The sequence below is a fragment of the Bombyx mori genome, chromosome 23 (assembly GCF_030269925.1).
Source record: "Bombyx mori chromosome 23, ASM3026992v2".
NCBI classification, from domain to species: Eukaryota; Metazoa; Arthropoda; class Insecta; order Lepidoptera; family Bombycidae; genus Bombyx; species Bombyx mori.
In genome coordinates, this window is record NC_085129.1 from 19,215,600 (window position 1) to 19,426,332 (window position 210,733).

The following is a 210,733-nucleotide window of genomic DNA, read 5'->3' on the forward strand; positions in this document are numbered from 1 at the left end:
TTTTCTTCAAATCCCGCAGACATGTAAAATTTAGTCATAAAAACTATAAACCGATTTACACTATGAAGGAAAGCGTAGAGTAAAGCAATGAAATCCACAAAATTGTACAGCTACTTGTAAGAGTATGGGTAATTACCACCATCCTATCCATTAGTCTGAAATATTCATGTGGTCTAGCTTAAACGGTAGAACAGTCGTTATACAATAGCAAGTTGCGACCTGGGTGGCTATATTTGCGTTAGAATGTTTACTCCTGTTACGATTTAACGCCACGCCGTGATCCTTTTGAAAACTAAGATTTACATTTTTCAATTATTTCAAAATAGAAGGACTAGTAATTTTTATTTGTGTGTTCATTATCGTATCATATATCATGTGATATCGCGATCGCGAAAATATCGAGATATTATCCAACGGCGCTTTGATAATCAATCTCTAAATCTGTTCGAATACAAATTTTCCAACAAAACGTTTTTTTATATACAGACTAAAAACTAGCATTTTACTAAAAATAATTATCAACAACAAACATATCACCTTAAAATATTCTAGAATATGAATTGTTTGAAATTCTTGAGCTTGTTTGTTTGTCGTTAACCAACAAATAAGTCCATCAAGAATACATTTGGTTACTATACTTTAGAACACATTTGACGTCTAGAAAAATCGCTGAGTTGAATTTTCTCGATAGTTTAAAGAAGACAAAGTGAAATTATACATAGGTACTCAATTTTAAAGCTAAAGTCGATCTTAGCTGTAAGAAAAGCCATAAATAATGTCTGAAGAACAGAAGAATTCCTGTGTTTCTGAAGTGAGTTCTACATAATGCCATATTTCTTAAACTAATTTTTTTCTTACCTGCAATAAATAATGTATGTACTGACCAAAAAAAACTCATTACAAAAGAAATCAGTGATAGTGGACTTCAGTTTTTTTTCAAAAAATATTTATTGATGTTAATACATTTAAATATTATAATGAACTTAAGATTCACGTTGAAGATAAATTTTCAAACAGATTTACGAACTTTTTTCTTTAGTGTACATTGAACATATTTTTGTATGTTCTTGTCCAAACATTTACACATTTAGTTGTTATAAAGACATTAATTAAAGCTGAGTGTTAGAACGATTTTAGTATTACAAATTTTTTATAGATTAATATGTCCCTATCACCATTATACTATATAAATCTTGTTCTCATCAAATCGGCATATTTTTAACCTTATTATGGGGATAGATATAGACTATAGAGAGAGCAGAGATATTGTATTATAATTATCATATAAATATCTATTTATATCTTCAATAAACGTGTTCGGTTTGTGGTTTAGTCCTACAAATTTGTGTATAGTCACCATTTTAAACACCATTCAATAAAACATAAATATATCCTCATGAGACAAGTTTCTGACCTCATAATGCGTAAAATATAGAAATAGTTATATAAAAAGAAAGGCATTATGTTATTGTATTCAATAACACAGTAATTTTTTTTATTAATAATTAGAGAGAGAGAGAGATAAAGCATTCTTTATTGTACACAAAAAAAAGTAATACATTAAATACAAAAAAAGTACAATCGCTAAGAGTGATCTCTTCCAGACAACCATCAGGTGGACAAGAATCATTTGGAAATGAATTACATGCATTACATTACAAATAAAATTAAAGTTTTGATTAAAAATAAAAAATAAATTTGAATTAAAATAATTGCTTTTTAAAGTAATTAAGTTTCTCAAAAAATCAACTCCTGTCTATAAAAATATGTTCATTATAATATAAACATCTCAACAGGAAATTAAGCCGAAGATCAAACATGATTGGTACCAGACGGAGTCACAAGTGGTTGTCACTATATTAATCAAGAATGCCCTAAGCGACCAAGTCAAAGTCCAGTACAGTGAACGAAGTGTAAGTATTTCTAGTATCAATGCTAGAAGCTTCTGAAAGTTGATTCTTGTACCTGCCAGAAAGGAGAAATTCAACATTATGGAGCATTATAATAATTGGGAACAGATCACACGGTTATTTGTTCATCACACAAATGTTTGCCCAATTTTGGAATAGAACCCTTGCGCGTGATCCTTGGCGTGATAAAGAAACTTCTCCATTCAACATTATTTACAGAAAAAAAACCAAACAATTATTCAACAAAACGTAGTGACAACTCTTAGCAATGATAAATATAAATATTTGTTGAAGTTTTACTTGTCATCTTGTGAGCTTGTGCACTGATACCCTATCACTTGTCATACACATTTTTATTTCTGTGGGTTTCATTTTTATGGAAATAACCCAAGTCCTTCATCATGGAAGTCGCTCTTGCTAAGAATTCTTGTGACGTACATAGTTCTTTAGTGCACTTGTTAAGTATCTGTGAAATTGAAACACTGAGTTGCTTAACATAATTAATGAATATATATACTGAATATATTATCTGTTAGGTTGTCAACAGAACTGAGAATCTCCAATGCTATTTCTACTTTTCAGCTATCCTTTTCTTGTCCGTTACCTAACTCAGACTCCGAGTACAGTTTGGAACTTGAATTAGCACATGAAATAATACCAACAATGTGCAGTTACGTAGTGAGCCCGTCGAAGATAGAGATCAAGCTACGTAAGAAGGAAGGTCTAAGATGGAACCAGCTGGAAGGGGAAGGGACTGAGAAAAAAGTTAAGGCCATTCCTCAGGGTAAATTTAACAAAATATTACTCAACTGTTTATATGTTAAACATAGTTATATATACCAAATATGTTACCAAAATTAATCAAAGAGAATCAGCTAGTATTCTAATATTCAATAATGTCCAGTTAATAACGAGCCCACATTGTGAGTGGTTAACATCGCTCATGGATATCAGCAATGCTAAGGGAAAGGCTAAGTAGCTGCATACCCCTGAGTACTCTCCTTAAACTTTGTATGAAGCAGGACATGTACTACTACTCGGGAAACACTGTGAGCTCATCCCAGATCCAGATGGTACGCGACAGAAAAATTTCTTGACACACACTGTGGATGAATACAGTGGTTCTAGACAGAGTGGTTGATAGTGGTGGTGCTATGGTAAAATCTAGATGATGGGATCATCTCAACAATTCTTCAGAGTACCTAAAGGCATCTTTTTTGTATAAGTAACAATAATTTTCGATATTTAAAAGGAATCCAAGACAAAGCCCTGTAATTACACATCAAAAATATACTTTACTAGCTGTACCCGGTCACTTTGTTGGGCATTTAAAATTAACGTTATTATTTCTCACCCCCACAAAGATTCTCATCATTAACGCCCTCGCAACTGGTGTAGGGAGTCCAACACTCATATAAATATTAGCCTATCCATTAAGTACATGTATTCTCTACGAGGATACCAAGTTTCAAGTCAATCGGATGCAGTTCAGTAGTTATAACGGAACATCCGTAAAAAGCCCTGTAAATTTATATATTAGTATCGATTACAAAATTTACTTAATAAATTCCCAAAACTGCAACCAACAATATATATGTTATGCGTTTTATTATAGCTGTAATCGACGCTTCCGGACCGCAGCAACCGCCTCAACTATTCAGAAAAGACTGGAACAAGATCGAGAAGGATATTAAAAAAATGGTATACATTTTTTTTATGCCCTTGTAGGCAGACGAGCATACGGCCCACCCGATGGTGAGTGGTTACCTTCGCCCATGGACTTCAGCAATGCCAGAGGCAGAGCCAAGCTGCTGCCTACAAAATCTCTAATCATAATCAAAATCTTATTTCAAAATCATAATTTATTTAGTGGTGTTTGATGTCTTTATCTATTGATTACCAAATTTAAAAAACTAGTGGTCCACCAGTAGTCCAAATTCGACTGTAATTAATTGAAATTTAATTTTGAAAATTATTGGTTCTAATGTCAAAAAGTATTAAACTTCTATAACAGATTTCGCCAAGATTACATTATAGACAAAGGAAAATCAGAGTTTATGTGTGTGTGTCAAATACATGCTAGTGTTTGTAATGTTTTTTTTATTAATACAATTTTCTTTGGCATACTTTAAAAAAAATACAAACATTCTGCACTCCTTCTCTATATTCTCTACAAGTGTGAGATGTTTCCCGTTTTAGTGTATATAGATGTATATATTTGAACCATTCTCTTTAAGTTGGTGTGGTCACATTGTGATGTAGAACTCTTAAATAACCACTTAACACTATATAGGCTGTGGTTTCGTCTCCTCATTTAATGTAAATAAAACAAATAAATGACAAGTGAACTCTCTAGTGGAGCCAGTGTTTATCAATGTAGTAGACAGCTAACAAACTAATATCCACTTCAAAATTCTTCTACGAGATCATTGAATTTCTCTTGTTCACCAAAAAGTTCTGAAATGCTCGACGCATACATTATTTCCAAGCATATCTCCTTACCCATTATCTGATGACAAATATTATTTTTGCAATGTTCATACTCATCCAACAACCACATCCCCTATAAAGTATGCCATGCATCATCTAAAGAAATGCCTAAGCGAGTGTGTGTGGAATAAAATGTCGTACGCTTTCATCATACTCTTTTATCCAATAACAACAATTTCTGTTGAAAAAAAAAAGTTGTAACCTTCACACATTATTTAAAAATGCTCATCTGCAATTTGGCCACGCCTCAGTCTTGTGATGTGTTTTGATCTTCAAATGTACATTCCAGGAAGAAGAAGAGAAACCAGAAGGAGATGCTGCACTTAATGCTCTCTTTAGAAAAATATACGGTGAAGGATCTGATGAAGTCCGACGTGCCATGAACAAGAGTTTTGTAAGTTTAATTTTTATTTCATTAATTTTTCTAGTATACTGCGTACAGCTTATATTTTCTTTTACTAGTAGTAGGACCTCTTGTGAGTCCGCGCGGATAGGTACCACCGCCCTGCTTATTTCTGCCGTGAAGCAGTAATGCGTTTCGGTTTGAAGGGTGGGGTAGCCGTTGTAACTATACTGAGACTTTAGAACTTGTATCTCAAGGTGGGTGGCGCGTCTACGTTGTAGATATATATGGGCTCCAGTAACCATTTAACACCAGGTGGGCTGTGAGCTCGTCCACCCATCTAAGCAATAAAAAAAAAAAAAAAACTAACTATGTGATTTTCTCCCAGGTCGAGTCCGGAGGCACTGTGCTCAGCACCAATTGGACCCAAGTGGCTCAAGACAAGGTCGAAGTGAAGCCACCAGACGGACTGGAGTTCAGGAAGTGGGACTCGTAAACTGCTCAAAAGATATCGGCTAACCATAGACTATTATTACTATCCTATGTTCTCGTTATCTTAGTATTTACAAGTAACCCCTGTATTTTGGGCTTGGGGAAAAGTGTGCTGCAAGAATAATAGAAGGAAGGATCAACCAATTTACAATTGAGATTTTAACGAGTGATTTATGTAATTAGAGTTTCGTCTGTGTCTACATACACATTTACATTTTCGAGTTATCTCGAAAATGAGTTTATAGAGTGGGTAGGATTCAGTTGATCGCTATTGGAGCTGTTAAATCTGATAAATTTATGACTTTGTAGGAGTTTCAAAGCATGAAGCGTCTGTGAACTCGGGGCCACTTATTATCGTGCTGGCCGTGAGACTTGCTACCAATGAGTTAACCAACCTACCAAATTGAGACCAATGTTGTTATAAGGAATTTTGAGAAAAACATTGGTACAATAACACAAAAAAATTGAGTTCACAAAATTTAATGTCATTAATAGACGGCCAGCGTGACTGCTGATGTCCATGGACCACTTATACCAGCATCTTGCTTCCTCATATATACGCACAAAATGTATTTTTGTTTTGACGACAGAAGAAGGGCCACTTCTAGTCTCACTTGTTGTTAAGTTGTTACCGGTGTAGCTTACACAGTCACCGTGCTGGTGGAACGCCCCGGAAAGAAGCGATAGAATCGACTTACTATCAAGTGGACTCTTATGCTTTTATCCATCATTAAAAAATATATATTCGTTGATTCAGAAAACAATCAGTTACAATGTTTCTCTTATCGTGTATCACGTTCAACTTAGTTTCTATGTATTCGATTAGATAATATTTAATTAGATTTGATTTTATTTGTAAATGCATTATATAACTTAGCAGTGTATTGGAGCTGTCGTCTAAACCATGGCCGGTTTTAAAGTGGGTTTTCAATGTCACATTAGTTTCAATGCGATTTAAAATCAGCTGACATTGGATAGATATTATATTTTTTTGCCACGCACCATCCGGCTTTGGAATGAGCTCCCCTCCACGGTGTTTCTCGAGCGCTACGACATGTCCTTCTTCAAACGAGGCTTGCGGAGAGTACTTAATGGTAGGCAACGGTTTGGCTCTGCCCCTGGCATTGTTGACTTCCATGAGCGACGGTGACCACTTACCATCAGGTGGGCCATATGCTCGTCTGCCTACAAAGGCAAAAAAATAATATATGTTTTGGCTTTTGTTGAAGCCTCTAGGAAGTCATGTCGCTCGGGAAACATCGTTGGAGCTCATCCCAGAGCCGCCGGTGGGTAGGCAGCAAAGTGGATCTCTGGAAACGCAGTGAACGCAGCGTCTCCAAGTAATATGGATGAGCTCTGCTCCGATAGTGGTGGGGTGATACTAATAAAGAGATTCCAAAGAGTCTTGGGAACGGGATCATTGATAATGCAAACGGTCCTCTTCTGTATTGAGTCAAATGGAAGAAGGTGGGAACAGCTCTCTAAGCGAGACCGGAGTCTTTGTCCAGTTCTTGAAGCACCGCTTTGCTCTATCGAGGGCTCTCAACTGACTCCAATACTGAACATCGGCCGTACATCAACTTTAAGAATAAACGCGCAAGGTCGCAGGGATAATCCTTGGGAAAACGCCGCTAGGACCAAATGGTTCTTAGCAGTGGACACATAAACCTGCGTCCTCACAATTGAACCAAATTCAATCGGCCCTAAAGAGTTCTCTACTTCAAACAAAAGTTTTGATCATCTTTCCTGTATTACGCTCCAAAAGAAACTCCAATAGTGGCTATATCTATATATGAATCCATTTCGTTAACTGATAACATCTCGTTGATATTCAGAACGAGAACACTGAGCCTTGTATGGCGTCATGATGCGCCATGTGTCCAAAAAGCTAGCAAACCATTTTCAGATCACCTCCGGAATCCGATTATAGAATCCTATCTACAGAAGGGGTCAGAAACTGGGTCTGGAACCCTCATCATCTTGGAAAGAAAGGAAGTTATGTTAGAGGTTAAGAAGTCATGTTATTAAAATTACCCTTTGCCAAACTTCTTAAAGCCCGTAAACGTAGCATTATAAAAATTATAATTAGAAAATTGTATAACCAGTTAGAGTGTAAGTTTTTTTAAATAAAATAAAGCGTTTTATGTATAAGTTGCTTTTTTAATTAATTACGCTAAGTTCTCCCATTTTACGAGTCGTTACACTAAAATTCTACCCTCATACCAACATAATAATATTTTAGACTCAAAAACAATGAAAAAAAAAAACACGCTTCTGTAGGTAGCAAAAAGTGAAAAATGCATTTTTATATACCGTAGGATATAACATTAGATTATATTAGGATATAGAATATTTCAAAAGCATTATGATTGATAAAGGAATTACCTAATAATTTTGAAATAATAAATCAAGAAAATTTCATTGTAATTAATTAGGGAGCTAAACTTTAATACGAATTATGACGACGATGATAATTGTTTCTTGATTGGCATCGTTAATGAAATTTACATAATAAAACAATTTATATAATGTACTAATCATATATTTTACGAGTATTTAAACGACTAGAATAATATCACACCTAAAATAGCAAATTGACTATTAAATCGCTATCAATTACATTTACAGAACTTATTTTTATACTGTAAATATTAATGCTAAGTGCAGGGAAACCCTTTCAAAAAACACAGGTGAACTGCACTCGGATTGATGTAATTTGAGCACGCAATGTACTACAAAGTCAATGGTGCGCGGGGTCGACGGCCTCACGGGCCTTTGCTATACATTGCGGTTTTACAAACATTTGCGCTCACGTAAAGCATCATTGAGTTGGGTTACACTGTACAACTTATCGATTAAATCTAACCATTACACACGAATATCATAAGTAGTTTTAGGAATTTTGAAGTTATTTAAAAAGAACCGATATAATATTCAAAGATTTTCAGATTTGACGATTGCATTCAAACCTCCCAGGAGAATTATCGGTTGCTTCATGTCTTCAAAACTACATATCAGAGCATTCACACAAACATTTTAAAATATATCTAAATGCACACTCAATCCTTATTACTATTAGCATTAAAGAGATCCATGGTAGCTTTACTGACAATGTTTTGGTAGCTTTGCACGTGACCCTCGTGTATGGTAGAAATTTCGCCCGAACTCGGCAATCCATTCCGCACTGTTGGTACTTTCTTACCGTTCGTTACGCCGTTGAGTTCTATTGAATCTGAAAATTTTAGAGATCAATGTACATAAATTGGAACGTTTTATATAAATATTATTTACTTTTACATATTCCCTTTTGGATTCCCTGTATGAAATCGTAGTGAAGAAATGGGTTGAATCCTTTTCAGAATCGTTGTTGAAGAAGTAAATGACAAAAATTTTTGATGCGATTAAACTTTTTTGTTGATGAATTGTCCAGTCGGTATATAAGATGTTCGCAAGACAATGGAAAAATAGCCTTGCTATTAATAATTATACTAATTGACGTAGAGTGACATATATTAGATATCATATAATAATATATAAATATATAATAAATGGATGAGCATGAGGCTTCTTTATCCCATTGAGTTTCTCGCCGGGTCTTTTCAGTGGGTCGCGATTCCGATCCGGTGCTAGATTCTGCGAAGCACTGCTCTTGCTAGGTCTAGTGTTAGCAAACTCAGGATAAACCCGTGAGCTCACCTATCTGCCCACTCGTAAATAAAATAGACCCTTAGGCTACCAGCGAATAAGTAGGGAAAAAAGGCTTATTTAATGACAAATAAATATACCACCACCATAAAATATTTGTACTTAAATGAAGTGGATGGAGGCGATATTTACAAACGTCAAAACTGTTTCTATTCAAAAGAGGTTTGTTTTGGTACTCTGCGGTAGGTAGGGGATTGGCTGTGCCCCTGACTGCTGACGTCCATGAGCTGCAGTAACCATTCCATAAGATGCCCCGTATGCTCGCCTGGCTACAAAATTAACAAAAATAGGGGAGCGTAACGGTAAATTCTCATTAATAATGCCCATTATTTGCTAGCTATAACTTACCATCTCTTTCAATACTTTTTTTCTTCTGCATTGCAACAACACAAGGTCCCTTAGCCAACGACCAAGACGGTACTGATGGATCTTCTCTTTTGATGGGCTCTAAAATATTCCTCCTAGACCTCGTGATGCTTGGCAAATCATTCCTGGACCGATCACTATTCGAATCTATTGAAACGTTTTCTATTGATTGAGTCGAATTAAGAACAGCCGTCGTTCCAACTTTATTTTCATCGTCATGGATTAAACCGTCCGTTTTAGTACTTTGCAATTTTTGTAACGAAACAGTAGAATTGTTTTCGATTGGCAACACAGCTGGTTCCATTCTCGAAATTTGACTTTCAACAGTGAATATTCCTTTGGAGACAAAAGGTCGTATGTCATCTGAAGAATTGGTCTCTGTGCTCTCTTGGGGTAGCAATGTTTTCGCTTCGACGGTTTTGGAAAAACCGTTAATCTTCGGAGGGTCGTGTTCGAGAGACAACGGCGGCGCTGATGCCACGTACTGACTGTACATACTTCCTATTAGTTCTTCAGTTCTTCTGGAAATGTTTAGAGTGAATATAATTTGCCTTATCAGGAAACACCAGATGTTTTTAAGACCAAACATAAGCAGAATTTATCGGCCTACTTTTTGTATTATGAAGTCGTTACTGAAATCAATGCTAGAGAAGAATAATATTCTCGTCTTGATATAGGAGATGGAAGGTTCTATGCTATTGTCTATAATCAAAGACGTGATCTAAAGGATAAGACACCCGTTGTACTAGTCTGTGTGACTATGCCAGTGCCCAATTCCCGCAGGCTGACTTTTAAAATCATAAATGTAACTAAACAGATGTTGAAATGACTGGTCGGAACCCTGTCGGTTTTGTTCCGCGTAGTGATAGCTGTTACGGTTTGATAGATGAGACGGTTGCGATTTAATTAAGGCTTAGACCTCTTGTCTCAAGGTGTGTGGCGACATTCATGTTGTGTATGGACAACAAACACTTAACACCAGACGAGAGATTGTTCACCAGTGATGCTGATTTTTTTTATAACTGTTTTCCCAGCCCTGTTTGCCACATATATGAATATATTGATTATACAATAATATCGAATATACAATATTCGATTGGTATAGTATGAATAATTTAGTATTTTGTGAAATAGTTACTAGTGGTAGGGCGACTTGTGAGTCCACACGAATAGGTACCACCACTTTGCCTATTTCTGCCGTGAAGCAGTAATGCGTGTCGCTTTGAAGGGCGGAGCAGCCGTTGTAACTATACTGAGATCTTAGAACTCATATCTTAAGGTGGATGGCGACATTTACGTCGTAGATGTCTATAGGCTCCGGTAACCACTTAACACCAGGTGGGCCGTGAGCTCGTCCACCCACCTAAACAATTAAAAAAAAAAGATTAAATTTTTGGTAACACTGAAAAGTACACATCATGGTAGTTATTAGCAACACCAAAGAAAATGGTAAATTGGTATGACCTGGTCAGCGGAATGATCACAGTCTGCGGCGCTCCGTTCGGCTCGTAAGGATTCCTCCCGAAGCTGTCTAAAATTGAGCTTCTAGTTACCTGTTCAAAATAGCGCTTCTTAAAATTTCGAGTAGTATATTCTTCATTGCACATGGCAACACTATAGATATTGAGATTAATGCCGTACTAGCTGCGTGATAACGTAATACGTCCAAATTTATAGATTCTTCTTCTTAGTCGCATACTTCATTGCTGAAGGTCGTGTTCATGAAAGTCTTCGTGGATCATTGTACCATCAGCTTCCATTTCGTTCGGTTTTCGGCTTCTCTCAGGGCGGTCTAACAGAGAGTCCGTTGAGCGCAGTTATCTGATCTGATCAACGGTTTGGCGGCCGGCGGGTCTTTTCTCTTCTACCTTGCCCACCACAGTAAATTTTTCAAGGTTGTCATTGTGGCCACTGAGCAATATGACCAAAGTAACCAAGAACCTTTTGGTAGAAAATCGTAGACAGTCTCGTTTCTACGCGAAGTTGCTCGAGGACAGATTGGTTTGGTCTCTTGGCGATCCAATTTATAGATAACGCAAATTGAATTTCAATTACACGTTACGTTATTCCTTCAACGCTGAGGTAGGTTGCGAGTGCGTGTGTGTTAGGTACGTATATTTTATTATATTTAAAAAAAAAAGTACGATATTTCAACACTGCTTAATTGTTTTTTTTGTGATCGAAGTATGTGATTAGAAGTAGGTGAGACCTGGTGGTACCCTGAGACCTTTCCAATTTCACCAGAACAGGCGTGACTTGCATCGTCTTAACCACAAGGCTTTAAACACACACCCACAACAATACAGACATAAAACTTACCTCCATAACTCCGATTTGCGTCGTTCGAACGTGATATGGAAAGTTTTTGTTGGCGAATACCGGTAATGTGAGTAACTGGAATGGCCAAACTAATTAATTGACAAGTTGTTCCCCTGGTTAGGTTTAATCAAGTTATTACATTTCCTTCTTCAAACGAGGCTTATGGTGAGAATTAAACGGTAGGCAGCGGCTTGGGTCTTCCCCTATTCCCTATTCCCTCATTGGTGACGTCCATGAGCGATAGTGAAGACTTACCGTCATGTGGGCTGTATGCTCGTCTACTTGGAAGGGGAATAATAGTTGCTTTAAAAGGAATTCGTCTTCTTGCTTTCAACTTCAGAAGAGCAACAAGCCCCCCCCCCCCCCAACGATCGCAATTACCATTATAGACTAAATCAGTGATGGGCCACAATCATACTGAGGATTCAAAACTCATTTTGTGTTATGTATGTCATTATACTCAGGAAAGTCTTCAAAGGGAGTTAATACCAGAGCTGGAGGGCATGTAGCAAAATTGATCTCTGAAAACGCGCCATAAATAAACGGAAACACTCTAAGTAGTACGTGTACGGTTTGTCCACACAACCCTCTGTTGTGATAATGATAACAACTCCAATATTGATTAACTGTTTATTGATATGCTTACACTAAACTGGTGGCTGTTTCAATGATAAAAATGACATTATGCGAGTACACGACGCCTTGGTGATGGCGGTACATGAACTGACTCGAAAATGAATGATTTTGATGTAAAATGCATCGGTATGCAATATGATGTGCGCGTTGGCCTGTACAGTACGGTTGAACTCGGATCGGGTAGCGGATAGTACAATAGTAATATTTAAGCGTCATTTGAAGACAACATTAATGCCTAATTTAGTTTTATTTGTTCGTTCCCTATGTATTGTTGAGCCTCCCTTACTGAGTGGATTTTAAATAAGTAGTGAAATATTCCTTACCAAAAACATGATGTGTCCACTGAAGGTTATGAAGAGCAGTACGGCGATCACTACACTCTCGCGCACCCATTTGTCTGGGGATGTTCGGAAATGAATTTTAAATTGAAACTTTTATTACATCGTCTCAAACTTTTTCGTCTGTATGTTGCATGTCGCGTGACGGTCGGCCGCGGAATAAGGATAAAGTTAAAGGCGCTCATCAGAGCAGCCAAGGCCAATATGGCGGCTCCACTATTACTCATTTGCCAGACTATTACTCATTTGTGCCAGTGCTCAACGTTATCTTGTTTTTGTTTTTGTCAGTGCTTAATGTAAGTGTTGTTTGTCAGAGTTAAATGTCTATAATGTCCAAAAAAGTTTTACTTTTACCGTGGTTTCATAAAGCCACACAATCCTTTTTTAATCGTAGGATTCTAATTTATTAAATTTACTGTCACACAATCAAAATTATTTACGTCTTTTATTATAAAGCGGTCGTTCTAATCTAAAACTGAACCGCATTAATTCTTCTTGGCCGAATTCGGCACGATAGTGGCAGCTCATTTTTCAGTTAAATTCCGACTCTCCATCGAAAGAGATCCAATGGAATTTGTTAGATACACTTTATTTATTAGTAACATTTGTTTTTTTTTTTTTATTGCTTAGTTTGATGGACGAGCTCACAGCCCACCTGGTGTTAAGTGGTTACTGGAGCCCATAGACATCTATAGCATAGATACCGCTACCCACCTTGAGATATAAGCTCTAAGGTATCAAGTATAATTACAACGGCTGCCCCACCCTTCAAACCGAAAAGAAATTATTGCTTCCCGGCAGAAATAGGCGGAATGGTGGTACCTACACTGCAGACTCACAAGAGGTCCTACCACCAGTAGCATAGCATGAGCATGAGCGTTAAAGTTTCTCAATTTTAATGAAATATTTTCAACGTCTTTAACTTTAATATTTACCAATATAAGAATTCGCTGTGAGAATAAACAAGGGGCCAGCGTAAAACCAGAGTGTCCCGCATATGAAGAACGGACAGTAGAACATGTTCTGTAAAAAACAAACAAAAAAATACAGAATAGCATGAGCCCTCAAATTTCTATCAATTTAGTAGAATTTTTATTACGTCGCAACACAAATAACTTTACTAGCATTCTGATTTATATTTCGCAGAATTTCATCACTAATTTTACATTCAAAGTAAAAAAATATGTCAATATTGAAATATTTTAAAATCAAAGGTGATGTGGCGACTAAAAAAGCCCCTATCACATCTTTCGATCTATTTGGAGGAAGTCGAAAAGAAAAGGAAGATTAGCAGAAAACAGAGAAGAACAAAATAAATGTATAAGGCTTTTATAAAAATATATTTACTATTTTAAGTAGGTAAATACTAATAGATAAGCGTGTTTCATTGGAGAGAGCTTACATGATAAATCTTTCATACTGTGGTCCCTGTGTATAAGATATCAAATAAACAAAACATCGTTGGAATTCAAGTTACCGCTTTATAAGTTGTTTTTTTTATTGCTTAGATGGGTGGACGAGCTCACAGCCCACCTGGTGATAAGTGGTTACCGGATCCCATAGACATTTACGACGTAAATGTCGCCATCTAACTTGAGACGCGAGTTCTAAGGTCTTAATTTTACCATCCAATGTCTGCCCCATCCTTCAAAGCAAAACGCAGTACTGCTTCACGGCAGAAATACGCAGGGTGGTGGTACCTACCCACGCGGACTCACAAGACGTCCTACCACCATTAAAACCAGTTACTTGTATTTAAATTGTTATTATTATAAAATTTGTATATTACCTTTTCTGGATATTTCTTAACTGTGAAGAATGTGGAATAAGCGAAAACGCACCATCCAATTACACGCAAAACGATAACGCCATAGCCAGCCGGACTCTCGTATAAGTACAGGACTTGGCCAGGATCGAATGCCTGCGTAATAAAGTTGAATAAGTTTAGTCTGATGAGGGATAGTGTCCACTCAATTCCACTGCTAAGTCACGTTGGAATAGCCTTAATAATTATAGTTCATACAGTTGAGATTCCAAGCGCATGGGTCGAACTAGCTACCTACATTCAGGTCCTGTTGTTTATATACTTAGTCTGGCCATAAATACTGTTACAAAGAAAAAAACAAAAATTCTATGGCAAATAACATTTATTACTTTTACAGTGTGTTAGTTTAATAAATGAATACAAAACAATTTAAGGTATAAAAAGCTTATTCGAAGTGGTCTCCATTGGCTGCAATACAGTCCTTTAAACGTTGAGGCCAGTTATCAATAAAAGCACGTATTCTTTCCATGGGAAAAATTTTCACTGCCAATTGTACGGATTGTTTTAGGGACTCCAAATTATCATGGCGTTTAGAGCAAGCCGTACTCTCTAAAACTGACCATAAATCATAATCCAGCCGATTAAGATCGGGACTAGACGACGGCCAGTCTTCAGCTCTGATGAAGTCCGAAACGTTCGTTTCCAACCAAGACTATGTAGACCGGGCTTTATGACCTGGCGCCAAGTCTCGCTGGAAGGACCATTCTTGATTATTGAACACGGTGTTGTTAAGGGGCTTCACTACCTTCTCAAGAATGGTATCTTGATACACTTGTGCCGATGTTTTGATACCTTTTTCACAAAAGTATGGCCCAGTCACTCCTTCATAGCTAATACCCCACCATACCATCACTGAAGTCGGATAGTGCCCACATTGCACTCTGTCGACTAATTGGGAAGCTTCCTTAGAGCTTTGAGCATAAATACGGTCATTTTTTTTGTTAAAATGTTGTTCAATTGTAAAAAAATTCTCATCCGTAAACAAAAATTTTCTATGACCTCCCTTTGCGTACCGCTTCAGTAGTTGTTTCGATTTTACCACCCTGTTCTCATTTAAATTATCAGTTAAGAAATGACCAGTACGTCTCTTATAGGCTGCAAGTCCTAAGTCATTTTTTAAAATACGCGACATGGTTCTAGGTGCTATCTTCATCTCCCGAGATAAAATCTTTTGCTTTCAGACAGGAATTCATCGAATTCTTTCCCTTACTGCTTTGACCACCTTTTTCGTACGAACACTACGTGGACGGCCAGATCTTTTTCTGTCACAAACAGAGGAGGTCTCATTGCTCCTATTAATAGCCCGGTACACAAACATTTTACTAACACCAAGCGTATGGAGAGTTTTAAATATTGCATTTGGCTCCATACCTACTTTGTGTAATGCAATCACAGCGATTCGGTTCTCTTTATCACTCCACTCCATTTTAATATCGCAAAATATTGTACAATGTATCGGTGCCAAAATGAGAAAACTCAATGAGCAATCATATAAAAATGACAGATTCCAAATTCAAATGTAATATTTTGTTTATTTTTAATTATAACAGTATTTATGGCCAGACTAAGTATATATAAATTTCGTACCAATTTTAGTAGTCTCGAGGGAGCTCACGGCCCACCTGATGTTAAGTGGCTACCGGAACTTATAGACATCTACAACGTAAATACCACTGCCTATCTTCATATATGGATTCTTAGGTCTCAGTGCTTACGGTACAACGGCTGCCCCACCCTTCAAACCGAAACACATTACTGCTTCACGGTAGAAATAGGCGGGGTGATGGTACCTTCCCGTGTAGACTTACAAGAGGTCCTACCACCAGTAAATGTATCTGCTTGTTGACTGTTTTCTAATTATAATTGTATTTTGGTGTGCAATAAAGTATCTTCTTTCTCTCTCGCTCTCTCAACTCACCTTGGCTTGATAAACGAACAGAACGACGTATGTGACCAGATAGCAACACATAAAGACGGTCAGTTTAACGGTGAAGCCGACTTTGAGTCGCCCCCTCGTTATCGTGTAGCCCTTGGCCAACAACACGAGCAGCAATAAAAAGGACATCTCCGCTAGGCCGCAGAGGAATTGCCCTGAAATACGAAATGGCTAGATGAGCTCGATATCAACTTAACTTAACACTTATCAATGTTCACCGCGGTAAACCCCCTACTCTAATCGCGTTCTGACCCCGGGCGGAGATCGGACCTTAGGAGCGAGAGTGCTAAGTAGTCTCTTGGTGCGGTAGGGCCCTAAAAAATTTTTTTTTTTTCGGGTAGGTGCCGAACCTCCTACGAGGTCCCGGCGCAAAAGGGGCACGCGGGGTATGTGAGACTCAACGATATGCATGGTGTTGTGAGCAGACCGCGGGCTTAAGGATTTTAGGGCCCACCTACTAAACGACTCCCCTGCATTCTAAAAAAAAAAAAATATTCCCAACATCTGCAGACCTTCAAGTCCTACACACACCACGTCCCCGCTAGGTGCAAATACCCAGTAGGAAGTTCATCCTACTGCCCGAACAAAAAAGCCCCTATCAATACTAAAGTGGGTCCTGTCTCCTCACGAAGGCAATAAAAAAATTCACTACATAAAGTTTAACTCACACCAAAATTCATGATTGCTTCAAGTTTGTAAAGTATTCTTGGTTTAACGAAAGAGGGTAGTTATTAAATTCAAAAATAAGGCAACACTAAATAATTATTACTGCGACACATTCCTAAATTTACTTTCATTATGACAATGATTGTCAAATCATTACAAAAGAAATGCCGCCACCGGTTCAAATGACATGAATTCTTCTACAGTCTCAGTTTCAGTTCGACTGCCTTACCCTTCAAACTGAAATAGGCAGGGCGGTGGTACCTACCCGTGCGGACTCACAAGAGGTCCTACCCCCAGTAAGACAGGTTCCGAAGATACTGAATAGCTAAACTAATTCTTTGTCCGAGATAGCTCCCAGCTCTTCGGTCTTCTGTGACGTTGACTAACCTCTTTGATATTTCCTTAAAAAGCCTCAATTTTGTATATCGAAGTACTCACCGATGGTCACAGTGGAGGGACTGCCCACGCCGTTCCCAGCGTACCGTATATAAGCTAAGCACTGCATCATTATGCCGCAGTGCTGAACCACGATCGAAAACAAGAATAGCTTGTACGTTGAGTGCAGAAGATGTCGGGTTTTAAGTTCCACGCTACACATAACCGCTGCTATCACGACCAGGGCGTAGGAAATCGCGTACGCTAACAGTACCGGTAAGACATCTGTAAGTTTGTAAACGTTTTTTTTTCATTGCTAGATGTGTGGACGAGCTCACAGCCCACCTGGTGTTAAGTGGTTACTGGAACCCATAAACATCTAAAACGTAAATGCGCCACACACCTTGAGATATAAGTTCTAAGGTCTCAGTATCATTATAACGTCTGCCCCACCCTTCAAGCCGAAACGCATTACTGCTTCACCGCAGAAATAGACGGGGCGGTGGTACCTACCCGTGCGGACTCACAAGAGGTCCTACCACCAGTAATTACGCAAATTATAATTTTGCGGGTTTGATTTTATTACACGATGTTTTTCCGTCACCTTGGGAGTCAATCGTGAACAATTGATAAATTCGTATTTCATTAGAAAAATTGGTACCCGCCTGCGGGATTCGAACACCGTTGCATTGCATCGCATATATACGAATGCACTGGACGTCTTATCCTTTAGGCCACGACGGCTTCATATTAATCATATTACGTTTGAAACTAGAGAAACGCAATTAAAGCTCATCAGTGTTGCGCTAAAGGTCGTCATTTCGATTGCCACATCGAGCAAACATCATCTGTGTGTTTAGTGCGAGTTTTTTAACGTTCTCGATAGCGTAAAAGTTAAACAAATTTTGTATGGAGTTGGAACAGCGCCCCTAGCGGCAAACGTAGGTAAACGATCCCATTCACGCCATAGATTTATCTATTCCGTGATCCCACTCCATATAAATATGAGCTAACTTTTACGCTATCGAGAACGTTAAAAAACTCGCACTAAACACACTGGTTTGTGTACTCTTTGTATATATGTACCTATATATTTAAACGTATCTAAGTATATAAGACTCACATGAGTCTCTGGTGCCCATAACACAGGGAATCCTAAATTAGGGGCGGACGACTATGCATGATTTGTTCCCAGTTATTATTTGCTCATTACTATTAGTTATTACTCATTATTCACTTACAAAATTCATCGGCAGAGAAATGTTCGTGCCAAAAATCACCGGACGCTCCGTTCGTCATCAGAAACTTGTAACTCACGTCCAAGCCCTGCAATTGAAGTAACAATTAACTGACTGCCCCTTTTTTTTTCTACATAAGCTGGTAGCCTAGAGGCTATCCCAGCGTAACCGTAACTAGTAGGTGAGCTCACGGGGCTCAAACATGACGACGATGCTAACACGAACCCTAGCAAGAGTCGTGCTTCGCAGAATCTACCACCGGATCGGAAACGCGACCCACTGAGAAGATCCGGCGAGAAACTCAGTGGGCTGTGTCCGAGGGTTAGTTTACTCATCGAGCCCTTTGACGCAAGCGACGGGTTCGACGAGAACGGTGACCGGTGCTTGAAGTACCTAGAAGCACCGTTAGTGGATCGGGAGGATCCGAGATAACGTGTTTTGGTCGACGTCGACTGCTTTCCATTCTTTCCGCAGGATCGGGAATGTAGTTACCGGCGGCTACGATGAGAGGGTTCTCGTGTCGTGCCGCTTCATCGAAGTGGAGACTGCCCCAATCGTGCGTGCGGCATACAATAGCTAAATGTAAAGCCCCACGCGAGCTTCGAACTAAATCGATGCGATACGACGCTATAAATATCCTCGCGTCGTTTCCTCACTGCTGAGGGTCGTGACCATCATATTTCGACAGGATTTTACTTCTTGTAATGTCCCTCCAGCGCCTCCGATCATTGGCCCCATGAAGGGCTTCGTGGAATGGGATCTCTAAGGTGTTGCGGATTTGACCAAACGCCCTTGTCGGACTGAGCCCGCGCGGTCTCTTTCCCTTGATCTTCCCCGTCACGAATAGTCTCTCTAAGCTATCTCTCAAACTCTAAGACCGTAGTACTCGAGTACGCGGCGAAGGCAGAGTGTAGACAGTCTTGTCTTGATCTGCAGTTGTTCTAAGAAATACACATTGGTTCTCTTAGCTGTCCAAGGCATCCGGAGCATCCACGCATTTGCGATCAGCCGCTTTAAGGGTCCAGATCTCCGTTCCGTATAGAAAAATGGAAAAGACCAGACCAGACTAGACCAGAGATCAGCGATAAATATAGTAAATAACATAAAGTAGTAGCATATGTAACATATTATATTTTATCGATACAGGAAATTAGTGGATTTTTACTTCCACGGTCGATAAATTACTGTCAAGTTTCGTGGGGAATTTAAACAGAAATAAAAAACCGCAAGATCCTAAGGCATATTTGCTTCTTCGTTTCGGTAACCATAGAGAGCAGACAAAAGCAGTAGTAAAATATACAAATTGGCGGGTAGTAGTACTACCTATTTTTGATACAGAGCAATCTTGCGTTTCGGTTCGAAGGGCGGGAAGGTCATCATGCAATTAAGGCTGCGATCTTTTGTCTCAAATGTGCGGCGGCATTAAGATGTTCATGGGTGTCAGTGACCAGTACATACCATGTGGTCAAGAACCACAGCCCGTCGCTCCATCTACATAAATATCAATTTCTTTTGAGCTATTTGATATCCATATGATAACTATAAAGCCATAATTCGAATTTTCATTCGTCTTAAATTAAATTGTATTTATTCGCAATTTATAGCTTCTTATCGCTTCAGGTAGGACCACACGATCTGTAAATATCTATAAGCATAAATTAAAATCAGTCGGACCTTTGAAGAATCACAATTACTGATCGCTATGAACCACCATCTCTCTCTGGCGGATCGGAACCTTCGAGAATTGTGGCAGGACACGATCAGCTTCTCCGTTCTGTCACCGTTGCTGGCAAGGCTGCCGCCGGCCTCGGAGTGCAAGCGCCTACGGCGGTAGCGTTCGTAAATTCCGATAGTTGATCTTTTGATTTTGCGCTGAAATGTTTTGGAATGACGACAATATGGCTTTTTTTTTGTTTTCCTACCTAAGCTGATTACGACGTCCACCCACCTTGAGATATAAGGTTCTAAGGTCTCGGTATAGTTACAACGGCTGCCCCACCCTACAAACCGAAACGCATTACTGCTTCACGGCAGAAATAAGCAGGGTAGTGGGTACCTACCCGTGCGGACTCACAAGGGGCTCTACCACCAGTAACTATGCAAATTATAATTTTGCGGGTTTGATTTTTTTACACGATGTGAACATTTGCTAAGTACGTATTTCATTAAAAAAATTGGTACCCGCTTGCGGGATTCGAGCACCATTGCATCACTAGATACGAATGCACCGAACGTCTTATCCTTTAGGCCACGACGACTTCATTAGCGTGAAAAAGAAAAAGTATGACTTACTGTGCTTTTATATCGGTCGTCAAACAGTATTTCGACATCTTGAAGATTCCCTAAAGTACTTTCGTTCGCGTGTGGTCCGATGCTCTCCCACAGATCGTCTTCAGGGAACGCCGTGGTAAAATTTAAATTGTCCGCTGGCAACAATTCGTACCAAGTAGTAGAATTCGCATGAGAAACGGTAGATTGTTGGTTCAGAGGTGTGGTGGCTGGGGCCGTAGTCGTTTTTAAAAACTGATCGTAATATGAGGGATCTTTTGGTTCGCTGTTTGTTGTGTTTTTTTGTTTGTAAAATGGATTCACCGTTATCGATGTAGGTTTTATGGAGCTGCGGACAGAGTGAATATTGTTTTTTATATCGAGCCAGTGGTCTTCTGTTTATTCCACAACGCAATCACAAGTAGGTATGTCGTATAATCGATTTCAATAATCGATTCCTAAATTTTAATAAATCGATTAAGTTACTTAATCTTCTTTTTTTAAGTAGAAAATATAAGATATTCGTTGTTTGATTCAACCAATGTAACCAAACTACTAAAAAAAAGTTGGTTTGTTTTATAGTTTTAAAACCAACTTATTGTTTTTTTAGTTATTGTAGACTTAGTAATTGTATGTACATAATATAACAAATATGTAAAGAAAATGGAAATTTTCGAAGAGTTACAAAAAAAAATTGATTATATTTATAGTTAATGGATTTTATACAAATCGATTTGTTAACAGAGATAAATCGATAGATTACTCAGTAATCATTTTTCCCTGCCCATCACAAGTTCTGAGTTAGAGGGCGGCATAATCGTTATCAATATACCTGAGACTTAGACAGACATCGGAGCTTTCATCTGCCGTTGAGAATTCACTTAACAATATAAAGCAGTAAAAAAAACTACCATAAATATTATTTGTGTACCTTTTGGACGCTGGCAACTCTTTATTGGCTTTAGTGACGATACACCCAGAGTATTCCGTATCCGGGTACCAATGGGACAATCTTATTATTTGATTCTGTCCGGCCTTGTTTAAAATCGCCTCTCGGTCTTTGCAGGTCTGTAATTTTAACATAATTCGTCTTCTCGCATTAAAACTGTATTATCTCAAAACTTACTAATTTTACAGGAGAGTGTTTTAAATGTTTAACTATGTTTAAGGTACTATGACCGACCTTGGTGCTGTGGTAAACGGAAGGCCATTGGTTCTGGTCATCGTAGTAAAGCAGCAGATTGGGTATACCCATGTCCTTGTTGTATTCGATCAGATATTCGAACTGCCCGTCCAGTGATAGGAAGCAGAAACGCGAAAGGAACGCCCAGTTCTGGAACAGAAGAAAAAACATTTGGGACGTAGGTCGTTGCGTGCGGGATTTTAGTGTACCAAGCTTTTAACACCAGAAACGCTGCGAGGTCTATTCATTTAATTTATTTAATTTATTTTAGTTACTTAATTATTATTATTTTATTTAAGGTTTTTTTATTGCTCTGATGGGTGGTTAAATGGTTACTGGAGCTCATAGACATCTACAACGTAAATGCGCCACCCACCTTGAGATATGTTCTAAGATCTTAGTATAGTTACAACGGCTGCCCCACCCTTCAAACCGAAACGCATTACTGCTTCACGGCAGAAATAGGCAGGGTGGTGGTACCTACCCGCGTGGACTTACAAGAGGTCCTACCACCAGTAATTACGCAAATTATAATTTTGCGTTTTTGATTTTTATTATACGATGTTATTAATTAATCATGGAAGTCAATCGTGAATTAGTTTTAGATTCATTGTTAGAGTTGATTGTCTCTTAAATAGTTATTATATTATACTATAAAAAAAATGTTACTTATTCTTTATATGTCCATGTAAATATCTAAATTATTTAATTATGTCTAACCATAATGTCCAATATTAATTTAATAGTTAACCCTTTAACTGACATGTAGGTCACCAGTGTCCTACGCGGCGCACTGAAATAATTATGTCGATTTCTGTTACTAAGGCGCCAGGATTGCCTAACTTTGTCTTATTTTGTATATTAATGTGTGTTTTAGTGTTTTAGGTCTCTTAGAAATACGATTCATTCTCAGTATCGTTCGGATTCATCTTTCCCAGAGTCTACTAGACATTCCGGCGCCTTAGTAAGAAAATTGAAAAGAGAAATCGACACAATTATTTCAGTGCGCCACGCAGAGCACCAGTGACCTATTAAATCAGATTATTTATAAACATGCTTGATATAAAATAACGCTTTACCAAAACTTGAGTCCTTGCACAAAAGGTATGCCAGATATTATCCTTACCTCTTTCGTATCGATCCTTCCTTCCACCCACTTCGTGAGAGCGCCCGGCAACCTCACCAGCACGCATACAACTAAACAGGAACTCAACAACGACCTCATAATAACGATGTTGTACACATTTGAATACGGTTTATCTAGAAAACGAAAACTGTATGACTTTTTTAATTGCACATGGCCAAGCGATCTTTGTCATAACGCCGTTAATCATCTGAAGTCAAAATTTCAATATATCCATTTTGAAATTTAAAAGATTCTGTTATTTTTATAATTTTTCATTGTATTATTATTATTTATACCTATGTAATAGTAATAATAAACACACATAGATGCAGATACTCACACATAGACAATACAACATGCATGCGCGCACACGCCCACATATACACACACTCACACACACATCCAAATACACACACATTCACACACGCACACACACGTAAAATGACCTTCTTAAAATATAACACCTAATGATCTCTCAACACTAGTCCGCAGCATCTGTTCACGACTTAACCTAACCTAATCTATCTTAAGAAGGAGGGAGCCTGGAGATCAGTAATACAGGTCTTTGAACCTAGTACAGACTTCAGCTCTTTCAAAGGCTTACAAAATAAATTATAAGGTTAATTTATTTCCATTTGAATTTGTATGTACCTTGTACCTTTAAGAGAGAAATAAATAAATTATTATTATTATTATTATTATTTATTTATATTTATTTAAAATCTTATTAATTACATAATATTTTTTAAAAAATATATTAAAAATACAATTTTTAAAAAACACTATATAAAAATAGATTGCCGCTGATGGCGGTGTCTACGACACAAGCCACCAGTGGTTAGGACTCCAGAGTGAGAAACCTCCTCACAATGCGTGCAGTATCGAGGATAACTGCTTTCTGTATTAGGCCCTTAACCCAGCTGGATAACGAAAGTTTCTTAAGATGTTGATCGAAACTTTTCGCCATCAAGCCGTGTACCGATACAACTATTGGAACAATGATGGTTGAATCAACATGCCACATGGCGGTAGTCTCGTGGGCCAGGTCTAAATATTTTATTAATTTGTCCTTTTCTGTCTTCACGAGGTTCTCGTCATGAGGAATGGTGACATCAACCAACACTGCTCGACGCGCAGATCGATCTATTATCACAATATCAGGTTTATTGGCAACAATATACCTATCCGTGATAATAGATCGGTCCCAGTAGAGCGTAACATGACCATTATCAAGAACTGGTTGAGGTTGGTATTGGTAATAAGGTACAGCAGAATCAAGAAAACCATATTTCAGAGCAAGTTGTTGATGGATAATCCTAGCCACTTGGTTATGTCTATGCAAGTACTCGCCGTTAGCAAACCGAGAACAACCAGAAACAATATGTCTAATAGACTCTCCCGGACGGTGGCATGCCCGACAAATGTCGACCGTCCCATCCTTTAGTATATATTTCCGGTAGTTGTTCGTCATGATAACTTCGTCCATAATTGCAAAGATAAAACCTTCAGTTTCCCCAAAGAGGTTACTGAATCGTAACCAGGCCACGGAAGCTAATTGGTCTACATCAGGCCCTGTGAGAGCCCGGTAGAACCTACCGTGTAACTCCTTGCTCCTCCATACGGTTATGCGATCTGAAATACCCTCTACCTTCAGCCTCTTCCAATTCCCGTTAGCTAAGGATAGCGGAGTTAGCCCCTTATCGACTGCAACGACATCCCGATACATATTCACGTTCATCTTAAGGAAATATTCCCTAAGGTTGTATATCTCTCGGTTATGTAGATCCTTGGCATTCAAAATACCACGACCACCACATTTCCGAGGAATATACAACCTCATTACAGACGAACGTGGATGATGCATTCTGTATGCCGTTAACAATCGCCTGACTTTTCTGTCCAGTACGTCCAGCTCTGATTGCGTCCACCTTAGTATGCCAAAGGAATATGTTAACATAGGCATGACCCAACCATTAAACGCTCGGATTTTGTTTCCGCCTGATAAATGGCTTTTTAAGACCTTTATAAGACGACCAAAAAACCGATCTCTAAACGATTGTTTCATATCTGCGTCAACAATATTCAGCACTTCAAACATACCAAGGTACTTGTAAGTTTCCGATTCACAAAGAGACTTGAGGACCACACTATGGTTAAGTAGTAAGCAATCTGAGCTTACAACTTTACCTCTCTGTACATCTATGAACGCACATTTATCAACACCAAATTCCATCCCAATGGCTTTACTAAAACTGTCGGTTATTTTTAGTAAACTCATTAAGTCTGGTTTTTTGGAAGCAAATAATTTGAGATCATCCATGAACAAGAGATGTGATATAGCCTCAGCTCCTCTGCGAAGTCGGTAGCCTAGCGTTGAATCTTTAAGTAATGTACTTAAAGGATTAAGCGCCAAACAAAACCACAAAGGACTCAGACTGTTGCCCTGAAAGATACCCCGCTTAATCCTTATTAAATTCGGGGCAGCAGAAGAAGTCATCTGACCTTATTATTATTATTATTATTATTCACGTTTTTGTAATATTTTTTATTTTACTTTTATTTTGTGACATTTACCACATACCTTCTTGTCAATTCGTCGATTCTTCAATTTTAACTAGGTCTCTTTTTATGGCTGGGATAAATGGACGAGCTCACGGTTCACCTAATGTTAAGTGGTTACCGGAGCCCATAAATAACTACAACGTTAATGCCGCCACCCACATTCAGACTGAATTCTAAATCTCAATTTTTACAGTACAACGGCTGGCCTTCGAACCGAAACGCATTACTGTTTCACGGCAGAAATAGGCAAGATAGATGGTGGTACTTACCCGTGCGGACTCATAAGACACCTCACTAGTAAGAGGTCTTTAGTTCAATGTCCCACTTTACACAGTACAATTTTGTAGATTCAATTATCTTCATACGTCTTTCCCAAACATTACTAAATCGGTCACGATTTCTTATTAAATAACTAAGGACTTATGGTAATTGGTGTTTTGAGTAACATTAATTAGTCGTGTTAATGCTACTATTGCTGTTACGTCTCCCTATGAATATAAGCAGTAATTAATGGAATAATTTATCGTATTTTTAGAACTCGCTAATATTATTATTTATTTTAGAATTGTCTATAAAATCGACGAACCGAAACTCTTAGTCATTTGTTTTTTTTTAGCACTGAACTCTTAAATACACTATTCATATTTCGTTACTTCAAGGACCCCGATTGTTATTTTAGTCACTGAAAAACTTACCAAACCGCGGGTACTCCTTCTAATTTTATTTGCGGCCGTATATTGTCCACGTCTACGATTGTTTTGATAATTTAGGGTCGCCAGTCGTCATGACAACCGAGCTGATACCACGCGGTGCGCGTTCAAAAATCACTTTACACAAGACCAAAGTTCTGGTCAATTCATCGAAGTCGTCGTGGCCTAAAGGATAAGACGTCCGGTGCATTCGTATCGAGCGATGCAACGGTGTTCGAATCCCGCAGGCGGGTACAAATTTTTCTAATCTTCACTTTGGGGAGGCTGAACGACTTAGGGAAGATCTTCCACCGAGCGGATGATATTGCTCGGTAGACTGACGGTCCGAATGTTGTTGTTCGGAACTTGTATATATGCGCTTTATCTTGAAAATGTCGTAAGCGAGATTCAGGCATCTGTCAACCATCTTGCGTTGTATGATGGCTACCCGCCACATCACTCCCCTCCGAGACTGGAGGTCGTGTCATTTTTTAGTTAGCGTTGTCCGTGCTGAGATTAGCTTGCAAGGGCCAGTGCTGCTCGAAGCCTGCGGTGAGTCGAGGCTGAGCTTGAATGCTGCGTGCGTGTCGCCAGTGCTGCTCGAAGTTTGCAGTGAGTCGAAACTGAGCTGAATGCTGCGTGCGTGTCGCCAGTGCTGCTCGAAGTTTGCAGTGAGTCGAAACTGAGCTGAATGCTGCGTGCGTGTCGCCAGTGCTGCTCGAAGTTTGCAGTGAGTCGAAACTGAGCTGAATGCTGCGTGCGTGTCGCCAGTGCTGCTCGAAGATTGCAGTGAGTCGAAACTGAGCTGAATGCTGCGTGATTGTCGCCAGTGCTGCTCGAAGTCTGCGGTGAGTCGAGACTGAGCTTGAATGTTGCGTGCGTATCGTGCGTAGTCCATGTGATGCAGAGCTGCCACGCCGGAGATATGTGACCCCAAGCGTTGATGATCCGGTCGTGGGCTGCGATGAACTGTAGCGGCGTGATGAGGCAGTGAAGTTGCGTGCCGTAGGACCAGGAAGCGCGGTGAGTCGGCTGCGATGGTCCTGTTGAGGCTGCGATGCTGAAGGTTGCGTGTTCACATCACGTCGGAGGTCATCAGTTTGTGGAATATATACGACAAAGGGAAGATCTTCTACCGAGCGGGTGATATTGCTCGGTAGACCGACGGTCCGGGTGTTGTTGTTCGGAACTTGTATATATGCGCTTTATCTTGAAAATGTCGTAAGCGAGATTCAGGCATCTGTCAACCATCTTGCGTTGTATGATGGCTACCCGCCACACACGATTGACTTCCACGCTCAAGGAATAATATACCATACAACAAAAATGAAACACGTAAAATTATAATTTGCGTAATTACTGATGGTAGAACGTTTTGTGAGTCCGCACGGGTAGGTACCACCACCCTGCCTATTTCTGCTGTGAAGCAGTAATGCGTTTCGGTTTGAGGGGCGGGGCAACCGTTGTAACTATACTGAGACCTTAGAACTTATGTCTCAAGGTGGGTGGCGCATTTACGCTGTAGATGTCTATGGGCTCCAGTATCCACTTAAACACCAGGTGGGCTGTGAGCTCGTCCACCCAAATAAGCAATAAAAAAAGTACCACACCCTGCCTATTTCTACCGTGAAGCAGTAATGCGTTTCGCTTTGAAGGTTGGGGTATTAGGGGCGGAGAAGCGCGTCGCCCTCGTCGCGGTCATAGAAGAGGACCTGTAGCTGTCAACCGTCATGGTTACGATGTTCGGCAATAACGCGTCCTGAAAGGCGATGCTCGACTTCTGCGAGTTGACAATCTCACGGAACGAGAGGGCTTTTCCCTCCTCGCACCGATCCGATGCTCTCCCACCAGAATCCATTGGAGACAGTGCACAGAACACCTGTGGAGGTCAAGGCCGCGCGGTGTGCTACCAGCAATCCAGTGGTTACTGGAGCCCATAGACATCTACAACGTAAATGCGCCACCCACCTTGAGATAGGTATAAGTTATAAGTTCTCAGTATGGCTACAACGGCTGCCCCGCCCTCCAAACCGAAACGCATTACTGCTTCACGGCAGAAATAGGCGGGGCGGTGGTACGTACCCGTGCGGACTCACAAGAGGTCCTACCACCAGTCAATTCTTGGGGAGTGGCAGTAACACCTTTGCCCTATCTTGGTTCTGACCTCGAGCAGATCAGACGCTTGGGCGACTGTGCAAGGGAGTCGTTTAGTTGGTAGAGCTTCAAATACCATTCTTGGGCCCGCGGTCTGGTCCCAAAAGCTGCAGACCGTCCAGTACCAAATAACCAACGCACGCCCAAGACGCTGGGACTTCTTAAGAGGTTCGGCCCTCGAACAATATCAAAAAAGGTAAAACTGTAAGCCCCACAGAGGTGGACATAAAACAAACAAATTATATTTGATCATATATTTATATATAACACTTAGATCTTACTTACATTTTAAATGCATAGCCAAAACGAGTGATAACCAAACTATCTTAAACAAAAGCACGATTATACAAATCTAAAACATTACATCCAGAAATGTAATTTAAACAAAAAAAAGGAATCTGGCAACACTTCCATTATAAAAAGTATTGCCAACTTTAAAACCCAGTCCTTTCTTACTAAGTTTAACTAGGAATAGATTTGCTTCTAAGTATGTAGAAGGTAATTTGAGGCACTAAAAATTATTTAATGCAGAGAATTGAACTATCCCCTTTTGACATAAGACATAATATTTTTGCATGTAGGTTTTTTTGTTGTTGTTTGATAAACACTAATGGAATCTCGACTTATAGACTATAATTTTTAATCCATTATTTAATGAAAGGTGAAATTGTTTTTACTGATAACCAATTTTACTTTTTTTTATGAAATTTAAAAATTAAAAAAAAATATTGCTCAATATTAAAATTTTAACCAAAGTTGTATCCTACATTATTTTTTTCGTATATATTATTATACATATTTCGTTAATAAGAATCTTTATCATCGAAGTTACCAACATCATGGCCTTTCTGATGACTAAAGTTACAATTATACAGGGTGATCCTATATAACTATATACAATAAATGGTGATAATTATACTAAACAAGAGGAATTTATAACAATATTATTATAATAATGAGCCTGAACATATCTTATCAACTTAAGAACTGAACCCGCAATGAATGACATCCAAAACGGAATGACCTACGTATTTTGACTTCATTACTGTGTGCGTAGTACGAGTTTTTTTAACGTTCTCGATAACGTAAAAGTTAACTCAAATTTGTATGGAGTTGCAACGTTTGCCTACGTTTGCCGCTAGGGGCGCTGATCCAACTGCATACAAATTTGCGTTAACTTTTACGTTATCGAGAACGTTAAAAACACTGATCACACAGAATCCATTAACGCTTCATAAAATAAAATTACCTTATCACATCCGAGACATACGATTTGAAACATAAACTTTACAGGCAAAGAGATAAGGGTTATTATTGCCTGCTTCGAATTGGAATTTCCGATATTGTCGTTCCAAGCCGCATTCAGTTCACTGACACTCCCTAAGCACTTGAAGTGATTTCCTAAACAACTCCTGCTGTGACCTCGCGTGCTTTATCTCCAATTCCGCTAGTTCTATAAGGCTGAAACAATTAAAGTAAACATGAAAAAAATAAAAAATTTAATGCCCTTGTAGGCAGACGAGCATACGGCCCACCTGATGGTGAGTAGTAACCGTCGCCCATGGACTTCAGCAATGCCAGAGGCAGAGCCGAGCCGCTGCCTACCGTTAAGCAATCTCCACAAGCCTCGTTTGAAGAAGGACATGTCGTAACACTCGGGAAAACCGTGAAGCTCATTTCAATTCCGGATCCGAAATTCAAGCCTACAAATCGCGGGAGATTTTTAAAATTTAATTCAATAAACACATAATCTCACTGCCCATCTATCTGACGTGAAGTGGCAGAGGCAGTAGACCTCCGTACATAACCCAATCACCACCTTGATATATGAGGTAAATTGTTTAATACGACCCCCCTCCCAACCCCCCTTTGAAACCGGAACGCAAGTTTCTCAGCAGTAATAGACTGAATAGAATTACCTGTGCGGGCTCACAAGTGAAGCGAGCGAGAAAGAGAGATATAAAGAGAGGGACCTATACATTATTGTACACCAAAACATAACTAACATCTAGAATCCGTCAACAGGTAGGTCCAATTCGTGCAACTGGAAATCTCTTCCGAACTAACTATACTGAGACCTTATAACTTATATCTCAAGGTGGGTGGCGCATTTACGTTGTAGATGTCCATGGGCTCCAGTAACCGCTTAACACACCTGGGCTGTGAGCTCGTCCACACATGTAAGCAATAAAAAAATGAACAAGAAGAGGCCACTACCACAAGCAGCTCCGAATGTTATAAACAAACCTTTTCCTGAAGGCGGCCACCCGTCTGGTCCTGAAGTCGATGAGCTCCTCCCTGGCCCTCGCGGACAGCTGCTCGAATTTAGCGCACGCCTCCGCCTGACCTTGTTCGGCCTGGAAGCAGATAATACGACAGGTGCATTAAGCATTTTCGGGTAAGTCTACCCTCCTCTTGAGACTTTTTTTATTATTATTATTTCTTAGATGGTTGGACGAGCTCACAGCCCACCCAGTGTTAAGTGATTACTGGAGCCCATAGACATCCAAATGTTTACGATTGACTTCCACGGTGAAGGAATAACATCGTGTAATAAAAATCAAACCCGCAAAATTATAATTTGCGTAATTACTGGTGGTAGGACCTCTTGTGAGTCCGCACGGGTAAGTACCACCGCCCCGCTTATTTCTGCCGTGAAGCACTAACGCGTTTCGGTTTGAAGGGTGGGGCAGCCGTTGTGACTATACTGAGACCTTAGAACTTATATCTCAAGGTATGTGGCGCATTTACGTAGTAGATGTCTATGGGCTCCAGTAACCACTTAACACCAGGTGGGCTGTGAGCTCGTCCACGCATCTAAGCAATAAAAAAAAAAACATCTACGACGTAAATGTGTCACCCACCTTGAGATATAAGTTCTAAGGTCTCAAGTATAGTTACAACGGCTGCCCCACCCTTCAAACCGAAACGCATTACTGCCTCTTGTAGGACCTCTTGTGAGTCCGCGCGGGTAGGTACCACCACTCTGCCTATTTCTGCCGTGAAGCAGAATACTGTTACAATTAAAAATAAACAAAATATTACATTTGAATTTGGAATCTGTAATTTTTATATGATTGCTCATTGAGTTTTCTCATTTTGGCACTAATACATTGTACAATATTTTGCGATATAAAAATGGAGTGGGGTGATAAAGAGAACCGAATCACTGTGATTGCATTACACAAAGTAGATATGGAGCCAAATGCAATTTTTAAAACTCTCCATACGCTTCGTATTAGTAAAATGTTTGTGTACCGGGCTATTAATAGGTGCAATGAGACCTCCTCTGTTTGTGACAGAAAAAGATCTGGCCGTCCACGTAGTGTTCATATGAAAAAGGTGGTCAAAGCAGTTAGGGAAAGAATTCGAAGAAATCCTGTCCAAAAGCAAAAGATTTTATCTCGGGAGATGAAGATAGCACCTAGAACCATGTCGCGTATTTTAAAAGATGACTTAGGTCTTGCAGCCTATAAGTACTGGTCATTTCTTAACTGTTAATTTAAAAGAGAATAGGGTGGTAAAATCGAAACAACTACTGAAGCGGTACGCAAAGGGAGGTCATAGAAAATTTTTGTTTACGGATGAGAAAATTTTTACAATTGAGCAACATTTTAACAAACAAAATGACCGTATTTATGCTCAAAGCTCTTAGGAAGCTTCTCAATTAGTCGACAGAGTGCAACGTGGGCACTTTCCGACTTCAGTGATGGTTTGGAGGGGTATTAGCTATGAAGGAGTGACTGAGCTATACTTTTGTGAAAAAGGTATCAAAACATCGGCACAAGTGTATCAAGATACCATTCTTGAGAAGGTAGTGAAGCCCCTTAACAACACCATGCTCAATAATCAAGAATGGTCCTTCCAGCAAGGCTCGGCGCCAGGTCATAAAGCTCAGTCTACGCAGTCTTTGTTGGAAACGAACGTTTCGGACTTCATCGGAGCTGAAGACTGGCCGTCGTCTAGTCCCGATCTTAATCCGCTGGATTATGATTTATGGTCAGTTTTAGAGAGTACGGCTTGCTCTAAACGCCATGATAATTTGGAGTCCCTAAAACAATCCGTACGATTGGCAGTGAAAAATTTTCCGATGGAAAGAGTGCGTGCTTCTATTGATAACTGGCCTCAACGTTTAAAGGACTGTATTGCAACCAATGGAGACCACTTCGAATAAGCTTTTTATACTTTAAATTGTTTTATATTTATGTATTAAACTAATACACTGTAAAAGCAATAAATGTTATTTGCAATAGAATTTTTTTTTCCCTTTGTCTCAGTATTTATGGCAAGACTAGGTACTGTTAGTTGTTTATTCCTTTAGCTTCCTTTAGTTAGTCTGACAAACGTAAAAATGGTTTTTTTTAATAAAAAATTACGGTAGTTCGAACAATATTCAAACGTCCACGTATAACGCCTACGTAAGTACTCGATACGTCAGAAATACGCGAGATTAAGGAACATAACAAAATACTAGTGATATTAATTAATTTAAAAATAAAAAAAGATGAAATATAAAAGACGTCACATGAATTTGCTGTAGTGGGGTGCCAGTGAATTTGGTGGAAATTCGATAGAGAAACGAACACTAGAGATATAGATATATAACTGCTGGACGGTTAATCATGTTGAGTTTACGCGAGCAACGTGCGTTCGTCTCGGTGTTGTTGCCTCGACTGGCGACCGGTTTAGGTCACCGCAGCATTCACTGTACATTCGTTTGAATGGCCTGTCTCATCAAGTGTCAAGTGAAGTAGTCTCAATTCATATTATTCACATAGTAAACAAATAGAACATATTTACCTCTTGCACCTCCAGCGGCTGTGTCGCATGAACAAAATAGCGGTGTGTTAAATATATATTATGTATATATATTAAAAAAATTATTGGTGCGCGTGCACCTCGTGAAAGAAGTGAAACTTCTTTGGCGATGTGCAGTGTTATGGTTTTTTGAATTTTTCATCCTTAAATCAAATTTCTCTTGTAATAAGGAACGCTGTGTATGAGAGAATCGACCTAGCTCACTTTGTCCTTTCCCTCTCTCCACGGTCGAGTGGTTCGCGAGACGCTCTGTCTATTTTCTCACTCTCGCTCTTCCTAAATCGTATCTTTTCTCTCTAGCCGTAACGAATCTGTCGCGAGTCAAATTTTACTCTCAACGCGCCTAAAGAAGTTTCACTTCAAAAAGTGCTTATGTTAATGTTCTTGAAATTAAAACTAAAGATCGTGCGCGGTGTAGGAAGCTTGAAAGGTGGGTGTCCAGAAGAAAAATAAGTTGTGATAATTGCAATCCTTACACAGAATGTAATGACCGTTTCAAATTCAAACAAAATTAAATTTATTTTTTAATTAAATACTTTTTAGGGTTTTTTCTTTGACGGTTTCCTTTTGTAGGAAAATAATTACATATATTATGTGACTGTGACAGCTGTCAAAAAACGATGGAGGGTAGAAGTAATGAACATAATCTCAGTTTTTTTTTTTATTTATTGCTTAGATGGGTGGACGAGCTCACAGCCCACCTGGTGTTAAGTGGTTACTGGAGCCCATAGACATCCACAACGTAAATGCGCCACCCACCTTGAGATATAAGTTCTAAGGTCTCAAATAAGTTACAGTCAGTGTATAAGGGAGTCAATTACGGTGGCGCCACAGTAGCAAGTCGACGGATTTTAAAAACATAGCCATAAACTATAACACTAGAATAATAAATTAAGTTTGGAAAGAAACACTTCCTACCTAAACAATAATAAAATAAATAGTTGAAATTTCAAATGCTGCATAATTTTTAACTATGCAAATAATGAAAAAATAATAAATTTTTCAATCCGGCACACTTCACTTTGTTCAAAACTGCTGTATTCCTATCATTACCACTTCCTACAGAACCGCTATTTAGTTTAACTAAAAAAGTGATCATCAATACAGAATATTGACAAATTGACAATAAGTACCTGACCGATGTCACCTCAATTATATACTAGTTATTATTGTCAGCTTAATTAGCAGCAGCTCTTTCGACAACTTGCTGTTTACAAGTGAACAGTATTTTATTGTCCTCCATATTATTGTCCCCCCTTCTTAATACGGTACTCCTTACTTCTACCCTCCATAGACAGAAATAAAATCATGAGACCATATTGTGAACTGCTTAATGAAATTTACAAGATAAGTTTGCATACAAGAGTCCCGAGCAACATTTCGACAGTTGACACTGATATTGACACCATCCCTCCCTCCCTCCCCTCCCGTCCCCTTATCGTACATCAATATTACACTTACAGCGTGAACATCTTTATTCTTCGCTCTCGCCTTCTCCAAGTTCCTGTTGGCTGCTTCGTAGGCAGCTAGACACCTGAACGAGGTAATATTCGGCATTACGTCATCGTTCAGTTTTATGCTGACGTCACAACTTTGTGACCCACCTTGAGACATGAGGTCGACATCTCAGTTGTATCGAATAACGATCCATTCGAAGACGACAAATGAAGTCGTTGTGGCCTAAAGGATAAGACGTCCGATGCGTTCGTATGTAGCGATGCACCGGTGTTCGAATCCCGCTGGCGAGTACCTATTTTTCTAATGAAATACGTACTTGACAAATGCTCACGATTGACTTCCACGGTGAAGGAATAACATCGTGTAATAAAAATCAAACCCGCAAAATTATAATTTGCGTAATTACTGGCGGCAGGACCTCCTGTGAGTCCGCGCGTGTAGGTACCACCACCCTGCCTATTTCTGCCGTGAAGTTGTAGTGCCTTTTGAAGGGTGGGGCGGCCGTTGTACTGTTCAAGACCTCAAAACTTATATCTCAAGGTAGGTGGCGCCATTTACGTTGTAGATGTCTATGGACTCTACATAAGCAGCAAAACAAACTACGAAGAACATCTTTAAATCGCGCGACTGCTTCGCCGCAGAAGCAGGCAGTACGGTGATACCCACCCGGGCGTGCTTCCAACACCCCCAGTATCCACATCCAACTCCTGCGCGCAAACGGAGGTCCGGCTCCAACGACCTCTTCACCGGAAGCACGAGAACATTCTCCCACACAATCAAGGAAAGAACAGCCGTCTACCTGAGTCTCCTCACGAGCACCGCTTTCGCTGCGTGAGCGTCTCTCATGTAGTACCGGAGAGTGTCCGCCAGCTTCAGGTCCTGGTCGGACGCCATGCGACCCTCGATTTTCTGATAACACAAATGGTTCATCAACATACGTGCACTAGATGGAAGAAGGAGTGGCTTACGTAATCACTCCGAGTGACAGGCAGTGGTTTGTGGACATCAATGACAAATACAGTTCAACCTTGTTTGAATAAAAACATGATAATGCAGTGGAAAATTCCCTTCAGGACCATATTTTATTGCTCAGGTGGACGTGGAGCTCACAGCCCACCTAATGTTAAATGGTTACTGGAGCCCACAGACATCTACAACATAAATATAGTTACAACTTAAGTATAGTTACAACGGCTGCCCCACCCTTCAAACCGAAACGCATTACTTATGGTGCAGGGAATCAACTTATGATTGAGTACAATCAAATCGTCCTTGGTATTTTGGTCAATGGATATCAGAAGGGACGCGTGTAGTTTCAACATACACTTCTATTCAACTAAGTCGTAAGGGTGATAAAATATTACTTTAAGAGATTTGGTCCGGGACGAGCTAATAAAAATGTGTTAAAAGAAAATCTTACCCGGCACTTGTCAAATGTCTCGGAGGCCTTCGTGAGGAACCTCTCCATGGGAGGCTGCTCTCTGGTCGCGAGCTGAGTTATGCAAGACGACAGCTTGATGTGAGCGTCCGCCACTTCTGCGTAGCGGAACAGAGACGAGTGGAGTGGAATGTTTAATAAATATTTAAATTTTGTTACTTTAAATATTGATTGTTTTAATTTATGCGGTCCTTGTAATAATATTGGGTAAAGCTTACTGTCTTGCGATCTAAATATTAAAGTTTACATTGAATTTGGGCCCAGACAAGGATATTTAAAAAAAATTATTAGTCACAATAGCTCCATATGTAGTTTAACTTCTTTATAGCCTGTGTGTCCAGTACAATTAAACCTTCGAGGACTTTTTGGCGGGAACACGAGGAGTGAAGTTGTGTGATTTGTTTTATTTTGTCTATTTAGTGTTTCTTCAGGTTTAAATGCGTAATAATGGTGGTTTATTAACTGTTTAATATCTGTGAAAGTGTACAAATGTGGGGAAAATGAAACAAAGCCACTGGACGTAACTTCTCGTGATCCTACAAAAAGTCCACTGAAAAAGTCTCAGTAAATGACCACCATTTTATACTGATGATGTCATCCCATATCATCTTTTTTTTTTATTGCCCTTGTAGGCAGACGAGCATACGGCCCACCTGATGGTGAGTGGTTACCGTCGCCCATGGACTTCAGCAATGCCAGGGGCAGAGCCAAGCCGCTGCCTACCGCTTGATCATCTTATCTAAATTCATTTAATTTCATCCCAGTTGATTATTGTCTCAAATTAACCATCTTCATTTCATTTCATTTCACTTCATATTAGCATTTTTCGTAAAAGTAAGAATATAAATTAAAATTAGACATGAGTTAAAGGTCTTAGTTACCAGGTCATAAAATCCCTTAAAAAAAACACCTTCGATGGTGCGGATGTGACGTCAGGCTTTCATCATGAACGTATTTAATATCAACAGTAGATAACAGTATATTTTTATTATAAGTAATGATTGTTGTGCACGCAATTATCACCTTTGTGCTTCGACGTCATACGGTCGACTTTAGCGACTGCCTCCTTGAGGTGCGAGTAGTATTCTTGCAGAAACGACGTCTCCTGCTCGAAGAAGTCGTTCACGTCTCGCACGGTCGCCCCGAGGTATATCTCATCAGTGGTTGTTGTCATTGACCGAACCTAAAAAATTTGAAACAAATAAGTCCTGTCATTTATATATAAGGTTAAACATTGTATATATCAAAAGTGACTTTGACGAGCTTTTTTGACAGATAAGCCTACAACCCAGGATGGTAGGTAACCCTCACTCCCTGTATAGAGCAGCATAGCATCTAGCTCTAACCTTATTTGAAGAAGGACATGTCATTCCAACATCCTTATTCCTACATAGAACTAGCGTCCTCGAAAATTTTGTCTTCCCAGTAGTAGGATGAGATGTGAGCCTACATGAGTTGGTAGCAGTCTCTTATTGTGAACCAATCATGAATTTCAGTTTAACATTATCGATTATTCCAATGCAATTGTGTTTTAGATATAATATTTCAAGATATTTCATACTTCAGATAACGTAATATAGTCTTCTCGCATTAAAACTGTATAATCTCAAAACTTACTAATTTTACAGGAGAGTATTTAAAGGTTTAACATGTGATATTTATTTTTTTTTTACCAGTTACATTATCTGTCTTTTAAAGTAAGATAAAATTATGTATTAATTTTTTTAATAGTAGTCAAAATATAGGTAAGCTAAGAAAAAAAAAAAGACTAAAACTAAACTACGCTCTTTTGACAGTATTTATGAGAAAAATACTGGTGATACCAAATTATTCCGTATATTAATTAACTCAATTTTGAATATTTTTGGAAATTGTACACTTTCAATGCGAAAAGACGATATTTCTTTACTCACCAGTCCACCAATGAGGTCCATCTTGCCTCTTGGCTTGGCACAGAGATCCTGTTCGTACTCCAGGAATACCCTGAGATGAGAATCCCTGCGGAAGACAGGATGAGCAGCCAGGCGCTGGAGGAATACTTCGTGCATCGCCACCGTCTTCTTAAAGGTCGCCAGGTACTCGCTGGTAGAAGCAAGAATAGTGCACTGTTAATATTTTGAAGTCATTATAGAATTCTGGCACCATTGTCCTCAATAAATATGTCATTGAAATGTTTATTCATAAGCCTCAGCATAATGATACGAAATGAAATGTGTCCCCGTCGGACGGATTCCTTTTGTTTGTTTTAAGTTAATTTTATACAAAAGTATAGGTCTTTTATTTCACGATTGAGGCACTACGAAGTCTGCCGGGTCAACTAGTAAGAAATAAAACCGACCCTCCAAAAAGTCTTATAAATTATTTGTGGTACAAAATCGCACATTTTTAGGTTCAAATTCTTCACTTACTCTTCCAACTCCTCCTTCATCTTGAGGAACTCTTCTCTAGTGAGGGCTCCTTCCCCCTCGCCCAGTCGCTGTAGCTTCTCGCGGGAGGCATCGAAATCAGGACGAGGAGGTGCTGGAGGGATCTGTATAAAAAATATTTGCATCACAATATACTCCTTTACTGAGACTATTTGATAAACCAGTACCAATACATATAACAAACAAGTAGTGCCCAGTGTCTGTACATTGAAGAAAAGTAATAAAAGTAGATATCGGTACTCCCCTAAAGAAGTAGTAGAATATAAACCAGTTTTATTTGTTTGTTTGTTGGTACACACCTTCACAACTACAGAACACATTTACATTTACTATGATGATAGAATTATCAAATAAAGTTTACTATAGATATGTTATAAGACAAGTTTAATGTCAAACAAAATTTTTAAAAATGAAAAATTTCTTGTAGACTATGAATAGAAATATATTTTTGCCTAACAGAAATGTATTGTACTAGCGACCCGCCCTCGCTTCGCTTCGGAAACATTAAAACACACATGAAACCAAAAAAAAAAAAAACTTAAAAAAAAGTAGCCTATGTTCATCAGGGACAATGTCGGCTTTTAATGGAAAAAGAATTTTTCAAATCGGTCCAGTCGGAACCTATTCGAAACAAACAAACAAACAAATCTATCCTCTTTATAATATTATTATATTATATAAGTATAGAAAAATAAATATGGTAAGTTATGTTAAAAAAATTTGATAACAAAATAATTGAGAGTTTTGCAAAACATTTTGTTGGCAAAAATAGCTTAAGGTGGGCACATAGGTATAGGCTTTGCAATTAATAAATTTTAAACAGAAATATTACTATAATTTGCATTCCAAAGAGTGTTATTTAATAACAAAAATATCTTACTATATAACCAGCATATTCTTCATTCTCTTCATAACGGTCATGTAGCCAGACAAACTCTTCATGCTGACGTACTACTATGAACTCTGATTTTTGGAACTCCGGTAAAGTTGTTTTGGTGTGAACAGTGAACTTGACTTTTTCTTTTTCGCTTAGAGCATCTGATATGTCTACCTATTAGAAAGATTAATTTACTTATTTTTTTTTTGTTACTATTTAAAGACTGACACCTCAGAACTTAAGCGTGTAAGGCCCGAATTAACAAAATTCAGACATTCAAGACAATAAGTCTCTATTGTACTGCCCATTCCAACTGCAACTTGTTATTAATTCATAGTCGAAACAAGCAAAAGCATAATACTTTTACATGATAACAAACCACGGTAACACCATTTTATCACCAATTGTGGATCATAAAGCTTGACCTTAGAGATATAGTGTCTGTGCATGTCAGCAATACCAAGATGCTTCATTGAGACCTCAATAATAGAAGCAATAAATAAATGATTACTACTAATCTATAGTGAAGCATGAAGTGAAGAGAACTTATGAGGACCCTGTGTACTAATGAGGTACTCTAGGAACATAGTGAAAGCCACCAAGTCCTTTTTTTATTGTCCTTGTAGGCTGAGGAGCTTACAGCCCACCTGATGGTAAGTGGTTACTGTCACCCATGGACTTCAGCAATGCCAGGTGCAGAACCAAGCCGCCGTCTACCATTAAACCATTTTGTATTTTTAGCCTTCAATTTCGAACTGATTATTGTATTACAGAAACAATCAAGATATGAGTCACTTACCAGAAGACTATTATCAGCTAGAGAGACATTCTCATTTGGCTTCTTTTTCTCGACTTTTGTGTCCATGGTAGCTGGGGCTGGATCAGCCACTGGAACAGTTGACAAAGGGTCCTGCGATGAATCTTCCACACAGTCCTGCTGGAAAAAAAAAGTTGTTTTTATGAAAAATAATTTTTAAATCATAAGTTTATTAACGTTTGTTGCCATGTCATGTACACTTGTCTTTAAAACAATTTATATTACCGGCTCCATATCACTAAGGATGAATAGATCTGCTGTGTAAATTATTATCTGATATTTCCGTTTTATGTGGGTGTACCTATTAAAGTTGTTTTATTGACCTTGTAGGCAGACGAGCACGGCCCACCTGATTGTGAGTGGTTATCGTCACCCATGGACGTCAGCATCCGATCTGCCTACCGTTAACTAGACAAGCCTCGTTTGAATTACATATCATAAAATTCATGTACTTAATAGAGGTACAGGATTGACGGTAAGATATATTACAAGCTCTCAAAGGTACATAAAATCATCTATCCTATTTCCTAATATCTAATATATATTTATATGAGGAAAAAAACAAAATTATTCTCCCGTATTGAATATTGATTAAAACATCATTTATATTCTATTCCAGGAGTATTCTCAGTACATTAATAATGGTTTTTTTTTTTTTTTAATGGGAATCTGCCTATACTTTCAGCAATTTCTGCCAGTGTCGTGTTATGGCTACACATGGAATATTGTCGAGCTATTTAAACACACTTTATATTATGAAAAGTATCCAATTTTGGCAATAATAATGGTGCCTGGGACTACTCGTTATTTGACGTTATTACGAAACCTGTTTGTTATTTAAAATTAAACTTCGACCAAAGAAAACAAAGAATCAATTTGTAATATAATTACAATCCACGTCACATCTAAATTACCGTTTAAAATACACCTTAATGGCGGAGAAAACTAAGTGTTTTAGATAATTGAACACTTTAACAGCATAAAAATTGGATATGATTAATAATAACCGAGATATGCACGGATTTTTATTATCTTTTTACTATTATCAACGGCAACGCCCCCTGTGCGAATATATTTTTTAGAATACATCGTTTAAAATCTCCTTTACCAATAATACAGATGAAACTCACCATCATATTGTAAAAGAAAGGGATTGTACGGTTTAAAATTAGAATATTGAAGGAATTTTCGTAATTTAAGCACAAAACAAGGAAAAGCGAGTCTACCGAACGAAACAAATTGTTGGTTTTAATTTAATCATTTAGTGATTGTCAAAAGTCGATTTCAAAACATAGACCTATATAGTAGGGACACGACATATTGTTCTATACGTACAATTGCTTATATAAATAGCACCCATTTTGAAAGCACATACATAAACATATATCTATCTCGTTCTTGCTCAGCACTTTAACTCGCAGGAAAACAATATAACAGTATTTCAGTGCGTACATAAAATGAAACATGAATATACGTAAATATCTCCGTCTCCGTCTAATGAGGCCGAAAATCCGCCATGTTTAGCGCGCCAAATGTCATTGTCACGTCAGTTCGGCCGTCTGTTTTGGGTTGTACATTATTTATTGACTTTGATGTCGATTTAATATGATTGATTATATAAAATTTCATAATTTATCATGCTTAAAACATACAAAAATAATAATTAAAACGTATTTTATAGGATCTCAAGAAAGTCGATGCCCGCCATGTTTTGTGGCCAGATGACGTCACAGTGGCACGAAATTTTGGCTGACGTTTCATTTCCATAGGTTTCCTACTTCATTGTTTCAAAACACCTCAGTGACAGTAGGTAATTTATTTTTTTAGTGCTATCTACGGCCATGGTTGTTTATTTTTTTAGGCTCTCCTGATTTTTTTTTGTTTTCAAGGAAATCGGCTGCGAATAATATCTGCGAATGCGAATAATGTCTACGAACTCTCCGATATACTATACTAATACAATATTAAACAAAACAATATTAAAAGTTAAAGGACGAAATTGTTGATGATATTGCTGACAATCATAGCGGAGAGAGTTTTTAATCAATGCTGCATTTGAAAAGGACAGCTGAACACACAGTTTTTTGTTTTATCACTCTCGCCTTAGAAACTTCGCATAAAAATAAGCCACGAACCAGTTAACGAATGATGTCACTAGCAACTTCATACTATACTGAATACCTTAGAGCTCATATCTCAAGGTGAGTGGCAGCGTTTACCTTGTACATGTCTACAGGCTCCCGTAACCACTTAGCATCAGGTGGGCCGTGACCTCGTTCACCCATCAAATGCAATTAAATAAACAATAGTCTTGTTTAATTGAGTTTCCTCAATTATTTAGAAAACCTCTATCAATATGTAGTGCTTGGAATACTTTGGACTAGGTTGAATTAATTTATTGATTGGAGATTAAAAGCATGCGTGCAAAAATGGAACAGAGCTTATAATAAACTACTAAAAAAGTAGAATGTCTAAGAATTTCACCCCGAACCGTTAAGCATTTATGTTAAGCATTTTACCATTAAGCAACTGTTATTTGTAGGCGGCTTGGCTCTGCCTCTGGTATTACTGATGTCCATGAGCGACGGTAATCACTCACCGTCAGGTGGGCCGTATGATCGTCTGCCTACAAGGACAATAAAAAATCTAGATCATGTAAAACTCAGGGAATCTTTCGCTTCGTGAAGCGAAATCAATAACGCAAAATTTACAAAGTAGAGTTTAATAAATGAGATTTTTTTCCTAAATTTGGTTTTACCGTATTATTATTTTACAAATATTTACTACTGGTAAAGAAGTTGACGGAAGAGTCCATTTCAATCCTGTTGGGCGTTTCGATAGTACACTTTATGGGTTCATAGAATATCTGACGATCAACACTGATGTATTTCGGCAATACTTGAATTATATAAAAAGTCTATTCCCGCCACCTACTATATTATCGAAAATAAAAGTTTTGAAGTAATTATCAAATATTTCTAAGTAACATATGAAATCAAAACCATAACAATAACGATGAAGTCAAAAGATTTGAAGTGAATGGCGCTACCAAGTTAAACAGTACTTCATAAGTTAAAATTATCACTTCCACGGCGTGTAGGTACACGTGTTTTCATTTGGCCTGAGCTTAAATCTCCGTTTCATTACCTGTTCTTATTTTTTACTGTTCGCTCCTACAGAAGATCATAACTATTTGTGATTTTCCTTCATGGTGTTCAGTCATGGGTTATATTGTTCTTGTGGTATAGACTACTACTAGCCGCTTTCTCTACCTATTTGATCTGAACATCTCGGTGACTGGTGTTCTGCCTATAGCACGAATGCCTTCAAAATTATGAGCTTTCCTAATACGCTATGTTATTGATTTATTACTCAGTTTTATTACGCAGTTTTGTGGCTGCAGAAGCTAAACGCACGAAGCAGGGGTTACATCTCGCGTTCAATTTCTAACGCTTAGCTCTCGGGTCGCGGGTTTGAATCCTGCCAAGGGAAGATATTTGTATGATAAATATAAATGTCTTTTCCAGGGTTATGGATGTATATTAAATATATGTGTATAATAAAAATCTTACATTTATTTCCGATATCTGGTACCTGTAACACAAGTTCTTTATGAACTTATCACGGGACCAGCTAACGTGGCGTGATTGTTAGTAAAATATTATATTAAAAAAATATTTATTTGATCGATGAAGTGACCTCAACAGAAGCCAAAAACAGTAAGGGCAGTGGTAGTTATGAGTAAATTGATAGTCGCCCCATGGGGCATAAGACAATTTGTCAAACGATCGACACCGATAGACATCCAAAATTTGCCTAAACCTGCCATTAACATGTATGACTCCTTACATATTACATCTTGAAATGCTCGCTGGAAATGTCAAGGTAATGTTTTATAAACTAAACATTAAGGGATGTGAGTTCTTCAGCTAGCTTTATGTTTGGTAGGAAATAGTTACAGTTATGGCAGCACTGTATTAATAAAAGCAAAGGAGGACTTTTTGGCGGGATCGCAAGGAGTGAAGTTGTGTGATTTGTTTTATTTTGTCTATTTAGTGTTTCTTCAGGTTTAAATGTGTAATAACGGTGGTTTATTAACTGTTTAATATCTGTGAAAGTGCACAAATGTGGGAAAATGAAACAAAGCCGCTGGACGTAACGGCTCGGGATCCTCCAAAAAGTCCACTAAAAAAATTTCAGTAAATAACCATCATTTTACTGAGATTATATTTCATCCCATATCATCTCGTTTCATTTAATTTCATCCCAGTTGATTAATGTCTCAAATTAATCATCTTCATTTCATTTCATTTATCTCCATATTATCATTTTTCATAAAAATAAGAATATAAGTTAAAATAAGACATGATTTAAAGGTCTTAGTTACCAGGTCATAAAATCCCTTAAAAAAAAGCAAAGGAACCGAACGGATGAATGAAAGGAAGTTTAGTAATAAATACTATCTAAAATGTACTAAATTATTTTTCAAATTTTTATGAGAAAAACATTGTTATTTATGAAAAATGGGAACGCAGAAACCTGGAGAATGGGCTAATTCGTTGATAGCGCGTTTCGAAGAACAGGTATTGTACGAACTAACAATAAAAAAAAATTACAAAAGGGTGGGTCCTTTTGGTGTATTTACAAGATATTTAAATTTTGGCTTCTAGAGTACAATATTTTTAGCACAACTTCTTGATTTAAGAAAAATTGCATCTCAGTCACATCTAATACTAGGTTTTCCGTAAAATAGTAATTCGGAACGCCCACACACTGCGCACCTAGTCAAATAAAATCAATATAAATCTTTGTTTATATATGTATTTCGAGCCGAAATCGCGGTTTACATTCTATTACATTATTGATTTTAAATTTAATCGTTTGAAAAAAACCTTGTTTGAATAAGACAAAAATTTAATTCACTATTTAGATCAGCACTGATAATAGTCAAGCTTACAGCCCACATTGTAGTTAGTGTTGAGAATGTATAAAGATACCTTAATGTATTAAAGAGCTGGTTAGTGGTACATTTACAGTCTCTCTGAAGAGTCATGCAGTCAGAATTGCATGGTGCAGATATAGGCAGGACTCTGTCACCAAATTGTTTATACTCACGACATATTCGACCAGAAGTATTTAAAATTTTTTTAGTTGATGTAAATCCAAATAGATGACCAACTAGAGTATCGTTGTGGTGAATGGGGAAGCTGCTGTAGCTGGAAGGGGAAGCTCATGAATACTTACCTGCTGTTAGCATTATGTTCCTCTGACTCCAAATAGACGGTGTCCCAAAGGGAAACCCTTTGAAGCACTTATTCCAAATGTTGTAATCACAGAATGGAACGGACAGCCGAAATATGTTCTTTTAGCACCAATTCTAAACTGCCTTTCATAGACATAACCAACTAATTTCTCGCCAGATCTTCTCAGTCGGTCACAATTCTGATCTAGTGGTACATTCTGCAAGCACTGCTCTTCCTAGGACCAGTGTTAGCAGACTCTCTCAACTTGAGCATATGAGCCTACAGGTCCGCGTACAGTATAGTTATAACTATACAACTTATAGCTTCCCCTCCTTTCAAACCGAAACACATTACTGCTCCACAGCAGAAATAGGTGAAGTGGTGATACTGACCCATGCGGACTCACAAGACGTCCTACATCAAAGTGTTCAAAGTTGGTAGCAACAAATGCTTTTCTATTACTCATGGCTATTACGAATCATTGAAAAATTAAGCAGTAAAATGTTTTTAATGTATATGTTTCTCCTCACAACAGCTCCCTTATAGGACGGGAGCACAGAACCTGCACTCAAGGATTAATGAGGAACAATGTAAAGCATGCCTCGTCCAGATAAGCAGATACCGGTTCTCATTAGTCATTTCAGGGCTGACGAAAATACTGCAGAGAGTAAATGAACTGGTTAGTTCTGATTGGTTTTTCTAAATGACAGTAAACTCTTAGTGTTTACTATTGCATAAGTTCAGTCATTGCGCTAATAATGATTCACATCTGTTTTGCATTTCATTGTATTTCTATTCTGGAATTATATGTATTAATAACTATTTATGTGTTTTAATCTCCTAGTATCAGCCAACATTCACAAGCAGCATCAATAGACCTCAAACAGAGCTGGAGAAGGGCTACCACGATAGTCTTGTGATAGTCCTGGACACACTTGAGATATGCCTCAGCTCACAGCCCAAGGATACTGCCAAATATGATGAAGCAATGAATGTAAAAATTCTGCTTCGGGAAGTCTGTCAGTTTATGGGTGAGTGAATGATATTTTAATTATGACTTGTAAGATAATCTTTTTTTTGTAGCTATTTACTAAGATTTTTATTAACCGTCCGATGTTTAATATTCTGATGGGATTTTAATTTTTGGAGTACTATTACTTCACTGATATTTTAGCATCTATCCTGGAAATATACATCTTAAAAAAAAAAAGATTAATAAATTCTTATTCAGATTAGATGCACAATAATGTTTGTGTAATATATCAGAAACACAATAATGATTGTTTTATATATTAGAAACACAATAATGATTTTGTAATTTTAGATTCACGTAATGAGAATGTGGTGAACAACAATTTATTGAGGCAATTGGCTAGTAAGGTTCTGTTTGCGCTCAGCCTAAACTTCTTCAATGCAGTGTTCAACCGGATCAGTGCTAGACTACAGGTATGATTGTTAAAAGTCATAAGCACTAGCCTGCTTTATTTTTCTGTAAAGCGAAAGTTCGGATCTGCAAACCAGAGTATGAAATAAAGTAACTAAACTGCTTAGTAATTTGTTATACAGGAAAGAACGTCATTAAGCTTCTCATTGTTTAAATTGAAGCCGTCAGCATAAAAGTGACCTAAGCTTACTATAGTAAGTATGGAGATAATGAGGTATGAATTAACTTTTACATGGCTTCGTACCCAAAAACAATTTGTGCAATAATAATGTTTACAAAGCCATCTGTTATCTTTGTGTGTAACTAGGGATAAACCGTTTTTGCATCAAAATTTATTATGTTTTAAATAAATTGCAATATATAAGCACGAATATGAACAATTGTGAGTTAGACCACCTTTAAGCTGACATCCTCAAATAATGTTGACCGAAATTGCTGCTACCAATATACTGTATATTTTTTTTGTAAATATAATCTATATACGTAAATACTCAAAGTGATTACATTTAAGTACCATTTTATTTTAAACAAATCGATGTAATCTGTTTTATTTTCTACAAAACTTCAATGATGGACTTTTTGGCGGGAACGCGAGGAGTGAAGTTGTGTGATTTCTTTTATTTTGCCTATTTAGTGCTTCTTCAGGTTTAAATGTGTAGTAACGGTGGTTTATTAACTGTTTAATATCTGTGAAAGTGCACAAATGTGGGAAAATGAAACAAAGCCGCTGGACGTAACTTCTCGGGATCCTCCAAAAAGTCCACTGAAAAAATCTTAGTAAATGACCACCATTTTACTGAGATTATATTTCATCCCATATCATCTCATTTCATATCATTTAATGTCATCCCAGTTGATTAATGTCTCAAATTAATCATCTTCATTTCATTTCACTCCATAATATCATTTTTCATAAAAATATGAATATAAATTAAAATAAGACATGACTTAAAGGTCTCAGTTACCAGGTCATAAAATCCCATAAAAAAAAACTTCAATGATGTAACAAATGAAAAATTTCGAAATATAAAATGAATTTAAACCTTGCGATGCCTGTAATTACGGTAGAATTTACGCTGAATCGTAGGCCGTAGAGAGTTCACTTTGTACCGACTGCATCTGTATCTATGTACATTATCTGACGTATATACTGCTACTGCGTCAGGGCTATGACCACGATGTGGGTCTTGACCTTCGATAATAAACGCTGCTATTCTTCCCGGGCTGCGCAACATCTTGCTAGTCTGGGACTTGGAGTGTAGATCCCCTTTCACAGCGTCAGACCAGCGGTACTTAGGTGTCTCTACTGGACGCCGTTCCTCCCGCTCACCGGATCCTGGTCCATCCGGAATACAAGCCCGAACCACTTGAGAGCCTCCTATGTTCGCGCGAAGAACCTTAGACCCCAATAAATAATTTTATATTTTTTACCTATGAGTAACGTCATGGAGTCACTGTCTTAAAAACTTTTTATGAAAAACGCAAGCGCATTTTAATTTACTCGACTCATTCAAGAAAATCAATAAGGAAATGAAGCCCATTTGCCGAAACGCTTTCATCTCCCCCAACTACCGTCATCCCTTTGAACTGGCCCTAGCATCTCTCCCAGTATCTTTTGCTCAGCTATGATGAATTTTGCCTCTTCTTTCGCATGCATACAAAAGGATCAGTCTGACCATGGTCTTGATGTTTCTGCCCTAGAAGTTTCTCTATCTCTCTCTAACACGAGAAATAGAGCCAGGTCAAGTTATTATTCATCCTCCAGCCTTCGTAAATTGACAGACGTAACCGGATAACGTGCGGTCAGGTTACTATAAAACTTTATTTAAATTTACCCGCAGGAGCTGTCTTCAAGCTCAGAAGAAAATCCTGATTATACAGACCTAGAATTAATTCAACATATTAACGTCGATATATTAAGATTGATACGATTGTTGCAAGGTATGTAAATATTGCATAAAACATACACGGTTTTCTTTAAGGGCTCATACGTGTGAAGAGTTTTCGGGTACACCTGATATTAAGTGGTTACCGGTGCTTCGTACACATCAATAACTTAAATGCCTTGAGATATAGTTCTAAGTCTCGATTTCTAGTACAGCGCCTGCTTAGTGAGTTTACTGCTCCAATTTTCAAATCAGAGCAGTAGACTCACTAAAAAAATAGGTAGGGCGGTGATACCTACTCGTGCGAGATACCTACCAGTAAATTTACCAATACAATTTTTGTGTGTTTGGTTTTTATTACCCGGTGCTATTCCTTGACATGGTAGTCATCGTGAGCACGTGTTAAATATGTATTTCATTAGACAAAATTGGTAGCTGCCTGTGGGATTCGAACACCGACACAGTTGCATCACTCGATACGATTTTTTACTGGTGGTAGGATCTCGTGTGAGTCCGCGCGGGTTGATACCACCGCCCTGCCTATTTCTGCCATGAAGCAGTAATGCGTTTGAAGGGTGGCAGCCTTTGTAACTATACTGAGACCTTAGAACTTATATCTCAAGGTGGGTGGCGACATTTACGTTGTAGATGTCTATGGTCTCCGGTAACCACTTAACACCAGGTGGGCCGTGAGTCCATCCACCCACCGAAGCAATAAAAAAAAACTTATCCTGTATGCCGCGAAGACTTGTTGGCAGTGGCTTGGACCTGCCCCTGGCATTGCTGACGTCCATGGGCGACGGTAACCGCTCATCAACAGGTGAGCCGTATGCTCGTCTGCCTATAAGGGCAGTAAAAAGAACGGGCTGACGGCGTACGAGGTGTTAATTGGTCTCCAGAAGCCATAGAAGGCCTAAATCAATCCTGAAAATTATAATATTATAATTATATACATTACAGAGTCGATACAAAAATTTAGATTATTAAGAAAATCCGCGCACATAGTACTGGTCGTGTCTCTGGAGAAAGCTATATGGAACTGGATGGACACTTATCCGCAGGTGTGTATCGTACTACTGTCGGATTAGCGACCCATCTTCTTTTATATTAAAAAAAGAAAGAAGAAGCAAGGAGCATCCTCTTGTTTAGGGGACAAGTTGAAAAAGTAATCGCCTGTAAACAGCGAGTTATTGTTGAAAGACTCACCGACATAGCGCTAATGTAGGAAGTGGAATTTATATGAATATAGCAGTTTTGAACAGAATCAAGTGTGCTGGGTTGATAAATTTAATATTTATCATTTCTAGTGTAGTTATAAAATAGACTGTTTTTAAATCTGAAGTATTTATTTTTACTACAGTAACACGTGTTTCTTTTTCTTCTTAACGATTCTTTTTTCGATTCTTTTTCTTCTAAACTTCGAGTATCGTACTCGAATAGTTTATGGCGCTGTTTTTAAAATCCTTCCACTTGCTACTGTGGCGCCATCTTAATCGGCTCTCTTTCAGCAGATACTTTTTAATACACTGAGATTGTGCTCCTTACTTCTATCTTCCACCGTTTGTATGTAATAAAGGCTGTAAGAAAAACTATTCTTTATAATTCAACATTTGAATTTAGTGACAACTACCCTGTTTTTTTATAAAAAAAATATTTATTGACATTAACGTTTGTTGGCAAAGAGAACGAGCTTTTTTTCCCTACCAATGCTGATAGCCTTGAGAGGCTATTTCAGCTTCTTGACGTGTAGGTGAGCTCACGGGGCCCAAACCAGAGTGTTGCTAACACTGGCCTCAGCAAGAGCAGTCCTTCACAAAATATACCACCGGATCGGAAACGCGACCCACCGAGAAAATTCGGCGAGAAACTTAATGGGCTAAGAACGAGCTAATAGCATCATCATGACTTATCGAAGAACCAGTGTGACAAGAATATTACCCAGTTTTTAATTGGGAGACACGATGCGACTTTTGAGTCCATCTCTGCTAATAAGGGTCTAGGAAAAGGAATTACAATTCCGAGAGTAACTCTCGACACCAATACTGTGTTTTTTTTTCCCTACCTAAGCTGGTAGCCTAGAGAGGCTATTCCAGCGTAACCGTAACTAGTAGGTGAGCTCACGGGGCTCAAACCTGACGACGATTCTAACACGAACCCTAGCAAGAGTCGTGCTTCGCAGAATCTACCACCGGATCGGAATCGCGACCCACTGAGAAGATCCGGCGAGAAACTCAGTGGGTTGTGTCTGAGAGTTAATTTACTCGTCGAGCCCTTCGTCGCAAGCGACGGGTTCGACGAGAACGGTGACCGGTCCTGGCTATATCAGCGTCGCCTTAACTAGTAGTTGAGCTCATGGGGCTCAAACCTGATGACGTAAATCCCGTGTCGTTCGCTCCAGGAGTTCTCCGACGTGCAGTGCACGCCCAACGACGAGCTCGGCAAGTGCTGCGACACCCTGTTCGACATGCTGCAGGACAGTTTCGCCGAGAACAAGAAGTCCAGGGCGGCGATGTGGCCCCTACAGATCATGCTCCTAGTCCTGAATCCGGTGAGTGCTCGCCAACCCTAACGGCTCGAACTGTAATGCGGCCTCGAGATACTTTATGTCAGAACACTAAGGTATGTTTTTGTTTGTTGTCAGTCATTGACAAACTTGTGAAAAAATGTGACGCGTCACTGATTAGCGTTAATGATTGTGCGTTTTTGGAGATCTTTTCTGCCGTCTACCCCCCGGCTCTGGGTTAAGCTCCTTGGAGTTTGTCGAGGCTCACCACCTTTTTTTTATTGCTTAGATAGGTGGACGAGCTCACAGCCCAGCTGTTGTTAAGTGGTTACTGGAGCCCATAGACATTTATAACGTAAATGCGCCACCCACTTTGAGATATAAGCTGTAAGGTCTCAATATAGTTACAACGGCTGCCACACCCTTCAAACCGAAACGCATTACTGCTTCACGGCAGAAATAGGCGGGGTGGTGGTACCTACCCGCGCGGACTCACAAGAGGTCCTACCACCAGTAAACATGAAACTGTCTTTCTGTAAACTCGAAAAGTGTCTCCAGTAACCTTCAGCTTGGTCGTGCTGACATTGCTAACGTCCATGAGCGATAATGGCCACGTACCAACCGCTGGGTTTGATAGCGTGTGGTCTCATAAATACCGGTTTATCGCGTGTGCTAATCGAAGTAGAGGGGCGCGCAAGTGGCTTCAGGATATGTGGTATTTCGGTGTGCTCAGAGTCGGTCTCGGTGCAACTGGACCTGGACGCGTCAGTAACGTACGCTTCTTCATCAGAAAGTCCTGGAGGAGATCGTGAACGCCGACAGCGGAGCGCCGTGCAGCCCCCGACATACGAAGAAGAAGCACTTCATCGATTCAGTCAAGAGAGGACTCCGTAAGTTTTTTGGCTTCTGGCTTCGAGACGTGCAATTAATTTGACGATTCACACACGTGTCCAAGAACCGATGACAATAAAATAACGTACAATAACATCTGAAGCATCACAATAACATCTAAAGTGCTTAGCCTTAATAGACACTAAATAAGGTCGGTGGACCTTATTCTTAGAGACATTAGATAAAATAATGGTTTACGTTAAATTAAAATTACTTATTAGCCTTATTGATGTGGAATTAGCTCAAAGTAAATAACAGTTTTTTGGAAAAGTAACAACATTTAATATAGCACTCGTCGTAAAATGTTCACATTTCTAATGCCCGATCGCCATCTTAACCATCTCCTTTCCGTCCCTTTCTTCCCCATACATTCATCCCTTTCACTGTAAACGCTCCGTTTCCCACATTGATATAGATTGTAATCTTACTATTGTGTCGGACTTAAGTTTTGGTAATGTTACGCGGTGGGTCTCGGGATAAATAAAACTTTCACCAAAGTACAAATTAAAACTCTATTTAACATTTAGAACGCTTAAGGACCACTTCACAATTAGTAATTCACTTCTTCCGCTTCGCTTCAAGTGATCCATTCGCTATTTCGCTTCAAGTAGAACCGATTACTAGCTACCTTCGTACCATATCTGCAACGCTTTTATACTTGACACGATAAGTCTACAATTATCGAGAACATTTCCGGTAGTACTAGTCGTTTCGATATGTGTTTCCGCTATATGATAATAGATGGCGTTATCCTTCTCGAGAGTTCTCGATATTACTAGTTCTTTTGATATTCGTTTCTGCTATTTGATGACAGATGGCGTTACTCTTACTGGCGTAACAGTACATAAAAGAATAAAAATAATGCTTTGGCCCAATACTCTGAGGGGGTTCATAAAGCTTTAACCATATTAGGGGATCAAGTAAAAACGGTCCCCCCACCGTTCAGACCCGCAGAATAACTCGAAGCAGCTGATAGAGGCGGCCGTGGTGACCAGCGTGAAGCTCTGCAAGGCCTCGACGTACCTGAAGACGGCGGACTCTGGGAACGTTACCTTCGTACTCGTCAAGTCTGTCATCAATGACCTCAAGGTGAGTGGGGGGCGGAGGGAGGAGATTTAATGTATAATGCTATAGTTACGTCCATATTTTTTTTATTCCTTAGATGGGTGGACGAGCTTCCAGCCCACATGGTGTTAAGTGATTACTGGAGCCCATAGACATCTACAACGTAAATACGCCACCCACCTTGAGATATAAGTTCTAAGGTCTCATATAGTTACAACGGCTGCCCCACCCATGAAACCGAAACGCATTACTGCTTCACGGCAGAAATAGGCAGGATGGTGGTACCTACCCGTGCAGACTCACAAGAGGTCCTACCACCAGTAAAAGTCTGTCCCCAATTTTCTTCCGGAACAACCCTGGGAACCTTCTCCCCTACCATACGTGCATGCCGCCCCCAACTCCCCTGTCGTCACCCCTAACGCCCCATCGTTCCAGTCGCTGCTGTTCAACCCCTCGAAGTCGTACATACGCGGCAGCGTGCTGTCCGGCTACTCGGACCTGGACCTCATGACCGACTGCTTCGTGTCCCTGTTCCGCATCATGCCCCACAACAACGACGCCCTGAAGGTCTGCCTGAACCTCAACGCTCACATCTCCTACCACTACGTCATTGTGAACGCCTTGAACAGGTAAGATAACCTTTCAATTTGTTCTTCTCAATCGCGTTACTCTTGACAAAGTGGTCGTGATCGTCATGTCGTCTTTTCGCATTAAAAGTGTAAAATTTCCAAAAATATTCGAAATTGAGTTAATATGCGTTAACATGATGTCATTTGGTATCACCAGTATTGTTCTCAAAAATACTGTCAAAAGAGCGTAGTATAGTTTTATTTTAATTTAGTTTACCTATATTTTGAATACTATTAACAAAATTAATACATAATTTTATCTTACTTTAAAAGACAGATAGTTAATGTAACTGGTTTAAAAATTAAAAATAAATGTTGCAAAGATGATTAATATTAAAAATATCACATGTTAAACTTAAAAAACTCTCCTGTAAAATTAGTAAGTTTTGACATTATACATTTTTAATGCGAGAAGACGATGTAGTGTTGGAAGGGGCAGACTTGATGCGTCTCACGGTGTCCCGCCATCTCTCCCTGCTCGAGGCAAGTCTACTGCACTCATTTAGGGGACCTCCCACTGCAGTTTTAATCAAATCAAATCACTCAGCGGGCATCTCCTTTTTTTCTTAAATCTATATATATAAAAATGAATTGCTGTTCGTTAGTCTCGCTCACGGCTAAAACTCGAGACCGGCTGGACCGATTTGGCTAATTTTGGTCTTGAATGATTTGTGGAAGCCTAGAGAAGGTTTAAAGCCTTCGTCAAACAGAACGCGTAATTAGCGCGCGTCAGAGCGCTAAACTGACGCCGCGCTTTGACGCCGAGATGTGTTGTACTACTATGGTAACATACCGTCAAACAGAGCCCCAGCGCTATAAGTACGCAGCGCTCTGGCGCGGTGTTAGGAAGCTTTGACGTCAGGCGTTGTCATTTTTTACAAATTTTATTTTAGCGTCGGAGTGAATGTGTATTAAAATACTAGATAATTCCCGAAAAAATGATATAAATAGTTAGAAAATATCCATGCTTATACAATGCCACATATGAATCACTCGATTTCTTAATACTTTTAAATTTCCACACTGCTATCGAAGGCACTATGATTTGGCGAATGCGTTGCGTCAAGGAGCGTTAGACTCGTCTAGTCAATTTGAAGAGCGCAACGTTAAGTACGCGGCGCTAAGTACGCGTTCTGTTTGACGAAGGCTTAAAAGGTAGATAAATATGAAAATGCTCGGAATTAAATAAAAATAACAATTTTGTTTTCCCTTTCATGTGGCCCCCATGGAACGGATTCCTTATATTTGTTTTATTTTATACAAAAGTTTAGGTCTTTTATTTGTCGATTGAGGCACTAAAAAGTCCGCCGGGTCAGCCAGTATTAGATTTTTTTTTTATTACCTTTGTAGGCAGACGAGCGTACGGCCCACCTGATGGTAAGTGGTTACCGTCGCCCATGGACTTCAGCAATGCCAGGAGCAGAGCCAAGCCGCTGCCTACTGCATAATACTCTCCACAAGCCTCGTTTGAAGAAGGACATGTCATAGCGCTCGGGAAACACACAATATTTGTTTTTACAATGAGTATTATAACGTAACAATTATTGCAATATTGAATTGCCCGGAGCGAGCAACTCATCTTAATTTGGTCGGTCCACCGCATTGGTTTTATTTCCAACCTTTCAATAGGAATGTTTTATTTTAAGCTAGTAGTTATATGCGTGCCAAGATGACTTATGATAGGTCTGGATGGAGAAAGAGGCATCGCAGTACCGACTCCACGCTGTGAGTGAAGGGCAAGAAGATGAAGAAGGAGTGCTCTGGAAATTTACCTTGAAGCATGAGATTGAAGAACCAGAACCCACAACTGCTTAGCGGAATAAACAGGCAGAATTTTTGTACCTACCCGCGCAGGCATCGAATATACAACACTACCTCTGATAGTTTTTTTGCTAAACATTTTTTTTATTACCCTTATAGGCAAACGAGCACACGGCCCACCTGATGGTGAGTGGTTACCATCGCCCATGGACTTCAGCAATGCCAGGGACAGAGCCGAGCCGCAGCCTACCGTAAAATTTATTTATTTATTTCCAGGATAATAAAACAACCCCGACTGCCTTGGTGGCCGCAGATCGACCTCCTGTACCCGAGGGCCGCCGAACTCCGGGCAATGTTCACGGATACGTCGAACAAAGCTACACAGGTATACAGCTCTGTCTGATGATAAACGACTCCTCGCGTCGACCGTCCTTGACCTTGAAGGGTCATTTAATCAAAGTCATTTAAAAATGTACATTTTGTATGCATCGAAGATAACGTAGTTGCTCTACCAATTCCAAATGAGACTCCGCGCTTATGTAGTTCTAGGAAGTGACATTGACAGTTGACATGTCTATGGCTACCGGTAACCACTTAGCAGCACCTGTATAAGCAATGTACTATATATGTGGTGGGCGAGTAGTCTTTACAATTTTTTTTTTGACATTGGCAGACGCCCTCACGTCCCGTCTGATGGTAAGCAGTTGCCGTCGCCCATGGATATCAGTAATGCCAAACCGCCACCTACTACTGTATTTCTAACACAAGCACTTTTGACACGCTATGTCAAAGACTCAATAGTAAATCACGATTAATTGGTTAATAATATTTTTGTCTCGCTCTCGCCAATGAAGAGGATAATGGATGTGAAGGAGACGAAAGAGGTACGCAAGAGTGTTAACAAAATTCAGTTATTTTAATAGTATAGCTTTTTAGAACAAACCTAACCTATGTAGACCTCGTAATGTCTAGAAGTGAAAAAAAATCATGCTAGTACAGAGTTTCTATGCCATAGTACAACCAACGGGCTAGAGGTGGCGTTAGTTGTAACAGCAACTTTACATTTATTCATGGCCAAATATATATTATATTGTTCTTCGGTTTTCGTAAGGCGTCTTTTTTTTTATTGCTCAGATGACTGGACGTGCTCACAGCCCATCTGGTGTTAAGTGGTTACTGGAGCCTATGGACATCTACAATGTAAATGCGCCACCTAGCTTGAGATATCAGTTCTAAGGTTTCAGTATAGTTAAATCGCTGTCCCACCCTTTAAACCGAAACACATTACTGCTTCACGGCAGAAATAGGCAAGGCGGTGGTACCTACCCGTGCGAACCCACAAGAGGTCCTACCACCAGTAATTACGCAAATTATAATTTTTCGGGTTTGATTTTTATTACACGATGTTATTCCTTCACCGTGGAAGTCAATCGTGAACATTTGTTGAGTACGTATTTCATTAGAAAAATTGGTACCCGCCTGCGGGATTCGAACACCGTTGCATCGCTCAACACGAACGCACCGGACGTCTTATCCTTTAGGCCACTTTAGATATTATTGCACCCATATTATTTCCGGAGCTTCGAATAGTTGGCAGTGGTTTTAATGACGGATGCTACTCATCAACTCCCAGGGTTACGTGGCGCACACGCCGCTCCGGATGATCTCCCTGTCGCTCAAGTCGAAGGAGGTCCAGTCCAAGTTCAACCGGGCCGAGGAGATGCCCGCCTACAGACACCTGCTGCTGTGCATGGTCAAGTTGATTCATGCCGACCCCATGCTGATGCTGAGCGTGAGTCTGTCTGAACCTTCAGTAATAACTGTATTTTTTTTCTACCTAAGCTAATGGCACTAGAGGCCCCATTTCAGCGTAACCCTAACAAGTATGTGAGCTCACGGTGCTTAAACCTGACGACGTTGCTAACAGTAATGCTAGCAAGGGAAGTGCTTCGCAGAATCTACCACCGGATCGGAAACGCGACCCACTGAGAAGACCCGGCGAGAAACTTGGTGCACTGTGTAATTAATGTTTTTTTTTCCTACCTATGCTGATAGCCTTGAGAGACTATGTCAGCGTAATCTTAACGAGTATGTTAGTACACTGGGCTCAAACCTGATGACGTTGCTAACACGAACCCTAGCAAGAGCCGTGCTTCGCAGAATCTACCAGCGGATCGGAAACGCGACTCACTGAGAAGATCCGGCGAGAAACTCAGTGGGCTGTGTAATTACTATGGTTTTTCTTGTGTGCGTATATACTCTGTGGCAGCGACTGACAGCGCCATCTAGTCACCATATTACTTAAACTATATTGAGGAGTGAAAGGCTAATTGGTTTAAGCGATTTTTTTACAACATTACAGGAGAGCCATTCAAAGTTTAAAATTTGGTAACTTCTTCAGCTATTCGAATGGAGTAAACTCAATTGAAACTCAATTCGAACTGTGATGCTGATATCAAATAAAACGCACCTTTAATTACAAAGATAAATGTCACGTGCTAAGCGAAATGCTGCTTGTACCAAATAGCGTCAGGAAGGTTTGTAGTGAGAGGGCGTTCGTGTCGCAGAACCCTGGCCGCTCCAACCTAGAGATGCAGTCGTCGACGACGGAGCTGATGAACGGGCTGGTGTCGCTGGTGCACCAGGGTGGGCTGGGCGAGGTGTCCGGCGCCGCCATGGACGCGCTGCTGGCGCTGCACCGCCCCGACCGCGTCCTCAACTGGAACCCGGACGCGCCGCTGCTTACCTTCTGGGACCACAGGTTCGCATGACAACTTTTTTTTTTAATGCTTGTGTCACTGGTGGTAAGACCTCTTGTGAGTCCGCACGGGTAGGTACCACCACCCTGCCTATTTCTGCCTTGAAGCAGCAATGCGTTTCGGTTTGAGGGGCGGCGCAGCCGTTGTAACTATACTGAGACCTTAGAACTTATGTCTCAAGGTGGGTAGCGCATTTACGTTGTACATGTCTATGGGCTCCGGTAACGACTTAACACCAGGTGGGCTGTGAGCTTGTCCACCCATCTGAGCTCTATAAAAACGGATCCTTTGCCGTAAACGACCGTGACGTCGGCAGCTCCCAGGTGCTGTACAACATTAGCCAGAAGCTGGTCCAGCGTCAGATCGGCAACTACCGCGAGGTGCTGCGCTGGCTGCGCGACATACTGACCTACCGCAACGAGTTCCTGTCCGCGCACAAGGAGTACGCCAACGTCGGCTCGCACATACCGATATGCAAGCAGGCGCACATCAAACTCGAGGTCAGTACGTGTGGCGCCATCTATCCGCCGCGTTCGTAAACTGTTTTTTATTTTCGAATTTTACGACCCGGTAACCGGACCTTTAAGCCAAGTCTTGTTCACTTATGTATCTGGTATAGTATGTAAAAATGATAGAAACGAGATGAAGTTGATTAATTTGACATCTTAATCGATTGGATTAGAAATGAGATTAAATGAAAATTGACTTAATTTATTATTTATGTTGGTAGCAATGTTGTAAACATTGGTTAAGTTAAGGAAGAAAGCTTTTCGTCTCGATCAAGTTTGTTTGAAAACGTAATGTAATGTAATGTAATTTATATTGAATTACTAAGATCGATGAACGACCTTACAACCCATCGGTCTTTAAGTTTATCGGAGCTCTCAGACACAACTACGTGAATGTCCCTAAAATCTTTAAGAGATGAGGTGAAAGTTTCAGCTATAATGCTGTTCTGCTTTACTGCTTCGGGGCCGTGATGCCCAGGGACAGCTGTAACCGCTTTGTTACGAACAGACCGTGGATTAGTCTGCCAAGAGACGGAACAAAAATAATTAACACAACATATGTACCATAACGGGTTAAATGACCCATTTTGAACTTTTACATTGAAAATGCACGTATCGTCTTATTGCTTTTGCACATTTCACTTCATGACTTTTTCTTGTCAATTAATCTTTTTTTTTTATTGCTTAGATGGGTGGACGAGCTCACAGCCCACCTGGTCTTAAGTGGTTACTGCAGCCCATATACATCTACAACGTAAATGCGCCACTCACCTTGAGATAAGTTCTAAGGTCTCAGTATAATTCAACGGCTGCCCCGCCCTTCAAACCGAAACGCATTACTGCTTCACGGCAGAAATAGGTAGGGCGGTGGTACCTACCCGTGCGGTACTAACTTATGAGCTCGTCCACCCATCTATGCAATAAAAAAAATATATATATATACCCAAGAGAGCGATATCCAGGTGGTGTTCTTCATGTGCCTGTGGTCGATCGACACGGACGTGGTGCTGGTGGCCATGTCGTGCTTCGCGCTGCTGTGCCAGGAGGCGGACATCCGCTGCGGGGCCGACGAGCTGACGGCGCACTCGCTGCTGCCCAACTACTCCGTGTTCCAGGAGATAGCGCACACCTCCTCCGTCCTCACCACCGGTACGGAGAACCTTGAGAGTTACCACAAACAGCCCATTTTCCACTTCATCGTTCCATCACTACTGAAGATCGCGACCACATGTGACTTTCCTCCATAGTGTTCGGTCATGGATGGCACGGATTACATGCCACCAACCGCTCCCTTGACCAGATCTGACCATCCGGCTGGTGTTCTGCCCACGGCGCGCTTGCCTTCTATGCGACCCGAAATTATGAGCTTCCCTAATTCATGTCTGGGAGAGCGCGTTATCTGTCCGAAGAAGCTCATAACACGTTCTTGGCAGATGGCAAATAACCTTTTTTCGGATGTTTAGAGAGAGAGAGAGAGAGAGAGTATTCTTTATTGTACACCAAAAATCAAATAAACAGTGCGATACATTAAAAACAAAAAAGTACAATTGGCGGTCTTATCGCTAGGAGCGATCTCTTCCAGACAACCATCAGGTGGACAAGAATCATTTGGAAACGAACTACGCGCGGTGTACCATTCCAGTGAAATACATATATGTACACATACACATACATATACATATACACATACATATCTCCGTAAATATACATACAATTAATACAAAGTATTATAATATAATAATAATTATTAATTTAGCTCTATTAAAATGGACTCGTTAGTTCTCATGGCAGTCCAGAGTATTGAGAACGTCCTCCGCCACATCCATATTTTAAACTCATCCATCTTTTTGCCATTGCGTCTTTTCTGGCACTGTCTCTGATCCGTAGAGGAATCTGAATAATAACAGACCATTTCAATCTGCCTAACAAGACAGCTGTCGTTATTGTTGTGGCTACACCGAGAATGAGGTCTCTGAACACTTGAGGTTATGCTCGCGCGGAGCAGCTCGCGCTGCTGTCCGCGGACTCTAGCGCGCCTGTTTAGTGATGCTCTGACGTGAGGTCAAGAACGACTCCCATGGTAAAGGTATACCGTCGTGTAATGAAAAGCAAATCGACAGAAAAGAACCCGCCGGCAATCAACAGAAAAACAGTCACCCAAAACGTTCACTCATTGACCTCAAACTAATATAATCCTTGAAAATTAAACAAACAATATTTTTTTATTTAATTTCGATGTTATGAACACACGCAGCCAATCAGGATATAGGAAAAGGATGCTACTATAAAAACATACACAGTAAGTATTATTCGATATCTTGTTCAGCTATTACAATAATGCACCGACCACACCCAGGCTCCGGTCCCCGGGGACCGAAGTCTCTAGCTGAGGAGGGCGGACTGTGCAGTCTCTATAACGAACTCTATGTGATAGACAACTGTATAGGACACGACATAGAGTCCTCCCCCCTCCGCCGGGTCGGTGTCATCACTCGTTCGACGGACTGTACTAACGTTGTCCAGAGTCCTTCCCCCTTTCACCGTGCTGGTGTCATCACTCATCGGACGGACTGTACTAACGTTGTAGATTGTTGCAAACAGGGCTTGAATGTAACAAGCTTTTAATTCCTGGAACGCCGTGAGGTCTTTTCATTTAATTAGTTTAATATTGTTACGCCGGTAAGAGTAGCGCCATCTATCGCCGAATATCTGAAACGCTCATATCAAAGGATCTAGTAACATCTAGAACGTTCGAGAAGTACAACGCCATCTATTGTCAGATAGCGGAAACACACATCGAAAATACTCGACTTGTGAGAAATGTTCTCGATAATTCTAGGGATGTCGTTTGAAAACGTTTCAGAGATAGCACGCGGTCAGTCAGTAATCGGAACTACTCGAAGCGAAACAGCGAACGGATCGCCTGAAGCGAAGCGGAAGAAGTGAATTAAGAATTTTAAAGTGTTCTAAGTGCTAATACAGTTTTAATTGGCATTCGGTAGAATTTTTATTTATCCCGAACCACAGCGCGTAATAATAGTTAACACGTTGACTCCCTTGTAGGTCACCGGTGCCCTACACGGCGAACTGAAGTAATTATGTCGATTTCTGTTACTAAAACGCCTGGATTGCCTAACTTTGTCTTTTTTTGTTTGTTAATGTACGTTTTAGTCTTTTAGAAATAGATTCGTTTCCAATATCTTCGGATTCGTCTTTCGCGGAGCCTTTTAGATATTTGACTTAGTAAGATGATCGAAGAGAGAAATCGACACAATTACTTCTTCAGTGAGCCGTGTAGGGCACCGATGATCTACATGCCAGTTAAAATCTACATTACGTAAAATCTATATGTGGTTGCAAGCCTGAGGGGAATCTTATTGCGTGTGCTGTCGGTCTATATCTTGTATATGTACGCGACAGGTTCGGCGGCTCTGCAGAAGCGCATAATGGCATTGCTGAGGAAAATCGAGCACTGCGTCAACGGGGTCCAGCCGGTCTGGGAGGAGACCTTCAGATGTTGGTACGTAGAATGACTCAGTGACGTGTGGAACGCAATAATTCACTTTTCACACCACCTGAGCTGAAAGCGACAGAGCTCTAAATCTCAGCCTTATGTTTTTAAAATTCGATTAAATTCTATACCGTTAAAGATGCTTCGCATTTCGGTCTTTTCTTTGTCGGTCTGATTTTTGGCATAACATGGACAATTCTAGTATAGTATATATTTCTTCTTCTCAGTCGTACACTCCTGGCGGAGTAGTCGTGGTTCCTCCTCCTCCGTGCGTCGTATTCCTCAGTTCTGAGGGTCGTGACCTTTACTGAGCACTTTTGTCAGGACTATGTTCTTCCATTCACTTCTGTCCTCGGCGCAGTGGATAGCGACATTGATAGTCGTGGTTACGTATGTCTTAATGCTTGGTTGCGGCTTTTGAGAGACTTCTCCATCTCTCTATTTGTGGCGTTCCGTGCATATTCAGTAAGGGAACACTTCGTAGATGACTTAATCAAGTCTGTCCACCTTGTGGATGATCGGCCGGGAGAGCGTTGACCGTCTACTCTTCCTTATAGTATATATAATGCCTTTCAAATAAGAATGTGCGTGGACCTGCGCCATATTGTGACGTCATAGCTGTCAAATCGAAAAATATAGGTAAAGTCAGTAAAAAAAAGTAGTCCAATCCAAATCTAAAAAATAATCCAAATCTTGGAGTTTACCGATTCCACTCATCCCACTGCTTAAGTAATCATCATGATCGTCGCCAATCCATAAATTGTGAGCCCGACACTGTTGCAGCCTTGATATTATTATTTTTTATATAATCTAAATTCATGTTTAGTTGACCCCGACCAGTATTCATCATATCAAGAAAATTATATAGGTGTATGGTTCATTAAAACAAACATATTAATAGTCTTCATAATTAGGCAAAAATACATTAAACAGTAAATGTTTTTTTTTTTTGCTGTCCATACTTTTTTATGGAACTTTGACAGATCAAAGTCATCGACGTGCACATTCTTATTTGAAAAGCACACATACCTCGTCTATCAGACACACGTGTAAACTCTTCCGCCCAATAATTTTCAATCCTAATTATCCTGTCGCAGGGACTCCCTCTGTAAGCTCTTGCAGAAGTTCCCCAAAGGTCAAGGCGAGAAGCTGGACGACTGTCAGATGGAGGCCCTCCACAGGACGGCCGTGAAGCGAAGGGTCTCCAATCACAGCAGCAGCGAACATGACTTCGAGGTAATTTGTTTAAGGCTTCAAATATATTAATCAGATCTCGACCCTAGCTTGAGATATAAGTTGAATGTCGGCCCCACCCTTCAAACTGGATCGTGTGACTTCGCGGCAGAAGCCCCAGCCAGTGAACATTCGAAGAGGCTACTGCTGAAATTAGTATAACAGAACAGGTCTTACGAATGTTGCTCACCCGGTTACGCTGATATAACCCTCTAAGGTTAGGTAGAGTAAAACAAAGAAGAAAAAAAAAGGTATCGTTATGACCTGTCCTTCTTCAAAGGAGGCTTGCGGAGGGTACTTAACGGTAAGCAGGGGCTAGGCTTTTTTATTTTTTATTGCTTAGATGGGTGGACGAGCTCACAGTCCACCTGGTGTTAAGTGGTAACTGGAGCCCATAGACATCCACAGCGTAAATGCGCCACCCACCCTGAGATACTAAGTACCCTGAGTTCTAAGGTCTCAAGTAAAGTTTCAACGGCTGCCCCATCCTTCAAACCGAAACGCATTACTGCTTCACGGCAGAAATAGGCAGGGCGGTGGTACCCATCCGCGCGGACTCACAAAAGGTCCTACCACCAGTAAAGCTCCATAGAGATTAGTTTGATCTCGACCCTACCTTGAGACATAAGTTGAACACCGGTCCCACCCTTCAAACTGAATCGCGTGATTTCCCAGCAGAAGTGGCCAGCCAATGAATAGTTGAAGAGATTAATGATGAAATTAGTATAAAAGAACAGGTCTTATGAATGGTACTCGCCCAGTTACGCTGACATAACCCTCTAAGGTTACCCGGATTAGTTAGGGCTTTTCAAACGAGGCTTGTGGGGAGTATTCGACGGCAGACAGCGGCTTGGCTCTGCCCCTGTCATTGCTGACGTCCATGGGCGACGGTAACCACTTACCATCAGGTGCGCCGTATGCTCGTGTGCCTGTAAAGGCAATAAAAAATCTCGCAATCTATAAAAACATTTTTTTTCATAACCTTTTTTCTGAATTTTCGGATACGTTATTTATGTAAACTGTTAATTAATTCTCTGACTCACAATGGGTTCTGGTAACCAATTAACACCAAGGTGAGCTGTGAGATCGTCTACCCATCTATGCAATGAAAATAAAATAAAAAGAATGACTCCGAAAATAGATCAATGGTAATGTGACGCGCTGGTGTTTCGGGATAAATAAATATTCTACCGACGTACAAAAAAAAAATTTATTAACACTTAGGACACCCACAGTACACTTTAAAATTCTTAATTCACTTCTCCCGCTTCGCTTTAGGTGATCCGATCGCTGTTTCGATCCGAATAAAACCAACTATTAACTAACTGCGTGCCATCCCTGCAACGCTTTTACAGTCGATACGACATCCCTAGAATTATCGAGAACGTTCCTCACTAGTCGAGTATTTTCGATGTGTGTATCCGCTATCTGACAATAGATGGCGTTGTACTTCTCGAGCGTTCTAGATGTCACTAGATCCTTCGATATTCGTTTCGGCTATTCGGCGATAGATGGCGTTACTCTTACCGGCGGCGTAACAGTAATATTGAACTTCCATACGATACGTTGTTGTTTGCTCGTCCCAGATGCAGATACAGGAGTGGGCGAACATAACGTCGTTCCTGTGCGCGCTGGGCGGAGTCTGTCTGCAGAAGAGGCCGGCGCCCCCCACCTGGTCCATCGTGCACGGCCACGGTGAGGTCCAGGGACCATTCCACTCCAACGTGGACTCGCTTGTAGACTTTGTTTTTTATGAATGTGCAGAACACTACCTTCAATCCCTAATACCTTTCAGATTCAAGAAAATACACAGTGCTCGCCAACAGCTCACAGGAAGTCCAGTACTGTCCCGTGACACAGTAAGTGTTCATACAGCTTCCAGTCTACTCTAAGTATCTATATATCTGTATATATAAAAATGAATTGCTGTTCGTTAGGCTCGCTAAAACTCAAGAACGGCTGGACCGATTTGGCTAATTTTGGTCTTGAATTATTTGTTCAAGTCCAGAGAAGGTTTAAAAGGTAGATAAATATGAAAATGCTCGGAATAATTTTTTTTTAATTTTTTTTTTATTGCCCTTGTAGGCAGACGAGCATACGGCCCACCTGATGGTGAGTGGTTACCGTTGCCCATGGACTTCAGCAATGCCAGGGGCAGAGCCAAACCGCTGCCTACCGCTTAATACTCTCCACGAGCCTTGTTTGAAGAAGGACATGTCATAGCGCTCGGGAAACACCGTGGAGGGGAGCTCATTCCATAGCCGGATGGTACGTGGCGAAAAAGATCTCTGGAAACGCACTGTGGATGACCGCAGTGGCTCCAGGTAGTACGGATGAACTCTACTCCGATGGCGCGCGGTGCGATGGTAAAAACGAGATGCCGGTATCATCTCGAACAATTCCTCAGAGCACTCCCCATGGAACATACGGTATAAAATACAGAGAGAACCGAAGTCCCTTCGCAGACCCAGAGGTTCCAAACGATCCGTGAGACCGGGATTATCGACAATCCGAACGGCCCTCCTCTGTATGGAGTCAAATGGAAGAAGCTGGTATTTGGGAGCCCCGGCCCAGAGATGGGAGCAGTACTCCACGCGAGGCCGGACTTGTGCTTTATAAAGCAGAAGCCTTTGTCCAGGCGTGAAGTACCGCTTCGCTCTGTTGAGGACTCCCAGCATTTAAAGCAAATAAAAGCAGCAAATAAAAATAACAATTTTGTTTTTCCTTCGGACGGATTCCTTTTGTTTGTTTTAAGTTTATTTTATACAAATAGGTCTTTTATTTATCGATTGAGGCACTGCGAAGTCTGCCGGGTCAACTAGTTATATAATATAAGTAAAATATTATTAATACATGATAGTAAACCGCAACGTATGTACCTGCTATATTTTTGTCAAACGGTTGTCTGGAGGAGATCGCTTTTAGCGATAAAACCGCCTATTCTACAATTATACAGCATGTTGAATGTTTTTGAATATGAGTTGAGTTTTGATGAGCAATAATGTATATTCTGTCTCTTTCTCTCTCTGCCTAAATATGTATATATTTTTTTTTATTGCTTAGGTGGGTGGACGAGCTCACAGTCCATCTAGTGTTAAGTGGTTACTGGAGCACATAAACATCTACGACGTAAATGCCGCCACTCACTACTGCTTCACGGCAGAAATAGACAGGGTGGTGGTACTTACCCGTGCGGACTCACAATACGTCTTACCACCATTAAAAAAGTTATCTTCGCCGTTTTCCCCAAAATTTCTTTTGCATAACACAACTTATAATTATGGACGCATTAAGTCCTCTCGCCTTTACAATGTCTTTTTTTCTTACCTATGCTGATGGTCTTGAGAGACCATTTCAGCGTAGCCTTAACTAGTAACTGAACTCATGGGGCTCAAACCTGACGTCATTGCTAACACTGGCTCTAGCAAGAGCCGTGCTTCGCAGAATCTACCACCGGATCGGAAACGCGACCCACTGAGAGGATCCGGCGAGAAACTCAGTGGGCTGTGTCTATGGGTTAATCCGCTCCTCGAGCCCTTCGTCGCAAGCGACGGGTTCGACGAGGACGGTGACCGGTGCTTATGGTACCTAAAAGCACTGTTAATGGATCGGGAGGATCCGTAATGACGTGTTTAGGGCGACGTCGACTGTTTACCGTTCGGTCTACAGCATCGGGTATGTAGTTTCCAGCGGCCACGACAAGAGGGTTCTCATGTCGTGCCGCCTTCTCAAAGCGGCGCAATGATGCCGACTGTAGATAATTACTGACAGAGTCGAGCTTCAGGTCATCGTGGAGATCCGCCTTCCTCTGGAACCATGGTGCTCCGACGGCTATCCTGTAGAATCGGGATTGAATAACCTGAAGGGGCTTCAGGTTGGTGCGGGCCGCGTGAGCGAACACTACGCTTGCACACGTCATGACGGGGCGTAGCCAAGCACCGTTCAACTTACCATGCATTCCACACATCCCAGGTTTATAGGGCAGCTTCTGCGCTTGCTACTCTGCGGTAACGATCGCTTCGGGCAGCAGATCCAGAACCACGTGAAGGAGGTGGTCGGCAGGGAGATGTCGCCGCAGCTCTACCCCATACTCTTCGATCAGATCAAGGCCATCATCGACAAGTTCTTCGATCAGTACCAACAGGTCGGTCTATATTATAAACTTCTAAACGTACTTATCGTTATCCATACTAATATTATAAAGAGGAAAGATTTATTTGTTTGTTTGTATTGAATAGGCTCCGAAACTACTGAATCGATTTGAAAAATTCTTTCACTGTTTGGAATCTGGTTTACTGGTGGTAGGACCTCTTGGGAGTTCGCACGGGTAGGTACCACTACCCCGCCTATTTCCGCCGTGAAGCAGTAATGCGTTTCGGTTCGAAGGGTGGGGTAGCCGTTGTAACTATACTGAGATCTTAGAACTTATATCTCGAGGTGGGTGGCGCATTTACGTTGTAGATGTCTATGTGCTCCAGTAACCACTTAACACCAGGTGGGCTGTGAGCTCGTCCATCCATCTAAGCAATAAAAAAAAAAACTATTCCCAAGTGACATAGGCCATAATCTTTTTTTGAAAAAATTAGGAATCCTCAATAAATTCCAATAATGTAACCCTAGGTGTAAAAAAAATTACCTAAAATATTGTTTACGTCGCGTGCCCTGCGAAGACTATTGATGGTAGAATAAAATAATGTACTACGACTTTATAGAACAGATTATTATTTACAAAAAGTGTCGAGACAGCATATGTCTCACTATTATAGTGATGCCGCAATAAGTGTTCTTTTCTTTAAAAAAATAAAACAACGTGAAATACTTGAAAAAATAATTTGAAAAATACAAAATTCAAAATCATTTATTTCAACTTAGATGTCAGTGTAACACACTTGTTGAATGTCAAAATATAAATAACAATGATAACTCTACCACCGGTTCCAAAAAAAAAACCACAGTCCTGAGAAGAACCGGCGAAACAAACTCAGCGGGCTTTTTGTTTTGTTTTTTCTCAAACATTTTCTTTTTTTTTTTAAAGTAACAATATTTACAATAAACGAAAAAAACAAGTCAAAAAATACAATTAAAAAAAAATTAATAATGAAAAGGCCAGGAGCGAACGCTTCATTCCCACGTAGTGCCATCTAGTAAATAATCCTTAACTTTATAATATGCCTTGTTGCACAAACGTTCCTTGACAGTTTTCTTAAATCTATGAACAGGTAGTAATTGAACGTTTTGTGGGATCTTGTTGAAAAGTTGTACACCCAGGCCCCTAAAAGAGTTGCTTATTTTCTTAATTCGAGCCGCCGGCAACGCAAGCCTATGTTTGTTCCTAGTGTTCACATTATGCAAATCGCAGACTCTGGGGAATTCTTCCATGTTTTTACGCACGTGCAATAAATTTTCAAAAATGTATTGGGACCCTAAAGTTAAGAATTTTGATTTCCTTAAACTTGTCCCTCAAGGATTCCCTCGGGTGCATATTATAAATAGCACGAATAGCCCTCTTCTGCAGGATAAAAATCGTTTCGACATCGGCAGTATTGCCCCATAGCAAAATGCCATAGGACATAACACTATGAAAATAACTAAAATAAACCAGGCGTGCCGTATCTTCATTAGTATACGTTCGTATTTTTTTTACCGCAAACGCTGCAGAACTAAGTCTACTCGCTAACTTGCATATGTGAGGACCCCACTGCAGCTTGGAATCAACTGTTATACCAAGAAAAACTGTCGAATCAACAAGCTCCAGTGACTCTCCACTTACAGTAATATAAGTGTCTACTTGTCTAACATTAGGTGTGGTAAATTTTATACATTTTGTTTTTTTGTTATTTAATAACAGATTATTAACACTAAACCAATGTACCACGCGCGAGATAGCATCATTCACATCGTCATAATCTTCCAAATGTCGTTTAATTTTAAACAATAATGATGTATCATCAGCGAATAATACGACCTCGTGACGGGTTTCAATAAACTTAGGTAAATCATTGATATATACAAGAAATAGGAAGGCACCCAATATGGAACCCTGAGGAACACCCATATTAAGTAAGTCACCGGAAGATCTCGTTCCTTTAACGGAGTTTAACGTCTACCTTTTGGATTCTTCCGGATAAATAAGATTTAATAAGTTCTAATGAAACGCCCCTAGTACCATAATGGTGTAATTTCCTCAACAATGTATTATGCTCAACACAATCAAAAGCTTTAGATAAGTCGCAGAAAACCCCAAGGGCATTATGCGACTCTTCCCAAGCCTGAAAAATATTTTTAATGAGATCTACACCTGGAGTGAAATGAAATGAAATGAAATGAAGATGATTAATTTGAGACATTAATTAACTGGGATGAAACTAAAGGAAAATAGATGATATTGGATGAAAAATAATATCAGTAAAATGGTGGTCATTTAGTAAATGCGTAAGTATGTATACCACAGTATATATACCAAAATATTTTTAATTTTGTATGTCTGTGGGCTGTCTGTTTGTTTGTTTCGGCTAATCTCTGGAACGACTGGACCGATTTTGATGAGGCTTTCACTGATGGGTAGCTGATGATATAAGGAGTAACTTTGGCTTGGCACTTTTATTAGACTAGCCTTGTTCCGCGGCGTCACCCGCGGTACGTCAATAACCGCGGGTAACATCGCGGGACTCATTTATCAATAATAAAATTTAATGTGTCCAAAGCGAAGCGAGGGTGGGTCGCTAGTTTTAAATAAGACTTTTAATATTGGTAAAACTTTCACCGAAGTACAAATTATAACTCTATTAAACATTTTCTCAAGGTACACTTCACAATTCGCTTCTTCAGTTTCGCTTCGAGTAGAATCGATTACTGCCTGCTTTCATGTCGTCTCTGCAACGCATTTACAGTCGACACAATTATCGAGAACGTTCCCGATAGTACTAGTTGTTTCGATAAACGTTTTAGCTCTTCGATGACAGATGGCGTTACTCGTACCGGCATATATTTGGCTATACACTATAAATTCATGGCGTTTCACTTTTCTCTTTGTATCTTATTGTTTGTTTAATTCGGAACGAATCCAGACAAGCTCGTTACACCATAGATAACCACATTTTTTTATTAATTGGACGAGTGCACGAGCTATCAGCCCACCTGATCTCAACTGGTTATCAGTCCCCATAGACATAACGCACGGTCCACCTTGAGACGTGAGGTCTGAATTTTGATTGCATAACTAATTGTCCCACCCTTCGAATTGGAACGCGGAGCTAATTCGCGCCAGAAATAAGCTTATGAGGCCTATTCATGCTTAGTGCATACTAACAACTGATATATGAATTAGATTTACTACAAGTTAAAGAGTTGCCTTTTAAGTATATATCTTAGTATTTTGATATATTTTGTAGGCAGCGGCTTGCCTCTGCCTCGGCATTGCTGAAGCCCATGGGCGACGATAAACACTCACCATCAGGTGGGCCGTACGCTCGTCTGCCTATTAGGGCAATAAAAAGAAAGTTCTGTCCTCTGCAGCCAATTTCGATTGACCGGCATCATTCGTTTCACGCAGGTCATGCTCACGGATATCAACACGCAATTCGTGGAGCACACTATATTCATAATGAAAAGTATATTGGACAACAAGAGGAGCGGTCAGCCAACGGAGCACCTCAGCACTACGTCCATCGAAGGCCTGATGCTGGCCATCGTTCGGTGAGAGCTCAGGACGCGTCGTCACAATTTTACACAACAGCCTCCAAACCCAAATCCCTGTTCACCTGTCTATAGAATAAAAAATAAAATTAACATTGCTTGTTTCTTACAATTTTTTTATGGCTTAGATGAGTGATCTCACGGCCTGCCTGGTGTTAAGTCGTTACTGGAGCCCATAGACATCTACAACGTAAATGCCGCCACCCACATGAGTTCGAAAGTCTCACTTTAACAGTACAACGGCTGCCCCAACATTCAAACCGAAACCCCTTTGCTGCTTCACGACAGAAATAGGCAAGGTTGTGGTGGTACCTACCCGTGCGGACTCACAAGACGCCTTACCACCAGATTAGATGTTTAATAATAGTTTCCTAATTTGGTCTATATATTCTAAAAAGAAATGTTGCACGTGTAATTTGGTGCACGTGAAAGAAGTGAAACTTCTTTTGCGGCGTGTAGTATTGTGATTTACTTAATTTTTCATCCTTGAATCTAAATTCTCTTTTATTAGGGAATGCTGTGTATAAGAGAAACTACCTAGCTCGCTTTGCCCTTTCCTTTTTCCTCTCTATTTTCTCATTTTTGCTCTTCCTAAATTGTATCTTCTCTCTCTCTCTAGCCGTATCGAATCTGTCGCGAGTTAAAGCTTACTCTCGACCCGCCTAAAGAAGTTTCACTTTGAAATAATATTTATATCCAAAACTTATTCCAATCAATGCATATAATCAGTGCGCTCATCGTGGAACTAATACATCTCTGTTCTTACGTCTGGTTACTCGTACAGGTACGTTCGTCACTTGGACATGACGGTGTTGTCTGTTCACATCAAGACGAAGCTGTGTCAAGTTGTCGAGGCCATGATGAGGAGACGAGACGACCTCGCCTTCAGACAGGTACGGTGCTCTTAATGCCATTGTTCATAGAAAATAGACGGTAGTTTGTTACAGTATTCAAACGTATAACATTCGTCCCTAACCACGAGAACTGTAAGCATTCGAAACTATGGAAATGTCAGTAACAGAAATACATTGATAATATATTGTTGCGCGCTGGGGTTCGGGATAAGTAAAAATTCTACCGAATCACAAGTTAACACTGTATTAGCACTTAGAACACTTAAAACACTTCACAAACGTTCGCTGTTTCGCTTCGAGTAGTTCCGATTATTGACTGACCGCGTGCCATCTCTGCAACGCTTTTATACTCGATACGGCATCCCTAGAATCGTCGAGAATATTCCACAAAAGTCTATTATTGTGTGTTTCCGCTATCTGACAATAGATGGCGTTGTACTTCTCGAGCTTTCTAGATACTACTAGATCCTTCGATATTTGTTCGACTATTCGGCGATAGATGGCGTTACTCTTACCGGCGTAACAATATAATGTCAATAATGTAGTGTCAATAATATAGTGACGATAATTTAGTGAAAGTAATATAGTGACAACAATAAAATGATAACAATGTAGGGATAATAATATAATGGCAGTAATATAATGAAAATATATAATCACATTGCAAGCACAAAAATGCTAGATTAAATCATAAAATTAATTTTTATTGTTTGCGGCTTCCAAAAACCGAAGAATAATACTATTTAATTGCTTCTTGCGGCAATAGGGATTTCCATTCCTTATGTCGTTATAGATAGACAAACATTCGGTCCGTGTGATGGTAAGAAATCAGCGTTGATGGTGAGCATCGGTAATGCCAAAGGCAAACTCAAGTAGCTGTATACTATATACTAGAGATTTGTATACACGGTGTTGTAAATAAAACTACACTTAAGGTTTTTTTTTCAAAATTTGTCTGTTGTCGAACGCTGGAGTGTAGCCCTTTAAATTACATTACATTGCGGGGTAACATAAAATTAATAGAAAAAATAAATAATAGTTTAAAAAACAAAAAAACACGCTTTATATAAAATTCAACTAAAAAAGAGAAAATAAATTTAAAAAAATTTAAATTGAAAAATTAGTGTTAAAAATATATTTTATTGTAAAAAAAGCGTGGGGTGCATGGTGTTATTAGTTATAAATATTTTTCTGACAGATATGAGTAGATGAATGATTATTATTTCAATAATATCTTAAAAAGCACCCCACGCGTTTTTGAAATAAAATATATATTTTTTACACTATTTTCAATGTATTAAAATTTATTTTCTATTTTTTAGTTGAATTTTATATAAAGCGTGTTTTTTTGTTTTTTAAACTATTGTTTATTTTTAATTTTTTAGATAAATTTTCTATAAAAGCGTATTTTTAAAACTATTAAGTACTTTAACATCAATTCCTGCCTTATCGACTATAGATAAAAATTATATAAATTGGCAAAAATCTTATTTTGTAATTTGAATAATGGAATAATATTATCAAATTAGTGTATTGTCATCGGTCCTCGATAAATCTACAAAGTTTCAGAACATCTGGCCGTTTAAAGTGGGTCAAAATCGCGTCTAAAGAAGTCAGTTATAAACATACAAACATACATACAAGTGAAGCTAATATAAAGCGTGTAAAAATAGAAAATAAATTTTAATAAATTTGAATTAAAAATAGTGTAAGAAAAAATGATTTAATTGTAAAAAAACCGTGGGGTGCTTTCCAGGATATTATCAAAATATCCCTTCAACCCATATCTGTTCATAAAATATTTATAACTACTGATACCATATTGAATTGTCATCGGTCCTTAATAAGTATACCAAATTTCGAGTTAATCCGACGTTTTGAAGGGGGTCAAAATCATGTTCAAAGATTCTGCCACATACTATCTACAAACGTCTGAAGCTAATAAAAGCGTATTAAAAAATCGCACATTTTCTGTGACTTATGAAGTTTTGATTCTATGTTTGTTTGTCATCGGGTTTCTAGTATATTCCTAACGTTTTCGTTTCAAAGGAAATGAAGTTCCGTAACAAGATGGTGGAGTACGTCACCGACTGGGTGCTGGGCACCAGTCACCAGATCGCTCCGCCGCTGCGAGCCGACGCGTCCTCAATCACCAGGTAACGCGACAGGTTGTCATGGGACTCGCATTAATACTGAAACGGTGAGACGTCATCTCAGCACCGGTGTGCTTAGTGCGAGTTTCACGTTCTCGATAGCGTAAAAGTTAACTAAATTTTTTATGAAGTTGGAACGTTTGCCTACGTTTGCCGCTAGGGGCGCTGTTCCAATTGCATCAAATTCACAAACAAATCAAGACAGAAGTTCTAAGGTCTCCGTTTTTACAGTACAATGTAACAGCTGTGGCGTATCTTATCTTTGAAATTCTTTGTTCGATAGGTGGACAAACGTGAGCGTGAAGCCCACCTGGTGTTAAGTGGTTACTGGAGCCCATAGACATCTACAACGTAAATGCGCTTTAAACTAGAAATAAGCAAGGTGGTGGTGCCTACCCGTGCGGATTCACAAGAGGTCCTACCACCAATAATTACGCAAACTATAATATTGCGGGTTTGATTTTTATTACACGATGTTATTCCTTCACCGTGGAAGCCAATCGTGAACAATTGTTGAGTACGTATTTCATTAGAAAAATTGGTACCCGCACGAGATTCGAACACCGGTGCATCGCTACATACGAATGCACCGAACGTCTTTATCCTTTAGGCCACGACGACTTCAAAGGTCCTACTACCAGAAAGATAAAATATGAGTTGGTTAGCCTCAAAGGTTGCTTTAATGTGGTTGTTAGAGAGCTGGACCAAGCGTGCATGGAGGCGGTGGCGGCGCTGCTGCACTCGCTCCCGCTTCAGCCTGAGGAGTCTGACCGCGGCGACCTCATGGAAGCCAAGAGCCAGCTCTTCCTCAAGTACGTAGCTAACGTTTACTGTCCCTGGAGGCTGCTTACTTTGGTCTGATGGTGTTAGTGCCTACCATTAGAAATTAATAGGTTTGGTTGCTAATTTAAACTATAGGTCTAATACTTCAAGGATGGTTGACATCAGGCCAACCCAATAAAGCTATATGGATGCAAGAAGTGGTAGTCGAAGTATAGATAAGAAATTATTTTTTCCAAAAAAATCGAATTATATTGTTTGCCGATTAGAGCTATCTATGGATTTGGTACTCTTATGAGAATGTATTGTTTTGAATTAAACAAATTTATATATATAAAGATTGAGTCACACGCTTCAAACACGGCGAAAAAAACTTGTTCGCGGGGATCGAAGCCTTGATCATCAGACCAGCAATAAAGAGCGCTTTCTACTGCGCCGCCGAGACACATAAATTGTCGGTTACCATGCCGTCTTGGAAAATTGCACGTATCATATTTGAATAATACAAATTTTAAAAAATCTCTATATGTGAATTTAACCCTTAGTGGATTTCTCGAGATCTTCTCAGAGGGTCGCGAATCAGATCCGGTGGTAGATTCCAGTTCGGTGAAGCATGATAGCCTTAAATAATCATAGCCCCATGAAGCTACCGGTGATATTATAGGAAAGAAAAAGAAAAAATCTAATTGTGGTAAATTTGGTCGTGACTTTTGTTTTTGCTTCACAGATATTTCACTCTATTCATGAATCTACTCAACGATTGTCACGAAGGCGAAATGGAAACATTGAGGAATGCAACGATACAGGCCATGTCCAACCTCCTGTCTGCCAATATCGACTCCGGCCTGATGCACAGTATTGGTAAGAATGTTTCCTATTTAAATCGCCAAAAATATTCTTGTTGCATAATATAAGTAGGCTCGAAGGAACATTCCTTGTGAATTTGAAGTTAAACGGTCCAGCCTCCACAGTATACTGTTCCTGCGTCATCTTTATCCATCTTTACTGGCAACACTTTTACTTTATATTCCGGCTCAATGTGTAGTAAAGTTCACCTTGTATTGCTTCCGATAACGACTAAAAGGATCCAATGCTCGACTTTCCCTTGCACTACTAACCGCTCAATGGAGTCCTCATTACAAGTGATGTGCCCGAAGAACTTGAGGATTCGTATTTGGACTGTTGACGATAGTCTCTCCTTTATGTTGAGCTCTTTCAGGATCGAAACGTTGGTACGGTGCGCGGTCCACGGAATTCTGAGGAGACATCTCCAGTCTTGATTACCACAGCAAAAGGAATTTCAGGGAAAAAATATAAACATTTGGATCTGATTTTATACTTCTGGGATATATTTATTATAAATGTAGATTTGTTCATGTTCAAAATATGTGATACAAAATTACAGTAATCCCTTGTCGATAGTTTTATTGAACATTCTGGCAAAACTAACCGTCTTCACTTGGCCCCGGACAGACTTAGGCTATCACAGAGACCTGCAGACCAGAGCGGCATTCATGGAGGTCCTGACTAAGATCCTGCAGCAGGGCACCGAGTTCGACACCCTGGCCGAGACCGTGCTGGCCGATCGATTCGAACAGTTGGTTCAACTAGTCACCATGATCTCGGATAAGGTATATATATATATGTTTAATCTCAACTAGGAATCTTATTTTCTAGGAGACGTTGCGTATTTTAAGCAATCTTATACCAAGCTTAGATGTATTACTGGTGGTAGGACCTCTTGTGAGTCCGCACGGGTAGGTACCACCGCCCTGCCTATGTCTGCCGTGAAGCAGTAATGCGTTTAGGTTTGAAGCGTGGGGCAGCCATTGTAATTATACTTGAGACATTAGAACTTATATCTCAAGATGGGTGGCACATTTACGTTGTAGATGTCTATGGGCTCCAGTAACCACTTAACACCAGGTGGGCTGTGAGCTCGTCCACCCATCTAAGCAATAAAAAATAAAGTGTCTGAATAAGCTCACTTGTATTCTTAAGTCAATCGCGGAGCCTATGGAAATCACTATGTGCATGCGTTGAGGCACTCGATTCTATATTATAATGGCTGTCGCATCCTTCCAACCGAAATGAATTAGTGCTTTGCGGCAGAAACAGACTGGGTCGTGGTAGTTCCTCCTCCTCATTACTTAGGGACGTGACTCTCCCGCTGCATCAATCTTTCATGTACTATTATTCTCCATCTGCTGCGATCCTCGTGGAGCGTGGTGGTGGATACTAGTAAATCTAAAAGCATTAATTCCACGTGCAGGGCGAGCTGCCGATAGCGATGGCGCTCGCCAACGTGGTGAGTACCTCGCAAATGGACGAGCTGGCGAGGGTCTTCGTGACGCTGTTCGACGCCAAACATCTGCTAGCTCCTCTGCTGTGGAACATCTTCTATAGAGAAGTCGAGGTGAGTTCTGCGGGGAGTCGTGTGGTGACTGCGGCTCACACTCTGAAACCATTCGACTTATTGTCTTGTCTAAATTATGAATACAGACTCTATATCAATACATATAAATAAAATTGGAGTGTCTGTTTGTAATATTGAAATAACCGTTTTTTACTACATACATATGAATATATATACGGCACATACACCAAAATAACATTTTTTACAATTTTTGTCTGTCTGTTTGTTCCGGCTAATCTCTGGAACGGCTGGACCGATTTTGACGAGACTTTCACTGATCGGTAGCCGATGATATAAAGAGTAACTTAGGCTACTTTTTTTAGACTAGCTTCGCCGCGCGGCGTCACTCGCGGCATGACAATAACTGCGGGTAGTATCGCGGGGCTCGGCTATCATCAATATTTAATGTTTCAGACGCGAAGCGAGGGCGGGTCACTAGTACACAAATAAAAGTTATATGTTATTATGCGTAAACTAAAAAATAATAGTAATTATAATACCTCATATATTTATATTTTGTTCTATGGAGAGATTTATATACACGACAACAACGTGATGTTTTTTTTATATGAGACCTGAAGCACTTTTCTCTCCGTTTATAGTTTGTTTAGTAACCATTTTGATGTTTTAAAACTTTCAATGTTACTCAATGTTAAGTGTTTGACTTAAAAGAAAACTTTCGTGCTTATCGGTCAATAGCAACTTCGTACCTAATCTATACTTCTATACTAATATATAAATCTACGGTGATTTTTACGGATGTTCCGTTATAACTACTGAACCATGCATCCGATTGACTTGAAACTTGGTATCCATGTAGAAAATACACGTACTTAATGGATAGGATAATATTTACATTAGACTCCCTACACCAGTTGCGGGGGCGTTAATGTTGAGAATCTTTGTGGGGGTGATAAATAATAGTTTTAATTTTAAATGCGCAGAAAAAGCGGGCAGGTACAGCTAGTATTTTATAAATCAGAGTTGTTTGAAACTTAATTTAGTTTATGCATTTTAATAAATACTTGTGATATAAGTTGGGATTAAAATCACCTACACACTAATCAACAGAACGTTTTATTTCGACCGAATGTCATAAATATCCCAAATGTAATGACAAAATTACACGCAGTTGATAAAAACTCAAATTAAATTATTATAACATTAGGACCGTGGCGCATAAAACAAAACTATCCCGCTGCTGCGCTTTTCTTGTTCTCTTCCAAAATCTTCTCTGTTATTATAATTAAAAATTAACTGACACCTTTTTTATGTCTTGCTCATTCAATCGATTTCGCCGTCTTGCTATTCCCTGTTATTCTCTTTTCCCTTTCTTATCGTTCTCTCTCACTCATACCTCAACGTTCCGTTTCACACTCTATTCATAGTTTTCGTCCTTACCAATTCTACATTAATTAATTTTCATTTAAATAAAACATACTTGTTTCAATGGCAACTCTTGCGAGATCCCGCTACACAAACTTAGCGGTCCTTTGTTAAGCTTCTAACGAAAAACAATATTTTCAGGTTTCCGATTGTATGCAGACTTTATTCCGTGGCAACTCATTGGGCAGTAAGATCATGGCGTATTGCTTTAAGATATACGGTCACGGATACCTTCAAGCCCTGTTAGAGCCTCTCATAACATCGCTACTGGATAAGGCGGCCACGAAACCTGAACTCAGCTTCGAAGTGGATCCGGCCAGGTGAAGAATCTTCTTGTAACCTCCCAAATACCACAATTTTTCATAGTTGACCAGAACTAAACGTTTCAAGAAGTATTAGAGCAAGCATATAGAAATAACATCTGTATGTTTTAAAGTTGACATTTTCCTTTATAGAGCGAAACGACTGGCCGATTTTGATGAAGGTTCCAGGATATCTTCAGATTGCCCTAGCTGGTGATCCTTTACAGTTTACTAGTCAAAGGATCAAAGCCAAATCCAAATTCGGTCAACAAAGTGGTCCGCTTTAACTAGTAACATATTAAAAAGTGAACAAAACTTGCATATCATTTTTCTCATCTCTCTATTTGTCTAGTTACTCATAGAAATGATTGTAAACATAATGTCTTACATTAGAATTAACTAAAGATTTAAATTAACTTGTATGTAAGTACTTTAATAAAACAGGTAGCAAAGATTGAAATATTTTTTTATTGCTTAGGTGGGTGGACGAGCTCACAGCCCACCTGGTGTTAAGTGGTTACTGGAGCCCATAGACATCTACAACATAAATGCGCCACCCACCTTGAGATATCAGTTCTAAGGTCTCAAGTATAGTTACAACGGCTGCCCCATCCTTCAAACCGAAACGCATTACTGCTTCACGGCAGAAATAGGCAGGGCGGTGGTACCTACCCGCGCGGACTCACAAGAGGTCCTACCACCAGTAAACCTATATTTAAAAGATTCTAATTTTTAACTGTTAATTTATGAATTGCAATTTGTACAGATTAGAACCGAACCAAGACATAGAAGCGAATCGAGCGAATTTAATCGAACTAACCAAAGAAGTATTCGATAGGATCGTGAATTCGGCTGACAAGTTCCCGCCCCAGCTGAGGAGCATGTGCCACTGTTTGTATCAGGTATAATAACGGCCGTATGGTGTCGTGGTAAGTGACATGGTCACTACACAAGGGGGTCGCGGGTTCGAATCCCGCCAAGGGAAGATATTTGTATGATAAATATAAATGTCTTTTCCAGGGTTATGGATGTATATTAAAATATATGTATGTGTATAATAAAAATCTTACATTTATTTCCGTTATCTGGTACCTGTAACACAAGTTCTTTACGAACTTATCACGGGACCAGTTAACGTGGCGTGATTGTTAGTAAATATTTATTTACTATATATATATATATATATCTTAACCACTACTCGTGGTCAGTACAACAGAAACCACTAATGTTATAAAAAGGGCGAATTTTTAAAGCGAAATATGAAAACGTGTTTTATTTTGTATAGCTTAAATGGGTGGACGAGCTCACGGCCTACCTGGTGTTAAGTAGTCACCAGAGCTCATAGACATCAATAAATTAAATGCCCTTACTCACATTAAGACGTGATTTTTATAAGTCTCTTAGTATATATATATGTCTCTGTACTTTTGTACAACAGCTGCTCCACCCATCAAACTGGAATGCTAGACTGTTTTGAGGCAGCAATAGGCAGGGTAGTGGCACCTACCCGTGCGGGCTTACAATGTTCCTTACCTAGAACTCTTCTGTGATCTTTTTTATTTATTTTTATTGCTTAGATGGGTGGACGAGCTCACAGCCAACCTGTTGTTACGTCGTTACTGGATCCCATAGACATCTTCAACGTAAATGCGCCACCCACCTTGAGATATAAGTTCTAAGATCTCAGTATAGTTACAACGGCTGCCCCACCCTTCAAACCGAAACGCATTACTGCTTCACGGCAGAATTGAGCAGGGTGTTAGTACCTACCCGTGCGGACTCACAAGAGGTCCTACCACCAGTAAATCTTATCTTAAATAATCTTAAATAAATGAATAAAATCGCCAAGTACATTGAGCATAGTCCGTGTATTAACAAAGCAATGCAGCTCGTAACAACAAAGTGTCGTTTGTAAGTCTCACAGTGTCAATAACACTGACAATAATGTATAAATTTCAGGTGTTGAGTAAAAGGTTCGCCCAGTTCCCGCAGACCAGCGTTGGCGCCGTCGGAACCGTACTGTTCTTGAGGTTCATCAATCCCGCTATAGGTAAGGGCACGCTCATACTCTACTTCAAATGTGAAGGTCACAGCCGAGCCGTCTCCGAGAGAGAGAGAGAGAGAGAAGGCGAGAGAGAGAGAGAGAGAGAGAATAAGAAAGAAAGAGAGAGAGGCTACATTATTACACACCAAAACTTCATTAATATGAAAAACCGACCAACAGGCAGATATAACTCATAAACAAGCGGCCTTGTCGCTAAAAAATATCTCTTCCAGGGCTCGGCGAGTAAATTAACCCACAGACACAGTCCACTGAGTTTCCCGTCGGATTTTCTCAGTGAGTAGCGTTTCCGATCCGGTGGTAGATTCTGCGAAGCACGGCTCTTGCTAGGGCCAGTGTTAGCCACAACGTCAGGTTTGAGCCCCGTGAGCTCATCTACTCGCCCGGTGACGCTGATATGGTCTCTCAAGTCCATCAGCTTAGGTAGGAAAAGAAAATATTGGCCTCTCCAATCGATCTCCAGTGCGGCCGGTCTGTTGCCACCTGCTTACAACGTGACACCATTTTGACCAGGTCGTCCGTCCATTTGGTAGGTGGCCATGCCATACTGCGTTTGGGACAACCTTGGCCCTAGACAATAGAAGTGTCAATCACTTATAGGCTTTGTAGGGTGCGGTGTGAGTTTGTTATTTAAAGATTATGTTGCTTAAAAATGTTTATTGTTAAAATATAAAGTAAATCAATTAAATGTTAATGTTACGAATGCACCCGGGTGACGCGGTTGTTGATCGTGCACTAACGATTTGTGGAAATAAAGTTAACGCGTCACGCGAAATATGCTGACAAAGGTGTTCGGTAATATATCACCGAACAGCCTTAACATTCCACACGTGTGTGCCCTCCGCGGCTACCTGACCAGTACCGCACGACTGTTCGCAGTGTCGCCACAAGAGATGGGCATCGTCTGCCGTCCCGTTCCCTCCGCGTTCAAACGGGGCCTCATGCTGATGTCGAAGATCCTGCAGAACATCGCGAACCACGTCGAGTTCTCTAAGGAGCAGCACATGCTGCCCTTCAACCACTTCCTGAGGGCCCACTTCGAGCCGGGCAGGAAGTAAGGATGCCCTTCTGATGGATAGGCATGGGGGCATTGGTACTTGGTGTTCGGAGTCAGGTCGTCGTCTTTGAAGCCATCTCGTATTGGCATCTCGGCCGTGAAACGGAAACGTCAGTCGAAAATGGACATTAAAAAGAGACAGCTATATAAGTCTATTGGATTTAGTTAGCGAAAGAGTTTTGAGTTTTTTTTTTATTGCCTATTGTTGGCAGACGAACATACGGCCCACCTGATGGTGAGCGTTTACCGTCGCCCATGGACTTCAGCAATGCCAGGTTCAGAGCCAAGCTGCCTACCGTTAAGTACTTTCCACAAGCCTCGTTTGAAGAAGGAATGAGAAAATCTGATTTCATTTCTGGCTGTTGCTACAGCAGACGCGCTCACTATTGGGCATTCGGTGGTGGTGCCCATAGGCATCACAACGTGAGTGTTGTGAGCCACCCTGAAGATTCAATGGATGGGGTCATGTGACTCAAACTCACGGTGACTGGTCGACTGTTACAGTACTCCAAGAACACAATCCCATAGCATCCCTAGTCATTTTGTAAAGAATGTATGGGAAAAAATGAGTGATATTGTAGATCATTACTCGGTTAAGACATGTACAAAATTAAACTAAAATTGTATTGTAATAAAAGCGTGGGGTGCTTGGTATCAGTAGTTATAAATATTTTATGCACAGATATGAGTAGAAGGGTTATTTTGATAATATCCTGAAAAGCACCCCACGCTTTTTTACAATAAAATCATTTTTTCTTACATTATTTTTAATTGAAATTTATTAACATTTATTTTTTAGTTGAATTTAAATTTTTTCGTTATTTTTTTTTTAATATTGTATTGTCATCGCTCCTTAATAAGTATACCGAATTTTGAGTTAATCTGACGTTTTGAAGGGGGTCAAAATCATGTTCAAAGATTTCGTTATATACTAACATACATACGTCTGAAGCGAATAAACTTGTATTACTTACTACTGGTGGTAGGACCTTTTGTGAGTCTGCGCGGGTAGGTACCGCCGCCCTGCCTATTTCTGCCGTGAAGCAGTAATACGTTTCGGTTTGAAGGGCGAGGCAGCCGTTGTAACTATACTTGAGAACTTATATCTCAAGGTGGGTGGCGCATTTACGTTGTAGATGTCTATGAGCTCCAGTAACCACTTAGCACCAGGTGGGCTGTGAGCTCGTTAATTTTTTTATTTTTTATTGCTCTTGTAGACTGACGAGCATACAGCCCACCTAATGGTGAGTGGTTACCGTCGCCCATGGACTTCAGCAATGCCAGGGGCAGAGCCAAGCCGCTGCCTGTTCACCCATTTAAGCAATAGATTAATTATACACTAGGCGAACGAACTTACCATAACGTTGACCTGAATACTCGCGTGACGCAGGTTCTTCATCCAGATAGCGTCGGACTGCGAGAGCGTGGACCAGAGCTCGCACAGCCTGTCCTTTATCAGCGACGCCAACGTGCTGGCGCTGCACCGCCTGCTGTGGAACCACCAGGAGCGCATCGGGGACTATCTGTCCTGCAGCCGCGACCACAAGGCCGTGGGGAGGCGACCCTTCGACAAGGTCACCTAAAGAAACTGAGGGTTTTTGATTATGACTGTAGTTAAGCCAATGATCTGATGGTCTACATCTATAGATGTGCAATAGGTACTGGAATCCATAGACAATATTGTAACGCACTGGGGTTCGGAATAAATAAAATAATAAATTACAACTTAAAACTGTATTTATCACTTAGAACACTCACAGAATACTTTAAAATTCTCAATTCGCTTGTTCCGCTTCGCTTCAGTCGATCCGTTTGCTGTTCGCTTCGAGTGGTTCCGATTACTAACTGACTGCGTGCCATCTCTGCTATGCTTTTATAGCCGATACGAAATCCCTAGAATCGTCGAGAATGTTCCACACAAGTCGAGTATTGTGTATCTGACAATAGATGGCGTTATACTTCTCGAGCGTTCTAGGTGCTACTAGATCCTTCGATATTCGTTCGGCTATTCGGCGATAGATGGCGTTACTCTTACCGGCGCAACAATATCTTAGTTACACAATCAATAATTGAGTCTATACCGAGACTGGTTCGCGCCAGAACTGAACAAGAAACTAATGTCCCATTCTTAGAGGTCATTTTACCCCCCACTGTTGATTTTTGAAATGGTGGTAATTTAGCAGAATGGGCTACCACAGAGACTTACTAGACGGGTTCTCGCATCGATTGGCAGACAGACCGATATAAGCTAAGGATCCTCTGACTGGACTCTGACGGACTGAGAATTTCATCCTTAAGTCAGTCAATATACAGCTTAGTTTACATTTTAAGAGTATCAATTCTAGTATACCACTTTGTCCTGCCAATTCGTTGATCTTCTTAATAAATAGTTGCCTGGAAGAGATTGCTTTAAGCGATAAGACCGCTTGAGCCGCATTTTTCGTCTCATTATAATATTTCCTGCTATGTGCCTAGTCGGATAAATAAATAAATACTAACACGCCATCGCTAAAACTCGTCTACGTCTGTTCCAGATGGCGACACTGTTGGCTTACTTGGGCCCGCCTGAGCATAAGCCAGTCGAATCGTATGTATGAATAAATCTTTATTCCATAAGATCTTGAAAAAAAATCCAGATTAACTTCAGATATGAGCTCGATTGTAGGCTGCGAATGACAGCTTGAAGTCACTATACGCCATAATATACGCCTTGATGATAATTGACCTCCACCGGGAGTTTTTGGCGGGAACGTGAGGAGTGAAGTTGTGTCATTTGTTTTATTTTGTCTATTTAGTGTTTTTTCAGATTTAAATATGTAATAACGGTGGTTTATTAACTGTTTAGTGTAACTGTGAAAGTGCACAAATATGGGAAAATGAAACAAAGCCGCTGGACGTAACTTCCCGGGATCCTTCAAAAAGTCCACTGAAAAAATCTCAGTAAATGACCACCATTTCATTGATTGATTATATTTCATCCCATCATATCATTTCATCTCATTTAATTTAATTTTATCCCAGTTGATTAATATCTCAAATTAATCATTTTCATTTCATTTCATTTCACTCCATATTATCATTTTTCATAAAAATAAGAATATGAATTAAAATAAGACATGACCTAAAGGTCTTAGTTACCAGACCATCAAGTCCCTTAGAGAGTAGTGAGCTCCACCGGTTTCTATGTTAAAGAACTTTGAATGAAAGGATGAGTATTCTGAAGGTCACCCCCCCCCCCCCCTTTGAATTTCCAGTTCATCCGGCCTCCTGTTCTCGTCCTACGCGCGCTGGTCGTCGATCGACATTTCGTCGACCAACTTCGAGGAGTTCATAGTGAAGCACAACATGCACAAGAAGGAAGAGTTCAAGAGCATAAAGAGCATGAACATCTTCTACCAGGCCGGCACCAGCAGGCAGGGCAACCCCGTCTTCTACTTCATATCCAGGCGCTACAAGTAAGCACCGACGAACTATCATAGTATCATCATTTATTGAAATATGAAAATTAGAGAGAGAGGGAGAAAGAGAGAGACCGAGCGAGAAAGAGAGAGAGAAAGAGAGAGAATACACTTTATTGCACACCAAAACACAATTTACATTCAAAAAACAGTCAAAAACCAGATACATTTGTACAATAGGCGGTCTTATCCCTAAAAGCGATCTCTTCCGGACAACCGTTTAATTATTCGAGGAATTATTTGAGATGATACTATCATCTAGATTTTACTATCGCACCGCCCGCCATTGGAGTAGAGTTCATCCATACTACCTGGAGTCACTGCGGTCATCCACAGTACGCTTCCAGAGGTCTTTTTTGCCACGTACCATCCGGCTATGGAATGAGCTCCCCTCCACGGTGTTCCCCGAGCGCTATGACATGTACTTCTTCAAACGAGGCTTGTGGACAGTATTAAGCGGTAGGCGGCGGCTTGGCTCTGCCCCTGGTATTGCTGAAGTCCATGGGCGACGGTAACCACTCACCATCAGGTGGGCCGTATGCTCGTCAACCTACAAGGGTAATAAAAAAAAGCCATAAAATAAAAAGAAACTGCTACCAATAAAACTCGGATCTACAAAGAATCCAATCTAACACTAACGTAGTCAATTGTCGGGCAGCTGCTCCCGGATTGGCGACATGAACGCGGACCTGCTCATCTACCACGTGATCCTGACCCTCAAGTCCTTCTGCCAGCAGCCGTTCGAGGTGGTCGTCGACCTCACGCACACCAACTCGGAAAATAGGTTTAGGTAACATTTAGTATGAATGGCGTGCACATTATGGTTTGCGGGCTTGTTTGCGGCGAGAAGTGCGGGCGCGACTTCTTTTTTTTGTTTTTTTGTTTTTTTTAAATTGCCCTTTGAAATTTAATACATAAAATAGAAGTTTTTAGATATTTGGATTAAAAGAATAAGTTTAAAACAAAGTCAAACACGTTTAATTTTTAAGAGCGAAAATAGTTTTGGCTTAAACAGCACAACATTATTAGCAATAATAGCTTTGAGCAAGTTTTCGTTTTTTTTTGCCAGCTTTTGACATAGGGCTGACTCAAAACTTTATTTTTAATGAAACACATTCAATATAGACATTTCGTATACTCAATTAAATTAGAGTAGATTTAAAATTATTTTAGACGCAGTCAACTTTTTATTAACATTTTCAAGGACCTCATTGTTCCCAAGTGTATTTTTTTATTATTAAAATAAAATTGAGTTTGTGTTCCTAGTTTTTGAATTGTAAAAACATTGTTTATGTTGTATTATATTTGTACATAACGCGTTGTATGGGGTCCTACAACGAGGTTTCTATAACGCGGAATCTACCTACCGTGCTATAAGGGTATTCCTGTATATCGGTTCGCGGCTACCATACGGGTAATTCTGATTGCGAACCAATGTGCTCAGTGCGAGAATTTGTATGGAGTTGGAACGTTTGCCTACATTTGCCGCTAGGGGCGCTGTTCCAACTCCATACAAATTTGGGTTAACTTTTACGCTATCGAGAACGTTAACAAACTCGCACTAAGCACACAGACGAGTTTATATATGCGATTTATGTAAATTAATTTAACCATCTAAATATAGAAATTTCTAGACTGTTTTTTTTGTTTTCGTGTGTTGCAGAACCGATTTCTTGCAGAAGTGGTTCACTGTTCTCCCGGAAGTAGCGTATACGAATGTCCACGCCGTCTACATATACAACTGCAACAACTGGGTCAGGGAGTACACGAAGTTCCACGAGACGATCTTGGTTCCGCTGAGGGTGAGCACCCATGAGTTTCGTACTGTTATGACACCCTCTGGTTCCTAACTTTGCTTCCATCATCACTTTTCCTGATCACTTTTCCATCAGCACTCATGATTCTTTATTAGAGACAAAATTAAATCTCCTCCTATCCAGCTAGTCCTATTTCTAATTCCAAACATTTATAACTTCTATTTTTATTATCAAAATATTTTTTTAAAAGATCCCATCTCAACGTTTCAGTGGGTAATTTGAAATCAAAGGACAGGTGTGCGCACGGAATTTTTGGGCGGGAACGCGAGGAGTGAAGTTGTGTGATTTGTTTTATTTTGTCTATTTAGTGTTTCTTCAGGTTTAAATGTGCAATAACGGTGGTTTATTAACCATTTAGTATAACTGTGAAAGTGCACAAATGTGGGAAAATGAAACAAAGCCGCTGGACATAACTTCTCGGGATCCTCCAAAAAGTCGACTGAAAAATCTCAGTAAATGACCACCATTTTACTGAGATTATATTTCATCCCATATCATCTCATTTCATTTTGGTTCCATTTCATTTTATTTCGTTTTTATTTCATGCCATGTGTCATATTAATCAACTTCTTTTCAGTTCATAATATTATTTTCCATATAAAAAAGTTTTCATTAAAATTAAAATAAGACTTGACCTGGTAGCTAAGACCTTTTAGCTACCAGGTCATAAAATCCCTTAAAAAAAGGTGTGCGCACTCGTGAGCATACAGCAATAGGTGCAGATGATTTTAGAAAAAAATACATGAACTGACCGAATAAACACCTACCGTCCTGTATTAATTGGCAGTGATTGTCAATAAAGAATTCTAATTTTCAGATAATTTTTAGACTCACTTTTATGATTTGTCAAACAAGAGCATAAAGAGTAGTCGAAATAAAAATTTCACCTACCCTCATTTTCAGAATCACCGCAAACTAGTGTTTATCGATAATTTAGCGAAGCTCTGCGATTATATCGATATGGAGCAGCAGAGGCTACCGGGCGCGACGCTAGCGCTCGAGGAAGACCTGAAGGTGTTCAACAACGCTCTCAAACTCTCCCACAAAGACACCAGAGTGGCCATCAAGGTTAGTGGCTTAACATTAAAAAAAAAACTTTGTTATCAAAATATTTTGACACGCTCAAGATTTTAGTTAATCAAAGCGCTTTATATGCCTTTTCGCAAATAAATACGTGAAAAGCTAACAGGAGAATAAAAAATTAAAATGCTTAGTTTAATAAATAAAAAATCTACAACGCTTTTCTACACAATTGTACATGGTATATAGTTTTATATAGCTATATTGTTATCGTCAATATTTATCGCTGCGTTCAAGCTGTGTTGCCCATGGGCTCTTGTAGCCGCTTAATATCAGTTGGATCCGGCTGAACTGTCTGCCCAACGCAGCAGTAATAGTATTCATTCTCCTGCCCTTCTCCCAGTCACCTGGGGTCGGCGCAACATGTTTTCTCCTTCCATACTCCTCTATCATATACCATTTCTTCGCTCACTCCCCTCTTACACATATCGTCTTTCACGCAATCCAATAATTTCTGCTTAGTTCTACCTCTTCCTCTAAAGCCTTCCACTTAGATAAAACTCTCTTAATAACCTAATTTTCATTTTGTCTCATCACATGTCCATATCATCCCAAACGCGCACTCCTCAACTTCTCTGTCTCAGGTGCCACTTTCAGACTTCCTCTAACATATAGCAATACTAATGATACTAATACTAATGATATATTTGCTCTCGATCAGGTCGGTCCCACAGCTCTGCAAATATGCGCCATAGAGAAGACCAAAGTGTTGGGACATCCGGCAATACTGAACGACGTTTATTACGCGTCCGAAATCGACGAGGTAATGATACTCCCTCTCAAACGTTTCAGTGATGAGAGTCTTGTCGGTATGTCAACCGCTCGTCCGTATATCGACCTATCTATCGGCACTATGTTGATCGCTTGTCAATATGCCGACTGCTCGTCGACATATCGACCTATTATCACTATGTCGACCTATTGTTGCTATGTCGACCTATCGTCGCTAAGTCGACCCATCGTCATTATGTCGACCTATTATTGCTATGTCGAACTACCGTCGTTATGTCGACCTATCGTTGTTATGTCGACCTATCGTTGTTATGTCGACCTATTATCTCTATGTCGACCTACCGTCGTTATGTCGACCTAACGTCGCAATATCGACCTATTGTCGCTAAGTTAACCGATCGTCGATATTTCGACTGTTCGTCACAATATCGACCTATCATCGCTATGTCAACCGCTCATCGCAAAATCGACCTGTTTTGTTGACCAGACGGTTCATTTGAGAAATCTCGCGATGAGCATGAGTTGCAATTGGGTTTTACATACCCGAATTACAGAAAGTAAACAATGTACAATACAGACGACTAAAGCATCTTTTTATTCTGGGAAAATCGGGTTTCGTGATTTAATACTCGAACTTAAGACGACGTTGGTCTGACGTCACCGATGACGTCACGCCGTCTGACGTCGGTCTCGGCCGCGCAGGTGTGCCTCGTGGACGACAACCAGTTCTCGCTGTCGATCATCAACGAGCCGGCGCCGCTCAGCTTCATCCACAACGACTGCGACAACATCGTCCAGTCGATAATACACATCAGGAACCGGTGGGAGCTGAGCCAGCCGGTACGTATCCACTGTCCTTATGGTGTTTTTTTTATTGCTTAGGTGGCTGGACGAGCTCACAGCCCACCTGGTGTTAAGTGGTTACTGGAGCCCATAGACATCTACGACGTAAATGCGCCACCCACCTTGAGATATAAGTTCTAAGGTCTCAGTATAGTTACAACGGCTGCCCCGCCCTTCAAACCGAAACGCATTATTGCTTCACGACAGAAATAGGCAGGGTACCTACACGTGGGGACTCATAAGAAGTCCTACCACCATTGCTGCCAAGTTCTCGACGGTATTAGCTGTCCTTATGGTGTGGATATGGTCCAAGCTGGTGGTTGCGTGTGGGTGGCAATTGCTGTCAGTGCTGCCAAATTCTGGATAGTACCGTTCTCGAACTAGGCTGAAGGTAGTATACTGCCAATCCACCTCGAGATACGAGATATGATATGATCGAAATCTTAATTGTATTAGATAACGGTTCTTCTAATCTTGCACGGCTCCTTCGCGGCAAAAATATTAAATTTTATATCTGCCAAAAAATAATCACGCGTTCCCTTTTTGAAGGACGCGCCATTGCACTGTTTATAATAATAATAATAATATGATAACTAGGAATAAATCACGCAGCCATTCGGCCTGGACACAGAATTGCCTATGTTATGTGTATCAGTGACTAACATACATATTTATATGCGCTTAAATGTATACATATATAGATAATAAACACCCAGACAAAGAGCAAACAAACCTGCTCATCACACAATATTTGTCCCATCTGGTAATCGAACCCACGACCCTTGGCGCAAAAGTCAGGACCGCTAAATACTGCACCACCAAATTAGTCGTTTATCTAGCGTATTGAAAAAAAAACTGCAATGTAATACACGCTTTCATGTCGGGTCATTGACCCCGCCAATTTTGCATTACGTTGCTCGTTCGCGTAACAATTAACTAAAACGATAAATATTGTATTCTTGAAACAATAGTTAATCGATATTGCTTGTTACCGTTTTGGCAATATGGTATGTTGAATGAACGAACTCCCCTCCACGGTGTTTCCCGAGCGCTATGGCATGTCCTTCTTCAAACTAGGCTTGCGGAAATCACTTAACGGTAGGCAGCGGCTTGGCTCTGCGCCTGGCATTGCTGAAGTCCGTGGGCGACGGTAACCACTCACCTTCAGGTAGGTCGTATGCTCGTCTGCCTACAAAGGCAATAAAAATAAATAAATAAAGAAGTTGCGTATACATTTAGACAGCAGTTTAGATTAGACGTAACTTCAATAAAAGCTTTTTTTAAATTATTACAACCAGTGTGCTTAGTGCGAGTTTTTTAACGTTCTCTATAGCGTAAAAGTTAGTTCATATTTGTATGGAATGGGATCATTTGCGTACGTTTGCCGCTAGAGGCGCTGTTCCAATTGGCACATTCAAAGGTTTCTTAATTTTTACGCTAGTGAGAACGTTAAGAAACTCTCAATAAGCACACTGAGCTGTCGAAATTCGAGTCAGATAACATAAATGTATCGTTACAATATTTACCGACAAAACTAGATAAGATTTTGGGCGACATCAATTATTTTTTTCCGCATAGGACACGGTGACGGTACATCAGAAGATCCGTCCCAAAGACGTCCCGGGAACCCTGCTCAACATGGCCCTGCTGAACCTGGGCTCGTCTGACCCGAACCTGAGGACGGCGGCTTACAATCAGCTGTGCGCTCTCACGGCGACCTTCCACTTGAAGATCGAAGGGCAGCTATTGGAAACTTCGGGTATTTATCTCACTAATCCTATAGCAATATTTATTACTAAATGTATGAAAGGCGCCATGTTGGTTTTAAAAACATATTTTTTTAATTTTTTTATTTATACTTATTGTACACAAAAAAGATAATACAATAAAAACAGAATTAAAAGAATGTCTAAATACTATGTAAAAAGGCGAGCTTAACTCATTCATGAGTTTTCTTCCAGCAAACCATTAGCAGAGAGAAAAATACGATGTATAAGAGGGGAAAACTGTACAATATAAAAGGCATTACAGCATAACTGTTAAACTAAGGTTTAAAAAAAAATACACAACCATTATGACACAAATAAATGCGTAATATATCTAATATAAAATGAAAAATACATATAAATAAACATACATAAAACAATAACTTAAATACAATTAAAGTAACAGGAAATGTTTCTTCATTTGACTCTTAAAAACTTCTAGAGAGGAACTAGCACGAATAGGTTGAGGGAGAGAATTCCATAATCGCACTGCTTGTATTGTGAAAGAGCCACTATAGCGACTAGAGCTGTGTATGGGAGTTTTTAAAAGAAGAGAAGTGGCTTGTCGACTAACTTTGCCGTCAGGAATCAGATATTCAAAGCATCAGCAATGTTGCCTTCTTTTAATGTCTTTATATTATTTCTGGCATTACAAATATTATACAGTTGTAATCGCAAAGCAATGACGTGTTATCCGTCGATATTTGAATATGGTGACAAGTACCGTCATTTTTCTTTAAAAAAACAAAAACTTATAGATTTTTACTTTTAGTTTCATGAGAAATTGCATGAGTCTGGGACAAACTCAAAATTCAATTGTAAACTTATTACGGTTAAAATCATGTGAACGATTTTTAATTGTTTGCCAATAGGGTTGTGCATTCCGTCGAATAATACAATATTTATAAAGTCGGTGAGCGAGAAGCTGGCCCACAACGAGCCACACTTGACCCTGGAGTTCCTCGAGGAGTGCATACAGGTACGTTCGAAGTTGGGGCCAAGGGTCCGAGGGGTATTTTTTTAAGACTTCTGTGTAGACAAGCATACGGCCGCCTACGCGATACTGAATTATCAGCGAAGTCAGGAGCACCAGCCAATTGCTACTTATTGAGGATTCTCCTAACAACCCAGAATATGTTGTGGAGGGATTTGATTCTAAGGTCTGAGTCTCTAGAAACCGTTAAGCATCTGCGCACGAGTGAGAGAAAATGAAACGAAAGTCGACGCGGACGTGGCTTCACTGATTCTTCCAAAAAGTTCACAGATGTCTCAGTTGATAACCACGATTTTACTGAAACTCCATTCCATCCTATCTCATCTAGTTTCATTTAATTTCATCTCGATTGATTAAAATCTCAAACAAACCAACTTCCTATCATTTATTAAGTATGTATTTAATGATTGAAGATTTTTATAAACTCGATACTGGCAACAATGGCTGCATCCATATTTTTTAAGTCACAGTTTGACAATGTGCCACATCTAGTAATGTGTATACTCTGTGCGGCGCCTTCGCAGGGCTTCAGGGGCTCCACGATAGAACTGAAGCATTTGTGCCTCGAGTATATGACGCCATGGCTGGCTAATTTAGTCAGGTACGTCATAACTTAGCAAATTGTCACGCAAATGTGCGCCTTAAGTGTATAGTCGTAAGGGTGTCTATAGCATAAAGTTTACGAGCTTTGGATCCACTTGGTGTTACCAGAGCCTGTAGATATCAATAATTATGAGTGTATTATGAGTGAACAAAGATAATTGAACCTAAGGTATTAGGTATAAGGTATTTAATAAAATACAAACATACAAATAAATTACAAATCAGACCTAAATCATCCTAAGAGTGAAATTCTAAAATTGCATTTAATTATTTTGCGATTGATAAATAAGATAATTTCAAGATAAGGTAGAGGGGGAAGAGGTCGACCGAAGAAGACATGGATGGAGTGTGTGAATGACGATATGAGAGAGAGAGGAGTGTGGGTTGAGATGACGGCTAATAGAGGAGAATTGAATAAAACAATTTGCTGTACCGACCCCATCTAGTGGGTTAAGATGGAGAAAAAGAAGAGGAAGAAATAAGATATTTCAATATTGAAGTTTGAACTCGCGCGCCTTAGATTTGTGAAGCCGACAGAAGATTCGCGCCGTCAGAAACAGGTCGCCCAAATCCTGGAGAAGCTGATCACCTTGACCATCGAGGAGACCGAGATGTACCCGTCCGTCCAGGCCAAGATATGGGGCTCCATAGGCCAGGTGCCGGAGCTCATAGACATGGTGCTGGACAGCTTTATGCAGAGGAGCGTCAACTCCGGTGAGCTTGTGTATTCATGTATGATGTGACGGAATCTTTGAACGACTTGAAAGTTCAAGAGGACACAAAAAAAAATTCTATTTGATTTTTTATTCAAACAGCTTACATTCGTTTGCCGCTAGGGGCGCTGTTCTAAGTCCATACAAATTTGAGTTAACTTTTACGCGATCGAGAACGTTAAAAAACTCGCACTAAGCCCTGCACTAAGCACTGATCGTTATCAAAAGGATAGAAAAAAGGAAAGATAAACTTAATTTTCAGTTCGGTTATTCTATTTAAACGGTTTGTTTTTGTTGTTGTATTCAAACAAAACATGATTTATTCTAATTTGTTTACATTTAAAAATATGAAATCATAGGCTTGGATTCCACTTGAGGGTATTTGGACATTTTGCAAACGCATCAAGGGCCTATGACGATACAATAATTTTATAACCACGCTTTAATATTTTGACCGGTGTCGTTATGATAAAAATGAAATTAATTATTAATTCTATTCACTATTTTAGGGTTTTGTTGTTGTTGTTGCTGTCGTAAAATATCTACGATAATGATTAGTGCTGCCATCTAGTATGAATGTATGTGAAACTTTAATATAAAACGCTCTTTTGTTCTGTCTTACTGGTGGTAGGACGTTTTGTGAGTCCGCGCGGGTAGGTACCACCGCTCTGCCTATTTCTGCCGTGAAGCAGTAATGCTTTTCGGTTTGAAGGGCGGGGCAGCCGTTGTAACTATACGGAGACTTTAGAACTCATATCTCAAGATGGGTGGCGGCATTTACGTCGTAGATGTCTATGAGCTCCGGTAACCACTTAACACCGGGTGCAATAAAAATAATAATAATATTGAACGCGTTTTACTAATAGTTGTTAAATCACGTAATAAGGTATGATTGTAGGTTTGGGTTCTCCTATGATCGAGATAATGGCGGACACCGCTGTGGCGCTGGCGTCGGCCAACGTTCAACTTGTATCGAAAAAAGTCATCGGTAGAATGTGCCGCGTAAGTAATCCTCGGAGTCGACTCGACTCAACCTCACTCGAGATTCCTCAAGATTATAATAATAATTGGGAACAAATCACACACGGTCAACCGACCTCAAATTAGCATTACCTGTGTGTTAAGGCTACAAGAGACTGACAAACATGCGTTTAAATATATATATATACATATTATATAAATAATATATACCCACAAAAAACTAGAGTCAAAAATAGCGGCGATAATCTCTATCCTACAACTCGAACTCGCTTTTTTTTAATTTTAATTTTTATTTGCCACATTTTTTTTCTGTATTTTTGTTTTTCTCCATCCTATCGCAGGCCCTTACCAAACTGCCAAATAACGTTCTGGGTCCGGTGACACCGGCTACCGTGAGTTCTTAGTTTATTTTTATTTGTTTATGTTAATTTTATTTTTATCAAAATCTTCATTTTTTTTTTTTATTGCCCTATAAGCAGACGAGCATAAGACCCACCTGATGGTGAGTGGTTACCGTCGCCCATGGACTTCAGCAATGCCAGGGGCAGAGTCAACTCGCTGCCTACCGTTTAATACTTTACCTTATCCCACTAGGTGGGGTCGGCACAGCGTATTTTTCTCTTCCATCCTTTATCAGCCGTCATCTCAACACTCACCCCTCTCCTCATATCGTCATTCACACACTCCATCCATGTCTTCTCCGGGCGACCTCTTCCTCCTCTACCTTGCACTAAGATTTCCATACATCAAAATATAATGTATTTTTTATAAGGTAGGCAACAAATTCAATAGTAAGAATTAATAAATATCCCACAAAAAAGTATACTGTTGGTCATCGTTAAAGAAAAAAGAATTCAACGTTTTGGAGGGTATATTAACATAATCTAGTTCTTCATAACTCGCTTGACGCAGTGTCCATAGTTTAGGGCAGGATATCAGAAAACTGAAACTTCCAATAACTTAGTCTGAATGAGTTTACCATAAATTCTGATTACACATTCAATACGTCATTCGCGGTTATCTCTTAATTATATTTTTGGTCACTGAATTTTTTTTTTGTTATTTTCATAATTATTATTCCTTTTTTTGTGTACATTAGTAGATGTTTTATATATGTCTATGGGCTCCGATAACCACTTAACACGTAAATGCAATAAAAAATAAAACAATACCTGAGTGAAGGCGGTCGCGCGGTAATGCCCGCAGACTAGTCTCAACGGCGACCACTGTAGAACCACCAGTTAACCCGAACGTCTATTTCAGGTGGTCGACAAAACCTGCCACTCCCCAACCGCGATGCTCGAGCAACACATGATGTGGGATGACATCGCCATATTGGCTAGATACCTGGTGATTATTACGTGTAGTTTCATAGTTCACAGCCCTGTTTATATCAAAAGAGGATTCACGGTAAGGAATGCTTGATAGCTCGTTTGATATGGGACGTGGACAACATTGTGGAAGGAAGCGGACTCCAGAATTGGACTTAGCGGAGAATAATGGTATCTAATGGCAGACTGAACGCATGGTTCACTTCTGTATCGTTCCGTCACTGCTGGTCGCGACCACATGTGACGTTCTGATTTCGATATGGTAGTAGAATCAGCAAAGCACTGCTCTTGGTAAGGTTGGTGTTAGCGATTCTCTCAGGTTGAGCCCCTGAGATCACCTACCGGTCTGTGCGAAGTTAGAATAGCCCTTTCAGCTACCGACGATTAGGTAGAGAAAAATAAGTAATCTGCCATCAAAACCGATTTGTCGTACTGCTTCACTCTTGTTGAATGTCATTATCATTGTGATTACAAGACATCTAAACTAGTGCTTAATTGCATTGTCAGTTTGTTCTTTGATAAATATTGTAAAATCGATATGGAAAAGTTAAATGTAAATTAATTAAAAACATGTTAAATTATTGAGGTTATACAATTGGCCGAGCATACTCAACGAACTTAAACGTATATTTAAAAAAAAAAAGAGAGGGCAATAGCTAGATCATATAGAGCTGACATAAGGATATTTCGTTACGTGACGATTTCCATCAGTCCACTACCGCGAGCCCTAATAAGAAACATCGTTACGAAAAGAAATCATCATCGCTTCATCATGTATTTGTTGACGGCATCCATATATCAAAACAACCAGAACCGCCACTTGTGTGCTTAGTGCGAGTTTTTTAACGTTCTCGATATCGTAAAAGTTAACTCCAATATGTATGGAGTTGAAACAGCGCCCCTAGCGGCAAACGTAGGCAAACCTTTCAGCTCCATACAAATATGAGTTAACTTTTACGCTATCGAGAACGTTAAAGAACTCGCACTAAGCACACTTGTCAAAGTTTTTGAATACGACACCCTTACTTTCTACGTCACCGCGTGTCCTGTCTTCCAGCTGATGTTATCGTTCAACAACTGTCTGGACGTGGCCCGCCACCTACCCTACCTGTTCCACACGGTCACGTTCCTCGTGTGCTCAGGGACCGTCTCGATGAGGGCCTCAACCCACGGCCTGGTCATCAACATCATCCATTCACTGTGCACTTGCACAACGCCCAGCTTCAGCGGTGAGGGTTTCAATGTCATTAGTATGGACTTATTAAGGTCAGAATCTCATATCGTCGATGAAGTGCCAATAACTCCTAACTGATGTTTTTATTGCATTGATGGGTGGACGAGCTCACAGACCACCTGATGTTAAGTGGTTATTGGAACCCATAGACATAAATGCCGTCACCCACCTTGAGATATGAGTTCTAAGGTCTCAGTACAGTTACAACGGCTGTCCCGCCCTTCAAACCGAAACGCATTACTGCTTCACAGCAGAAATAGGCAGGGCGGTGGCACCTACCCGTGCGGACTCACAAGAGGTCCTACCACCAGAAAAGAGTCCTGTCCAGTCTTGACACATACCTCCCATATAGTCTAACCGATGTTCACAAACGATAACGCTAACCTTAATTCCCATGTACAGAGGAGACGCAGCGCGTATTGAAGCGTTCCCTCGACGAGTTCGCGCTGCCGCTGTTCTATCAGATGTTCGGAATATCGAAAGTGAAGTCGGCCGCCGTCACGGCGTTCAGGAGCCCGTATTACAGACACACCCACGATTGGTGAGTTTTAGTTTTATTTTTCTAAATGGAAAGGCAAAGGTATCACACCATACAGCTTAATCTTTTATATATTTTTTTTTTATGAAATATCATATTATGAAATGAAATGAAGCTGATTAATTTAATATGAAAAATGGCATGGCATGAAATGAATCGAAATGAGATGAGATGATATGATATGGGATATTTTTATGAAAAATGATAATATGGAGTGAAATGAAATGAAGAATTTGAGACATTAATCAACTGGGATGAAATTAAATGAAAAGAGATGAGATGATATGAGATAAAATATAATCTCAGTAAACTGGTGGTTATTTAAGGAGACATTTTCAGTGGACTGTTTGAAGGATCCCGAGAAGTTACGTCCAGCGGCTTTGTTTTATTTTCCTACATTTGTGCAGCCCACTGAGTTTCTCGCCGGATCTTCTCAGTGGGTCGCGTTTCCGATCCGGTGGTAGATTCTGCGAAGCACGGCTCTTGCTAGGGTTCGTGTTAGCAACGTCGTCAGGTTTGATCCCCGTGAGTTCACCACTAGTTAAGGTTACGCTGAAATAGCCTCTCAAGGCTATCAGCTTAGGTAGGTGTTCGATCCGAACCCAGCACCCTCGTGGCAGTCAAGGGCTCCGGAAACCAGCACGAGGTGCCCGTCGAACATGTACCGCGATTCACGTATCACTTTGGGAGAAGGGCTTAGGGCAAGAATGAATAAGGACTAGTGATAATGCAAACCGTAGCGTAAACCGTCACACTTGAGGGTATCTTCCCGTTCCAGAAGCAAGCCAAAGTGTCAGATGTCAAGTCGCGAAGGCACCGTCAATCGCGACCCGTGTTGCCGTGGTAAAAACTCAAATACCCACAGATTGGTTTCGAACAGTAGGGATAAAAAAAAAAGAGTCCTGTTGGATGTGTGGTCGGTGCAGGTACTCGGAGCCGACGTACGTGGGTTGCGAGTGGGGCGGGCTGACGGACCGCGAGCGGCTGCCGCTGCAGTCGCTGGAGACCATCGCCGACGCGCTGCTGGAGATCATGGAGGCCTGCATGCGGGACATCCCCGACTGCGACTGGCTTCACACCTGGTAACCTTGAAGATGCATGTAACTTCTATTTGATTCATGACATAAATCTTAAAAGAGGTTATAATAAGTTATAGAGGTGACATAAATGGTATTTTGAATATTGAGACATTTTGAATACTGGTTTTTTACTGGTGGTAGGATTTCTTATGAGTCCGCACGGGTAGGTACCACCACCCCGCATATTTTTGCCGTGAAGCAGTAATGCATTTCGGTTTGAAGGGCGGGGCAGTTGTTGTAACTATACTTGAGACCTTAGAACTTATATCTCAAGGTGGGTGGCGCATTTACGTCGTAGATTTCTATGAGCTCCAGTAACCACTTAACATCAGGTGGGCTGTGAGCTCGTCCATCCATCAAAGCAATAACATAAAATATATATATAACTAGTCAGGTCATAAATTCTGTCACATGTTTAATGTAAAATAATTGAAACAAGTTTTTTCATTATGTAACCATTCATATACCAAAATGAACTTAACAAAACATAGATTCTTATGACACTAAAGTTTATTCAAAATGACCTCCGTGATTTTGAATACAGGCCTTCAATCTGCGCGGCCAGTCGTCTATCGCAGCACGAACGAGGTCCATGTCAATATCGGAGGCTGCCTTAATCAAGGATGTCTTGAGTGACTCCAAATTGGGATGAGGCTTTGAGCACGCCTTTTCCTCCAAGTGTTGCTATATCTTGTAATCTAACGGATTCAAATCTGGACTGGAGGAGGGCCAGTCTTCGTGCCGGATGAAGTCGATTTCACGCGCCGCCAGCCAGTCTTGTGTGCTCTTCGCTCTATGAGCTGGCGCCGAATCTTGTTGGAATACCCAGTGCCTGTTATTGAACATGGTATGAGAAACAGGTTCCACAAGGTTCGTCAGGACTGTATTTTGATACACAACTGCATTCGTTTTTACACCTTTCTCACAAAAATGTACCTCTGTTAAGCCCCAATAAGAAACTCCCAACCACATCATGAGCGAGGATGGAAAATGACCTCGTTGGACACGCGGAATACGGTTGCTCGCTTCTTCACTACTGTGTGCGTACACCTTATCATTTTGTTTGTTGTAGTTCTCTTCTACGGTAAAAATTTTTTCATCCGTAAAAAGAATTTCCCGATAATTTTTTTCCGCGTACCGCTTCAACAAAGCGCGGCATCTCTTCAGTCTCAGGTCCATTAGACGAGCATTCAAACGATTTCCTGTTTTTCTTCGATATGCCCGAAGCCCTAAGTCTTCATTTAACACCCTCTTCACCGTGGTTCTGCTTAACCCCATCTGAAGGGCCAACAGTTTCTGCTTACGTTTGGGATTTCTTTGAATTCGCGCCTTCACAGCTTTTATCACTGCTGGAGTCCTAACAGACCGAGGGCGACCACTTCTTGACCTGTCATCTACACTAGAGTCTTCATTGTATCGTTTGATGGTACGATAAACGAATCTTTTGGTTATATTCAAATTTTTCAGTATGTTAAAAATTTGAATTGGCGCGTAACCGCAACGATGCAACGCAATAACTGCAACACGGTCTTCTTTAAGCGTCCACTCCATATTTAAAAATGAGTAAAATTCTAAAAGTATACATTTTTATTTTCATGAACAATTCGAAATTCGAATTCAATAAACTTTTTTGTGGCCAGCATTCTAAAAGAAAAGTTTTTACTGTGTGACAATACTTATGACCTGACTAGGTATATAAGAAACATAAGAGTTCCAGTTCGCTTTTTAGATTTATGTCATAAATCATATAGGTAGACAGCGGCTTTACTCTGCCCCTGGCATTGCTGAAGTCCATGGGCGACGGTAACCACTCACCATCAGGTGGGCCATCATGAACGGGTTATGAAAGTAAAAAAAAACGCTAACGCGTTGATTGGCACGTAGGTCACCGGTGCCCTACGCGGCGCACTATAGTAGATAATTATGTCCATTTTTGGTACTACTTTGAAAACCATGACATGTTTGGAAGTACCGATAAAGACGTGCCTGTTTTCTTCTGGAAAATTCTTTGATGTCTCTCCTGATAACAGGACGAGTCTGGCGAAGAGTTTCGCATTCTGCTTCAATCCCGCTCTCCAGCCGCGGGCGCTGATAGTCTTCGGTTGCATTAGTAAGTAGGACCAGCTATAATTGGACGATTATAATTTGCGTAATTACTGGTGGTAGGACCTCTTGTGAGTCCGCACAGTAGGTACCACCACCCCGCCTATTTCTGCCGTGAAGCAGTAATGCATTTCGGTTCGAAGGGTGGGGCAGCTGTTATACTGTAAGAACTGACATTTTTAAACTTATGTCTCAAGGTGGGTTGCAACTTTTACGTGACCACTTAACGTCAGATGGGTCGTGAGATTGTCCACCCATCTAAGCAATAAAATATAAATGTATACCACGTATTTTATCTCAAGGTAAGACGGTAACGGACGACGAGATGAAGCAGCTGCTAAGGATATTGGTGAAGGCGCTGGAGTCGTTCAACGACCTCGCCCTGCTGGAAGCCATCATCATGTGCCTCACCAGGCTCCAGCCTCTGCTGCACCCTGTGAGTACACCGATTGGAGACCATCGAACGTCTCTAGCTGCTGCTGGAATCTTCAATTTCCATCTCCTTCCCTTATCCTTTCGATTCCAAGCTTACCAACATTATGGCGTAAGTCGTCGTGGCCTGAAGGATAAGACGTCCGGTGCATTCGTGTTGAGCGATGCAACAGTGTTCGAATCCCGCAGGCGGGTAACAATTTTTCTAATGAAATACGTACTTAAAAGATGTTCGCGATTGACTTCCACGGTGAAGGAATAACATCGTGTAATAAAAATCAAACCCGCAAAATTATAATTTGCGTAATCACTGGTGGTAGGACCTCTTGTTGTGAGTCCGCACGGGTAGGTACCACCAAAAATGGTAAAATATTGTCACAATTATTGTTATATTGTCACTATGAGGACTGTGGACTAAAATGGTCATAGTCTCTAATTGCCACTGAAAAACAGATATTCCGGTATTCATATTAACCGTAATGCCTCGCGCGCCTTTTTCAAGGCGTAGTCTCCCGGCAAAGAATTGGAAGGAGAGAAGGACCTCAGTCTTCCTCTTCTCCCTCTTCTTCTCTGGAGTCGCTAGAGTCCGACATAGACCGGTCTGTTACCCCCCTCGATCAGGTATCCGTATAAACTTCACCTTAAGTTATTAGCTGCTGAAAGAGCATTGAATTGGAGAAGATGTTATCTCTGGATGAGCCACGGCTTAGTTATGACAATAACCACGCATCATAAAGTGGACCATGTGCTCGTCTGCTGCAGTGGCTATGAGCAAAACTCCTAATGCCCTGCTGTTTCCAGGAGTCGTTAATCCACAAGGCGCTGTTCTGGGTGTCCCTGTCGGTGCTACAGCTGGACGACCCCACCCTGTACGCGGCCGGCCTGGCACTCATGGAGCAGAACCTGCACACCTTGGACTCTCAAGGGCATTTCGAGGAGAAGGTGAGGTGGATTGGTCAAAATTCGGTTATACCGATCAGTGAACGTGTAGGGTCTCTGAGTAAGCTTGTACTGGTTGCTTATAGGACTATTAAGGCATTTATGATTGGAAGATGGGGCAGTCAGTATCCCATAGCTACAAAGAGGAAAATATGTTTGTTTTTTATGATCGAAGGATTACTGATGGCGCAGAGGCCTTTCCAGTTTCATCAGGACAGGTGGGCGAGCAAAGGCTCAGCCAGGAGGGGGGGATTTGCTAACAGCTGCCAGAGCGCCTCCGAAGGAGACCTATGCTTAAAGATGTATGTCCTCATATTTAAGCAATAGGAAATAGAAGGTTATACTGGTCCCAGTGTTGACCTTGACCGTGATGATCGCCTTACTACACCCGGCCTCTAATGTCGGGGGGTCGGATGCTTGTGAGAGTGCACAGTAGTGAGAAGGACCCTGGATATCATCTTTCTATCCGTGGTCCCCTTTCAATATTAGCGGACAGTCCGGTCCCCCACACACCGCGCCCCTTAGGTACGGGGACCTTATTAACCTTGGTTGAAGCACCGCTCCTAATTAAAAGTTCAAAATTCAAATTCAAAATCATTTATTTCAGCTTAGATGTCAGTATAACACACTTGTTGAATGTCAAAATATAAATAACAATGTTAACTCTACCACCGGTTCGAAAAAAAGCCACAGTCCTGAGAAGAACCGGCGAAACAAACTCGGCGGCCTTTTTTTGTTTTTTCTCAAATATTTTCTTTTTTTTTTTAAATAAGTAACAATATTTGCAATAAACGAAAAAACAAGTAAAAAAATACAATTACAAAATAATAATAATAATGAAAAATGAAAAGGCCAGGAGCGAACACCTCATTCCCATGTATTGCCATCTAGTAGATAATCCTTAACTTTATAATATGCTTTAGAAAAGTCCCATGCTTCCAGGAATCGCGTTTTCGTTAATCGGTGATACATTGAATAATAATTGTACTGTTACGCCGGTAAGAGTAACGCCATCTATCGCCGAACAGCTGAAACGAATATCAAAGGGTCTAGTAACATCTAAAACGCTCGAGAAGTACAGCGCCATCTATTGTCAGATAGCGGAAACACACTTCGAAAGTACTCGACTTGTGAGGAATGTTCTCGATAATTCTAGGGATGTTGTCTTGACTATAAAAGCGTTGCACAGACGTCACGTGGCTAGTCAGTAATCGGAACGAAGCGAAGCGGAAGAAGTGAATTAAGAAGTGTTTTAAGCGTTCTAAGTGTTAATTTGTACTTCGGTATAATTTTTTTGTTTATCCCGAACCCCAGAGCGTAACAGCGTAACAGTACTACAGTAGTTGAGGGATCGGCACATAATTGAGGCATAAACTTATAGATATTTCTATTATTCCCAGACCCTGGAGCAGGTGATGATGGAGACGCGCGAGCCTCTGGAGTGGCACTTCAAGCAGATGGACCACGCTGTGGGACTGAGGTTGGGCTCTGTGCTTACATTGTACTAGCTGTACCCGTCCGCTTCGCTGGGCATTTAAAATTAACATTATTATCTCTCACCCCCGCAAAGGCTCTCATCATTAACGCCCCCGTAACTGGTGTAGGGAGTCCAACACTCATATAAATATTAGCCTATCCATTAAGTACATGTATTTTCTTAATGGATACCAAGTTTCAAGTCAATCGGATGCATAGTTCAGTAGTTATAACGGAACATCCGTAAAAACCACTGTAGATTTATATATTAGTATAGATGAGGGGTGTTGATTTGTGCGACATATAGTCTAGTCAACAAGTTCAAAAACGTGTTAAATAGACATAAAGCTCCTAAAAATATGTACGATAGCTCATTGGATGCGGAATGATGTCTACAAAAATGTTTTTTAAGGGCTTGTTAGCACATAAAAAATTGCGATTGTTATAAACAAAATAAGATTTAAAAAAAAAGGAATTTGGTTTTTCCTTAATTATTTCTAAAATAATGATATTTAAGGAATTTTGAAAAAAGATCCTGAAAGAGGAGGAAATTTCCAATAAAAAAATCTAAACTCCCGGAATTCTATCTCTATTATTTATAAAAAAAAATGAACGCTGAAAATAGCGCTCCGCGAGGTCGTTACGGCATAGGCGCGCCGTCTAAAAAGCCGGTATATCACCTAAAATATTTTTTTTATAGTATTAAATAACAATTTAAAAATTTGAATAAATTGTGGTGTAATCTAAACACTTGAACGAAAAAAACCTCGGTGAAAAAAAAATTTTATATCGATTTTTCAAAAATTTACACCATTGTTAATTAACTAACTTTTTTCCAATCTCTGTTTTTATAAATTACGGTATAAAAGTTACAATAATTCATCTATAAATTTTTTCCCTTCGTGGAGCTCTTATCATTTAAGTACTTAATAAAGTTAAGCAAAAAAAATTTTTTAATCTTTATTATTTTGATAATTATAATTTTTTTTAATTAACAAAAAATTAAATTTCTAAAAAATGTTATGAAAAATAGTTTTTTTTCGTAATATCTTAATATTGCTGTTTTTGCATCTACCATAGGTATTAATTAACATTTAAAAAAAAAATTTACGCTGTTTGTTAAGAAATTGTTTATAAATAAATAGACTATTTTGGGATTTAAAAAAAAAAAATTACCGTCTTATTGTATAGGTGAAATAAAGATTTAAAAAAAAAAAAAATTCTTAAATAAATGTTTTAATTGTTTAAAATCGTTTTTTTTCATATTTCAATTGTTTAAATAATTAGTTAAGAAATTATTTTTTTCTTAAAAATCATCATTGACTCTTTTCAGCGGATTAACAAAGAAATACATTTTTTTATAAATAATTTCATTGTTTATTAACTTAACAATTTGTTATAAAAAATTAATATTAATCGTTATATTTTTTTTCGAAAACTACAAAAAATTACAAAAACAACCATACATAACAAAATATAGAAAAAATTTTTTTGTATTTTTTACACATTTTTAGATATTAAATGATAATGAAATTACAGCCGTTACATAATTTGTCAAGTTATAAATTGTTATAACTTTTAAACTATAAGAGATACGGTAAAGGACACTCAGGTCATTTTTATAAAGGATTTATTTATCTTTAAAATAAATTCAAAATCGATCCTGTGACTATTGTTTATCAGTTGTTATAAGCATTTGATAAATAAATGAAAACTGATCGATAGCAGAATGTAAATGAGGTAAGTATAAATTAAAACTAGTATATTATTTAAACAAAATTATATATTTCTATGATTTATACGTAATTAGAAAGATATTTTATCATAGAACAAAAAAGTTTTTGGGTCCGTAGCTGTATCTATATTATTCAACAAATTATAAGCTATGAAATTTCAAAAAATATCAAAAAAATCTTAAATTTTTATAAACAAATGCTTATAACTGATAAACAATAGTTACAGGATCGATTTTGAATTTATTTTAAAGATAAATAAATCCTTTATAAAAATGACCTGAGTGTCCTTTACCGTATCTCTTATAGTTTAAAAGTTATAACAATTTATAACTTGACAAATTATGTAACGGCTGTAATTTCATTATCATTTAATATCTAAAAATGTGTAAAAAATACAAAAAAATTTTTTCTATATTTTGTTATGTATGGTTGTTTTTGTAATTTTTTGTAGTTTTCGAAAAAAAATATAACGATTAATATTAATTTTTTATAACAAATTGTTAAGTTAATAAACAATGAAATTATTTATAAAAAAATGTATTTCTTTGTTAATCCGCTGAAAAGAGTCAATGATGATTTTTAAGAAAAAAATAATTTCTTAACTAATTATTTAAACAATTGAAATATGAAAAAAAACGATTTTAAACAATTAAAACATTTATTTAAGAATTTTTTTTTTTTTTAAATCTTTATTTCACCTATACAATAAGACGGTAATTTTTTTTTTTTTTTAAATCCCAAAATAGTCTATTTATTTATAAACAATTTCTTAACAAACAGCGTAAATTTTTTTTTTAAATGTTAATTAATACCTATGGTAGATGCAAAAACAGCAATATTAAGATATTACGAAAAAAAACTATTTTTCATAACATTTTTTAGAAATTTAATTTTTTGTTAATTAAAAAAAATTATAATTATCAAAATAATAAAGATTAAAAAAATTTTTTTGCTTAACTTTATTAAGTACTTGGGTCATACACAAAAAGGGTAAAAAAAGTGTTATAGTAATGTATGATCTAAAAGAGCAAATTGGCGAATATTTGAAAGTATTTAAATCGTAAAGGTACTATATTACTACTCATTTTAATCGTATCTTGTAAAATATTACATTTAATAAATTCATTTTGATGGCGTTAAACATCAAAAAATCTCTTCCTGTGGACTGTTACAAGACGAAGGTATAATGTTTGAGCCATGTTTAAAAACAGTTAAAGTACCCTATGTATTAAAATTATTTACTTGTAACACAAACAATATAATAAAGATGATAATATTGAGAATAAAAAAAATATATCGTTACTATCTGTATGCAATAAATCCAATAAACTTATGGTTACATGAAATGGAGTCTTTTCTGTGGACGCGATAAAACGACATCAAATTTTAATTTAGTCGACCGCATTAAGTTTATGTTTTTAACTGTTGGCATCACTAAGTAGTGGCCATTCCGGCGTTTGATATTTTGTTGTTTCGATTCCAGTGCGAGTGAAAATATATTTTTTATTCCAAAACACACATAAACGTAAAAGATCAAGTGTTCTTTCCTGTTCCAATTATAGACATGTAAATATTATCTATAAAAATGTATATTTATTGTTTTTATATGAGCATTTAGTACAAGTAAATGAAAAGCATGTTGCTTGATTTCTAACTTCAAAGTTAATTTCTTTACGCAAGAGTTTTTATAATACATCGTTTCTGTGGACATCTTTCCTGTGGTCCCGATGTCCACCGAAAAGACTATGTCCACAGAAAATGTGTAAGAAACATACCTTAGTAGGTCTAAGTAGAGAAAGTAGTTAGTAGAAAAATAGTTGAACCGAGGGCCTACTCCTTTTTTAAAGTTGGTTAGAAAGAAATTTGATTTTGGCAACATTTGATATTCTAAGTTAGAGCCTTAAACTTTTTAGTACATTTTATATTCGCAATAAAATAAAAAATATAAATCTAATCAATGTAAATAGAGGAAACGAAAACATTTTTTTTATTTCTATTGATTTCGTTCAGGGGGTTCAACCCTTGGGTCGTCCCTTGGGTTGTGGGTTGGTCCATATCTTGCTTCGTTTTAGTTCATGCTGATTCAGACGATTCTGATAGTTCTCTGGAAATATTTTGAAATAATCAAAGTCCTTACATTTCATTACATTGCATATTAAAATTCATTAGCTATCTAAAGAATTATATACGAGTAATATACCATGGCTGTAAAATTATTATGATTCGAAATTTTGTTTTGTTTCATAAGTCCACCGAAGGGATTTTCCTTTCTGTACACATTATTATTTTATTTTTTATTTTCCAATTAATGTGATTATTTTGACATTTTATTTGCGTTTCGGTATTCGTTTATATCAGTGACTACATATGTTTGATTATGTTGTCTTAACATATTTTAGCTTACGCTGCATCACAGCTTTTCATCTCTCTTGTAGACTAAATCGTCTTTTCTGTGGTCCGCAAAAATATAAAAATTGCGATTATGCCAAAAATAAGACATATTGATCTCGGTTACAGTGATTAAAAGATTGATAATCAATAGTTAAATAATAAATAGTTTGTTTCACACTGATTCTGAGATATTTTTTTTGCTGCACTTTTTTGTTCTCTATTTGTGTATGACCCACTTAAATGATAAGAGCTCCACGAAGGGAAAAAATTTATAGATGAATTATTGTAACTTTTATACCGTAATTTATAAAAACAGAGATTGGAAAAAAGTTAGTTAATTAACAATGGTGTAAATTTTTGAAAAATCGATATAAAATTTTTTTTTCACCGAGGTTTTTTTCGTTCAAGTGTTTAGATTACACCACAATTTATTCAAATTTTTAAATTGTTATTTAATACTATAAAAAATATATTTTAGGTGATATACCGGCTTTTTAGACGGCGCGCCTATGCCGTAACGACCTCGCGGAGCGCTATTTTCAGCGTTCATTTTTTTTTATAAATAATAGAGATAGAATTCCGGGAGTTTAGATTTTTTTATTGGAAATTTCCTCCTCTTTCAGGATCTTTTTTCAAAATTCCTTAAATATCATTATTTTAGAAATAATTAAGGAAAAACCAAATTCCTTTTTTTTTAAATCTTATTTTGTTTATAACAATCGCAATTTTTTATGTGCTAACAAGCCCTTAAAAAACATTTTTGTAGACATCATTCCGCATCCAATGAGCTATCGTACATATTTTTAGGAGCTTTATGTCTATTTAACACGTTTTTGAACTTGTTGACTAGACTAATAGGCTAGACCAGATAAGTCTTGATGAAAATAAAAATGCATGGTCTGAATATGAGACAGAGGGATAACTGCTCAGTGGGTCGCGTTTCCGATACGGTGGTAGATTCTGCGAAGCACTGCCCTTGCTAGGATTCGTGTTAGCAACGTTGTCAGGTTTGAGCCCCGTGAGCCTACTCGCCTGGTAACGCATGGTCTCTCTAGACTCTAGACCATCAGCTTAGGTAGGAAAAAGCGGGATAACGTGTGATGTTGTCGACAGCTTCCGCTCGAACTTCCACTTCGCGCTGGTGGGGCACCTGCTGAAGGGCTACCGGCACCCCGCCGCCGCCACCGCCACGCGCGCCGCCCGCGTGCTGGCCGCGCTGCTGGCGCTCACGGCGCGCCGCCTGCCCGACAAGTTCCTCGTCACCGCCGACACCGTCGCCTACCTCACCGGTACCCACCCACTCCTAACTAACTCTCTTCAAATCAACTCAAATCAAAAATGTTTTATTCAACACTAGCTGATCCGGCAGACCTCGTAGTGCCTCAATCGATAAATAAAAGACCTAAACACTTATATAAAATAGCGGCACGCTTCGGCTCCGCTCGGGTATTTACCAAAAATTTGAACGATATTTGACATTGATTTATTTTTAAAAATAAAAGAACACTTATTGTGACATAACTATAATAGTTAGACATATGTTGTCGCGACACTTTCTGTAAATAATATGTGTTTTACAAAATCGTAGTACATTATTTTAATCTATCATCAATAGTTTTCGCAGGGCACGCGATATAAAGAATATTGTAGGTAATTTTTTTACACCTTGGGTTACATTATTGAAGTTTTAGTAAGGATCCCTAACTTTTTTCAAAAAAAAATATAGCCTATGTCACTCGAGAATGGTGTAGCTTCCAAACAGTGAAATAATTTTTCAAATCGGTTCAGTACTTTCGAAGCCTATTCAATATAAACAAACAAACAAATCTTTACTCTTTATAATATTAGTATAGATAAACTTAAAATAAACAAAAGTAATCCGTCCAACGTCCAACAATCAAAGGAAAAACAAAATCGTTATTTTTATTTAATTCGGAGCATTTTCATAATTATCTACATTTTAAACCTTCTCTGGACTTCCACAAATAATTCAAGACCAAAATTAGCCAAATCGGTATAGCCGTTCTCGAGTTTTAGCGAGAATAACGAACAGCAATTAATTTATATATATATAGATATATAGCAATCTATATATATAGATAGCATAGATGGGTGGACGAACTCATAGTGAAAAAATATGAAAATGCTCGGAATTATATAAAAACAAACAATTTTGTTTTTCCTTTGATGTGGGGGACACATCAAAGGAAAAACAAAATTGTGTCGGACTGATTCCTTTTGTTTTTTTTTTTAAGTTTGCTTTATACAAAAGTTTAGGTCTTTTATTTATCGATTTAGGCACTACAAAATCTGCCGGATCAGCTAGTAAATAAATAAACTCGTTAGTGTCCGGGCGTGAGATCTCTCTCATCTGTGACCGTTTGGGCCGCAGCGTCGGTGTGCGTGAGCGAGGAGGTCCGCTCGCGCTGCCACGTGAAGCACTCGCTGCCGAAGTGGCTGCCGGACAACTGCGACCACTACTGCCCCGGCGCAGAGCACGTGCACGATGTGAGTCCTCCCCCCCGCGCTCCCGCACACCTACTGTTGCGTCTATGCGAGAAAATGAATAAAAGCGTTAACTTCTTCAAATACCCATTATATTATTTTTAATTATTTTACAAAATAAAATTGACATGCGCGTCCATCTTTTTTCAAGAAAATATCGACAATTGGTGACACTATTGCGTTTCCTGATTTGTGATTGGTTCGTGCGATATGACGTCATCGTTGGCCAATCACAGCCATCAATGTATGACGCGACGTCGATTCGTTAACACCTACGTCATCAGGTACTCAAGTTAATGGAACGTGTTGAAGTCCAGAGACATCATGTTGAGAGATTCCGTCACATAGATTTTTTTTTATTGCTCTTGTAGGCAGACGAGCATACGGCCCACCTGATGGTGAAAGTGGTTACCTTCGCCCATGGACTTCAGCAATGCCAGGGGCGGAGCCAAGCCGCTGCCTACCGTAAAGATATATAGATATAGGTTGAAATAATCAAAGCGAAGTTTGATTTAGATACCTTTTTATTTTAACACACATCACTCTTGATTAGAAGATGAAATCCAAAGAATATAGAAATTTTACCTTCCAATAAAATTTGTATTATGTTTCCTAAGACGTCCGAAGTCCATTATGAGAGTACATCGTATGATTTCCACTGCAGGTCGCTAAATTTGACTACTTCCGTTTGCTAAGTCCCATCTACAGCGCCCTCTATAACGTCTGGAACCGAACCAACAAGCAAAGACAAGCCGCCATATTTGTCATTGTTCGGCTCATAATGATGGATGTAGCCCCAGGAAGACATTATCTGGACTTCGGACGTCTTAGGAAACATAATACAAATTTTATTGGAAGGTAAAATTTCTATATTATGTGTTCCGTTTGACGTCCGAAGTCCATTATGAGAGACTGTTTGTTATCTCCTGGTGGCTTGTATTTGAAATAAAATAATATTTATTTAAAAAGCAACAATGTGACTTATTGTGTTTAATTAAGCAAAGCTTAAATTAAGCACGTAATTTAAATTAATTGAAGGTAACCGTATAATATTACCCACTTAATTCAAATCGACCTAATAAGATTTAGGACGAAAATACTGAGAAAGATTTCTCAGAATTTATATCAGTGTTTGATGCATTAATAATAAGTTTTTGATAGAACTTTCTAAAAGTATGCTGATGTTGTCAGTTATCTTTAGCTGAAATATCATTAATTTGGTAATTTCCTACCCAGTTTAGAGTTTTCACCACCGCTCTACAGCTTCCAACTGAGGCCTGAATGCCCGAGTCTCCTAAAAGACTTTTTACCCAACTACTAATCCTCACTGCAGTAGCTGGCTTAGTGGAGCCTTTAGTTGCTAAGAATAGATTAAATATTCCCACTGGTTTGCTGTGTCATATTCACTAGATTGCGTAGCCAGTATACTGCATCGATGATCAATTGGTCAGGAGCAGCCACGAATGTCCAACTGGACTGTTGGTGTGAAGATCAATTAGTTTTCGACCCAAATATCAGCAATTTAGAAGGTGCAGGCTTTGTCAAGGAAATAGATTTCAGTATGTTTCACTGTCGGGCTCGAAGCTATTTTTTATATCCGATAGAGTTTCACAAACGGACGCTATATAACAGACTTATAAACTAGAATGGTTCGGTAGGAGAGACCATGAGATAAATACAGATACGAGAATTAATACATTTTCTTGACAAAACCTTACCCCTTATTCCAAATAGGGGCGTATGTTCTTATCGTAGACTCTCTCCAGCACGATAATAGTAAGTTTCGCTCCTGCCGATGTCCATGTCCCTGTCAGCGTGTCCCACCCAAAATGAACCAAGCTTCCAGGTGTAGATTGCTGACAGCCTGGCGGTAGCATTGTCAGTGTCCACCAGACTGATGTTCAGATCTCTGAGCTTCTTGAGTCGATTGAGGGCAGGTGATTTCAGGTCTGGCCTCCACAGGGGCTTCTTGCACTTGGGTACCACTAGTATGTACCGACCTGAGGTTGAGTTGAGGTGGTCCAGCACTGAGCGGCGGAAACGGCCATGCTAGTCAGTAATGCCAAGATCTGCTGAACGCGTTGTAGAGGCAGGCGTTCGAGTTTTGCTTTGATGGGTGGACGGGCTCACAGCTCACCTGGTATTAAGTGGTCACTGGAGCCCATAGACGTCTAGAACGTAAATGCGCCACCCACCTTGAGATATAAGATCTAAGGTCTCAAGTATAGTTACAACGGCTGCCCCACCCTTCAAACCGAGACGCACCACTGCTTCAGGGCAAAATACCTACTCGCGCGGACTCACAAGAGGTAAACATAGTTTTTTATCCATGAGCGGTCCGAGAAGCGAACAAGTTCCCCACAGGCTGAATAGCCTAGTAGTTGCTTTTTCTGTGAGATACCACTCCAAGCCGCCGCGATTGCGTAAGAGGTGATCGGCTTCAGTGTTGTACAGTCCCGGTAGGTGGTGAGGGAGAAGTACAACTTTGAGGTGGTCTATTAAGTTAAGCAATTTTCCAGTCAGATCTAGCAATTATCGTGACCGGGTTCCTCCCTCGTTCTTTATGTAGGAAAATTCTGTTCTGTTGTTTACAAGGGCTCCCCACTGAATGTCCGACGCGTCGGTGATGACGTGGTTCGTGGCCATTCTCTGTGGATGAATTGGTGTGCTCTGACTGACTTTCTCTAACCACCAATCCAGCTCTGTATGTACCTCGTCCGAATACTGCTTTGGTAAATGAGGATACCTCCTGAGCTTGTTGCTGTGGTACTACAAGGACTCTGCAAAGCAACTTTCCCCGGTGGGTGATGAAAGTCGCAAAGTTGAGATATCCTAAGAGGCTTTGCGCCTGCTTTAGGTTCCAACCGCCGGCAGTAAGTCGCACGAGCAAATTCTTGGGCAGGGACTTTGTCTTGGATTTGGTGTCCCATACGATTCCCAGAAAGTCTATCAAGCTCGTCAGTGTCATAACCGGTTGCTTAGATGGGTGGACGAGTTTACAGCTTACCTGGTGTTAAGTGGTTACTGGAGGCCATAGACATCTACAGCGTAAATGCCGCCACCCACCTTGAGATATGAGTTCTAAGGTCTCAGTATAGTTACTTGAGATTTCAACAAGTCTTTTGCCCTTGTAGGCAGACGAGCATACGACCCACCTGAAGGTGAATAGTTACAGTCGCCGATGGACTTCAGCAACGCCAGGGGCAGAGCCAAGCCGCTGCCTACTGCTTAATTCTCTCCACAAGCCTCATTTAAAGAAGGACATGTCATAGCGCTCGGGAAACACCGTGGAGGGAGCTCATTCCATAGCCAGCTGGTACGTGGCAAAAAAGACCTCTGGAAACGCACTGTCAATGAACGCAGCGGTTCCAGATAATATGGATAAGCTTTGCTCCGATGGCGGGAGATGTTCTGCCCTGGTGTACAAGCAGATAACCACTAGTCGCAGACCCTTCTGGCGAAGTATTTCGGCTATTTAGTTTGTCACTGAAGCAAAAATCCGCGGTGGTGCAGCTAAGCCGAATGGCAGACATATCATCTGAAGTAGACGACCCTGATAACTGATCCCGAGAAACGTCATTGATAGATGATAATAGGCCTGGCTCAAATCCAGTTCGACATTCCAATCTGTTATAAAACTTAGGAACTCGATGGTGGAAAAGGTGAAAAAGACTGTTTCATGTACTTGTTCAATGCCTTGAGGTTGAAAATTGTTCGATTTTTTATTGGTCTTGGGAAGTATGAAAAGAGGAAATCTGAAAGACGGTGTCGGGGGTGCGGGTTCTAAAGCTCTATTGAATTAAATTTTGGATTTTGATTGACATCAAGTTATTATTAATTTCAATATTACGTTTGGTGGATCGAGTCCAGGTGTTTCGATATAGTCTTAGACATCCGCCTGAAAATGCTGTTGAGTAATTTATTTTTATTTCCTGATTTTCGTTCCACTTTGTACTTGTTCCTCCCTCCCCCCGTTTTTCTTGCTGAGGAATTATTTGGATAACATCGCTCAGAATATCTGTTTTCGGCCTCTTTAGATGTATTGGAATGTGGCCTACCTCGACATGGCTTTGCATTGGCAGTACAAGCCGAGGGTTCCGGCGATGCGGGCCGGATGCGAGTAGCAGACGGTGCCGCTTTTGTAATTTATCAATACCACTAATTTTCTGTATATATGCCAATAATAAGTTGGGGTTAAACATATAATCACAAGAAGAAGATATTTCTCTATATCTTCCCTGATATATCTATCCTTTAATTTCTTTATGAGGTATCTACGACGCTATCGTATAACCTCGGCTCGCTTATCGAAAATTATTTGAAGGATATCGTTAGAAACTTTTATAGGCGAAATCGTTACCGAATAGCGGTTTCAACTTTTCGTAAAAGGCGGAAGTATTAAGCTGAACATTCTCTGAATTTGACCCGTCGGCAAGGTTTTGTATGGCAGCATAACGCATTCGTTCTGTGCCAAAAGAGCATTAGTAACGCAGGAAAACATTTTTTTTTTTTTTTTGAACCTCCGAATACTGCACCGCGTTCCAAGTCGGCTAGTCAAATCTTTGCATATCTGGTTCTTTTATAGAAATGCTCAAATTTCAAAACCTACCCGCTTCTGGTAACGGACGGTCTGGTGGCAGACGTAAAAACTATTCGTCGTTGTCTAATTTCGATTGGAAGTTGAAACCAGATCAGACATTATTATTATAAGATGTTGGTATTTGTAAGTGTAAAGGCGGGACCACTGGTGCACGACCAGCAATAGCATGATTCGAAGTTAAAATAATATTCACATGACTCACCCATTATTGCGACAGTAAGTCAAACCTTTTATTCAGATCTCGCGACCAGTCACTTTTTCGAAGTTTTCTTGCTGGTCCCTAGTCTTTATTTTCCGACGAACCCGAAGAAATATCCGAAGAAATCGAAGAACTATCCTCACTTAAATTTTACTTTGAAAGGCGCGATAACCTCGTCACTCATTGTAGAGCCTTGGAGGTTTTCACGAAACGGAAGATAATCATAACACTTGTTTGAAACAAACTTTCTACTTCAAATCTCGAAAGTTGCTTATAACATTTTAAATTACTAACTTCTTAAAATATTAACGACTGCACGTGGGAAAAAACGACGCAACAATGACAAATATGGCGGCTTGTCTTTGCTTGTTGGTTCGGTTCCAGACGTTATAGAGGGCGCTGTAGATGGGACTTAGGAAACGGAAGTAGTCAAATTTAGCGACCTGCAGTGGAAATCATACGATGTACTCTCATAATGGACTTCGGACGTCAAACGGAACACATAATATATATTTTTTTAACTTATAACACATTTTAAATTTTAAGACAAAATAGAATTACAGACATGTATTTTTTAAAACTCTTTCAAAAAAGAAGATTAAAATTATAAAAAAAGTAGGACTCCTTTAGAATATTGATTGTTTTTCGTTTATATTAGCATTTTCGGCAGGCAAGCACACGGCCCATTTGCCACTGAGCGGTTCCCATTGATCATGAACGCCACAAGTCAAACACTAAGGTCCCAAATAATTTGATTGTTAAAACTACCCTCAAATTTGGTTTAATGTTTCGCCGCAGTCCTCGATGTCGGTGCCGGCGCCCCCGGGCCGCGCCGGACGCAGGCAGCGCTCGTGGGACGTGCTGGACCAAGCTACGTGCGCGCATGGTGGTAAGTGGACTTTAATTCGACAATAATCTATAAGTAATGTAACTCAAGTCATAAATTGCTTGAAACTCTATCTGGGTGTCGTCAGGTGACGGTTATTATTATATTATAGTTACTAGTGGTCCCCCGGTAGTTGAAATTGGACTATAGTTAATTAAAATTAAACGTTTGAACATTATTATGGTTCTATTGTGTTTTAAGGGATTTTATGACCTGGTAACTAAGACCTTTAAGTCATGTCCTATTTTAATTTTTATGAAAAATGATAATATGGAGTGAAATGAAATGAAATGAAAATGATTAATTTGAGACATTAACTGGGATGAAATTAAATGAAATGAGATGATGTGGGATGAAATATAATCGCAGTAAAATGGTGGTGATTTACTGAGATTTTTTTAGTGGACTTTTTGGAGGATTCCGAGAAGCTACGTCTAGCGGCTTTGTTTCATTTTCCCACATTTGTGCACTTTCACAGATATTAAACAGTTAATAAACCACCGTTATTATACATTTAAACCTGAAGAAACACTAAATAGACAAAATGAAACAAATCACACAACCTCACTCCTCGCGTTCCCGCCAAAAAGTCCCTGGTTCTATTGTCAAAGATTATTATCACAGAATATACTTCTATAATCACAGATCTCGCCAAGACTTCACTATAAACAAATAATATTGAAGACAAACAATATTAATCTATTCTCAATTTGACCACAGACTTTAAACAATAAAAATACAATGAACAAAGAGTATATATTATATTATAATATATAGTGTTGTGTCAAATCATGGTAGTGTGTGTAATGTTTTTTAATTGATTTAATGTATTTTTTATGCATAATCAAAAATACTATTACCATTCTGCACTCCTCTATATTCTCTATAAGTGTGGGAAAATTCATACTCCACCGTCCGAGCAATTTTCTTAAAAAGGAGTACAAAGTTTTTGCTTCACGTATTGCAAAATATATAGATTATTTATTGACAGTGACAGCATAGCTTGAACCTTGTTCCACTAGTAATAAATATCAATGTTGCATGTTTAAGGTAAATCACCGACAATGCAACAGTCTGGCAGCGGCGGACACAGCCCTCATTTAATGAACATAACACATCAGGTAACGCTATTTTTAAATAGCACGCGCTTATAACGTAAACGTTATTAATAAAAAGCGTTTATAACGGTCGGGCGTGTTTCGCTCAAGTTTTTGGATATTTTAGATTATTGAAAATATATACATATATGTATTGACACAATTTATTAATTAAATAATAATGCTTTAATCTAAAATATCCACAAGCTTATACGTTAAGCTAATTTTGTATTGATAAGTTGATTGTGATTAGTATATTGTCATTTCTTATAGGTATCTGTTTCGACTATTCAATGCTACTTAGTTTAAGTGAGGAATAAAGCTAAAAACGATATGGCTTAACAAAGAAAAACAAGCTTAATCAAACGGAAACAAGAAGTCATCAACGTATTCGAAGTGAATTGAATATGCATTAGGTACTCATGATAATCCAAATACCACTGATCTTGGAACTTGATATAATTGTAATGAGAAAACACGAAAAACATCGGCTTTCGAAAGAGGTTCATCTCGAAAAATAACACAAAAAAATTACATTAATGTCATAACAGTTCTAGGTCTAGTATTATGTGTAGTTAGCAACATTTCGTATTGTGCGGTAGATGAAATTTTTACTGAGCTACTTCTGAATGTTACGGTCAATTCTCCCATTGAGATCGCATTCGTCCTCTTCCAGTTACGATCACAAATGAAATATTAAATATCTAAGAAACTGTGTTGTATCTTCTTCAGGTGTTGAGAGTGAGTGAGAGAGAGAGAGAATGAGTGAGTGAGTGAGTGAGTGACTGAGTGAGTGAGTGAATGAATGAGTGAGTGAGTGAGTGAGAGAAAGAGAGAGTGGGAGAGAGGTGGACCCAATCAGAACATACTTTAACGTTTTTAAATCTCGCGGTTGATATTATCGTTATATCTAGGGGCGATAGGCTATTTCGTTTAAGCGACCTTTTCGCAACTTCACACAAGAGCTATAATAATTAAAATATAAAATTTGATATGTCGTAACAAAAAACTTCTTCAACTATTTGAATGGGGTAAACTTAATTGAAGTTCAATTAAAAACATCGAACTGTTGATGCTATTAATCACTACATCGTATAAAACAAAGTCGCTTTCTCTGTCCCTATATCCTTATGTATGCTTAAATCTTTAAAACTGCGCAACGGATTTTGATGCGGTTTTTTTTAATAGATAAATTGATTGAAGAGGACGGTTTATATGTATAATAACATCCATTAAATAGTGGAGAAATCAATAATAAATTAGTTTCCGAAGCGAAGCGAGGGCGGGTTGCTAGTACCAAATAAAACGCACCTTTAATTGCAAAGATAAATGTCGCGTATTGGTCGCTACTGGTGGTAGCACCTCTTGTGAGCTCGCGCGGGTAGGTACCATCACCCCGCCTATTTCTGCCGTGAAGCAGTTATGCGTTTCGGCTTGAAGGGTTGAGCAGCCGTTGTAACTATACTGAGACCTTAGAACTTATATCTCAAGGTGGGTTGCGGCATTTACGTTGTAGATGTCTATGGGCTCCTGTATCCACTTAACATCAGGTGGGCTGTGAGCTCGTTTACCAAACTCTGCTTAAAAAAAAGGAAAAAAGTGAAATCTCGCTTAAACCAAATAGCCCTCCCTCGATATTATTTACGAAGTCTTACGTCACAGTTTTTGTGGTCGCAGTCAACTAGTTTTGAAACTTTAAAAATTATACGAAAGAATTATTTCATCTACCGTCACAAAACATATATAACTCTAATATGATCTATTGTAAGTATAAATCATGAGAATGTATCTTTTAAAAAAAATCACTCTGTGTTTTCTTCCACGCATCTTAAATCGGGATTCAATCCTAATCGTAATCGTTTGTATTAAATAAATAACGTTAATTATTACCGTTTAACGCACGTTATTTATAACACGTTATTTTTGTATCTCTCGTATAACTTACACGCTTTTTTCTACCGTTAAAAAAAAATAACTGTCGTAACGGACATGCGTTAAACGGATTTGATTTTTTTCGTCTGTACGCTTTTTATTCGCACCGCTTTTGAAACGTTTAGACGTCAGCTAGAATGCGTTTCAAAACTCAGAGATCTTTTTCGGTTCCCACTTCGAAAGACACTATCTCGGTTCCAAGGGTAAACTATAATAATATATTATGTAGTAACGTGTTTTAGAAAAACGCTAAGTAATACGTTTAAGCACGTTAATCATTCAAAAGCGTTTAAAATAATCATTAGAGCAGCAAAAAGCAGCGTTAAAATAAGCAAAATAAGCTTTGTGACAAATTGATATTTAATAATTGGAAGACAGTAACAGTGCTATGCTCCTAGTTTTACTGAGACCCTTGAGAGAAAACCAAACTTATGTGAACTAACTTATTGAGAGATCTTGTAAATGAATAATAGTTCACAATATTATTGAATCATTTGTAAATATAGCGTTTCAACGATGCTTCGTGATTGGCCATTTGTACAACTTGACTATGGAAAGTGGATAAAATAATAAAAAATGCGAACTCCATGAAAATCAGAAGAGGAATTTTGAATTTTTATTATAGCTTTTTTTTGAAAGCTTCAAAATACTTTTTAAGTATTATACCCCTGCTTTTTATAGGACATTAGTTTTATCCTTACATTTAATAGGCTGTCGTCAAAACAGGCTATTAATTAATAAAATTAACGCCTTGTAAACCTTGACCCCGATAAATTAGAAACCCCTGTTTGTTTTTTGAACCTGATTCTGACCTGCATGGTGATTACTACTGAACATTAAAACACTCGATGAGAACTCAAAAAAGCAGCGAAAAACGATAAGCATTAGTGTCGTTCTACGCTATAAATAACGAACGTTATCTGCTATTCACGATTATACATAGAATTATTTTAAACGTTATTTGGAAATAAGTGAATTATAAAATTCGATGACTTTTGGATATTTGTAACATTTTCACCAAAAAAAAGCACACAGATTTAAATACACGTTTGCCGAAAGTGTAAATACAATAAACACGAGCGTACACCGAACAAAGCTTTCTTAGATGTAGCTTTTTTTGAACAAAAAGCTTAGATGGTTTTTACGAAGTGTCACGATGGAATTTTCAATTCGAAATAGATGCAAATTAATGCATAAATGATCGGCTGAATAGAAATATCGTCCTAAATGCCCACCCTTTTTTATATATACAGCTTTTGGTGTGATTTCGGCACTGACTTGAATAAAAAAGAAATTAAAATTAAAATCTTAATGCATTGGATATAGTCAGTTAACTTGATCCGGCTGTGTCTTCATTCATTAGCCCTATCTAGTAGTGTAGCAACTCAATCTTGCACTCCCGACTTAAAAAAAGAAAGGAGCTGTCATATAAAAGTCACATATTAAGAACTATTTTTCTTGAAAACAAAGATTTATCTTTTTTTACTAGACAGTTAATTCTTAAACTTTACGAAAATTAATAAGAATGGCCATTTAATTGTCACTAGTGAAGCGATCTCGGTCAAATAAGATTAATAAATAAATCAATAATTTAAAATAAAATGTTTGCAATTAACAACACCCCGTATCACCAGTCTGGATCGTTTTTAGTTTTCGACATTGTATAGAATTATATTCGACTAATAAATACAGGCCGAGTGGATAAATTCGTAAAATGTTATTGTACGAATCGGACAGTTCCTAAATCACACTTATCCCCTTTTAGAACACCCTGTACACCCATTCGTATACAGTGTGTTCGAATACTAACATATCGAAAACGTATAGGATAGCGAAGGTCGAGCTCACAGCATGCAGCATGGAGCCAGTGGTGAAGCAGCCAGGGATATCATGGGAGACTCTGACAGTGGACTGGATGTGAGTCAGCCACAAAGAATACAATTTTTATAACCCGTTTAGCTCTGAGCTTAATTTCACATATTTTGCAGAAATTGCTAAATGACCTTATAAAAAATATTAATGATATCTCAATTCACGTTGGCTTCGCTTCATGTAGTGTTAAGTGGTTGTTGTAGTCCATGGACATCAAAACTTGGTGGCCGACACGGGACATAGGCGGGATCACAAAACCTACCGATGATTACGTGAATGAAAAAAAATTTGCTAATCTCATTTTTGAAATGCGATGTTATCCGTCCGGTCTTGGTATGGTCTCCTGAAGGTGGTGGACGACGACGGCCGGGGGTCCCCGGGCAGCACCGACGACGCCAACGACCGACCCGCATCTACTAAATCCGGAGACAGCGACTACCCAGAGACTTCCAATAAGGTAGTTAACTAATTCTCTCATATACTCTTAGCTTACATAGCTCTTTGAGGCAGCATCTTGACTCTGCCCCTGGCATTCTTGAAGTCCATGGGCGACGGTAACCACTCACCATCAGGCGGACCGTATGCTCGTCTGCCGAAAAGGGTAAAAAAATGTATACTACCCTCAAAAACGTCGATTTGTTTAGAGATGTCTTTAAGTTGACAAGGCAGGGTAGTTGTGAAAACAATCAAAAATATATACAGGGTGGCCCATAAGTCCTTTGAAAAGTAAAATTTGAATAAAACGAACAGGGTGCGCGTGAGCGGTGCAGGGGAAGCGGGGGGAGTAACTTCGGTTTCTGGGAATTTAGTCGCGATGGAGCGTTTTACCGGAGCGGACCGTGCGTTTTGTGTGCGCGAGTTTTATAAAAACGACAATTCGGCAACCGTTGCGCGGCGTAAATTTCGAGAACACAAAGGTTTACACAACTTTGACGACACTCCAACTCTTCAAACGATTAAGAACTGGGTTGCTAAGTTCGAGGAGACCGGTTCGACGTTAGATAAACCGCGGTTGGGTCGCCCAAGGACGTCACGTACGGAACAAAACATAGACACAGTGACACAGTCTATTCGCGAAAATCCGACACAGTCAACTCGTAAGCGCGCCAGAGCATTAAACGTATCCAGGACATCGTTACAACGGATTTTGAAGAAAGATTTACATATGCACCCTTACAAAATTCAGTTGGTTCAAGAATTAAAGGAAACTGACGGTATTCAAAGACAAAATTATGCGAATGAAATGTTGAATCGGTTTACTTCCTTCAATAACATAATGTTCTCTGACGAGGCTCATTTCCATCTTAACGGGCATGTTAGTAAACAAAATTGCCGCTATTGGAGCCCCATCAATCCAAAACTTAAGCATCAGAAGCCCTTACATAGTCCGAAAGTGACATAATAGACATCATAACGTAAACACCACGCACCTTGAGATATGAGGTCGAAACCTCAATTGTATATAGCGGCTGTTCCGCTCGGATCGCATGGTAACTTCGCGGCAGGTAAAAGCAGGATTCTTGCACCTATCCCTCTGGGTCCACAATACATAAAAAAGTGCATTAGCCGGGTAACAAGAAACGAACTAGTGACGTAATTTACTGGTGGTAGGACGTCTTGTGGGTTCGCACGGATAGGTACCACTACCCTGCCTATTTCTGCCGTGAAACAGTCATGCGTTTCGGTTCGAATGGGGGGGTAGCCGTTGTACTGTTAAAAAAAAAGTGAGGCAACTCATGTCTCAAGGTGGGTGGTGGCATTTACGTTGTAGATGTCTATGAGCTTCGGTAACCACTCAACACCAGGTGGGCGGTAAACACGTCCACCAAACGAGCAATAAAAAAAAACCCTATTACAATAACATTTCTTCAGCAAAACTCAACCGACAAGGACACGTCATCGTCCGACATGAACTGCCTCCTCGATCCTCTGGTGCTGACAGACTTCACGACGCAAGCCCTGGTGCTGACGGTGCTGGCGACCCTCGTCAAGTATACGACCGACGAGAACGAGATCAGGATCCTGTATCAGTACCTCGCCGAGGGATCCGTAGTCTTCCCTAAAGTGTTCCCAGTCATGTAAGTACCATGATTCCCCTGGCACACGAAAACCGTGGAGTGTTCTATGTCACGAAAAAAAAAAACGTTTTTATTTATTTATTTTATTTATGTACACACAAAAAAGAAGACGTAGTACAGAGTAATAGGAAAATTATGTACAAAGGCACTGCTCATTTCTTTAAGAAATCTCTTCCAGCAGACCTGCGAGAGGATTATAGATAGATAAGGATTATTTTAATTACATTTAAATTACATGAGGAAATACTGCAGACATATTTAAGTTTTTTTTTTTAAGTAAATTTCGCGAAGATAATCAGTCTGTCATCAATTAAGTGATCGCTTTAGTGTATGGAGGGTAGACGTAAGAAGCACCCTCTTGTATAGGGGACAAGTTGAAACAGTGTTCGCCTGTAAACAGCAAGTTGTTGGAAGACTCACCGAAACAGCGCTAGTGTAGAAAGTAGAAATGTATGAATATAGCATTTTTAAACAGAGCGAAGTGTGCTGGATTGAAGTGAAGTGTGGTAGTTTATGGCGCCGTTTTTAAAATCTTTCCACTTGCTACTGTGGTGCCACTTTAATTAGCCTCTTTTGAGCGTATACTTTTTAATACACTCAGATGATACTCCTTAGTTCTATACTCCATGCTTCAGTGAAATTAAAAAAAAATCCAGCTGTTATAATTTCTAGTTTTGACGTTCAATGACTATGTCACATGCAAGGTGGACGTGAGGAGCACACTTCCTGTTCTCATGTAGAAGACTCCGACCGCAGTTCAGTGACGTAGATAGGGTTGTCACTTCAAAGATAGCGCCAAAAGCTATTGTATTAAATTGTTGAACTCAGCCCACTTCACTCCATTTACAAGTGATACATTCATATAACTGGACATTGTCAACTTGTCCACTATGAGACAGTACTTACGTCTACCCTCAATAATATGTTATAATACCATTTAAGTTGAAATACATTTTGTTTGATTTGATGCTGCTTAGTTTCGTTCAGAAATGCGAATCGATGAACCAATGAGCTTATTGGTAATGGTCCGTGTACGTTTGCAGCCACAGCCTACTGGACATGAAGATAAACCACGTTCTGATGCACTGCCACGATCAGCTCATACTGAGCGCCGTACAGAGCATCATACAGGTGAAGACCACACGTTATCTCTCTCATCCGTAACTCTAGTTGCTAGTTCAGGCCACCATAGTCAACATGGTTTCCTACCATTCCTAACCTTAACCAGTCAGCACCAGTTAAGCTGATGGTCTAGAAATACCATATAGTGACACCGGGCTAGTAGGTGAGCTCACGGGGCTCAAACCGTCCTGACGATGTTGCTAACATGAACCCTTGCAAGAGCAGTGCTTCGCAGAATCTACAACCGGATCGGAAACGCGACCCACTGACTAGATCCGGGGAGGAACTCAGTGAACTGTGTCTGTGGATTAATTTACTCGCCGAGACCTTCGTCGCAAGCGACGGATTCGACGCCGATGGTGACCGGTGCTTGAGGTACCTAAAAGCACCGTTAATGTATCGGGTGGATCCGTTAACGGGTTATCCGGTTATCCTTTAGCGACGGGTTCAACGAGAGTGATGGGTACCCTTAGACATCACGCAGAATTAGCAGCTCCTGGTGGCAATTTCTATTGTGTAAAGGCTGTTTCTTCGATGTGGGTTCCACGGACTCTTCTCTGGAGGACCATAAATCTTCAAGGCGATCTCGATTTGAAGCTAATCCAGCTTCAGAACGCTTCTTCGAAAAAATGGCGCGACACGATAACCCTTTTATCGTGGCTGCCTCTAATTAGGTACCGTTGCCCTAAGCACATCCTATAGGATCCTCGCGATCCACTCACGGTGCTTATTGGCACTCCAAGTACCAGTCACCGTTCTCGCCGAATTCGACGAGCAACCTAGTCCATAGACACCCGACCAGATCTGCTCTATGAGTCGCAAATCCGATGCGGTAGTAGATTCAGCGAAGCTCTTGCTATGGGCTAGTGTTAGCAATTCCTCGTTCAGCACCCTGAGCTCACCTACCAAACTGTGCGTAGTTGGAAAAGCCCCTTAGGCTACCAACGATTAGGTAGAGACAAACACTTTTCTTCTCACCCTTATCTCACTTTTATTTTATTACCGTGCCGTTTTAGTGAGCGGTTACCCTTGCCCCTGGACGTCAGCAATGCCAGGGGCAGAGCTAAGCCGCTGCCTACCGCTTAGTACTCTCCGCAAGTCTTGTTTGAAGAAGGACATGTCATAGCTCGGAAAAAACCGTAGAGGGAAGCCCATTCCAAAGCCGGATGGTATGTGGCAAAAAAGACCTCACTGAAAGACTACACCACACAAGACACTGTGTAATATCACGTCATCTTTGCACTCACACTCTTCTATCTCATATTCGGTTTCACACAGTCCGTCCTGGTCTTTTTAAGACGCATCCATGCGTTAATCGTGAAATCCCACAACAATGTCCAAAGTTTGTGGTTTTAATGGTCAATGCTCTTATCTTCCAGAACATGATCGCTTCGGAAGACGCCAGCCAACAACAGCTGCACTACATGCAGAGCTGTGGCTTTGGGGGCCTCTGGAGGTTCGCCGGCCCCTTCACCAAGGTACTCGCAAGGGAGCTGCGCCCTCCCTGTCGCGGAGCGGGCACGCCTATACTGTTGAGACTCGGACCTCATGTCTCAACGTCAGTGACGATAGTAATATTACTGGTGGTAGAACGTCTTGTGAGTCCGCACGGGTAGGTTACACCACGCTGCCTATTTCGGATGTGAAGCAGTAATGCGTTTCGGTTTGAAAAGCGGGGCAGCCGTTGTAACTATACTGAGACTTAGAACTAATATCTCAGGATGGGTGGCGGGGGCATTTTCGTTGTAGTTGTCTATGGGCACCAGGTGGCCCATTCGTCCACCCATCTAAGCTATAGGACTAAGCACAATATTGCGATATCCAACCTTATGATCGTAATGACTTGTGTGTTACAGAAACAGTGCACGGCGGAGAGCGCGGAGCTGTTCGTGAACTGGCTGGAGGCGCTGGTGGAGACCTGCCTCCCGGGGGGCGAGGACCCGCACCGCCTGCCGCCGCCCGACCCCGACCACGCCGACCCCGGTAACTGTACTATACTCTGCGCAATAGTAAACGTCACGCCACGACACGACAAAACACGACAAGACGTTAGTTTTTGTAAGAGCTGAAGTCTGTACTAGGTTCAAAGACCTGTATTACTGATCTCCAGGCTCCCTCCTTCTCAGGATAGATCAGGTTAGGCTAAGTCGTGAGCAGATGTCGCGGACTAATGTTGGAAATCATTGAGCGTTATTCTATAAGTAGAGCACTATGCGTTTTATTAGAGAAATAAATAAATTTAAAAAAACTGCATTACTAATACATTGTGGTAAAACTCTACCCGATGATATGTAGGCGAAGTAAAATGTCCCTTAGGAATAAGGTGACACTCTACAAAACTTGCATACGCCCCGTCATGACCTATGCAAGTGTAGTGTTCGCTCACGCGGCCCGCATACACTTAAAATCCTTTCAAATTATTCAATCCCGTTTTTGCAGGATAGCCGTCGGAGCCCCGTGGTTCGTCAGGAACGTCGACCTCCATGACGACCTGGACTTAGAGTCCATCAGTAAGTATCTTCAGTCGGCGTCCATGCGCCACTTCGATAAAGCGGCACGACACGAGAACCCTCTCATCGTGGCCGCCGGTAACTACATTCCCGATCCTGCGGACAGAATGGAAAGCAGTCGACGTCGCCCTAAACACGTCATCTCGGATCCTCCTGATCCACTAACGGTGCTTTTAGGTACTTCAAGCACCGGTCACCGTTCTCGTCGAACCCGTCGCTTGCGACGAAGGGCTCGACGAGTAAATTAACTCTCAGACACAGCCCACTGAGTTTCTCGCCGGATCTTCTCAGTGGGTCGCGTTTCCGATCCGGTGGTAGATTCTGCGAAGCACGACTCTTGCTAGGGTTCGTGTTAGCAACATCGTCAGGTTTGAGCCCCGTGAGCTCACCTACTAAAGTTAAGGCTACGCTGAAATAGCCGCTAGGGCTATCAGCTTAGGTAGGAAAAAAAAAAAAAAAAAAAAAAAGTGGTAAATCTTATGAATAAATTTGATATCATGTTTGAGTTTCGGACGAATGAGGTTGGTAAGAGAGTTTTAACTATGAATGTAGAAGGCTTTGGAGGAAGAGATAGACCTAAGAAAAAATGGATGAATTGCGTTTTTATTCCAGTTTTTTTTCTACCTATGCTGATAGCCTTGAGAGGCTCAAACTGGCCTTAGCAAGAGCCGTGCTTCGCAGAACTACCACCAGATCGGAAACGCGACCCACTGAGAAGATCCTGCGAGAAACTCAGTGGGCTATGAATTGCGTGAAAGACGTTATGTGTAAGAGAGGAGTGAGCGAGCAAATGGTATATGATAGAGGAGTATGGAAGGACCCCAGGTGACTGGTAGAAGGGCAGGAGAATGATGACGATGATGTTTGAGTTTCGGTTGGCGTGACGTATTAAAGAGCTCTGTTTCGTCCGCAGCTGTGGTCCACAGACCAACTACATTGTTCTGCTCTAGTCAAGACGCGTAGATTTAGTCTTTAGGTGAGTCTATTTTATATAATAATTACTGTGTATTTCCGTTAATCCTCTCTCTTTTTCTCCACCTTATCCCACTAGGTGGGATCAGCACAGCAAATTTTTCTCTTCCATTCTCTTCTATCAGCCGTCATCTCAACACTAACCCCTCTCTCTCCCTCGTATCGTCATTCAGACACTCCATCCATGTCATCTTCGGTCGACCTTTTCCCCGTCTCTTCCCACGTAGCTTTTCTACGCTAACCGTCCGCTCTTTAATTTGTTGATTAGCGGGGCTACCTTTCGTCAATCCAGTGTAACAATTATTGTATGTGAAGATAAGTTTATTATATTCGCGTTACACTTAGTCTAGTAAGAGGGGTCATTTAGTGAAATAGTTTGGACATATTTGTGGTCACCGTGGTCTTTTGGAGGGGTCACGTGGGGGTTACGTGGGGACCTCCGTGGAGACGGGGTGTCAATGCGTGCACACGAGCGACATCTACGGTGAAGAAATAACTAAGTAATTACAAATCAGTACTGTTTAACAGTATGGAGTGCGCGCATGAATAGACGCCATCTTTCTGCCTATATCTGTTGCGAATCAATTTGGACAGCGCACATTTTTTTTTTATATTTCTGGTTATTGCTTAGATGGATGGACGAGCTCACAGCCAGGTGGGCAGTTAAGTGGTTACCGGAGCCCATAGACATCTACAACGTAAATGCGCCACCCACCTTGAGATATAAGTTCTAAGGTCTCAGTATAGTTACAACGGCTGCCCCACCCTTCAAACCGAAACTTCACAGCAGAAATAGACAGGGCGGTGGTACCTACTTGTGCGGACTCACAGGAGGCCCTACTACCAGTAATTACGCAAATTACAATTTTGCGGATTTGATTTTTATTACACGATGCTATTCCTTCGGAGTGTGCGACGGCACTGATGTCTATGAGCCATTACCAATTAGCATCATATTGTAAGCTCTGAGCTCGTTCGCTCGTCAGTAAATAAGTTCAAACTAATCATGGCCGTTTCTTTTTAGATCATAGACAAACCTAGGACCCCGAGAAGATGGACCCCGAAAAAGAAAACTAATTACCTCTTATTATATTGTTAATAATAAATTAGTACTTTAAGAGAATATAAAATTGCTATTCGATTAGTTAAATCAGTATTTTTTTGGTCATTTGGGGGGCAGGAGGGACTGATTATTTGCCTCTTAACAAACTTAATTAACTTAGAATTAACAAGCTTATAACGATAATATCTCAGATCTGAATAGTAATAAATTTTAAATTAAAAGTAATCTATTTGTTACGAAGATATTTTGTTATTGGTTTACACAGTACCGCGTAAAAAAAAGAAATTTAATGTTAACTTTATTCCATTGAAATAAATATATATTTTACATGCAAACGGACTCATTTAAGACATTTGGCTACGAAATTGTATATTTTCGTCGCAGATATATGATTCTATTGAATTTTGGAGAATTTGCACGTAGACTAGATAAGTAGTTTTTAATAAAATCTTATTTCAGTGTAACGCGGGCCTAAGTATATGGCTCTGATTTTGGAATTATTTTGTATAAATGTATTACTTGTCTAAAAAGAGTAAAAGAAACAGGAGCAGAACGTAAGATGTAGGTTTTGTTCAGGGATTATCAGGAGGTCTGAATTTGAAATAATCCGCTTAAAACAGGCGCTTTCATGAAACGGCCCAGCGAAATGGAGGAAAAGCTTTGAGGTAAGATCTACAAACAAAAGTCAGATCTACAGACTGCCCACATCATAAAAACACATATATGATAGTAGCTATCTTAATATAGAAACCTATGGACCGTCTATCGGTCCAACTGACAATTTTCATACAGGCGAACAATTGTTCAAAACTCCTTAGGTGTACTGTTGAAGATAGGCATATCATCTATATAAGAGTAGCAGAAGCTTAAATCTCTAGTCGGCACAAATTTGAAAACCATAAACCTATAAAAAGTTGAAAGAACCGAGTTCCTAAATCCGAAAGACGTATGAGATTTGTATAAACTCACGGCCTTATTACAGCAGTCTTCGATATATTCTCTGTCCCTGGAATTTGATTATACGCTTTGACTAAATCGACACCTGAAAAATTTTATACAACCATAATGACGAGATGACAAATCTTGTATAAACATTCTAATTGGATTGGATTGACATGTTTTGTAATCTTCACGTGGACTCCAACTTTAATCTTGGAAATCGACATGCTTGGTTTCCATTAAATACTATGGCATCGAAGCCTATTTTGGCTGTATTTCACTTCTCGGGACTACACGTACACTATACAAGTAGTGGTGCACGCATGTTGGGTGTGAAGCTATGTTTAGGGATATTCTGAGTACTAGCGCGGCGTCGTAGCGTCAAATATCGGATCGTTTGGTACTTACAGTCGCAGTCTGTCAGTCGGAACTTTTAAACTTAAAAATCAGACTTGATTCACGATAACAGTCATGCTTTCCGATTCCAAGAGTGGAAGATCAAAACAAAGATAAAAAAAATCGGTATCCGCCTGCAGGATTCGAACATCGGTACAGTCGCATCGCTCGATACGAATGCCCGGCCGTTTTATCCTTTAAGCCACGACGACTTCAAAGGGAAATTGTAAGTCGTTTCTCCTTGTTTTTCATTAACAATATAATTTAAACCGCGTCAAGTATATCTCAAGGTGGGTGGCGCATTTTACGTTGTAAATGTCCATGGGCTCCAGTAACCGCTTAACACCAGTTGGGCTGTGAGCTCATCCACCAATCAGCAATAAAAAAAATGCTTCACTTTACCTTCGTCACTGTCGACTAAGTTATATTGCATCTGGTTCAAATGCACATCAGACTTTGGTCCTTTCAACTCGGATATCCAGACTTTTTAAGTATCTTATGCTTACAAAGATCCCAATCGCCTGCCGTCAAAACCATTCGTGTTAAAGTCACAATAGAATAAATCATGTATCGAATTTACAAAAATACCAATTTTTAGAGCCTAATGTATTAATTAAACATTGTTAAATTTTTGTTTACTCTAAAAATGTTTTTGTAGTCAAATTATTTACGATGTTAGTGTGAATGTGCCGTAAATAAATGTTTTAGTATGCAGAGTGATGGTTGTTTTATTTAATATTAACAAAGACGCGTCCACTTCTTGCTTCCGCGCAGAAACCACGTTCTTTCCTTAGAACGCCACGTGAACACATTACAGAAAACTTATAATGGCAAGATAATAAGACAATCGATTTACCGATTTATATCACTGTTGCGACTACACGATCATAGTTTGCGTGGATCCTGGGATATGTGCAAGTTAGTGTCTGACCGCAACACATATGCTTGTAATATTTAACGAAAGGGGGTCTTCCGATCACCGTCCTCGTCGAACCCGTCGCTTGCGACGAAGGGCTCTACGAGCGAATTAACCCACAGACACGGCCCACTGAGTTTCTCGCCGGATCTTCCCAGTGGGTCGCGCTTCCGATCCGATGGTAGATTCTGCGAAGCACTGCTCTTGCTAGGGCCAGTGTGAGCAATTCTCCGGTTTGAGCCCCGTGAGCTCACCTAAAAACGTTAGGGTCAAGCTGAAATAGCCTCTCAAGGCTATCAGCATAGGTAGGAAAAAGAAAGGGGGTCTATAGTCTCTAGACATCGTTTTAAATATACAGGCCGAATAATCATACAGTCAATTATATTTTTAATATAATTTATCGAAGTAAAAATGACACGTTTTTATTTGAAACTAGCGACCCGCTCACACTTCGCTTCGGGAAATTATTATTGATTATGAAAATAAGATGGCAGATTTTTTCTCAATCTCCTCCTCAAGCATTTGCTCGTTTACCTGTCTTGTTGAAAGCGAAAAGCTCTCCGGGCCACCAATAATGTTCCAACACAAAGAAAACAATTCGTTTCATTAATAAATTACCCTCACCTCGCGATTTCTCCCGCGTAAAAGTCGTTATTACGAACGCCTTAACTGGAAAAAATATTATCAGTTAAAAAAAAATATTTTTGTATTGAAAACCTTTATTTTCATTAACAAACACCATTTCGTGATACAAATAAAAATTAAAAATAATAATAATAATATTATATTGAAATTCGAGATATAATTCCACCCAATCTTGGCAACTTTGATTCCTTTTATTATGGCAATACTGACAGGACGAGACTTGCGAGCTAGGCAGCGATGTTTTGAATCTTCGAACCCAATTCACAACAACAATTAGGGTCATATTCCGTTAGATTCTTTATTATTGGCCTTATAAACAGACGCGCATACGGCCCACACGATGATGAGTGGTTACCATCGCCTATGGACGTCATCAATGGCAGAGGCACAGCCAACTTGCTGCCTACCCTTAAAATACATTAATACCGTAGAGGTTTTAAGACCAAAATGGTCCGAACATCAACTGAAAAATCTAGTGGTGACAGTATTGTAACTTCATTGTCGAGACTTCGTTGCTAGCACCAACAAACTATACATAGACATAGTATTAAAGTCAGAGATCCTTAGACTAATATAGAAGTGATAGCTTAAACAAATCTAAGTTGAACTATTTAAATATTGAAATTGTTTTACTCGAGAAAAGCTTAGGTTGTTACTCAAATTTAATGCATACTAGCTGACCCGGCAGACTTTGTAGTGCCTCAATCGATAAATAAATTGTATAAAATTGTATAAAATTAACTTAAAACAAACAAAAGAAATCGGTCCGACGGGGGACACGTCAAAGGAAAAACAAAATTGTCATTTTTATTTAATTCCGAGCATTTTCATATTTATCTACCTTATAAACCTTCTTTGGACTTCCACAAATAATTCAAGACCAAAATTAGCCAAATCGGTTTAGCCGTTCTCGAGTTTTAGCGAGACTAACGAACAGCAATTCATTTATATATATAGAGATTAAAGATTAATATGATAATGTAAGGAAAATTATAACATAAATTACAAAAGATATATAAATTGTTAGGAATTACATAAGTTCTTAGTACCGCTGCCGTATGCGTGAGAGAAAGAGACGGCCGACAGACTGGCGCCGTAACGCGTTACGTTACGAATCGGTTTATCCTAAGAAGTTATCACTTCAAACAATCTGATGCCCATCTGATATTGTACGGAACCCGCAGATATCTATTTCATCGCTCATCTCTGACGCTGAGATAAAAATTTCATCTCGTATCGAATCAACAGCATGACCCTTCCCTTCAAAGTGAAATTCATATTTGTTTAGTGTCCATAGTGTAACTAGTGGCGCCCTTGTAGATTCAGCAGGCAATATAAGTTGGCGATTTAAGTAATTACATATAAAAAAAACACATAGTCCCATAATTGAAATCAAATTACACGGCTTTAAGGTAAAATTCACGCAAATACATTTATAAAAAAATATTCAAATTGATTAAATATTTTTTTCCATTAAAAATATTATTTGATTAATCAATACAATTTAATGTAATCTGTGGTTTTATTTTAACCGGCATCAGAAAATGATGTAACCTTATTTATATTTTTATGGTTACTGTAGCCCATAGACATCTACAACGTAATTGCGCCACCCACCTCGAGATTACAACGGCTGCCCCACCCTTCAAACCGAAACGCATTACAGCTTCACGGCAGAAATAGGCAGGGCGGTGGTACCCACCCGCGCGGACTCACAAGACGTCCTACCACCAATAATTGCCTGAGTTCAAACTATTCATCAACTAAATTCACTTTTCTTTAGTTGTGTACAGATGGCGCTACACGCTACACAGTTGTAGACATTTTAAAACGAAATCCTTGCTTGCTTCGTCCAATCAGGATAGCCTCTATGTTTAAGTTTTTCTTAAAGATGATATTGACCATCCGATGCGCAGTGGTCACCATCGTCAACCATCACTAGCGAAGCCGGAAGCCACCCCTCAACTTCCAGTAGAACCTCCTTATTGAGCCTCATTTGAAGGATACTGGGCAAAGGTTCAGCCCAGACAAATCCATGCATCAATTTTATCATTAAAATATCGTCGTTGTCAAACCAAAATCTGCTATGTGCAAAAACTCTATTTTGAATTAACCAGTAAAAATAATTTCCGTATAAATTTTTATATGAAGGTGAATTTTTAAGAACTATATCAAATGAAAGCTATAGATAAATATTAAAGCTATAGACGCATAACAGTTTTTTTTATAGGGTAGATAGGGCTGTGAACTATACGAAAACGTCAAAAAATAAAAATGTCAAAAAGTGCACAAAGCTGATTTTAGTTTGACAACGACTATATGTATTTCTATATTGTAATTGTATAATAAAGCTAATATCCATTCCTAGCGTACCGATCCCGTACGAAAAGTCTTTCGTTACAATCTGAAAACACAAAATTTGACATTGTCATTACGGTGTCAATGATTAATGCAATTATTTTGATAACAGGAACAGTCTGTTGAGGAACCGGCTCACAAAATGGAAAATGTTTTAATTAAATAATTTTCATTATTAACGTTGACAGATATTCTAATAAGTTTAAGACTGTTTTATTCAATGTAATAAAAGTTTTCAATAAATTTAAACCATAATAATATCTACAGTCAAACCTGGATAAGCGAGAGTTCAAGGGAGCACAATCTCATTCTCGCTTATAGAGGTTTCTCACTAACCCGAGTTTCTCGCTAATGCTCCCTCTGAATTTCATTTCGCGATTTTCCGGATTCAAACGCATTCACTATTCACTTAATGACAGTATTTTAATTTTCCGTTTTGACATGATGCAGAACAGAACTTTCCTTCCCAATTGATTAACGATAAACTGAGTAAGTCCGACAAACAGGACGGTACACGTGTCCATTCGAAAAGAATGCGATAAAATAACAACGTTATTTAGTTCCACAAAATAGAATAGGTTCAATATTGACGAGAAAACAATTCAAAAACAATAGAAGGAAGTTTCACAAAAGTTAAGAATGAGTCATAAAATAGCTGATGTTAATATTGTAATTTGTTTTTTCATTTGTTCCTCCTAAATAATATAAATAAATAAAGCTCGACTGTCGCTTATAGAGGTATAGATAAGTAGCAGTCTCACTTACGGAAGTCCATGAGGGAAAAATGACTCTCTCTTACAGAGGTTTCTGTTTCTCTCTAATAGAGGTTTTGGGAGCTTAAAATGACGGATCCTGACTATTACTTTCACTTAAAGAGTTTTCTCACTTATCCAGTTCTCGCTTACCCAGGTTTGACTGTACTTATTTTTTAATTTATTTTCATGAATAATATTAACAGAGTAAGATGGAAAGTATTCTTATATGATTATTACATGTAAATAATTTTCAATGAAAGCCCTTTGGTGTTCAATTTAAAATTTATTTGAATATCGTCAAACATACCTCTCTTATGGGATTTTCAACTTCAAATCAAGGCCGGTGTGTACTTTTGCAAAACCTCACATTTTCTATATAAATCCTAATCTCTATATATACTAAAATAAATAATTGAAGTTACATACCTTATTTATATATTTAAAGCTAAGTTGCATTTCTTATCGATAGTTTTGGACTGTCATTCTTATCCGATGGATCCTGAAAGGAATAATGAATTAAATATACATGTATGAGAGCTTAGGTAGTCTTCATGCTCCGGACTTGACTCTCAATCCAAAAGTATAATGGAAGCAAAACGAACATGTTGCCAGTCACAGCATTTTTCTTTTTTTTTGTTGCTTAGATGGGTGGACGAGCTCACAGCCACCCTGATGTTAAGTGGCCACTGGAGCCCATAGATATCTACAACGCAAATCCCGCCACCCACCCATATGAGTTATAAGGTCTCAGTATAGTTACAATGGCTGCCCCACCCTTCAAAACGAAACGAGCAGACAAGAGGTTCTACCACCAGTAAAACCTTAAAACTACTGGAATCGTTTGTGCAACCTTAGCCGTCCTTCAATTAGCTTTGGAAGTGTAGTTTTAAATGAAGGCCTGTTATGTCCATCCTACACATTTCTACTGCAAGGCACTCCTTCTTTTGTATTTAATATATTTAATTTACCGGATCTTTCGTGTTCCTAGTGTGCTTGAGGGTGATGAAATATCCGGCTACACATCAGGGCTCCCCGAAACAATCAGCAAATCCACTATCTTATCAGATGATATAGAACAGTTATAATAAAATCCCTACCGCCGAAAACCCACATAATATTACTGGATTATTCCTATTATTATTATTATTATTATTATTCCTTTGTATTCAAAATACTGAATGAAAAATTGATTCAAACTTAGACCAATATAAATTTTAACTGCCTTAAAAATTTTGACCGGTCTTTGTGGCGAGGCTTGGGGGAGGTCTATGTCCAGCAGTGGACGTCTGTCGGCTGATAAGAAGAAAAATTTTGCTCACAACATATCTACATACCTCTTCCAAATTAGCCATGAGACCATTTCTAATGGATGCTCTCAATGTGTCATCATCCTCATCATCATCATCCGTGTGAACATCATAGAACTCCTCACTGTCCATCTCAGCATCGGTTCCTTAAACAAACATAAAAGTGCAATACGGAAATTAAGAAATTGCTTCCAAAACGAAATTGATAGTACTAATTGACCAAGCTGTAAGCATACTGGCGGTAGAACCTCTTGTGAGTCCGCGCGGGTAGATACCACCACCCTGCTTATTTTTGGCGTGAAGCAGTAATGCGTTTCAGTTTGAAGGGCGGGGCAGCCGTTGTGACTATACTGAGACCTCAGAACTTATAATATCTCAGGATGGGTGGCGCTTTTACGTTGTAGATGTCTATGGGCTCCAGTAACCACTTAACACCAGGTGGGCTATGAGCTCGTTCGCCCATCTAAGCAATAAAAAAAAAGTAGCCCATGCATTGCAGATGACATGTCTTTCTTCAAACAAAGCTTGTAAAGAGTACTTAACGGTATGCAGTGGCTTGGCTCTGCCCCTGGTAATGCTGAAGTCCATGAGCGACAGTAACCACTCACCATCAGGCGAGCCATATGGTCGTCTGCCTACAAGGGCAATAAAAAAAAATTTGGTCTTATACGATCAGGTAATAAAAAACCACCACTTGAATAATCATTACACCTGGTCAGAGAGCAATGACATTCAGCTCAAAACATATATCTGACAACAGAATATGAAGCCTCCTGAAATATTAGTTACATCAGTTGATTACCCTAATATTTATACGCGAATATAATTGTATTGTATGAAACAAATAATACGATCATACCAATTTGTCTAGATTGACTAAACACCCTTACGGCCTAAGGTAGGAATCAACAAAAAGTGAGTAACAGGAGACAGAAGGTATTTTACATACATTATTATGAAAGCTTTGACCGAGAAGTTGCTCTGTTTTATGTGAAATTCAATTATATTTCATTTCTTCACTAACTCAATTTATAAATGCTTTATCATCTATTTACTTACCACCTATAGATTGGTAATCGGTGTAATATTCAGAGTCCGATGCATAGCTCTGTTCCGGTGCATCAACAACATCTCCACTTGGTGCAGACTTCTTTGGAGCCCTTTCAGGTCGAGGTCTGCCAGATTTTTTTTGTTTCACTCGCCGAAGGTGTCTGCATTAAAAATGTAACTTTAGATTACAGGACATTCTGATGTTACTGTTGTTAATAAATTTATGGCAATATTCCAGACAACCATTAGCAGCCAGCTTCAAACACAATATATATATTTTTTATCATATTTGAGTTCAATGTTTCAATGACGTAGAATGGCTGCGCAATATGGTTACAAGGAGAAGCACAAAACAACTTTGCAAGTAATAGGCAGCTTGGTCATTTGTGTCATAGCAGGCTTTTAATAGACTCTAAAAAAAATTTTAGCTTCAATATTAGTAGCCTAATGGGCTATTCCATGTGCAAACAAGTGGGTCAGCTCTCAGGGACGCACCTGACTGCACTTCTAATACTCGCTCAACAAAGACTAGTCATTGTACCCGTGACTGGATCAAAATCGTGACCCACTTAGAAGTTCCGGCAAGAAACTCAGTGTCTACAGTATATACTGAGCTTCTTAAATTTAATCTCAATACTGCCAATACTATACAGGGTAAATGAGCATCGGTGACAGACTGATGGAGAAACAGACATAGGAAATTATATTATTGAACCTAAATATGATATTTACGTTTCTTTCTGCAGTTCTCTTAAGCTCTCGAGTTCCGTCCTCATTGATGCGATCTGGTTATCTAATCTTGCTACTTCCCGCACTGGAATGTAAGCAATCATTTAATAGCTAAATACAATTATTATTATAGTAATAACTTTAGAATATGAGCATGAAATTGATTTTCAAAATGGTTGTAATGGAACAGATTTCTAAAAGGTAATTTAAATTCTATTAGAATGATTCCCTTCATGTTTCCTGATCCCCAATTGAATATTTGTGGTAGAAATATACTGAAAAATATGAAAAACGATTTTTGATGATTGATTGATTTTCTATAAAAGTGTATTTTGTTTTTTTTTTTTAAACTATTATTTGTATCTTGGTTAAGAGTTATGCAAGCTGCCTTGACTAAAGATAGTTCAAATTGAAATCAATAATTTGAAATAAAGTAATCTCTCTTTTAGATCTATTATCTAATCTGTCGGATTTTAAGCATTTACATTTACAAATGTAGAAAGCTGATTTCTGGCTTAATTCATACCAACTTCCTCTAGTAGTATTACATAAATCAACTACCTATATCATATCCAAATTTCATATATTCAATTTTGATTTTAACATAATTATACATCTTGCTTTATTTATAGAGGTAGAGCAGTGAATATATCTTCTTTTTCTAATTAATCCCAAGACCAATAGAGTTCAATAAATTCCATAAGTGTTTGGTTCGATATAAATATTGATATGCAAGAAATTTAAAACTCTGCCAAAAGCTTCATTTCGGTTTATTTTAATGACTAAAATGTTTATTTCAATTTTACTAACCTAGCATGGCTCTTCGTTTTTCCGCATACATCTGTTCATATATGAAGACGCCAGCAGCGCCTACGATGCCGACAATTGCCGCTCCAACAATCATACGTGACGAAAACACATTATTTAATGAATTCATTGTATTATGCAAATAAATGCAAGATACAAGCAGTAATAATTTTATTTCAGGTTTACACTGCGTTTTCTATTGCGAAATTAAAGTCTCCCTTAAATTAACGATTTATAGAACTTTGTCTTTAATTTCTATTGCGTTAACGAGAAAATCCAAGTAAAAGCAATGTTTTTTTTTTTGCCCGGCAAATTTTTGCTTGATTGACTATTTTTAGAATTACTATAGTGCTATATTTATGATTAATTGTATTATTCATTTACAATAATCAATAGTCGTAAATAATTAATACTTTGCTGATTAAAATCAGAAGAAAGGTACAAGTACAAACTAACAATTTGTGCAATTTCAACGTTTTGAATTTTATTTTTGACTTTGACAGTAGTAGTAGTTCTATTTTTCCAACTGGAAAAGCAAAGGTATCATACCATATGCCCTAATATTCTCTATATTTATTTATGAAAAATGACATTATGAAGTGAAATAAATGAAGTCTATTAATTTGTAACATTAATCAATTGGCATGAAATTAAATGAAATGAGATGAGTAGATATGGTATGAAATATAATCTCAGTAAAATGGTGGTTATTTACTGAGAGTTTTTCAGTGGACTGATAGCCTTGAGAGGCTATTTCAGCGTAAGCTTAATTAATAGGTGAGCTCACAGGGCTAAAACCAGACGACGTTGCTAACACGAACCCTATCAAGAGCCGTGTTTCGCAGTATCTACCACCGGATCGGAAACGCGACCCACTGAGAAGAACCGGCAAGAAACTCAGTGGGCTGTGTCTGTGGATTAATTTACTTGTCGAGCCCTTCGTCGCGAGCGACGGGTTCGACGAGAACGATGATCGGTGCTTGAGGTACCTAAAAGCACCGTTAGTGGGTCGGGAGGTTTCGAAAATCCGAAATGCTGTGTTTTGGGCGACGTCGCGTCGACTGCTTTCCATTCTGTCCGCAAGATCGGGAATGTGGTTACCGGCGGTCACGATGAGAGGGTTCTCGTCTCGTGCCGCTTCAACGAAGTGACGCATTGATGCCGACTGTAGATACTTACTGATGGACTCTAAGTCTAGGTCATCATGGTGGTTGATATTCCTGACGAAGCACGGGGCTCCGACGACTATCCTGCAAAAACGTGATTGAATATCTTGGACTGGTTTTAAGTTAGTGCGGGCTGCGCGAGCGAACACTACACTTGCATAGTCATTACGGGGGAAGATCCCCAGAAGCTACGTCCAGCGGCTTTGTTTCATTTTTCCATGTTTGTGCACTTTCACAAGAGTAAAGTTGTGTGAATTGTTTTATTTTGTGTATTTTGTGTTTCTTCCCGGTTGAGTGTATATTAGAGGTAGTTTATTAACTGTTTAGTATCTGTGTAAGTTTACAAATGTGGGGAAATAAAATAAAACCGCTGGACGTAGCTCCTTAGGATCTTCCAAAAAGTCTCAGTAAATAATTGCCATTTTACTAAGGTTATATTTCATCCCATATCATCTCATCTTATTTCATTTAATTTCATGCCAATTGATTAATGTTTCAAATACATATGAACACATTGTAGATATCTATGGGCTCCAGTAGCCACTTAACATCAGGGTGGCTGTGAGCTCGTCCACCCATCTAAGCAACAAAAAAAAGAAAATGCTGTGAGTGGCAACATGTTCGTTTTGCTTCCATTATACTTTTGGATTGAGAGTCAAGTCAGGAGTATGAAGACTACCTAAGCTCTTGTACATGTATATTTAATTCATTATTCCTTTCAGGATCCATCGGATAAAAATGACATTCCAAAACTATCGATAAGAAATGCAACTTAGCTTTAAATATATAAATAAGGTATGTAACTTAAATTATTTTGTTGACAGATTGTAGAGATTTATGTATAGATAGATTTATATAGAAAATGTGAGGTTTTGCAAAAGTACACACTGGCCTTGATTTGAAGTTGAAAATCCCATAAGAGAGATACGTTTGACGATATTCAAATAAATTTTAAATTGAATACCAAAGGGCTTTCATTGAAAATTATTTACATGTAATAATCATTTAAGAATACTTTCCATCTTACTCTGTTAATATTATTCATGAAAATAAATTAAAGAATAAGTAGATATTATTATGGTTTAAATTTATTAGAATATCTGTATCAACATTAATAATGAAAATTATTTAATTAAAATATTTTCCATTTTGTGAACCAGTACCTCAACTTGTAGGTACTTATTAACTCCATGACCTCAACAGACTGTTCCTGTTATCAAAATATGCATTAATCTTTGACACCATAATGAGAATGTCAATTTTTTTGTTTTCAGATTGTAACGAAAGACTTTTCGTACGGGATCGGTACGCTAGGAATGGATATTAGCTTTATTATACAATTACAATATAGAAATACATATAGCCGTTGTCAAACTAAAATCTGCTTTGTGCACTTTTTGACATTTTTACTTTTTGACGTTTTCTTACGTTCTACTTTATTTGATTTTGCATTAAATTATTTTTCAAAAAAAAAATATACAAAAGATTAGGCTGTATCGTACGATACCTTTGCCTTTGCAGTTGGAAAATTATAACTACTCACTCGAACAGCGTGTGCCGTCAATCAAAATAAAGACTTGTTTTGCATTTAATAGATGTTTTCGATGATTGAATGTTCTTATAATCATCCTAAGCGCCACTGAAAACTTATGGTTGAAATAAACACACAACTATAAATAACGAGTAGGCCCTTACATGTTACTTCAAACCAGTATTCGCATATATACCATTATTCGCGATCCGTAAACTATGTTTCGCTTATTTCCAACCAATTGAATGTTCAATATTGTTGTTGTGGGACCTAAATTCTCTCAACAACTAACTGAAAGATGGAGACGGGTGACGAAAACGTTGGGAACACTTCAACGAAAGGTATACTATCAATTATATGTTGAAATGTAATTCATAATTATCGCGGCTGAGAAGCGGCAGATTTCTTGTAATGTTGATGTGGCTGTAAATAGTCGTTCAAAATATATACCACATTACGCCTTCGTTACTTATCATTGTGATTGATTTGCTAGCGTCATCCTGTTTTAATTCCGACAGGTCTTCAAGTTACTGACAGCCTGGAAGGATGAGTTCTGTAAACCTAGGTCTGAATGCTGCTAGGTGATGGTGACCACACCACCTAGCAGCTCACTTATTGTTTCAATTGGAATAGTAATTGGGATACAAAAACCACCCTTTCCTGAAAGGCTACTGTGTATCAGCATCATCAGACTTTTATTTTTGTATTATGACAGTTGTATCTGAAAATTCTTGAGCTTGTAATGTTACGATGATAGACAATTATTCACAAGTCAATTTTTAGCTGTCCCACTGATGTCACCATCTAATTACAATGAAGTATCATTGGAATATACACATTATAGTGCCATCTTCCAAAGAATGGTGTATTTGTATATTATTATGTAGAATGGCATTCTATGTACTAAACTAACATAGAAGATCAGTCATTGACATTAATATTACTAACAAAATAGGCCATAATATTTGAAAAAAAAAGAAAAGAAAAAAAATCACGCTACTCACATGTGACTTCTAAAAGAATGCCTAACTGTAATTGTACATGAAAAATAATATTGTTAATTTTGTTTAATTTAAGATACACACATAGTTGTGTTTTGTGAATAATGTTACATTAGCAAAACAATTAAACTGGGCTTATTTTAAGGATGCATGATACTTGTACTACAATTCTTAATTGGGTGTGCTGGCCAAGAGTTAAAATTTGGCCTGTTACATAGTTCTCAACGTAATTTAATCAACCTCTCCAATTTTGCCAATTTACCTTAACAGATGGACATTGTGATGTCAAACTACTAGCTACTGTAATTACACCAAATGAACAATCTAATAAATCAGAAATGTATTTCCTTACAGATGATAAACCTGATGTAAGCTCAATTCCGGAGAAGGGAAATGAGCCAAGTACTGCAGATCAAGAAGACACCCAAGAAAAAATAAAATCACAATCAATTGACAATAAACCGGTTAATGAAAATGAAAACCATATAAATTCTAAATGGCAATGTGAAGCCACAACTGATATTGATCTTCAAGAAGAAGAACTCTTGCTGAGATGGGATGAGAATGATGAGATATCTAGTGTAGAACTGATGAATATTGAGGATATTGATGAGGAATATAACTTAGAGTTTTCTGAAATTAAGGATGATGATATCAACAAATCAACAGACCAAGAAGTTAGTTTGATAAAGTCAAAAGCTGGAGTTCACTCACCTCTTGTAGAAACTGGCACAGGAAGTACAGCTGAACAGAAAGTATTTGAATCATACAGTAGTCGAGAATCAGGTGATGTCACTTCTAATTTGTCCACTGGGAATACTAATCCCACAAAAGAGGAGAACGACTCTGAGAATCTGAAAAATGTTCAAGCTCTTAAAGATCAAAGAAATAGTAGTGTTATTGAATATAATGAAATGGCATCAGATGTAGACAATTCGAATTCAGAAACTACAACTGAATTGTTGGACTGTGTTACTGACATAAGTGGATCACAAATTGTGAGGAAAATTGATGAAACCGTAGCAGCTGTAAGTGAACCAGTAGGCGATAGTCGCGATAACCCCGATAATATTTCAGTCAACAAATCAAATCAACAACATACAGAAATCATGTCCAAAATTGTAACGAACAATGAAAATATAAAAATATCCGCTAATAGTCAAGCAGATAGTCTGATAATTGGGATTGAGAAAGAGAGTACTGATGGACCTTGGACATCAACAGAAGAATCAGATTTGGCAAATATTCCTGAAACTCAAGAAAAAACTACAAAGATAGTCGTCAACCTAGGTGAAAGGCAATCTGATAATTCTGATATGGATATAACAGGTAATGTTAGTGATTTGGCTAATTCAACTAAAATGGTACAAGTTGAAGATGATCTTGATAAAGTCAGAACTACTGAAAACATTTATGAGCTAAATAAAGTATCAATGGCAGAAGACAGGAGTCAAATTGAAACCAAACTTGAAGTTATATCTCAAACTCAAACCACAGAGACGGCAAATTCTCTAAGGATGATAACTAATAATGAAAAAGCAGAGGCTATTCAAAAGACTGATGTTATTGGTGACATTGATAATTTTATCATTGATTCAGTTTCAAGTGAAATATCAAATACAGCGAATATGGTCCTGAGTGATGTAACAGACGAAAGTGATATCCTTGCAAATAGTAAAATTACCATTGCTGAAGGAACTAATGACGAAATCAATGTACCACAAAGTGAATCAGTTTCAGATAGTAGTGAAATTATAACCACATATGACGAGATCTTAAGCTCAAGCTTAGGTAAAAGTCAAGTTAAAAATAATACTAACTACACTAATATTCCATTTGATGCTTCAAACGATAAATCTAGAGAGACCTCAGACAACAGTCAAATCGAAATTGTCGAAGATAATGATCTACCTGCAACTGCGGAACAAAGTAAATTGAAAGAATCTAGATATAAAGCTTGTGGCATTAATCACGTAGACGAAGCTTTATCAAACGAATCTACTGATATTAAAGCTGTTAACAATGTAGTTGGTATAAGCTCTACAGGTACTGATCATGACAAATCCATTGAACAAAGTAGTATTGTAATATACGCTGAAAATAAAGAACTCACTTTAACGGATGAAACTAATAAAATTACGGTCACTGGTTTTCCTAATGATATTGAAATGGAGTTATGTGAAACTGAAGTTTCTATGGGAATGTCAGCACAGGAGAATCTAGTTAAAAATGAAAATATAAGCAATAAAAGTGTTGTAAATTCACTACAAATTCCTGAAGATAATCAAATGAAAATTATCGAAGCGAATATCGCCGAAGGTGTGGTTTCAGATACAGCACAACACACACATCAAGTATTTCAATCTGAAGCGAAAACTGATGAAAATACACTAATTTCAAGTGAAAATCCAAAGGGTGATCAATATGATAGTAACGTTGAGAGAGCTAACTTTACTGTGAGCATTCCAAATGAAGCACAGAGCCCTAAAAACATGACTCAAGATGAAATCGAAATTATTGCAGATTCAAATAATACTTCAAATGAAAATGTATTAGAGCCAACTGGAGTTAGTAGTGCTATGGGTGAAAATTTTAGCCAAAAAGCTGACTTGGATCTTGTGGTGTCTAGTGAGATTTCGGATAAAGATGATAAAATAGTACCAATCGTTAGTGAAGACCAAAGCGAAGTGATTACAACTGCTGAAGTTGTCAATGAGGATTCCGAAGAGAATGTCAACGCTTCTAATGATAAACTCACTAGTCTGGGTGCTCATTTGACTTCCCTCGCAGATGTATCTACAACTCTGCCAATCAGGGCAAATTTGGAACATGGTTTGAACCGTCCAAATGCCATGCTGGAGATACCGACCCAAGAGTTGATAGACATCGATGATGCCGAAGACAGCAGTCAAGCGGCATCTGATGATGGGAATCTCAATAATACAATAAATATCACTCAAGAAATTAATGATAGACTTGAATATAGGGATACAGATAATAAAGTTCCTTTAGCAGAAACACTTACTATAGATACGACTGAGAATTCAGATAATCCTATGTACACTAAGACTTCTGGTCTTACACGAAATACAGAAAAAGCTGAAAATCGGCCTGATAATGATGTCTCTAATGAAAATGTCACTTCCGATTTTAAAGCTGATTTTAAAAATAGCGATAGTGAAAATTCTAAAAATACTGATGATCATATGGATGTTGATATGCCTCTAGAAATAAATAATGCTGAACCCATATTGACTATATCAAAGAACTTAAACCCTGTAGGAAATGTGTCGGAAATGAATCCAAATGTAGACACGATATCTACTCGTGATTTAGATATAAATAAAACATCTTTGGGCGCTGTGAAAGATGTTCTTATATCAGAAACAGTAGAGCCTAAACCGTCGACTTCAAGAGCAGCAATGGAACCGGCGGGTAGTCCAGAACTGAAAGAATTGGCTCCTTGTACACCAATGAAGCAGGACGAACAAAGTGCTCTTGAACCTAAACCATCAACTTCCAAGGTCATGGTTGAATCAGTGTTGTCAGAGGCGACGGACAGTCTGGGGTTATTGGCAGAGTCATCGAGGATGGACGAAGATGAAGAAGAGCCGGATGATGAAGACGACGGGGAGGATGAGGACGATTTTGATAATGATGGTAAGAAAATAGCAATTTTTTTAAATTACTGGCGCAAAATTATAATGATTTGGTTTTATCTAAAATATATACGGCAGAAGTCTCAGATGTATTAAAAAACACTATTAACACTCAAATTACGAGATTGATGCCCTCGGGCCACAAGTCCACAAGCGCTTTTGTTTTTTCATTAAACACTTATTTCACCAGAGAGCAGTAATCAAATGACAGCGTATAATTCTGAAGACTCAAACCATCAAAATTCGGACCCCGACTGCGGAAGGGAACAGACCGAGAGCGGCGATACGACTAAAGATGAGAGTGAGAAGGACGGCGTTATCGCGACGAACCTTAACACAGTAGAGTCTGAAGAGGTAACTGTCTTTATTTATGGTGACGTGAGAACAGTTTATGAAGGAATAGCTTTAGAAAAAAAAAGAGTCATATAATAAATTTGCGTAATTAGTGGTGGGAGAAGGTATTGTAAGTCGAAACGAGCAAGTACCACATCTGCCGCTTTTCCTCGTACCCCGGTTTGAAGGAAGAGGCAGGCTTTAGAAAACACAATTGAAACTTCAACCTCAGGTGTCTAGGTGAATGACGTCATCCGATAACTAAACAAACAACTATGTGACAAACACACCGTCAGATTTGGATCGTTTGTAACTATGAGGTGAATAGTGCGTAGACAATGTTTGATGTCGCAACGGACGGGATATATCTGTATTGTGTAATCTGTAGTGTGTGTGTTGGTGTGTGCATATTTTTTCCTCTAACTATTCGCTGTTAGCCTAAGAGTCTATTTCAGTTACCCGGAGAGGTGAGCTCACGGGATCAATCTGTGATAGTTTGCTAACAATGGCCTCAACAAGAGCAGTGCTTCGCAAAGTTGATTCGTCACCGCCAAGAGCTCTTTAAGAACGCATAATTTGCATTTCAATTAAAGACCAGTCATATGTTCGCCGGAACATAAAAGTTAATTATTTATTACAATAAGGAATAATAATCACGTTCCTAAAAAATTGTTCTGTCTCTGGGATCACCGATGATGGTGCGGCTTATCCTTTATATTTCTAATGTTAGATCGAAATACAAGCTGACTCCGATGAGAATGTCAGCGATGAAAAGTGCACGCAAGAGGCAGAGGGCATCAGCCAAAAAAATATCGAGGTATGTTTAATCTTCTGTAGTGTAGATATTAAGCAATGTTGCATATTACAATATGACGTGTATGTATGCGCGATGTCGGACGACGCTCCTGCGAGGGCACTCGTTCGCCTACCGCCAGCTAAGCAAGGTGTGTACTAAATGCCTAATATTGTCATCAGTATTTTATTGAAGAACCCAACCAATTGTTACTAAATTGCACGTCATATTGCATTCTGCAACATTGCATATTATCTAAACTACAGGTCGGATTGCGAAATTTTTGCAGTAAAATTGTTTTGTCTGCTTGAACTAATACAGCCAAACACATCATGGCGTATCCAGCCCACGCATAGTTGAAGCGATGGGCTGGATATCGTAGAACCTCGTTGGAGTAAACCGGTTCTTGAGTGGAGACCCTGCAAATGTAATTTGGGACGCCCCCCCGGCTAGGTGGTGCGATGACTTCCCCAGGGTGGCCGATAAGAGGTCGGGGGGAGCCAAAGACCGGGTTCAGTGGGGGGAATTGGGTGAGGCTTATGTCCAGCATTACACGACTATCTTGGTGTCATGGCGATCAAACATCGTGTAAGGAATTACGGCAGCAATAACTGTATTGTGGATGAACGCAGACGATAAAAATGAAGTCTGCTCGTGGTGGATGGAGCACTGATAATGATTTAGAGCGTCGCGTGAAGTTTATGACCACGGGCTCCATCATAACATCACGCTCAAGTATACTGTCGAATGAAATACATGAATTTGCAATACAAACTCTGCGATTAACCCATGTACTGTCTTAGTGAATCTAGCTGCATTTGAAAAGACTTCATTTTAAGCGGCCTGTTTGTGGAAGTCGCGTTGGCTGATGTCCATAGGCACGTTCACAGTAATCGTCATGTTCTAGGAGACTGTCGCGGCGGTCCAGTCGATCAATGAAAACAAAGAAGTTAATGTAAGTACATACATTCTTAATTACCAAGTATGTTCTTACCATTGTAAGCTTGCAATAAAGCTTTTGTGCGGTTGCCTCGTTAGTCAGGTGGCTAGTGATGCGGGCTACTGTACTACTTGGTGTCGGTTTGATTACCAATCGGAATCATTAAATTTAAAGGGTCAGTAAATGATATTTGGTAAGCACAAAAGTTAAAGTTATTAAAATCGGTCTGAAGGGTATGCCAACCGTGTTATTATTATTAGGTGCGAATGCAAGGGGATTCGTTTAGTGGGTAGGGCCTTAAAAACATTCTTGGACCGTTGCCTGCTCCTGGCTTGCATACCCTCAAGCTCCACATACCACGCACAACCTCCAAGAGGGGGGGGGGCATCTTGTTGGGATCCCTGCCTAGAAAAGGCCATTCGTACTACTATTGGGGCTTTCGTCTCGCGTCTCAACCTGGATTACGACGTTCAGGTTGTGATCTCTGTGCTCCGGTCCACTCGACATCAAGCGGAGGACCGTAAGCACGTCTGCTTGTGTCGGACATAGAAAAAAAAACCAGCTGACGTGACGAAACACCGTCAGATTTGAAACGCTAATAACAACGAAATTAATGATGCCTGAACAATGATTGTAGTCATCCAAGATAGACCATCTATCTATCTATGTATCTATGTGCCTACACTCCTTTTTTTTATTCCGTTATGTCGTACTGTCAACATGAAAGATTTGGCGGTAGTTGCTACCTTCTTGTTTTTGGGCGTCATTAATTTGTTGCTAAAACACTCATCGATTCTGTAGACGCGGACTGGCAATGTATATATCAGTCAAGATGTAATGTATAAACGGATTAGGGATCTTTCTACAGGACGGTTCAGGTTATATCGAGACAGTAAAGCTATCGGATACGTCGGACAATGAGCTCGATGGAGCTTCGAAGGAGATCGAGAGCGGTGTGGACGAGGCTTCGGTCGCACGAGGTGAGTCTTTTTTTTATTTTTTATTGCATAGATGGGTGTACGAGCTCACAGCCCACCTGTTGTTAAGTGGTTACTGGAGCCCATGGACATCTACAACGTAAATGCGCCACCCACCTTGAGATATAATTTCTAAGATCTCAGTATAGTTACAACGGCTGTCCTACCCTTCAAACCGAAACGCATCACGGCAGAAATAGGCAGGGCGGTGGTACCTAACCCGCGCGGACTCACAAGAGGTCCTACCACCAGTAATTACGCAAATTATAATTTCGCGGGTTTCATTTTTATTACACGATGTTATTCCTTCACCGTGGCAACTCTCTTCACTTGTGGAGAGTATTAAGCGGTAGGCAACAGCTTGGCTCTGCCCCTGGCATTGCTGAAGTCCATGGGCGACGGTAACCACTCCCCATCGATCGGTTAAGTGATCACCGGAGTCCTTAGACATCTACAACGTAAATGCCACCACCAATCTCGAGACATGAGTTCTAAGGTCTCAGTTTTTACAGTACAACGGCTGCCCCACCCTTCAAATCGAAACGCATTGCTGCTTTATGGCAGAAATAGGCATATTACATACATCACTATCTCATCAGCACGTTGCCGGTGTCGAAGTCAGAATGGAGTGTATCATCGTCAGTCCGTGGTCAGCAGCAAGCTCCGGCTTTGCCACCCAGGTCAATACCGGTCCTAAGTCCGATATCTACATATATAGATCAGATTGTTACACACAGACAAATCTTCGCCGAGTAAGCTGTCCATGGGCAAGAAAAAGAAGCTGGGGATATCTAAAGCTAGACACGTAGTCAATATCGTTGAGGTCGAAGAGAGTTCGTCTGAAGATGGTAAGTTTTAGTATTTAAGTTTTTAAGTTTTTACTGGTGGCAGGACTTTTTTTTCTTTTATTGCTTAGATGAGTGGACGAGCTCACAGCCCACCTGGTGTTAAGTGGTTACTGGAGGCCATAGACATCCACAACGTAAATGCGCCACCAACCTTGAGATATAAGTTCTAAGATCTCAGTATAGTAACAACGGCTGCCCCGCCTGTCAAACTGAAACGCATTACTGCTTCACGGCAGAAATAGGCAGGGCGTTAGTCCGCACGGGTAGGTACCACCACCCCGCCTATTTCTGCCGTGAAGTAGTATGCGTTTCAGTTTGACAGGCGGGGCAGCCGTTGTAACTATACTGAGTCCTTAGAACTTATATCTCAAGGTGGGTGGCGCATTTACGTCGTAGATGTCTATGGGCGCCGGGAACCACTTAACATCAGCATAGTTAGAAAAAAAAAACTGCCGACTGAGAGGGCTGGTGGTCGTGGCACCGACGACTGCCGGTCCGGCGTCCCGAGGAGGAGGGGATGGGAGATATGTGCTTCGCACTAAACACTTCACTTTCCCCCCTTTGCCTTTTCATGTGTTTTGTCTCATGCGAAACTCGGACGTGGGTTGTTGAGCGACAGGAGGTTTTTGTCGGTTCGACTCCGACATACTCCGCCCGCCATCCCCAGTGGAGGGCGGAAAGTCGACGATTGCACACTGACCAAAAAAAAATTTTTTCTAAGTGTTCAGTTGAGTTTTAATATCTATTTCGGTGAAAATTTTATTTATTCCGAGCCCTGGCGCGTAACAATAAATACATAAATATTATAGGCGGGATGTAACTCTGTGTCATGTCTGTACATAGTTCCTATGGAGTTCCAGTGAGTATTGTTTGCAGATATTCGGCCACCAGAATCGAACGAGGATCCGGATCAGCGATCGGACGTGGCACCGGACGAGGAGGGGGTCACTTCGGTGAACATCCCCAAGGGCATCGAGGTTATGTGCTCCGGGGAAAGTACTTCGGAGCTGGTCGCGAAAGAGGGGGAGATTGTTATAAGCCGTGTTCCGAAACCGCCCCCACATAAACCGGTAAGCGAATGAGTAACGCGGACTGCGCACTGGGCAGCTTGAGAGATGTAGTAGTACTAGCTGTAGTAGTAACAGTAGTAGTGGTAGAACTAGTAATACCAACCGTAGTAGTAGCACTATAGCAATAGTAGTACTAGCAGTAGTAGTAACAGTAGTACTAGTAGTAGTACTAGCAGTAGTAGTAACAGTTGTAGTAGTAGTAGTACTAGCAGTAGTAGTAACAGTAGTAATAGTAGTACTAGTAGTACCAACAGTAGTAGTACTAGTAGCAATAGTAGTAATAGCAGTAGTAGTAGTAATAGCAGTAGTAGTAGTAGTAACAGTAGTAGTAGTAGTAGTAGGTTAGTTAACGGCAGGCAGCGGCTTGGCTCTGCTCCTGGTATTGCTGACGTCCATGAGCAACGGTAACCACTCACCATCAGGTGGGCCGTATGCACGTTTGCCCATACGGGCAATAAAAAGTAGTACCAGCAGCAGCAGCAACAAAAGCAGTGGTAGTATGTTCGCTTCCGTTAAGAAATACCGTTGTTTTGCTAGAAATGAGATGTACAACGAGCAATCATGCGTTCCACTTTGAAGTTTGAGACAACCGCTGTGCTACCTAATTGAGACCACGGCCTCATGCCTCAAACAAGAATAAAAAACTTGTTCTATAGAATTGAAAATTTTAAGTGTCACATTTCAAGCTGTGTTAAAATCGAATCCCCGAATTCAATCCCCGATTCAATTTGCTTGCAACACCGATGTCTCTGTAATGTTCAATCAAAATTCGACCTTAGCCACTTACGTCTCAAAGTTTTGATTTCATTATATACGTATTAAATATTGGAAAACAAAATTATATTTTCATTGATAACACTAAAAAAACCGCTGGTAGAAATAATTTGGGTTTATATATATAGTGCTACGCCCGTACGAATAACGCCATCTATATTATATATAACGTATATTCGAACGAATATCGAAGTATCTGGCAGCACCTAGAAAGCTCGAGAAGTATAACGCCATCTATTGTCAGATAGCGGAAACACAATGCTCGACTTTTGTGGAATATTCTCGAAGATTCTAGGGATTTCGTTTCGACTGTAGTCAGTCAGTCAGTCAGTAATCGGAACTACTCGAAGCGAAACAGCGAACGGATCACCTGAAGCGAACCGGAACAAGGGAATTGAGAGTCTTAAAGTGTTTGTGAAGTGTTCTAAGTGTTGAATACAGTTTTTAGTTGTACTTTGGTGGAACATTTATTTATCTCGAACCCCAGCGCGTAGTAATAGTTTTGTTTTGTTTTGTTACAGGCTCGGTTGAACACCAGTGAAGTTACTATAAAGACGACTTCTGGTTGTGCAGAGTCATCTCTCGTCATACCCGAAACTAAGGTATAGTAGATTACGGGGAGTTGGGACGCTTTCAAATTCCAACAAAAATTTTCAGCGGCTTTTGAAAAATATAAGTACACACACAAAAACTTAAAAAACTAGCTTGACCTGGTCCACCTTGGCTTTTGGGGTGAATCGGGTCACGTATGGGGACAATAGTTTTTCAATAGGGCTGGCACTATTTAGTTTTAAGGTACTTTAGGTAACTTTAGCTACCTTTAGGTGATTAACTTATCAATATCTTTAATTGGTTACAAAACTAGAGACAACGGAGACTAAATTAAATTATTTAATATTCATAAAAACTAAATAAAAGTTCTTTTCAATTCAACAAATTTAAATCTCACAAAAGCATTGTGGTAACCCAGATTTTTCCCTATTCTACCCCTAGGGGTTTTCGTTAAGAGTGCTCGAACTTAAAAATAAAATAAATCATCAAGACCGCCATCTATTGCCAAATAGCGGAAACACATATCGAAACGACTGGTACTACCGGAAAAGCTCTCGATAATTGGTGGTCTCACCTGGTGATAAGTGGTTATCAGAGCCCGTAGACGTCAACAACGTAAATACCGCCACCCACCGTCTTCTTTTTCCCTGCCTGTTCTAGTAACCTCGAGGGGTTATCCTAGATTCACCAAACTAGTAGGTGAGCTCGCTGGGCTCAAACCTGACTATGTTGCTAACACTGGTCCTAGCAAGAGTCGTGCTTCGCAGAATCTACCACTGGATCGGAAACGCGACCCACTGAGAAAATCCGGCGAGAAACTCAGTGGGCTGTGTCTGTGGGTTAATTTACTCGTCGAGCTCTTCGTCGCAAGCGACGGGTTCGACGAGAACGAGGACCGATGCTTGAGATACCTAAAGCACCGTTAGTGGATCGGGAGGATCCGAAATGACGTGCTTTGGGCGACCCACCGTCAGTTATGAGTTCTAAGTCTCCGTTTTTAAAGTACTACAGCTGTCCCATTCTTCGAACCAAAATGAACTGCATCACGGCAGAAATAAGCAGGGGATGGTTCCTACCCTTGCGGCCTCACAAGGTCCCCTGTCACCGCTCCGCCTGCGTCTGACGTGAATGATTCGTGCCTGTTTGCTATCTCACTCGCACGCACGTGCCGCGTCGGTGGTGACGTCACAATCCGCCATGAGCTCCTCGGCTCGACGCGTCGATTCTAATGAGCCTTGCTTTGTTCTTAGTTACAGGAAGCGAAGGAAACAGACGCCGATCTAGAAGTCTTCAATTTGGACTCTGATGATGAAGACGGCTCTGCTAAAGGTAAGGGTATGTCGCGGCATCTGGTTATCAATCTGGACCTGACCTCTGGTTACAACTTGAGCATTGAAACTGGCACCGATCGGCATCGCGGTCCCTGGGGTGGGAGGGTGGTCCCTATTATTGTAACTTGTTTTTTTTTCACTATCTAATAATAATATAATACCTAGGATATTTTTGACGGTGATTTTTAACCACTTGCAATGAGCATTGCAACTGTTCTTCGTCTTTTGTGAGGCATTTATTGTACTCTTCTATCAAACCAAATTCATTTTTCAAAGCTTTCATTCTCAATAAACATGGAAAGTAAAAACGAAAAAAATATGTTGTTTTATGTTTTTAAGCAATTTTTTTGGTAAAAAAGTATAAAAAATTGTGAAAGTCATCATATATTATTTTAGGTTAAACTTTAACTGGGAATAACTTTTAACCGAGTTGACTTAGCAAAAAATTATTTCAGACCTTTTTTGGTAGGCCGTTTAATTCCCTAAAAAAATATGTATTTCTTTTTACTACACGATAATGCGTTGAGATACAATAAAATTCCAAAGAAAAAGAAAAAAACCCGTCTTATTTAAATGGGATATCAAAAATCACGATGCGGCACCTCTAAACATTAATATTAAGAGCTCAAACTTTATTAGATTTTTTTTTTCGTCATCTTGGACGATATTTTCGTAGCACCTAAAGAAAAAAAAAAAAAAAGTTTTTTTGGCCCACCCTAGTGGTCCCGCCTATAACTGTTGCGAAGCAATCATGTATGAGGTTAACCCATAGACACAGCCCACTGAGTTTCTCGCCGGATCTTCTCAGTGGGTCGCGTTTCCGATCCGGTGGTAGATTCTGCGAAGCACGGCTCTTGCTAGGGTTCGTGTTAGCAACGTCATCAGATTTGAGCCCCGTGAGCTCACCTACTAGTTAAGGCGACGCTGATATAGCCTCTCAAGGCTATCAGTTTAGGTAGAAAAAAAAAGCTGCGATCCCTATTCTACATAAATGAATCTTCATCGATATTTTGGTATTGCCTTCACAGATAGGCACCGTGGTCCTGCCTATAACTGCTCTCATGTATGAGGGTCTCCTCTTTTCTCTCCATAACGTTCTCAGAGTCGGCATAAATGACTTTACTGGTGGTAGGGCTGTGAGCTCGTCCACTCATCTAAGGAATCAAAAGAAAAATCTTCATTGATATTTCGGTATTGTCTTCACAGAATCGTCGAAGCTGGAGTCCGGTCGCTGCTTGAACCCCGCGTGCCCGGGGCGGGAGGCGGCGCAGCTCCGCGCGGACCGGGCCGCCGTGGCGCACTACTCCGCCAAGACCAGCAGGAACGCCTTCATCTGTCGCCCCTGCTACGAGGTGGTGGCCGTCAGGACAGAGGTCAGTAAGATGCACTATGTAGTATTTATTGCTTAGGTGAGTGGACTTGCTCATGGCCCATCTGGTGTTAAGTGGTTTCCGGTGCCCATAGACATCTACAACTTAAATACCGCCACCCACCTTGAAACATGAGTTCTTAGGTCTCAGTTTTTACAGTACAACGGCTGCCGAAATAGGCAGGGTGGTAGTACCTACCCGTGCGGACCCACAAAACGCCACCAGCAGTGATTAAGCAAATTATAATTTTACGAATTTGATTTAGAAATTAGAAGAATTAGTGAAAAATTCGATTAGAATTTAGTTATTAGAATTTAGAATTTAGAAAAATTGGTACCCGCCTACGGGATTCGAACACCGATGCATCGCTACATACGGATAGACCGGACGTCTTATACTTTAGGCCACGACGACTTCGAATCTTCCATCTCATTATTATACATTATCACAATGATGTTCATTGTCATACCAGAAAAAATAACAGTCTCCATCCAAACCAGGGTCTCGTGAACGGTCTGAAGAATTTCACTCCGCTGTTCGAAATGAAAATGGAGAAGCAGTCCTTGAACCTGGTGGAGATATCGGATTCCGACTCCGAAGACGAATCCAGCGCGCCGGAGCAAGCCAAGGAGGTTGTCGGCGACGAGGGAGCCAAGTGAGTACACTGCTCGTTGGTGTTGGTACCGGCCTACCCGGACAGGACCTGTAGGCTCCGGGAAAGGAAGATCATCCACCGAGAGGGTGATATTGCTCGGTAGACCGACGGTCCCAATGTTGTTGTTCGGAACTTGTATATATGCAAGCTTATCTTGATAATGTCGTAAGCGAGATTCAGGCGTCTGTCAAATATCTTGTAGTGTATTTTTGATTTGGTAACTAAGACCTTTAGGTCAAGTCTTATTTTAATTTATATTGTTATTTTTATGAAAAATGATAATATGGCGGGCGCCTGGCCCCACATCGCAACTCGTAACGGGGCAACGAGACTGTAGTTAAATTAATAAAATCTAAATTGAAACCTAGAATTGATATTGCGATATAACTCTTAAAAGCCATATCCGTGCTTTAGGAGCTTGTCAACAGAGCAATAAAATAATATCTCTCTGTCTCTCTCTCTCTCCTCTCTCTCTCTCTCCTCTCTCTCTCTCTCCTCTCTCTCTCTCTCCTCTCTCTCTCTCCTCTCCTCTCTCTCCTCTCGCTCTCTCCTCTCTCCTCTCTCTCTCTCCTCTCTCCTCTCTCTCTCTCTCTCCTCTCTCTCTCTCTCTCTCCTCTCGCTCTCTCCTCTCTCTCTCTCCTCTCTCTCTCTCTCCTCTCTCTCTCTCTCCTCTCTCTCTCTCTCCTCTCTCTCTCTCTCTCTCTCTCTCTGTCACCCACTCACTCACTCACTCTTACTCTCTCTCACTTCGACAGTCCGTCACATGGATACACAGAGACATGAAAAACAGATAAATGTACATATGTGTTAACAGGTTACTGGAAGAGCATCTAGCGAATTTGATAAACGAAACTTGGAGTAAATACAAGATGGACGCCAGGATGAACGAGGCTCGCAGCTTCGTGGACCTGGAGGTTCAGAAGTTGGAAAGTGAGTTCACGAAACAGACGAGCAGGCTTCAGAGGATCCCTCGCTGATGCTAGGCGACTGATGCTCAACCCGTCTCCCGACGTCTTAATTAACCTCCTCGCAAATTGTCCGCGATATTTATTACAAGCTTGTACCGAAACTTCACCGTACGCAAAGTGGTCAACCGAAAATAGGGTAATGTAAAGAACTTACCAAATTTTAGTGACTGTAGAAGAAGAACCTTCTCTAAATTAACCGCTGCTAAGACCTTTAGGGTGGGTAGATATGATGTGGTACTCGCTCACCACTTAATTGTGAGTGGTTACTGTCGTGGACCTTAGGGCCTTACCTTAGTACCAGGAGCACTCGTCATGTCCCGAGTAACTTCGTGGAGCTCATTCGAGGGCTGGACGGAGGACCGGTGCGTGGGTGATTTTATTTTAAGGGATTTTATGGCCTGGTAACTAAGACCTTTAGGTCATATCTTATTTTAATTTAAATTCTTATTTCTATGAAAAATGATATTATGGAGTGAAATGAAATGAAATGAAGATTATTAATTTGAGACATTAATAAACTGGGATGAAATTAAATGAAATAAGATGAGATGATATGGAATGAAATATAATCTCAGTAAAGTGATGATAAAATGGTGGTCATTTAATGAGATTTTTTTCAGTGGACTTTTTGGAGGATCCCGAGAAGTTACGTCCAGCGACTTTGTTTCATTTTGCCACATTTGTGCACTTTCACAGTTGTACTAAATACAAAATAAAATAAATCACACAACTTCACTCCTCGCGTTCCCGCCAAAAAGTCGGTGCGTGGGTGAGCTCCGCTCGTGGTGGGGCGGGGGGGGGTGGCGTTAGTGCTAATGTAACCCGTCGTTGATGTTCCCACAGAACAAAGCAAGGAGATCGACCAGATGCTGAACGAGTGTCAGGTGGCCACGGACAAGCTGCGCGACTCGCTGTACAAGACCTTCGAGCCGACCAAGCACGACCTGCCCCCCATTTGCATCGTGGACATCGTCGGCTGCTACGTAAGCGTCTCGCTGTCTAGGGGACCAGCTCGCCACCCGGGGGACCGCCCGCCGTCCTGGATTCAGAACCGGGGGCCGAAGTAGTAGAACTTACGAGACCAAACAAATAATGCTTAACAAGCACGGTCCCCCGTGATTTTCTCCTGTGTTATAGACGACCGAATTGGAACTCGCCACTTGCAATACACCTTTCCACCTGTGTGGGCAGATGAGCGTACGGTCCACGCGATGGCGGGTGGTTCCCGGAGTATGGCCAAGCTGCAGCTCATTGTGGACTCTTCGAACCTCGCTCGGGAAGTTCTGTCAAGAGTCCGATGTGTTTTTCTTTTTTTTAATGCCTTTGTAGGCAGCCGAGCATAGGCCCAGTGTTAGCAACGAGTCAGGTTTGAGCCCCGTGAGCTCATCTACACGCTAGGGTAACGCTGATATAGCCTCTCAAGGCTATCAGCATAGGCTTAGAAAAAGAAAGCGCATCGGAAACCTTGGAAACTGTGGGCTGTACACATTAGATACGTCTGCCGTGCTGTGCGCTATTGTACACTTACCTTTATATTGAGTTACTTAAGTGCTAATCTTTTTTTTTTATTGTCCTTGTAGTCAGACGAGCATATGGCCCACCTGATGGTGAGTGGTTACTGGAGCCCATAGACATCTACAACGTAAATGCGCCACCCACCTTGAGATATAAGTTCTAAGGTCTCATGTTTTAGTTACAACGGCTGCCCCACCCTTCAAACCGAAACGCATTACTGCTTCACGGCAGAAATAGGCAGGGCGGTGGTACCCACCCGCGCGGACTCACAAGAGGTCCTACCACCAGTAATTACGCAAATTATAATTTTGCGGGTTTGATTTTTATTACACGATGTTATTCCTTCACCGTGGAAGTCAATCGTGAACATTTGTTGAGTACGTATTTCATTAGAAAAATTGATACCCGCCTGAGATTCGAACACCGGTGCATCGCTCAGCACGAATGCATCGGACGTCTTATCCGTTAGGCCACGACGACGACCTTAGAACTCATGTCTCGAGTTGGGTGGTGGCATGTGCTTTGTAGATGTCTATGGGATTAACACCAGGTGGAACCCTTGGTTAAGGTAGACTGGAGTTCATCCATCGAACTAAGCAATAAACAAAACTTAATTTCATACACAAGTACGGAAAGAGCTGATGGTTAATTGTTTTGATTTTCAGTACGAGGGTACGGAGCAGTCCCTGGATGAAGTGAGTTCCTTTTCTTAATAGTCATATTCATGGACAAGCATAGACCATAGATCATAGACCTAGTAATGCGAGGTCTATATAGACAACCAGATACCATTATCGAGGTTTAGAATTAATGTCCGAAATGTAGGCGTGTTCACGTTGTTGATGTCCACGGGCTCCATTACCGATGCAACGTCGGAGCGTCTGTGGACTTGTAAACCGAATTAAACAATAATAAAATATTGAATAAATAATTGTAGTATTATCTTATAATATTATCGAGGGGTGGAAAGGCTATTTGGTTTAAGCAACATTTTTGTAACTTTACAGGAAAAACATTTCAATTTATAATTTGCATAAATATCATAACAACAAAACTTCTTCAGCTATTTGAATGGAGTAAACTTAATTGAAGCTCAATTATAAAAAAAAAAACATCGAATTGTTGATGCTATTACCGAAGCCTTGCTACCTTAGAACTTATATATCAAGGTGGGTGGCGCATTTACGTCATAGATGTCCATGAGCTCTAGTAACCACTTAACACCAGGTGGGCTGTGAGATAATCCACCCATCTAAGCAATAAAAAATAATTGAACAGTGAATGTGAGTATTAGTGATGTGTTCGTCTCATTACACAGGCGAAACAGCGTGCGAACAAACGCAAGCGCACGGAGCCGCTTTGCTCGCAGCCGAAGAAGGCGGCCATAGCGCTGGGGTACGCCCCGCTTGACGGAGACCACGCGCAGCCGGACGTGACCCAGGTATGAGGCCCGCAACACAGGGGAACGCGTCTGTGTGACACAACGCAGAAGTCAAACTTCTTTGTGTGACACAACGTCGAAGTCAAACTTCTCTAGGCACATTGAGATTTTCCCCCCCTACCCATTCGTTGGTAGCTTAAGGAACTATTCAACAGTCAATAGTATTCTTAATAATAGTAGCAGTCAATCGTGAACATTTGTTAAGTACGTATTTGATTAAAAAAATTAGTACCCGCCTACGGAATACGAATGCACCGGACGACTTATCCTTTAGGCCACGACGACTTGACGAACGTTTCGACTTCTGTGGTTCACATTTGTAGACCCAAACTTCACGAGTACTTCATGGACACTCTACATATCTCTTTTGTTCATAGGAGAAGACCCCAATAGAAACAGCACCCAACGAGTCGAAGGAAGATGACGTGAGTATGGAATAAATATTATATTGTCACGCGCTAAAGTTCTAAAAAAAGAATGAATATAAAACTTTCACCGAAGTACAAATTAGAACTCTATTTAACACTTACTTAAGGTACACTTCACAATTCGCTTCCTCCATTTCGCTTCGATAATATTCTATTCTATATAAATTTTCTACAATTATTAAAATTTATTATGGCTCAGATATGTGAAACGCAACTTTCTCTTTCTATCTTATATATATCCAAATATATATGTGGCCATCAGCGCAAAACTGGCCTAAGCTTATCATTGTTAGTATGGAGGTAATGAATGGAATGGAGGTTTGAATTTTCATGAATTTAAATTTGAGTAAGCAAAAAACAATCCGCGCAAAAATAATGTTTACAAAGCTATCTGTTATATATGGATGAAGCTATCGATAGGCCGGTTTTGCATCAAAATTTATTATATTTTAAATAAATTCCAATTTACGTCATATGAGCTTGAATATAAAAAAATGTGGGTTAGGCCACTTTTGCGCTAATGGCCTCATATATATATATATATCTCTCTGTCCCTCTCAACTTCCGTTCGCCTCGCCCGATCACACTTTTCGTAACGCTCTCGTCACGCACTCACCAGCTTATCTCCGTGCGTAAAGAAGTTTTAATGGCTCAACAGCCGGACTCGGAATCTCAGCTTTGACGTTTGCGAATGCCACAGAGTTGACAGATAAGTCTCGTTCGCAGAGGGAGGTGTCTGTCGTTCAGTTGTCGGCGGAGGTGGCGCCGCCGGACCTCCCCCCGCCCGGGGAGCTGGTGCGGCCGCCCCTCAAGCCGGGCATGGTCGTGTGGGCCATGAAGAACGTCTTCTCCCCCTGGGTGAAGGTCAGGATACAGGACATCGCGCCAAAGTCGGTAAGTTTCGAGAAGTACTTTTTTTTTTAAAGGGATTTTATGTCCTGGTAACTAAGACCTTTAAGTCATGTCTTATTTTAATTTTATTGTTATTTTTATGAAAAATGATAATATGGGGAGAAATGAAATGAAATGAGATGCGATGATATGGGATGAAATATAATCTCAGTAAAATGGTGGTCCTTTACTGAGATTTTTTTAGTAGACTTTTTGGAGGATCCCGAGAAATTACGCCCAGCGGCTTTGTTTCGTTTTCCCACATTTGTACACTTTCACAGTTATACTAAACAGTTCATAAACCACCGTTATTACGCATTTGAACCTGAATAAACACTAAATAGACAAAATAAAACAAATCACACAACTTCACTCATCGCGTTCCCGCCAAAAAGTCTTTCCGAGAAATACTTCGACTGACTTCGGCTTTGTTAAATCTACGGTCTACAATAACCTTCGGTTTTCGGAGGTGTATGTGTAGGTATCTGTAGGAGGAGATGCTGGAAGATTCTAGATCTCAGAGCGGAATCAGACTTTCATTATCCTGTCCTCAGACCACAAGCGCGTACACGACCTGCACTGTCAAGTTTGACACGAAAACGAAAAACCCGTTCAGGACCCTGAGTGCGAGGTGTCTCGCGCATTCGGAGCCGCCAAACGCGAGACTCACTATAGGTGAGTGCCTGGTGGAATCCACTAAGCCGTCGTAAATAAAGAAGAATCAAATCACGCCCGGCCATTGGAGCCCCGGCGAGTTAATTAACCCACAAACACAGCTCATTGAGTTCCTCGTTGGATCTTCTCAGTGGGTCGCGTTTCCGATCTGGTGGTAGATTTTTTTTTATTGCTGAGATGGGTGGACGAGCTCACAGCCCACCACAGTTAAGTGTTTACTGGAGCCCATAGACATCTACAACGCAAATGCGCCACCCACGTTGAGATATAAGTTCTAAGGTCTCAAGTATAGTTATAACGGCTGCCCCACCCTTCAAACCGAAACGCATTACTGCTTCACGGCAGAAATAGGCAGGGTGGTGGTACCTATCCGCCTTTTTTTTTAACCTACAAAAGCTGGTAGCCTTGAGAGGCTATTCCAGCGTAACCTTAACTAGGGACCTACCCTCGCGGACTCACAAGAGGCCCTACCACCAGTAAGAAGCGCTGAAGCACGGCTTTTGCTAGGGCCAGTGTTAGCAACGTTGTCAGGTTTGAGCCCCGTGAGCTCACCTACACGCTAAGGTAACGCTGATATAGCCTCTTAAAGCTATCAGAATAGGTAGGAAAAGAGAAAAAGGAGGGTAAATAAAAAAAGTTTATACTGAACTTAAGTACCATGAGTTCTCAGTTTCTCAGGTCATTTAGTGCTAACAAAAGTGACAGAAATCGACATAATTACTTCAGTGCGCCGCGTAGGACACCGGTGACCTACACGATAGTCAAAGGGTTATAAAAAATGTAATTTCCTTTTAAGTCAGACCTTCAGAGCTTGTCAACCCTTGTTTGATGTAATAATTCAGGTGTCTTATCAATTATCTTGTGTTCGACGTTAATTAAATATCATAATTAATTAAAATCTTTAATTAATTTGATTTATATCGTATCGCACACCAGGTACGCGAATAATAGCTTTATTCAAGAATACCACTAAGAGCAAAATGGAGAATTACTACTCGGGTGTCGTTGCCGAAATACCGAATCCAGTTAATAATTACCGGTGAGTACTTAGAGTTTATTATTATTTTTCACGACCCATCTGACGGTGAGTGGTTGTCGTTGCCCATGGACCTCAGCAATGCCAGGGGCAGAGCCAAGCCGCTGCCTACCGTTTAATATTTTGCCTTTTTTTTTATTGGTTAGATGGGTGGACGAGCTCACAGCCCACCCGGTGCTAAGTGGTTATCGGAGCCCATAGATATCTACAACGTAAATGCGCCACCCACGTTGAGATATAAGTTCTAAGGTCTCAGTATAGTTACAACGGCTGCCCCACCCTTCCAACCGAAACGCATTACTGCTTCACGGCAGAAATAGGCGGGGTGGTGGTACCTACCCGTGAGGTCCTACCACCAATAAAAACCAGCTTCCACCTTATTCCACTAGGTGGGGTCGGCACAGCGTATTTGTCTCTTCCATTCTCCGCTATCAGCTGTCATCTCAACACTCACTCCTCTCTCTCATATCGTCATTCACACACTCCATCCATGTCTACCTCCCCCTTCTACCTTCTTCTGCCTTCTGCCTTCCCCCTCTACCTTGCACAACCATTTCCATTCATCTCCTAGTAATTATTCATTATAATTGATAATGAAAAAAATATCACTTTTCAGGTACCTAGTATTCTTCGACGACGGATACGCCCAGTACGTGGCCCATCCCGATACTAGGGTAGTATGTGAGTGCTCGAACCTGGTCTGGGAGGAAGTGCACGCGTTCTCAAGGGAATTCGTCAAGCAATACCTCCTGAGCTATCCCGAGAGGCCGATGGTGAGGTTGCACGCCGGACAGAGCCTCAAGACTGAATGGAACGGTGAGCTTTAAAGTTTCTTCATATATTTTAGACACACATGATACTCTTTTGGTTACTGTAATGTGGAATACCTTTCATTCGCTTGCGACGAAGAGATCTAAGAGTAAATTAACCCTCAGACACAGCCCACTGAGTTTCTCGCCGGATGGTCTCAGTGGGTCGCTATCAGCATAGAAAAAAACTTTTGAACTTAGGAGGGTGGCGGCATTTACGTTGTAGATGTATATGGGCTCCAGTAACGACTTAAAACCAGGTGGGCTGTGAGCTCGTGCACCCATGTAAGCAATAAAAAACATAAAGTTAAACTAACTACCCCCCCTCTTTTCACAGGAAAATGGTGGATATCGACAATTCTAAAAGTGGACGCGTCCCTAGCTCACGTGTACTTCCAGAAGATAAACAGGACCGAATGGATATACCGCGGCTCCACGCGCCTGGCGCCGCTCTACCTGGAGCTGCAGGCGGCCGAGCGGCAGAGGACCAGGCCGCTGCCCCGGAGCATGGCACAGAGCAAAGTGAGTACTGCACTCCAAGCGGACGAAGTGAATACCACCACTGACTCGGGGATAAATTTAAGTAACTTAAGACCTTTTAGTCAAGTCTTTTTTTTTTAAATTCATATTTTTATTTTTATGAAAAATAGTAATATGAAATGAATGTTCCATGGGGAGTGCTCTGAGGAATTGTTCGAGATGATACCTTCATCTCGTTTTTACCATCGCACCGCCCGCCACCGGAGTAGAGTTCATCCATACTACCTGAAGCCACTGCGGTCATCCACAGTGCGTTTCCATATATCTTTTTTGCCACGTACCATCCGGCTATAGAATGAGCTCCCCTCCACGGTGTTTCCTGAGCGCTATGACATGTTCTTCTTCAAACGAGGCTTGTGGAGAGTATTAAGCGGTAGGCAGCGGCTTGGCTCTGCCCCTGGCATTGTTGATGTCTATGGACGAAGGTAACCACTCACCATCAGGTGGGCCGTATGCTCATCTGACTACTTTTTTAATGGACTGGCAGTAGAGACACTTTTTTAATGGACTTTTTAGAGGACTTACGCTGTGCCGACCCCACCTAGTGGGATAAGGTGGAAGCTGGTTTTTACTAGTGGTAGGACCTCACGGGTAAGTACCACCACCCTGCCTATTTCTGCCGTGAAGCAGTAATGCGTTTCAGTTTGAAGAGTAGGGCAGCCGTTGTAACCATACTGAGACCTTAAAACTCATGTCTCAAGGTGGTTGTCGGCATTTACGTTGTAGATGTCTATGGGCTCCGGTAACCACTTAACACCAGCTGGGCTGTGTTTTTTTATTTGCATATATGGGTGGACGAGCTCATGGGTCAAATGGGTAAAAAAAGTTTGAGAGCCGCTGACTTTCTTGATGATAATGAGATAATCTATGTCCTTGTATTTCCTCAGGTGAACATGCCGTACGTCGAGTACACGCGCTCAGATGAACAAACAAACGAGAAGCAGAAAGAGACAACCGATCAACCTGATGTGAGTGCTACCTGTTCTATCTTAAGATAAATCACTTAACATTTGAAGTGCTTTGGTGACAGAGTACCTTTTTATATGTATATATTAAAAAAAACAGTTTCTTTATTACTTCTACAGTTTAGTTATAACTTTAAATAAATAAATTTAATTCTTATTGGATGGATTCTATGCCAAGATTCACTGATGCTATTATGAAGTCGTAGTTTATTTATTTATTCATATTATACTATATTCTCTAATTTGTATTATAGTTCTCTATACTCCATTCTGTATATACACATACAGGGCATACAGGGTGTAATTTACGCGACGCCATGACGGGACACATTTATATTTGCTCTTGTACTTTTTAATGTTTAGGATAAGTGAAATAAACGACATAGACGTAAATATAAATGTGTGTGTGCGCGCGTGTGCGTGCGTGTGTGCGTGCGTGTGTGCGTGCGTGCGTGCGTGTGTCCGTGCGTGTGTCCGTGCGTGTGTCCGTGCGTGTGTTCGTGGGTGTGTACGTGTGTTTTCTACTTTAAAATACACCCTGTATACATATATATATATATATATATATATATGACGGATTCGGCTGGTAAAATGATGACGTCATTTCGTTACATAGTGACTAGTAATTAAAACTCACTTTTTTTCATTTTTAGGATATACGCAAACAGCGGGCTGTGGCAAAGAAATCGACCGCGCAGCCACAGAGCGCGCCTCCAGTCGAACAACAAGCCAATTTGGACTCTGTCATCAGCCGTGTAGTGGTGAGATTTAATTTTTATTGTTAGGGCAAGATATGTTAAAAGCTTTTGAGAGATTTTGGGCGTTACCAGTTAAAGAATTTATTATATTTTTTTATTAATTATTTAACAGATTAATTATAATTGTCTGTCTAATGTAATGCTTTCATTGAATTATATTGAAGTATCTCCCAGTACATTGTAGAAGATTCTTATCTTTATTAAGGATAAGTCTAGTGGCCCGTGTTGGTTGAGTATCGGAACCGGTGGATATCACAACACCAATGCTGTGAGACTCCTTGAGGCGTGAGGTCTATGTCTCAATGATACTGTGCAAGAGCTCGCTCCACCCTTAAAAACGGGACGCGTGGCTAATTCGCGGCGGAAGTAGTACGCACCCACGCGGTCTCACCCCGCCCCCGCTCCCCACCCCCTCTGAATCCTCCATCTCGTTCCACAGTACTACACCCCGAAGAACGCAGTGAAACCTCTCAGGATGACGTCACACACGTGCGGTCCGAAGTGCAAGAGAACCGACGTTCTGGCTCTGAAAGACCTCAGGACCTACAATCCGCTGGCGAAGCCTCTGCTCAGCGGCTGGGAGAGGTGAGTCGGGGACCCTACTGAATCTGTTTGGGAGACTGAAGTGAATGTCGAATTTTGAAGTCGTCGCGGCCTAAAGGATAAGACGTCCGGTGCATTCGTATGTAGCGATGCACTGGTGTTGGAATCCCGCAGGCGGGTACCAATTTTTCTAATGAAATACGTACTTAATAAATGTTCACGATTGACTTCCATGGTGAAAGAATAAGTAGCCTGTGGACATCACGACGCAAATGTGGCCGTATTGAGGCTTAAGGTCTCAATTGCTTAATGATTATGCATAACCACTGATCTAGTCTTATCTTCTATGCCGAAATACTATGATAGTAGTATTATTGAAAGTAAAATTTGGGAGCCACTGGTCTACAGTCTCGTCTCGTATGCCTAAATACTATGATAGAGTAATATTGAACGTAAAATTTGAGAGCCACTGGTCTACAGTTTCGTTTTCTACGCTTAAATACTATGATAGAAGTAATATTGAACGTAAAATTTAAGATCCACTGGTCTACCGTCTCGTCTTCTATGTCTAAATACTATGATAGTAGTAATATTGAAAATAAAATTTGAGAGCCACTGGTCCTTAACGGTCTCGTCTTCTATGTCTAAATACTATTATAGTATTAATATTGAACGTAAAATTTGAGAGACACTGGTCTACAGTCTCGTACTTCGGCTGTTTGTTTCGAGATGGTTCCGTCTGTGACAATAATGATTCATTTATGATCGTGCCCCAGACAAATAGTCCGGTACAAAGGAGTCCGCGACGTGATGTACCGGGCGCCGTGCGGGCGCCGCGTGCGCGACATCCGCGAGCTGCACGCCTACCTCACCGCCACCGACAGTGACATGCCCGTCGACCTGTTCGACTTCCATCCGGCGACGCACTGCCTCGCCGAGTTCGTCATCAACAAGTGTATCGTCGGCAAGAAGGTATGATATTGTTGAATTTATATTGTTTAGAAGTGGAACTTCTCTGGCAGGTAACGAAAAAAAAAGGAGAATATTCCACCGAGACCGGTGAGGTGAACCTGCTCGTTAGACCAACGGTTCGAAATATACGTAAGCTTACTTTGAAAATGTAAGCAAGATTCGAGTATCTGTGGTCTATGACGGCTACCACTACACTATTGTGACCAGAAGTTGTACTTCTTATAGTTGATTTTCAACTATCGTGTCTGATGTATCGAAGTACATATAAAATCAGTTCAACGAGCTCAACAGCCCTGAAGTTTTCAAGACCAAACAAAAAATTTGAAAATCAAGAGTATGAAAATTCTTAATACACCTTTAACGATTTTAATACAGAAGTGTCCCTTCTGTCGCGTTTCATTTTTCAGTTATCGTCATTTTTAAAATACTTTACTATGTCGTATCTACGGAGTCGCTTTTACCAATGGTGCAGGGTGGGGGCGCTGGACCCGGCACACTCAATGAATCCGTTACATTCGTACCGCGCGCTTACTAGAGGGCGCTAGGGAATATCATAGTGGTATTAATGAATTGAGATCTACTTGTTACTGGTGTTATTCTTGGTTGTTATTGCTGGCTGTCTGGTTGTTATTCTTGTTTACTGGTGGTGGGACCTCTTGTGAGTCCGCACAGGTAAGTACCACCACCACGCCTGTTTCAAAATCAATCAAAATCGAAAAAATCAATTTTTTTTTTTAACATAAATGAAAGTATATACTTGTTGAACTTCAAAAAGAATACCGCCATTTCTGCCGTGAAGCAGTAATGCACTTCGGTTTGAAAGATGGGGCAGCCGTTGTAACTATACTGAGACCTTAGAACTTATATCTCAAGGTGGGTGGCGCATTTAAGCAGTACATGTTTATAGGCTAAAGTAACCACTTATAACCAGGTGGGCTGTGAGCTCGTCCACCCATCTAAGCAATAAATAAAAACCGAGAACTAACTTCCCAACACGTTTCCCAGGATCTCTCCCACGGCAAGGAGAACGTGCCCGTGCCGTGTGTGAATTATTACGACGAGACGCTCCCGGAGTTCTGCTCGTACAACACCGAGCGGACGCCGACGGCGGGCGTGCCCCTCAACCTCGACCCGGACTTCCTCTGCGGCTGCGACTGCACCGACGACTGTCAGGTCAGTGGACAGCTTTATAACCGGTAATGGAACCGGTGAACCAAGACCCCACTTAACGAGTGCGCCAACTGTGGAGAACAGCTGTCAAGGATTTGATAAACAAGAGGTACCACATGACCACGACTGCTCTGCCAAGAGTGACCGACTATGATGATGAATGGAACTTAGCCACATCTTTGGATCTCCCGTCCCTAATATTCACGCGGGTCTCAATATTTTAAACTCGTAAGCTTCTGAAGTGTACTGTTCAGCCCGGTCAGTCATATCGGCACGTAGTGTAACACCGCTGTCGTTCAAGGTCACGAGCGCCACAGTATCTTCAATTGTACTATATTAAGTTGTTGTGTGTAGTACCCAAGACGGCTGAGCCGATTTGGATGAAATTTCGATTCGGTGGCAATGTCTGATCTGCCATCAAAGAGGCCGGGGCTTGGCTCTAGTTACTCATACTTGTCATTATTAAACTAGTCCCTTTTTGCTGTCAGGACAAAGCGAAGTGCGCCTGCTGGCAGCTAACCCTGGAGGGCGCCCGGACCATCGGGCTGGACGGCCACAACGTGGGCTACGACTACAAGCGGCTGCTGGAGCCGCTGCCCTCGGGCATATACGAGTGCAATTCGAGGTGCCTTAATTATGAACTACCCTACAAATGCATTCTTCTTCTTAGTCGCATACTACATTGCTGAAGGTCGTGTCCCTGAAAGGCCTTCGTGGCTCTTCTAGGCAGCGGCTTGGCTCTGCTCCTGGCATTGCTGAAGTCCATGGGTGACGGTAACCACTTACCATCAGGTATGCTCGTCTGCCTACAAGGACCTTGCCCACCACAGTCAATAATTGTGTTTAAATAATAATAATGTCTATAGTCCGCCGGTTTCTCTCCCAATAGTCCCTATCGCTCCGGCGGACTATTTCCCACCTCGCCGGAGTGTCGCCGTCTTCCCAGGCGAGGAAGTGGGTGATAAACATAATAATAATAAAACCATTTATTGCCTTTCACACTAAATAAAAGAAAAGAAAAAGGCACAAGGAGGTTGGCTCAGCTAATGCTGTTCAAAGTAGATGAATCGATCAGCGCTGATTTTTAGTCACCCCAGTTTCCCTTTGGTTCATTGCGGGAATGAAGGCTAAATGAGTTTCATATATCGAGACGTCACATTTTGATGTCCACACTTTGAGAAGGCGGCACGACACGAGAACCCTCTTGTCGTGGCCGCCGGAAATTAAATACCCGATCGTGGACCGAATGGTAGATTCTGCAAAGACTGCTCTTGCTAGGGCCAGTGTTAGCAACACACCCGGTTTGAGCCCCGAGAGCTCACCGTCAAGGCTACACGTCAAGGCGATGCTGAAATAGCCTCTGAAGGCTATCAGCATAGCTATAGGCTATCAGCAGGACCTTGTGAGTCCGCACGGGTAGGTACCACCGCCCTGCCTATTTCTGCCGTGAAGCCGGGCAACCGTTGTAACTATACTGAGACCTTAGAACTTATATCTCAAGGTGTGCGGCGCATTTACGTTGTAGATGTCTATGGGATCCAGTAACCTCTTAACACCAGGTAGGCTGTGAGCTTGTCCACCCATCTAAGCAATAAATAAAAAACGTGTGACGCTTAAAACGAGGCGAGCCGTGTCCTCGTTCACCAATCTGTCCAATGAAAAGCCAATTTGTGGCGCGGGAGACGATTGGTTACCTCATGGCGGATATAGACTCAATATCTCTTTGCTTTATGCTTTCAGATGTAAATGCAAACAGACGTGCCTGAACCGGGTGGCCCAGCATCCCTTGCAATTGAAGTTACAAGTGAGCTAATGTTTTTCTTTATTTATTTTTTTATAGGGTATTTTATGACTTGGTAACTAAGACCTTTAAGGTCTTATTTTAATTTTAATGAATACTTTTTTATATGAAAAATGATATTATGAAATAAAATGAAATGAGATGAGATGACATGGGATAAACCATAATCTTAGTAAAATAGTGGTTATTTACGGAGACATTTTCAGTGGACTGTTTGAAGGATCCCGAGAAGCTACGTCCAGCGGCTTTGTTTGATTTTCCTACATTTGTGCACTTTCACAGTTATACTAAACAGTTAATAAACCACCGTTATTACACATTTAAACCTGAAGAAACACTAAATAGACAAAATAAAACAAATCACACAACTTCACTCCTCGCGTTCCCGCCAAAAAGTCGCTCTATAATATTCGGTTTTGATTCGTCCGTCGGAAATGCAAAGGAATCATGGTACAGACAGCCGAATCGCTTGCGACCAAGATCGAAGCGGTGTTTGTTGTATGGGAGGTGAAATAAAACGGAGTTCGATTAGCTAATCTCTTAGTAAATTTGGAAGTTTGGGCTGACGGGTAGGTACCACCGCCCTGCCTGTTTCTGCCGTGAAGCAGTAATGCGTTTCGGTTGGAAGGGTGGGGCAGCCGTTGTATTGTAAAAACTGAGATTTTAGAACACATGTCTGAAGGTAGTACTTTTTTTTTTATTGCTAAGATGTGTGGACGAGCTCACAGCCCATCTGCTAAGTGGTTACTGGAGCCCATAGACATCTACAACGTAAATGCGCCACCCACCTTGAGATACAAGTTCTAAGGTCTGAAGTATAGTTGCAATTTGTAATAGAAGTATTCGTTTTAGGTGTTCAAAACCCAGAACCGCGGCTGGGGCATCCGGGCGCTCAACGACGTGCCCAAGGGCTCCTTCCTGTGCGTGTACGCGGGGAACCTGCTCACCGACGCCACCGCTAACTTGGTTAGTGCGCGCTCACGAACGCTCACCGATACAATACACCGTGAACTCGTTTCTACCATCACCGTGTCGCCACCGGAGTATAAGCTCATGCTGCCTACCTCCACGATGACGTCACGGCATTTCTGATGGCATTGCTGATGATAAAGGGGCCGTATATGTCGCCGTTACGCCAGGGTATTCACACATAAGATCCATTACAAGGTGCTCGTAGGGTCAACCAAAACTTTTATTTTTATTTTTTATTGCTTGGATGGGTACACGAGCTCACAACCCACCTGGTGTTAAGTGGTTACTGGATCCCATAGACATCCACTGCGTAAATTCGCCACCCACCTTGAGATGTAAGTTCTAATGTCTCAAGTATAGCTACAACGGTTATATATATACACCTTCAATGGTTAAAGCCATGCTCCTCCTAGTGTTATATAGACATGTCTATATCCAGCTTGTCTTGCAGGACGGACTCAACGAAGGCGACGAGTACCTGGCCGAGCTGGACTACATCGAGGTGGTGGAGCAGATGAAGGAGGGCTACGAGGAGGATATCTCGGAGGCTGACAAGAAGCTGGGCGCGGTACGTGCACGCCGGCCCTCCGTGGCTGCTGGTGGTGTGAAGGTAGAACAGTAGGCATAACGGGCGCGTGGTGACGGTTCAGCGTCGGGCGGGTCGCGCGTTCGACACCCAGCTATGCACTGATTTAGTGAATTAGTGCAGAGCTAGTGTGGATTGTAGTCAGAACATGAGACTTCCTCATCGTTTGACAACTTTTTTTTTCCTACCTAAGCTGATGGTCTTGAGAGGCCATGCGTCACCGGGCGGGTAGGCTGTGCTGTATATGGTTATGTTTGTGTAGCCGTTCAAATATGGTGAGCGAGTATTGTTAACTAAACAAGTGATGGTGTTCTGTGGACATGTCCTTTCATTAGAATAATACACACAATACTGACATGCTTTAGGCACAAGGTTAGCTCACGGGGCTCAAACCTGACGTTGTTGCTAACGCTAACCTTAGCAAGAACAGTGCTCCACAAAACCTACCACCGGATCGGTAACGCGACGCACTGAGAAGATCCGGCGAGAAACTCAGTGAGCTGTCTCTGTGGGTTAATTTACTCAACGAGCCCTTCGTCGCAAGCGATGAGTTCGATGATAACGGTGCTTGAGGTGCCTAAAAGCACCGTTAGTGGATCGGGAGGATCCGAAATGAAGTGTTTAGGGCTTGACAACTGAATAATGTTCCGCAGCAGGAATCCGGTGCGAAGGGGGCCAGCTCCGACGAGCACGAGGAGTCCTCGTCAGACGACTACGATTTCGAAGCCGCCTCCAAGGACGAGTCCGAGGACTGCGACTTCCAGCCGGGGTGCCTGGGACTGCCCGTCACCAAGTTCAGGTGAGTGCTCGTACCCCCCAAACCCAAACCGAAATTTAGATTAAGATAATGACCAGAATTTATTTTTATTTATGTCTTTATAGTTATTAAACTATTGCATAGCTTTTATCGTGGACTTTGAGCGCAGCGACCGAATCTAGAAATTCCGTAACGAAAATAAAACCTAACACCCCCACTCCGTCTACCATGTAGCTCGCGTTCAATACATACACGCGTTGCGCTCGGGTAGTGTTTGTCAATAAGCGCGTGGCGTGACGTCACACTGCATGCGCATCATGAAAAGTCTGCCCATCTCTCTCTCGCGCGGTCTAGCTTATGAGTGTGAAGGGGACATTTAATGTTTTGCTTTTGTTAATGTATATAAATATAGCGTGGTCTTATTTTATTATTGTTTTTATATTAAATTATTATTGTCTAATTATAATTGCATACGTTCATAAAAAAAAGCAATGCAATAGCTTTACCGCGGCAGTCCCCGAGTGCCACACGTGTTTTTTTTTTTCTATAAAATGTATAAAATTGTGTAATAGCAATAATGTATAAATCGAGAGGTGAAAGAATGTGTGGTTTAACCGACATTTTTGCAACTTTGCAGGAGAGCCGTTTGAAGTTTTAAATTTAGAAAAAAATATTATAACAACAAAAATACTTATTCATCTATTTGAATGGAGTAAACTTAATTAAAGTTCAATTAAAAACATCGAACTGTTGACGCTGATACTAAATAAAACGGACTTTTAATTGCAAAGATAGCTGTCGCGTGTTAGGCGTAATGTCGCCTAAACCGATAGCCTTTCACCTGTTGAAACGTAAATTATTTAATGCTATATATGCATATGGAACTAGCCCAGTTCCTGAAAAAAAAAGAATTTAATTTTAATTAATTAATGTCTACACGTGGACGTATTGTTACGTCCATAGATGATAGCGTTTCGGGTTATAATAATTAATTTGTTGCGTCCGCAGTAAAAGATTGAGACAGCGCGCCAAAAAGAAACAAGACGAGGATAAAGAGAAGTCTTCGAAAGAGAAGGAGAAGGAGAAAGAGAGAGACAAGGACAAGGACAAGGACAAGACCAAAGAACCGGCTCCCGGGGAAGATTGCATCACCATAAGCGACGACGACGAGGGTGAGGGTTTAGTGTGGTCGTATTAATGTGTCCATGGACACGTCCAGCCCTCAGGCGTAGACATGAAAAACCATTGACGAAGAAATTTTGTTGTATTTTTTCTTTAAACTAAATTTTCATTATTAGTGTATATTTAACCCTTTGATTGCCATGTAGGTCACCGGTGCCCTACGCGGCGCATTCAACTCACTTCTCTCTTCAATTATCTCATTAAGGCGCCGGAATATCCAGTAGACTCTGGGAAAGACGAATGCGAACAACGTAAATGCGGCCATCTACCTTGAGACATGAGTTGTGAGGTCTCAGTTTGAGCTAGTTCAAATTTCAGACTGTAGAGTGATAGTTCCGTATAGTTTAGTCAGCGTGTAGTACTCACTGACCTGGGCCGGTCCTCTGTTGCAGTCCGGGAGCCGTCCAGGTTCACGGCGCAGGCCGGGATGGGTGCCAACGAGTTCGTGCCTAAACACAGGTGAGACGTGCGGGGGGTTGGGGGGTATCGACCCGCTGTGGTATCTCCAGCGGGCAGCGCTGCAATGGCACCTTCAAATGATTATTGATGTCAGTGGACAATCTTGAAATGACCGATGCACCGATTTGTGTAGTAAGGCAGTATATTACATGTGTGTGTGTGTGTGTTGAGCGAGCGTGTGTTATTGAGCGAATGTGTGTGTGTGTGTGTGTGTGGGCGTGGGTGTGTGGGCGTGGGTGTGTGTGTTTGAGCGAGTATGTGTGTGTGTATGTGTGCGTGTGTGCATGTATGTTTGAGCGATTGTGTTTGGGTGTGTGATTGAGCGCGTGTGTTGTTTTTTAAAACAAACCGCCGTACTGATGTTGTGTCGCGCAGGTCTGTCCGGCAGCTGTACGGCGCCGACGAGGCCTGCTACATCATGGACGCGAAGGTGCAGGGGAACATCGGCCGGTACCTCAACGTGAGTACACAAGCTCATATAAATAAATAAAAATATTGTCAGGCGCTAACACTGAGTGTAAAGCTTAAATGTCATGTTAAGTTCTACATCTTTTGCTTAGACGATTGTACCGAGCTAACAATACACCCGGTGTTGAGCAGTCACAGTAGTCCGTAGACATCACAATGCGAATCATACTATATCATCATCATTCTGCTTATTTCTACTGTGAAGGGTAGGGTAACCGTTGTAACTATACTTGAGACCTTAGAGCTTATATCTCTAGGTGAGTGGCGCATTTACGTTGATGTCTATGGGCTCCACTGTACCTAAAAATGTTTTTATTTTATTGCCCTTGTAAGTAGGCAGACGAGCATATGGACCACCTGATGGTGAGTGGTTACCGTCGCCCATGGACTTCAGCAATGCCAGGTGCAGAGCCAAGCCGCTGCCTACCGACGGTATTGCTTGCCAGGCTTGTGGAGCGGTAGGCAGCGGCTTGGCTCTGCCCATGGCATTGCTGCAGTCCATGGGCGACTGTAACCACTCACCATCAGGTGGTCCATATGCTCGTCTGCCTACAAGGGCAATAAATATATATATACACACATGGGGTCGGATGATCGTAAATTTGTTGCCCTATATTGCCTTATATTGATGTATTTATCATTAAAATGGCCCATTTGCGTCGCGCACAGCACTCGTGCTCCCCGAACGTGTTCGTTCAGAACGTGTTCGTGGACACGCACGACCCGCGGTTCCCGTGGGTGGCGTTCTTCGCGCTGTGCCACGTGCGCGCCGGGACCGAGCTCACCTGGAACTACAACTACGACGTGGGCTCGGTCCCCGGGAAGGTCCTCTACTGCCACTGCGGCGCGCCCAACTGCAGGGGGCGCCTGCTCTAATCGAACCCTCCGCCGACTATACGAACATCAGTGATGTGCTCAATAAATAACACTAAAATTAGCGTCTTGGGGGGGCGTCCATTAATTACGTGGGTGTTCTAGGGGGGGAGGGGATGAAGCTAAATCTTTTCAAATCTCACTTAGGGGGGAGGGGGGGTAAAACAATCTCAAAAACGCCTCACGTAATTAATGGACACCCTCTTAACCCTTTGACTGCCATGTAGGTAACCGGTGCCCTAGGCGGCGCACTGAAGTCATTATGTCAATTTCTCTCTTCGATCTTCTTACTAAGACGCCGGTTTTTTTTTATTGCTTAGATAGGTGGACGAACTCACAGCCCACCTGGTGTTAAGTGGTTACTGAAGCCCATAGACAACGTAAAACGCATTACTGCTTCACGGCAGAAATAGGCCAAGCGGTGGTACCTACCCGTGCGGACTCACAAGAGGTCCTACTACCAGTAGTCTCTGGGAAATTGAGTAGATCTAGTAGACTGGGAAAGACGAATCCGAACGATACTGAGAAAGAATCTATTTCTTGAAAAATAAAAGAGTAATACATTAACAAACAAAAGAAGGCGCAGTTAGGCAATCCAGGCCAGGCCTTAGTAACAGAAATCCACATAATTACTTCAGTGCACCGCGTAGGATATCGGTGACCTACATAGCAGTAAATCTGTTAAAACGATGCTTTTAGAACACTTGTTTATAATTATTAAAGACTTATTTTACGATTTAATATCGCGTTTTTTTGAAGTGAAAACTTCTTTAGAATCTTTGTGATTTCAAACCGGATGCAACGGAAAAAACGACAGGTAAGAGACACAAATACAAAAATGTGTAGGATGAAGCCAGCAAAGAATGAGACAGAAATATACATACTATTTAATACAGCGCCATCTGTGAGATTTTTTAATACTAACGTGTGTATGAAAGCTCTAGTAGTGAATTTTAATTTAGGATTATACGTGAAATTAAAATATCAATTCACAGAGGGCGCTACCTTACAATTATTTACTAATGACAAATTTTTACATATACTTAAGACGTTTAGGATAATTGTATTTCAATTTTGGAAGGTTTCACTTCTACCACGTGTGAATTGCACACATGTAAGTTTTTTTTACTATCATTATTTCCAATGCTTCGAATTCTTTACATTTTCCTTTATAGCAAACGCCTAAAGTCGTTGAGTCGATACGACGCAAGATTAAACCGTAAAATTGGTTTTTCATGTATATACACGATTCAGGAAAATCGCAGAAAATAGAAAGAGAGAGAGAGAGAATGAGAATACACTTTATTGCACACCAATACACAATTTACATTCAAAAACAATCAACAAGCAGATACATTTGTACAATAGGCGGTCTTATCGCTAAAAGCGATGTTTTCCAGACAACCCTTTATGCTAATCCTTATCTACTACTACTAATACTTATCGTTTATCTTTTTGTTTATTTGTGATGTTCTCCGTGTTCACATGTACAATTCAAACAAAGTCTCCATGTCATTCTGTAGATGTTCACAGCCTGTAGCATTTTCTGCTGTGGCCCAGTGGCTCTTTGGTTTAGTGGGAGTATAATTCGGCTCCAATAACACGCCGGTACCAATGTATCTGTTAATATTACGATAAGTCATAAAATTGTAAATCTCATTCGTATTTAAGTAGTTTAAAGTTGTAGTTAAGTTTTTATGATACTATTAGGTATAGTTTAGTGTATTATTGTATTTGTGATTATATGATTAAAGTTTGTAAATTTTACTGCCGTTTTGTAGTTTTTGTTTTGTTTATAACATGACCTTTTTATCTCGTTAATAAATCGATGAACGCCGATCACAAGCACGAATAAGTGTCACGTTCCGCCTGAGCGTGCAAGCGAGAGCGTTGAACAAGCGATAGAGAGGCACGATCAGCCCCAGCGTTGGCTTGTGACACATTTATCTCTCTTCTCGCGTGACGTCAGAGCTAGCAGTTCGAATAGTTCTGCTACTGACGTTATCACGTAAAACTATCGTCCGTAAACCGACTTTACGGACAACCTTTTTTTTACGACAGTGCCCGTGTAGCAGTAATGCGGTTTGAAGGGTGGGGTAGCCGTTGTAACTATACTGAGACCTTATATCTCAAGGTAGGTGGCGCATTTATGTTGTAGATGTCTATGGGTTCCAGTAACCACTTAACACGAGGTGGGCTGTGAGCTCTTCCACCCATCTAATCTATATAAATAATATTATACTTAAACGAAAATTTAAAACCACATAAATAGGTAAATTTTTTGAAGATTTTTATGGCCCGGTAACGAGACCTTTAAGCCAACTAGTAGGTTACTATCAAATCTAACTAGACAGGGAAAGGAATGCATCGATAGGCGTCTTTGAGCCTAGAATCCTTAGATTATTAAGATATTTATATCTTGATTCCAACCAAGAATCAAATTCCTGCTCGTGGTACAGCAGTGTATTGTATTCACGAGACGATTTAATGTAAGCCTGACTTTACACCTAGAATTCTCGTTGTCTATTGACAACGATTAACGCTCCCATTTTTGTTTCTTTTTTTTTGGCGGGAACGCGAGCAGTGAAGTTGTATGTTTTGTTTTATTTTGTCTGTTTAGTGTTTCTTCAGATTTAAATGTGTAATAACGGTGGTATATTAACTGTTTAATATCTGTGAAAGTGCACAAATGTGGGAAAATGAAATAAAATCGCTGGACGTAACTTCTCGGGATCCTCCAAAAGGTCTACTAAAAAAATCTCAGTTAATGACTACCATTTTACTGAGATTATATTTTTTTATATTGCATTCCATATCTTATCTTCATTTCATTTCACTCCAGATTATTATTTTTCAGAAAAATAAGTATATAAATTAAAATAAGACATGACTTAAAGGTCTTCGTTACCGGGTCATAAAATCCCTTAAAAAAAAGCTCCCATCATTTTAAATAATCAATCAATTAATAAACAAAAAAAACCAAATTCGCATTATTTATTCATAAAAAAAAACACCTAATTACAGTTTAACAAAACTTGAGAACGTGGATCGTTTGTGATCGGGGAAGTCCCGGGTGTTCTTAGAGTCCCGGCATGATGTAGGCGATGTTGTGCAGCGTGTCCTGCAGCAGCGCGGGCGGCGGCGCCACGCCGGGCAGCGCGCGGGTCAGCGCCGCCAGCGGACCCAGCGCGCACACCAGCGTGTCCAGCAACACCGACACCGAGCCCGACACCGCGATCTGACCCTGGGGGGAACGGACCGCAGAGACTTACAGGGGCATTCGTATGTAGCGATGCAACGATGTTTTTAATAGTTTCAGACGTTTTTTTGAATTGAAAAAATTTAATTTAAACTACAAAATTAAGAATAACTAATAGTTTAAAAAAACTAACAAAATACGCTTTTATAGAAAATCCAACTAAAAAATAGAAAAAAGCGTGGGGTGCATGGTATCAGTAGTCATAAATATTTTATGAACAGATATGAGTAGAAGGGTTATTTTGATAAGTAAGCTACCTCGTGCTCCTTGAGCCTGGCGCCGATGATGGCGAGGCTCTCCCCCAGCAGCCGGAGGTGGGCCGCCACGTCGACCGGCGCGCAGCCCGTCACGCGGTAAAGGGCCGCGGTGCTACACGACGATGAGGCCTAACGTAAAGTATTAAAACATTATAATTCAAACACAATTTTATTACTTACTAGCGACGCGCCGTCCCTTCGCTTCGGAAACTGTAATTTACTATTGCCTTACAATCACATCTAGGCAATAAAAAAAATACATGTGTGCAATTCACACGTGGTAGAAGTGAAACCTTCAAAAATTAAAATACAATTATCCTAAATGTCTAAGTATATGTAAAAAAAATTCATTACTAAATAATTTTTGTAAATCATCTTTTATAGTATGAGGTAGCGCCCTCTGTGAATTGATATTTTAACTTCACGTATAATCCTAAATTAAAATTGACTACAAGAGGTTTCATACACACGTTAGTGTTAAAAAATTTCATAGATGGCGCTGTATTAAAAAAACACCACTGAGAACGTCTAATGTTTTCTATCTCATTCTCTCGTCAGCCGAATCCTATACATTTATGTGTTTGTGTCTCTATGGACTTATTTTTCTTGGTTTATCGAGTTTGAAATCACGATTCTAAAGAAGTTTCACTACACTAGCTACTCATACGATTTACTGGATATTCCTTAGTACATATAGTCCATGTAGAATATTATAACACCAAAAAGCCTATGGATTTCATTTATTTGGAACGGTATGGAAAATATGAACTTTTTTAAAATACGTAATTTGGGTACTGGGATCTGAGATTTTTTTTTGTGTCCTCAATAGTTCTACTATGGGATTATCAATTCTTTCTGGGACACCCTGTATACAATATAAGTTAAGTAAGCGATATAACAATATCCATTCTCTCTGTGTTACCTAGCCTCAAGTGTCAATGCCTAGACAATCTAGTTAGTTGAAGCAGCTTAACTACTACTGCCCCTACAAGATCAATAACAAATTTTAGTTACCGAAGCGAAGCGAGGGCGGATCACTAGTCATGTATACTTCACAAAAACCCTCAGCGAATCAAAACCCTCTTTCGATCTTCCAGTCACCGATGTCAGATTGAAGGTTAATTACTCTGACCTCGACTGCCGAGGTGTGTATGTGATGTCCATAAGCTCTAGTAATGGCTCGGTTCCAAATATTTGCTCAACGAGTAAGTTTGGTGTAGTTACCGTGATGGCGAGCTGGGGGGGTGCGGGGGGTGCGGCGGCGGGGGTGCGCGGGGGGCGCCCGACGGATGGACGGCCCGGCCCGGGGTTCGCCGGCCTCACACCTGCGGGAGAAGTTAGAGTTCTTTAAATGTTACTTAGAACTCAGGTCTCAAGGCCGGTCATCGTCCTCATCGAACCCGTCGCTTGCGACGAAGGGCTCGACGAGTAAATTAACCCTCAGACACAGCTCACTGAGTTTCTCGCCGGATCTTCTCAGTGGGTCGCGTTCCGATCCGGTGGTAGATTCTGCGAAGCACAGCTCTTGCTAGGGTCAGTGTTAGTAACGTCATCAGGTTTGAGCCCCGTGAGAGCTCACCTACTAGTTAAGGCTACGCTGATATAGCCTCTCAAGGCTCTCAGCTTAGGTAGGAAAAAAAAATGTCTCAAGGTGGGTGGCGCCATTTACGTAGTAGATGTCTATGGGCTTCGGTAACCCCTCAACACCAGGCGGGTCGTGAGATCGTCCACCCATATAACCAATAAAAAATAAAAAATAAAATGGCCACGAACTACTTCCAAGATGAATGAATAATGGCGTAACAGTTACATGTTCCAGTTTAAAGAGTGGGGCACAAACATTTTAATATTATAATTTATTACAATTTGAGACTTGCCTTCCGACCTCATGTCACAAGGCGACATTTACGTCGTGATATCTATGGGGCTGTACAAAACACACACACACACACACACACACACAACACACACACAACAATAAGTCTATAAAGTGTAAACTTACTCGGATTGGATATGATTTTGTTGATAACTTGATTGTTTTGCTCCTTCTGTATGGCGAATCTCTTGGCTTTGCGCTTCCACAAGTATCTCTCGTTGTAATTCACCTGAAACATTCATTAGGAATTCACGAATACTTCAACTACTTCATACAGAAGAATACTCTGAATATTTTTTATTAAAGTGGGCCTTTATAAATTCTTTTAAACTATAACGACCACAGCAGATCCGACAAAAAGACTTAAACTTATTTTGAAGTTATACTTCTTTAGGCGCGTTATAAAAAATTGATGCGAGTGAAATTTTACGATGCGCGCGCACCGTGACACAAAATGAACAGAAATGAAGTTGCCCACTAAAGAAAAAATGCTACCAACAAAACAGAAATGGAACCTCTGTTAGTGGCGCGTGTTGGCACGCACGCCGCCTCTGTTCACTGTGTATTTATATTTAATATAATTCATACTAAATATTATTAAATTATTAACGTTAAATATTTATTATTAATTATTTATTTAATATTAAAAAAATAAAGAAATGAATTTAATAAAAATAAAGTATAACTTCTTACGCGCGTACATAAGTACACGCACCCTTTTTTTCTAATGCATCATACATCGCTACTACAAGTACATGTCATTGTATGAATATTATATTTTAATATTATATTTGTAGAATATCTTGTAGCGTGCAACACTGGCATATCTGAGTCGGAATTTCCGCCACTAGAAGTCAGTCGAGACTTTTTGGCGGGAACGAGAGGAGTCATTGTGTGATTTGTTTTATTTTGTCTATTTAGTGTTTCTTCAGGCTTAAATGTGTAATAACGGTTTTTTTATGAACTGTTTAATATCTGTGAAAGTGCAGAAATGTGGAAAAATTAAACACGTGTGGCACTCGGGGACTGCCGCGGTAAAGCTATTATTGCATAGCATTCTTTATCAACTTATGCAATTATAATTGGACAATAATAATTTAATATTAAAACAATAATAAAATAAGACCACGCTATATTTATAAACATATAAGCAAAAAATTAATTGTCCCATTCACATTCATAAGCTGGACCGCGCGAGAGAGAGATGGGCAGACTTTTCATGATGCGCATGTAGTGCGACGTCACGCCGCGCGCTTATTCACAAACATTACACAAGCGCACCGTATGAATGTGTTGAACGCGAGCTACATGGTAGGCGGAGTGGGGTGTTAGGTTTTATTTTCGTTACGGAATTTCTTGATTCGGTCGCCGCGTTCATACCCCGCGATAAAAGCTATGCAATAGTTTAATAAGGCCATCCGACCAAATCTTTCTTTTTTTAAAACCCAAAATTTGTTTCTAGTTATTACATTATACTCACATTAGACCACATTTCTCCAAGTCGTTTTGATATAGCCGAGAAATCCATATCAGGGTGTTTCTTAAGCAGTTCATTGCGGGCCTCTTTCGCCCACATCATATAGGCTGTAATTCGTGTTTTTCCTGTGAAGGTACAGTAATTTGAAACACGGTGGTATTACAGTGGTATCAGTAAAATCATTTAAAGTTCAAAGTTTGGAAAAAATGCAATGACAAAAACTTCAGCCATTTGAATGTGATAAACATAATTGAAGTTCAATTAAAAACTTCGAATTCTTTATACTATATTATAAAGCTGAAGAGTTTGTTTGTTTGTTTGAACGTGCTAATCTCAGGAACTGCTGATCCGATTTGAAAAAATCAATCAGTGTCAGATAGCTCGTTTTTCGAGGAAGGCTATGAGCTATATAACATCGCGCTAGACCAATGTAAGCAGAGCACCAATAAATAATCTTTCAAAATCAGGGTTTTTTCCCTTTTGAGAGCTTCCACTGCGTGTGCTGCGGTAACGGTTAAAGTTTCGCTAAAATAATGTATGACAAAATTGTTGCCCTTTAAAAGCTCTGAAAAAAAATTCATGAGAGTATATGTCTTTTCAGGTTGGCTCACTATAACATTTTTTATGCTAACCAAATTTGTTCTATAATAAAGAATTATTAATGTAGGTGTTTTTATAGAGATGATATCCAAATAAATATTCATTACAAATTGTTATTTGTTATGCCAAAGTAACAATTCCACGCGGACGATGTCGCGGGCAAAAACTAGTATCAGATAAAACAGATCTTTAATTACAAATATAATTGTCACGTATTAATCGAAATGGTGCCATTAAACCACATAACCTTTCACTTCTTTATAAGAAGATCTATTGTATGTATATCTAAATATACTTCAGGGATGGTTTTTTCATGGTTAGTTTCAAATGAATATGATGGCATACATCAGGGCTTGGCCAGATTGCGCTAGTAGGAACTTTGAAAATGTTTATAAAATTTCATCTCATACATAGTTTAAGCAATTTCTCATCTTACCAATATACTTAGTTAGAAACTGTTTGTCTATGTTTTTTTGTACATAATACAAGTTTAACAAAGGGTAATAAGACAGATTTCCCATAGACACAGCCCACTGAGTTTCTCACTGGATATTCTCAGTCTGTGCCTATTCTAATCTGGTGGTAGATTCAGGAAAGCACCACTCTTGCTAAGGTTTGTGTTAGCAATTCTCTCAAGTTAAGCCCGTGATCTCACCTATCGGTCTATTTGAAGTTGCAATAGCCCCTTAGGCTACCAATGATTAGGTGGGGGAAAAAAGATACCTTTATCTTTTCGCTGAGCTTTAGCCCTGCCAATGACTCGGCCATCCTTCACAATTAGCTTCTTCTTACTATTCTTCTCCATCATGTACAATGAGTTAGCCGGAGTACGGGCCGATCCCTCTTCAGAAGCCGAACTGTCTGATTCCAAGCTAGAGGTAAAATTCATTACTGTGAATTGAAGCGGCACTGAGTTTTTAATATATTATGCGAAATTTGTCTTTCCACTTTTGATAAGTTGTCAGATAATTACTTTGACATGCAGTACAGCTATCGCATTAATCAGCCCGGACTACAAAACTATTTTTCAATATATCTGTAAGTTCAATTAACAAACAATATAACCATAGCAGTTATATTATAACAAATACACAGCTATTAAATTTATTATATATTAAGAGAAAATTGCTAGTTTTTAGGTAACCTAAAGGTGGACGGACATTATCAAGGAGGCCACAAACACCAGAGTCCCGGGCGCCATTAAGCAGGCCGAATGCAGGCAGCCTTGGAGGAAGCTGATGCAAAAACTGGACCAAGGTGGTCACGACCCTCAGGAATGAGGAAACGACAAAGAAGAAGAAGAAGAAAGAAAGATGAATAAGAATTAGAGTATTATACATTTCATGTATACAATAAATTTTATGTTCTTATGTTTTTCAGAGATTATTTACTAATGTTTAAAACAGATTTATTCAACTCAACTTGTATGTTGTAACATAATGTGTATACAGTTTTTTTTTTGTTTAATATAGAATAAGGAGGTGTTTAAGTGAATAATGCTAAGAAGTTACTCAAGGGACTATTTTCTGGCTGCCAGTGGTGAAACTTTACCTATCAGCGTTTTCAGCATTATTCTCATAATAATCAGATTCGCTTCCCGATGCAGTGTTCACCTCCTCGACCGGCCTCTGAGGTGTTTCCTGGATACTGTAGTCAGGTTCCTCCTGACGACTTGTGGTGTATGTCTTGACGGGTGTCTGGCGCCTGAACCTAGTCTCGATATCGTCGGGCGACTCAAAGTCCATTAGCTTGGAACTCTTCTTTCTAACCCGACCACTCCTCGATATACCGGTGACTTCTAAATCTGAAATAGTATTTCATGTCTTAAATACGTACGATCCATAATTTGGTTGCGACAGAGTCCCAGTATAGGGCCAGACGACCGTGATTTGCCCTTGATCACTTATTTATTACTTAACAACACAATACCACTAATCAAAATGATGTTAAAGTACTATATCATTTTACGTGTTATTAAACACGTTTAAAACTTATATTGACTTGAATTCCATACAGTAAATGTATTGTATTTATTAGTTACCTTCCTGCATCTCTTTATTCACGTCTTTTCTACAGTCGTATTAAAAGAGTTAATAAAAATCAATAAATAATAAAACCCAAGCATAAGTGTTAGAAATGACAGATGGCAGTTTATTTTCATTTTATTTTTCGTTTGTTTGATTTATATGATAAGCAAAAGAAACCGAGGTTAAGAGCCAAGCCTTTTGGAACAAGACGAAACATACTAAACAAAGATCGGAATGTAAAGAGAACGAAATGATGAGTGTGGAATGGACACAACTAAAAAGCAGAATAAAAGTGTTCGATGAGATAAAAATACTCCGAGGAGAAATTCACTAGGAGTACAATAGGCCTTTTAGAAGAACACGAGAAGCCAGTAATTTAAGCTTTTGGGAGATTAATGACAAAGGCAAGGTCTACCGTCGAATGGGTGTAATTGCTACGTAGACTGATGGTCCCAATGCTGTTGTTTGGATCTTCTATAGATTCAAGGTGCTTTTAGGCAATACAAGCACCGGTCACCGTCCTCGCCGAACCCGTCGCTTGCGACGAAGGGCTCGACGAGCGAATTAACCCACAGACACAGCCCACTGAGTTTCTCGCCGGATCTTCTCAGTGGGTCGCGCTTCCGATCCGGTGGTAGATTCTGCGAAGCACTGCTCTTGCTAGGGCGGTGTTAGCAATTCTCCGGTTTGAGCCCCGCGAGCTCACCTACACAAGCTAGGGTACGCTGAAATAGCCTCTCAAGGCTATCAGCATAGGTAGGAAAAAAAAAAAAAAAAAAATATAGATTCAAACTTATTTTGAAAATGTCGTTAGCGAGATTCAGGCATCTGTCAATGAATCTTGTGTTGTATTGTGGCTGCCGCCGCCGCGCCGGACATATGCGAATTTTGATCGGATGTACAAACGTTTTGGCGGGAACCCGAATAGCAAATCAACTGGCAACAAGTATATTGTGTCAACTAAATAATAATATATGCTCTTAAATATCCCCTTAGTTTATATACTTACCTGGCCGTTTCAGAAATAAGAAATTTACAGTGAACCCACACACGTTTTATACATGCTTTAGAATTCCTAAGAACACTATACGAAATTCAACTGTTATATTCAATTATAAATACTTTCCAAAAATGTGAAAGTTCAATTTTCTTTTTTAAGTTACTATACATTTGTACCAAGAATATAAAGGGTACCCGGGTATCGGTTGCTAGTTTTTAATCGGTCAGACGATGGTATTGTACGGGGAGAGGTTTACTCTTAGTATGGATGCGGCTTTATTTTCGGGTCTTTTTTTTTTTTTTTTTTTTTTTTTTTTTTCCTACCTATGCTGATAGCCTTGAGAGGCTATTTCAGCTTACCCTAGCTTGTGTAGGTGAGCTCGCGGGGCTCAAACCGGAGAATTGCTAACACCGCCCTAGCAAGAGCAGTGCTTCGCAGAATCTACCACCGGATCGGAAGCGCGACCCACTGAGAAGATCCGGCGAGAAACTCAGTGGGCTGTGTCTGTGGGTTAATTCGCTCGTCGAGCCCTTCGTCGCAAGCGACGGGTTCGGCGAGGACGGTGACCGGTGCTTGTATTGCCTAAAAGCACCGTTAGTGGATCAGGAGGATCCGTGATGACGTGCTTTGGGCGACGTCGACGGTTTACCAAACGGTCTACAGGATCGGGTATGTAGTTTCCGGCGGCCACGACAAGAGGGTTCTCATGTCGTGCCGCCTTTTCAAAGTGGCGCAGCGATGCCGACTGTAGATACTTACTGACGGGGTCGAGCTCCAGGTCATCGTGGAGGTCCACGTTCCTCTGGAACCATGGTGCTCCGACGGCTATCCTGCAGAATCGGGATTGTATTACCTGAAGGGGTTTCAAGTTGGTGCGGGCCGCGTGAGCGAACACTACGCTTGCATACGTCATGACGGGGCGTATGCAAGTTTTGTAGAGGGTTACCTTGTTACGGAGGGACAGTTTGCTTCGTCTACAAAGCATTGGGTAGAGTCGTCCTAGTATAAACGCGGCGCGATCGCGTACCGTTTTTACGTGGGGACGGAATGTCATCCCTCTGTCGAGGGTGACGCCTAGGTATTTGACCTTCGGGGCCCACGGTATGGGCTGGTCAAAGAGAGTGATGGGGCTAACGGCGGAGGTGTTTACGCGCCTACTGGGGAGTGGGGTGCTCGAAGTGGTATTCGGAGGGCGACCCCTTTTGAATAGCACCGCTGTGCTTTTCGTGGGGTTAATGTCTATTCGCCACTTCCGGAACCACTGTCCCATGGTGGTTACTGCGGTCTGGAGTCGCCGATGAAGCAACGACATCTTCCTACACGAGTAGTAGATAGCCGTGTCATCGGCGAAGAGCGCTAGATGGGTCTCCGGAGACCGGGGTATATCGTTGATATACAAACTAAATAGTAACGGGGAGAGTGCGGAGCCTTGCGGGACTCCGGCAGTCAGATGACGGGGACGAGAACGAGTTCCCTCTACTCGATATCGAAACGAACGGTTCGACAAGAAGTCTCGTATGATGAGCACGAGTCTGTCTGGCACTCCCATGTTGTACAGTTTGTAGATCAAACCGTTGTGCCAGACTTTGTCGAACGCCTTCGCTACATCGAAGAAGAGGGCGCCGGTCGGGATTTGTTTACGCCTATTTAGCCCTATTAAGATGTGCTCCGTGAGGCGGTGCACTTGTTGTACGCACGAGTGTTTGGCGCGGAATCCAAACTGCTCGTCTATTAGAATTTTATTCGCGGTAACGAAGTCCCAGAGGCGTTTCCGAAGGAGCCGTTCGTAAATTTTGCCTATCGCTGGGAGGAGACTAATCGGTCGGTAACTAGCGGTTTCATTATTCGGTTTGCCCGGCTTGTGTATACCGATAACGTCTGCTTCTTTCCATACCGCCGGAAAGATGCAGTGCGTCATAGCAGCATTTAAGATGGTAGCCAACATTGTTATCAGTTGGACTGGTAAGAGTTTTAACGCGCGGTTGCGGATGCCGTCGGAGCCGGGTGCCTTCTTAGGTTGAAGGTTGTCTATTACTTCTCTAACTTCGTCAGAGGTAATGGGGGGTAACGCGTCCGAGGGTGGCAGGGAAGCTCTGCGCTCGACCTCCCTGTCGACTGCCTCGGTGTGTTCGGGGTCCGCGTATTGAGTGCTGGTGGTGCACTGCTCTTGCAGTGCATCGGCCAGCAACTCTGCCTTGTCATCGTCATCGAAAGCCGGTGGTTGGCCTGAAGGGCGTACGAGAGGAGGCATAGTAGCGGTAGTTTCGGACTTGAGAGTCCTTGCTAGTCGCCAGTATGCTTGATGAGAGGGCGCGAGTCCTTCTAAGTAACTATCCCAATTCTCATTTCGGGCGTCGCTTAGGCGAGATTTTACATCCCGCTGTAGACGACGCATCCGAATCCGGTTTGAGTGCGTGGGAAGTTGATCGTAGGCCCGGATTGCCGCGTTTCTAACTCTTAGGAGGTTCCTAAGTTCGGGGGACAGTCTGATGCGGTGGAAGCTATCCTCCACATCGACTTATTTTGAGGATCTTATGATCGCGGAAGAGATGTGATCCGTGATGATGTTTATGGATTCGACTGTGTCCTCGGGGGAGGGAGTTGAATCCGGGCCGCAGGGGAGGATTGGTGGAGCGGCATCGGCTAAGCATTTGCCCAGCTTCTTCCAGTCCACCATGGTCCTCGTAGCTGTGACTGGGTTGTGGGGGCGACCGAGCTGCATAACGACAGGTCGGTGGTCTGAGTCGAGCTCTGACATTGCTTCGATGGAACGCAAGCGCAGAGTTACGTTCCTCAGCAGTGCCAGGTCTATAGTGCTCGGACGGAGCGCGATGTTATACGGATGACATGTTGGAGTTGGGGGACCGACTACTTCAAAGGTAAGGTCGTCTATAAACGCGTCGAGACGCCTACCATTTATGTTTGAACTGTGGCAGTTCCACCTAGTGTGGTGGCAATTTAAATCGCCTGCCAGGATGACGGAGTCTCCCATGCCGAACAGTGACTCGATGTCACTGCTCAGAAGGGGCTTGTCCGGGGGGAGATAGACGGATGCGATGACGATCGGCTGGTGTCCCGTCAGCGAGATACGGCACACTGACGCCTCGATATGTGAGAGCGAGGGGGTATCGAGAGGGACAACGTGCAGGGCCCGCCTATAGTAAATGGCAGTCCCGCCTTTGGAGGCGGTGAGTCTGTCATTCCTAACCATGACGTAATTCGCGACTTTCGGGTCACGACGCGAGGGCTTCAGGCAGGTCTCCTGCACTAGCAGAATATCTACAAGATTGTCGCGGAGGAATTCGTAAATTTGATCGCGTTGTCGCGCGAGTCCGTTAGCATTGTAGAATGCTAACGTAAGGGAATATGGTTTCTCTCTAGCGTTTTGCGCCATTGATTACCGGTGATTTTAGAAAGTACGGGCCACGGACTCGTAAACGTCCATGTAGTCGAACGCGGCCGCGAGCCGTTGTTCGGGGTTTACCGCCCTTCGCAACGCGTCTGCGAACGATCGCAGACGGTCGAAGTTGACCGCCGTGACGAAGTCGCGCACGAGCGTGAAGTCGTTGACGGCTGAGGGTTGCGGGGGACGGTACGCGGGCGCGGGGGAGGTGCGAGCAGGGGCTGCGGCGCGGGACGTGTCGCGAGCGGGGGCTGGGGTGCGGTTTGTGTTCCCGACCTCGTATACGGCAGCGGTTTATTCCACGTTTTCGGGTCGAATTCCGAGCCTCCTGTGCGAGGTTTGCGCGGGGCATGTTGAACTAAATGGCCGAAGATGTTAAAGGCCCAACGACTCCTCTGCACTCTCGCTCGTCGCCCGAGACAGAACCCGGGTGATGTAGGGGAGATTTCACCGTCAACACTATAACTAGACGCGCAACTCTCCCCAATGTCCCAGCGCCGGAGTCGTCGACGACTTCGCGTTGGTCCCAAAGCGGATCAGGTCGCTCCAAGCGGTTGGGCTGGTGTCCCAGAATACCTTAACGGACTAGAACCAGCTGCTCGGAACGCGTTCGAATCTCGGGCGCTCCTCAAGCGCGGGACCTCGCTGAAGGTTCGGCCTCCCACGCAAGAAAAATACTTGGGGAACTTAAAAAAAAAATTAAATGAATCGCTGTTCGTTATTCTCGCTACAACTCGAGAACGGCTGGACCGATTTGGCTAATTTTGGTCTTGAATTATTTGTGGAAGTCAGTCGTCCGGTGCATTCGTATGTAGCGATGCACCGGTGTTCGAATTTGAAGTCGTCGTGGCCTAAAGGATAAGACGTCCGGTGCATTCGTATGTAGCGATGCACCGGTGTTCGAATCCCGCAGGCGGGTACCAATTTTTCTAATGAAATACGTACTCAACAAATGTTCACGATTGACTTCCACGGTGAAGGAATAACATCGTGTAATAAAAACCAAACCCGCAAAATTATAATTTGCGTAATCACTGTTGGTAGGACCTCTTGTGAGTCCGCACAGGTAGGTACCATCACCCCGCCTATTTCCGCCGTAAAGCAGTAATGCGTTTCGGTTCGAAGGGTGGGGTAGCCGTTGTGACTATACTGAGACCTTAGAACTTATATCTCGAGGTGGGTGGTGCATTTACGTTGTAGATGTCTATGGGCTCCAGTAACCACTTAACACCAGGTGGGCTGTGAGCTCGTTCATCCATCTAAGCAAAAAAAAAAGTCCCGAGAAGGTTAAAAAGATAAATATGAAAATGCTCGGAATTAAATAAAAATAACAATTTTGTTTTTCCTTTGCTGTCCCCCCCGTCGGACGGATTCCTTTTGTTTGTTTTAAGTTTATTTTATACAAAAGTTTAGGTCTTTAATTTGTCGATTGAGGCACTACGAAGTCTACCGGGTCAGCTAGTCATTAATAAATAATTTACAAGCCGCGTACTTTCATATCAAACGAAACGAATGCAACAATCAATATTATATTTCGCTTCAACACCGTTTTCATAAAAAAACATTACACGTACATTTTATTGTTTTACAAAAAAAAAACACAAGACATACATTCATAAGTAAACAAGTGTTATAAAAATCAAAATTAATAGCCATCTATAAATCAGACTTTATACATTACATCTTTAAGTTTATTTTCTAAACACAGACCGGGAAACAGCTTGGGTCCTTGGGACCCGTTCATATACAATTTGAATCATTGATGCAACTTTTTAAGAACTTCAAATTAATAATATACATATATGAACCGACCATAGAAGCCAGAATTCTAACCTATTAAGGGTAGACGTAAAGAGTACTGTCTCATATGGGGAAAAGTTTTTTTAAAAGGATTTTACGACCTGGTAACTAAGACCCTTAAGTCAAGTCTTATTTTATGAAATGAAATGAGATGATATTGGATGAAATATAATCTCAGTAATATGGTGGTCATTTACTGAGACTTTTTTTTTCAGTGGACTTTTTGGGAGATACGGAGAAGTTTTAGCCACATCCAGTGGCTTTGTTTTATTTTCCCACATTGGTGCACTTTCACAGATACTAAACAGTCAATAAACCACCGTTGTTACAAATTGAAACCTGAAGAAACACTAAATAGACAAAATAAAACAAATCACACAACTTCACTCCTCGCGTTCCCGCCAAAAAGTCGGGCAAGTTTAATAGTGTCCAGCTGTGGGCAGCGAATTACCATTCGGAAGACGACCAGTGGACTGCGAGCGTAGCAAGTGGTGTGTATATATAAACGGTAATTCAACGGTAGGCAGCGGCTTGGCTCTGCCCCTGGCATTGCTGAAGTCTATGGGCGACGGTAACCACTCACCATCAGGTGGGCCGTTTGCTCGTCTGCCTACAAGGGCAATAAAAAATAAAAATAAAACGTAACAGTTGTACGCGGAGCGATGTGTGCAGTTGAACGATTTAATGATTTTAACATTTGACGTTATTTTTTAAATGACACCTCTTGGTACGGTGGCGCCATCTTAATTGGTTACCGTTCGACGGAAAAGTTTTTATATACAGAGACTGTGCTCCTTAATTCTACCTTCTATTTTGTATCCAAGGAATCCTTACCCTTTTTTACCGTAAATCACGGAAAACGACTTCGAAGATGGCAACACTAGATTAAACGTCATTACAAACAAATTCGACAGTTACGCAGATCAAAAGAAGAAACTGATTATGATTACAAATAAAGTTTGTTATTAAAATAAAATATATTAATTTTACTTTTTTTCGCAATTTAGTCAATTCGCACCACCCTGCCTATTTCTGCCATAAAGTAGTGTTACGTCCGGGATTGAAGGGTGGGAAAGCTGTTACACTATACATTTGACACTTAGACCTCATGTTTCAAGGTGGGTGGCAGTATGCAAGATGTCTATAGGCTGCGCTAATCGTTTAATAACAGGTCGGTTCTCCCAACAATGCAACAAAAAATCTATGGCTGGCAACATTTTTTAAATCTTATTGAAACATGACACTTCAAAGCAGAAAGAAAAATACAAATTTACCTAAAATCCTGATTAAACAACTCTATAATTCCTCGATATTATGCTAATATGTTTTACAACTAAAGTATAAAAGACTTAAAAAGGCAAAACCGTTTATCGAAATAAATAAATAAAAAATGTGACCGGATTCCAAAATCAAACTTCCCGAGTCCGGGCTGAATATTGACATCTCAACTGACTCTGCCCAGAATGTTGCCGAATATTATCGCGAAGCACACTATTATGCCGATGCCGGTTAGGATTTGATTTGGCTCCAGCGACACCTTGGCCGGTTCCAGGTCGCGGTCCTTGTCAGCCTCGTCGAGATCTTGGTGCACGACTGAGAGGGCCTTCGCTATTTCCGCGTCCGACTTGGCGCTCGACTGCGAGGCGGTGATTATCAATCGTTTGAGATCCTTCATTTGAGTTTCGACTAAATGCTCCTGATTGTGCATGTGTTCTGGAAAAAAAAAACAATTTTTTTTAAATTTATTTTATTGCTTAGTCGGGTGGACTAGCTCACAGCCCACCTGGTATTAAATGGTTACTGGAGCCCATAGACATCTGCAACGTAAATGCGCCACCCACCTTGAGATATAAGTTCTAAGGTCTCAGTATAGTTACAACGGCTGCCCCGCCCTTCAAACCGAAACGCATTACTGCTTCACGGCTGAAATAGGCAGGGTGATGGTACCTACCTGCGCGGACTCACAAGAGGTCCTGCCACCAGTAATTACGCAAAATATAAATTTGCGGGTTTTGATTTTTATTACACGATGTTATTCCTTCACCGTGGAAGTCAATCGTGAACATTTGTTAAGTACGTATTTGATTGGAAAAATTAGTACCCGCCTGCGAGATTCGACCACCGGTGCATCGCTACATACGAATGCACCGGACGTCTTATCCCTTAGGCCACGACGACTTTTTCCTTTTTTTAAGTCTCCAACTTTTTTATCAATAATTGAATTGGTTGTGCATGTTTTTGCAGAGTAGCCGTCGGAGCTCCCTGGCACGTGTGAAGCTTGGACCTCCACGACGACCTGGACCTAGAGTCCATCAGTAAGTATCTACAGTCGGCATCAGTGCGCCATTTCGATAAAGCGGCACGACATGAGAACCCTCTCAACGTGGCCGCCGGTAACTACATTCCCAATATTGCGGACCGAATGGTAAACAGTCGACGTCGCCCCAAACACGCCATTACGGATCCTCCCGATCCACTAGCGGTGCTTTTAGGTACCACAAGCACCGGTCATCGTTCTCGTCGAACCCGTCGCTTGCGACGAAGGACTCGGCGAGCGAATTAACCCACAGACACAGCCCACTGAGTTTCTCGCCGGATCTTCTCAGTGGGTCGCGTTACCGATCCGGTGGTAGATTCTGCGAAGCACTGCTCTTGTTAGGGCTAGTATTAACGTCGTCAGGTTTGAGCCCCGTGAGGTCACCTACTCGCTCGACGAATCTAGTATGACCCCTCGAGGTCACTAGAATAGGAAAAATAATACATCTATACTAAGCTTATAAAAGTGTTTTTGAAAAACTAACCGATAAGGGAACTTTGCTTGTTGACAAGATGATTTATATTCTCCTGCATCAACTTCAAATTTTGGGCTAATTGTTCCTGTTGAATAGAAAAAAATATTTATAATAATAATAATGTATTTAATATACAAGAAGATTTAAGAGGTATCAGTAAAATAATATTATAAACGCGAAAGTTTGTAAGAATATAGGGATTTTTTATTACTTAGTTAAGTGGTTACCGGAGCCCATAGACATCTACAACGTAAATGCGCCACCCACCTTGAGATATAAATTCTAAGGTCTCCGTATAGTTACAACGGCTGCCCCGCGCTTTAAACCGAAATGCGTAACTGCTTCACGGCAGAAATAGGCAGTGCGGTGGTACACCAGAACATACAGTAATATTAAAAAATCGAACAATCAATTTTACAACCCAACAATCGGATTGTCAACCTAACAATCGGATTGTCAACCCAACAATCGATTTCGCAGCCCGACTCGCCTGGTAAGCGAACTCGGTCTTCATCGCCTCCGTGATGTCGGCCCGGCTGGCGGTCCCGCCCCCCGCGATGGTGTACAGGACGCTCGCGCTCCTGGCCATCTGCTGCTCCATCATGTCCCTGAACTCGGCCATCTTCAGGTGATTGTTTATCGTCGAACCGGCTATACCGAGCACCGTGCCTGCGAGATCAACAATAAACCAGGTTTTATAAGGTTTAAATTTCTAAAATTAATATTACTACTACTACTACTACTGCGCTGGCGCTATGACCCCGAAGTGGGTCTTGGCCTCCGGCAATAAACTTTGCCATTCATCCCGTAGTATTATATAAGGTGTATTAATATTATATAAATAATGTATTAACATATACTAGTAGTCCAAATTCGATTTTATAATTAATTGAAATTATAAGTTTGTATACTATTATGATTCTATTGTCAAATTCTGTAATCACAGATTTCACCAACACTACACTTTAGACAAATAATAAAGACAAACAATATTTAATCTATTTTTTTTAATGGATTTTATGACCTGGTAAGTAGGACCTTTAGGTCATGTCTTATTTTAATTTATATTCTTATTTTTATGAAAAATGATAATATGGAGAGAAATGAAATGAAGATGATTAATTTGAGACATTAATCAAGTGGGATGAAATAAAATAAAATAAGATGAGATGATGTGGGATGAAATATAATCTTAGTAAAATGGTGATCATTTCCTGAGATTTTTTCAGTGGACTTTTTGGAGGATCCAGAGAAGTTACGTCCAGCGGCTTTGTTTCATTTTCCCACATTTGTGCACTTTCACAGATATTAAACAATTAATAAACCACCGTTATTACACATTTAAACCTGAAGAAACACTAAATAGACAAAATAAAACAAATCACACAACTTCACTCCTCGCGTTCCCGCCAAAAAGTCCATATTTAATCTATTCTCAATTTCACCACAGACTATAAACAATAAGAAAAGTGTACGAGCACACGGCCGACTTGATGGTAAGTGGTCACCGTCGCTCATAGACGTCAGCAATGCCAGGGACAGAGCCAAGCCGCTGCCTACCATTAAGTACTCTCCGCAACCCTCGTTTGAAGAAGCATATTATGTCATAGCGCTCGGAAAACACCGTGGAGCGGAGTTCATTCCAAAGCCGGATGGTACGTGGCAAAAAAATCTTTGGAAACGCACTATCGATGAACGCAGCGGTTCCAGATAATATATGGATGAACTCTGTTCCCATGGCGGAAGGTGCGATAATAAAAAGGAGATGAGGGGATCATCTCGAATAATTCCTCCAGTGCATTCCCCGTGGAACATACGGTACAAAACACAGAGAGAACCGAAGTCCCTCCGTAGACCAAGGGGTTCCAAGCGATCCGTGAGAGCGGGACTATCGACCATCCGAACAGCCCATTTCTGTATAAAGTCCAATGGAAGTAGTTGGTATTTAAAAAAAAAAAGGATAATAACCCTGATAATTCGCTTGGCTGAAACTAGATGAAAATGCTAATTCGCTAAATATACATATTCGTGAAAAAAAAAGGTCTCTATAATTGTTCAACTGTGCTCACCAAAAATCGAGGCAACGATGTACCAATACTTGTTGCGTTCCGCGTGCGCCCTCTCCCTCTCGTGGCCCAGCTTCACGGCGGCCGACATCGTGGCGAACAACTCGCGTTCTTCCTTCTCGGCATCGGCGAAGAGGGTCCGCAGGGCACGTTCTTGTATTATAAGCTGTGAAATAGGTTGATTGAAGTGAAACTTGTAATGCGACTTCCGACAAGGTTGCGTTAAACGTTTAACGCTCCTGAGGATGGGGAATAGAAAGAGACAGAGCGAGAGTGAATGCGCGGCACTCGAACGCATGCACGTAGTATACCTGTTACAGGCCAGCGCAGCGCGAGCCATGGCCCTGAAACTGCGATACTTTAAGACAAATATATTTTCTGTATGGAAACTAGCGACATCTTATATGTTGTTAAAGTTAAGGCTTTTAATTATTGTATAACTAAACACAGAAAATAAAAAAATTCATAAATCATACAAGTCTTTATTTGTTAAAGACAAAATTTTTTTCTTTTTTTTTTTTTTTATTGCCCTTGTAGGCAGACGAGCATACGGCCCACCTGATGGTGAGTGGTTACCGTCGCCCATGGACTTCAGCAATGCCAGGGGCAGAGCCAAGCCGCTGCCTACCGCTTAATACTCTCCACAAGCCTCGTTTGAAGAAGGACATGTCATAGCGCTCGGGAAACACCGTGGAGGGGAGCTCATTCCATAGCCGGATGGTACGTGGCAAAAAAGATCTCTGGAAACGCACTGTGGATGATCGCAGTGGCTCCAGGTAGTATGGATGAACTCTACTCCGGTGGCGGGCGGTGCGATGGTAAAAACGAGATGCTGGTATCATCTCGAACAATTCCTCAGAGCACTCCCCATGGAACATACGGTACAAAATACAGAGGGAACCGAAGTCCCTCCGCAGACCCAGAGGCTCCAAACGATCCGAGAGAATGGGATTATCGACAATCCGAACGGCCCTCCTCTGTATGGAGTCAAATGGAAGAAGCTGGTATTTGGGAGCCCCAGCCCAGAGATGGGAGCAGTACTCCATGCGAGGCCGGACTTGTGCTTTATAAAGCAAAAGTCTTTGTCCAGGCGTGAAGTACCGCTTCGCTCTGTTGAGGACTCCCAGCATTTTGGACGCCAACTTGGCTTTGCCTTCCAAATGACTCCGAAACTGGACATCGCTCGAAATGTCGACCCCAAGTATCCCGATACTCTCGGAAGGTTGCAGGGATACTCCTTGGAATTGCGGCGCCATGACAAAGGGGTCCTTCTTCGCAGTGAACGCGCAAACTTGTGTCTTTATCGGGTTGAATTGAACCAAGTTCAATTCACCCCATTCGGAGACTCGCCCCAGAGAGTTCTCCACTTCAGACACAAGTTTTGATCGTCTCTCTTGCACCACGCTCCGAGAGAGACTCTGATGGCCGATGTATCGCGCATCCCCCGTGCTGTCATCCGCATAGCAATGCATGCCATCAATAGACAGCATGTCATTGATATACAGGATGAAAAGCGTGGGGGAGAGCACCGAACCTTGTGGAACGCCAGCGTTAATGGTCATGGTATCAGAACAGTCACCGTCTACAACGACAGTGATGCTCCGCCCATCCAAAAAGCTAGCGATCCACTTGCAGAGACCCTCGGGGATTCCGTAAGATGGTAACTTCGATAGAAGTGCCCTATGCCAGACCCTGTCGAAGGCCTTCGCGACATCAAGGCTCACAGCAAGAGCCTCGCCCTTGCTCTCCAAGGCTTCAGCCCACCTGTGAGTAAGGTATACAAGAAGATCGCCAGCTGAGCGACCGTGACGGAAACCGTACTGTCGGTCACTGATCAGCTGGCGATCCTCCAAATACTTCAGGAGTTGTATATTAATTATTCGCTCCATCACCTTGGAAAGCAAGGAAGTTATCGCGATAGGCCTATAGCTCGATGGGTCCGACCGGTCACCCTTCTTGGGGATAGGGTGGACGTGGGCAGTCTTCCATGAAGACGGAACCCTGTTAGTGCAATAAGAGAGGCGATACAAACGCGTTAGCGCAGGCGTCAGCTCAGGGGCGCACGTTTTCAGAACCACTTGGTTTGGGGGTTGGTGCTTCCCGCTTCCGTAGGTTTAACCCGCGATTCCCTACAAGTGACCCCTGGGTGGTGCAAAACGGGAGCCGAATACATAATCGGTGGTAGGACTTGTCCGACTGGCTGGCGACCACCCTCCAACTAGAGTCCGCCGCCAAATAGCCTAGCTGTGTTCCGGCGTGTGGGTTGGAGAGCCAGTTCTATTCCTTCCCTTTCCCCTTCCTTGTTGGGGGTGAGTCTTGGTGACGCCTGGAACATGCGGAGCAGACGTGCGTGCGAGTTCGCGGGGCGTGATTGTTTGACGGGGGTATAGGGAGACCTAGTGAAACGGTATCCGCTGCCGCCCGCCGGTCAGTAGGGGACCTGAACCCGGGTGTCTCTACTAAACTCCGCCCCGGGAAGCTGTCCCGCCAACCGGTGTAAAATCCTGTCGTGCGGTCGTCGTGCCGGAGTCGGAGACCGGAGTGGATCCCGGCGATCGTACGCAGGGTGGACTGGGGGCCCTTCCATGCCCTGCGTCAGTCTCTCACGCAACCCGTGGTCGAGCACGTACTATGTTCCGCGCTTCATTCAGGTGTTGCCTCGATCTCACCTCCAACATCCTACCTCTCCTAATCCTACTCTCCAGAAATAAAATTTATGAAGACGAAAAAAAAGAAAAGGGTTTTACAGGCGGTTCCCCATTCCACATTTAATGTGGATTTCAGCAATGTCAGGGGCCTACATAGCAACCTTGACGCCGTACACCACCACCTTGAGACGGCGCAGCCTGCCCTACTTTTTTTAACGGAGACGCAGATATCTGCTCCGGACGATACCTCATACCTTGAATACCCCGGCTACGTATTGGAGCACAACTTCCTGCGTAAAGCCGGGGTGTGCGTATTCGTCCGGGCGGATGTCTGTTGTCGCCGTCTTCGGGGCCTCGAACAACGGGACCTGTCCCTATTGTGGCTGCGCGTGGATCACTGGGGCTGTATCCGAATCTACGCGTGCCTGTACAGGTCCCACAGCAGTGATGCAGGTTCAGCTCTGTTTGAGCATGTGCAAGAGGGGACTAACCGCGTGCTTGAGCAGTACCCATCTGCGGAGGTGGTGGTTCTTGGAGACTTTAACGCTCACCACCAAGAGTGGTTGGGGTCCAGAACCACTGACCTCCCGGGTCGGACTGCCTACGATTTCGCCTTGGCCTACGGCTTCTCCCAGCTGGTGACACAGCCCACCCGTGTCCCAGATATCGAGGGGCACGAGCCTTCTTTGTTGGACCTTCTGCTGACCACAGATCCGGCCGGATACAGTGTGGTGGTCGACGCTCCGCTAGGATCGTCTGATCACTGCCTTATTCGTGCTGCCGTACCACTCTCTCGTCCCGGTCGTCGAAGGACGACCGGGTATCGTAGAGTTTGGCGGTATATGTCAGCAGATTGGGATGGATTGCGTGAATTTTACGCATCCTACCCATGGGGGCGGTTCTGCTTTTCCTCTGCTGATCCTGACGTCTGTGCGGACCGTCTTAAAGACGTGGTGCTCCGGGGGATGGAATTGTTTATTCCCTCCTCTGAAGTGCCCGTTGGGGGTCGCAGCAGACCCTGGTATAACAATGCCAGTAGGGATGCTGCACACCTCAAGCGGTCCGCATACGTGGCATGGGATAATGCCAGGAGACGTCGGGATCCTAACATCTCAGGGGAAAGGCGGAAATATAACGCCGCTTCCAGGTCCTACAAGAAGGTAATTGCCAAGGCGAAGGCGGAGCACGTTGCTAGAGTTGGCGAGCGATTAAAGAGCTATCCCTCCGGGAGCCGTGCTTTTTGGTCGCTCGCCAAAGCTGCAGAAGGAAACTTTTGTAGGTCTAGTCTCCCACCACTGCGCAAGTCCGATGACACTCTGGCCCACAGCGCGAAAGAGAAGGCTGACCTTCTGGTCAAACTCTTCGCCTCGAACTCGACTGTGGACGACGGGGGTGCCACACCACCGAACATCCCCCGGTGTGATAGCTCCCTGCCGGATATCTGCTTCACACAGTGTGCAGTTAGGCGGGAGCTTCGACTCCTGGACGTCCATAAGTCGAGTGGGCCAGACGGCATCCCCGCAGTGGTTCTGAAAACGTGCGCCCCTGAGCTGACACCTGCGCTAACGCGTTTGTATCGCCTCTCTTATTGCGCTAACAGGGTTCCGTCTTCATGGAAGACCGCCCACGTCCACCCTATCCCCAAGAAGGGTGACCGGTCGGACCCGTCGAGCTATAGGCCTATCGCGATAACTTCCTTGCTTTCCAAGGTGATGGAGCGAATAATAAATACACAACTCCTGAAGTATCTTGAGGATCGCCAGCTGATCAGTGACCGACAGTACGGTTTCCGTCACGGTCGCTCAGCTGGCGATCTTCTTGTATACCTTACTCACAGGTGGGCTGAAGCCTTGGAGAGCAAGGGCGAGGCTCTTGCTGTGAGCCTTGATATCGCGAAGGCCTTCGACAGGGTCTGGCATAGGGCACTTCTATCGAAGCTACCATCTTACGGAATCCCCGAGGGACTCTGCAAGTGGATCGCTAGCTTTTTGGATGGGCGGAGCATCACGGTCGTTGTAGACGGTGACTGCTCTGATACCATGACCATTAACGCTGGCGTTCCACAAGGTTCGGTGCTCTCCCCCACGCTTTTCATCCTGTATATCAATGACATGCTGTCTATTGATGGCATGCATTGCTATGCGGATGACAGCACGGGGGATGCGCGATATATCGGCCATCAGAGTCTCTCTCGGAGCGCGGTGCAAGAGAGACGATCAAAACTTGTGTCTGAAGTGGAGAACTCTCTGGGGCGAGTCTCCGAATGGGGTGAATTGAACTTGGTTCAATTCAACCCGATAAAGACACAAGTTTGCGCGTTCACTGCGAAGAAGGACCCCTTTGTCATGGCGCCGCAATTCCAAGGAGTATCCCTGCAACCTTCCGAGAGTATTGGGATACTTGGGGTCGACATTTCGAGCGATGTCCAGTTTCGGAGTCATTTGGAAGGCAAAGCCAAGTTGGCGTCCAAAATGCTGGGAGTCCTCAACAGAGCGAAGCGGTACTTCACGCCTGGACAAAGGCTTTTGCTTTATAAAGCACAAGTCCGGCCTCGCGTGGAGTACTGCTCCCATCTCTGGGCCGGGGCTCCCAAATACCAGCTTCTTCCATTTGACTCCATACAGAGGCGGGCCGTTCGGATTGTCGATAATCCCATTCTCACGGATCGTTTGGAGCCTCTGGGTCTGCGGAGGGACTTCGGTTCCCTCTGTATTTTGTACCGTATGTTCCATGGGGAGTGCTCTGAGGAATTGTTCGAGATGATACCGGCATCTCGTTTTTACCATCGCACCGCCCGCCACCGGAGTAGAGTTCATCCATACTACCTGGAGCCACTGCGGTCATCCACAGTGCGTTTCCAGAGATCTTTTTTGCCACGTACCATCCGGCTATGGAATGAGCTCCCCTCCACGGTGTTTCCTGAGCGCTATGACATGTCCTTCTTCAAACGAGGCTTGTGGAGAGTATTAAGCGGTAGGCAGCGGCTTGGCTCTGCCCCTGGCATTGCTGAAGTCCATGGGCGACGGTAACCACTCACCATCAGGTGGGCCGTATGCTCGTCTGCCTACAAGGGCAATAAAAAAAAAAAAAAAAAAAAACCACTGCAGGGATGCCGTCTGGCCCGCTCGACTTATGGACGTCCAGGAGTCGGAGTTCCCGCCTGACTGCACACTGTGTAAAGCAGATCTCCGGCAGGGAACTATCACACCGGAGGATGTTCGGTGGTGTGGCACCCCCGTCGTCCACAGTCGAGTTCGAGGCGAAGAGTTTGACCAGAAGGTCAGCCTTCTCTTTCGCACTATGGGCCAGACTGTCATCGGACTTGCGTAGTGGTGGGAGACTAGACCTGCAAAAGTTACCTTCTGCAGCTTTGGCGAGCGACCAAAAAGCACGGCTCCCAGAGGGATAGCTCTTCAGTCGCTCGCAAAATGGTTAAATTTTATCAATTTACAAAATCCTTAATTGAAAATAAAATATAGGATAGGTAATATGTTACTGCCATCTACAGGAGCGCTGAGAATCTGATCGAAGCGAAGCCATCTAGTGGCCGATGCCAGTTAATATTTTTGTTGAGTGCTTGAGTTGCTTATCTATAACTAATTTATGTGTATTATCAATGGCGCGAGCGTTAGAAACGAGAGGTATTTAAAAAAAATATATTTATTTTTCTATCTATAATTTAAAATATAATATATAATATTAATGTCGAAGATGTCGCCCCTCTTATACACAGCATTCCCTGTTACAAGAGCAATATGATTCAAGAATGAAAAATGAAGAAAACCACAATACTACACATTGGATTGGCAATAGCCGACAGCTGCAAGCAATATTTTGCAAAGCATAAACTTTTTACCCTTCCTTGTCTATATATATATATACGAAGTTGCATCTTTTGTTAAAACTTGTCCCAATAGATTCACCAAGATGTCTAATGTGGCAAACAAAAATCGACGCGACGATAAACTATGTTTTCCAAAATCCAAAACTACATTAAAGAATAATAGTATACTAGGTATGAGCATTAGGATATTTAATAAACTACCAAAGACATTAAGAGACTTAGACGATTTTAATTTTAAGAAAAAACTAAAAGATAATCTTGTAAGTGGAAATTATTATCACATAAATGATTTTCTTAGAGACGACATTGAAAATAAATGGAATTTTTAATTTCAGTTTAATTATGGATGAATAAATGGTAAATTATATAATAATATTATAATATCTTGCACTGCACTAAAATTCGCATGTCAAATAATGACAAAGCATACACGCTGCTTTTAACTTATACTAATAACTAATTTTCACTATGCTTGGCGATTAAATGATTTCTTTCTTTCTTTCTTTCTTTCTTTCTTTCTTTCTTTCTTGAAAAAGAAGTTTCACTTCATTCACGTGCGCCCAGTTGTAAGCGCACTTTTTTTTGAAAGTGAACCACTTCACTTCAAATTCAAATGTGTTATGCATCATTATGGTATAATTATAGAGCCCATTATGTTGACTATGTGTTCCTAACAGCTAACAGCAGAGATGGAATGCCCATCTCATTCTGTGGGTGTTGTAAAAGATGACTATTTTATCAACCATACAACGGGCAAAAACATTATCTGACTTAATAATAGCATTAATTAAAAGTAATTGCTGTATACTTGTATAATTACAAGAATACTGCTATCAGTAACAGACTTTTGCAAGTAGTAGGGTGTTATGTAAATGATAGGTATCATACCTATCTTATCATACCATCATAGCTGTTTCTACCTCAAAGTTGTCACAGGCTCCGGTTTAAGGAGTGAGACTGTCACAATACTATTTAAATTTCAACTTGATGTTCCATGATGGGTGGAGGCATTCACATTGTTATGTCAATCCAACTCAGGAAATCACTTAAGACCAGACACAATGAGAACATTGAATCATATAGGCAATAAATAAAAATGCATCTAATATGTGTATTTTCATCTCGAAACCAAAGACTTGTTTGTCTCTAGATAACTCAGGATAAGATAAATGAGATGTTTAATAATTTATCAAGTTATTCTGATGTGATATCACACATACATTACAACTACAAGATAATATTATATTCGATATAGAATATTTGAATTGACTGCATTTATAAACTTTCATGGAATTTAAGTGGAATTAAATCCACAAAGCTGGTTGTTCGTAAAAGATATATGTTAAATCAGCATATGATGAACATTTTCATCTATGAATTTTTTCTTATTTTTGTATTCTGCAATTAGGATAATGTGTTGTAAGATATGGCAGCCTGTGACTTTCGATGAAGACAGGTCCTTATCAGACGGTTGTATGGAGAGCATACTTTCTTTTTTGAAAGTAGGACATAGACTCCAAGACCATATAACAATTATTTAATATGACGATTATTCTTTGACTATAAAATAATTAAACAAACATATAGTGTCAAACCTTGTGCTCTTCAGTGCAGAGCTGCAAGTATTTCTCATCCCCCTTCATAGTATTTTGCATTTCAGCATGTAATTCTTTCAGTCTAGATTCTATGTTGGCTAACTGACGACCAACATCACGACGGCGATCTTGGGCAGCAATGAATTTGTCCTGTGAAATTATTTGACAAATTAATTTTACTTGTGAGCTTGCATTGGCAGGTACAGCAACCCTGCCTATTTCAGCCATGAAGTAGTAATCATCCACCCATCTAAGCAATAAAATTAGAACTAATAATTTTTAATTTTTCATTATTTTATTAGCACATTATTCTGTTTTAGTTCTCAACATACAGACAGACATTTGTCTTTTCAATTCTAATAGGGTTCTAGTTTGAAAATTTTATTACATGTACAAAAAAGCGGAAGTAATAACTTCCTTTTTAAGTTTTATCTCAGAACTTTTCTTGAATGAAATCAATTTGAAGATTCCTCTTTATTTTCAAAGCTGTTGCTTCTCATGTCAAGATCTAATCAGTAGTTTTTCATTTATCGTTATTATTGATGTTATTCCCATTTTATTTCATTGAAATCTGTATTTTTTATTATTATTTCTATTATAGTTAAATATTTCAAAACACGCACTGAATAATGAATAATTAAAGAACAATGAAAACTATATATAATCTAGGAATTATAAACAGGGGTGACCTTGGCAATCGAAATAAATTAAAAATATTTTCATTCAGGTACCTGCGCGTCGATCACCGTGTTTTGTATCGCCATAATTTCTTCGACTCCCGTGAATTTTTCATATTTGGTGACTAAATCTTGTACTTTTTTAGTTAAATTATCGTATTTAAATCTCTCCGCTACTTCCGAAACTTTCGTAGCCGGTACGTATTTGGTAATAAGTTGATCGACCTTTTCGCGATTCGTTACATTCAATTGCGCTAAGTTTATTTTGTCCTTTAGTCGCTGCGCGATTATACGGAGGCGGTCTGCCATTTTCGCATATTATTTTTAGGTGGAAAAAGACTTTTTATGCATTTTAAATTCACTATTCCCTTCTTATGAAGTCATCCTCGCAATAAAGTGCGGCCAGAACTTGACAGCAATGACAGCTGATTTAGAATGACATTGACAAATGATGGTTGTCAGTTCCTAGCCGTTCAGAAACCTAATTTTTTTTTATTTTAGAAATAATAACAATGCAAAAATGTTTTTTAAAAATCATGATTCGTTCAATTGATAGCGAAACGTAACCATGAAATGAGGTACGAATTTTAGCTGGGCCCCAAGAATAAAGCAAGGAATAAAGAAGTAAATTGCTTAACTTTGTTAATGTCATGTTTTTTCGTAGAAATCCTGTAGATATGGAGACTTAATAAGCCTTCGAATCTATGAAAGTTTAGAGTAACTCTGGGAGAATTAAACAGTATCGCTGGATATGGCTTCTAAGATTCGCCAATATGATCTGAAGTCTCAGAAATAATTTTTTATTTTACTAGTAAGTTGTTTCATTAAATCTAATTTCAGCTTATCTCGTCTCGTAAAGCTTGACGACTTGAGTTGTTCGTGACCACAAAACATGCCAATTTTTAAAAAATTCGGCATCATAGAATGGGAGATTAAACCCTTAAAAAACTTTTAATTGCATCTACGATTCGTGAATTCGAAAGGAAATATTTTCAATTGAATTCCATTCCAATTAATTACAATTTAATGCATTCATTTCAATGCGCTCTGTTAAAATTTTTATAAAACGTTTATTTTAGGTATCTATCTCGTTCTATCTTTCAGCCCATAGACGTTTAATGAAAAACATAGGCTTCCCTCAATCCTCGCCACAACACATTTTAATGTCTATACGTGTAAACAAAATTGATGATTTAAAAAGTCGACTCCGGCAACATCGCAACAAGCTAATGTCACACAGATAAAAGGAAAAAGTCACCTGCAATCGATAAAGAAGTACAATCGATAAGTTATCTTTCACTGGGCATTGTTATGTCTAATTAATCATTCAAGATAGGCAACGCTAAATAAACTTTTCTTTACTTAAAAAAGCGGTAATGTGGCTACGTTTGCCCCTAGGTGCGCTGTTGCAACTTACCTACGTGTAGGCAAACGTTCCAACTCCATAAAAAATTGAGTAAACTTTTACGCTATCGAAAACGTTAAAAAACTCGCACACAATTTGTGTAATTATCGGTGGTAAGACGTCTTATGTGAGTCCGCACGGGTATGTACAACCGCGCCGCTTATTTCTGCCGTGAAGCAATAATGCGTTTTGGTTCGAAGGGCGGGGCAGCCGTATATATACTATAAGCTGAGACCTTAGAACTCATGTCTTAAAGAAGATGGCGGCGTTTACGTTGTAGATGTTTATGGGCTCCCGTAACTACATAACACCTATCTGTAAATTTTTTGTTCTATCCTGCAACTTAGCAATCTGTTTCTTAAAAAAAAAAAAATCTAATTTAATTTTGATGTCAGTTATTCATCAGGAAAAGTTGAGTTAGCTGAGTTGTGTCCCCAGTGGTACCATTCTCATCTCCTATCTGCAAATCTTTTTGCTAGGTCTGGTATACTACTCCTTTTCAGGCGAGAGTATCTTAGACTGTCCTCCCCCAGTTCTGCAGTTAGCTGATTAGTGTGTTGGTCAAGTCGTGTTTGGTAATTCTTGCTGTATGTTTCAATTTCTTCCTTCACCGTTCTCTGACTCAAATCCACATTTACATATTTGTTGCTTATGTATGAGTGGAATTATCTGTAAAATAAATAAATAAACTTTCGTAATAAACTTGTTCCTACGACCTTTGTGCTCTTCTTTCGGCTAAATTAAGATTAACTTTAATGATAATCATTTACAGGACGTTTTTGTCATAATGTAGTCACGTTTATTCATCACGTATATGCTACGTGCGTCCTTCGCATACGGGCTCCGTTGATTGACAGCTGAGATCTATTACGCTAGTCTGTAGTCATGTTTGTTACGTGGCAAAACTAAGAAAAGCAATGCAAGGCATTACGGAATGCGTTACCCTGTGCCTCTGAGATGGTTACCTACCTTAAAAAATTGAAGTCAAGCAATAGCCATATTTTTTTCTCCTACCTATGCTGATAGCCTTGAGGGCTATTTCAGCTTCTCCTTGACGTGTAGGTGAGCTCACGGGGCTCAAACCGGGAGTGTTGCTAACACTGGCCCTAGCAGTGCTTCGCAGAATCTACCACCGGATCGGAAATGCGACCCACTGAGGAGATCCGGCGAGAAACTCAGTGGGCTGTGTCTATGGGTTAAGTTGCTCGCCAAGCCTTTCGTCCTAAGCGACGGGTTCGGCGAGGACGGTGACCGATGCTTGAGGTACCTAAAAGCACCGTTAATGGATCGGGAGGATCCGTAATGACGTGTTTAGGGCAATAGCCATAGTGGAATAGCGTCATTTATATTTATGCTTTTTTTTGTTTTAAAATTCATTTATTTTTTATGTTTTATTTACTTATATGTAATTATTAACTGTTTTGATTTGCTTAGATGGGCGGACAATATTAAGTAGTTGCCGAAGCCCATAGACATCTACAACGAAATACCGCTACCCACCTTGAGAGAAGAGTTCTAAGATCTCAGTTTTTACAAGACACCGGCTGCCCCCCCTGCAAACCGAAACGCATTCCACGCATCTGCGGCTGAGTTTCTCGCCGGATCTTCTCAGCGGGTCGCGATCCTGATCCGGTGGTAGACGCATTCGCAAAGCAGCTGCCTTCGAAGTCTCGATTAGGGCCGCTCGGGTGAATGTTAACAAATCCTACTGGCTAACCGCGTGCTCACCCACGTGGCCTGGTAGAGCTGTAAAAGCCTTCGGGCTATCCTTAATCCTTCCTTCATAAAAAAAAACAAGGACCTTGTAAGTCGTCGTCTATCAGTGTGCTTAATGCGAGTTTTTTAACGTTCTCGATAGCGTAAAAGTTAACTTTTATTTGTATGCAGTGGGAACAGCGCCCCTAGCGGCAAGTGTAGGCAAACTTTCCAACTCCATGCAAATTAGAGTTAACTTTTACGCTATCGAGAACGTTAACGAACTCGCACTAAGCAAACTGCACAGATAAATTGTATGACGTATCATTAAGTGCGTAATAACACTACGCGCAGTGGCACGTCGCTGTCTGACACTAGTGTCCTTCTAGCTGTATTCGAGTAATACATACGACATTTGAGATCGGTTAAACTATAAATAAAATAACTAGTTTAAATCAATCATCGGTTATTAACTGGGCTGTGTGTTAAACCCTGTTTGTTTTTGATCAGCGACTCTCAAACTTTTTTGCTCGGTGAAGCACTGATATATACTCTTGAAGAATTCCCGACACACTTTACATATTTGAATGCATTTTTGAAGTGAAACTTCTTTGGACGCGTTGACAGTAAAATTTAACTGGTGACAGATTCGTTACGACTGGAGAGAAAAGATACAATTTTGGAAGAGCGAGAGTGAGAAGGTAGACAGAGCGTCTCGCGAACCACTCGGCCTTGGAGAGAGGAAGAAAGCGATCTTCTCTTATACATATTCTGTTAACGGGCGTCCAAACACAATACTACACATAACAAAAGAAGTTTCACTTCTTTCACGTGCACCAAGTTGCAAGCGCCCCATATTTTTTTTACGTGTGACGTGCAATCATCCTCTTGTCATCTCTGGTCATCACAAAGTAAGGCCCACCCACCTTGAGACTTAAGGTCTATGTATTAATTGTTTCGCAATTACGCATAGGTAATCTATGTTCTGCATTTTTAAATTTTTATACACGATTTCATGTCGTCGCCGTGGAAGTTTTTTAATTTTTTTATTGCTTGGGTGGGTGGACGAGCTCACAGCCCACCTGGTTACTGTTTACTGGTGGTCATTTATAAACAAAAATTGAATTGTTTTAAATTAAAGATGTTTTCACAAAATTGCTTTTATTGTAAACAATAGTATGGTTTGTACTTTAATTTGAAAATCATCATCTTTTTTTAATTTATTTTTATTACTTAGATGGGTGGACGAGCTCACAGGCCATCTAGTTGTTAAGTGGTTACTGGAGCCCATAGACATCTACAACGTAAATGCGCCACCCACCTTGAGATATAAGTTCTAAGGTCTCAGTATAGTTACAACGGCTGCCCCGCCCTTCAAACCGAAACGCATTACTGCTTCAAGGCAGAAATAGGCAGGGTGGTGGTATCTACCCGTGCGGACTTACAAGAGGTCCTACCATAATATAATACTTATAATCTTGCTTCCGAATGAGATAGTATGCTCTGCGGTCTTGTTAATATAATTTCTTAGCTTCATTCGAAGTTAATGTTCAATCTCACGATAAGTGATGGGTAGTATAATCATGAAGAACTAACTTAGCAAAAAAAAATAATCGCAAAAACACACTTCTTACATAGTTTTCCTACCCGAGTTATTCATTGAAATAATACGGAGAAGGTTTAAGGACAAACAAACAAACAAAAATAGTTAATGTAACATTTTCGCAACGAGCGCAAAATAACGTAACGGTAAGAAAATTTAAATTAAAAATTAAAATATGTTAATTTATTTGACGAGCAGCGCAATCGTAACCCGGTCAAGGATATTGTTTTTACTTTTATTTTAATTATACATGAAAAAAAAAATTAATAATGCATAAACATTAAACATTTGAATTAATTACGTTAGGTTGAGTTCTTTTTAG

At 40.5% G+C, this 210,733-nt stretch overlaps 8 protein-coding genes, 1 long non-coding RNA gene and 1 other non-coding gene across 25 annotated transcripts; 4 read left to right on the forward strand and 6 right to left on the reverse strand.

The window, feature by feature from the left end:
* Window positions 1–352: 352 nt before the first annotated feature.
* LOC101742272 (protein SGT1 homolog) lies at window positions 353–7,386 on the forward strand. Its single transcript, XM_004930725.4, has 6 exons — window positions 353–811; window positions 1,797–1,913; window positions 2,493–2,694; window positions 3,526–3,611; window positions 4,690–4,794; window positions 5,132–7,386. The coding sequence occupies exons 1-6, from the start codon at window positions 776–778 to the stop codon at window positions 5,237–5,239; spliced, it is 654 nt and encodes a 217-aa protein (XP_004930782.1). The 5' UTR covers window positions 353–775; the 3' UTR covers window positions 5,240–7,386.
* A 369-nt stretch (window positions 7,387–7,755) lies between these two features.
* On the reverse strand, window positions 7,756–27,736 carry LOC105842284 (uncharacterized). Its single transcript, XM_038019284.2, has 16 exons — window positions 26,474–27,736; window positions 23,217–23,350; window positions 22,091–22,240; window positions 21,839–21,975; window positions 20,932–21,256; window positions 20,314–20,511; window positions 18,643–18,727; window positions 17,465–17,686; window positions 16,343–16,515; window positions 14,389–14,520; window positions 13,535–13,622; window positions 12,585–12,658; window positions 11,626–11,700; window positions 10,771–10,859; window positions 9,289–9,827; window positions 7,756–8,467 (listed from the first exon to the last, which is right to left on the reverse strand). Exons 2-16 carry the CDS (start codon window positions 23,313–23,315, stop codon window positions 8,295–8,297), a joined length of 2,559 nt encoding a protein of 852 aa, XP_037875212.1. The 5' UTR covers window positions 23,316–23,350; window positions 26,474–27,736; the 3' UTR covers window positions 7,756–8,294.
* Window positions 27,576–27,652, reverse strand: Mir2774b-1 (microRNA mir-2774b-1). The gene has a single exon (NR_107349.1). It is a non-coding gene; the product is annotated as a microRNA mir-2774b-1 (primary transcript).
* A 1,124-nt stretch (window positions 27,737–28,860) lies between the features above and the next one.
* On the reverse strand, window positions 28,861–42,263 carry LOC101742411 (sorting nexin-6). Of its 6 annotated transcripts, none has more exons than XM_062675379.1 (12): window positions 42,234–42,263; window positions 41,586–41,752; window positions 40,438–40,572; window positions 39,642–39,812; window positions 38,744–38,865; window positions 38,249–38,417; window positions 37,359–37,518; window positions 36,318–36,433; window positions 35,697–35,806; window positions 34,901–34,973; window positions 30,869–30,978; window positions 28,861–30,082 (listed from the first exon to the last, which is right to left on the reverse strand). In XM_062675379.1, the coding sequence occupies exons 2-12, from the start codon at window positions 41,589–41,591 to the stop codon at window positions 29,989–29,991; spliced, it is 1,266 nt and encodes a 421-aa protein (XP_062531363.1). In that variant the 5' UTR covers window positions 41,592–41,752; window positions 42,234–42,263; the 3' UTR covers window positions 28,861–29,988. The 6 variants fall into 6 exon arrangements, with proteins under 6 accessions (XP_062531363.1, XP_062531360.1, XP_062531361.1 ...); XM_062675376.1 differs by having other exon boundaries at window positions 40,438–40,575; XM_062675377.1 differs by having other exon boundaries at window positions 40,438–40,575; window positions 42,250–42,260.
* On the forward strand, window positions 41,942–42,923 carry LOC134201144 (uncharacterized). The gene is made up of 2 exons (XR_009976349.1): window positions 41,942–42,265; window positions 42,345–42,923. It is a non-coding gene; the product is annotated as an uncharacterized LOC134201144 (long non-coding RNA).
* A 1,547-nt stretch (window positions 42,924–44,470) lies between these two features.
* On the forward strand, window positions 44,471–131,727 carry LOC101742513 (neurofibromin). 9 transcript variants are annotated; one of them, XM_062675375.1, is made up of 66 exons: window positions 44,471–44,654; window positions 46,234–46,377; window positions 46,543–46,729; window positions 47,023–47,144; window positions 48,984–49,083; window positions 49,989–50,089; window positions 51,427–51,576; window positions 52,322–52,421; window positions 53,369–53,511; window positions 53,923–54,116; window positions 56,154–56,262; window positions 57,511–57,669; window positions 58,445–58,638; window positions 58,953–59,136; window positions 60,108–60,294; window positions 61,400–61,444; window positions 62,566–62,665; window positions 63,754–63,892; window positions 65,476–65,584; window positions 65,685–65,748; window positions 67,862–68,033; window positions 71,442–71,584; window positions 72,369–72,477; window positions 74,488–74,594; window positions 75,287–75,403; window positions 76,099–76,232; window positions 76,845–77,002; window positions 77,644–77,787; window positions 79,315–79,493; window positions 80,242–80,377; window positions 81,435–81,525; window positions 82,417–82,591; window positions 83,985–84,168; window positions 85,129–85,181; window positions 85,849–86,049; window positions 86,696–86,842; window positions 87,716–87,854; window positions 88,773–88,937; window positions 89,611–89,712; window positions 90,384–90,521; window positions 92,103–92,283; window positions 93,163–93,269; window positions 93,809–93,885; window positions 94,408–94,601; window positions 95,499–95,602; window positions 95,923–95,973; window positions 96,845–96,931; window positions 97,970–98,141; window positions 98,549–98,687; window positions 99,611–99,766; window positions 101,794–101,873; window positions 102,169–102,302; window positions 103,100–103,240; window positions 104,638–104,717; window positions 109,954–110,129; window positions 111,233–111,348; window positions 116,943–117,033; window positions 118,081–118,151; window positions 121,887–121,976; window positions 122,281–122,388; window positions 123,804–124,009; window positions 125,053–125,140; window positions 126,511–126,609; window positions 126,988–127,114; window positions 128,555–128,617; window positions 129,638–131,727. In XM_062675375.1, the coding sequence occupies exons 3-65, from the start codon at window positions 46,687–46,689 to the stop codon at window positions 128,602–128,604; spliced, it is 7,962 nt and encodes a 2,653-aa protein (XP_062531359.1). In that variant the 5' UTR covers window positions 44,471–44,654; window positions 46,234–46,377; window positions 46,543–46,686; the 3' UTR covers window positions 128,605–128,617; window positions 129,638–131,727. The 9 variants fall into 9 exon arrangements, with proteins under 9 accessions (XP_062531359.1, XP_062531351.1, XP_062531358.1 ...); XM_062675367.1 differs by lacking the exon at window positions 44,471–44,654 and adding an exon at window positions 44,723–45,038 and having other exon boundaries at window positions 86,696–86,836; XM_062675366.1 differs by lacking the exon at window positions 44,471–44,654 and adding an exon at window positions 44,724–45,038.
* A 901-nt stretch (window positions 131,728–132,628) lies between these two features.
* LOC101742653 (uncharacterized) lies at window positions 132,629–140,094 on the reverse strand. The gene is made up of 6 exons (XM_004930728.5): window positions 139,582–140,094; window positions 138,775–138,856; window positions 138,052–138,203; window positions 137,020–137,138; window positions 136,112–136,184; window positions 132,629–134,976 (listed from the first exon to the last, which is right to left on the reverse strand). Exons 1-5 carry the CDS (start codon window positions 139,706–139,708, stop codon window positions 136,131–136,133), a joined length of 534 nt encoding a protein of 177 aa, XP_004930785.1. The 5' UTR covers window positions 139,709–140,094; the 3' UTR covers window positions 132,629–134,976; window positions 136,112–136,130.
* A 2,181-nt stretch (window positions 140,095–142,275) lies between these two features.
* Window positions 142,276–178,159, forward strand: LOC101742950 (uncharacterized). Of its 3 annotated transcripts, none has more exons than XM_038019161.2 (36): window positions 142,276–142,616; window positions 143,631–146,936; window positions 147,126–147,289; window positions 147,999–148,085; window positions 148,969–149,016; window positions 149,870–149,981; window positions 150,716–150,826; window positions 151,703–151,896; window positions 153,192–153,272; window positions 154,473–154,551; window positions 155,760–155,926; window positions 156,424–156,578; window positions 157,393–157,508; window positions 158,390–158,529; window positions 159,727–159,756; window positions 160,380–160,502; window positions 160,880–160,927; window positions 161,657–161,824; window positions 162,376–162,496; window positions 163,433–163,535; window positions 164,149–164,348; window positions 164,679–164,863; window positions 165,769–165,849; window positions 166,500–166,607; window positions 167,044–167,189; window positions 167,924–168,119; window positions 169,125–169,292; window positions 169,778–169,914; window positions 171,030–171,093; window positions 171,943–172,056; window positions 172,514–172,672; window positions 173,302–173,447; window positions 174,414–174,577; window positions 174,980–175,046; window positions 175,422–175,506; window positions 176,184–178,159. In XM_038019161.2, the coding sequence occupies exons 1-36, from the start codon at window positions 142,574–142,576 to the stop codon at window positions 176,388–176,390; spliced, it is 7,623 nt and encodes a 2,540-aa protein (XP_037875089.1). In that variant the 5' UTR covers window positions 142,276–142,573; the 3' UTR covers window positions 176,391–178,159. The 3 variants fall into 3 exon arrangements, with proteins under 3 accessions (XP_037875089.1, XP_037875090.1, XP_037875091.1); XM_038019162.2 differs by having other exon boundaries at window positions 142,277–142,616; window positions 172,514–172,630; XM_038019163.2 differs by having other exon boundaries at window positions 142,277–142,616; window positions 172,514–172,630; window positions 173,305–173,447.
* A 1,204-nt stretch (window positions 178,160–179,363) lies between these two features.
* Window positions 179,364–186,144, reverse strand: LOC101742803 (HMG box-containing protein 4). The gene is made up of 8 exons (XM_004930729.5): window positions 185,898–186,144; window positions 185,408–185,660; window positions 184,580–184,728; window positions 183,260–183,381; window positions 181,906–182,008; window positions 181,128–181,228; window positions 179,904–180,032; window positions 179,364–179,631 (listed from the first exon to the last, which is right to left on the reverse strand). The coding sequence occupies exons 1-8, from the start codon at window positions 185,905–185,907 to the stop codon at window positions 179,467–179,469; spliced, it is 1,032 nt and encodes a 343-aa protein (XP_004930786.2). The 5' UTR covers window positions 185,908–186,144; the 3' UTR covers window positions 179,364–179,466.
* A 5,655-nt stretch (window positions 186,145–191,799) lies between these two features.
* On the reverse strand, window positions 191,800–206,156 carry LOC101742949 (mitochondrial potassium channel). Its single transcript, XM_012694395.4, has 6 exons — window positions 205,763–206,156; window positions 205,032–205,181; window positions 196,948–197,110; window positions 195,369–195,547; window positions 194,888–194,963; window positions 191,800–193,799 (listed from the first exon to the last, which is right to left on the reverse strand). The coding sequence occupies exons 1-6, from the start codon at window positions 206,015–206,017 to the stop codon at window positions 193,531–193,533; spliced, it is 1,092 nt and encodes a 363-aa protein (XP_012549849.2). The 5' UTR covers window positions 206,018–206,156; the 3' UTR covers window positions 191,800–193,530.
* Window positions 206,157–210,733: the final 4,577 nt, after the last annotated feature.

What these genes read in the sequence shown, in the direction of transcription:
- LOC101742272 (XM_004930725.4), top strand. Translation starts at nt 776, where the DNA reads ATGTCTGAAGAACAGAAGAATTCCTGTGTTTCTGAA. An exon ending in AGAATTCCTGTGTTTCTGAA is followed by an intron (nt 812 to 1,796) that starts GTGAGTTCTACA and finishes ACATCTCAACAG; the next exon opens with GAAATTAAGCCGAAGATCAA. An exon ending in AGTTAAGGCCATTCCTCAGG is followed by an intron (nt 2,695 to 3,525) that starts GTAAATTTAACA and finishes GTTTTATTATAG; the next exon opens with CTGTAATCGACGCTTCCGGA.
- LOC101742950 (XM_038019161.2), top strand. Translation starts at nt 142,574, where the DNA reads ATGGAGACGGGTGACGAAAACGTTGGGAACACTTCAACGAAAG. An exon ending in TGGTGGCCGTCAGGACAGAG is followed by an intron (nt 155,927 to 156,423) that starts GTCAGTAAGATG and finishes CATCCAAACCAG; the next exon opens with GGTCTCGTGAACGGTCTGAA. An exon ending in AGGACATCGCGCCAAAGTCG is followed by an intron (nt 161,825 to 162,375) that starts GTAAGTTTCGAG and finishes TCCTGTCCTCAG; the next exon opens with ACCACAAGCGCGTACACGAC.
- LOC101742653 (XM_004930728.5), bottom strand. Translation starts at nt 139,708, where the DNA reads ATGAATTCATTAAATAATGTGTTTTCGTCACGTATGATTGTTGGAGCG. An exon ending in AAAACGAAGAGCCATGCTAG is followed by an intron (nt 138,857 to 139,581) that starts GTTAGTAAAATT and finishes CTTACATTCCAG; the next exon opens with TGCGGGAAGTAGCAAGATTA. An exon ending in AGAGAACTGCAGAAAGAAAC is followed by an intron (nt 138,204 to 138,774) that starts GTAAATATCATA and finishes TTTTTAATGCAG; the next exon opens with ACACCTTCGGCGAGTGAAAC.
- LOC101742949 (XM_012694395.4), bottom strand. Translation starts at nt 206,017, where the DNA reads ATGGCAGACCGCCTCCGTATAATCGCGCAGCGACTAAAGGACAAAATA. An exon ending in ACACGGTGATCGACGCGCAG is followed by an intron (nt 205,182 to 205,762) that starts GTACCTGAATGA and finishes ATAATTTCACAG; the next exon opens with GACAAATTCATTGCTGCCCA. An exon ending in CATCGTTGCCTCGATTTTTG is followed by an intron (nt 195,548 to 196,947) that starts GTGAGCACAGTT and finishes TTGATCTCGCAG; the next exon opens with GCACGGTGCTCGGTATAGCC.
- LOC101742411 (XM_062675376.1), bottom strand. An exon ending in TAGCTGATAATAGTCTTCTG is followed by an intron (nt 39,813 to 40,437) that starts GTAAGTGACTCA and finishes TCTTTCTAATAG; the next exon opens with GTAGACATATCAGATGCTCT. An exon ending in GTGGCCGCCTTCAGGAAAAG is followed by an intron (nt 30,083 to 30,868) that starts GTTTGTTTATAA and finishes TAATTGTTTCAG; the next exon opens with CCTTATAGAACTAGCGGAAT.
- LOC101742513 (XM_062675366.1), top strand. Translation starts at nt 44,979, where the DNA reads ATGGGAACGCAGAAACCTGGAGAATGGGCTAATTCGTTGATAGCGCGT. An exon ending in ATTGTGAACGCCTTGAACAG is followed by an intron (nt 54,117 to 56,153) that starts GTAAGATAACCT and finishes ATTTATTTCCAG; the next exon opens with GATAATAAAACAACCCCGAC. An exon ending in ACCCCATGCTGATGCTGAGC is followed by an intron (nt 57,670 to 58,444) that starts GTGAGTCTGTCT and finishes TTCGTGTCGCAG; the next exon opens with AACCCTGGCCGCTCCAACCT.
- LOC105842284 (XM_038019284.2), bottom strand. Translation starts at nt 23,315, where the DNA reads ATGAGGTCGTTGTTGAGTTCCTGTTTAGTTGTATGCGTGCTGGTGAGG. An exon ending in GAAGGATCGATACGAAAGAG is followed by an intron (nt 22,241 to 23,216) that starts GTAAGGATAATA and finishes CTTCTGTTCCAG; the next exon opens with AACTGGGCGTTCCTTTCGCG. An exon ending in TTAAGAAATATCCAGAAAAG is followed by an intron (nt 13,623 to 14,388) that starts GTAATATACAAA and finishes TGTTTTTTACAG; the next exon opens with AACATGTTCTACTGTCCGTT.
- LOC101742803 (XM_004930729.5), bottom strand. An exon ending in AATGCTGAAAACGCTGATAG is followed by an intron (nt 184,729 to 185,407) that starts GTAAAGTTTCAC and finishes TTTTACCTCTAG; the next exon opens with CTTGGAATCAGACAGTTCGG. An exon ending in TTGGAGAAATGTGGTCTAAT is followed by an intron (nt 182,009 to 183,259) that starts GTGAGTATAATG and finishes TGAATGTTTCAG; the next exon opens with GTGAATTACAACGAGAGATA.